General features: G+C 38.0%; 3 protein-coding genes and 2 pseudogenes across 12 annotated transcripts; 2 read left to right on the top strand and 3 right to left on the bottom strand.

Moving 5' to 3' along the window:
* The first annotated feature begins 18,074 nt into the window (after window positions 1-18,074).
* Window positions 18,075-30,610, top strand: INIP (INTS3 and NABP interacting protein). The gene is made up of 5 exons (XM_033122289.1): window positions 18,075-18,226; window positions 19,188-19,270; window positions 26,331-26,433; window positions 28,654-28,744; window positions 29,886-30,610. Exons 2-5 carry the CDS (start codon window positions 19,246-19,248, stop codon window positions 29,979-29,981), a joined length of 315 nt encoding a protein of 104 aa, XP_032978180.1. The 5' UTR covers window positions 18,075-18,226; window positions 19,188-19,245; the 3' UTR covers window positions 29,982-30,610.
* Window positions 18,278-178,518, bottom strand: KIAA1958 (KIAA1958 ortholog). Of its 10 annotated transcripts, none has more exons than XM_033122287.1 (5): window positions 178,379-178,518; window positions 113,567-114,761; window positions 86,906-86,989; window positions 67,835-68,007; window positions 46,521-53,445 (listed from the first exon to the last, which is right to left on the bottom strand). In XM_033122287.1, the coding sequence occupies exons 2-5, from the start codon at window positions 114,735-114,737 to the stop codon at window positions 52,639-52,641; spliced, it is 2,235 nt and encodes a 744-aa protein (XP_032978178.1). In that variant the 5' UTR covers window positions 114,738-114,761; window positions 178,379-178,518; the 3' UTR covers window positions 46,521-52,638. The 10 variants fall into 10 exon arrangements, with proteins under 10 accessions (XP_032978175.1, XP_032978178.1, XP_032978172.1 ...); XM_033122278.1 differs by lacking the exons at window positions 46,521-53,445; window positions 67,835-68,007 and adding exons at window positions 137,216-137,369; window positions 142,684-142,796 and having other exon boundaries at window positions 79,025-86,989; XM_033122284.1 differs by lacking the exons at window positions 46,521-53,445; window positions 86,906-86,989 and adding an exon at window positions 18,278-18,942.
* A 2,416-nt stretch (window positions 178,519-180,934) lies between these two features.
* On the bottom strand, window positions 180,935-239,136 carry HSDL2 (hydroxysteroid dehydrogenase like 2). Its single transcript, XM_033124016.1, has 11 exons — window positions 238,986-239,136; window positions 222,036-222,199; window positions 220,970-221,068; window positions 219,481-219,595; window positions 216,133-216,236; window positions 214,849-214,947; window positions 203,996-204,190; window positions 202,181-202,252; window positions 197,303-197,452; window positions 192,114-192,242; window positions 180,935-181,246 (listed from the first exon to the last, which is right to left on the bottom strand). Exons 1-11 carry the CDS (start codon window positions 239,000-239,002, stop codon window positions 181,134-181,136), a joined length of 1,257 nt encoding a protein of 418 aa, XP_032979907.1. The 5' UTR covers window positions 239,003-239,136; the 3' UTR covers window positions 180,935-181,133.
* LOC117032460 (probable ATP-dependent RNA helicase DDX5) lies at window positions 192,772-194,630 on the bottom strand (annotated as a pseudogene).
* On the top strand, window positions 226,887-227,363 carry LOC117032462 (nudC domain-containing protein 2-like; annotated as a pseudogene).
* Window positions 239,137-239,362: the final 226 nt, after the last annotated feature.

Raw genomic sequence — 239,362 nt, 5'->3', positions numbered from 1 at the left:
AAATAGAGGGAGTGCTATTAATGATATGACTCAAACTCTTTCCTCGACTGGACAGCCTTCTGAACGAGGTTTACGTTGATTTTCATGATTTTGTGCTTCCTTTCCGGGCCTTTGGCTGAGCTGGAGTCTCAGCTTTATTTGCTAGCAGAGGGGAGACAGTCGAGTCGTTACTTCAGCTCTTTGGCGTGGAAGTTCACCTTTTTCCACCGTAACTGTCTGTGCAGTTTTTGTTCTTAGGGCCAAGTCAGTAGAGGTCACCAGTCCACGCAAGAACAGATTGATGTGAACAAAGTAACACGTTTCGTGGCTCATTGTGAAGGAGTACCTGGCCTGCTACCTTTTCCCACATTTTATAGGTTTGTCCCATTTCACCTGACAAATCTTAAAGTTGGGATTCACTGTGGTCTCCACCACACTTTAATCTAGAAACAAGTGACACTTCATCAAGCAGGAGGAGAATGCAGAGAGTTGAAGCTGACCCAAAATATCACTTGGAGACTCACTGAGCTTCAAAGACCTTATTTTCCCTGGTGTAATTCATTGAGCTGTAGTCCTCATGTCATCATCTTTTATCTCCCCCACAGGTGTCTGCCTTGGTTCCAGAGAACAGGATTCACAGGGGCTCTGGGAACAATGTAAATGCTGTGTCTACCTCCCAGGAATGCCAATATCCGGTCCGCTCGGCGTTGGGTAAAATTAATAATACTTTTATATTCAAGGACTGCTTATAACGACTATAGACCCTATTCACTGTTCTTCTGATTGGCATTAAAATAAATAGCATGAATACCATAACTAGAGTGTGCTAGGGATGGATAGCAGAGGTACTTCTTATTGAAGCGCGCGTTATGTTAACAACCAGGTTGCCTTAACATAATAGAGATGTTATTGTAAGACTCCACCCAGCTTTCTCTTCAGGACACCAGGACAGTGAAAAGTGAACCACATTTGAATTCCTCCTGAGTCACCACACGTGGGTGACCATGAGCAAGTTGCCTAACCGTAATGAGCCTGCTTTCTAACCTAAAAGGGAGGAGTACAGAGAGCAGGTAATGATATTTACCTTAGGTGGTGGGTGTGAGAATGAAATAGCTTTCCCTTGCAAAACGCTGACACGGAACAGATGTTAATTCACTTCCTTTCCCTCTCTGTTGGGTTTTCTCTCCCCTTCTTATGAAAAGAAAATCCTAAAGTTTTCACAAATAAACACGCTGCTCTCCAAACCTCTATTTGCTCAGTTTGGGTCAGAGTACCATTTTTCTATGCCCCTACCCAAAACAAAACAAAAACAAACAAACAAAAACCCAGAGTTCCTAAAAGGCAATATGGAACAGTTTATTTATTTTCCAATTTCCCGTTGGTCAGTGGCATCTGGCCGCAATGATCCAGTGGGTAGTCATCAAAACTAAAGAAAGTGGACTTCTATGGAAAACATTTTGGTATAAAGTTTCCACCATTCAAATTTAGCCCAGGACTGCCTATTCATATTCACCATTTCCTGTTGTATTTCAGTGTTCCTTGTGGTGGGAAACTGTCACTGAAATAATGTTAAAAGTGTCTCGGAGTATGTGACTGTAATTCTACTAAAAATTTTCAAAGCAACATGGTAGTGAGGAAGAAACGTGCAGTTTTTATATCAGAGAAGCTTGTAGTGTTTGGTGGAATGTGTGGAGGTAAGCTTGGATTGTTAGGGCTGAGCTCTGAGGAAGAACGCAGTGGATGTATGGGGGCATGAGGAGCTGCCACCAGAACCCAAGAACACAGCAAGGGGCCTTCCCCCATCCGTCGGCAACCCTGGGGGCACTTAAGCTGGTGCCTTTCGGGAGACAGCGCCATCGGCCCCAGAATTTCCTAAATTTGCCACGCTGGAATCCTGTAAACCTCACTAGAAAGTTTGTGAGGACTTTATGTGAGCACCCACATCTCAGAAACAAAGCCGTGCCACAAGGGAGCATTCTCTCTTTCTGTCCCCTGGTACAGCATGTGCTTAGGCCGTATTCATGTTTGTGTTAGCTGCTTACCCTCTTCTGGTTTTTAATACAATCATAGCTTTATTCTATATGGCGTCCCAAGCCCTGCCTCAAAATAACACCAGCACTTCTGAAGTGGACAGCTGATGAGGACAAAGGAGGTTTTCAAAGAGCATTCGTGGTGACATGGAGAAAGCCACAGAGGGCTGTCTCAAATAAGACGGGCAACTGAGAAGGCACTGTTGCCAACAGACAAAATTGTGTGAACCATTTAATTCAGTCAACAATGTCCCAGGAAAAAGCAAAAGCCAGCAGGTCCACTTGAGGCCAGGATCTGAAGGGTTTTACAAACAAGAAATTGGACCTTGCCCCAGAACCAGCAGAGAGGTTTGTGGGCAAATGATAGGATCATTTAATCTTTCCATGTCAAAGTACCTGGCCCCAAAAGCATGGAGACCCTTTGCAATGTGTAATGCAGCACAGATCGTGGACTGATGTGAGTTTGTTAAAATGCAAATTTCTAGACCCCCATCTAAGAGATTGATTCTGGAAAGGGGCCTGGAATCTGCATTTTTTAACAATCTCCTAGCTGGTGCTCGTGCTATGCAGCTCTATAGACTGTACTTTGAGAAGCACTGTTCTCAGAGCTCTGCCCATTTCTCTCACCCATAAATTGACATTCCAAACCTCCTTTTGTAAATAGTATTTTAGGTGCTTACTTTGGAGAAATTTCCTGTTGGCTGAAATGTTGCTTAACAGACAAACTTCTCTTACAAAATGCTATTACAGGCTCCTTTACCCTAAACTTTTATGGTTATTTTTATTGACGATCTACCAGGTGCTTAAAATTTGGGAGCAGGGCTAAGATGAACTAAACTATCTGTTGACAGAGTCATTTCTAGTGCTGGCTGTGAAGTGCCTCACAATGGAGTGGGTATTTTCCAGAGCTCCGGAAACTTCCTTGGCTGGCCCTGCGGGCGGGCCGCTAGTACCTGGGCCTCATCTGGCCATAGAAATGTGATTCACCGCCATCACAAGGGACACCTGCTACCTGGCTTTCTTCACAAGCAGGCTGACAAGTACTGGAAACCCTGGCCCTGCGTCTTACTAGCAGTGAATCTTTGGATAGGATGAAAAACCTCTTTACTGGTTGTGTGCCCCGTGATCGTGTTTGGGTCCATCACTAGGAACCATCCTTAAAAGGCACCTAGAAGATGAACATTCGGACATCATATGACCCAGCAGTCCCACTCCCAGAACACAACAGAAATGCATGTGTATATTCATCAAAGATGGATTCAAGAATTTCAACAGCAGCACTATTTGTAAGTTCACGTAAAAAAAGGCATCTAGTGTGGGGCTCTCATTTCATGAATGAGGAAGCTGAGACCCAGAGATATCAAGTAACTTGCTCAAGGCAAACCAGCTAGTGCTAATGCTACTCCCTTCCATGTGGATGCACAGTGATTCACGTGTGGGTTTGGGGAATACTAGTTTAGGTAAAGCCAAAGGTAAAGGAGAGAGGAAATAAGAGAGAGACAGAGAGAGGTGCCAGCAACTATTATTTGCCTACCAGTCATTTGCTGCCTTTCACTGTTTGTTGTCCTGTCTCTCTCCCTCTCTCTCCCTTCACGTGGTCTTGGGAGGACCTGATGCCTGGGGCAGTTACAGCCATCTTGTGGCCAAGAGTGGAGACATTCCCAATACCCTAAGGACAGTGGAGTGGAGAAATGGAAAAAACCTGTGTCCTTGATGGCCTCTTTGAGCCACTGCACCTAGTAACTCCAGACTTTTTAAATAAATTTTATTGGGGAATATTGGGGAACAGTGTGTTTCTCCAGGGCCTATCAGCTCCAAGTTGTCATCCTTCGGTCTAGTTGTGGAGGGTGCAGCTCACTGGCCTCTGTGGGACTCGAACCGGCAACTCTGTTGTTCAGAGCTCGTGCTCTAACCAACTGAGCCATCCAGCCGCCCCAGATTTCTTAAGTGAACAATAAACACCCCTGTGGTCTCAGGCAGTTTAATTGGGGGCCCTGTAACATGCAGCTGACTCATCCTTACGGATTCAGAAGCTGCGTAAAACAAGCAGGCAGGAGGAAGTCTGAGAGTTCCCCTTTGTGGGAAGCAATGTTCTCAACAGCAGGACGGTCCTTCTATAACATGCGTTCTCAAAAGGGGAAACACCGCCCCCCAAGGTGGTGAAAATTGGTTCTTGAGGTGGGGGTGGGACAAAAAAAGTCTTAGATACTACGATGGCTTGTGGCCCTCCAAAGCAACAGGGCAAAATCTCATCCCTTAGTATTTAAATTCTCTTTTAGGGAAAATTTAAACCTAATAAACTTTTCCCATTACAGGCTATGGTAAGAGAAAAAAAAATTGGTTAAGAAACACTGCTCTTTAAAGATGCAGGAAAAGCTCTAAAACAGGAGGAATAAAGTTCCTGCGTCCTAAGGCAGAGCTTCCGGGCCTTCCCAAAGCCTCTGAATTCCACCAGCAGATCCTGGTCCCAGCTTCTACCCAGCTACTGGCCAGCCCCTCCTGTGCTCTGTAACCCAGGCCATAAAGGACTGCAGGCTCGCGGGCTCATCCTCATCATACAGAGGTAGTGAGACTGTACAGGCACCAGGCCTTGTCTTTCTGTATAACCCGTGGGCAGTGTGAGCAGACGGTGCCGGGGGCACAGCAAGAAAACTACACTCAGTCCCCAGATCATAGATCCAGGTAAGGTGACTTGCTAAACAGGGTTCCCCGGACACCCCCAGCTACATGATAAGGTAAGGAATTATGCTGAAGTTTCAGGATTCTCTGATTGGCAGAGCAGGGGGCTTGGTGTTCCCTGTGCCCCCTCTCGGGGCCACCTGGGATACGGCACGCAGCACACTGTCACCACCACTCGTGGAGAAAATGGGACATACAGGAAGCTGCACTCAATACGTACCCATTAAGCTGAATCTCTCTGCTTGCCAGAATAGTAGCCTTTGAGTTTAAGCCAACACACTGAAACGTGGAGAAGTTTTATCTGTTGAAATGTTCATTTTTTTCCAAAATCAAACCCAGTCCTCTGCAAGACTTAGACCAAGCCCACACGAGAAGGAAGGTTTGTTCAACTCCACGTTTCTAGTGTGCACAGTGTTTCTCGGCTCTTCCAGGTCAGCGTCCTGTGAGGCTGTCAGTCTCACTCAACTGATTGGCATTCAGTCAGGAAGAGCTATATTCTTCCTAGAAAAAGCCACACAGCCAGTCCCTCAGAGTGGAATCTTAGGAGGTTATTGATGATACAAGTAATTTAACACCAAAATAAGAGCAGAATCCTAGCTTCATCTTGACCACCGGATTTCTGTACAGCCTCAGAATTAAGATCTGCTTTGCTGACTTCAGTCCATCCATCAGCCCCAGGACTACCCAGGACCCCCTGGAGTGTTGGTACACAAGTATATGGCCAGTACTGTCTGGGGATCAGGAAACTTAAGGGGACGCCAGAAACTATAATACATCATATCACTGCTCCCTTAAAAAATAAAATGGAACACATGATACAAAATCATAATTTGATATATTAGTATAATTACTAATAGTGTTTTTTAAAGCTACTCTCATCTAGAGAGCTCCTGTATTCTTCCTAAAGTAGAAGATGCCCTTTCTATTTGATGACATTGCTGCTGCTGGTCTCCCATCCCATGGACAGGAGAGGCTACACATTGTCCACTCCTTCCAAATGCATCCCAGAGGGCCTTGGGCTAGTTGGGCACTGAAGGACGGTGGAAGGAATCGCTCTCACCTGCAGCTTCAGGTAGTACAGAAATCGATTGTGTGTGGTTGAGTAAAATGAGGAGCCAAGATCAAAAAACCAGGGTAAGAGGTCTGAATTAGTCACTAAAGCAAGGGGAGGGTGGTCAAAGCCAAGTGTCAACAGGGAAGAAATAGGCCTTCTGGGGATCCTGAGCAGCATCTTGGGGGTTGGTTGGGGATTGGGGATGTCACTGCGAACCACTGTGCTTGCTGCGGTGGGTTGCATGGAATGGCCCCCACCGCCCGAATCAGCCGTTCTGGAAGGCTGCGCTGAGCTAGCAGGGGGATGTGGACAGGGGAAAGAACTTCTCAAAATTCTTTTCTGACCCACCCACATAATTGGTTCAAAGTAAGCACTAGGTTGTAGAGACACCAACTCTTATTTTCAGAAGGCTGGATGCTTTCTTGGCCTAGATAGACTCCCTCAGGAAGGATGTGGCTGGCAAAAGTATCTCCCCTCCCTCTTAATGTAGACTTTTTATTTTAGAATACTTCTCGATTTACGGAAAGGTTGCAAAGATAATAATGAGTCTTCATATATTCCACACTCAGCATCCCCTATTGTTAGCATGCTATGTCATTACGGTACATTTGTTAGAACTAAGGAGCCAACACTAGTGCGTTACTATTAACTAACCTGTCTTCTTTACTGGATTGCATTAGTGTTTCCCTAATGTTCTTTTTCTGTTACAGAATCTCATCCAGGATACCGCATTGCATTTCATAGTCAGGTTTTTTAGTCTCCTCTGGTCTGTGGCAGTTTCTCAGACTTTTCTTGTTTAAGATGACCCTGACAGTTTTGAGTAGTATTGATCAGGCGTTTTATAGAATGCCCCTCAGTGGGTTTGTCTGGTGTTCTTCTCAGGGTTAGACTCAGATTATGAGTTGTGGGAGGAAGACCGCAGAGCTGAAGTGCCATTCTCATCACCTCATGTCAAGGGTACATACTATCAACATGATTTCTCATCAGGATGTGAACCTTGATTACCTGGCCGAGGTACTGTTCACCAGATTTCTTCATTGTACTTACTCCTCTCCCCCACTTCCCATACCGTAGTCTCTGGAAGCACATTGCTAAGCACAGTCTGGTTCCTTTCTGAGGGTTGCTGTTTCGACCCCATTTTCAACTCTTTATTTGAAAGAGAATGTTCTCTGGTCAAGGTAGGTCTCGAAGTATCATGTGAACATATACCATATGCCCTGTAGCAACCACACCAGGCTGATCAGGACTCTGCCTTTTTAGGGTGCTCCTCTTCCTTGCTCTGGCCCTTTGGGCCTGGCCCCCAAGTTTGAGAACAGAAACTTCTCCCTCATTAGGTATAGTAATTTCTCGAAATCTAGTTAAGAAGTGGGGGTCTACCTGCTTAGAGGGTAGGAGAAGATTGAGGATACATTCCAGATAAATTAAAGATGTAAATGTAAAAAAATATTAGAGCAGAATATTTAAATAACCTTAGCGAGAGTGGAGACCTTAAGTCGCACTAGAAAGTGGAAACCTAAAAGCTGGGGGGAAAAATGTAGAGATATTTGACTATAGGAAAGTTAAGGAAATTTGATACTAAAAATATCACATATCAAAAGACAAAGTGTGATGGGGAATTGAGGGTGATAGCTAAAGGGTACAGGATTCCTTTTGGGGGTGATTAAGTATTTTAAAATTGATTACAGAGATGGTTGCACAACTCTGTGACTATATTAACAGCCATTGAATTGTATACTTTAAGTGAATAACTTGATGGATATGATAATTAGCTTGATTGTTGTAATCAATTCACAAAGTATATGGATATCAAAACATTGCACTCTACACCTTAGGTATATACAATTTTTATTTGTCAATTATATCTCAATAAAACTGGAAAAATAATATAAATAAATAGGTGAATTGTATGGTCTGTGAGTTAGATTGCAATAACACTGTCACCAAAAAAAGACAAAGGATAATCTAGAAAAAATTATTTAGAACACAATGACCAACTATGTATTAATATACTTAATACACACACCCCCTACAAATTAATAAGAATCAATCAAAAAACAGACAAAAGGATATGGATACTCAATTCAAAGATGAAATACTAATGGCCAATATATATGTGGAAAAAATGTTCAGTCTCACTAGAGATCTATGAAATGTCAACAAAAGTAAAAAGATACAATTTTTGCTTGTCCTCCTGGCAAATAGTGAAAGATCAATAAATTATAATCAGGTGAGATTCATGCTTTCTGAGGCCTAAACTTTAAACAATTTGGGGGCCTTTTTCAAGTAAAAGAACTCAAAATTTCAAATATAAAACTGTATTTGTACAAAGCTGAATATTTAGAATGAGAAAATAAATCATCACGATTATAAGTTTTATGAAACCAGTATCACAAAAATTTTTTAGATTATTTATTAACTGCCTGACACACCTCTGCAATACTGTTTTTTCATAGTCTGGATGCATATTCTCTAAGAATGTCTTCATTAGACAACTATTTTATAATACTATTTTGTATAGAGAGAATAGGAAGATAATGAAGTTTTTCTTCTAGTACAGCTGACTGAAATTTATTTTTTTATTACTGATAGTTTAGATAAGTTTCTTTCACCTTCAAATTCGTTGTTGGGAATGTGTTAAGATCCAATCTGATATGTTGGCAGGCAGAAAATATGTGGCTTACCACCAAACATACCTGCTGTTTGTAGAACTACAGCTTTTTAGCCTATGAACCCAGGAATTCTTATTCTGTTTCAGGTTAAGTTCCACCAAAAAGAAAAAAAAAAAAGGATGGTGAGTTTATAATTGTATATACTGCTTTATCAAGGATATTCCCAATAGGAGAGAACTTCTGGTTTTGGCAACTCATCAATGAGAATGGAATCATTTGCTTACAATTCTGTAACTGACCATCAGAAGAATTTTCTACAGACCAGCTTCTGGCTCCATACATTTCAAATTCTGTTTCTCCTCTAGTACCCTAAAGATCTGGTGCCAGGTGTCGTAAGACCAGTTCATTTCACAATGTCACCTCTGGCCCTGCATCTTCACAGGAGTATACCCAGAAGCTATTCCTCCACCAGGATGTCTAGCAACGACCCCACCCCAACGTACACAGAAGTGACAGTGAACCTGCTAAATACATCCTGCTAAAACTAAACTGCATCCCAATTCAACTTTCAAAAATGCCTGCAGCCACTCCAAGGCCATCCAGCTCAAGGAGAAGTGTGAACAGAGGAGAATTCGTAGTGGAAAGGCACAGTTGTCTTAACTGGTTGTAGATAAAATAACTTAATTTTTCAAATACGACAAAAATAATGACCCTGTGAAAACATTGCCAGACTTCTCCCAAGGCCTAGAGGGGTAGGCGGGGGGTGTTGGGAGGGTAGGGATACACGTTCAAGTAAGGGTCCCTGAAATTTATGTTTCATCAGCTTCATGTGAAATCTACCTCCTCATCCACAGTTAGTGAGGATACAGGGAAACAGGTGCTTTCATTGCCGGCACAAACATGTAGTGCTATCAAAATAAAAGCACTATTACCTAAGGCTGTATGTGCAATGATGTTTATTGCAGCATTGTTTGCAGAGGCAGAGAGGGTGAAAATAACCTACATATATATCACTAGGGAAAAGGTTGAACAAATTATAGCACATCTACCCTATATTATGCAGCAATAAAAGACAAATTAGAGCTTTATGTACTGGGAGGTCTAAGATAAATTAAGAAAGCAAGTGGTGAAGTAATATGTATAGTGGGATCATTGTATATGAATGTATATGTATGTATATACATATATGATTGTGTATGTTTATACAAGAATAGGAAAATGCATCAGACTGTTAGGGTTTTTGACTCCGGGTGAGGGGGCAGCAGGGCAGGGGCAGACAAGATTAACATTTTCTTTCTACAACTTCATATTGTTTACTTTCACACATTACAATACACATTTTTTCTTCTGTAATTTAAATATTCTAATAAGGAAAAAAATTTAAATCAAAGCACATGAAACATCGGAGTTAAACATATTTACAATTCCTCCTACTTCTTTTCCAAGGTAAGCAATATTATGCGTCAGTCAACCTTTGGCTTGCCTTTCTCCACTCCTAGGTGATAGGATTCTAAAAAGAACTTTACGAAATCTCCATTGAACCCCAATTAACAGTCCATAGCACTTAAAAAATTCTTATGACAGGTGTCACTTTCTATTTCAAATTACATTTATATGCTATTCAGTAGCAACAGGACAATTTTCAGATACAATCCTAGACTTCCACCTTACAGGTATGTCCCACACCTCTCCTCCACTTACAGACATACTCCTTTTCGCCCTCCCTCATTTTTATTAGATGTGAGACGTGTTAACAAGCAAGGTTCAATTTCTATCATATTCTTTGAGGTGCACTATAGGAGCATTTCCAATTTTGGAAAAAAATTTTGATTTTACTTAATTAGAATATTTTTACATTTCAGAATTATGTCTCTTTGCTGTTCACTTTAAATATAATGTGTGTTTTTAACTGGAGCTGGTATGTGTTCTCAGCATCTTTATTTTGATGACCTTACAAATTTTCTTAATATTCTTTTTTTTTAATTAAAGTTTATTGGGGTGACAATGGTTAGTAAAGTAAAAGTTTTCTTAATATTCTGAATACATTCTGAATATAAAATATAACATAGCATATGCTGAGTCATCTGGATGACCACTATTTAATTGACTAACGAAAAGATGTTAGTTCTCACATTTACTTTTAAAGATCAAGAAACTACCAAATATTTTTATTTTAATTTTCTTCTGCTAATGAGGAAAGAACAGCAGCAGGCTTAACACAGGTAAACGTGTGCCCAGTCAGGCCATCTGAGCATTTGTGGGACCTGAGGCAAGAATACAGATGCAGGCTCACATTCCATATGTCTAAATATTTGAAAGTTATAAATTAAGCTAACAAATATGTGTAAAGCCATGGCCTGAAAATGACTGAAAGTTGGCTAACTATCAAAGACAACCATCTTTATTATTTTTTCATGTCTGGGTGGTCTGTTGATATTTGATATGAGTAATAAAATAAATACATAAATAGTTCATAAAATTTATTTTTCTTGCCTTTATAGCAGCAAAATAATATTTACATTGTTATAAGATTATAAAATTTTTCACATAAATTGTGTTCCATTGACAGTGTTAAAAGCTAAACTGAGGCATATTAAAAACTGTAAGAGTTTATTTGAGAAAAAATCAATTACTGTCGGGCAGCACCAAACCAGAAGTGGTTAGGAGAGCTCCACGGACAGGAGCTAGGGAGAAAGTTTTTACAGAGAAAAAGCAGAAGCAAAGTAAGTTAATTAGTGATTGGCTACAGCTTAAAGCCTGGTTGGCTGTTTGTGATTGGTTGTCCTTAGATTTCAATTTTGTAACCTTGAGGTATTCACAGGCTTTGGTTTTGGTTTGCCTATGAAGGCTGCCATGGCATTAGAGCCACCTCGGTCTCATGGCCTCCCTATTTAATTAATTTAACAACAGGAATGTCAACTTGTATGAAGTTACTTGAGTGATTGTAGTTCTTAGTTTTTTTTTATTAATTTCAAGTTGGGGAAAACATGTTCTTTGGTAAAGGAATGACAACTGTAATTGCCAATTCAATTATTAAAGTAACACTTAGATTCAGAAATGAATCATAAATTTTCTGTATCATATTAAAACACTGAAATGGAGACACATGATAAACTATTACTGCAGAATATTAGGTTATATTTTAATTTTATCAAATTACTGATTATAATGCAATCTTTACCATTTCTTAAAACAAATCTAGCGTCATACAGCAAAGAATCAATGTCATGCTTCAGTCATGTGTTCAAAAGAAACAACAGGTCCCAAATGGAGTCACTTATGCTAAGCCCACGTCACCAAACTGAAACTTAATACCCAACCTAATTGCAGTTTCAACCTTCCCCAGAAATGTAATCTTAACCAGTCAGTCTGGGATTTCCTGGTTAGCACCAGTGAGGTCATTCACCTAATAGACCCTTTTTGTTCCCCAACGGAAGGTGACCTTGCCTGAAAAAATCCTTTTTTTTCTATATGACTTCCTTGTCCCACCCCATCTCTCCCTTTAAAAACCTTTCCTTTTCTGTAGCTCTATGGTGCTCCTTTCTGTTTGCTAGATGGGATGCTGCCCAATTCATGAATCACTGAATGAAGCCAATTTGATCTTTAAATTAACTCAGTTGAATTTTTGTTGTTTAACACATGGTATGTATAAATATATATAAATATCAATTGCTTAATATTGCAGAAATGTTCCTCATTCACAACCAGTAAAACTGTTGTGAATACTGTACTAATTCATGAGTAACTCCAGAATCACAAAATGAGAAGAAGAAAAGCCAAGTAATGACATTCAGCACTAAACAGAACTGTTGGTTTTGCAAGAACTTAACTGAATTCATCTAATCTCAGAGGAAGTATTTGGAAGTTAAAACTTTGTTTCTTCTCTTACCTAAGTACTTCTGCTGCTGAGCTATTCCCTGCACTAAAAAGCAGCATCCATTTCTGACCTTGTGAGATAACAGGGAAAAAAATATATACAGATAGATAGATAGATAGATAGATAGATAGATAGATAGATAGATAGATAGATATAGCCATATATCTATATCTATATCTATATCTATATCTGCCCCTCCCACCCCTCATTCCTGGCATAGAGCTCCTGAAACCTTCTAAATTCCTACGTGATACGAGCGGTCTGGGAGCATTCTTTTGTTCTAATATTTCGTCTTTGACATTTGAACTTTTAAACTTTAAGTCTTTAATCCTGCATTAGACATTATACAGATTATGATCGGTACAGTATGCATCAATGCTGGGATTCCAGTGTTAGGCCTCCCTCCTCAAAGAAAATCTCTATGTGACTAGACTGCTTGATGACCTGTAATTCATCATCATAATTATTGATACTAGTTGACTCATCATAATGGGCCATTCAAATGGCTAATATTGCAGGGCTCGTTTCTCTCTTGTGATTCAGTTACATTATAAAATTGAATAATTTTTTTTGTTGGTTCATGGAACACTTCTGGGTTTTACCTAGCTATGTTTCTAGGTTGCTAACTCTGAGACCTATGAATAAATTCTTATCATTTATTTCTAGCCAGAGCCTCCAGATTATTTTTTATTATGATCGACAGGAGGCACCCCTTTACCTCCCTCCATGGGGAAAGATGCAGAGTGACCTAACACCTTGGTGTCTGTGACACACAGACTGGGACTGCGCACTGTGGACAAGCCCTGACTCCACATTAGGTCTCAATCTGTATCAGCTGCCAGGTGATTAGGTCACGAGAGCAGAGCTCTCATAAATGGGATTAGTGCCCTTATAAAGGATACCCCAGTTGAAATCACAGCAAAAGACAGCCATCTATGAACCAGGAAGTGGGTCCTCACCAGAGCCCGACGATGCTGGCACCTTGATATTGGACTTCCCAGTCTCCAAAACTGCGAAGAATAAAATTCTGCTGTTTATGAAGTCACTCAGTCTATGGTATCCTGTTATAGTAGCCTACATGGACTAAGTCCTCAGTGATCCCACCTCCTGGTATTATTCACAGCTTCGTAGTCCCCTTCTACACTGTACCGAGGTTGGTCTTTGTGACCGACAGTATATGGCAGAAGCAGTGGGTATGTCACTTCCAAAATCAGATTATAAAAGACACTGTGGCTTCTATCTTGGTCACTCTCTTTAACTCTTACATCACTTGCTCTGGCTGTTGAGTTGCTACGTCACAAGCAATCTTCTGGAAAGGCCTGTGTGGTGAGGAACTGAAGCCTCCTGCTGTCAGCCACATGAGTGAACTTTGGAAGCAAGCAGATCCTTCCATCCAGTCGCGCTTTCAAATAACCGTAGCACACACCCTGCCCCCCAAGCTGGCATCCTGTCTGTACCCTCATAAAAGATCGTAAGCCAGAACCACCCATCTATGCTGCCTAGGTTCCAGCCCCTCAGAAAGGAAAACAGAATACATATTTGTTTTAAACTGACAGGTTTGGCGGTAATTGTTACAAGCAATAGATAACTAACATAGTCATTGTCTCAAACTTCCACACACTTGATTTTAAAGGCTGTCTAGCCTAATGCATTCCCCATAAATATTTTATCACAGAATAGTAAAAGAGGATTAGGGTGGCTTCAGTTGGAAATTGAGGACTATTCTCAACTCTATTTTGATATTGAAGATCTATAACAATCATAATGGCTTCAGGATGTACCAGTTTACATACTGCGACCTAGCATTTCCTTATCGGTTAACACAGCCACAGAACTGTAACATGCATTCCTTTTTTTTTTTAATAAACTTTATTTAACACTTCCTGAAGCGGACAGTTTCCCTTCAGAGAACTGCTAGTCTGTCTTTTTATTTATTTATTTATTTATTTATTTATTATAATTATTTTTTTTATTGGGGAAGGGGAACAGGACTTTATTGGGGAACAGTGTGTACTTCCAGGCCTTTTTTCCAAGTCAAGTTGTTGTCCTTTCAATCTTAGTTGTGGAGGGTGCCGTTCAGCTTCAAGTTGTTGTTCTTTCAGTCTTAGTTGTGGAGGGCGCAGCTCAGCTCCAGGTCCAGTTGCTGTTGCTAGTTGCAGGGGGCACAGCCCACCATCCCTTGCGGGACTCGAGGAGTTGAACCGGCAACCTTGTGGTTGAGAGCCCACTGGCCCATGTGGGAATGAACCGGCAGCCTTCGGAGTTAGGAGCATGGAGCTCTAACCGCCTGAGCCACTGGGCCGGCCCACATGCACTCCTTTTTATCTGGACTTCCCCTGCTAAGTATTTATCAGCTGACTTACTGACCAAGTACCAAGATATCCAGTAAAATACAGAGCTTTCATGAGTGCTGCCATCACCACCATCTATCTCCAGAACTCTTTTCATTTCATAAAACTGAAGGAAGCTCTATACCCATTAAACAGCTCTCCATTCTCCCCTCCCCCAGCCCCTGGAAACCATCAATCTGTTTCTATCTCTATGATTTTGACTAATCTAAGTACTTCATATAAATGGAATCACAACGTAAATAGAGTTCCTGGACTCAAATCCAATGTGGAGAGGGGGGCCTCCATAACAACAAGTAATTCTCAGACACCAGCAGGGTATCGAAGAATTCAACTCAATTCTGACACTACCTATCCAGAGATAGCATCAGATTCCAGGGGTTAAGGAGTCAGTTCTGCAAGACACGCCTCTTTCCTCCAACACACGCCTCTTGCCTCCAACACACACACTTCAGAGGACAGATGCAAACCCAGGTTACCTATGCTTCAGACCGACTGGATACCAACTGGAGATTCCAACAACCCCTCCTTGGGTTCAATTAATTTGTTAGAATGGCTCACAGAACTCAGCAAAACCTGCTTACTCACTAGATTACTGATTTAATTACAAAGAATATTAAAGGATACAAATCAACAGCCAGATGAAGAGATATTGTGTTTCCCCAAAAATAAGACCTAGCCGGCCAATCAACTCTAATGTGTCTTTTGGAGCAAAAATTAATATAATACCAGGTCTTAATGTTATAAGATCCAATATTATAAGTATTATATTATACCGTGTATTATATTACATTACATTATATAAGACCCAGTCTTATATTATAGTAAAATAAGACCGGGTCATATATGAATTTTTGCTCCAAAAGACGCATTAGAGCTGATTGTCCAGTGAGGTCTTATTTTGGGGGAAACACAGTACGTAGGGCAAGGGAGCTTCCGTCTTCATGGGGCTTGGGTCCTGGCACAGTGGCATGCGGAAGCATTGTGGCTCCCCAACACAGAAGCTCTCCCAACACCCTCCTTTTGTGTTTTTATGGAGGCTTCATTACCTAGGCATGCCTGACTAAATCATTGGCCATTGGTGACTGAACTCAATCTCCATCCCTTATCCCCTCCCAGGAAGTCGGGGATGGGACTGCACCTTCCCACCCTCTAATCACTTGGTTGGTTCCACTGGCAACCAGTCCCCATCCTTAGGTGCTTTCCAAAAGCTACTCGTTAACATAACAGAAGGACAGATTTTTGGGAATCTTCATCACACTAAACACTTGGGAAATTCCAAGGGTGTCTAGAGCTGTGAGCAAGGAATTGTGGCCTAAGACCAAAAAACAGAGGGTGCTAAAAAAATGTATACATATTTTAAGAAAGGAAAACTGTATTAAAATTGTAATACTCAATATATACCAATTACAAAAGATGAATACAGGTCACATTTGACTTCTGCAATTACAAGAGCTGCTCAAAGTGGTTACCATCAGTATCTAGACACTTCTGATTATGGTGAACTACTGCTTGAGTAATGTTGACCAAAGTGCCCACTTGTATACATTTTTTTGGCACTCCTGGTGTGTGTGTGTGTGTGTGTGTGTGTGTGTGTGTGTGTGTGTATGCCACAATTTATCCATTCATCTGTTGAACACTTAGGTTGCTTCCACTTTTTGGCTATTGTGCATAGTGCTGCTATGAATATGGACGTACAAATATCTCTTCAAGGCCCTGCTTTCAGTTCTTTTAGGTATATACCCAGAAGTGGGATTGCTGGAGCATATGGTAATTCTACTTTTAATTTTTGGAGTAACTGCCATACTGTTTTCTACAGCAGCTGCACCATCATTTTACATTCCCAATAACAGTGTATAAGTGTTCCATTTTCTCCACATCCTCACCAACACTTGTTATTTTGCTTTTTGTTTTGTTTTGTTTTTTTAATAGTAGCCATATAATGGGTGTGAGGTGGTCACACATTTATTTTTATTTCTTATTTATAGATGACAGAAGCACCGAAAAGTTAAACAAGGGCTTACAAATCATTAAATGTCAGAGCTGGGATTTGAACTCAATTAAAGTGACCCACTATTAACCAATATGTTAAAATTCTTGTGAGGCAGAAGTTCCAGAAACTCTCAAGAAGAAGATAAAGGGGTTCTAGGGCTAACACCCACCAAGCAAAAGGCAAAATGATTATTAGCAAGTTAAATTCATCTTTCTCCTTATAATGTTCTCCCAACCCTGGGAGGCTGAACTTGCCAAGAAACTGCAAAATGTTGCTTATGTGGTAGAATTCTTACTTTTCCCTTTCACCTTGAATAAACTTTGTCCAGAGTGTTCATGTAGGATTTAGACGGGAGCTTTCTTATGCCCTAGTTTCTGTGTCCTCTGGTCAGGCAACCTAAAACCAAAAAGTTCTCCTATACATCTTGGTCATTTTAGTCAGGCCAGGACTCAAAGAGCCTTCTTAACTGTAATAAAAAGGGATCCTGACCAACTACCATCAGGCTCGTGTGTTACACTTTGAATCTAGATTAAAGGAGTCAGTAAGAGCTGGTCTGAGAGCAGAGATGATATGTGAGGTTTAAGTATCTGGGCCTTAGTATCTGGTCGACCTTTAGTCCTTTGAAACTCTGCTGCGGCTGGCTACGTGACAGAGTAAGTAACATTTCTGAGTCTCATATACAGATCAGGCATGACAGGCCTGGAGTTGACGCACAGGAAGCACCCGGCACGCAGATGATATTCAATAAATGCTTGCTGGTGTTATTACTTCAGTCACAGATCCATGCACAACAAAATAGTGCATCATATACATTTAGTATTGAGCAAACATCGATTATGAAGAACGTATGTTCAAATTCTAGAAAAGATGAAAAACGGATTAACGACCACAGAACAGGTGACACATCAATACACGGTTAGCTTACATTGTGTAAATCAACCATGCTGGAATCAGGCATCAGATGAGATCCCACTAAGAGGGACTTAATGTTCTAAGATGTGGCACACCCATTTCTTCAATACAGATTATTGAACAGTAAAAACTTCTACATGTTTAGTACTTTTCTTATGTATAATTATGTAAACTATGAAAGAAAAATATCCCCGAGATAGTTGTTATAGCTTGAAAGCGTGCCCAGCCTATGAAGACTCACCCTCTGAGTCCCGGCAGCAGCTGGGCCTCAGTTCCAGCCTAAGTGGATTCACACCGTCGCAGGACCGGCCGGTCTGGTGGCTTTTCTTCCTGTAGCTGCCTCCACGAAAGGGCTCCTAACGGTGCTAGGGACCCAGCTGGTCTCCACCACGCCCCTGCCTAGCTGAGCCCGCAGGATACGTCACTGCGCCCCGCCCCGCTCAGGCCCCGCCCCCTAAAAGCGGCCTGCATCTCCCATGTGCCTCTTCGGCTGCCACTCTTCGGAAGGGAAGTGGCGTAGGCGCAGTTAAAGTATGAATCTCCGTGGACAGCAACTGCGGGGACGGGGTGGGAGGCGGGACTTCCGCTCCCTCGGGTTCACGTCATCTAGAGGCGGAAGCGCAGCGGGGGCGGGAAGGTTGTAGATCCGCACGCTGGGATCGGTTTGCCGGTCTTTGAGTGGTCGCGCCCCCTTGCAGAACGCGATCCGACGGCGAGGCTGTTCCGGGCGCTGTCGCGTCCCTGGGTAAGTAGAACGTCAGCTTGGCGCTGGGGGATGGAGATATGTGGCTCCGGCGTTGACCTGTGACGGTTGTCTCTTATGCCACTGGGCAGTGGCCTCCCCGCTTCCCTCGCCTCCCAAAGTTTCTCACTCCTCCTCTCGTTGGTTTCAGCCGCAGCCCCCGCCCAGTCTGTCCTCCACTCCCGCCTGCAGGTTCCCTTATAAGACACAGGTCCAGCCTTGTCACATCCATGATTGACGTTCCCTTTCGCAAGATGTGGCCCTCTTGTCCTCACCGGGCGTTGCTAGCCCTGTGCTTCAGCCACAGGAGACACCTACCCATATTTTGTTCAAAACCGACATCTGTTTGCTAGCCCCGGTACATTCCCGGGCTTCCCTGAAGACATCCCGTATCACGCTAATAGAATCAGTTCCCCTCTGCTTCCCGAGCTGTGTATGCCTTTTCAAGAGCGCGTTTGTTAAAGTTCTTTAGCAGGCTTGCTTGAATAAGACTATATTTACCCACCGGAGTATATGTGCCTTGAGAGCAGGAGCAGGGTCTTGCTCATTTGGTATCTCCCCTCGTTTTCCTTTTTAGCTTTCAGTGTGTGCAGTTGTTGCTGGGTACGTTTTTCAAGTGACTCGAGAGGTACCATAGATGAGTGATTTTTCTTCCTAACACTGATCGTATTGATGTTATCAGTTGGTCCATACATTTGGTAGTATCTGGTCAACACCACCTAATGATGAATTAAAGACAGTCATGCTAAATGTTGGTATCAACATCTGCAAGAATAAACATTTAACCTTCACACTCAATTAAATACTTGAGGCACTTGCAGAGTTTAAATTTGTGATTTAAGTTTCTGAAGAGATGAGAAAACTGCAAACGTTTCATTGTAGGGAGGCTAGCTGTTCCTGACAACTTTTAATTTGTTGTTAAAGTATGGTGCATTTTATATGCATGTACACATATTTTTAACAGGTGATTGTAAAGTGCTGACCAATTGCCACTGAACATAGTTGAAACAGAAAATAGGAAGATGGCAGCAAACCCTTCAGGACAAGGTAATGCATGCTGGAATTTATTTTATTACTAGGAGCTATTCCCCCATATAGGAAGAACTTTCCTCTCATATAATAAACGTATTTTAATAGAAAATTTGGCATAGGGCAGTTAGTATAGCCAGAATAAAAAAATGAATAGCAAAGTAAAACTCCATATATGAGGCAGGTCCAACCTTGTATCAGATATATAACATCCTCAATAGCTATTAACCCTGTATTTTAATTTGTGTTAAGATTATTCACATTGTAACCCTTAGATCCTCCCCTAACACCTGTGTTCTTTTGCTCTTTTACTTGAAATCAAAACCACTTTTAAAAAAATTATAAAGGCAATATCCATACCTTTATCTTCATTTGCTCTGTAAACTTTCATACACATTTCACCTGTGTTAAGAGCTCTTTAAAGCAGATCAAGTTAGACATCTTAAAGCAGAAGTTTTTATTTAAAAATATATTTTTAAAAATAAAATTTAATCTCTAGAAAGTATTAAATCCCACTTTGTAAGTAGTTTCCTGCTTCAAAACTTGAAGCAAACTAGTTTCCTTTCCATATCAAGTCTAAAGTCCTATTTGACCCACACATTTTTTTATTACTCATCTCTGTTCTGATCTGCTCTGATTTTTTTTAAACATTAATTTTGTCTTATCTTAAACTCCATATAAATGGCATTATAAAGTGTGCACTCATTTGTGTCCAGCTTTTTTCACTCACTATACTGTGTGTGAGCTTTGTCCCTGTTGTGCCATGTATCAATAGTTCATCCCTGTTTATTGTATGAATTTGCTACAATTTGTTTATTCGTTCTCCTGTTCAGAGGCTTTGGGGTTGTCTCAATTTTGGCCATTGTGAATAAAGCTGCTTTGAATATTTGCTTGTAAGTCTTTTTGTAGATACTTGGATAAATATCTAGGAATGGAGCAGTTAAGGGTATAGTTAACTTTATTAAAAACTGTCAAACCTTTTCCTAAGTGATTGTACCATTTACAGTCCCTGCAGCAATGTGTGAGAATTCTAGTTGCTCCACATAGAGCACTGGCTGTTGGTCTTTTTTATTGTAGACATTTAAGGGGGTGTGAAGTGACATCTTATTGTACTATTAACTTGCATTTCCCTGATGACAAATGTTGAGCACTATTTTATGTGTTTATTGGCCATTGTAAATCTTTCGTTGTGAAGTGTTCAAGTCGTTTGCTCATTTTTTTTTTAATTGGGTTGTTTCTTTTTATTACTGTGTTTCACCGAAAATAAGACCTAGCCGGACCATCAGCTCTAATGCGTCTTTTGGAGCAAAAATTAATGTAAGAACTGGTCTTGTAGCAAAATAAGTATAAGACCGGGTCTTATATTAATTTTTGCTGCAAAAGATGCAGTAGAGCTGATGGTCCGGCTAGATCTTATTTTCGGCGGGCGAGACACAGTATCAAGTTGTGAGTCAGGATACATACAGGTGCTTTGTCACTGCTAATTCCATCATCTGGATCATCTTGGAGTCGGTTTCTGTTGATTGTATTATTGTTGTTGTTATTATTATTTTAGTATGAGTCACATTTTCCTTTTTTTTACTACACTTAGTGATTTGTTATTGGATGCTAGATATTCTGACTAATGCATTGTCTGAATTCTGTTGTATTCCTCTGAAATGTGATGTTTGTTCTAGCAGACAGCTTGGTTCAGCTCCTACCTGGGACTCTTGTCTCCATTGTGTTGGGCAGCAGCTGAAATCTCTGCCCATTCTTTGCAGCTTCCAGCTGCTGCTTTATTGCTGGGCTCCCTCGAGTCTCCCCGTGTACGTGTAGTTTAGCAGGAAGTGAAAACTTTGGGTGGATTTTATAAACATGTTTTGGGCTTTACTCCTGCCTTTCCCTCTCAGGTTTCTCCCCTAATTTTTTGGCTACTCTACCAGCCTGAACTTTCTCCTGTAATACCTTCAGCCAGTAAGGTGAGGCTTTTCATGCTCTTTGTGGATTGAGGAGAGAGTCAGGGAAAAGGCCACAAATTCCCAAATCTCACAAGTTGCAGTTTCTGTCTGATTTTGGTCAGTCTCTAATACCTTCAAATAATGACTGTTTACTGTTTTGTCCAGAATTTATAGTTATATTTGCAGCAGAGTTAGTCTAACTAAACTACTCTGCCAGTACTGGAAGTCAGAAGCTCGCTGCATCTGTTTTAGTATATTAGTTGCATTTAGGACAAACTAAAGGTTACGTGAGTTTTCTAGCAGTGTAGTATTGTAAAAAGCTAGCTGTGGTGACAGCTTTACCAGCTGTAACCAGCTAATACTGTTCTGTTCTCCTCTCAAATAACCATATGTGATTTGTGTGCTCTGTGGACCTCACAGGTCAGCATTCCCCTATGGCCTTTGCCATCTTTTCCAGTTATAAAGACTCAGATTAAAAATAATTTAAATTGAAACTTAAAAATGAAAACTAAGAGAAATTGATTTTGGAAAGAAAATATGCTGCTAAAAGTTACACAGTGCAATCCAAATGAAAAAATTTTAAATTATCCCTCTGTTCTAATAACACAAATAATTGAGATTTCCAGTTTGCTGGTCTTTTTTTTTCAGTAGCTGCAATAAAACGCAATCATTTTCAGTGTTGCCTTTGATTGCTCCATAGTGAAATCCACGATGAAACACAGTCAAAGCCACTTTGGCTTTTGTTACTCTTTGGTCAGAGATTTTGTTGGTGTCGTGGACCTGCTGCTATTGGCCACCAGCAGAGGGAGTCCATATCATGTTCTATAGACTCCCACACGCTCAATGAAAAATTTAAATTCTTACTTATTTGGATCTATTGAATTTTACTCTATGTATTAAATTATTTCTGTACTGTTAGGAACTAGTTATTATGGAGAGTGAATGTCAAGTGCCATAATTATAACAATAACTGAAAGAACAATGACTTGAAGAAATATCTTGCTCTGTGCATTGTAATTTACGAATTACAATGTCCCCTCTGGTGTAAATTACGAATTACAATGTTCCCTCTGGTGTAGGGGACAGAATGCCATTGTGTTCCCTAAGCCCTCTTTCAGATCTAGCGGTCTGCCCTACTGTAGCCCTAATCAGGACTGCTAAACTTCACAAGCTCTTGGCAGACAGTTATTGACATCTCCTTCTTAGTGTGGAACATTTATATTGATTGATTAGAAGTAACATTTTGAGAATTTTAATATGTAAAGGCAGACTGTTAAACTGGAATTTGTCCAGGGTCCCATTCTTATGTAAAGAATCTTTCATTATTGGTAACATCAAGGGCCTGTGATGATGTGGTAGTTGGATTGGTCTACCCTGATTTCAGATACAGAGAAACCTGGAGAAATACTGAGTAAGGAACGGGAATTCTTTTCTTTATTTTATAGTTATCTCAAAGAACAGTGGTGGGAACTATTGATTTTGGGGCTACTCTGGAGGCTTTTAGCTGTGATTTCATGGTGCTGTGTAGGAATGGGGTGGCATAACTCTTGGGCAGTTGTCTTGCTTGACCTCAGATCCCACTAGAAGTCTTATGTACACCATCCATGGTCCAGAAAGAAAGCATATTTACCCTTCAGGCTTATACTAACTTGCATAACTTGCTTTTTCTGTTTGGCTTAGCTACAGTTCCCTGTATCTACCCTTTCCTCCTGTACCTAAACAAAAAGTACACAGCTATACTTTATAAACAGGCATATACTTAATAGGAGAAACAAAACACCTAAATGTTAACACCAGCCTAATAATTAACTATTATTTTTACCCGTTTTTACAACTATTTTTTTATGTACTTTAACTTTCCTTTTTGTATCTTATTATGAATTCATGGCTTATCATAGACTCATTTTGTTCCCTTTAGCTATCATTATTATCCTCTTGAATGTTCCAATTGTGACAGCCTGGATAACCTCCAACTGGCTTCTTTGTGCGTTGAGCACTGTCCTGGGCCTTTAAAAAAAAAAAAAAAATCTTCTTGCTTTCTAACAATAAGATATTCCAGGCCCATCTTGATTATTTTCCTGCCCCAAGATGTGGAACTAGTACTCTCCTAGAAGTCTGGTTCCTCTGAAAGGAGGGTAGACCAAAATCTGTTTTACATGGACTTGAGGAGGAGGTTGCAGGCATTGTTGCTTGCCATTGTAGTGACAGAACAGGGAAATATGTTTCTTTTAAGAGCATATGTTAATAATTGTTTAACATCACTACATCTTTTTACATTTAGCATGTTTGTTCATTATCAAGTTTCATTGACCACTAACACTGTCTTTGTGAGTAACATGTATCTTTTCTGCATGAAGCACCCTCTGCAAGGATGCCTCCAGCCAGCCCTTTTGACTATTTGGCAAATTTAGTAATAAGAGAGGAGGGGACAGAATAATTTTGTATCACTTATTTCCTCATTCCCATGCCACCTCACTCCCATGTGCTTTGGAAACAAAACTAGTTTCATGAGATTGTAGTTTTTAATATTACTGATCAGATTGTGGATCTTTAAAAGTAATTTAAGTTTACATACATTGAAAAAGCTTGGTCGTGCTTCTATTTATATGAACATTATTGATAAAATTATGTAGCTTTTTTAATGCTTTGCCCATTGTTTGCTATGTGCATACAATTTCCATGTATATACAATGATTTTAATGACAGTGATCCTAAAATATTTTTTGTGAACAAATTTACCTTGAGGGAAATTGGTATTTCTGTAAACAACCCTTCAGTACTTTACAATGTGGTGACTTACTTGGCTCATCACATAATTTAGACACGATCAGATTTTTAAATTTGCTTTTTAAGAATTTTCTGTTTTATATTTATAGTATCTCTAAATCTCTTAAAAGGTGGACCCACAAAATTCTTCTAAGAATGCATTGGCCTTTAATGAAAAAAGGACAGATGTCTTGTCCTATAGTTGAAAATGTAGCTGGTGGTATAACTTGCCTTAAACATACGCAACTTCATACATACAAATGGGAGTATCCCAATTTCCCTTGGAAAGCATTTTTCACTTTACAAAGATCTCACTTTTGGATTCCTTTAAATAATACATTCCAGTATATACTTACCTTTATATAATTATCTTACCTTAATTTGTATTAAATCATTTTTAGGGAAGTTTCTATTGTATAAAATCAATAATACCCCCTTCTATACTTCCCATCCCATCTAATCCATTGTCAGATCACTTGTACTAACTGGGTTGTTTATTTACATAAACTGTGAGATAGTAAATAGACTGAGAATAACATAACCTTCCTTAGTGGGCTAAGAACATTGACAGTCAAAGAGACTATGTTAATTTAGAAATTATATATTAATTTAGAGCCTATGGTTACTAATTTTCGCGCTTAATTGCCACAGTAACAGGGAGTTAACTACAACTACGTGTGCCCTGATTGTCAAACTTGCATGAATTTGTTTGAAAAAAGTTGTTCCTTCCTGACCAAGCCAAGAAAGACAGACATGATTAAAAAAAAAAAAAAAAAAGTCGGTGAATCATATGAAATTGTTTTTATAGGCAGAAAACAATCAAATATAGGCAACTTAATAATAACATATAAAAGTTTTCTTAATGGTTATTATGTTTACATAATATTCCTAATTGTATAGATATGAGTTGATATTTATGGTTTGTGATGGTCATCCTTATTAGAGATTGGTCTCTAAATTTTATAAGGAATTATTTAATTGCTGAATATCTTTTTTTATTGCCTTTATTTATATAGCATCTAATTTTTAAGCCCCCCTTGGCAGATTGCCTTGATAACATAGAAGATAAATTGTTCATCAGTTGCTTTGATAGTAGTCGAAGTAAAGGTCTAAAGCTATGGTTAGCAAATTACAGTCGTTCCCCCTTATTCTTTGGCAATACGTTCCAAGACCCCCTGGATGCCTGAAACCACGAACCCTATGTCTAGTACGTTTTTTCTGTACATACATAATACCTATGATAAAGTTTAATTTATAAATTAGCCACAGTAAGAGATTGACAACAATAAATAATAAAATAGAACAATTATACCAATATACTGTAATAAAAGTTATGTGAATGTGGTCTCTCTCTCAAAACATCTTACTGCACTGTATGTGTAGCATGGATATGCTGGACAAAGGGATGATTCACGTCCCAGGTGGCGTGGAGTGGGACGGTGCATGATTTAGCTGAAAATGTTGCAAACCTCAGTGTGTATACGCGTATTTTATATGTACTCCCTCAGTGTTTACATGTTGATATTTAATTCAAAATTTTAAAACATAATTGGATGCTGCTCCTGGGCCAAGACTTTGCAACCTCTGTATCTTCTGTAAGTTTGGAGCTCAAAACCAAGCCCAGATGTGATTCAGAATTGCACAACTGAAATCTTTGTAATTCTACTAACAATTGTCACCCCAATAAATTAAAAAAAAAAAAAAAAAAAAAAAAATTCAGTGGCATAACAAAAAAAAAAAAAAAAAAAACCAAGCCCAATATTCAGTATTTGTTAAAGAATATATCTTTCTGTGTCCTGTCAGTTGTGCTCCATTTGTTTCTCAGAATTGCTTTCGAGTCAGTTGCAATTCTTTTACTTGTTCCTTGAAAGACTGTGTGTCATTTCTGAATGAAAGGAGTTGAGAAAAAGAAATATCGTTTTGATCTGAGTATGTCTAATGCCCTTTCCCTCCATGAAAGAGGCTTTCACAGAAAGGCCTAAAACTGAGAACTAAGAAAATCTCCACTCCCAGAGACTGACTGAGCAGGATAGAGATTGATCGCTTGCAGCATTTGGAGCCGCAGAGATTTTGTTAAAAATCAAATGCTGTTACCCGGACCTCGGTGATTAGAATTCTTTAGAACCGAATCTTGGAAGTCCTCAATCAGTATTATACTTTGCAAATATCTATGTCTAACGCTGTTAAAATTGCTGGGAAATCGGCAGTAGGGAAACTAACCATCAAAGGAAACCACTTACTAGTGAGTTCATTATGTTAGAGAAGAAAATTTTGCTGTGTGGGTTTCTAGATGGCCTAGGTTTATAAAATAGCTCTAAAATGTTTTTTCTTTCTCTATCTCTTTCTCTTCTCCCCACCCCCCACTCTTTTTTTAGGTTTTCAGAACAAAAATAGAGTTGCAATCTTGGCAGAACTGGACAAAGAGAAAAGAAAATTACTAATGCAGAATCAATCTTCAACAAATCATCCTGGAGCTAGGTAGGTATTGAAGAATGTGGTTTTTATATTCAGTGATATAAACATTATCTTGGACAAAATAACTCACGTTGGTTGGCAATGGTTTGTTTCTTTAACATTGAGATTTACATGTTTTGTTTCCTAGATAGATTTGAAAAAATTAGACTTTAATTTTTAAAAATTGATTAGATTTAATATTTTAATTCTAATTAGAATATTTACTTTTCCCTACAGCCTACTTTTAAAAAAAGAAAAGGCTTTTGTATGATTTTTGTTTGTTATTCAAATTATTTCCAATGTCCCACTTTTTAAGCATTCTGCAAAGTAGATAAATTTAGATAGCTTAATGATCTTTATCGTGCAGTATTCAGTTTCTGCCATTTTCAATCTCTTCCCTCAAATCCATTCTCCCTTTCAGCCATCACCCTGACTTTCCCGTCTTTTTCAGCTGGACCTCTTAAGAGTTGTTTATACTCACCTCTACTTTCTCACTTACTTACTCAACCCACTCCAATCTGACTACCAAATTGTATGAACTCTTCCCCCACCTAGAATAAGTTTGAGCCTAGGTCACTTGCTACTTCCTTGGGGCTAAATCTGGTTAGCCACCGTGACATTATTTGACAGCACTGAGCATTCGCTCCTTCTTAAAATACTGGCTTCCATTCACTCACTGTTACAGTGTCTTGATTTCTTTTACAGACATTTCTCCACTGCCTGTCTCTTGAATGTTGATGTCCCTCAGAGTTCTGTTCTGGACCCAGTTTCCCATCTTTTCTACATCTTTTCCCTGGACAGTTGCATCCACCTTCACAACCTGCTACTTAAATGTGTCAATAATTTTTACACATTTGCATCTCTAGCCTAGTCCTCTCTCCCAAGCATCAGACTACTTCCTGCACATCTCCACTTCACAGTCGTACGGGCATTTCAAACTTAGTATGCTCCAAACTGAACTTATCTTTCCTTCCCTCTGTCTAACTAACCTCTTAATGTTCTTGGATTTCTTGTCTCAATGAGTGGTACAGATCTACTAGTTATCAAAGTCAGAAATGTGAACTTTGTTTTCCCTTTCACTTCCATCTCCAAGCATTCACCACTCTCTGTTTTACACTCTGCAATGTGTCTGAAATCTGTCCATTTTTCTTCATTACTACTGATGCTGCCTGGTCCTGGCCACTGTCATTTCTTGCCTCAATTACTATAACTGCTGCCTCACTGAATTTCCTGTAGTCTTCAGTCCTCTCGAATACATTTATCAGTTGTGTCAGTTAGGATGTTTTAATCTGGAAGTAACAGAAAACCAACAAAGCTGACATAAACATCAGGACATATGTTAACCAGGAATGTGAAGGTAAGGTGGTCCCAGAGCAGCTTCAGGCTATGGCACGACAGTATCAGCAGTGACCCAGCTTCTTCATCTTTCCCTCTGCCTTTCCCCTTGGGTCGGCAGCTTCCTAATGGTCAAAATGTGACTGCAATAGCCTAGGCCTCACCTCTACACCGATAGGTTCCTATCCTGTCTTTTGTAATAGTAAGGAAGGTGTTCTCAGACGCCTTCCAACAGACTACCCATTACGTCTACTGGCTCAGAATCATGTACCTTTCTCTTGCCTAAACCAGAAACCAGCCTGGGGAATGGCATTGCCTTACACCAAAGCTCACACCGGCCTGCCTGAAGCATGGGACCACTGATAGTTGAAGTAACTTTGGGTTCCATTAGGAAGGAAGAAGGGAGCTGCACCTTGTAGAGGAGGGGACTAGCACTGGCTGCCATCGCCATGTTCTTTCTGAACTAGAGCGCGGTACTTCTCCTCCTGTCACTCCTCTGCTTATAACCCTCTTTGGAAGTCTCCTTTACTGCCAGGATAAGGTCTACATTTCGTAATCTATTTCACAAGGCTCCACATATCCTGGCCCCTGCCTTCCTCCGCAGCCTCATTTTTTGCCAACACACTTCACCCCTCCCCACCCTGACCTCCAGTCCTGTTGAACTGTAATTTCTTCAAACATGTCCCGCTCTTTTGCTCCGGGCCTATTCATCAATGAAAAGGAAATAATTTGAAGCCCCTGTAAATAACATAAGCTTTCTTCATGTACCTTCATGTAGACACTGAGAAAAGACAGAAAGACGGAAGGATTTTTTTTAAATCGCTGTAAAAAATATATAATAGAAAATGTGATTCAGAAGTAAGCCGGTGTGTACCTCGAACAGCCAGGTAACTAAGATTCCCGTTGTAGCATCGCACTTTCGAGACCCTCCCTTAGCAAGGACTTCCGGGATCATGCCGAGCAGCAGCACATTGCAGCCCAACAGAAGGCAGCTTTGCAGGTGAGCCAAGTATACCTGACAGTCTGGTCTCCTTGGACGTTTCCTGGGGCGTGGAGCCAGCACACTTTCTGTTTTGTAGTTCAGTGGAGCAATACCAGTAAAAATGTTCCACACATAATTGCAATGCTTTGCTGATGTTCAATCGTGCCCAAAGGATGTGAAGGACCAATACAGCAGTTATGAAAGTATCTTTTATGGTGTTGACACGGTCATGAGTGATTCTCTGCTGTACCTGGCGAGGGCTTGCTTGTGCACAGAAGAGTTTAGGATATTTGGATGCACCGAATGACCTTAAAAACGGAACTGGCTACTTTAATAGTACATACATACTTTTCCAATTTGTAATGCCATTATAGCCTTTTGTAGTCGAACCAGTTTATTGTTGTTACGTGGATTGGTTTTCAACGGTCAGCATGACTATCGTTCAGGAGACATTTAAAAACTCTTTAACCATAGGAATGTGATAATACATCAGTTTAAAAAAATACTTTCTTCCTAGTAATAAACACTTTTACTATTACACTGTTCCTGGGTAATTTAACTAAGATTCCTAGAGACCTTGGACAAGACATTGTTGCCGATGCTTTTAAATCTTAAAATGCCAGAATTGGAAGGAACATTTCAGACAGCCTAAAAACAGGCCTCCTTTTTTTAGTGACAGAAGGAAGTCACTGGTGGCATTCTGTTATTTACATTCCAACGTTCTGTACAAAATGTTGGTATCATAATCACCAGTAATTGGCTGCCTTCCCCCACCTCCTTCCAACTACTGCCCTTCTTTTGCAAGCTCCTGCTTTGTTGATCACAAGCACAGTACTTTGGGTCCTTTGTTGCTAGTTTTCCCCCACTCCAAGTAACAAAGTACATAATTCGTGTTTTTGACTCATTTACTGACTGTAGGGAATCACTGGGGAGAGAGTGGAGGTGACAGATAGGTACCTGGTGTAACTCACTAATGTGAATTCTTTATCATTGTCTGGCTCCTGTGTATTTAAACAAAACTAGCAGCACAAGAACTGATTTTTACAATAAATGTGTTCTCCAGCACTCAGAAAGGATAACTGATCTTAAAGCCTTGGTTGAAGGATTGTGACTCTTAATAGCTTAATTGCCTTTTTGTTTTTTTTTAACTCTTCCCCAGCATGCACATGCACATTCGTCGGGATACTTCATAACTCAAGACTCTGCCTTTGGGAATCTTATTCTTCCTGTTTTGCCTCGCCTTGACCCAGAATGAAGGAAATACTTGTAATGAAATTGACTCTGTAATAGCAAATGCCAAAGCTACTATCATTTAGTGCTCTATAAGCTGTGACTTTCAGAATTTCGGTGAACTTTTATATTTGCTTCTTTATAAGGAAGGTATGTGTCAGGGCAAGCAAAAGAAAAAAAACAAAAAGGAGGGTAACCAGGATGATGAGAATTTTGGAAGCTGTATTATCTGAGGAATTGACAATGCTACCTGTGACTGTAACTTACCTGTACTGCAGTTTGGTTTTAATGCTAAATCATACTCTGAATTGGGTGGTCACGTAAACTCAGCCCCCAGCCCCCCAACCAGTTGGACTGAATACATCATGTCCACGCTAGACTTTTAAGAACCATTTATAGTACTTAACTTTAAAGAACAAGGGTGCTTTTTAAAAATGTGAACCAAAAGGCGTAAATAAGTTACATTCATATTTGCTGTTTATAAAATTGGTATCAGTGTACTTTTTGAGTTTATAATCACCACATCAATCTGAAATATTCTTTAACTCCTAACCAATTTCCCTATTCTCAATTTTAAAAGAAAACTCAAGATGAAGTTACCGACCAGTCTTAAACATTGTTTATAAACCTATGCCACTATAAATTATGTGACTAAATGCTATTAAAAACAATTATAAGAAACGTGGTTTTAAATTCTATACATGCTTTTATTTAGTGTTACAACATAAGTGGTGTGCCTGCGTCGTTTTATTCGTTTTTGTTCTAATTAAAAACATATGGAAGTTGAGCCTCCTTTTAATTACGTTAAGGAGGAAGGAGTTAGGTTAAGCAGTTTCTCAACATGACACATGTTTAACAGAATCTGGGGTGCTTCTTTAAATATGCAGTCCTTACTACCTTACCCTAGTCTTATGGAGTTAGTAATAGAATCTGTAATGCAAAATAAAGTCTGATAACCATGGGTTAGACTAGAATTCAATTTTCATGATACATGTTTGTAAATTCATAAATTTGTAGGCCCCTGAAACTCAAAGTCATTTCGCTAAAATCTACATTATTTTACTTTTAATAGGATTGAAATCATATTATATAATGTATCACAGATAGAGTATTTTATATAACTGCTTATAAGTGACCTCATTTTGGCCTTGAGTCCTCATCCTCTCCAGGGGTAGGATGAAATTTAACCTTAAAATTCCAATTTGGGTCAATATTTAATCAAATTCATCTCCCCTTTCAAAACCTTTCTTCTCCCTGCTTGTGTAGCTATTTGCACCAACCACACAGCCCCGTCTTACTCGAATCGAGGCAGGCGTGGACAGTTCTAGACTTGGCTGTGCCATTTAGGTCTTTCGCTTGAGAGTTTGAACAGGTTTTCTTCATTTGGGTGAATTGGCAGCTGTCCCCACTGTAATGGTCACCATTACAGCAAAGGTGTCCTTACTCCCCGGGGGCCTCTGGCTCCTGTCTTGCCTCAGGTCTGTCCAGCTAATCCGTGGGCCTCCTGATTGTGGCCCTTGTTTTCTTGAATTAATTTGACTAAGTTTCCAGCCTTTGCAATCTATGACCTAAATCCATGGTTCTAAATCTATCTACTTGATGCTAGGGAGATAGAAAATATGGATTGTAGTTTTTACACTAGTAAAGCCTCTACCTAATGTGTGACTTTTATAACCCAGGTTAAAGAGGTCTTTTTTCCAGAGGTATCTTTTCCAGTTTCAGCCTTTTAAATAGATGTTGCCTAAATCCTGCAGCCTGGCTGGTAAGAACGTCCTCCCTGCCCTCTGCTTTGAGCCACTTACAAATCCAATTGAACTCCATATGTGTTTATTAATGCCTACTCTGTAAAACACTGTGCTTTGGGGAAAAAAGGTGAACAATACCTGCTCTTCAGTGGAGAGGAGCCCACTCTGGTTCTAGCAGTCATGACAGGTGGAGTTCTAGCAGTAATGATAAAGGAAGGCAGAACGCAGTGAGTGGCATGGCAGAGGCATCCTGGAGCATGCAGCAGTCTAGAAAGGCCTAGAAACATTGATACGATTTTACCTGGCAAGGGAGGGAGGAGCTGCTCCAAGCAGAGGTCAAGATTTCATAATCAAAGAGAAGGAGAAACGAAGACACTTGCGAGGACTGCCAAGGACAGTGGAAAGGACAGCAGTGGACTCATTCAGAAGCCCTGAGGTGGAGTTTCAGTATTGCTTCCCCCAGATTGTGAGTGAATTTGGCTAATTCGCTCAACTACTCTTAACATACCGCTCTGTCCCCTCTATAGCACAGGAACAGAACATACTCTAATTCGTAAATTGTCTAGACTAGTATTTTTCAAAGTGTAGGTCTCAACCTGTTACTGAATTGAGAAGCCCACTTAGTGGCTTAATGGGGTGTGAGCAGCATTTTTTTCCCTTTTTCTTTTTTTTTATAAAATAGAAACCATCAGGGTGGCGTAGTGTGTAGTAATAGGTTTTGTTTAATGAATTTTCTGTTTCTGTGTATGTGTGTTTTACTTACTTTGTTTATTGTATGTTCCACCAGTATGTGAGGTCTCTGAAGGCAAGGGTATTTGTTTCCCTCCTTCCCTTCCTTTTTGTTTACTACTATATTCTGCTTAGAATAGTATTTGGCATATAATAGATGGTCAGTACCTACCTATTGAATGAATGAGCAAATATCTATGACCTGGGTCATGATGTAAAGGGTATTGTTTTTTTACTGTGAGTCATGGCAATAAAGTTTTGAAAGCCACTGCTAAATAATACAGATGATAGTGCTTTGTACGATTCTGGAATAAAAACCAAAATGACACAATAATTTCAAAGGCAGATATTTTTTCCTGAACAATCCATAAGCTGTCTTATTAAGTTGTCTTGGTTCTTTGCTCACTTTGGCAGTAGGAACTCAGCCTTATATGAATGAGTTTAAGACCCCCTTAAGGCAAGGGTTTTGGCAAATGTGGTTCCACAGACTAGAGGATGAGCAGAGAGAGCGGCAGTCATCAGGGCTGCTCAGCCCGCTGCCGTAACCCCACCAGCGAGCACAGGGCCCATTTCAGCAGCATGAAGCGCAGCCGGTATGTTCTCAGTGCTTCTACTCGCCTCTGTGTGCACAGTGATTGGTACCCAGTAGATACCAACATTTTTTTTTTTAATGAGCAAATAAGGAGTGGACATGGATGGAGGAGGAGGACTTCACTGTCCTCGAGAATAACAATCTAGAGCAGCAAGACAAGCACACTAACAACCAATACTGGGGGGCAAGTTCGTGAAGAGAGAATGAGCACACGAGCCTGAAGGACCAGGGGAGGCCACATCAGAGAACAGGCATTTGAACTTGGCTTTCAAGATGAGAGGATCTCAGCCAGGAAAGTTAGGAGAGCAACATTCACAGCAAAGGAGAAGCCTGCAAAGGCAGGAGGAGAGCAGGTGTAGGGGGCCGTTGTGCGGAGACCAGAAGTCCAATTTGGCTGGACTTGTATGGATAGATTTGTGTAGGACGATCATTAGAAATGATTCCAAAAGTAGGCTGGACTCACGTTCCAGAGGCTCGAATTCCAGAGAAGGCAGATATATCTTTAGCTGGGCACTCAGCTCTGATCTAGTGAACGTTTTTGAGCATGGGCAGGTATACAGATGAACCAATTAGGCCCTCAGCTCTTGGGAAAGGGGAACTTTCGAGGCACTAGAAGAATATTACTCTTCATTTCTACTGAGAATTCAGGCAGCTGTGTTCTTTTTACATCCACATTGCAACTCCAGCTCCACTACCTCTATTCTCTCTTTCACTTAGTTCTTGTACTCTTACCCCGATTTTCTCTTTCCTCACCTCCCTTATCTACCTTTCTTTTCCCCCCAGCTTTCTTCTATATCTCTACTTCCAAGAACCTTTTGAGAAAGAAAAAGCAAGGCATCCTCACAGTTTTCATTTGATCTTCACTATAGCCCAGTGAGGTAGTGGATAGTCTTAGTAATCTACCCCCATTAATTCTTCCCTTCCCCCTTCCTGCCAATACTCAGATTTTTATGGGGCGTGCCCCTTCCCAACACGGCCGGTGTGCTTCAGTGGAAGCTGACTGCCCAGCACCAGGACTGGGCCTCAAATGCTCCAGACCCACCCCGGGAATTCCTTTGCCACAGCCAGTCAGCACCCGGTATTTCCCAGACCACAGGAATTGGTTCAACATTACACATTACCCAAATTCAACCCAAATGAGACTCCAGGAGAAGACTGCTGGGCTTACGGAAGATACGTTCTCACCTTTCTGAGGGTGCTGCCAAAAGGGAGTCTTTCTAGATGTGTGAAAGGAAGTGTATCTATGTACAGATGCTCCTCGACTTATAATGGGGTTACATCCCAATAAATCCAACGCAAACTGAAAATCTAAGTAGAAAATGCATTTAATACACCTAACCTACTAAACACAGCTTAGCCTCGCCTCCCGGAAACACGTTCGGAACACAATATCCACAGCATGCTGGCACAGCACGTAGAGTGTGGGCTCTTTACGCTCGTGATGGCGTGACGGAACTCACCACCGCTGCCCAGCATCACGAGAAAGTATCCTACCATGTGTCACTCGCCCGGGAAAAGATCAAAATACAGACTCAAAGTATGGTTTCTACTAAGTGTGTATTGCTTTTCTACCCCCGTCAAGTCGAAAAGTCATAGGTTAAACCATCACATAGTGGGACTGCCTGCATACAATTTTATCCTGAGTGTTGTTGGCAGCCATTGTGACTGTGAGTTGGGACCAGTCTTAAGATGAAGCTACCCCCATAAGAGATGCAGCAGAGAAATATCCAGAAATTGGGTCCTGGATGACATCATTGTGCTGCCGAGTCAAACAGTCCCTAAAGTGGTACCCGTCCTCTGGAATTTCCAGTTATGGGAGGTAACAAGTCCTCATTGTTGAAGCCAGATTAAAGTAGGTTTTCTGTCACTTGCCACCTAAATACCCTAATACAAGATGTGCTAACCAACCTCTTAGCCACACAGCTGGGTAGTGGGAAAGCAAAACTTGAAAACGCCCATCTCTCGTCCTGGGCACACAGTGCTCCCTCCATTTCCTACCTGGCGCCATGTCCAGTCAGCACCAAGGTTGGTTGCCTGTGCATTCCCTCCCTTGCAGTTGTTGCCTGCCCTGCACCTGTTGACCTTAATCCTTCCATGACATGTCCTTTTCTGATGATTGCCCTACTGTGATTGCTGGAATCCTTTGGTCCAATCACCAAAACATATCTGCACATCCCAACTCTTTCTCAGCCCTCCTTTGTCTCCACGCTTACCGACTTCTGACTTTGTCTTGAGGTCTGCAGGTCTCTGTTCCTCTCAGGAGGCCGCTAAGAAGTCCACATCCTGGCTGTAGTAGATTCACTTAGTTTCTGACTCACCACTGCCATTCCAGAATATTGTTTTAACGTCATTTTATAATTCACTTTTTAAAAACACATATCCTTCCTCCCTTAAAAAAAAAAAAAAAAGCCAAGCCCCTGGCAGTGTCATCATGGCCAAGTACTATGGGCACTCCTTCACATTCCGTGAGGACCTTGAGTCCTACTTCATGTTCTTCGTCTCTGCATTACTCCTATTACCTGGGGACGTGGACAGCCACCTCATAAGAACTGACATCCTAGTCTCCCAGGTTTTACATCCTCTGCTGCAAAGACTGCCTTCTGGTCACCACAGTGGCCATTCCCTGAACCTGGAATATGCCCTACTTTCTTCCTCCCCAAGGTTTGCATCCTGCTCTGCAGCCACATATTCTGAGATTTCACATCATCAGTTACCTCCTTTTGTTCCTGTCTCCTTCTCCATGGCATCATGGTTTTTGCCTATAAATGTGCACCCACTTCAAAACTTTCCAGTGATCTTACATCTTGTTCAAGCCTGGACTAACTGTCCCTTCACAGACTATTTGTTTCTACAGCACTTTCCACTGCCACATCTAACTGCCACACCTGCATCTGTGACCATATACTCTGTCTTTCTGGCTGTAATGAATGAATGGTTCACAGTCCTTGGGAAGGCTGACTTCTACATGTGTCTTCCCTTGATCTACATCCCATTCCTATAATGCCCCATTTCTGTTTCCCTGTATAACACACGCCTCAAAAGAGTTGTGTATGCTCACTGGTTCTAATTTCTCTCCTCCCGTTGTCTCTGGAACTCACCTTAGTCAAGCTTATGTCTCCATAAATTTACTGAAATTATTCTTGTAAAACCATCAGTCATCCCCACTTGGTCAAATCCAATAGTCAACCGCCATCCCTTGTTTTACTTGAACTGTCAGCAACATGTCCCAGAAGTGATCACTCCCTCTTTCTTGAAATACTGTCCGCACTTGTCTCAGCAACACTGCCCTCTCCTGGTTCTCCTACCTTACTAGTTGGTTCTTCTCAGTTTCATTTGCTGGTTTCTCCTTTCAAATGCAAACTTTTGGAATACCCTAGCGATCAGTTTTTCCATCTCTTTTTTATCTACAGTCATTCCCTGGGTAATCTTTATTCAGTACCATGGCTTTAAATACTGACTATCTTCTGATTACTTGCACACTGATGTCACTAAGCCTGATGTGTCTCTGTGGTAAGATAAACATGGCTGCCCTCAATTCCTCCCATCCCTGTAGGCATATAACTGTTCTCATCAAAAGCTGGAGTCTGTTTCCCCTCCCCTTGTATATGGGCTGGCCTTGTGACGTGACAAATAGCATACAGCAGAAGAGATGCTATATCCATTCAGACCTATCCTTTAAGCGGCCTGACAGCTTCTGCTCTTGTCATTTCTGGAGAAGCGCTAGATAAGAGGTCTGACTCCCTGTGACCACCACGCTGCGAAGAAGCACCAGCTAACCACACGGAGAGGCTACATGGTGGATCACTCAGGGGCCAGACGTGAGTGAAGCCACTTTGGACCTTCCTGCTGCCACCAGCTGAATGCACCAAATGGGTGACCCCAATTGATGCAGAACTGCCCAGCTGAGCATAAATTTCCACAGAATTGTAAGAAATAATAAATAGTTGCTGTTTTAAACCTCTAAGTTTGGGGTAGTTTATCATGCAGCAAAAGATAACTGAAATACCCTTGATCTTCAAACTCCCATATCCACTGTCAACATGACATCTCTACTTGGAAGTGTAATAGGCATCCAAATATAGTATGTCCAAAATCGGACTCTTGATATCTTACCTCCCCAGCACGCTCTTCCTCCAGCTTTCCTCACCCCAGTAAATGGCTATTTGCACAGCCTTAAACATAGGAGTCATTCTAGACTCCTTTCTCACACTATCAATCTAACAGCTCTAGCCTCAGAATATACCCAGAATCCCATGAATTCTTACCACTTCCACAGCTATCATTTTGTTCCAAGCCACCGTCATTTACCTGTTGCAATTGCCTAACTGGTCTTGCTCCTTCCATGTTTGTCCCCTGCCCTCTGCAGTTGAGAATATTCAACACAGCAGCCAGAGTGATGCTGTAAAAATGTAAGACACATGCAAAGATGCTCAGCATCACTAATCATTAGGGAGATTCAAATAAAAAAGCCACAATGAGACCACTTCACACCCATTAGACTGGCTATTATTAAAAAAAAAAAATGGAAGACAAGTGTTGGTGAGGATGTGGAGAAACTGGAATCCTCGTGCACTATTGGTGGGATGGTGCAGCTACTGTGGAGAACAGTATGGCGGCTGCTCAAAAAATCAAACCTAGAATTATCATTTGATCCACTCATTCCACTCTGGACATATACCCAGAAGAACTGAAAGCGGGGATTTGAACAGATATCTGTACACCCATATTTATAGCAGGAGTAATCATAATAACCAAAAGGTATACAGACCTAAATCTCCATCAATGGGTGAATAGGAAAACAAAATGTATTATATACAAACAATGGAATATTATTCAGGCATAAAATTCTGATGCATACTACAATATAGATGAACCTTGAAGACATGATGCTAAGTGAAATAAGCCAGACACGAAAGGACAAGTATTGTGTGATTCTGCTTATATGAGGTACCTACAGTAGTGAAATTCATAGAGAAAGAACAGTGGTTACCAGGGGCAAGGGGTGGGCGAAATTAGTGGTACAGAGTTCCAATAATGGGATGATAAAAACGTTCTGGAAATGGATAGTCATGATGGTTGCAAAACAGTGTCAATGTACTTAATGCCACTGAACCATAACATTTAAAAATGGTTGAAATAGTAAAGTTTATGTCAGGTATATTTTAACACAATAGATTTTTAATATAAATAAGATCACGCCATTTTTCTTCTCATAATGAGTTTCCATCTCACTAAGAGGAAAAGCCAAAATCTTTACAATGGATTACAAATATAGAAAATATTATCAAATGAGTATTTGTTGGAACAAAAAGAATTTAGTTGAAAACAGGCAAAGTATTTTTCTCCCTTGATCTAATGTACTCTTCTCTTTCCCTCTTGGAGTTATTAAGCAATTCTATCACGAGGCTATTGAGCTACTGAAAATGGCCAATGACCAAAATGACAATTGGAATTTGAGCCAAAAGTATGTGTGCTTCCCTCCTGATGTGGAACTAGCAGGTCTGAATAATAACGAATGTCAGTCCCTGGTCCAGAGTGATATCCTTATCCAGTGTGGTCAGGCAAACCAACTTGGCCCATCAAACAGAAAATGGTTTGACCTGAGATGCTCAGCCCTTCCACTCTTCCAGCAGGTCATGATGTTTGTTAGTACCTGCTGTCTGCTTTAATGCCAGGCAAAAGCAATTTTGAAGAGATAGTCCCCCGATACCTCTGGGACCTCAGGGCTGTTACACTTGCTGTTCTGGCTGGCACGCACTTCTTCCTGTCACCCATGTAGCTGACTCCGTCAGCATCCTCCAGTCTTTACTTAAATGTCATCTTTTCAATGACACCTTCTTTGACCACCCTATTCAAAATTCCATCACCGTTCCCCTGTAAAACCTTGCTTAATTTTTCTCTGTGGCACTTAGCAACTTGCAACATAGAATGTAATTTACTTCCTTATTTTGTTCATTGTCTGCCTTCTCCCACTAGAATATAATAAGTGCCATAAGTGCAGATACTTTTATGTGTTTTTTTCTTCTTCACTGAGATATATCCCCAGAGCTTAGGACAGTGCCTGGCACATCATAACAAGTGTTCAGACATTTTAATTAATAAATGAAATAAGTCTGATGTCCACAGGGAAAACTGGCACCTTCGTCTTCAGCAGTGGACCCTCTCTCCAAGTGAAATGTACATATACACACACAGGAAAAACTATGCCTCTGATTTTAAGGGCTTCCTAAACTCCTTGAAGCCCAGCCATAGGTGCCATGTCAAAACCTTTGAATCAAAAGGAGCTTAGTTCTACCCATTTGGATGCTTCTCCAATGTAGTCTTTTGGAACTCTTCTCAAGGCCACAGATGTTATTACCATTGGGAGTCTTCAGGAGATTCCAAGCCTTGCAATGTTGTAGCAAATACACTGAAGCTGGCAGCCATAGTTCTGTTAAGAAAACGGGAGTGTGTGCCAGCCCCTCACCCTTCATGAGTGAGCTGTTACTTCACATTCTCTTAGGAAAGCATCCAACAGTGAAAACACAGGCCCTGAGCAGCCACAGACTGGAGTGTGGTTCTCCATCCTGGGGGGTGCAGACCTTCATGAGAGAACTGAGTTCCCCCAGTTCAACCTCTTCGTGAGTCAGATGCTCCCAGATGCAAGGCTATGCCTTTGGAAGACACTTGGCTCCTTGGGGATAAGAGACGGCCTGCAGGGTGACAGTGATCGGTTGGTGGGTTCTGTTGAACGTTGCTAACTTCTGAGACTGCAGAATCCAAGGACTGGCTGCTCCTTAGAGGAGGAGCTCCCATGTACAGCATGCCAGATGAGACTGAAGAATGAGTAAGGCTTTCACAAAAGGAAGGGGAAGTGGCAGAGGAACGGTGGAAGGGAGCGGGCATCCCAGGCAGAGGATGAGGGGAGGGGCAGGCACAGTGGCAGAGAGGGAGGGAATGCTATAACAGCGCGAGCCAGCAAGTCATGTGGAGGGTTTGGAACTTTATCAGAAAGGCTTTGGAGAGCCACTCAAGGGCAATGATAAAATAAGATTTGTATTTAGTGAAATTTCCCCAGGAAGCAGTGGAGGATGGACTGGTGGAGGCAAGGAGACGGTTGCTTTTAAGTGATCATAGGACAACATGATAGGGGCTGACTAAGCTGGTGGCAGTGAGAATGGGAAGAGAAGAGATTCAGAGGATATTAAAATAGGAAGAATTATCTGATAACGGAAACTGATTATGGAGAATGAAAGAGGAACGCGGAGGGAGGAGGGAGGTACTAGAATAATTGTCAAGTTTCTGGCTTGGGCAACGAGGAGGATACAGGTACCATTTCCTTAGGAAGAAATACAGGGTGGGGACATGGGGTTGAAAAACCTTTCTCAACTGGGGTTCCACTAGAGAAGTAAGCCCTAACATCCTAAGGCCTCCATTGTCTGGAATCAATTAACTCTTCTCCCCTGCACCTAGAATGTATTAGTAGTTATGTTCCTCAGTTCTCCTGGAAGATCTGAAGAAAATGGGCACTTGGGTCGTTTTCTGCGTTCTGTGGTTCAGATGAAGGACCCGAGGGGAGAAAGGTTTAGATAATGCCGGTTTACTTATGCTAAGGCCATGGGAGTGGATGAAACTGCCTTGAAAAGGGTATACAATTGAATCAGTATAAATGAGACAGTCAAGGGATGAGGAGCCCGAGAAGGAGAATCTAGAGATGCAGTAGGAAAACGAGGAGACAGTGACACCTGAAATTCTCGTGGAAGCCAAGGAGAAGATAATTTTTAAAAGGAGAGGGGGTTAAAGCAGTTTCCCAGAGTATGGTACTTATTGTGCCACTGGTAATGCTAGAGATGATTCTTGGGGTATATATGAGCAACACTTCTTAATTTTTATAGTTATGTATTTATATCTATTCATCGTAAGACAGCACTTATAGTGTAATATAAATAACCACAGCTAACAGTTATTTTTTTGAGTGACTGTTTACCATTGTTCTAAGTGCTTTATATGAGTGACTGTTTACCATTGTTCTAAGTGCTTTATATGTATTCATGTTCCTACTTAATCCTCACCACAACCCTACAAAGTAGATATTATTGTTATCCTCCCTTTAAAGATGAAGCATTGAGGCACAGAAAGGTCAAATAACTTGCCCAAGTTTATACAACTAGTAAGAGGCAGAGCTGGAATATGAACTCGAGTAGTTTGATTCCTGCTTAAAAAAACAAAGTATTTTTTTTTCTTTAACATAAATTCAAGTAAAAAAAGAATCAATTTAAAGAAAATAGCAAATAAAGAATAGAACAAGTGGACTCGGCTATCACAAAGCTCAGAGAGGAGGTACATGACTAATAACGTGGGAAACAGTACCTGGGCTGGTGTTACACTGAGAAATAACCAGGGAGCAAGAGAAATACAGTACGTGACAGTGGACTACCCATATCTACACATGTCCTGAGAATACACGACAAAAGGAAACATCTGGATTGTACTCTTCCCTGCCTAGGGGGAGGTCAAATGGCATCCTTTCAATTCTGGACCATTATCCTAGGGACAGACAACAAACCAACCACAAATACAGTATTAACTACTAACTGTCAAAATGTATTTGTTATTCTGGGGGTTAGAGTCTTTAATAACGTCTTCAAAGATTCACTGGGTTCTTTAAATTTGGCCAAACTCTTCAACATTATTACCATAGTTAAGTGTATTTGAAATGTGCTAAATTACTTCCTTGATTGCATTCTGAACATTTCAACAGCTGAGTACATTGTAAATACTCCAGCAGGAATTTTTTATTTCTCATCCTTATTTCTTTGGGATCCCATGAGAAATACAAGAATCTTGTTTATTGCTGACATATATCTTGTTTAATGTCTTTCATGTCTGTCCCTGGTGTGTTACCAGCAAAAACCGTAGTGAAAATGCTCTTAAGCAGAGGAAGATATAAAACAGGGGAACTGAAAGAAATAAAAGGAGAAAGAAATGTACTGGGAAGGAAGACGGTACCGGCATCTTCTGGGAGAGGGCAAGAAAAAGGAGATTGTAATAAGCCAAAACGTACTTGGTCATGAGAGACACCCTCACGCACTGGGAAATGATGTCTTGACACCTAAGTGGGAGTGGGCACGCACCAGGCCGTCGATGCAGCTACCCTCCACACATCCCTTGCTGACGCTCGCCTGGAGGTCCTTCTTTCAAGGTTTTGGTAGCACATAGTTTCCGTAGCAACTCCTCAGGACTATTTGTCCAAGAGGCCATGCGCTAGCTGAGGCCCTTGGACCTCCTGGCTCAGTGTGCCAGCGTTCACAGTACTTCTGCCATGACTGGCTCCCATCTCAATGTCCTAACTACATCTCTCTTAAGGCTGCTGGAATCAACCCCCAAGATGTCCACAGACCTACTTTCTGCCTTAAAGAGAGAGCACAAAATGTGTTCCCATCTGGTTGGTACAAATGAAGTCATGGCAATAGTAATCATTCAAATTTCACTAGTTCTTGCCATTACTGCTACAACCCAGCGTTTCTCACCTGAAAATCTACCTCAGGTGTAATCTGGAGGGTTTTATCTGTGTTTGTTGCTGCCAATACGCTCATCTCTCAGGTCCTTCCTTTCAGCTTGAAGATTCTGTGATTTCTATGAGATCGGTGAGAAGAGTTGTGGAATTTCTAGTATAGGAGCTTTTTGCGTGTGTTTGTTTTTTAACTCTGTCTTATAAAAAATTTCAAACATATGCAAAAGAACAGAAGAGAGTGCAACAAACTCTTAGTACCCATTGATTTGCTTGAACAATTATCTACTCAAAACCAATTTGTATGTCATCTCCACCTCCACCTACTCTACCTCTCTGAATTATTTTGAAGCAAATCCATAAATATTTTAGAACATATTTCAAAAAGACAACTCTTTAGAAAAGCAAGTATAAGAGTTTTTAAATCTCGGTTTAATGTATGTATAATGTTGTATGCACATACACATTTTCCTGAGGGAAAAAAAGTCTATAACTTTCATCAAATTCTAAAACTGGTCCAGGTGTCTAAAATTTGAAGTGTCTACCTATTGTGTCTACTTATTGCTCTAAGTAGAATAATAAGAAGAGTGTCAATTTGCCTGAGGGTCAATAATTGTCAATGAAACCTGTCATCTATTCACCATTATCCCCATTATACTTGGAAGTATTCGGAACTATTATTCAGAAACTTACTTCTTAGGAATGGTTTTAGCTGTTGTACATCTACAGCAATAAATATCTAGTTTAAAAGATTTTTGGGATTAAACGTACTCTCCAAAAACCATAAATAATAATTTAAAGAGCAGGGAAAAAACATTCATTAGAGGCATGTATACAATTACCATGAGAGCTTTCAGAATGGGCTCTCAGCCTGCCCAGTGAAGAAATCTAAGTTGGAGAACCGGAGCGAGAGTCGTTCAGAACTCTTTCACCCAGAGCATTAGCTCAGAAGCATAGAATACAAGTATAGAGCAGCTCAAGATATCCTAACATTTTGCAAAATTCAAAGGAAAATATTACTTCCAGGAATGTGGTACCAAAACAAGAAACATTTAGAAACCATACATACCGCTGATTAAGTTAAAATAACTAAGTTATTTTAATAAAACAGACATAAAATATACATTAACATTTTTTTTATTTTCAAAAATCTGGGTTAAACATCAAGCTCCATGTACATAAACCAAACCAAAAAACAATGACTTCTTTTTTTTTTTAAACCCAGAACCTTGTAAATTGTTAACAGACTCCACTAGACTATCAGCTAGAGGGCTGGCCTTGAACAAGAAAATGCCTTCCAACTCGACACTCTATGACAGAAAATAGGTGTGACATGTGCTTTCCCACTCGTGTGTGCCCATGTGCACACTCATGTGTGAACACGTGCAGGCGTCACTGGGGGGAGAAAGAAAACGTTGAAAATAGAACAAAAAAAATAATTTAAGTTACTGACCATTTCCGCTATCACATTCCAAATGATGTTTCCAATGTTAAGAAATGGTTATCCTCTACATTAAAAAAAACAAACAAACCCCAAACATCCAGAACAGTAAAAACATTAGGGCACAGTTTTCTTGCTATCATTTGGAACATACAGCCACACAGAAAATATTAAAAATTTAAGTACAAGCATTGGGTTTCTTATCTAAGCAGTTAGTGAACAGACTTCTGTCAGTCACAGCCACACAAGGGGAGACCCTGGAAAGGTTATACTTGGAATCTGTCCCGAAGAGACTCTCTCCATCTGGAAGAGGTTTGCTGTGCTTCAGAATGACAAGCCAAGCAAACGCAAAGCAACCCATTAACTAACTATTCTATTGCTAAATTTAAAGCAAATGTGCTGGTGTTGTTGACAATGTAATTGCGAGTTTAAGCTGGCAAGACAACTTGCCAGATAAAACCTTTAGACTGCCAAGAGAGAAGTGAGCATTAAGGCCGAAGAAACTGGACATTCCTGCATGTTTTCAGGTCCTTCCAGTGCAAGCTAATGAAAAAAAAAGCACAAAAAAACCAGAACAAAACGACAACCCAGCTTCAGTTCTAACACTGATGTTGCTAGACACAGGAAGGGATTAAACTGGTGGTGGTGGTGGTGTTTACTGCTTTTACTCCCTTAGTATCTGAATTCAAACACAGTTCCCTAAACTTCAAGTACAGCTAAGGAAAGCACTTCACTGCCCCACGCCCGCTTCCCGCTGTTGAATCTGAACTTTTCTTGCATTTGTATTCTAAAACAAGTTTCCTTTTCCTCATCTCTGATCTTTCTAAAACACAGATATATATTCTGTAATTTTCTAATTTTGCACCTACGTATTGTTGTTAGCTCTGAGTTGGAGAAGAGTAGAGAAGCACATGGGACCCCCCACCCCTTCTCTCACGTGAAAGCAAGGGACTCTTTCAGGATAGTGTTTTACATGGTAGTGGGAAAAACTGAGAGCAATTTAAATTTTACTTGTAAAAGATGTATCTGAATTTCTATTTATACTATAATGATCATACATTACTTCACTAATAAAAATGAAGAAATATGATGCTATGACATGGCAATTATTCTTAGGTACATTTTCTTGTATTAATTTAACCCATTTATGTGACTTTGGGAACTTTTAGATATGTAGCTTCTAGTGTTATTATCTATTTAAAAGCATACATATTCTTCTTCTAGTGGGTAATGATCTATATTTAATACCCCAGAGTCCCTTGAAATTATGATATTAAGCAAAATTGCTTTGTAGGTTGCAGTACAATTTATAAGAATGGTATAGAGATGGTTCATTTCTTGAATGCTTGTCATATCTACAAATATTTTCTGTATCTTAACATATAAAACATGTATCAAATTCCAAAGTCACAACTTTTTCCCTCAAAATTCCCTATTGTTTCCTGGCATTTGGTGGTATAGGGTAGAAATCTGAAGCCAGAATGTTTTGTTTTCTGATAGGCAACTTGTTACTTTCTGACTGGATGCCTGCAGGAGTTTTCATTCTCCTTGTAGTTTAAAATTTTTGCCATGAAGTGCCTAGGTAAGAATCTCTTTCCAAAAAAATAATTTTGTTTTTGCCTGGAATGCAGTGAGTCCTTCCAATCTACAAACACAGATTTTCATTCCGTTCAGGAAATATTTCATTTTTATAGTTTGATACTTTTTTTCAAAATAGTCTTTCCACCAGGAAAGCAAATATCAGTAATGTTAGCTATTGTTCAGTCTTCCATATCCATTATCTTTCCCGGTTATTTTCATCTCGTGTTTCTTTTTGAAAAGAATATTAGGAAAAAAATCTTAAGTTTGTCCTTCACATTATTGAGGTGTTTTTTTTTTAAGTATCAGTATTGATCTTTTCTGCTTCCAATAAGGATTTTAATCTGATGTTGTGTTTTTACCTTCCTTGAAATCTTTCTTTCTAATCTATTAGGCTGGTGCACAAGTAATTGCGGTTTTTGCAATTATTTTTAACCTTTTAAACCGCAATTACTTGTGCACCAATCTAATATCTTCTTTTTCATTTTATTCTATTGCCTTTTCCTCTGAACCCACTCCCATTCTGAGATAAGTATTGCGCATAGAAGCAACTCTTTTTTCAGTGATGACAAAAAGAATCCTAAAATTTTCTTTTTTCTCGCAGTAGACCACTATCATTTTCAAATGTTATGGAAGCTATCCATTTTTCTTGGTTCAGTCACATTTTAAACACACGCCCCATTTCACTTTTTTTCTCTGTATTCAAACTTAAATGTGGTCCTTTCTTCCCAGACCCGGTATTTGCCTTGGTTATGCTATCTGTCCACTTGAGTGTTTGTCAAATCCCACTTTCAGGTACGTATGGAGTTTGGTGGTAAGGAGATGTACAGATTTCCAAGTTCAGTTTCTAGTTTAGCACTTTTCTTTTGAGGTGGCATTCTTTGTCTTCCTATTACCAGGCTTTCTGGCTCTCTGAACCAACATCATACATTTAAAAAAAATAAATAAAAATAAAAATAAAAATCACAACATTTCCATGTTCTGCTACCTAGTTATTTACTGTTTCTGCTCTCACCTGAAGGGCATTTATCTTCTTAGAGTGCACTACACAGATCCTCTCTGCTTTCTTCTCATGGTTGTGCCTTAGGACAACTTGGAGTCTTGGGCTGAATGAAGAGGAGGCGGGGTGGGGAGAAGGAAGGGAGGGTGGGATAAAGAAACTTTCCAGTTCCTTCTAAATTACAGAATTGAGATTTGGCCTTTTCCGGGTATTTGTGTTTTTTCCTGGGAAGATTGGAGCTCACTGGGGGCTTCTGATAACCAGATGTCATTCTGTCTGTTGCAGATCCATTAATTTTTAAAAATCCCAATCTTCCCAGCCATGGTATGCAGGAAAGAGTTCTAAATTAATTTTCTATTTCTGAATCTACCACTTATTGTCTTGCTGACCTTGGATGGACCCTGTACTCTCTCTGGGCTTCAATTTCCTTATTGGTAAAATGAGTGAATTTGACTCATATAGAGTTACCTATACCTTTTTTTTTTTTAAGTCTTAAAGCAGAAAACAAACATGCCTTGATAAAGGAAAGAATAATAAAAAAAACCAAATGACTATGTAAGTATTTTGCTATGAGGGTGCTTTAATCCTAACGATTATAAAAATCCTCTGACACCAGAAGTAAAAAGCGAAAGTAAAAAAACCCGAGCATGTAATTGTGACATAGATTAGGAAGCCCTTTACATTTTAAGCTGTGATGCCAATATCAAAACAGATGCATTTATAAATTACTTGACTTTTATTAGAATAAATTGGCATGATCGTGTGCCCTTTAAGGTACATGATGGATAATACAAATTATTTATTGGATAAAGATAAGAATCCTAGTAGGCAGAAAATGGTGTACTCATTCATAGAAAACCATCAGGCTTTCCAGGAACTACTGAATAATACCACTAATTAGTAAGAGTACATAAGAGGTGTGACACAGTATGGCTTAAGAAATATTTCCCAAACAAATAGAAACTGTTTAATTTTTTCAAAGCTCTGTGATAAGTGGACCTCTGTGGGCCTTAAGAAGGCAGTTTTGTCTAATGGATTGAGCACTGGATTTGGAGTCAGAAGACCTGGAATCCAACACGTGCTCCAGCTGATTAGTTCTGTGAGACTTTGGAAATTTACTAGACTTCTCTGAGCCTTGGTTTCTCAGTAAGTAAAATGGGAATAATTAGACCTACCTTGCATAGCTGTTGTGAGAATTACATGAGAACATGAGACAGCTGTGGGAAAGCACTTACCACAGTGTTATTCAAATCTGAACCTTCTAGAAACTTATTTGAATAAATCAGGAACAATAACTACCATTAAATATAAAGGAATCAAATCAGTTGTACTGACCACAAAATATTTAGGACTAAGCCCATTCTCATCTCACTGGGGGCGGGGGGATCTATCTAATTGCTATTAATGGTAATGGATGCAATATGAACCTAAATATAATCAGTGATCACTTTTTGGACTTCATAAATATTTATTTATTAACTTCCACATGAGCTACATTACGTAAATAATAAAGCATTTTAATTGAGCATAAAAATCTGATTCTGATCAATAACTAAACATGGGGAACTACTCTGGATCTTTTAGATTGTAAAGAACTAGAAGTACTCAGAGTCATCATAGTAACAGGCAAACTTGGCCAGAAGGATGGGCAGCCTCCCTTAAAGGAGTTTTGGGAAATCTGTGATGTCAGAATAATTTCCAGAGGTAAGTTAGTTATCATCTCACATGGCCTCCTCCTCTCTCAGAAAGGGAGCCTGGCCTTAGGTCACCACCAACCTCTCCCTCCATTTACGTTTTTGCTAAGATGGTTAATTACTATGGGAAAGTACAATGAAGATTTTCACCTAAGAACACCGCCCAAACAATTGAATGTTTTTTCTTTTAATATAGAACATTAAAAATTCACCCCCAGAACAAAAGCATTTAAAGATATATATGAATCTGAAACTTTTAATGTATTTTTCTGTTCAGGGCTATTTGTTTACAGCTTCTAAATATGTACGGGCCTTAACTTAGACGGAATGGCAGCTCATATGGAGAAAATGAGGTAACTCTTCTTGGAGGTCTTCATTGTTTGCATTTATTGATGCCTAAAGGTGACTGGTTAGTAGCTCCAAACGGTTTAGCAATCCAGATTTCAATAAAAGCAACAAGGTGGTGGTGCATGTTTGAAAAACATAATAAATACTCTGTTTATTCTATTTAAGTAGTCACAATGCGGTCAGTGTTAGCCTACACGGAAAAATAATCAACATGCTGCTGCCCACAGACAGCAAAATAATTTTAGAAGTTGTGAAATTTGAAAATTCAAGAAAATTGTTATTCCTAAAGTTTCGTGAGAAGTACTGGTTTAGGAGATTCACTCTAAGACCTTGAGGAAAGAGGAGTTTTGTTTGCTTCCTAGTTTCCCCCTTCCTAACTATATGGCCTTGAGGACTTGCAGAAGGGTAGCATTATTCACTTTGGAGACGATCCACTCCAACGACCCCACTTTACAGCTGAAGAAAGTGAGACCAGAATTTGCCAAGTTAGTAGTGAAAGAGCTCCCCGTCTAGTAACCTTTCTACTACAGCAAAAGGCTTCATTCAGCTGCTTCATGAGGATTATTTTATCCACCTTCTCCCAATGACTGTCTGTGAACATACTGAGAAGTGGTATAGTGCTTAATGCTTTTAGTAAGGCTGAATGAAATCAGAATCAAAGTAACAGAATCCCACATTTCTTTAAACACCATTTATCAGTCAGGGGAGACTAATATAGCATGTGTATAACCCAAGGAAAGCTGGAAAATCCACATGACCCTGGGGACCATTTCTTTCACAATTTTGGTTAGGTTCTTCCATACTATTCCCCTTTGCAAACACACTAAACAATGGAAAAGCTTTCTCATAAAGGTTTCTCCATTCTTCACTTGTATTTGCTTGTATCTGAGGTATCAGGGCTAGGCTGTGTTGGAGGTAGAATTTTTGGGCATAAGTGGGACCAGATTATCAGGTATGGTTTCCTCTTCAAGTTTAACGGTTTAAAGGAGAGAGAATCTCCATAATGGAAGAAATAGTGGTGTAATGCAGATTAGTTGAATAATATTAGTTATTACTATTACCAAAAGTTGTAACTAAAATAGCTAACATTTATTGCATGCTTACTATGTGCCTAGTGCTGTGCTAAACTCTTAATATTTAATTGAATCATACCCTGAAGCTCATGCCCTATCATCTCTGGCAGAATACACTTCCACGGGGAGATCTGCTAGATTCGGGGAGGAGGTACCAAGCAAGCAGGGCTCCCTTTAGAGCAGATGCAGAGGTGCTATGGGCAAGAGCTCTCTCACAGGACTCCACAGGTCCTGTCCCAACACCTACAGCACCCCCATTCCTGACAGAGCCAGAGGCAACTTGTGCGTAGGTGAACTTGCAAGTTCCTGATATTCACTCTGACTTGTGAGTTAAAAAACAAAAAACAAAACACTAAAGGTCAGGGGGAAAACACTCTTAGCCTTCCCACTTCTTTCTCCTTTCTCCTGGCTTAGGCCAAGAGTAGAAGACCATGGAGTCCCCAGGGGCTATGGTTTAGAACTGACTGGAAAGACAGAACAACTGCCTTAGCTGTACACCGACTAGAACTAGCCACCCTGCCCCCTGCACATCCTCTGAGGATGGACACGACCATAGAGACGGACAGGTGCTTTGCCGTGTTAGCAGGTTTACTAGGCATTACCACACGCACGGTGTGTGTGTGCATACAAACATACACATCCACACACAAATGCATAACAGACAAAGCACCCAGGACAATGGGTGGCGCAGAACAGCACTTGATGAATGTGTTTTCTTTCTCACTCCTAATCCCCAGGGAGGCATGTAATAAACGGCAGTCAGGATGCTGAGACACAGTTCTTTCATTTCATCAGCTATCAGCGAAGATTCCACCTCCTGAGTTTTTATTGTAATCATTCACTTCAGAACTCTGGGGATTTACACTATGTCAAATAGGTAATGAGCAACAAATTTGAGGCAGAGATGGTTATTGAGCTGATAAAAAGCCACTACCAACAGAAAGATTACAACCTCTAGATCAGTTATTGCTACTTCTGGAAACGTTAAAATCTGCAAAGATCCCAGTGATTCCTAATACCAGTTTCTTCTTGAGTCTATTTAAAATAATAAGAGAGGTTTTATTTAATTAGGCTGCAGGCTCTGCCCAGTAGTTCACATACATTCTATTTCTGTTTAAGTACAGAACTGACAAGAAAAAAAATGACCATCTGCTTTCCACAAACAAAATATCCTTTGGGTGTTTAGCCAACTAAAGGAAATTGTACATGTTTTGTGTCCCTTTTTCACTCAAAACCCTAAAATCACTATAGATAATAGAACAGTATGGAATATCAAGTCATGACACTGATTTTTAATTATTACCTGTTATTTATATACAGATGGAGACACCAAAATTAATCTATATTCAGGAAAGATCGACTAGCAAACAAAATGATAAATGTGCAGAAACTAAAAAGGGAACTACAGTAACCCTTAAGGCAGCATTGGTTGAGTCTTCTCTGGTAAAGGAAGTATTCCATATTTCAATGACCAGTGAATAGTTTTTAAAAAACAATTAATTAAAATAAATACTAAAACGATGTTTTGAAAAAAAAACAGACTGATTTCAGGACTCCCGCAATTCCAATATATATTATATTGGAATTCTGAATTTTGAATTTGAAAGCATACACAAGAAACACAACGGTATAAACTTGTAGCAGTCTTTCCTCAAATATAAAACAAAGATCCCTAGAAATTATTAATTAGCACTCTTTGGGCTCCTTTTCCACTTCTCATTCAGAGTAGTCATTAGAAAAATGTTGCTGATGTTTCCATAGCACGTGGTCAGGTTGAGTTTTACCTGAGTGAAATGGTTTCAAACTGCATTAATAACCTATCATCACCCTCTGATTTTGACAACTACGTCCTTAACGTTGGGTGTGCTTACCTGATAGGCTGTCTACATCACCGTGTCCCAAGCACTGGTGCCAACCTAAAAGGATGACATCTACTGTGGCTGAAAAAGTCATACTTGGACAAACGTATTTCAAAGCTCTTTAATAAACACATTTCGGATTTGTTTCCTTTGCAGCTTGTTTTGTTGGGTTTTCCTGGCTCAGCTTGAAAAATGACCTTTAGTTCTTTTACAAATCCAGTGCTATATGCTGACAGAACAACTGTATGACACAAAGAACACATTTAAAAAAAAAAACAGCAAACTGTAAAAAATGTTCAAATGAAAAGAGCTTTCACGTGATGCTGAGAAATAAAACGTAGGCACTTCTGCTTCAGGAGGTTTTCACATTTTGATCACAGATCGCTTTTCCAAGCCACCTTCTTTTACTACTGGAAATTCCCTCATGGTACAAACCATCCAGGTCACTGGAAACCTTGCTCTCACAAATACCTTTTGGTGGATTAATCTTTTTTCATCAAATTGTCTCCACTGGCGCAGAGATCAAGCTCCTCCCAGTGCTGAGAGCCTGACTGAGTGCAGCTCCCCAATCTGCCACCAAACAGGGTGTTTGCTCTGCAGAAGCAAGTCATCCATCAACACAATATAAAGAGGAGGGTCAAGTGCAATTTTCCTCCTGGAAATGGTTAACATGTCTGCCTCTTTCTTTCTAGTTGTTATTGTGGGTGTAATTCAACAAAGTGTATACAGTCTTCATAACATTCTAAAGCTACTAGGCTACTGGGATTTTAAAAAATAACTAAACGGTTTTCTTTTTTTTCTTTTTTTTTTTTTTTTTTTTGAGAAAATCTGTGCTAAAAAGGCACTAGATAAAATGAACTTCCTTGCTCCTGTGTATGTAGCAATTATACATTGTATTAGATTCTATTATTTAACAAAGGTGACACACATTTGGAAAAAACACCCTAATGATTCAGACTCATCTACTTTCAGTTAGAACATCCAAAGTCAAAGAAGTAGCGGGTCACATAGACAGAAAGCAGCCTGGCTGTGAAGTCGCAGCCGTCCCCTGCCACCTCAGAGCCCTGGTGGGGCTGCCTGAGGGAGCTCTCGCCTATCGGGGAAGCAGGGCAGAGACCTGGACCCAGGGGAGACTACTGGCAGCAGCTGTGGGAGCCAAGCCTCCTAGAGACCTGAGTAAATGAGACGAAGGTGAAGTTCTCACAGTTTTCCAGCTTGACCTTCTTGGCTAAGTTTGGGACAATTCCCCGAAGAGACCGCAGTCCCATCCTCTGTTCCTCATACCACACACTGCCCATGTCGATGGCCTCCTTCCTGGCGGTAAGGTAGAAAGGGGACTTGGCTTCCATTTGGGTGGGTGGCCGGTGGATGTACATGTACTTGTAGAGGAGGCAGTATGGGCACTGTTTGTGTCCCCTGGAATGCTCATGATAGATTTTCCCATGACAGATTCTGGTGGACCCACTCCGACTCTCCCGCTTGACACTGTCTGTCCGAGCAAAATAGGGCTGGTTTTGTGGGTCTTTGAGCAGCTCGATGTCCCCATACATGAGATCCGCATGCTCCTGCAGTGTCCGCATATTCAGGTATTGGCTGTTGTACTTGACCACAGTGGACAGGAGAGTGATAGGACTGTCATCCCCTAGACACCCTGCCTGCCACATCTCCTCCTCATCGGAAAGGGAGAAGTAGATGATATTGCGAGAACGGGCACCTGACATCCCTGCCTTACTCAGCACCCACAGCTTCTCCTTGAGTTTCTTGGTGGAAGAACTGAAGGTGCTGCTGGTGATGGAGAAGCCCACACCTGCATTCTTCAGGATACGGTCCAGGCCTCGGCGAATGGCATGGAGCGAGGTGGCCAGGAAGTCTGAGCCGTCACTCTTCTTAACGGTGACATAAAAGTTCTCGAGCAGCTCGTTCAACTTCACTGCAGGGATCTCAAATGAGACAAACACTGAGGTTACACATTTGAGGACACCCAAATAGCCAGACCCCTCCTTCCTTCTCCTAATCCTCACCAGGGGCTGTACTGTAGACAAGACATTTTGTGGCCTCTAGAGGGTGGACTCCTTAGCATGACATAGTGGAAAGAACAGTGAACTTCAAGCTGGAAGATCTAGGTTCCATACTTGGCTCCACTTAATCTTAAACCTCAGTGTTCCAAGCTGCAAAATGGGACATAATAATCCATACCTTCTCAAAGGATTACTGTAATGCTTAAAGTAGCGGACGTGAAAGGGTTTGTAAATAGTAATGAACATATATACATATACATATATACACATACACATGTTATAATAATTATTATCAGCCTTTATAACTTTCACTATTCCTCACTGGAAAGCTCTTTCTTCTCTCTTCTAGCAAATCATTTTGTCCCCTCCCCTTCAATAAAATTCAACGATCCTCTCTGAAGAATTCCTGAACTAATCAAATTCGGAATCATTCCAACATTAATTTCCTTGGTATCTGCACATATTGTTTGGTGCTGCTGGCACTAAACATTGTGCTGTAAAGAAAAATGACTGATAAGTCCACTTTGCATAGCAGGTTAATGATCCTTGAATTTTCACTTGAATTTCTTTGGATAGGTCTGGAAATATCTCTGGCTTAATGATCCATAGGCTTTAGATATCAGTATTTGTTCAAAAGATATGAAAAACTTAATGAATAGACTGACAATTAGAGAGAGCTCCTTATTTGGGTATGGTAGGAGGAGAAGGATGCTTGGCTGGTAAGAAAGCTTTATTTTCAAGAGGGAGCTATAGAGAGAAAAACCAGATCTTGCTCATAGTAAATTCAGGCTGAATATGCATTCTAGGACAAAAAGCAAGTCTCAAGAAAAAAAAAGTCTTAAAGGTAGAAACTGTACAGGTAAGATTTATTCTTCTGATAGCCCTTGGGTCAAAGAGAAAACAAAAACGGAATTACAGATTTAAAATGAACCAAACTGAATATATTCCACATCAAAATGTATGAGATGTTGCCTTTAACACTCCAGCACCGTCATAGTCTTGAATGACTGTGTTACAAATTTTATTGAAAATAAGCAAACATTATTCAATTCAAAAAGCTCGGAAAAGTAAGTCAAACTCAAAAATAGTAGATTGAATCAATAAAAGTGAAACATAAATTAATGAGCTAGAAAATGTATAAATTGGAATAAAAAATGAAAATATGTAATCTTTGAAAAGACCTATAAAGTTGACAAACTTCTAGAAAGAGAGAGAGAAAGAAGAGGAAAGGAAATACATTTTTAAACAATACTAGGAATGAGAATGACTATAACTACAGAAAATGAATAGATATAAGAATATGGAAAAATACCATATACTTTATGCATATTAATTTGAAAATCTCGACAACCTCAACAATTTTCTGGCAAAATTTAAATTACCCAAGTTGGTTCAATAAGAGGTAAAAGATCTGAGTAGCCCCAAACAAGAGCAGAGAGTGAACTGATTGTATAAGATGTAAATCACTCCTACAGAGATGGCTCTGTGAAGTTGATCCAGCTTTTCTTTTGTATTTAAACAGTTTTGGAGTAGAGGAAAAAGAAAGGTTCTTCATTTTTTTCTAATCCAAATCTGACAGATATTATACCAAAAAAGAAAAAGTATATGAATATAAATGTAAACTTCCCTAAGTAAAATAGAGGCAATTTTCGTTTTGCACAGTACCATGTTAAATAAAATGTGTACACATTGGAACCGTGCAAAGCAAGGACATGGCTCTGATATGCACATGGTACCTCGCAAAATAAGGACTGCCTCTATTATCAAATCACATTTAAGACTACAAGAAAGCAATTCTACATCAAGACAATACTATATCAGAGTGTAAGAATGATTCAAAGTTCATAAATATTTTAATATAATTGGCTTATTCACATATTAAGGAGAAATACCATGAATTTGATAAATACTAAAACTTTATTTGAAAGAATGTGATCTCCATTTCAAATTTTTAAAAATTCACGTTAAGTGTAGATTGGGAAAAATAATCCTCTTACTATGATGAAGAGTATTTTACAGATAAGAACTATAAAAATTATACCCAAGATGAAAACATTAGAATCTTTTTGTATAAAGTCAGAAATAGGAAGGGCATGCTGAATATCATTGCTATTATATAACACTCTTCTGGAGGTTCTAGCCAACCAGGAAGACAAAAAAAAAAGAAATCACACACACATATTTATATAGTATACAGGAAAGGAAAAGGACAAAATATAATTGTTTTCTGATAAGCTGATCTTTGATCTAAGAAACTCCGAGAGATTCAGCTGAAAAGCCATCAGGAAGAGTAGGGTAGCTATATACAATATATAAAAAGCAACAGCTTTCTTACATACCAGTAAAAATCAGTTAAAATAACTTCCTAATAACCATGAGACCCATACTCAGCTGGTTTCAGATTTTTGTCACTTGCAACTCCCTACGTGCAGGTGTTAATTTCTCTTTGTATTAGTTGGGACTAATTTGGTTGCGAGAGACAGACCAAAGTTGAACAAGCCTAGGCAAAAGGGACATCGGAATTAGTGGACTCCAAAGACATCAGGACTTCCTCTCTCATCTCTGCTTCTCTGTGCAGAGCAGCTTTCTTTACATAGCTCCAAACACAGCCACCTAGCACTCCCCAAGGTTTACAGGTGTAGACTTCAGGTATTAGCAAGAGACCAACTCTCATTATCTGTAGAAAAAAATCCAAGGAAGGATTCTGAATGGCCCACTCCTGATCCAAACAACTGACCAAAAGATGGGCCATCGTACTATCATGATGGCTTCTGTAATAACTTTGGGGGTTGTAAGAGAGGAATGGTTCCTAAATAAGGGGTTCTGAGCAGCAATCTTATTTATTACCTTAGTACTTAAAAACAAAACAAACAAAAACTAACCTCTGATAGCTTCCTGTTGCCCTTAGGATAAATTCCAAACTGTTTACCTTGTTTGCAACTCTTTGCAATCTGGCTCCACTCTGTGATAGACTGTTTGCAAAAATAGCCATATCAATTCCTCTCTTTCTGTGTTCCCACACCCCTTTGCAACATGACTTTGCTCCTCCTCCCATCAAGAGGCAGAATCTATTTTCCACCCTTGGAATCTGGGCTGGCCATGTCTTATTCTGACTAATAAAATGTGGCCTAAGTGACGATGTGTGAATTCCAAGTCTTGGCCTCAAGAGATTTTGCTTTCATCTGCTTTTGACTTAATAGGTTTTTACAGGTTCTGCTTTTGTTGTAGTACGTGATGTTGCCATGTAAGGAAGCCTCGTTAGACCATGGGAACATGAAGCAGAGACAAGCTATCTCCCATCTATTAATAATATCCAGATGACTGCACCCACATGAGTATCCCAAGTAAGACCAGTAGAAAAACCACCCAGCTGAGCACAGCCCTTAGAATCATGAGCAAATAAACTGAATATTGCTTTAAGCCACTAAGTTTTGGGGTAGTTTGTTACACAGTGATAGATAACTGGCACACACCCTATTTTTCTAGCTTAACAGTCTGTTCTTTTTGTACTCTATTTCCAGCCTCGGTGAACTCTGTGCCATTCACAGAAACCACAAGGCCGTTTTATGCTTCTAAGTCTTTGCACATGCTGCTTCCTCTGCCTAGAATGCTTTTTATTCTAACCTTTTCTATTTGGAAAATCTCTATTCATTATTTCAGATCTAGCTCAAATTCTGCCTTCTATATAAAGGCTTCTCCAGCTTCCCTAAGCAAAATTACTCTCTCACCTGGGACCTTAATTTAAATTTTATTATGGCCCTCTCCATATCACACAGCCTTTTATCTATTTATATATCTGTCTCTCAAAGTGGACTGAAAGCTCCTTAAAGGCAAGAAGTACGTCTTACACACGACTGGGTCTTCATCACATAACAGAAGGCCTGAACTATATCATTGACTCCCAATGAACTGGTAAACATGGGTTAAATCAACGAATTAGCCTTGGAGTCAGGGGAACCACTTGACTTACGATGCAGAACATTTTTCTGATTTACACAGAATATCACAAGTTTCAACATAAAATCACAGCAAAAGCAATTCCTGGAGAAATTTTTAAAAATTTTATTGTTTGCACACAAGAAACCTTTCATTATGGCCCACATTGGCTGCCTCCTTAGTTTTCTCAGACTGAGTTTTGCTTGGTGATTATTACTCCAGGTTACCAAGGTCTTCAATTTGTTACAACGTCATTGCAAGAAACTATAGTCCTTCATTAGCTACTCTGAATGGATTTATCATCTCAAAATTCACTATACACTTGGTTTCCTTGATATAAAAATGACCAAAGAGAAGTAAGAGCTTTCTCACAGGGCAGGTGAGTCCACGTGGGAAAGAAAATAAGAAAAAAACTGACTTGTTAGGCAAATTCCAAAATTCTGGTACTACGCAGTAATCCTTGAAACTTGATCAAGTTTTAAGACAAGTAAAACCAAGCTCCCCCTTATAATAATCTCGTCTAGGGGGATGAAGAAAGCAGAGAAAATGCTTATGAACTACAAGTACTCTATTATTAAGGAAAACAAAATGAACCTTGAAGTAACCACTGCTGACAACAAAAATGACTTCATTTTGACAGTTACCAAATTTTGCTTTATGCAGAAAGATAGGTATTGAATTTCAAGATGCTCTATTTTCTGAGTGAGTCTAAAGAATATAGAAATTGATGAGATAGCAACCTTGAGGGAGATGGATAAGGGAGAATTAGGTCACACTTGTGAAGGAAAAAACACTGAGTTGAACACACACAATAGACTATGGAGTGTAGAGTGAGACTGGCAATGCATACTCTGCTTATTTAGATGACATTTGGAAGTCTGAACTGACTCCTTGCTTTCTTCCTTAAACAACTAGATAGATATGAGGCTCACCAGCTGCTAAATCATGATCAAGCGCTGTTACCCACCTTGTGTGCTGCCAGTATATCTATCTTTAAAGACACATCTAGACTAAAAATATCTTGCATTGAGGCTAAAGAAAGTGAGGTTAAAGAGTATGCACCTTGATACCACAATTTCTTCTTCTAACTAAATATTGGCTAATTCTCTAAGATACTGGCATCATTTAAAAAAAATTTTTTTTATTGGGAAACAGTGTGTTTCTACAGGGCCCATCAGCTCCAAGTCACTGTCCTTCCATCTAGTTGTGGAGGGCGCAGCTCACTGGCCCATGTGGCAATTAAACTGGCAACCCCGTTGTTCAGAGCTTGCACTCTAACCAACTGAGCCACCTGGCCTCCCCATTAAGAATTTATTATTGAAAATATTTGAGTGACCCATGTGAGTAGATTACAGAGGACTGAAATATATCTTCTTCCTCACCCATTATTCCTCTAGATAACAGAGGAAACTAAGAAATACTAGTGAGAAAGCGCACTCTACTGGACAGTTGAGACATTTTCATCACCTGGGATGTATATGCTATCGAAGCCACGGAGGGAGTGGAGAAATGAGGCTTCTCCATGGATTGCTACAGGGAAATGTAAAGGTTCCCAGTAACAGACAACTGTCTCCACAGTGAGTTCAGAAGTCTGGAAGATAAGACCCTCTGGCCTAGAAAAGGTTAAGGTTAAGTGAGGCTGAAGAAATGGTGATGGGGGTCTGTGAGAACAGGTGAATTTAAAAATCAGGCATTGATGAAGGTGAAATAGTTACATTTTATTATTTGTTTTTTTATTGTGGTTATATATGTATATCATAAAATTTACCATCTTAACCACTTATAAGTGAACAATTCAGTGGTATTAAGTACATTCACAATGTTGTGTAACCATCATTAGTATTCATTTCCAGAACGTTTTATTATTCCAAACAGAAACTGTACTCATTAAACAATAACTCTACATTTCTTCCACCCACAGCCCCTGGTAGCGTCTATTCTACTTTTTGTCTCTATGAACTTGCCTATTCTAGGTACTTTACATAAGTGGAATCATACCTATTTGTCCTTTTGTGCCTGACTTATTTCACTTAGCATAACATTTTCAAGGTTCATCCATGCTGTAAGCATGTATCAGTAGTTCACTTCTTTTTATTGCCAAATAATATTCTATTGTATGGATATACCACATGTTGTTTATTCATTAGCCTGTTGATGGGCCTTTGGGTAATTTCTACATTTTGGCTATTGTGAATAATGCTACAGTGAGTATTTGTGTATAAGTTTTTGCATATGTTTTTAATTTTCTTGGGTATACAGGAGTGGAATTGCTGGGTGATAGAGTAACTCTATATTTAACTTTTGGGGAACTGCCAGACTATTTCCAAAGTGGCTGCATCATTTTACATTCCCATCAGAAGCTATGAGGGTTCCAGTTTCTCTACATCCTCAATTAACACTTGTTACTGTCTGTTGTGCCTTTTTTATTCTAATCTTCCCTTCCTACTAGATATGAAGTGGAATCACCTGTGGTTGAGATTTGCATTTTCCTGATGTCTAATGAAGTTGAGCATCTTTTCATGTGCTTATTGGCTTTTTGTCTATCTTCTTTATGGTAACTGTTTAATGCCCTGTCTACTAATTCTAAAAACCATCTCAGTTCAGGGTTGGTTTTAATTGATTCGTTCTTTAAGGGATGTGCTTTCTTTCTTTTTTTTTTTTTTTTTTGAATTTTTATAAGAGTTTACCGGTTTTGCACTCCAAATTCACCCTTTTGCAAATCAAGTTTACCTTTTTGCAAATCAAATTTATCCTTTTGCAGATCAAATTTTTCCACAAAAATGTTTTCTTAATCTTTGTAATAAAAATAAATCCAATGTTATTGTTAAAATTAAACATTTTATTGCATGTATTTAACAATAAACATAAAATACTTATTTAACATCAGAAATACTTATTACTATAGCTTTGCTTTTAAAAAAAACCCTACTTTTTCCTAAAATAATTCTCCTTTATTTTGTTTATTTATTTATTTATTTATTTTAAGGAGGGCACAGCTCACAGTGGCCCATGCGGGGATCAAACTGGCAACCTTGGTGTTATTAGCACCACGCTCTAATCAACTGAGCTAACCGGCCACCGCTTACTATAGAGCTTCACTTATAACAGTTCTCCTGCCGCTGCTCATGGTAATTTCATATATATATATTCATAAAATAATTATGAAAATCTGTAGGAGTAATAGTTGCAATGGAATGATTAATAACATCTACTAAATGTTCTAAGTTTGATGGATCAGCCAAAATATGTCTTGCGCAGAACTTAATTTTTGAAAAAACTTCTTCAATGGGGTTCATCATTGGAGAGTATGGTGGTAGAAATAATAAAGGGTGTCTTGTCCGACCTACAAGATCACGATACTTCCTGGGTTTTGTGGAGGCTTACATTGTCCAAAACAAACCACACTTCCTCCAGATTATCTTCATCCAAGTTCTGCAATAATCTCTGAAGAAATTTGCAAAAAAATATTTGAAGGAACCATAGAATGTGCAATTACTTCATGCTACACCGTTCCCTGAATGTTTATTGCTGCAATTAGAGAAACATTTCATCCTCTACCCGTTGGCACATTCACACGAGCTGGTGTATTAACTTTCTATCACACCTTCTTTCGCTGAAGATGGCAATTAAATACCAATTCATCAATGAATATTATTTTTTGTCTTGCTTTGGGGTCTTTTGGAGAAAAACTCAATGCGTACACTTTGTGCATCTCAATTGTTCTCTGTGTTGATGATCAATTTATAGTGATGCATACTTTAAGATGATCCGTAATTGTTTCAGTCCATTCCTAATGGAATTTAGGCTTAATTCCCCATGTTCAGATTTGAGGATCTTGTCACAAATTCCCTTTAAAGTTATGCATGGATTTTCCTCAATTATTTCGTCAATTTCAATCAACAGTGATGCATTTAATTTCATATTCCTCTAACCACCGTGTTTTTTTCTATCAATATACCACCATTTTTGTTATACTGATTAATAATGGACTTTGCCATATTTTAATTAATCCCAAAGATTTCAGATTTCACCGTTCTACCATCTTCATAACATTTTATTGAAACGTTACTTTTTTTTAAAGATTTTTATTGGGGAAGGGGAACAGGACTTTATTGGGGAACAGTGTGTACTTCCAGGACTTTTTTCCAGGTCAAGTTGTTGTCCTTTCAGTCTTAGCTGTGGAGGACGCAGCTCAGCTCCAGGTCCAGTTGCCATTGCTAGTTGCGGGGGCGCAGCCCACCATCCCTTGTGGGAGTGGAACCGGCAACCTTGTGGTTGAGAGGATGCGCTCCAACCAACTGAGCCATCTGGGAGCTCAGCGGCAGCTCAGCTCAAGGTGCCGTGTTCAATCTTAGTTGCAGGGGGCGCTGCCCACCATCCCTTGTGGGAGTTGAGGAATTGTGGTTGAGAGCCCACTGGCCCATGTGGGAATCGAACCGGCAGCCTTTGGAGTTAGGAGCACGGAGCTCCAACTGCCTGAGCCACCGGGCCAGCCCCTAAAACATTATTTTTTGTTTATCATTGCTGATACGATTGTATATAGGTGAATTATTATGTCGAACAATGGGGTTTCTTGATCTGGATCTGGATGATTCCAACAATGTGACTTGCATTCACCGGCACAAATGTGTTGGCAGTGGACTTCCGGAATTTGATTCGGTAGGTGATGCTGTATCCATTTACAGGGTCTGAAAAAAATATTCTGGATTTATATAAAAACGTCTTAATGGAATCAAAATATGTACATCTTATGGAATCTGTATATGTACAAAATATGTACAAATACTTATTACTTATATGTAGCTTCATTTATAATGGTTCTCCTGCTACTGCTTGTGGTAATTTCATACAGATACTCATAATTATGATAATCTGTAGGAGTAATAGTTGCAACAGAATGATTAGTAACATCGACTAAATGTTCATAGTTTATGGATCAGCCAAAATATTTCTTGCGCAGAACTAAATTTTTGAAAAACTAAGGTGCAATAAAAAGTTAATACACCAGGTCGTGTGACCATGCCAACGGTTAGAGGATGCAATGTTTCTCAATTGCAGCAATAAACATTCAGGGAATAGTGTGGCAAGAAGTAACTGCACATTCAATGGTTACTTCAAATATTTTTTTGTGAATTTCTTCAGATTATTGCAGAAATTGGATGAAGATAATCTGGAGGAAGTGTGGTTTGTTTTGGACAATGTAAGCCCCCACAAAACCCAGGAAGTACATGATCTTGTTGGTCAGACAAGACACACTTTATTATTTCTGCCACCATACTCTCCAATGATGAACTCCATTGAAGAAGTTTTTCAAAAATTAAGTTCTGCGCAAGACATATTTTGGCTGATCCATCAAGCCATGAACATTTAGTAGATGTTATTATATTAATCATTCCGTTGCAACTATTACTCCTACAGATTTTCATAATTATTTTATGAATATGTATATGAAATTACCATGAGCAATGGTAGAACTGTTATAAATGAAGCTATAGTAAGTAAATATTTCTGATGTTAAATAAATATTTTATGTTTATTATTAAATACGTGCAATAAAATGTTTAATTTTAACAATAATTTAACATTGGATTTATTTTTATTACAAAGATTAAGAAAACATTTTTGTGGAAAAATTTGATCTGCAAAAGGATGAATTTGGAGTGCAAAACCTGTAAAATGCTTACTAACATTATCACAATCAGAGTAAAATGAAAATGTGTTGATGAGATGCAGTGTCTTTCTCATTGTATATGGTATGTAACAAAGTATGTAAAATCGGAACAATTCTATTTTTTCCTAAATGGATACTGTCTAGACCAGCTTCATTTATATCGACATTTAACTTACCTTGAATTTGTAAATTTATAAGAAAGAGTTTTTTTCTGTAAGTAACTTGTGATTTAAAGTCATGGCAGACTGCCAATTGACAGCAATCTGTTTACAATGTATTGATCAAATTAATGTATGTGTATGTATCAATTGGTCACCTGTTGAGTGCTAGTCAGTACGGCTCGCCTCATCGCATAAGGAACTACAAATAAAAACACGAAAAAAATGACATTATTGTGTTACTTACCTTTATTGTCTTCCCTAAGGTGAATTTGATTTGCAAAAGGGTGAGTTTAGAATGTAAAACCTATATTTGAGCCAAACTGATGACATATGCTGGGGAGCAAGATCAGGGATATGTTTTCTTGCTTCTTTGCATGTCTGATAACTTTTGTTTAGTTGCCAGACATTGTGAATTTTATTTCTTGGGTTCTGGATCATTTTATATTCATATAAATAAATATTCTTAAGCTTGTTAACAGTTCCTTGAAAACCATTTGATCCTTTTGGATCTTGCTTTTTAAATTTACTTTAAAAAATGAGATATAATTTATATATGTATTATATTAGTTTCAAGTGTACAAGATAATGATTTGGTATTTGTATATATTATACAAATGATCACAGTAAGTCTAGTTGACATCCACCACCACATATAGTTAAAAAATTTTTTTCTTGTGATGAGAACTTTTAAAATTTATTCTCTTAGCAACTTTCAAATACACGAGTACAACACAGTATCATTAACGATAGTCACCAAGCTGTATATTACATCCTCAGGTCTTTTGACCATCTTCACGCATTTTGCCCATCCCCCTGCCTCTAACAGTGACCAATCTGTTCTCTGTATCTATAAGTTCATTAAAAAAAAAAGATTCCACATATAAGTGAGATCATACAGTATTTGTCTTTCTGTGTCTGACTTATTTCACTTAGCATAATGCCTTCAAGCTCTATCTATGTTGTTGCAAATGGCAAGATTGCATTCATTTTTTATGGCTGAATAATATTCCATTGTATATATATACCACAATCCATTCATCCATCTATGGACACCTAGGTTGCTTCCGAGTCTTGGCTATTGTAAATAATGCTTAAATGAACATGGGTGATGCATATATCTTTTGGAGTTAGCATTTTCACTTCCTCCAGATAAATGCCCAGAAGTGGAATTGCTGGGTTGTATGGTAGTTTTATGTTTAATTTTTTGAGCCACCTCCATACTGTTTTCCATAATGACTGTACCAATTTACACTGCACAAGGGTTCCTTTTTCTCCACATCCTAATACTTGTTATTTTTTGTCTTTTTGGTAATAGCCATTCTTACAGGTGTGAGGTGATATCTCATTGTGGTTTTAAATTGCATTTCCTTGATGGTTAGTGATGTTTACCACTTTTTCATGTACCTGAGTCTTGCTTTTAAGATTTGATGTGTGGGATTAGGGCAGAGCTCATTCTAGAGTTAATTATTCTCCAAGTCTGATGCAAGACCTTTCTGAGTACTCTGCCCCATGAATCCCGAGATTTTTCCAGTCTGGCTGGTGGGAACAGGTAATATTTCCAGGAACCGATACCTTTAATTCTTTCAGGTGTTTTTTTGCAAGTCTTAGGTGATTTCCTCATATGCATATGTTGATCAGTACTCAGCTAAATATCTGAGGGAAACTGTCTTCCTTTCTCTCAGGTGTAGCTCTCTACCTTCGAATATGCTGTCATGACAGTTCTAACCACCTTGCTCTCTCTGGACTCTCAGCTCCATTTCCTCAACTCAGCACGTCAGCTGAGCTCTGCCTTCATTCTCCCTCCCTGCACCAGAACTCTGGGAAATCTCTCAGGGCAGCGCTCGTAAGGCTCACATTGTTCCCTGGTTCTCAGAGATCACTGTCCTTTCTTGTGCATTATAGAGTACCTTGCAAAATGTTGTTTATATCATTTGTCTGCATTTTGGTTGTTTCAGGCAGGAGGGTAAATCTGGCCTTCCAAATTGGCTAGAAGTGAAAGACTTGACTGAGTTTTCTCCTGGTTATGGGTCACATGTTCCCATTACCCTATGAGGAGTAGTATTTGATTGGATGCTCGAAATTGTGGATTTTACATTGTCGAATTCTGGATTTGTCAAACTTCTTCAATGAACGTTGGGACTGCTTTCTAGTGTCCTCATTTCCTCTGCCTCCTTAAACTCTGGTCTCTGTCTCCCCTCAACTCAGCAAGACTGCCAGGCTCTGTTTGGTTCCCCTTCCTTCACTGCAGTTCAGAAATTGCCTCCAGGCAGAAAGCCTGAGAGATGATGGCACTCATCTCATTTGTTACCTTTCTCTTAGGGATCAATCAAGTCCTGTGCTGCCTGTCCTGTCCAAAGAATGTTTCATACCATGTTTCCCAGAAAATAAGACCTAGCTGGACAATCAGCTCTAATGCGTCTTCTGGAGCAAAAATTAATATACGACCCGGTCTCATTTTACTATAAGACTGGATCTTTATAATGTAATGTAATGTAACATAATGTAATATAATATAATATAATATAATATAATATAATATAATATAATATAATATAATATAATATAATACCGGCTATAATGTAATGTAATATAATGTAATAGAATAGAATACTGGGTCTTTATATTACTTTTTGCTCCAAAAGACGCATTAGAGCTGATGGTCCCGCTAGGTCTTATTTTTGGGGAAACACGGTATATTGTGCTCAGTTTTCTAGTTGTTACAGCTGGAACTTTTTATTCCCTTACGGCCATAAGTAGAAATTTTAATTTATTTTCAAATCTGCTGGATCATTTTGATTAGTATTTTAGCTTGTACATTTTTTACAGTATTTTCGATCCACAGTTGGGAATCCACATATGGGGAGGGCTGACTAGAGTTTTTATATGTAGATTTCTGACTGCACAGTGGTCATGCCCCTAACACTCACGTTGTTCATTCAAAGGTCACCTGTAATTCTTTTCATTTCTATAAACATTTCATACATACTTAGCCTATAATCCACTATCTAAAGTCCTGGGTGTCTAAACCTATTATTTGTTGTTTAGATTCATTCTCACTTGTGGTGATTTATTTCCTGGAGTGGCTTGTGGTGTTATTTTTTTAAATGAGTACATATTTAGTTGATCTTAATCTGCCCAAAACCTGAGCACCTATATTCTGGATGGTTTCCTTCAAAGACTACTAGCATATGCCTCTGCAGAGCCAGGAGACGCTACTGACCTAGAACTCCTTCAGGCCCTTTTCAGGGTCCTCTCCTCAATCAAGGATTCTTCAGTTCACATACCTGTCTCTTCTCTTCCTTAACAGTGTTGTCAAAATATGCCCTCAGGTAGAGCCCTGCCTTTCACATGTGCTTACTGCTTACAGCTCCAGTTTCAGCTGTCCTTTTTTTTTTCTTTGGCCCTGTGGATGGTTTCCTTTCTTTGGCCAAGTACATCAGAAAGGCCCTTTGCAGTATCTAGTGCACCATGCTGCCAGACGGAGAAACCTGAATTTCCTATTTTGTCTCTTATGCCCTCAACACATCACCCACACTTGGAGATGTCACCTGCCCATGGGCTTCAATTATGACCTTTATTATTTGCAAGACCTTTAAATTTATACTTCCAGCTTTAACATAGCTCCATGTTTTATATGCCACATTCTTAAACGTTGGACATGTTTAGGTGGATAGCTATCTGATTTAGACTCAATATATCCAAATACAAATACAACACCTTTCTCTTCTGTTTCTACATGTCTAAGAATTTTTCCTTCCCTTCACAAACCTCAAACATTTCAAGTTGGAAGAGATTTTTCGGAACTTATTTTACAACTGGGGAAATCGAGGACCAAGGATATTAAATAAAGTTTTGTTCATCACTTCCAATTAATTTCTCTCAAATATCACTTTCATTATGTTTCTTCCCATTCAAAGAACTTGAGTGGTTTCCCTTGTGCCTAAGCCTTAAGACGCTTGCAGATCTTATGGTTGAAGCATTTTTCCTATTGTAATAGTCCCTTCCCTACTGTCCCCGGAATAATCCTTCAAATAAGATCTCTCCTTACAAACAAAAACAAAAACAAAACAAAATTTCAATGGTTTCCCAACATCCACAAGATTTCAGCATAGCATTTAAGGGGTATCACAATCTAGTTTTATGTCCATTAATCTCATATATGAAGCCTCTGCTACAGGCAAGTGAGTCTATCCCTCCAAATCTTACTCGTCTTCACATCCCTCAGCCTATAGAAGATGCCTGCCTGTCTTCATCCAATTCTGTTGAAATTCTACCTCTCTCTCAAAATACAGCTGACATATCAGTGACTTCGTTAGTGTCACCAAACTGAAATGTACCCAACTGAATTTTTTTTGGCATTTCTGATTTGTAAATTCATAGAACACTTATTACATTCTGCTTTGTACTATGGCTATTTTTCTATGTTATGTTCTTTCAAAGTTTCTCCAGGCAGAAAGCAACTCTTCTGTGTTCCCCACAGTGCCTGCCACTTGTAGCTCGGTGAAGCTGGCTGAAAGCAGAAGTAAACTCAAGAGTTTCTTACCTTGGTGATGTCCGTGTGATCTTTGAGCCCATTGGTCATGCACCAATACCGCCACACATTCAGGGCATACCGCGTGGCTTTGGTAGTATTTGGGCTGACTGCACTGGTACACAGATCATTCAAGTCATCATTAACATTAAACACAGGAAATTTGTTGAGCTTAGTAGAATAGGCTAGAAACAGAAAAAATAAAAGGCATTAAAATAATTTGCCATTCCCTTCTTTAGTGAATTACATCTTGGGATCATGTAAAATAACAGAGGACTCCGAAGAGAAAAATGAAACTTCTATCAAGCATACTTCTATTAGGATAAATAAAGTAGGGAATGACATTTCTAGCATGAAATCCATACAGTAACTTTGCATTTGATGCCAACAATTCTGCCATATAAACTAACGGATACACTAATGCAGACATTCCAACAACAAAGGGGGGAAATGAATGTAGAAAAACAAAGAACGTTCTATCGAAAGTTTTCACTGGAAATAATAGCATTTCTATTAACAGTAACAACAAAAAGATTGAAAGAAGAGAAGACAAGTTAACACATCCTTTCTCTTTACCCTTCGCAGATGAAGAAGAGCTGTTATTTCTCAGTAATATACAGTCTCAATTGCTTTATGTGCCATCCGGGGAGGCTTTAATCAAATGGTGTTAGCTATTTCTTTAATTCTTTTCATAAATGACTGAAGAGAATGATATTTAAACCCTGATTCCACAACCCATCAGCTATCTAAGAATCCAAATGTCAGAGGAAAACAGATTTTAAATTGCAATTGCCGATTACTTCAACTGAAAAGTGGTTTTCCTCAATGTATCCACTTTAAGCATTAGTTTCCAAAGAGATAATTGATCCATAACCATTTGCTGGCCTTCTTCGTTGTCTGGAATCTACTATAATCATGCTTAAACTGTTCAAATTGTGGTGTTAGGAGGGGAGAAAATAAAATCAAGGTAGACTACCTCAAAGTAAAAACAATGGCAACCTGTACTTCATCTAATAGTTCGACTCTCCTCCCTGGAATGTTTCTATATTCAAACAAGGCACAAAAAGGCTGAGAAACAGCAAAATAAAGTTAATACAATTACCATTGTCTGCAAATTGGCTACACTTTACCTCACTCACCTCACCTTTCACTGCTCCTGGTGAGGGACTCCTGCTGTCCCCAGCACCCACCCCCACCCAGGGCACCCAAAATTATCCTGAGAAGTCTCCCTATAATCTTTGTACCCATCCAAATCGTCTTTTTTTCCAATCCAATTCCAAGTTCACTTCTACATAATCCTTCCCCACACTACCCAACTTCCTCATTCTCTCCTTCACTATGTCTCACATTTGCTTTATTATTCCACGGAACTGCAATCTAATTGTGTCCAGAATCTCTCTTCAATTGGTTGGTATGCTCAAGAGACTGTGTCTTCAACCCTTTAAGTCTGCTGTTGAACTGGTGAACACACAATTTGCTTTAATAAATGTAGATTTCTTAAACAATGCTAGAAATTATATCTGAAGCAACTGAGTCAGGTGGGTTTGTTCCTCTCATCACCCTCAGAAACCGAGCTAACATTATTTCTGGGACTCGCTTGAGATTAAGGATGCTAGTATAAAATTTATTATTATTACATCTATCTGAATGCTTACTATATGCCAAGAGTTATATAAATTATCTGTAAGCTCTAAGATAAGCTTTAAGATAATAGGTACAACCCTATTGTTGTACCTATTTTACAAATAAGGAAATGGAACCTTGTACATTTAGTAACTTCACTCATCACTCATCCAATATTTACTGCGATGCCCTCTCTGTGCCAGGTACAGGGCTGTCCCAAGTGATCGGGTCAGCAAGTGCCCAGGCCAGGGTTTGAACCTGGGTCAAAGGAATCAGGTACCACAGGGATAGTTCTCAATCAAGAATCCAATTTAAATATTAGCCCCTTACGAAACATATATCCTGGCCCCCCAAATGTATTTGGATTAACCTTTTGTGAGGAAAACTAAATCTGATTTATTTAGACCACCACTATAGTTTCACTGTTTTTTTGTTTGTTTGTTTTTAACAACAACAAAAAGGACTTATTTGCAACACAGCCCCGTCCCCATCACTTCAATACAGCACAGGCATAGAAAAGAGTCACACTGCAAGATAGGATGGTTAAGTTTAACTATTATGTTCAACAATATGACCTTAAATAATTTCATTTTTATCACAGGACAGAGACTATACACTGAAAATGGAAACCTCTTGTTTCTACTGAAGTTTTGTCAATCGTCCCAACAATATCCTGTATGTGGGAAGGGGTCCAATTCAGCATCATGTGTTTTGTTTAGTTATGTCCTGTTCCTCGGGTTTTGATTTTCCTCACCTGCTTTGACTCTGACACCTCGCTGTGATCTGCCTCCCATACAGATGTCCTTATTCACTCAACATATGACACCCTGTCCTGGGCCATCCTCTTAACCACCACCACCTTTCTCACTCCAAACTCTGACATCACATGCTAGGAAGCCCTCATCACACTTCTTGGGCTATGATACCTCACACCAGGCCACCCCCATGCATGGAAGCCCTACTCACTCCAGGAAGGCTCAGACTTTTCACGTAGGGCTTCTCCCCGTACCTCCCACTATTTCTATGGATGCCCTCCTTACCCTGCTCAGGCTACTCCATCACATACCTGGCTACCACCCCCAGTGGATGCTTTCTTTCCCAGTTCAAGCTCTATTACCACTTGCCAGATTACTCCCTATTAAAATATATTTCTTGCCCCAGTCAGTTTCCTACACTCCTCACTGGACAGTTCTCCTATGCAGATGCCCTCTTTACCCTTTTCAGGCTTCAAGCCTCATTCTAAGCCATCAGCGTCTTCAACACACATACTTTGCTCTCATCCACCAACAGCTTTGAAACTGAATAGTTCAGGAAGAAAAGGGAAAAAGAAGGAAAGGGGAAGAGGAGAAAGGGAGAGAATTCTAGAACATTTTGTTAATAGACAATGAAACAATTATATACTTCTAAATAAACCCTTGGTGAAAGGAAAATAATGGGAATCATTTTTGGAAAAAGTCAGTGGTAAATATTTCAAACTGAATAATGACAATACAACGAGTCAAAGTTGTGGGATGAAATTACTGCAGTGTCTATAGAGCAAATGATAGCATTAAATCCAGAGATTACAAAAGAAGAATGGTTGAATACCAACTGTACCAAGAAATTATAAAGATAATTTCCAAATATAGCCAAAAGGTAAAAAGAAGGAAACAATACATATAAAAACAGAAATCAATGAAATAGGAAAGAAATTCACACACACACACACACACACACACACACACACACACACACACAAACCCAGACAACATAATGCTAAGAGATGCATTTGAAAAGACTAACAAAATTAATAAACGTGTAAGAATAAAAGAGAGAAGGCACAAATTACTACACCAGGAATGAAAAGACGGTTATCACTACAGATCCTGCAGATATTTAAAAGTCAGTAAAAACATATGAAACACTTGATGCCAATAAATTTGAAATTTTAGATAAAATGGACAAATATCTAGAAAAGCCACAATTTACCAAAACTGAACAAGAAATAAAAAATTTAAATAATCCTACACTCATTAAAGTAATTGAATCTATAATTTATCACAAAAAACCTTTCAGGTTCAGATGGATTTCATCAGTAAATTCTTTTAACAGTTAAGGATCTAATAATGCCAAATCTAAAGACTCTGCCAGTAAAGAGAAAAAGACGGAATAGCACCGTGTCTCTTATAGATCAGCAAAACTTTTCTATAAAAATACAAGAACAGTACAATAAAATTATAAGCCAACACAACTCATAAACACAGACACAAAAATCCTTAGCACAATATGAGCAAATTGAATGCCTACCGTACACCATAAACAACAAAAAACAATTCTAAATGTGTCATGGCCTAAATGTGAATGGCAAAACAAAGTTGCTAGCAAAAAAGATAGGAGACCATTTTTGTGACTTTGGGGTAGCTACATATTTTTCAACATGCCATCAACATTACTACCCCAAAAGTAAAAGATTTAAAATTGGGTTTCACTGAAATTAAAAAGACACTTATCAAAATGCACCATTAAGAGGGTGAAAAGGCAAGGGACAGTGGGACATCCGAAGTGCGTATACCTCCCAAATCAAGTAGGAGATAGTCCAATTAAAAATGGATGAACTTGCATGAGCACTGCACAAAATAGGAAGTATCACTAATATTTTAGGAAATATAAATTAAAACACACTCATTGAAATGTCTAAAATGAAAAACAAAACCTATAAACATCAAGTGTTAATCAGGATGTAGAACAATAAGAACACTGTACTCGGCTGGTAGGAGTGTCAGTTTGCACAACCACTTTGGAGACTTAATTGGCAATATCTACTCAAGTTGAATATACACACATATTCTATGATCCCGCAATCCTACACTTGAATATATACCCAAAGGAAATGTGTACATGTGTATTAAATGTATGTATGAGTGGTCATAAAAGCATAATTAATAATAAACAGCCCGAAACTGGAAACAACTCCATGTCCATAAACAATAGAATGCCTGTGAAATTGTAAACACAATTAATACAATGAATTATTTTAAAGTAACAAAAAGGAATGGACTACTGGAATGAACTATATGATTTATAGATGAATTTCAAAAATACAATGTTAAGTGAAAGAAGCTAGACACAATAGAGTATGTTGAAATAGTTCATTTATATAATTCAAAAGCAGATGAAATGACTCTATGGTAAAGTAATACAATTGTCACCTTAGAAACGTAACAGAGACGGGACATGAGGGAAGCTTCTGGGTAATGCTCTATGTCTGCCTCGGGGTGGTGGTTACAGCATGTGTTTGCTTCATAAAAATTAATCAAGCTATACACTAATGATTTGTGCACTTTTCTGACTGTATAATTCATTAAGAAAATTTTCCAAAACTTCTTAAAGTTAAAAATGTATATACAAACCTAATAAATGAAGAGTTATAAAAAAAAAAGTTATACCATGTACTTGGATGGGAAGGCTCAATATTATCAAGATATTTAATTTCTTTAATGCAATGTAATTTAATTTTTAATGCAATGTAATTCTAATTGAAATCCCCCTTTTTGTTATTACTTGTCAGGTTGATTCTAAAATTTATCTAGGAAAATGCATAAGAAAAGGAAGGCAATTTTGAACACAGTAATTGGGAGGCCTTGCCCTGAAAGATATAAACATGTATTATAACACAGCAATAATTTAAAATTTAAGTTCCGGTAAAGAAATAGACAAATAGATCAACGCTACAGAAGAGAATCCAGAAAAGATTTGTGTAAATATGCAAATTGACTATATAATAAAGGCTCCAAATCAAATTGCTGGAGAAAGGATGGACTCTTCAATACATGCTTTGAGCAATAAGCTATTGAGTTGGAAAAACAAAAATAAAAGCAAATTTAGATTCCTATTTTATATCTCACACAAATAACAGATTTCCAAATGGATCATTTTTCAAAAAGCTATTTCCATAAAGAAGACAATTTTCATGATTTGGCGAGTAAGGAAAGCCTTTCTGAGTATGACACAACCCAGTGGTATAAAACAAATATATTAACACAAATGACATAAAAATTCAAAAGTTCTGCATTGAATAAATCTTAAAAGACAATAAACAGACCTACTATAAAATACTCACAACACATAAGGTGGCAAAATTCCTATGAAAAGCTCCTACAAATCAATTGGAAAAAGATAACCAAGATAATGGACCCAAAATACGATAAGCAATTATTCATAGAAGAAATACACATGACAAAAAGCATTAGCAATAATCAGATATTATAATCAAAATAAGATGTAATTCATTTATCAGATTGGCAAAAATACAAAAAGGTCCATTTCTAAATGTAGGCTAGGATATGGGGGAACTTGCACTAGAGTAGAAAAAAATATTGAAGGACTTACATGTTTTACAATATATTATTTTTGCAAGTTATAAAAATCACTTAGACTTTGGAAATGCGTATGTAGGAAAAATAAAATGTTTTTATTTGACCCAGGAATTCCTCTTTTAGAACTTCATCCTAAGGGTGTCATTAGAGATATGTATAAAAAGGTATGCTGAAGGCATATTTATAAAAGTGAAAAACTGGAAACAAATCCAATCCAACAAAAGCATTATAAAACAGATTTTGGTACTACTATGCAATGGAAAACTTAATATGTAGCTATGTAATAATCACACTCTCAAAGGTAAAGATCTTTTACAAATGTAGAAAACAGTAAATATAGTTTGACTACAATTTTTAAAAATACAGTTGACCCTTGAACAACACATGCTTGAACTGTACGGGTCCACTCACACACGGGTGCTTTTCCATAAATACGTATAGTCTGTAAAGTATTTTCTCTGGATTTTTAAAGTAACAGTTTCTCTTCTCCAGCTTACCTTATTGTAACAATACAGTATGTAATATATATAACATACAAAATATGTGTTAATTGACTATGTTATCAGTAAAGCTTCCAGTCAACAGTAGACTATTAGTAAATTTTTTGAGAGTTAAAACTTAAATGTTGATTTTTGACTGGGCAGGATTGGCACACCTACCCCCTGTACCTTGTTTAAGGGTCACCTGTACATTTATGCTTAAAAAGTTCAAAATAAAACACCAAAATGTTAAAAAGTTATTTATGGTAGTAAGATTCCTGCAATTTTTTCTTCCTATCTTATTAGTTTTTGCCAAATTATTCACAATGAATATTTATTGCCTTAATATTTAAAAAGGATTATAAATTTTAATAAAGAAAATGCTTTAAAGAATAAGAGTTCAGTCTGAAAATGTTTGCCACCAAATTCAATGTGTGCTTTTAACATTATCTCTTCAGATGACATTTCACCAACATCAAGTATGTTATATGTATAAGCCATTTTAGTCACTTGAAATCTTCGTGGAAAAGATTATAAATAAATAAATAAATAAAACTATAAAAAAACCATTTTCTGACTTGTAGGCTAAATATTACTCAACTTAAATGCTAACATTCTTCTATCAGGTAAGTAAAATTTGTCATAATTTAAATGAGTAACTTGTTTCTTAAAGTACTTGGAAAACATAAACTAAGTTACAGCTATTTATAAAGTAACTTTAATACCATTAAAAATATTATCACACAAAAATAGTCATTATTTCTGTTTGCAATATACAGCTTTCTATAAGAGTTTGGTGGATTATTCATATATAGGAAAGGGACTACATTTGCATTTCTGCGTAAGATTTGACCGTGAGAGAGAACATTATATTTTCGGGTGTTTTACTATGCTTTTCTTCATTAAATAATTTTAGTGACACAACAAAGATGTCTGAAGTTTACATTTAATTATAATCATTTTGAACAACCATTCCTATTCTGCTCAAAGAACATTGTCAAATGTGCTCAATGCAATGAATGGCACATGGAGAATTATATCTGACCAAAAAGATTTTCCTAAACATGAGGAAGTCTGGAAGCTGACATCTACTTCGTGTGGTATAACTGCACAGTTGGCCAATACTGCTCCCGATAGTGAGTTTGCAGTGGCGCATTCTGCTCCATTTACAGGGTTTGAGGGGTTGGGGCTCCAGAAAGCATACGATGAATTCAGCTGTAGAAGCCTTCCTGAAGTGTCTTCCCTCCCCCCGGGCTGTTTCTGAGCACTCACATGTAGAAAGGCTTCTCCCTCCACAACCTCTCCCCATCCGCAGTGGTTAGAAACCCTTGGCATGGACTGCTTTGTCCAGCATGCACTGAGTATATGAGGCTAATGCAGAGTGACCATGATAATTTTGTTTTTCATTATATGGCTTGTTTTTAAATTGTTTGTTGTAGCTACAAAAATCAGCCAGCTTTGCAGAAAACCATTTATTAAATGAATGAAGACTGCATATACCCAAATACAGACAAAATATTGTGATTAAAACATGCTCTCATAGAGACATCACTGACACTCATTAGCTGATTTTATTGGCCTGTTTTTCTCATTTCCATAAGGTTTAGGCTGTACCAACAAATACTGAAAACAATAGAAAATTACACTTACATTAAAGGCAAACATTATACACACAATGGAATAAACCACTGGGACATAAAACTAGAATTTTATTTAGAGCACAAGTACACAGACAAATATGAAGCAAAAACAGTGAGCTGATAAAGATGAAAACATCTTCGTGTAAAAGATTAGTGAGCAGCAAAATAAAAATGAAACCAAGAAAATACTCTCATTAACAAAAGTTCTATCTATTACAAATATTAATTAACCAAGAGTATCAAAGTCACACATTTTAACATATTAACAAAAAATTCCTTCCATTTCAATTCAGCTTTCTCCTCTTTTTTTCACAAATTATAACTGCAGCAGCTTAAGAGAATTTTTAATATGATTAGAGTGAACAGGCACACATGTGCTTTTTTCATGTACATCAGTTAAAAAACAAGTGAAAAATGACAATCTATCAAATAGGGGGGAAAGTAAATGCATCTTCAAAGAACAGTTCTATCTTTTTTTTAATAAATTTTTTTCTAAGCGTTAATTGTGGTGATTATATTTCTAAAAAGATGCCTGGAATTAAATTATACTGATTAGATTGATAAATTTACCGTTTTATTTCCAATTAACTTCTAAGTGGTAAATGGAATCTTAAAAATTCATTCTTATAATTTGTAAGAAAGATGGAAGACCTTATTTAAGTTGAATACGGTATTTATTCTATTAAACCACCAAAGTTCCTCATTTCAACAGATCAATGAGTCATATACAGTGATTCTGTTGAATCCAAATGCTTCCAGTTATTCTCTCACCAGGTTTCAGCCTATAGGGTTATAGTTACATCTTCAGATTCAATGAAAAAAGTACAAGCTATTGCTCACCAAAGGGCTCATGTAGCAAATCTATGTCTAATGATAGCAGTGAAAAAAAGTTTAAAGTCAAGGTGGAAACAGACTCTATAAATTAGACGCCTAATAAGTATATATGTATAATTCGATTAAAAAATCACCCTAGGCTAAGGGCCTCAGGACAGACATACAAAATGTACAGAAGAGCCACAGGGGGTGAATAAATCCAAGAGCAAGATTCAAATAAATGTGCCCACTGCTATCTAAAAGAAACTGTTAATGTCAATCATCAGAATATATCATGCCATCATCTTTGGTGTCCAAAATATAAAAGAAATTCTAAGTGCAAAGGCCTTGCCTGAAAACTCCCAATGCAGGAATCAAGAAATACTTTAGTGTCACTCTGGAGGCCAGTGGACAAGGGTAGAACTTCTTTAGAATATGCATAATTGAATTTCCTTTTATTGCTTTATTACCTCTCTTGAAGGGCAAATGTTGAAAGCATATTCTGGAGAAAAGGCTCACTAGTTAAAAATCTGCCTTTCTTTTCCTTTAAGCAAAGAAGTAGCAGGGGACTTGATGAATTAGTTTTAATATTCTTAGAATTAAACCAGCATTTTCAGCAGCAATGTTTCCAAATTCAGCACTGGCTGTCGCCATGTATCTGGGACAGTCACAGCAAAAGCCTCTCTGTAATTTAGCTTATCCCTTTATTAAAGGAATCTTATAATTATAAACCCATTGAACAGACAGAATGAAACCCTGCACGGAGTGAGGAATTTTGGCATGTTGGTGCAAAAAGCCTTTTAAAGAAGTAGCCTTCTTTTCTTAAGATTTTATGATAGTTTGTATTCCATTTTAAGAGTATAAATGTATATTGACATTTCCCACATGTTGAATTTTTACAAGTTATTTAGTAGAATTCATCCACTGAAATAATTTTCTATTTACTTTCAGAGTTTGTTTGGAATTGTTGAGGCAAAATGGAAATACTAGGAACCAAACTAAAGACAGGTGGGAAAAAATTTTGATGGTCATGAAGCAACCAAATATGTTAAATAAGTCCATGCAAATGCTGAATCTAAAATTTAATATTTGGGAACTGAGGTGTCCATGGTCCCATATATACATAATTTAAAAACAAAATATTCTTATTAAATGTAATTCGAACATTAAGCCATGATAATGAACAGGAATAATGTATGTATGTCATAGCCCTCTGTTATTTCATTATTCAACCTAAAAATATCCAGATTACGGGAAATTATGCTGCTACATTGTCATTCTATTGGAGTTCTCTGTAAGGCGCTCAAGTACCAGGAAAAAAAATATTTAAGGTGGTGGTGGGGGATCAGAAATCTTGCTTTCTCTTTTTGCAAATGTTTCCCTTTCAAAGAGTTGGGGCTAGTATACAAGAAAAGTTACCTGGAATTATCTATAGGAAACAAGATTTTGAAGTTGGCACCACTTGACAACTACAATATTTCCTTCTGTAGAAACCACTAAGTGCTGGCTCAAAATATTAAACAAGTACATACTTCCACAAGTCACACAAAATGTTGACTGGCACAGCCTCTGAGCACAGTTTTTCAGTTTAACTACAATAAGTGATAGCAGCAATGGTTAACAATTCCACATAAACACCACAAACACACATATGAAAGAGCACCCTACAACAACATGCAAAACCTCAACAATGACGTCACCGAATATTACACAATGCATAGAAATTGTAATGGTTTTTGGCAAGATTTTTTTTTTTGTAACAAATACTTTATAAAACAAAAGTTATTTTGTTATAAATGCTATTTAAAAAGTTGTAATATAATGGACTGTAGATATAAAAGTTTAGATAAAGTTAATCTGAGTGGATTAATACTAAAATGGATTTGCTACTTTATCTAGTATAAATAAGTTAATTTCTAGTGGAAGTATACTAAGGTATCTGATTTATAAAATGTAAGAACTACACAAAGTAAACAGGCATAAAAGTCACTTCAATACAGTATGCACAATTACTGTTAGGATTCTATATTGCTGATGTCTTCCTAATTCTACCTACCACAAATAAATGAATGCCAAATATTTTCAAAGCTCTTTGAAATGAATGTATAATGGTAAAAATGCTAATTCCTGTGTAATTCTAATTCCAAAGAACATCAGAAGTCTAGTAAAATTCAACGTTGCATTCAAGACAAAATTTCCATTGTACCTTTTTCACATAAGAAAATTTCATTTTTAGTAAGTGTAATTTATAAAGAAAAATTTGTAAAACTTTTCTATTTATGCTTGAATTCATTTTTTAGAAGAGCAAGCAGGATAATATGAGAATTTACAAATATTTTGTATTTCTACATCTTCCTCCTGTAGGTCTCTCATAGTTCCCATTTTCTTTCCCCTTATCTCTAAATAAATTCACTTCAGAAAAATTCTAATTATGTTGATAGAAATTTGATCATTTTGATTGAAGAGAAGTCATCTTCAAGATGACTTTTTAAACTTTACATAGACTAAAAAAGGATATAGACTGCATTCAAAACCAATAGCATAGATGCTTTGTGGATGGATAGTCAAATGAATACCAAATTTTTTTAGTTGCGTTTTAGTTTAAAATCTCTAATTGCAATTCCTATACTTGAAAACTATAGTTTGCTTCCCCTCCATAAATGAAAACTAAATATAGATGGGTGAGGCTAAAAGATGTTTGTTAAAATAAAAAGGTGAATGATTACATTTAAAGATTATCCCATCAAATTTCAAAAGAAGTTGCTAAAATCAAGATACAACACTACACAATGAGAAGTGAAAATTCACATGCCAAAAAAAAAAAAAAAACCTATTTGAATACTGGCAGCTTGAATCTACTCCTAATAGAAACTTGATTGAGGAATTAACGTTTTAAAAAATTTTGAAAACAAGGATACCCTCTCTAACTCAGGAGAAAGGTAGGGTTTTTTTCCTCTCTAAGCTCTATTTATGGACTGGAAGTCAAGATGCCTGGATTCTAGTCTTGGCTCTGACTCTGACAGGAGCACGCACCTGGGCGTTCATCTAATCTCTTTGGGGCTGTTCCCCAATCCTGTACATTAGATGCTTCCAATCCTATTTTACAGCCCAGTACATCTGCATAACAGAGGCAAGAGCACATTCAGTCTAGTGAGTCTCAAAATAGGAAGGTAAGGGAACGTGAGAGTTCCTGGGAAAACTGTTTCACAATACGTCCTTCCCTTTGCAGCCTCCGTTTCCTTGACCTCCAGGCCCGCTCCCCTTAAGAGGACATGGTAACTCCTATTCTTCACAGCACTGAAAATCACTGGGCTAGATGATTTCTTGGCTCCTTTTGAGGTCCAGCCTCTAGGATTATAATTCAACAAAGATAATGGGTTATATTAATGCTCTGACCTAATTAATATTCTGATCAAATTAGTATTTGAACCTTATCAATACTTAGTCTAATCCACTAGGTCATGGTTTACATAAAAACTCAATTTAAATGTATTAAAATGCTATCTTTTTAATAATAATGCAATCTTCAGTATCGTTATCGGGTCTTTCTCTCAGTTTTGGTAGGCCCTGTTGGTCAATTTACAAAGAGGATGGACCACAAGAAAACTGTTTTCTCCGTTTAGGAAAGTGAAATCAGTGTTGTTGGCAGTTTACCAATAGCATCCCCTCTTTTCTGTTTTTATATCATTCGAAATACAGAACCACCACCAAGATGACAGATGCAGTGTATTTCTTTATCCCAGTTATATTCTATGGCAAGGATCTCTTAAAATCATCCCAGCTTCATTACTTTGCCTTATAAAAGGTTATGCATTCATATCATCTCAGCCAGCTCCGAGCGGGGAGGAGAGGCAATGCTTGAACACCATGCATTAAGAAAAAAACATAAAAACAATCGAGGGTGCCCTTGTTATGGTGTGTTTCTTTGTAACTATCTGCACCACACTGTATGGTGGATGTGCAGAGATCTGTCTTGCATAATTAAGAAAAATACATTAAAAGTGATCCGGAACTTAATTCTTTAGTATTTATAACTATTTTTTTCATGAATGAACATTAAAAAATTACCTTACTGCAATAAATTATCATATACTCCCCTTGATATTTTTTCCTCTAGGTTTATAAGTTTCTTTTATTACATGGGAGGGAGTTTTTATTTATAGTCGCTAAGTGTTACAGCTTTATTTTTTCTACAGAAATAAAAGATCAAATACATCTTTCCTATAACAAAAAACGTCAGAAAAAGGCTGAGTAAAATCAGAAGGCTTTGTCTCTAATACGTATATTAAACTGTGGAGATAGTCAAACTAGAAACAAATCTGAATGGTTTTACAATCAATTTCTAATTCTGAGAATCATAAGGACAGTATATTTCCCAAAAAACTTTGTTGTAAATAATCATGACTGATTAAAAAAAATTAAAAACAGTATTGTTCTTAATTTTGTTAACTTGCTGGCACCACATTTATAGGCAAGACCAAACTTCCTGACAGACTGGCATCCAGTATTTAGTATCTGGTGAATGGCAGTATCACTTTTGGGCTTATGAGGGGTGTTTTCTCTGCCTAGAACCTCTCCCTTCCCTGTCTGAATTAAATGGAACTCTCTTTAAACAGGATAAAAACAAATGCCAATCATTTTTAAATATGTAATTATGTGTACACATACACACTCATCTCCACAACAAAGTTAAGTGTCCTTTAAAGAGTGATACAAATTTTTGTTCTCTACTCATGGCTGGGGGGAAACGAACTCTGCTGACTGTCCTCTCTCAAAGTAAGTACAGTAATGGGGCCTCAACAATGTGCCACCAAACATGACAGGTGATGGCACTGCTCTCAATCAATTCGGAGTTGAATGAATACTGATGATTTTATCACACCAGGGATTTCATTGATAATTTACCACTTCAGAGGGTCTACAGAAGCACAGCAAATCACTTTGTGAACAAGCAACTACCGCAGAAAACGACAGTGCTTAACAGTATCTGGATCTAGTTTCAGATCCTGATGCTCTTAAGTATTAACTGTGAGGGGGGCAACCCATTGACTTCTCTGGATTTCCTCACTCAGAAAAGAGAAATAATGATATCCACCCTCACAGGACTACGGTGAGAATCGAGCGAAACAGCTTACGGAAGCACTTAGTACTACGGTACACTGTAAGAACTCAATAAAGGATAGTCAGTGATGACAATCTGCACATTCTCAATCACGCACACCTACGTGAACACAATGGACGGTGCGGAAATGGCTTGGCCTTAGTATTGATTTTAAAACAGGTTCTAAGGAAGATTCTCCACAAAATACCCAAAGCAATATTATGTATTCTATAACAAATCAACATATTCAATGGCTATTGTACAAAGGTTGAAAAACTATGAAAAGTAGTACTGGCATAGAGTTTTTTGATGGGCTCTCAAAAAATGAAACTTTTATTACAGTATCTTTTATAAATTTGTTGAGAGCAGGGACTATTTATGTATCTTTGTACCCTCCTCGTGTCTAGACACTAGGTGCTCAAATATTTGTTGACATGACTATAAATTTTCATCTCGGTGAAGTCACTTGATTTACTGACACCTGGAAGGTAAGTCAAAGTACATGGATAAGTTAATACGATGAAGGTTTCAGCTAACAATGACCTAACTGAAAAACCAAAGAGACCCAATCTATGCTAGAAACTTTTAAGATTGTCCTTTTATAGATCAGGAAGTGATTTAAACATAGGGAAAAGTAAATTAACTTGGGGAAAACTTAACATCAGGAAAAACAATTGTAAAATAACAAACATTTGAAATAGTTAATGTGTATTTATGGATCATATTCAGACCAGCCCTATTAACCAAGGTACCAAATGGAATCTTAAGAATAAGTTCTGTTGGATAAACATCTTGAATATCGCTAACCTTTTCAAACAGTATGGTTTAAAAAAAAAATACCATCTAGGGTTTTCAATCGCCAGTCACAGGAACCTAGGAGACTGAATTTATGCAGCTATGTCATCCAAACTGACAGATGGGTTTGGCATTGTTCTTATAGACAGTGCAAAACTTCCAGAGTCATGTGAAGGGCACTGGACAATTTCTTACATGACATTACACGGACTTTAAAGTGTAAACATTGCAAATAAAGTTTTATATAATAGTTTTTGTATGAACTATGTGATTGCATGGAAAGGCAGCACACTGTGTTGAACTGAGTATCTGCTGGATTGTTGAATTTTTGCTAAAGCACATGTACGAGTTTGGCATCTAGCACTGCCACAGTAGGGATATAATTTTTTTTTTTTAATTATGATAACAAACAGTGGTATATTCTCAGTACTGTTTATACAAAAACACAAAATTTAGAGGTAGTTGCAGATAATTTTTCACAATTTAACTCAAAGAGACTATAATTTGGCTATACTTCTACCAAGCTGTTCTTTAGGAAATAATGTTCCTATTTGGTTTGAATCATCAAAGCAGAATATAAATAAATTTAAAAAAATAATTCACATTCTCAATTTAACCGTGTTCTTCTAAATGCAACAGGATTAAACAGGAGAGACATTTTAATGTTAGTACCTCAATAAACACAAATAGAAACTTCCTAATACTGTTTTGTCAGTGCAAACTGACTGCCCTTTTTCCTCGTGACAAACTTACTTTGCTGTCAAAAACATACCAAGAAATAAAAAAAAAAGGCAATGCAAAAATAAAACGCACAACCATATTTTTAGTTTTACCAAAACCTTTTTTTAAACATCAGAGGTAACCTATGTAAAAATATCCTTACTTTTAAAAAGTTATTTGACAGTAGGATGTCCTGTGAACTTATAGACCAGTTTTAGAATAAGGACAACAGAAAAGTTTTGTAAAGAGAACCCAGAGAAAGAGACCCTGTGGTTCAAAATGAACAGAAGAGGGGGGACTAGGGGACACAGTGTGCCACCATGAGAGAGAACTCAGCATTCCTTTTAATCGGACAGCCTAGAGAGATGGGAAGACACTGTGTCCCCGTATCTGGCTCAAATCACTAGAAACTAATTACGAGTTCAAACTAAGAAAGGTAAATACAAAAAACTCTGGAGTCAGATGACAGAAAGTACCATTTCCTCAGCTATAATCTCAATGATTTGTCTTGATCTCAACGTAAAATGGAGATAACTAACCTTCTATTCAAAGTTGTTGAAAGGATTAAAGATATTGCATCTAGAAGTAAATATGTATGTAACTGAAATATCTTAAGAAATATTTACAAGAAAGTTAACAGTGGTTATTTTTGGCTAGCAGATTTATGAGTATGTATTTTGTTTTCTTTATGCTTATCTGTATTTCCTAATTTCCCTACAATTAGTAACTTTCTTATATAAGTGACGCATGTAAGTCACTTAGCACAGTGCTAGCACACGTATTGGCCCCCAAATCACTTATCATCATCAATACAAAAAGTAAAGCAAAATATCTTCCAACCTTTCTTCTTGTTTCTGGATGCCTCTCTATGGAGGAAAAGTCATGCAATGAAGGTGACTCCACCACACAAAGTCCACAACAGACTTCCCACTCCTGAGCCAAAGGAAAGGTCACAGCTTAGAGGAATTGGGCTTTAGGAGCCGTGACTTAGTCGTGGGAAGAGCTGCACAACCATGGGAAAGCTCAGCTAATGTGATGACTCAGCAAATCAAAATGAAATCTCTCCTGACCGTACAATAAATTAATACATAAAATACCACCTACCTTCCTAGCTAATGTGAATTATGAGGTTGCCTTGAAGAACAAATACTCCCAACAGAATGCCCAGATTCAACAAAGCAATTAAGATTTGGATTTTTTTATGTTAATGATCATGCAGGATGTGAACCTTGCTTAGCTTTACTGTGGTCCTAATGTCTAAATTTATTCTATTTTTGAAGTATCTTAACTAATAATTCACCACAGCCTTCAAGACTTGAAAATAAACACCTTGGGAAAACCACCACAAAGAGTTTTTTAACGAAAATTATTATTATTATAATTGCAGGATATTGCAGATAAATGCATTTATATTTACTTTAAAAGAAACTTGGCACATTTTCAAGAATGCTTTGAATTCAGCTAAATCTGGTAACAAAATGTTGTTACCTAAAATGAGTGTCAATATTCCTTTGATCTCAACTACAGTCAAGTAATCCCCTAGGGAAAAGATACTGATATTTAATCCTTATAAATAAATAATTCAAGGGAGGGATCTGAGCTTTGAAGACGATGAGTTTTTTTGTTGTCTTAACTAGTGCTTCTAAATCTTTTAGTAAGACTTTCCCATTTTTCTACCTTCTCTTTATACTTGATATACAATCTAATGCTTGGGAACATTTTCAAAGCTTTGGTAGTTTTAAATTGCTTGTAAATCTGATAATCAAATTTCATTTACACTGATTTCTTAGGGAACAAAAAAATTCTACCCAGGTTCAAGCACAAAAGTAAAATCGAGCTATATAATAGTCTTTTTTTTTAAAAAAAAAACACCACAATTATGCAATTGGACTTTGCATATTATTTAAAAACTATGTATGTTCCAAAAAGAATGGCAGCTTTATTCCCTCCTTCTACCTCATTTCCTCCAAAACGAAAAAATGTTAGGTAAACATCCAGATTTTCACACATTGCAAAAAAATGAGGCACAGGGACTAAAATTCTAACTAAAAAGAAAAAAAGAAAAGTATATAAATAATTTGATATCAAGCTTATATCAACACTTTCATATTCTGGATCTGAATAAATACAATTTTGTAAAAGCAGTAAAGTTAGTGTTATCTTCTCCTGGTTCATAGAGAATTTTAAAAATTAAAAAAATAAAGCCATTTATTAGAAGACTCAAAATGAGAGGCGGGGTGGGAAGGAGTTGAGGACACAAGCGTCTAGGATGACTCTCAGTTTCCATTTTGAGTTTTTCCAGAAATGGAATTCCTTCTCTATTTTGTGTTGCCTGAGAACCACTATGGTTTTGTCAAGTCTGTAACAGTAATTACATTTAATCACCCACAAGTACATTTGTTTTAAGCCTATAAATACTATGCTAGTAATACTAAACTATCTCCCTTGGCTTATTTGTAAAAAGAAAAATATATTATATATTTATAATTTTATAAAGTTACCACTGAGGGCAGAGGAAAGGGAACGAGAAGCAGTGTATAATCACAGTTCCTCTGGACACAGTAACCACACTGGGGTCGCGCTCAAGCCACCTGGTCAAGCAGTGTCTGAGGAAGAGTCATAGGAGGCGGAGACGATGAAATTACCACTGTTGGAGTGCCCAGCCACCGACTGGGCGGCCTGCTGGCTCAGATTGTTACATATCAGCACGAGCTGGTTGCTCTGGGCCTCAGACAAGGTGCTGCAGCTCTGATACACACTGAAGTTGGTTTTCCTGCCAGGGATGTTGCCCTTCTCACACATGGTCTTCACCATCTTGGCCAGCTTGTTCTTGCCGAGGGCCTGGCAGTTGTACCAATGCAGAGCTGCCAAGTTCACAACTGGCTTGATGGACAAGTAGAAAGGGGCATCCTCGTAGCGCATGGCAGGAGGCCTCCGCTGGGCATACTCCTTATAGTCCTGGACGGGGCACGTCTGTGGGGCATGCTGGGTAGCATACACACGGGAGTCCGTCCCCCCTCTCTTGGTTTTAGCATTCAGGTCACCGGTATCTTGACCCATCCACTCTAAGTACTCCAGCCCCGTTTCTGTTATCCGGAGCCGGATATCACCCCACTTCAAGGTAGATCCATGGAAGCCTGTGCAGTGCCCAAAAGCTTTTGTGTTGTTGAGCCAGACGAGGTTGAGCAGACCCTCAGGATTGTATCGGCTTAGCAGTCCCCTTTTCCGCAGAATGAGCTCATCAGCAAAGGTGAGCTTCATGGACTTGTGTGGCTTATTTCCTTTACCTTTGCAGCGGAGTTCAATTTGCTTCTGTTTCAGGGCCTCTTGGGAACACTTGAATTCCTTATCCCTGGTGATACTGTAGCCATACCTGTGTTCTTTCAGGTACCGTTCCAGTCCACACTGGTAATTGGCCAAGCTGTTGGGTTCATATTCGGACCCATCCTTCTGCCTGGCATCCACAAAGAAAGAGGCAAGGTAGGCATCCAACTCCTTACAAGGGATGACATAGATCTCTCTTGTTTCAGAAGGATACTTGGAGATGAGGAACTCGCGGAAATTGCGGAGCGCGGTCTGCGTGCTCCGGATGGTTTTCTCATTCTGCTCCCTGCTGAGCTCAGCTGCTCTTTCATCCTGGTCTGCAACAAATTGGGGAGGGGAGGGATAGAGAGGGTGTTGATGAGTTCAGACAATGCACTTTCTACTCTGAAATAAAGTTTCCTTTCATAATGAAAAGGGAGAGAAGAAATCAATTTTATAGAGAGCACTAATAAATGTTATTTACATACCTGTTGCATTATAATAGCAAACTTCAGTTTCACAAATGATGTACTAGACAAGAGTAGGGCCCATTGCAATCAAAATGAGCTTCTCGAGTCACTGGCACATAGTTTAGTGCGTGAAGGTTTGTGGAAAGAGTGAGATTAGAAGCAGCCTTCGTTTTAGGAAAAATGTGAGACAGAAACGTGCTATTTATCCTAGTGCAGTGTGCAAGGGCCTTGTTAGAGCTGATACATTCATTTTGAATCACTTCATTTGTGAAACCAGAGGTTGTACTGGTTCCATTTTATTGAATTAAAATATTCAAATTTGTTATTTAGCACACATCACTAGAGATCTATATTTAAAAATTACTAAACATATCATTTACAGTAGTTAATTCAACACTTATTCTACAGGAATTCAGGTAAGCACAGTTTATAAATATTCTGTATGTTACTGCAGGGTAGTTTGTAATAAGTGATAAAAATATTTGGCACTTTGGAAAGTAATGAGGATAAAACTTCACAGCTATAAAGACAAGATAATGGAATTTGAATTAGGCTATTATAATCAAGATGTAAGGAAGGGAGTGTGTCTCCTGGAAAGATCGTCTTATTTTATTAATGTATTATTTATATACTCTGCCACCAAGGACTGACGTGGCTCTTCCCATTATGGTTCATCCATGATTAAGTAGTGTTGCTCTGGAGTAAGGGTTTTTATACTTGACTGTGATTCAGAGTCACTCAGGATGCTCGATCAAAATCGGATTCCATGGTGGCAGGCCTAGGAATCTGCATTTTTACTAGCATCTCCATAGTCTTGATGAGGTTTGAAAGAACACATTTTGAGAAACCATGTTCTAGTGCTTACGTCTTATGAAGAAAACCCTATTCTATTTTACTCAATTATTTTTACAATGATTAAGCTCCATGATCATTTAAATGGTTTTCTGTAATATGTAATTTGTATTTGGAATTTTAACATTAATATTTTGTCAAAATCATCACTAACATGTCAGATATGGTCTGGATGAAACTCAAAAAAGAAATCCTAAAAATACAATTACAGAATAGAAAACCAGGCTATCCTATTGATTGTTGAGAGGCAAACATTGAGGTTAATTTAAAACAACGTAAAAATGTAATTTCTGATCCTAAGGTATAAGGTAAAATATTCTGTTTATCCTAATTATTTTATTTAGGAAAACTTTAATTTGCAAGGTTGCTCAGTGGAAGTAATTATTTGTAATAACCACATACAACAAAAATAAAATTTCTAATAAACTCAATTTTATTCACAAAACACACTACTTTTTTGTTATTATTGTACAAATTTACGAATGACCGTGTTGTTTTAAAATAACAATTTTAAGGTATAATTGCCAAAATCCTCATAACTTATAAAATGAAATCAACTAAAATTCACTAGCAAATTAGGTATGTTATAGGTACATTTTTGAGATCGTATTTCCAAAATTCAAATATACTCAAGTATATTTTATGCTTCATTAGACTTAACTTTCAGTTACGCTGTTTTCTTCCAGTTCGAACTGTTTATATATCAACAATAAAGATGTGTACAAAAAGATGTGTATCTTACCATCAAAAAGATGGAAGCCACAGGTTACACATAACCTTTATCTTGCTGGCTTCGTTGAATGTTTATATGTAAAGCCAAACGGGCCAACACATCCGTTTACTTTGGCTACTTGTTCAAATATCTATCACAGGGTCTTCAAACTTCAAAGACTTTCTAAGAAATAAACATTCATAGACAACTTCAGGGGAAAAATGTCCAGTTCCTCAACTTTCACATAGAATCTTTTCTAAAACTTATTTATCTAAAGTGAATGAAGACTGAGTATGCACATGTTGCCATCTTAAATCTACCACGGTACATACTCTGGGGTGTAAAACACTAAGGAGCCAAGGAAAATTTACAAATTGGTGATTAAGTCCATGTTTCTTGTCCTTCTCTGACTTACACATATTCTAATATAGGTGAAATCTGCCATGAGAAATAGGGTAATTATGCCTGAATTGGGGTGTTCTGAATTCAGGACTTCTGAAAGGGTTAGTGAGGCAGATGGATTCTTTTAACTGGAATTGGAATATTCTGCAGGACTACCAAACTGTTAAAATTTTATTCAACTCTGTCAGATTCAGTATGCTTTTATTTATAAGATTCTTAACAACTATTATAAAATCATATGAAATATTGATTCTAGTTACAGTCAATCCTCATCTTCATTTTATATAACATTCAATATTTTCTACCTCCTTTTTTACAAAAATAAATGAAACTTATGTTGAAAATCTTTGTTTATCAATTTAAAAATGAGCGCATAGTATACAACTTTACACTTGATCTTAGCCAAAAGGCTGAGAAGCGATTAGTATACAACTTTTCAAAGTTCTTTTACGGGATATGTAGGTAAGAGTTGAAGTCTGTTGGACTTAATTAAGCAGCATTAGTAAGTATACCACAAGGAGAAAGTATGAGTGACCTTGGTTCTTTGAATGAATGGTCACTTATTTCTTGTATCATCCACAAGAGCCATAATATTTATTACTTCGATTTACTCTAAGCTTCTCAAAAGGAGAAGCCATCCTTTAAAACCTAATACAGGTATCCTCCCCGTGTTTCGAAAGTTTGCATTATGCCACTTTGCTCTTAAGAAACACCTACAGTAGTACTACCTGTTTTCACCAACCGAAAAAAATTCGAAGAGGATTTTTGCTTTTACGAAAAAAGGCAAAAAGTAAAACTAGCATTCAGTGTTTGTTGTGCAGTGCGCCATTACAGCAGCAGTGCCGACCCCGGGCAGCGACAGGGCCCCGCCCAGCTCCTTCCCCGGGAACTACACTCGGCATCTCAGCATCAGGCTGCCATAGCTGTGAACTGTCTGAGCATCTGGGCTTCATCTCCATTTACTTCGTGCACCCATTAGCAAAACGTAACCTAACGTATCAGAAAAGCCTAAGCGAACTTGTAAGGGTGTTATGATTAGCGTAAAACTGGACATAATCAAGCATTTCAATCGTGGTGAACAAAATAAAGACATATTAAGTTAATGGTAATTGCTTCTTTACGCCTTTTTGGCTTATGAAAGGTTTCACAGGAACACTCTACTTTCTGACAGTGGGGGAAACACGTACAATGAAATGAACCTTCAACAAATATAGCCAAAAAATAGAAAGGTTTTAGGTTACTGATTTCCAGAGATCTGCAACCTGAAGAGGGAAGAGCCTCAGCACTGGCTCAGGAACTCTTATCAAGACCCTGAGTAAACTTTTTACACAGACAGCTTTTCTGTACTTATTTACATAGTCTTCACGGCCCATTAATCCAATAATTTCCTCCATTGTTAGGAGATGGCATGGAAAAACACGTAATTAGTGCAGTATCTTGTGTTCTCATTTAATTTGAGATTTACGTTGGATTTAAATTCAGATCCATTTACTTCTATTGCTGTAGCACTCAATTTAACAAAAAATATACTTAGCTATCACATCCCTTTTATGATTTTATTAAAGCAATACATCTGAAGCAATAAGACACATTTCTTGATGTTTAACTTATTATTTTCATTTAAGAAGGGTATTTTGTCTTTTCACTTGATAAGAGAAATGATGTTCAAATTCTCTTTATAAATCAGTAAATGATAAATCCATGAGCTTATTAAATAAAAATGTATTTTAAATTTGAAAAGTAAAAAAAAAAGTCTGGTGAGTAGATTTATATTTATGAGGCTGCAGTTGGAATTAATATTTAATCCACATTTGTGAGTACCCACTATGCCCTCTAGCATTTCAAGCAGGTCTGTGGGGTGTAGTAGTCCAAGGCAAGTCCCCTGATGGGTATGCAGATTCCATCATAGCTGGAAAAGATGACTGTCACACAGAAAACTAATTAAAAAGACCATACACAGCTGTGTAATTAGGAATTGCGTTTGTGGCTCAAGGTCCTACAGGAATTCAGAAAGAAAAGAGAGAGATGTCAAATAGAGCTTGAGCTGTGTTGGAGGTTTATTCTTTGGGGAACTAGGGACTCCGGTTAGGTATTAAAGGATGGGTATCATTTGGTTAATCAGAATAGGAGGGTAGGGCATTCCAGGAAAATAACTGCATGAGCCAAGGGAAGAGATGGGAAGGAATGTGGCTTTTGCTCATGAGGACTGTAAAGCATTGACCCTGGTTTGGGGGTGGGAGGAGGGTCTGAGTAGGAAATAAAGTGAGATCAGTGGGATGACCACCTGGAGAGTCTTATATAATTACAAATATATACACCAAAGAGAGGAGACTGAATATTCTAAGTGCAAAGAACCTCTAAATGCCAAACATTTGAAGAACCTGCTTTTGAAAAAAACATTCAGCACCTCAATTCTCCCCCTCTGACATTTTTTACTCCCCCTATGCTGTTATTTTCTTTCTACACTTATCAGCATCTGACATATTACAAATTTACTTGATAACCTTTCTTAGCGTCTGTCCTGCCACAGTGAGCTGTGGGCTCCCTAAGAGCCAGGATTTCACTGCTTTATTCCCAGGGTCTGGAAAAGCATTTGAGAATGCAGCATTCATTAAAAAAAACTGTTAACTGAATTAACACAAAAGCTGAAAGGAAAGTTAGAGATAACTCTGTGTAATCACACAATCCACTTTAGACCAACAATACTGACTACATTTAGAAAGGACTAAAACAAAAGTGAGTAGTATAAAATTAAATTTTGGGACTCACAATCAGACTCTTACAGACTCCTTATTCTTTGTTAAGGCTCTTCAGAGGGTCAGGTGTGGACTGGGCAGGTGATGTATGCGGATGTCTGGAACAATGGTATGAAATGATTTAAGAGGCCACTAGAAGCTTTTCTCAGGGCTAATTCCTTAGGAAATAAGGACCTACCAGCTGTCACACAAATTGCTACAAGACAACATCTTTATCTTACTCTTAGGATAAGGAAAAAAGATAATACGTTAACAAAAGTCCATACTAGAATTATATCGATAAAATCAAGGAATAGTTGCCATCCACCAATCCCGACCTCCACTTTAAAAGAGATTATACTGCCATTATGGTGTTGCCCACTAGGTATTTACTTCTTTCATACAAGTATTCACTTGAAAGAACTTTTCTTATGACTTTTTCTATGTTCAAGGAAAATAATCTTGGTGTTATAAAAATATATATGACCTGGCTGGTCATCTTGGGACACGGGCCAACTTCAGTTTTGTCAGGGGTTACAAAAATCATAACTTGCCAACATTCATGTTTCTTTTTTTTTGAAAATAGCACTAGTTCCTAACTCCTGCAATTTATTTAAAAAGAAAAAAATAGTTATATTTACTTTAGAAGTGGAAAGCAAATTAAGATAACCTTATAACGACCATAAAATTTATTAAAAAGTCAGTGCCTTCTTTCTACTTTAAACATCCAACTCCTCGCACATTTTGATGCTTTCTCCAAGAACTTAAAAATGCAGGCTATTTTCTAGGATTGTTACCCTCACTAATTGAAGCCAGACTTGTATGCTATTATAGCTATCTGACCAGCAAATTATTTTTATACTCGGTTAAGCTTTTCTACTAGTGGGAGTAAAACATACTTCAGGAGCCTGAAAATTTAGAACAACTATAGTAGTTAGTCCAGTATGATTTTTGAGAGTATTTTTCACTGAAGCAGGAATCACTTAAATAAACATTAGTCTCCCGCTCCTTTCTCCTGGTTCTATGTTTTGTGACTCTGGAGCATCTGGACAAATTTCTCCTTAACAAAAATTTAGAAACAAAATACAGCACAAAAAATACCAGTATTATTAAACAAAATACAACCAAAAACGCTTCTCTTCCTCATGCATATTCACTGTTGTCATGTGGGGTCTCTGGTCCTGCTCCCCACATAAGAACGTAGGATATGACGAGGCCAAAAAGGAAACCAACAGAGCCATAGATAGGGGAGTCATACCACTATAGTCTCGCTGGAGGCTGGGTTGGAGACAGAGGAAGCAGGAGCCACACGATCCACAACCTGCTGTTCGCTTCTCTTCCAACCAACCCACCAACGTAGCCACGACAGTTATATCAATGGCCAATGGCTAACCGGTAACAGCTGATGGCCATCTACTACCCGAGCCAGAACCTTTCCCCGTGAGGCCGAGAGCCTGGAAACTGCTCTCTGGGACTCTGTCCCCACAACTGTTATCTCTATACATGAATTAAATCAGGCCAAGGAGCTGTGTGTGTTGGAAGGTGGGGTAAGATATTGCCTGTGTAAAGGAGACCCAGGTACTGACCTTGCAGATCCTCACAACAGGAATTAATTTATGGCGAGTAGGGTGCAGGAGTCTGCATTTTAAACAAATTCTCAGATGATTCTAATACAGGTGTGGTCTACTAGGTCATGCTTTGAGAAACAGTGCCGTACCTCTCTCCCTTTCCCTAGAATGCCTAGAAAATGACTTCTGCACATCAGCCTCAGGGCAAGACCAGCCTCAGTTACAGCACTTGCCGCCCTGCTGGAATAGCAGACTTTCTGATCTGAAAAATTCTTAATTCCCAGGCAGGACAGTTGCTTCATAAATAAATAAATAATAAGTGTTTACATGATTTCTGCTTCAGTGAAAAATACTATCAAAAATCATACTGGTCTAACTGGTATTATTATTCAACAAAATAATGAGTGAATGAGTTAACGTGGGGACAGAGCCAGGGGAGCAGTTTCCAGGCTCTCGACCTCACGGGGAAAAGTGCTGGCTCGGGTAGTAGATGGCCGTCAGCTGTAACCAGTTAGCCATTAGCCACTAATATAACTGCCGTGGCTACACTGGCAGTGTGGATTGCAGCTATCTGGTAGGGCTGGTTGGCAGAGAAGCATATAGCGGATTGTGGCTAGCAAGTGCAGTTAGCAAGCGGATTGTGGATTGCGGATTATGTTGATCCTACTTCCTGTGTCTCGCCTGGCCGCCAGTGAGACCGGAGTGCAAGAAGAACCCTCTGTGGGGTACCGGGGGAAGTTTGCTTTTGTGTCTCGACCAACCGCCAGGGAGAATATAGTGGTATGACTCCCCTATCTATGGCTCGATGGATGTTCCTTTTTGGCCTCACCATTTCCTGCGTTCTTGTGTTCTTGTGCGGAGCGGGACCAGAGTCCCTGCATGACAGTTACATAATTACTTTCCCTCTAAAACCCACTGGATTCAGACTTTTTCTTTGCAACTTTTCTGAAATTAAGTTCAACACTGTTTCCCTAACTCCCAAAAATATTTTTCAAATCTAATCTTAATCTTAAATCCTGTGATTTGACAAGTTTATCATGTCATTATAAGAAGAGACATTAAGTGACTGTATGAATTCAGTACAGTACTAAACAGGGGTGGAATTCTCTCTTCTAAGAATGCTCTTCTGAATTAAGAAACTGAGAGTTTCTCCTCAATTGCTCCCTTTCCTCAAAAAGAGCTGTAGCATCCCAGATGTGACTTAACAAGCTCTGTGGTCAATTCTCCTACAATGTTTCCCCGAAAATAAGACCTAACCGGACAATCAGCTCTAATGCATCTTTTGGAACAAAAATTAATAGAAGACCCAGTATTATATATTATATTATGTTATTACATTATATTATATTACATTACATTATATTAGACCCAGTCTTATAGTAAAATAAGACTGGGTCTTATATTAATTTTTGCTCCAAAACGCATTAGAGCTGATTGTCCAGCTAGGTCTTATTTTCGGGGAAACACGGTAGCTAGAGACAGCTCATTTGCTTAGAAGGGCAAGAATTCAAACAGGCTTCACATAAAAGGAGATGCAACATTCAGTGACAACTAAGAAGACACAAAAAGGCAAAAGTGAAACCAGATGACAGGAGTAAATAAAAACTAGATGAAGCTTCTCAAATCTCAAACTTAATTTCAAGTCACAGAAAAGAAATTAAGCATTCCAAAAGCGAAAGAATAGAACAAGAGAGTAAATATTGTATTACATTAATCACAATAAGAAGCACTTTCATCTTGGCCAAAATATATTTTAAATCAACTTTAGAATGTGGCTGCATTTTCAGGCTTAGCAGCATGAAACCCACATGGCTGTAATTAATGTAATAAATCATGCTGTGGAATTTTCTACAGAATCTGACAGTACTCATTGATATACTGCTTATTAGAGACTGTAGAGATTTCTCCCCCACTTTTTTATTATACTGCCAGAGACACTGAATCAAGAGTGCTTTCTGAAATATCTGTGGCTGGTGTAATACACAAAATATATAGTGAGCTGCTACCATCAGACTTTGATATACAAAACATCATATGCAATTTCCAAAAAGAACTTGGTTTTTTAATTTTCATTTTCCTTAAGGCAGTAGTTTAGGATACATGGGATTCATTACAGATGTGATATTTATATTTTCTAGTTTCAGTCATGAAGCCACAGTTTTTCACACATAGCTCTCCTTTTCAGTTTATTCTATGATGACTCCATTATTATTTGGCACAGAATACTGTTAAACAGGCATTATTCCATCAACCTGTATGCGTTCTTTCATTGTTTTCAACACCTGACTCTGAAGTAAAATTTTACTGAATGTGAAATCATTTTCAAAACTAAAAATTAGTCCTTGCGGTTCAGGAATCAGTCATGACTACACTTCACATCAGGGAGTTTACATACCCTTAAATATGCTTTGCATAAGTTTAAGTATTCTAATTTAGAAATGTCTGAAGTTAAAAAAACAGATGGTTAAAGGGTAACTATTTACAAAATTATTTCATGTATATTTCCCCTAATAAAAATAATTTTATTCATTTTATCATAAAAGCAATACATGTTTATTATAAAAATTTCCCCCAGATAATAAAGGTATAAAGAAGGAAGCAAAACTGCCTATAAATCCATCATCCAAAAATAGCCACTGGATACATTTTGGAATATATCTTTCTGATTTAAAATTTTAATAAATTATTACTATTTAATCACCAAGAGTCTAGTCCATTCCATCTTAACTATACACTTCAGTTTTCTCTTGTGATTTATTTTATTTTCTTCTGGAAATTCGCTTTGTCTTATGTTCAAGAGGAAAATAACTGCTAACACAGTAATGCCTGGATAAGTTACTGTTTCTGACATATTCCTTTTGATCATCTGAAACTGCAGATTTTAAGACTTGAATATGAATTTGGCACTGGATTTACAATCTATTAGTAACACAGAAGCTTTTTTCTTAGCTGAGGAGTCCCCATGTCCACTCTTGCCCCCAGACTGTTCTCCACACAGCAGCCTGAGTTTTCTCAAAAGAAAGCAGAGGAAATTAAAGTTATCTCTTTTTCTTTCTACAAATTTTAATTGCATAGTTGCTTCAACATTCAACAAAAATATATTCAGCACTTCAATATGGTAGGCATTTAGGCCCGTCTATATATGTCTCCTCAACTGTTAAACACGTCCATCCCCTCCCTGTGGAGGAATCAGACAATAAAAGCAGATGGAGATTGGGACTAGAAAAGGAAGAATAAAAACTAGAAGTTTTGGCAATGAAGTTTTTGAAGAAATAAAGAAAACTGAGGGAGAGTGAGTCCAGGTCCTAAAAGACTTTTAAGTGCTAAGAAGGATAACAGAAGCAAACCCATGGCAAGTGAGCCTAATGGTTAACAGCATGAACTTGGGAACCAGACAGCCTAGGTCAGACCCCAGCTCTCTCACCTCCTTACTGTGTGACCTCTAACAAGTTCGATCATTTGAGCCTTAGTTTCTTCATCTGTAAAATGGAGTTAATTATAGTCCTAACTTCATAGGGCCGTGAGAACTGAGTCCCATAAGTACTTAGTGAAATAATAAGCACTCTATACGTACTGACTATTTTTACTGCTATTTGGCAAGCAGTAATCAAGGAGAGCTGACAGTGTATGACCCTGCCTACTGAAGAGGAGTTTGAAAGTAAAATAATCATCACCATTCATTAATAGTTCATCGGTATGTCAGAAAGAACTGAGTATTTGAGAAGCACTTTTCATGAGTTTGCCAAAATTCTATGGCTTCAAAGACTGAGAACAAACTCGAGCACAATATACCGTGTTTCCCTGAAAATAAGACCTAGCCAGACCATCAGCTCTAATGCGTCTTTTGGAGCAAAAGTTAATATAAGACCCAGTATTATATTAATTATATTATATTATATTATATTATACCTGGTCTTATGTTAATTTTTGCTCCAAAGGACGATTTAGAGCTGATGGTCCGGCTAGGTCTTATTTTTGGGAAACACGGTATGAGGTAGCATCTGATGGATTTAAGAGATGAAATGCTGTATCACAACAGAAATAGTTATAACAAACTTTTGATTACAAACCATCTCATCCTTTAAATTTACATTCAATTTACAGGACTGCATACCTTAATTAACGAGGATCAAACTGTGAAGACGTCATTTAATGAAAATGCACAATACCGTCAAAAACACATAGGAATTATTAATCAACTTGAAATAATAGATGTATGGTACATAAAGCAAAGTAAAACAGATAACATAAAAATGGAAAACACAAAACTCTAATAAATTACCTCCTCCTTTTCTGAGTTAGGCTATTTGTATTCATTAAATTCCATCCAAGAAGTAGTAACCTAATGGATAGAAGGATGCTAATTTCAGTAGATAATAACAAACCATATATTTGAAAAGTTCACTATAAAATAAAAATTCAAGTATTTTTCTATATGGATTAGTTTTCTATTACCCACAACAGGAAAATAAAGCTTTTTTTTTGTTTTTGTAACAATGAGATAGATGGCTGCTAAATTATTGTACATAGAATAATTTAGCACAGTAATTATAACGTATAAAGGCGCAGAAGAAACCAACATCAGATTCCTGTCCTGTGTTCTTAAACGTGAACAATTCGACTAGGCATCAGGAGAAAACTGGCAGCATTAAGAAATGGATAAAGGGACAGGAAAACTGAAGGAAAAGGTAATTCAAGGACAGAAGATATTAGGTTGGTGCAATTATGCAGTTTTTGCAATTATTTTTAATCTTTTAAATCGCTATTACTTTTGCACCAACCTAATAATTAAAAAACCCTAATTAAAATTCTCAAAGAAATGTGAGAAATTAGTATAGGTATAATCCTTATAAAATAAATACTAAAGGTAGACTTCAAAGAAATCGTATTAGAGGAAAGGAAGTTTTAGCTATTTAAAGACTCAAAGTTTACTTTCCACTTAACCATTTTTGGGAAGTTATTTGACGGACTCCAGCAAAATAAGGAAAGAGACTGAGGGAAACAAAATCTAAGGAACAGTGGATATAATCCAGGGGAAACCTCAGGGTTGGAGGGTTACCTCAGGCTTACATTAAATGGACTCTGTCCAAATTGCAGCAGGAAGACTGAAAACCCAAAATGGTAATCTTGGGGGGACCACACAGAGATGGTAAGGGCACATTGCTATTTTGTCAAGAAATGCTACCAAACAATTTAGGGACACACACACACACACACACACACACACACACACACACACACTCCCCAAAAGCTAGACTAGTACCATGTTTCATTGATTTTAAGACGCAAGTCTTCACATTTTAACATCCCTGAAATTTGTCTCACAGTTCCTGGGGATTATAGTTTAATTGGTAGCTTGCTTTTTCTTTCTTTGTGGAACATACAATAATGGTATGACTTATAATCAAAGACATTTCAGATGCAATGAAATACAGGAATAATAATGCTGGGACATACTTATTGAGGACTTACTCTCTGTACCAGAAATTGCTCTAAGCCCTTTAACACAGATTGTCATTTATTCACACAATTGTGAGGAATATTTTTTCAGTGTCCCAGAGTCATCAGGATGGAAAGAAATCCAATCTTAGAACACTAATAGATATGAATAACATTTACACTGTCAAAATAATATAAATGGTGTTATTGGTTTTGAATGTCTAGAGTCAACTTAAGGAGAAAGCAGAAAGACTGAGTTATGGCCACAAAAGAGAATGAAGATACTGACAACCTTGCAAAGTTAAGAATATGGTAAAAAAAAGGGAGGGGCGATCAGTGAAAGGAAGGATAGAGACACTAATATCTTCACCCTGATGTTGAGAAAACATATTATTTCCTCTTTTTCATTATTGTTAATTTTTCCATTGGTTACTTGCGTATTTTAATCGCATAGCAACCAAATATTAGAAGGGTAATGAAAATGAGTCAAATCTTCATCATTCATAAGCAGTCTGTAATATTTCTGAAATTGATACATCAAGGAAAAAAACATCAAGAAACAGATGTATACAATATTGTTCAGCAATATTATTTTATTGATTGCTGCATACACATATTACACCTTGATAAAAATAAATTGAAAAGGCAATAAATATTATTTTTTTTGTTTAAGAAAGCAATCCTGTAGTTTTAAGGCAGTATTGAAGAATCAACCTGATACATATAACTGAAGTCAATAAACCAACTAAGGTGCATCGATCACTAAATCAGATTTACTTGATTGTAAATCTGATCACTGTTCTCACCTAAAGTAAAGCTTAAAATCATCTTGTAGCCATAGAAGTATAATGTATCACTTTGCCATGTTGTATAAATACTTATTGTAAGTCTAATACTGTCTTGGGAACACAAGCCATTAGTTACATAAATGAGATCTAGATTGAAAATTATTGCTGGGCCTAGAATACAGTGGATCACACTCTGCCCTTCCCTGCTGAGACCCCAGATGGTCACGCAGAGCTCAGTGAGTGTGGAGAAGGGGAGGCTGCTCTGAGAAAAAGAGAAACAGGGATGACTGGACACTGAAGCTAAGTCTTCAGTGCCCTATACCGACTTGTTTGCTCTGGGTTGTATACGATTTCATCTTTTCAGACCCCAAGGAATGGATACCAAGGCTAGAAAATCAAGGTCAAGGCCTTTTCAATCTGAACTGCTTCCGGGCTCCCTAGCAGTCTTAGTCAAATCCAAATTCATTGAAGGAGAATTATATTCTGAGGTTTACAGCTATTTGTTAGTCTGCTGTATTTGGGCACATGTTGCATATTTGGAAGTCTCAATTATGTTTAGGTGAACTTCTAAATATATAAAAATAACAGTTTTTACTTCATTCGTATAATAGAAAAATGTATTTTAAAGAAATAAAGTTAATTGGGAAGATATTCTTGTGAAATATTAAAACAAATGATAAGGAAGGATGTACAAGCACTGGAGAAAAAGTGATAAAACTGGTAATTTTTCAAAAAATTATGCATTTGTACAATAGAGAACAATTAGCTTAATTTTCTATTTTTGCCTTTCAGGAAACTAGTAAACAACTACATTTTTAATTCTTAAAGATAGGTCACTGGTTGTCTGCAAAAATATGCAGTATTACAATTTTAATAGAACTAGGCTCCTGTTATCTTTAGCAGAGAGAAAGTGTTTCAAATAAATTGTGATGTGGAATGGGTTGCCTGTAGCCTCTGCACATTTAATTTCCAGCGAAGAAAGATTCACCTTTCATTTATCATTGTGGCTTAATTATTCATTTAACCATTTTAACCATATATCATCCTAGAAACGGCCTTAATAAATGTATTATCTAAAGGCAATCAGTTTAGTCTTACAAAGTCATTCACAGTTGAACAACATCTTGGTTCAGTTTTTCTTTTTTTAATTGGGGATGTTTTGAGAGGGTAAGTGTTAGGATGTCTTTCTCCTATTCGTGAAGGCAGTATGAGAACAGGAACCATGTTTTTGCCCTCTATGTTGCTATACTCCCAGTAGCCAACTTGAACTTTGCAACTGTAGTCTTCCAGTGGATACTTGTTGAGGAAGGAATGAATGAATGAATGAATGAATGGTCGTAGCACGCTTCAGAATTAACATTGTTTTATCTTATACACAGAGAATTATGACTTCACTGTAGATATCTGTGTCCTGAAGACCTTTCAGCATTACCTAAAGCAGTGCCTTTGGATAGAGAATATGAGGGTGTCAACAGAGATCCCAAGAGGCCAAACACTGAGCGGTCCTCAAGGTTGTACTTCCTAACTCTCGAAACAGTCACCTCGTCTCCTCCGCCTGTCCAGTGCCTTTCTTTTGCCTCATTTGAGCACTTACTGCCATCTCCTATCTGGATCACTGTAACACCCTATGTCAAAGGCTCTTCTGTCCCAGTCTCTACCTTCCTACTGTTACCAGTGTGATCTTCTAAGATAATGAACTGTATCCCTCTTCTCATGTAGGACATTTGTGACATCACATGCACAGATGGCGCCAGCCTGACTTTCCAGCACTAACTCTCACCCCTCCGAAATCTCCTCTCAAGCCACACTGAAGTCCTTGCTTCCCTACGTAGTCTGCATATGCCCGTGACCTAACATCTTTGTTCATATTGTTCGGTCAACCGGAAATGCCCTTCCCTGTGTCCCATAAGGCTGACTCAACAGCTCCTCACTTACGTTCCACTGCATTCTATATACCTCTTTGTATCCACTAGGAGTTGGAGTTGTTTTGCCTGCTTCCTGCTCTAAACAAGGAGATTCTGGGGGCAGGGAATTTGACATTCATCTCTGTATTTTCACCAGCCCTGCCATACAGTTGATTCTGAAAAAAAATTTTGATAAATTGAAGTGCAAGTGATGTGTCCAGATGCTCAGTAGAAAAAGAGACTAAGACACATGTCTCCTTGCTCCTGGTACAATGAATCCCTCTATTAAACCGTGGGTCCTTTTAAAAATGAATCTCAGAAAAAATAGATGATTTCTTTAGGATATACTCTAGAAGCCTAAAGTTTGGATAAGTGATAGGCATGACCTGAAAATGAAAGAAGGGGAAGCAATCAGTGATTCTGGCTATTTCTACACCAAGACGAGCAGAGTTAGGGACCATGGTGCAAAGCAGCAACTCCATCTCTCTTAGTAAGTATGAGATCAAGTTTCTTCCCATTGTAACTACAAGCAAATCATCTAGTGTTTTTGATGCCTCATTTCCCATCAGTAAAATAAAGGAAACAATCTTTTTCTTCGTGTGATTCAGGCAGTGTTAATCCTAGAAATAAAAGTGCTATCTAGGTATTAGAGGACATTTTGTTTCTGTGTTTTTTATTTATTCCAGCAGAACTTAAAAAAAATTCCCCATGACAGCATCCCATCATAATCATAAGGAGAAAAGCCACAGTACTGAAATTTGTAAGAATAGTTCTCAAATTCTTTGTTCATAAACAAGTACACTGGAAGACAATGTTTGTCAAGTTTTGCTTTCTTACAAAAAACCCCTCTGCATTCAGTAATAATAACAATGTCTTAATGCCCACAATTTTATTTATGCTTCACAATCTGTATTTTAAAAGTAATCACGTTAAAAAATATACAGAAAAGTATACAGAATAATATTAAAGTATGCTTACCATGAAACAGAGGGCTTTGTGTAAATTAATTTAATCCTTATATCAACCCTATAATATAGATACATTATTTTCTTCATTTTACAGATGAGAAAGCTAAGCCACAAAGAGGTTAAGTAATTTGCCAAAGCCACCCAGAAAATGAGTGGCAGAGCTGGGGTTTGAATCCAGGCAAGTGTGAGTCTGGATTTCCATAATTAAGCACTGAGTTTATACTGCTTCTTGTATAACACAAATTCATGTTCCTGTCATTCCAAATTTAACACGTTAATATTTTGTCATATTTTTTGCATGTTTTAAAAAGAAAATGTTACAGGTACAGTTCAAGTTTCCTGTGCACCCGTTTCAATTCCCTCTTCCTCAAAGGTAACCATTATCATGTATCTGGTGTGTCTACTTCATTCCAAGTTTATGTGTGTTGTGTGTATGTACGCGTATATGTATAACATACAATAGTATATAGTAATGTGTTTTTTTTAAAGGTATGGTACTCTAAGTATTAATATGCAACTTTGTTTTCAAGATTTATCTATGTTAATAAATGCAGACCTGGCTGATGCATATATTCCACTGAAAAATACATCACAATTTATCTCTTTCTCTATTGGCAGACATTGAGGTTGTTAACTGATTTTTTCCCTTGTTACCACAAAATTGCAATGTATACTTGTGCACATTTTTATTTTTGAGGAATCTATATACGGAAGTTTCTCTAGGGCAGAAGTCTAGAAACTGAAATCCTAGGTTGTATGATACGCACACCTTTATTAGATACTGTAAATTGCTCTCCAAAATCGTTGTACCAATTTATATCCCCCCCCAACATGTTCCCATTTTCCCATACGTTCAATACTTAGGATAGTTAAAATTTATAACTTATGCCTTTCTGATGGTACCTTATTGTTGTTTTAACTGGCATTTCCCTGATTACCAGTGAGGTTGAGCATTTTTCATGTTTATTAACTCTATGGGTTTCCTCTTATTAGAAGTGCTTCTTCATTTCCTTTGCTCATTTCCCTACTGGATTATTTTGACCTTTCCCCTACTGATCTGTGGCAGTTCTTTATATATTCTGGATATGAGTATTTTTGGTTATACACATAAAAATCATTTCATAGATTGTTGCTTGTCTTTTAACTTTGTTTACGGTATCCCCTGTCCCAGCTAAGATTTTTATTTTAAGGCTGTCACCATTTTAATTTTTTCCTTTAAAAAAATTAAATGGTTTGTGCTTTTTTATGTCATGTTTAAAAAACTCGTCCCGACACTACAGCCATTTTGCAAAATTTCTGTCAAACAGTTTTAAGTTTTATATCTCCACATTTAGATCTTTCAATGAGATTTGCTTTCATGTCTGATGTGAAGTAAGGATCTAATTTTATTTTGTTCCACATGGTGACAGTTGGCCAATACCATTCATTGACTGGTCCGTCCTCCTCCCATGGATTTGTCATGACATCTCTTTCACATATAGTTCCTGTATATGTATACGTATGTTTCTGAGCTCTTTATTCTGTTCCACGGCTCTATTTGTCTTTGTATCAGACCAGTCCATTTTAATTATTACAGCTTTTTAATAAGGTGTGTAAGTTATACATTATATGTTACATAAGTTATAATGGGTTTCCATTATTGCCTTGGTAAAACTGTCTTTGTAAAAACCCAAATACTTTGAAAAGACATGCATTCAATTCTTTTTCTTTTTTTAATGGAATTACTGTACTTAATCACATATCCCCTTCCCATACCTCTCTCTGCCAGTGCAGAAAACAAGGCTAAAAACTATTCATTTAACACCAAAGCTTTCTCTTTTCTAAGAACTGCATTGCAGGAAGGAAGAAGGGAAATGCTCACCAGCCAGGGTCTGGTGACCCCTCAGCTCCTTAAATGCATCATGATTACAGGCTTTCTACTATACCTACGGTAACCCCCACAACCACTCTGACAATTGCCTTGTGACTGATTGGGGAAGAAGGGCTTTATGACACTGGCACCTCCGATCCTGACACCCAAGTAGGAGAGTCAATAACTAGTGAACTTCAAGGAGAGAAACAATGAGACCTTATGCTACTCAGCAGAGGGATAGAAAGTAGCCTCCAAAACGCTGTGGGAAGGGGTGCTGTTAGTACAGATCTGCAATGGCTCACAGTGTTCCGTAACACATTAGGGATCTATAATTCCATCAAGGTTTTGACTTGCTCTCTCTTTCTATGGACATCGTGTCCCATATCATAATGGGGGAGAAGGACTGATTTCTTCACTGCCCCATTAGGTAAGTGGAGGAATGAAACAAGGTTATTGCTTGTACATGATGTTGCTAACATCAAGCAGTGAGTCCTGGGAACTCCTGGGCCCAGGTACATAACCTTTCCCTAGGGCATGTTCTTGTTGTCAATTATTTATCCACATGCTGGCCATATGTGTACTATGCGCAAGGCACTGGGATTGAAGAGGAGGGTGCTGTGTGGTTCCATTAAAGCCTCCAGCTCCAACCAAGTCTCTCTCAGTGTTACTAGAGAAAGGGAACACAAGTCAAGTAAGTAAGCATCTGGTCCATGAAGTTTATTCTAAGAAATAGGCCTGATGATCACCAGATCTTAGCAAACTTTCCATATTACCACCACTACCAATTGCAACTCGAAGATGAAAGTATGCAAGAAGAAAAAGAAATGGAAGGTAATAGGAAGAAAAGAAGTATATGAGGCAGTACAAAATGCCAATGTCTAGATTTCTAATATTCTCCTCATTTGGGCTACCTCCTGGTGGTTTTGCTGTTTAGTCCCTTTGCCACAGGGATCAAACTGAGAAATGGTAAAGAAATAAAATAGATCGTTTCAGGAAATAGTATCATGTGAGTTTACATGGAAAAAGATACACTTAAGGGAAAACTAATAATTCAAAATTAACTTTTTAATAAATGTTCAACATGGTGATAAGAAGTTCCAACTTGGCACTTCTCTTACTTCACAGAACTGCCCTTAAAGCCCTCGGCTGAAAGCAAGGCACTACGTACCTCCTTCTCCCATTCTAGGTTCAGGGGATGTGTAACCTATAGGGCCAATCACTCGCCTCAGTGGACATATTTCAGCAAAAACTCCCACTGAGAAGGGAGGGAAGGGTTAGCGTGAGCAGAAGCTATCTCTACCCCTCAGCATCCTATGGGTTGCTTGTGCAGTTTGTACACCGAGATAAGCACACAATATGGGGCATCACGGTAGCAGTGGTTACTCACCAAGGGGATGTTATTTATTTAGCTGAAAATACACACCTAGTGGCAAAAACGAAAGGATTGTATTTTTCATGCAACACCTGGAGAGGTTAACACCTTTCCTAGGTTCAGAGGTTATATTCCTCCAGATTCTTTATTTAAAACAATGAAAGTCCAGTTTAGCTAGTTTAGGCAGAAAAAGAATTTAATAAAGGCCACAGAATTTACTAGTGTAACTCAGACTACAAATAATTCCCCGACCACATCAGAGATTTGCTCTGGTAGAGAAAACTCCAGCTTGGGCCTCTAACAGTGGAACTACTATTGGAACGCTGCTCCTGCAGCCTCTACAAACTGACTGTTATTTACCAAAACAGATTCTTCCAGGTACTTCTGATTAGAGTCTGGTGTGCACGCATTTGACTGGCAAAGCCTGAGATCATAAGACTGTGCCCTCCCTGCAATCTAAACTCAGAAAGCAAGTTTCCTGGTGTTCCAGGAAATTCTGTGGCCTTTATTAAATTCTTTTTCTGCCTAAACTAGCTAGACTGGGCTTCATTGTTTTAAACAAAGAATCTGGAGGAATATAACCTCTGAACCCAGTGGGGACATGCAGACGCACAAAGGAGGGAATTCTCTCACACAGGAAGTATTCAGAGTTACTGGGTGGCCAGATGAAATAACAATGAGCCTTAGAATGCGGATCCTGCATTCCTCAGATCACTGCTTCTCAAGCTTCAGTGTGCGTACAAGTTACCTGGAGAGCTTGTTAAAATGCAAATTCTGATTCCGTGGGTCAGGGGTACAGCCTGAAATTCTGCACTTCTAATAAGCTCCCAGATGATACTGGTGATACTGGTCCGTTTTAGTAGATGAATGGGTGTAACTGCATTAAATTGGAATCTACTTCAGTATTTAAGAGTATTGAGCACAATCTAATAATGGCAACAATGACAATGATAATGAAAGTAAAAATAATAATGGTAGAAACTACTGTTCATTAAATGTTTATCATACGTCAGTGGGCTTTACCTGTATTTTTACATTTGTTTTTCAAATTACACCCCCTCGTTTTCCACTGAATGCATTTTGTTTTGTATAAAATATAATCAAATTGTAAAAACTAGAAGAAAAAAGACAAAGAAATTTAAAAAAACAGAATTGAAAATCTAGAAATAAACCAATTATAAACAAAATGCAGTATATAAATCAGGCATTATTAACATTACTTTGAAATAAGCAAACTGAGTCTCAGAGAAAAGAAATGACTTAAAGTCACAAGGCCAGCAGGAGGGAGGGCTGGGAATTCAAGCTGGGCACGTCTGATTGCAAACTCGGAGTGGCCAGACTCTCCTATGTCAATGGCCAGCACTGCCCACCATCTCAATCCACATGAGCACCCCCTTATGAGAAGGAGGGAAACAATGGCGTAAACTGAGAATGAATTTGTACTTGGCCTCTCTTACCTTTCAGAATTTATGTCTCAGGTCTTCCTGCAGGAAAGTACAGGAAAGGGCATGGCTAAGAAAACAAATTTAGTCTTGTTCTATCTTGCAAAAAGAGGCATAGATTTCTTGTGGAATAAGGAAATATATCAAATAACGTGTGTGTGTGTATACATATATATGCATACGCACAGGCACACACACACATTTTTAACTATTTGTATCCCTTATATTTGAAACCTGTTCTAGTATATTTTGTCTTTGAGTGATGTATATAAATAACTCCTATCTGCTCACATAAACTAAAGCTCAAAAAAAAAAAAAAAAACAACAACAACAAACAAAAAACAAACCCCACATAAATAGTAGTGGGTATCTCTGGTTTGCTGCCCTTTTCAAGAACAGAATCCAGTGTGTCCTTGGAAGAACACTCCCACAGTACCCACACTCAGCTGTGTGGTCTATGTGACTGATCTCAATACCATTTCCAGGGTGAGCACTTGATGCCTCAATGAATGACTCAATTTTTAAAAGCTCACTGAACTCAATTTTGAGTAGTTTTTTCAAAAAATATTCTATTAAATGCTTTAGACTGACCTCTCTTTTTCTCTGAATGCATTTTGTTTTGTATAAAATATAATTGAATAGTAAAAATTAGAAGAAAAAAGATAAATCAATAAAAATAGAGTTGAAAATCTAGATATAGACCCAATTATAAAAAAACTATGGTACATAAATCAATTCAGTGGAAATTGAGAATTATTCAACAAATGATGCTGGAACATTTGACTACCTGCAAAAATAATGAAGTGAGATTCCACTCCCAAATATATTTTATTATAGAGTTAAATGTGAAAAAAGAAAGAAGACAGAATGGGAGGAGAGGAAAAGAAAACCAGAAAAGAACCAGAGGAAAATATAGGTAAATATTTCTCTCATTCAAGGTAGGGAAAGAACTTTCTAAGCAAAATACCAAAGGCAGAAAAGCTGGTAACTAACTAGCTAGACAGATAAAGGTAGAAAGAATAGCCTTCATAAAAATTAAGAAAATGCATAGTTCAAAAAATACCACAACTCAATAGTAAAAAAAAAATCTGATTAAAAATGGATAAACAGGGCAGTCAGATGTCCCAGTTGGTTAGAACGTGAGTTCTGAACAACAGGGTTGCCAGTTCAATTCCCACATGGGTCAGTGAGCTGCGCCCTCCACAACTAGTAGATTAAAGACATCAAGCTGCTGCTAAGCTTCTGGAGGGGCGGCTGGATGGCTCTGTTGGTTAGAGCGCTAGCTCTCAACAACAAGGTCGCTGGTTCAATTCCCACCATAGGATGGTCGGCTGCGCCCCCTGCAACTAAGAAGATTAAAAATGGTGACTGGACTTCGAGCTGAGCTGCACCCCCAGAACTAGACTGAAGGACAACGACTTGGAGCAGATGGGCCCTGGAGAAACACACTATTCGCCAATAAAATTTTTTTAAAAAATGGAATAAGTGAAAATAAAACCACAGTGAGATATCACCTCACACCTATCAGAATGGCTATTATCAAAAAGATGAGAAATAACAAGTGTTGGTGAGGATGTAGTGAAAAGGGAATCCTTCTGCAATGTGGACCAATACAGCCACTCTGGAAGACAGCACGAAGGTTCCTCAAAAATTTAAAAGTAGAATTACCATCTGATTCAGCAATTCCACTTCTGGGTATTTATCCAAAGAAAATGAAAATGCTAATTCAAAAAGACAGATGTACCCCCATGTTCATTACAGCATTACTTATAATAGCCAAGATATGGAAACAACATTAAGTGTCTACTGATGGATGAATGGACAAAGAAGATGTGACACACACACATACGCACACACACACACACTCAATGAATTATTATTCAGCCATAAAAAAATGAAATCTTGCTATTTTTGACAACATGGATAGACCTCAAGGGCATTAAGCTAAGTGAAATAAATCAGGAAGAGCAAGACAAATACCTTATGATTTCTCTTACAAGTGGAAATCTATACCAAGAAAAAACAAAACAAGCTCATGGATGCAGAGAACAAAATGGTGGTTGTTAGAAGAAGGGGGTAGAGGTTGAGAAAAATGAGTAAATTATTTTTGTTTCCGTTTGACTAAATTGAATTTTTAAAAATTGGGTATTAAAACATTCTAAAGGAAAAAATGCCATTAACAAAATTAAAGGTTAATGGTAAATTAAGAAATGTATTTCTAATATACATGATTATGTATTTCCAACATACCCAATCAACTGTGAATTAATATTTCAAATATGTAAAGAATATATATGAATCTATTAGAAAAAGATAAAAATGTGTATTTTCAAAAGAAAAAACATATACATTACAAATCTGACAAGCGGAAGTTGATTGCTTGCTACTACAAAACTTCTGATATAAGAGCTGATTAATAAAAGGGGTCTTTGCACAAAATCATAGAGAGTGGTGTGTATGTGTGCATATTTAAGAAATATACACATAAAAACCCAACTCATGGTGTAATGGAGATTTAAAATTATGCAACATGTCCAAATTAAAAACCTCAAAAACTAACAGAATCTTGACTCCGGGTGAGGAACACACAATGGGATTTATAGATGATGTATTACAGAATTGTACACCTGAAATCTATGTAATTTAGCTAACAGTTGTCACCCCAATAAATTTAAAAAAACAAACAAAACTAAGAGACTCTAAGCTGTTGGGAGATAGTCAGTAATTCTAGTAACGTACGTCCTCTTTACTTGTTACTATTTGCTAAGATTTGGGTTGCACAGTATGACAGAACTGACATGAAAATTAATAATTTTATCCACCTTCATTAACATTTTATAACATTGTGAGTTTAGTTCTGAACAGAAATTAGGATGATTTTCCAGTGGGGGAACAGAATTAAATGACATCAGTAAAACTAAACAAAGTGGAACAATTTCTCTTTGTTCTGGCTGATTCAATAGTCATTTGTCAAATTCTTTATTTAAAAAAAATTACTCAAAGGTATGAAGTATTTCTACAATGATTTAATAAAGACTCCATTTGATAAAGACTTATACAACATCCATTTTAAATGTCCCTGATTCTGCTTTCAGCTATTTCTTTCATAACCTCTCTTCTTTGCTTAATCCCAAGTATGCTATGCTTATTAACCATGTAAGGTCCATCTGTACATATTTACTCACATATATTTATTTGGATGTGCTGGATTCGAAATTTAAAAAAGAAATCTATGTTTACAATGAACACTATTTACTGTAAACAAATATACAAAATAAATAAGTAAAATTTTGAGTACAACTATTTACTATAAATAAATATGCAAAAACAAATAAAACTTTTATAGCACAAAGCATAGTTTGGGCTCTGTGCAACAAAGATAAATTGTTAAGTTATATTTACATATCTCTCCCAATAGAAAAATGTCAATCAGATTTTAATTGTCCCATTGATGTTTCCAATCCAAATAGCGTTTCTCTAAAGCCAACAATATCTTAGCAATATAATATCCTTCCACAGAGCAATGAATGAAAACATCAGGATCATTCCTTAGGAAACTCCAATCACCAGTTCTTCAAGACTGTTTTTCTTGAAGGTTCATCTCCAAGCTAAACCTATCCTCTCTGGGAGAATAAAGCCAAATCATAATTTATGACTGTGTATGTTACGTGCCATCCTTGGCCATGCTTACTTTTTATAGCTATCATAAAAAGTGCAATTTCATTGAGAAAAGGAAAAAAAACCCTAAGAAAATGTAATCTATACAACAAAAAAATAGATTAAAATATTTTTTGCAATAGGCTGAATTTCTTCTCTGAAATAGTTATATATAGTAAGATACTCATATTTGGTTTAGTAAAGAGCCTCAATATCTGATTTACTATCCACTCGGCAGATGCAAAGACGACTTGCCATCTCGCTTTACAGAGGTAATTTAATGGAAGTGTGTGCAACTCAAGTTAACAGTCTTACTAAGCTGTTTTGGTGTACTGACCCACTTTGCAAAACACATTTCTGAATTCTACCCTCAAATATAATTTAAGTGAGAATGTAGAAAACTCTGTCAAGTCTCCTCTTTTACAAAACAAAAGGTGGGGGAGAGACAAATCAGATTCACAATTATTTAAGTGAAAAGGTAGTTCTTATATCCTGCAGGTATCAAGAGTGAGATTTCCTAGTAGTACAAAGACTTTTGCCAGGCTAATAAAGATAACATTGTACCTAATGATGTGAATATTAGCCAAAGACTGAGTTATTATTAAATGACTGAAGTAAAACTTAAAAAAAAAGAAAGAAAGAGAGGGAAGGAGGGACAACCCATGGAATGGGAGAAAATATTTATAAATCATATATCTGATAAGGGACTTGCAATCAGAATGTATAAAGAGGTCATCATACAACTTACCAATAAAAAGACAACCTAATTAGAAAATGGGCAAAGGATTTGAATTTCTCAAAAGAAGATATACAAATGGCCACTAAGCACAGGAAAAAAAATTCAACATTAGTCATTAGGATAATGTAAATCAAAACCATAATGGGATATTACTTCACACACCCAAATTTTTTAAAAAAAACTAAAGCTATAATTTAAAAAAATTTAAAAAACAAAACAAAACTAAAGCTATAATTTAAAAAAAAACAACAGAAAATAAGAAGTATTGTTGAGCATGTGGAGAAATAGGAAACTTTTACAATACTGGTAAGACTGTACAATGGTGAAGCTGCTTTGGAAGACAGTTTGGAAGCTTCTCAAAAAGTTAAACATAGAGTTACTATAGAACCCAGCAATTCCACTTCTAAGTTATTGCCCAAGTGAAATGAAATATCCATATAAAACGTTGTACACAAATGTTATTAACAGCATTATTCATAATAGCCCTCAAATAGAAACAACCTAAATGTCATCAACTGATGAAAAAAAAAACAATATGGTATTACCCATACAATGAAATATTATTTGGCGATAAAAAGGAAAGAACTGCTGACACACACAACATAGCTTAACCTTAAAAAACTTATGCTAAGTGCAAGAAGGCCGTCACAAAAGGCTACATGACTCCATTTATATGAAATGTGCAGAAATAGGTAAATCCATAGAGACGGAAAGTAAATTATTTGGTTGACGGGGGCTGGAAGGAGGGGAAGAGTGATTGCTAATGGGTTTCTTTCTGGGGTGATGAAAATGTTCTGAAATTAGATAGTGGTGATGGTTGCACAAGTCTGTGAATATACCAAAAACCACTGAATTTGTACATTTTAAAAGAGTGACTTTCATGGTATGTGAATTATGTCTCAAGAAAGCTATTATTTTAAAATGCAATAAAAATGAATAAACTGAAAAGCACAATTCTGAATCAAGATGGGACTATTTTCAATTGTATATTTTATTATAGTACCATGACTGTGTTAGAAAAATCATAAACCAAAGATTTCCTTTGGGGATCTTAAGGTTGACACTAACACTGGGAAAGCATTTTGTAAAGCCACTTAATTCTAGAAAGTTACAGGGTAAAGGCACAGGTATCTCAGGATTCTAGGAAGCTCTTCCCAAAATACATGACTTTCTTGAGAGGGAGTAAAATGAAACCAAAATGTGCCACAAATTTCTGCTTTCTATATCCTCTGCATGTCTATTCATCCTCGTCTATGTTTCCAATTTCTGGCCTATTAGACTTGAATCATAAACTTAAACGTGTGACATCCAAACCTTCTTCATATAATAATAGCCCAGATTAAAGAAGTACCGAATGTTAAAATTACAGAGCATTAGAATGTTAGAATTACAGATGGGGGCCTCATATAATTGTTTCCCTTTCCTCCTCCCAAACCATTCCAGTGAGACGCACATATTCCAGAAATGCAAGCTATCTGGTTCTTCTAAATTTTGAGAGATCAAATACTTCTTTTAGAAAGGTTTGTTGTTTTTTAAAAAACTTGTTTTAACTGCCGCACCAACGAAAACGAACAGAAATGCCAAGCTGATTCAGACAAATAAATGGAAAAACATTAGGCCTATTGTCATTCTGTGCCTAACCCAATGTCATTTTGGTTTCAAAGAGCAACCAAATACCTCGAAACTAGGGCAGCATAAAACTGTTTTCAAAAATAACTGTATAAAAATTCAGCTTAAGATTAGATACAAACCTTAAATCTAGCCATGCAGTACCAACAGCACAATCCTACAGCTATCCCCTCAGCCTTGAGATACATCAACTAGATGGATGGCCTTAATTCAGAATTTCCTTTATAGTAGCACCTGGATGTAATACATTTCACTATTTCTATCTTTCTAAGAATAATAAAGGCCTGAATTATAGCAAACTGAGCCAATGGTTTTAGAAGTGTTGACGGCGCGGAATTCTCTGATGTACTTGGATGAGGGACTCACTGTCACCTCACATGCCATACCTGGTATGCACTGTGCCATGGCCTCAGTGGTTATGGTTGGAGCAAGTGGGGGCTGCTGCTGACTGGAGCTCACTTCTGGCTCTGTGTTAACTGAGGGAGAAAGGGCTACCTCACAGGAGGAGACCTGGCTGGGCAGATGGGGCAGGAACTCTTCAGAAGCAACTTGCTCATCCTGTCCAGGCAGCTGCAGGGCAGACAAAGGGATGCTGATCTGTTTGTTAGGATGGGATGTGCTCACAGGCATCTGCATGGCCACCTGCTGGTTGGTGCCGTGGGCACCAGGGGGCCCTCTGTTAGGTGAAGCCAGAGATGCCCTAGCCGTCTTCTGGACAACTGGTCTGGACATCACAGAGGGGGATGCAGACATACCATGTGGGTCTAGCTCTGTGCTGATGGCAGATGTTACGTGGGGAATTAGCTTAGCAGACCCGACACAGGAGGGACCAGCATGAGTCTGAGGCTTGGGTTTTGCCATCTGAGTCAAGGAGAGGGCCGGTCCATCCACTCCTCCAGTCAGCTCTGCATTGGCCACAATGTAATAATCTTCGGGAATCTCTTGTTTGATTTTCTTGATGATGACATCATTGCTGCATTCATCAACCATCTGAGTCTGGGAGCTTGAATGAATAGAAGAGGGAACTATTCCAGGCCTTTTGCGAGCAATGCTTTGAGGCCTTTGGGTCTGAGGTTCAAAGTCACTATCCTCATCTGTAACAGAGGACTCACAAACCATGTCGAACAGGGTGTTTTCATCTTCATATTCTTCAACAGCTTCATCCAGTTCAGAGGGCTCACTGCAATAAGAGAAGTCACAAGAGTCTCTGGTCCGATTACAGTCTAGCTTTGCTTTCACTGGTCTCCCAGAGTATCTTTCAACTGGGCTAGTCTGTGTCTCAGAGGGCACTCCAATTATACTGGGACTATCAGAGTTAAAACTTCTGTTATCCTGGAAACAGACCCTTTCTTGGGACCCAGCTCTGCAGGTAGCTGTCAGGGGCCAGTGATAAGCATGGCCAGCACTACAGCCCCACATTGCTGTGAGGTTCCCATGGGAACCTTCTGAAAGCAAGTGTTTCAGGTTAGGAATGAGGCTGCAAATAGTCCCATGGCTGTGGGCCCAGCTGACCAATTTGGACAGATTCTCAGATGACGTATGAAGGCAATCCTCCATGTTACAGGATCAGCAGTGTCTTTCCTAAAGGGAAATAATCAAAATAAGAAGCCATTATTACCCAAGATATTCCTGTATCTCAATTCAATTTCCTTGCTATGATCATCATGTAGCATAAAAAAGTAAATGCACTTCAAAACTGCATCTAGTTAATATTACTGCATATGGGCAGGGACTGGAAGAAAATACGCATACTCGTACAGCAAAAAGTAAAAATAGCTGATGCCTTATGGTTGTGAGATTTGAGAAATTTTTTATTGGTTTTCTTTATTGTTATAATAATGCCTGCATAAGAAAAAAAAGGGAAAGAAAGGAAAAAAAAGAAATGACCAATAAAAAAGAGGTGAGCTTTTTCATGGTACATTTTGTGTCCAAAGTCACAAAGAGAGAAGTTCTGTCAGCCCCTTAATAATAAAATGTGTATATTAACCAAGAGGACGCACTTACAACTTCACCCTCTGCCATCAGAAAAGTCATGACTAGAGGAGAGCTAAAAAGGCTTAGATCTGTTCTAGGGTAGATGTCAGAGAGGGTAGACATTCTCTGCTGGGCACCAGACCACAGATGATGCAACTGGGAGTCCAAGGAGAGAGTGAGGGGCTACATCTGGGAAGTGGGGAAGAAACGTCTTTAGCAGAGAAGGGAGAACAGACTGGGAAAAGAGCCACTAGGGGTGCCTGCTGGGGTCACGGGCACAGGCAGGCTGCAGACCCCGAGAGAGGATAGGTAGGCCGGGTGCCAGCACTCAAACCAAACCTTAAGGGCAGGCTTCCCACCTCCTTGCTGTCTGAAATGCCTGCAACATGGCCTTTCATCTCACAATTGGAGGTAAAAGACGTGTCTGGTGTATTTCACCATCTGCGGTTCCTATACACCCAACGATAACCAATTACCACATAGGAGTAAATCGTTGTTTATTGGGCAGAGGTCAAAAGGAATCACTTGTGGTGGGTCCTTGACGGGATAAGAGTGAAGACAACATGATGGGCAGGAAAAGTGAAATGGGGCACATGCAGTCCGCACGTGACTACAAAGGTCAAGTAAGCCTCTGCCAAAAGGGAGATCCTGGGGAGCATTGGGCAGGGAGGAACAAAGGATTTTGATGGTTTAGTCTGCCGTAGTCATCTACAGCTTGGGTGACAAGAGGTGCCTTTCACCTACAAAGACGTGAGCTCTGCATTAAGGTGCCAAGGTCTAACTGCAACACCAGGTGATCTGAGCCTCCATTCCCCACCTCCGTATCCTGCTTCCATGGCCCCCTCAGCAGAGTTAGGTAAATTTAAATCCTTTAACGTGGCAATGAGGCCTGTATGATGGGGCCATGGCCAGAGTCAACCTGTCAAGCCTCACTTCCTGCTATCATGGCCTTTCCCCACATTTCTTACGTCTTCTTTAAATACAGTTTCTCACTCCCCACTGGGCCTCTAAAAACACATGCTTTGGTTTGATATTCAGCCCTCCTCTTTGTTCACCTGAAAACCCCCTTCAAGACTGAACTTGGGACCATCTCCTGTTGAAAAGTTTCCAGACCCTCTTTCAGCCTCAGAGATTTATTTAGATTCTCTTCACCTGCACCTCCATCACCTCAAGGCACTTTGTCTTGGCCGTACTGCTGTCATTCACATTCCTGTCTATCTCCCAGACTTGACTAAGGATCCCCTCAGGACAGAAACTATGACACAATCATTCATCAATGAGGACCTACTTGGGGATACAGAAATTAGTAAGACATGGTCCTGCACTTCAGATCTTATAATCTATGGTTGCTGCTGAATCAATGAATGAAGAATGAATGAATGAACACATAAATTCATAAACTGGCAGCACCCCCAACACAAGCTGAACATATAAGGCCTCAAATAAGAAACATGAAATTTCCTCCAATCGCTTTCATTAGAATCATTCCAGGGATTAGAGGATTTTCTCCCTAGTGGTGTAACCAAAACACAGCTGTCTTGTCTATGCAAGAGAGTAACACACGAGCCACCAGATTTTATGAAGCAGCACAGTAAATGGAAAGAACAGTGGCGGCATGAAATTCAGGAACTTCAAATTCCAGTCCTGAAACGGATGTCTGTGGCCTTAGACAAATCACTAATTATCCCTAAGCCCAAAATGACAGGACTATATGGTCTTTATACTCTAACAATTTATGGACTTATTTATATTCCTTTCATACAACAAAATGCAGATAAAAGAGAAGGCCTGAGTTTTTTTTTGTTTTTGTTTTTGTTTTTTATTTCCAAGCTTCCCTTGAAATGGGGGTGGCCATAGGACACAGTTCTGACCGGTGATGTGTAACACACACAGACTTGTCCGGTTTTTGCCTTTTGGGCCTCTGTCCTTCCCTTTCTTCCTGCCTGGAACAATAACATGGTGGCTAGAGCAGAGGCCCACTTGGAAGGATGAAATAAGAGCTTGAGGGTGAGAGAGACCAGCCCAAAGGAGCCTGGGTCCCTGATAACTTCCTGGAGCCACTGCATCAGCTCTGAACTGCCTAGGATTCCTTGCCTTACAGAGAAAGATGAACCCCAATCTTGCTTAAGCCACTGTTGTTGGAGTATTTTATTACATACAGCTAAATTCAATTACTAATTGATACACAAAAAATAATACAGACGTCTCTGGTTTTTGAAAACTTAGAGCAGAATCCTTCATTTTCTCTGCACCATATCCCAGTACAGTTGCTTCTCAGATTGGACTCCACAAATAAATTCTTGAGAGGTCTGTAATTCTATGTCAAAATGTTTGTAACTGTCTTTATTTTGATCATAATAAAAAAATACAATTAATATAAGAATCGTCTAAACAATTCTTATGTAAAATCAATTTACATCTAAGTATTGCTGCGTGATTTTAGCACCCGCTCTGCCTCTGCATCTCTACTCACATTAGTGCCCACAATCACTAAAGTGACATCACTCGACTTGGGAAATCTGTTTGTGCTGTGTTCTTTTTAGCAGATATCAATACAAAACCTCTTTTGCATTAATAATTTTCAAATGAAAGGCATCATGATTTGACCTCATGAAAATGGCATAAGTAATGGTGAAGCAATGTACCACTTTAAGTGTCATAGGCTAATGAGAAAATAAAAAGGAGTTGAAAGGAATATGCTTATAGAAAGAAAAACATATACATTAAGGCACAATATTTGAATGAAGTTGTAACCGTTCAAACATGTGGCAGAATCAAAACACAAAATTGTATATAAGCATTTGGAACTCAAAAGAACTTAGAGTCTCCGTAAAACACAGTTAGTAAAATAGTACCATTGCTGAAGGTCCCAGAAAAAAATAAATAAATAAGACACAAAGTAAATAAAATTAAATATTTTGTTACAGGCTTATCCACTTTTATAATTACCACCAACCTTTAAGAATCAACAGGTAGTAACTGTACGTCATTTTTATTACATTTTGAAGTTGACTGGCAATTTCATGAAGAGGCTCTTCAAGTTTTCTCGAGTACCATATGAAAAGTTTTCTAGTATTACCATTTATATATTTCAACCAGTAACTGATGTCAACTGGTTGAGAGCATAATTAGCTGATATTTAGGGTAATTAAATGGATTGAGTCCAAGCTGACAAAGAATAGCTATCAATGTATTGCAGTATATTCTAAGTTCAATACACAATAGAATCAATGACAAGCCAATCAAGGTATTTTCAAAATGCTGAGGGTAGTTTCTAGGATGTACTCATTTCCATCAAAAGTCAGATGATAAGCTCTATGCTGAAAATTAATGCTTTTTCTACATCTTCAAGAACTGAAAAGTAACTTCAACTAGTATTTTCACATATCTGACATGGACGATGACTAGGTTTAGACGCTCAGTTTTACGGAGTCATCAAGTGACACTTCACTAGGAGTCGTACCTAGCACAGTTTATTAAGTATGAGATTTGACTGTCCTATATTTAGCAAAAAAGCTATAAAATTATTATCACCACACTGTATGTTAACTTAGGCAAGAAGATTGGTTTAGTATTTATATTATTAAAGTCAAAATTGGAAACATTAAATATAGAATCAGACTTTCTACCATTAAACCCAACGTTGATCATTAGATTTCAGTAAAACAACAATATAAAACTAATTATTATTGCAGCTAATATTTATGAAACAATTACTGTTTGTCACGCACTGTTCTAGGATGTGACAAACCAATAATCCTAATTACATCATAATTCTAGTAAGTCAGGTAAATTATTGAACTCATAAATAAGTAAACTATGTCACATGGGCAGAGTAAATGGTGGAACAAAAATCTGACCTTCAATCTTACTCCGGAAACCAAGCTCTTAATCACCACACAATGCCTCCAGCATTATAACAGTAAAAAGATATTGTCTCAAGTCTGGTTCCCTATGAATTATGTTGATGCTATAGTTTTACTTAAGTTACATTTGTATGTCTGTTTTGGTTTACAGCTATATCAGAACTATAAGCATAAGTTCAGTTAATACATATTTAAATAACATTATGATAAAAATGACTTAAACCAGCACTGGGCATGAAGAAGTTCCACGAAAATATTTTTCTTTCAAAAGTTTGAGAAAAACTTCTTTACACACAAAAAAAAAGGTATAAAAAGACTGTTACTGGGTGGGGATGATAGAGAAGGGGAGGGGATTAGAAAGCACAATCGGTAACCACAAGATTGAGATGGGGATATGAAAGACAGTTTGGGGAATATAATCAATAATGTTGTACAGATTTTGTAGGGTATCCGATGGACACTTGTCTTATTAGGGAGACCACTTCATGGATGGTGTAGATGCCTGACCACTGCAGTGTACACCTGAAGCTGAAGCTGAATAACATTGTATGTCAACTATAATTTAATATATATAGTCACGAGATATGAGTACAACATAGAGAACAGAGTCAATGGAATTGTAATAGATATATACGATGTCAGAGGGGCAACAGATTGGGGGAGGGAGGTTATCACTTTGTGAGGGGTGAAATGTCTAACTATTACATTGTTTTGCACACCTGAAGCTGGAAAAAAAAAGGGAATAAACAAAGTAATAAATATTTCATGTGAGATAACATTTGTACTTTCAGTTTTCCTACTTGTATTGTACACACACAAAAATAGAGATTGTTAAATGAAGTTCATAGAGTGTTTAGATGGTCTTTTATCGCTTCCCATTATCTTGTGGCATATCTAATCTTTAGTGTAATTTAAGGTACAAATAAAAATGAAACCAAGAAAACAAAGAAAAGACTGTTACTTTTCCAAAACCTGACAAAGCAAGTTACCAACCACATACCAGTGGTCTAAGTTGGCTTTCACCCAACGTCATTACAACAATCTGCCCCACAGTCCTTATAATCTCTCTCTAAAAGGTTCTGAACCTTTCAAAGGGTTTGTTGTTACTGTTGTTTTAATACACTAAATTTCAACTGCTGATGGATGACAAACTCGACCTACAAAGAAACAAAATCTGAGCAGTCATATATCTATAATACTTTTTAAGTAAAAAGAAAATTTCCAAAAGAAAGAGTTCACTGGAAAATGCTAGCACACATTCAGTACCAAAATTTTCCAAAAATAGGAGGAGGGAGCACTACCTAGCTTGTTTAAGGAGGCCAGCATAACCCTAATACTAAAACCTGACAAAGGTATTACAATAAAGAAAATTATAGCTTAATATTCCTCATTTGATGCAAAAATACTTTACAAAACATTAGCAAACTGAATCCAAAAATATATGAAATATCACCAAGTAAGACTTATCCCAGGAATGCAAAGGACACGCAAAAATCAATCAATATAATTCAACCTAACAGTCCATAGAAGAAAACCCACACAATCATTTCAATAGATACAAAGTATCTGACAAAATTCAATATTCATTTGTGATTAAAAAAAACTCTTAGCAAACTAGTAATAGTAGAAACTTCCTCAAACTTATAAAGGGAATCTATGAAAAATCTAATATCATATTTAATGTAAAAGACTGAATTGTTTCCGCCTAAGATAAGGAATAATGTCCACTTGCATCACTTTTATCCAACACTGTACCAGAGGTCATAGCAATTGAAATAATGCAATAAAAATAAATAAAAGGTAGAAAAATTAGAACATAAGAAGTAAAACTATTTTATTTATAGATGATATGGCTGTTTATGTAGAAAATTCCAGAGAATTTAAAAAAAAAAAACTGCTACAACTCATAAATGAATTTAGCAAAGTAATAGGATACAAGATCAATATTCTAAAAATCAATTATTTTCTATATTAGCAACAAAATATTAGAAAATTAAGTTTTAAAAAATTCTATTTATAATTGTGCCAAATATATTAAATACCTAGGAATAAGTCTAACAAAGGACGTCCAAGACTTCTAATTAAAAACTACAAAACATGCTGAAATTAAACGTGACCTAAATAAACAGAGATATACCATATTCATGGATTGGAGATTCAGTATTGGTAGGGTGGTCTTATTCCTGAATTGATCTATATATTCAATGCAATGCCAACAAAATTCCAGCAGGGCTTTTCAGTAGCAATTGACAAGAAATTAGCAACTGACAAGAAATTGATTTTCTATGGAAATGCAAAGGACCTAAATTAAAATAATCAAAGCAAATTTAAAAAATAAGAACAAAGGTAGACGACTCACTCTACCTGATTTCTAGACTTACAATAATTTCAAGCTACTGCAATCAAGACAATCGGGTACTTACGAAAGAATAGATGCAGCCATCAATGAAACTGAGTCAGTGTCCAGAAATAGATCTACACATATTTGATTAACTGATTTTTGACAAAAGGGTAAGGCAATTTAACGGGAAAGGAAAATCATTTCAACAAATGGTGCTGGGTGGGTCAACTGGAAACCCATTTAAAGAAACATCAGTCTTTAGTTACACCACACATAAAAATAAACTCAAAATAGATCATAGACCTAAATTTAATATCTAAAACTGGAAAACTTCTAGAAGAAATTAGAGGAGAGAATAACTTAGTGGCCTTGGGTGGGAAAAGTTTCTTAGCATGCAAAAAGCACAAGTCATAAAAAAATTTCATAAATTGGACTACATCAATTGCTAACAGAATATAAATACAGGGCTTTAGCAGGGACGGAGAAGGTATTCATTAAACTTAAACACACTCAACACTGCTACCTTCTTTTAGAGGTTCCCCTAAGTAAATTTCAATGCTAGCAAGGAAACTTGGGTGTGGTCTAAAAAGTACTGATGATACCTCCACTAATAGGCCAGTGATTAACAAACCTAGAAACAACGAAAATCAAACAAAAGATGAGAAGTAATGGCTTCTTTAAAAAACTAGAATACAGTATAGAGAATATAATTAACAATGTTGCAACAACTATATATAGAGCCAGGTAGGTGGGTACTAAGCTAATCAGGGGGATCACTGCATAAATTATATAAATGTCTAACCACTGTGCTGTACACCTGAACTAATGTAAAATAATATTGAATGTCAACTGTAACTGAAAAAAAGAAATAATTTAAAAAATAAAGGATGTGCTCACCTTAAAAAACAAACACTTCCAATTTTATTTTCCCACTAATTACAACTCTTAGAATATAAGAAGCAAATCATATAAACCTAATTTCCTCATATTCCCATTAAAGGATGCAATTTATTGCATATGCTAAAATGAAAAATATTGAAACTAGGATTTTACCCCAAAAAATCTGAAGAATAAAGTTCCAATATTAATATACATTAATGTGAAGAAAGAAGATACTACCGAAAAATGCAGCTAAAAGATAGGGAAAGGGTATTTATTAATATTGAGGCCTAAAATGTGCTTTCTAAAATTTGAAATCATTGTTTCAAAAAAAAAATTATATGTAAATCACACAAAACAATACAGGTACTAAAAGTGGATTTACAAATAAAGAATTTAGAGAACATTATGTTTGCTTTCACTTTAAGATAGCATATTTATTAATTTTCAAATGTCACAAGTACCATGTAATCCATCATGTAATTTTTGGAAATAAACCTAAAAGATACTATGTACCTAGTAATTTTTTTTAAAAAAAAATCACACCTAAAAATCATTTAATTCTATACCACAAATATATAACATGTATCCTCTAATATAAAGTATTATATGGTTGTAAGCAAGAAAGTGACTTTAGAATCATCATTCTGATTATAACTGGAAGAGATTAAGACTAGAGGTGGGAATCCAGCTAGGAGAGAGATTGCAGTAATTGGACAGTGGCAGGAGAAAAGAAGAGGATAAATTTGAAAACCAAGGTAAGAGGTAGAATATGAAAGACTGGGTATGGGAGGTGGTTTAACTTATGCCATGTTACTCTGCGGTGCCTTTAGGACACCCAGAAGGAGAGGTACCAAAGAGACAGTTGAATATATAGATCAGTAGAAAGAGACTGATAAAAGGAATGATACCCTATAAATATAAAACATCTATGAACATTTTTTGCACAATCATAATGCAGAGAATAAAAATTGGATATACAAAAATAACAATGACAATATATCCCTGTAAACTCTGAGCTCAGGAGTTTGAGTTCATTTAGGGTTGCTGATTGAGGGTTGCTGGGGGCAGAGGGAGGGGGAATGCTACCTTGACAATTGATGGCTAACTTGCCTATATCTCAGTAGTGATGACTTTCCCTTATGTTTCTATTTCTTTGAGCATTTATATAGGAATTTAAGATGAAAGGGAATTAAATGAATGAGCTTAAACTGTGATTGCACAGACACCATTTTAACAAGTGTCAATGTTCAGATTATCTGAAAGATAAGACCTGGTAAATCAAAGTAAGGTTTATAGGAAGATGGATACAGGAGAAAGTCAAGTCACTTGGGAACAAAGCCGAGAAATCCGCAACATTTTCCACTTACTGATGTAGATAAAAGCTCTGAGTCTCCCAAAAGGGCCTCACCGGTGGAAGTTGTAGGTAAGTCTGATTAGGTGAGGGTCAGATAAAATTTTCTAACAGCTCAACTGCCTCCTTCAAGCCAATCTTACATGCATAAAACTAAGGAATTTCTTCACTCAGACTATTCTGGATGTGTGTGAGGGCCCACTTCATGTGAGCTGGGACAATGCAAAGTTAAAAGCATGGGCTCTACTGTCAGACAGTCTGGGTTTAAATCCTAGCTCTGCCATTTGCTCTCTCTGTGACCTTCGGCAAGTTACCTCTGTGTGCCTCAGTTTCCTAATCTGTAAGATGATGATAAGAATAACACCGGCTTCCTATGCTATTATGAAGATTAATTCATACTGTAAAATGCTTAGAACAATCACTTGATAATTGTTCATCTGAAATAAGGATCCCCCCCCCCCATTTCATGATCTACAATATAACTACAGAGAACTAGAACACAGGACAGTACACTCACGGAAAAATGAGGCCCAGAAAACATAACAGTACAGTATGGTATACTTAGTCAAGAATGAGCTCCTCATTTAACTTTCTCAGACTCCTCAGAAACACACTCATCAAAGTACACCTCTAAATTCAAAGCAGCATTACAGAACACGGCTCAATTACCCAGACATCCCTGGGAGTCATGCACCCAGGGCTTCAGGCAAGCTACAGGATCAATTCTCCAGCCATCTTAAAACTTCAGTCCCAGTTTCTTTTAAGAGAAATCAATATGGCCTTTTCAGCGGCATCCCTTCATTCGACAAATACTGCATGACGCTGGGTCAGCAGGCACTAGGAAAGCTGTCGTGAACAAGACGGCCATGATCTGTGCCGCCTCGCAATTCACCACAGCAGGGTGAGAGGGGACCAACAACTACTTATACAAGAAGTAATTCTGTTGCAACTTTGATAAGAATTTTGCAAAAGCAATGCACTGAGTGTTAAGAGAGCATAAATCCAGGGAGACTTGTTCTATTCTGGGGGATAAGAGAAAGCTTCCCTGACAGAATGATATTTAAAACTAAGAGCTGAAGGATTAGTAGAAACTCACAGATGAAAAAGAAAAAGGATGGAGCAAAAGGAGAGGAGAGACATCTAGGCATAAGAATAAGGACAGCAAAGAGCCTAAAAAAGGTTCTGGAATTCCTTCATCATATACCCACCCTTGGCAACTACTCTGCAACAGTCTAGGACGCCCACAACATCCTATGAAGAGCACCGCACACAGAGGGTCAGGATAATGGACCCAACAATCTGAAGTACTTTTTACCCTACCCATTCTACCATACCATAGTTCACCCTCTCTCTCCTAACAAATGCTGCTCACCATCTCTGAGAGACTGATCCAATTTAAGTCCCCACTTGAAATATACATTTATGTCATGCATGCTAGTTATGGCTTTGCCAAGAAAACAAATTAATTTTAAATAGAATTTTGACTGTCAAGGAAAACAAGCACCTTAACCTTCGTCAATAATTTGATACTGATATTATATCCAAAATACTTTAAAAAATATTAATGCATCTAAAATATCCATAAATACCTCAAAATTCTCAACACTCAATTATTCATGTTTTTAATTTCTACAGTTTACACTGAGTGTAGGTTTTTATTACATACTTTGAGAAAGGATTAAAATTTTGATGGCATTTCGTTCATTCAAATTGTTCCAGGTATTCAATGGCTGTATTATTCGATCACATTTTAAAGTGATTTACCCATCAATGAGCATGATTTGACATGATTCATGCTTTATAGCCCACTCAAAGAAGTGTAGTAAATAGAAAAACTGAAAATCCTATCTCAAAGTGAATGATGTTAACATTTTTAGCTGCCTCTAAATTTACATAGCCTCGTTCTCCTAATGGAATTTTCCAAGACTTAAGAGAGTAGCAGTGTCCTGTAATGAAGAATCTGTCCTAGATGTTGAGAATACAGCCCCACTCCAGTAAGTGAACTAAAGGGAAGCTGATCCCAGATTTCAGAGAATAATGTGAAAATGCACATGCCACTCCACTCTCCATGGGAACTGTTCTGGCCAAGGTCACCAATAACCTCCAATGTCAAGGACTTCAATCAACACTCTTTGGTTCTCTTCACACAGCTTTTCAGCAGCACGAAGAGCTGGCTGCCTTACATGAAACCCTCTCTTGCCTTGGCTTCCACGATACGGCCCTCCACCACTTTGCCATTTCTCAGTTTCCCTTGCTGGGACTCATCACCCTCTTTTTGACCTTAAAACTAGAGTTTATCAGTGGTCCTGGCACTCTTCTCATATTACTGTCTCCAAAAATTACTAGGTTTTACAAAGCTTCTGGTTTATATTACCTCTACTCTTCTAAAGGGTGTAGAAAAAGATGAAACATTCAGACAGAGATGTATTTTCTTTATGCATAGTGGATAAACAAATTATCGTTTTAAATGTGATAATAAGTACGGATACAATTATATATATGGATACAGTTATATGTTACATAAATTAAATCTTACATCTTTACTGCTTTTTAGGAAAGGAAGACAGGTCTTTCTTATTATGAAATATCTGCTCGTGGGAATAAGATTTTGAAGCTACTGTATATATCATATTAATAGCCCCTCCATTCTGACTCTCATTTTTAGGAACGAGAGTAGTGAGTAATGAAAGTGGTGTAAGTGTTCTAGATGTGACAATGAGTCTGTGACAGGTGCTGGGAAAGTGAGCAACCCAGTTTTACTCATCACGTGAAATACTTTAGAAATTCTGACAGGGACATAATAGGACATAAAAGGGATACTAGGACTAAACCCTCCAACCTAGGGCCATAACATTCATTTTAGAAAATATTCAAAGGAAAGAGACCATTTCCCAGAGAAATTCAAAGGAATTAAAAAATTGATATGGTTTGGTTGAGTATTATGGTCCCTTTTTGCAAAACCACAAAAATTTCCTTGATTTTCCATGTATTTCTATCGTTTATATTCTGATTTGTTGGTCTACTTACCTATTTTACAATTAATACTGCATCACTTAAAATTCCTATAACTGAATATGGTTTTATATTTAGGAAGGCAAATCCCTCATTATCCCTATTTTTCAAAATTGTTTTCTAATTCTTAACTTCTATGGCAAAGTTTCAAATGTTTAATTAAGTATATTTGTTCCTAATAAAATTTTAAACTATGTTAAAAATGTTTTTCATTTCTTAATTACAAAGGATGTTGAATTTTATCAAGTATTTTAATCAACTATAAATTTGATGTGTTTTCTTTTCCACACTGTAAGTTACATTTACATATTTTTCAGTTTTGACCCACTTTGTGTTCCTTCTGATACTTACCAAATTCTGTCACTGGCTCTTTTTAACCTTTAAAACTAAATTCATCAGTGGTCCTGGCAGTCTTCTCATGGTACTGTCTTACTAGATGATGCTTTCATCCACCTTTGTGAATCTTGTTAGCAGATTTATATTCCCTGATTTTCCTGATTACTATTTTCCTGACTGCTGAAGCCCAAATCCCAGAATTAGATTCCTAAATGTTTTCTAGGATTTGGGGATCTTTACAAAAACACACTGCTCAGGGACCAGGCAGTTGTGTACAGCATCTTGCTCTGTAAGCCTTCTCGAAGCACTGACCGCAGGCTATGGGAGGGTAGAAACTTACCCAGTACTGTCTCCAGCACCTCTAACAAAGCCTGATACACAAAAGGCATTCGATAAATACTGAACAAGTATCAAATGACTAGATACCAAGTGCACAAACTCAATGGAGTTTTCATGAATTCTATGATTGGAAATATGCCACCCACCTGTTCTATACACCTGTCAGCTGGACCATGTCTCCTCTGTCCACTATCTCCTGCCCAATCTGACAAGAACAGATGCCACTCCTGCCCATTTACATATAGGATTACATGAAGCATAACAGCAGTTCAGAGAAGGGATAGGGGTTCACAATCCAAGTGAAATATTCACTGGATAAAAAGTCCTTCAACAAGTATGTATCGTCTTTAATTGCAATAATACATTACTAAAGTGACCCGGAAAGCCTGCTATATATAATCGTTCGCGTAGCTCACTCAGGAAGTCTAAGTGAAGACGGCTATATAATAGCCATTGAACAACAAAATCAGAGTGTAAAGCTATAAGCCTGTGAACTAAGTAAGAAAATGGGAACATGGGCATGTGTGTAAATTAGATGTTAAACTTTTCAAAACTGTGTCCTGCTCCACTCCAAGGAACTCGGCCAGGAGCAACTTGGCTTTGAAGGTAGCAGGTGTTGCCCTGGGTGGTGATGGGGACAGACCAACAGCTGGGCCTCCCAGGGAAGGACAGGGGCAGAAACCGACATGCTGCTTGGGTCTCCTCAAGGGAGATGTGAGATGCCATGGAGTATTCTGAACTTCATTAGGCTCCCAAGAGGTACCTCGTGAAGTCAGGGGGTGAACCCCATGATCTCCCCTCTGTGTGGTGCAACACCTCAGGCCTGTTTGTTCCCCAACTTCTCACTTGCCTGGCCTCTGCTCACGGGACCTCAGGAGCATCGACGGTGACTAAAACTACAAATGCGTTCACTCAGTCTTAATGAGATACTCCATCAAAATCATGCCTGGAGATGAGCTCTAAATGCTAAGATGCAACCCGTAACCACAGCTATCACCTCCGAACCAAGCCTTACTGCTCCAAGTTTTAAGAAAATCTTTTTGTTCTTTTGGGGGAAAACTAATCCACTAATTTTTCCCAGGGGGTGGGAGAAGACTTTTCCTTGGCTTGTGTTAGGTGCTCAGCACTAATTAGCTTTTTGGGTAATCTTCTTCCAGATGTGTGTGTGTGTGTGTGTGCGTGTGTGTGTGTGTGTGTGTGTGTGTGTTTGGGGGGGTCCGGGGGAGTTCTTCTGAAGTTCTCTTTCCTTGTTTTCCAGGGTTCCAATAGATTTCAATGTAGCTGGCATTTCACTTGGCTTTAAGGATGAGCAGAACCGTGGGCTCAGTTGACTGCGAGTCAATGCATACTGGAGAGCCCCTGCCAACAGTGGTTCCTAAACGAGGCTGTCACTGAAATCACCTACTAGGGTTCTCATTAGACAATACAAAATATTTTTCTTAGCTCAACTCTAGAGATTCTGATTCTAGAGATTCTGATTAGTTTCCTCAAGAGATTGAGTTTGGCAATCTGTTTTCATCTAATGTTTGGTAACTGTCTTGCAGTCAATAAAAAAATCTTCATTTGAGAACCATGGTTCTACATGATTTCTAATGATGGATATACTATAATTAACCAAGCCTTTATTTATAGTCATTTTGCTTAGTTTGATTCCAATGATTCACTAACATAAGTGCTACAATGAACATCTTTTTATGTTAACCCTTTAATATACTTCTACGTCATTTTGATAAATGCCTAGACATAGAAACAAAAGCAGAGATTTCTTTAATTCTTTTGGTCAAACTGCCTTCAAGGTAGGGTCTACAGACAGCTCCCAACTGCAGCACATGATAATGTCTATTTCCTTACCTCTCTGCCTAGCTATGATAGTATTTTTTAGTCTTTGCTCATTTTAGAGGTGAAATAACATCTTATTGCTGAGTTATTTTATAATTGTAAAAATATTTATTCATTAAATAAATCTTTTTTGGACACTTATCAGGACCTGTGAACAACGTGAGCAAAAACAAACATGATTCTTACTCTCACTTACATAGAAAGTGTCATTAATTCAATAATCAAGTAAACCTACTAAATGGTACTCATTATCATCACTGCGATAAGTGGTTCTATCAGATCTTATAAAGAAGAGACTTGACCTATTTAGAAATGTCAGAGAAAGCTCCTCTGAGAACTGAAGTTAACAATAATGACGGTAACACACCCAGACATAGCACTTACGGTGTGCCAGGCTCTATTCTAAGCTCATCAGATACATTCATGCCTTGCCCTTTATGAGGTACTATTATTATCTCCATTTCACATGTGATAAAACTGAGTCAGACAGTTTAAGAAATCTGTCCGGTGTCACATACTTAATGAAATAAAAGAGTCAGGATTCCAACGCATGTAGTCTGCCTGAGTCAGTATGACTAACCATTACGTTACAGCGCCTCTTGGGTGATATTCCCGAACCCTGTACCCCATCAGAAAGGGATGATGGGCTGCACTGCTCCAAAGAAATGGTGTACAAGCTCCTCCCTCTTTCAGAGCTACAGCCACTGCTCCACAACCCCCCCCCCCCCAGCACCTGACTAAGGTGCTGGAGAAGGAAGAGAATTTTTTGTTTTCACTTTAGTTTATTTTTGTTGTTTTTACATTAGTAATCCCCAGACCACCCATGTTTATTTCTTGGTAATCATCTCTGTTTTATGACACATTTGAAGACTAAGCACCCCTGTTTTGTGGGAGGATGTGGGGGGGAAAATCCATTGAATTCTGATTTTTAAACCTCTCCAGCTAAGATGACGCCCTCCTGTAATGACCCCGCCCAACACAGGCCTGGTTCCCTAGGCTGGCAATCTATTTTTATAATGCACTTGCATGTATATTAGGCCTGTAACACTAAGGATGGATTACTTTAAACATGGTAAAAGGAGACTAGGCATTAGAGACAAGGGAACTATAAAAGCTTAAAACCAAAGATCCTTAATCCTCTGTAAGTCTGCCAAACTTTTTGAAAGTTTCAAGTACGACAACTTAAACAAGCATGTTCGTGAGGAAATTTCACTCACTTCAGGCCCTAAATGAGTGAGTGAAATTCTGCAATAGATTATTGAGCAAACAGGCGCTACTTCCACAAATCAAGTACAGAAGTCCTCATTATCCAGATGCTTGTTAACCACGACCTATCTATAATCATAAGATTGTGGAGAGAAGCAAAAGCTGCCATACATAAAAATATTCACCAATCAGATGACCAGTACCCACTCAAACGCCCCCACCCCCCACCAAATACTACTTCTGAGAACCTGTTTATGTCTCCTTCTCTGATTTTTGGGTGTTGCAAACACTTGACCACATAAAAGCAGGATGAATGTAAACTGAAACTAAAAACGTTTCCAAAAATGCAGGATTTGAAGAACTTGCTAAAAAATGCTAGGTAACTACTTTAATCAAATGCAAAACCACTTAAACAAATTTAAGGTCTGGCAGACTTAGACCAGCAGCTAGCAAATGTGAAGAATTCTCAAAGATGACACAATAGATACTTAAGAAAAGAATAAATAAAATCTCCAAGAATTAAGAGAGGCCCTTAGGAAAACTAAAGCAGCAAGAAATGCTTTTGCAAAAACATTCCTCTTCCTGATCTGGCTGAGTGAAATGAAACTGGTGAAGGATATTGCATTTTGCTTTTATACAATTTTGTCAGGAAAGCTATATTCCCCAAATGAGCACTCAAGCCACTTCTTGTTCATTTGAAGGATTAGCACAGACCTTCAATTGTATAAACTTTTTAAAATATAAGATAAAAAAAAACTGTCAATAATTTTGAGTTTGCTTTTTTTTCCAAATAGAAGCCTGTGCAGTATCAGAGTTAAAAAGGAATGAAATTCATGCCACAACATGGACGAACTTTGAAGACATTATGCTAAGTGAAATAACCCAGACACAAAGGGACAAATACTGTATGAATCCACTTATGAGTTACCCAGAAACGTCAAATTCAAAGAGACAGAAAGTTTAATAGTAGTAATCTGGGTCTAGAGGAGAGTGGAATGGGGAGTTACTGTTTAATGAGTACACTAAATTTTCAATTTGGGATGATGAAAAAATTCTGGAGATGGATAAGTGGTAATGGTAGCACAACAATGTTCAGTGTAAACATACATAATGCCACTGAACTGTACTCTTAAAAATAGTTAAATGATAAGTTTTATGTTAGTATATTTTATCACAATTAAAAAAACTCACAGTAAAGCAGAATAAAATGTAATTTTCTTAACCTAAGAAAGAAAGAAAGAAAGAAAGAAAGAAAGAAAGAAAGAAAGAAAGAAAGAAAGAAAGAAAGAAAGAAAGAAAGAAAGAAAGAAGAAAGAGGCTTGTGCAATAAAGGGTTAATCCAGCAGGCTAGGGTTGCTCAAAACCTGTACATTCAAAGAAAGGACTCCTAAATTCATGCAATATCTTGCCTGTATTTTTGTATGCCTCAGGCTTTGGGCCGCGTGTATCAGTTTTTGCCCTCTATGGGATTGGAGACTGAGTAGCTAAGGTCAGTCACATGAGCTTAAAATAAAATAAAAACCCTGGACAGTAAGGCTCTGTTGAGCTTTCCCGGTTGGCAATATTTCACGTTTTGTCACATATTGTTGCTGGGAAAATTAACTGTGTCCTCATGTGACTCCACTGGGAGGGCACACCAGGAATTTTATGCCTGGTTTCTCCTGGACTCCACCCATCTGTCTTTTTCCTTTGCGGATTTTAATCTATATTCTTTCACTGTAATAAACTGTAACCATGAGTACAACAGCTTTCTGAGTTCTGTGGGTCCTTCTAGTCTGGGAGTGGTCTTGGGGCCCCCAAGACAAAGCCCCAATCAAGTCCCCTCACTAGCTACTACAAAATGTTTGTCCCTCCTTTAGGTGGCTTCACTTTAAATACCCTTTCACTGCCAGTTATCCTCAGCTAACAAGGGCCTCTCTTACATAGCTTCATCAACGATCCTTAGTAGATGGGTAAGGAAGAGTTCAGGCTTACCACCGTGTTTCCCCGAAAATAAGACCGGGTCTTATATTAATTTTTGCTTATGGTTCAGGGGATGTCTTCCTGAAAAATCAGGCTAGGGCTTATATTCCGGTTAGGTCTTATTTTGGGGGAAACACAGTAGAATAGTTGTTCTCAGCCCCAGTTGCTCTACTATGGGTGTCTTCCGATAAACTCCTATTGTGACTAGTTACAAAGCACCCGAGTGTATAAACTGTTCACTTGGCAGTGGATTTACATTAGTGTGGATTTAAGGTTTTGCCTATAGGAAGTAACATTACTCTCCATCAAAGGCTCCAAACAGCCAAAGAGAAGACACCTCAATTTCTCAACATGGCTTTTTGACGCCTTTGGATCTGGATCCTGCCTGCAAGGCTTACCTCTCAAGACTAATTCCTTCCCATTCAAAACCTGAGCTTCAACTACATTCAACTCATTCTAGTTACCCAAAATAAAGTATCTCGACTCCAGATCTTTACAAATATTGCCATTTTATTTATTTATTTATTTTGTCAGATTAAATACTTCCCTATGCAATCTTTCCAATTTAGAGCAAGGTTTCTCACTCCTTGGCACTACTGAGATTTTGGGCTGAATAATTCTTTGTTGTGGGGGGGTTTCCTGTGCATAGGATATTTTACAGCATCCCTGGCCTCTACCCACTGGATGCCAGTAGCACTCTCTCCCCCCTAAAGTCGTGACAACCCAAGATGTCTCTACTCCACCTTGGTTTGAGAAACACTGATGCAGAGTCATTTGTTCAACCTCCCTTTCTCACTCTACCCCCCCCGAGGCTTGGTTAGGTGCCACTCCATATGCTCTCCTGGGACCCTATGATACTCCATTAAGTGTTACCTCCTTGGTCATAAGGCTTATAGTTTTATTAATCATTATACTCTCAGCTCCTAGCCCAGTGCCTGGCACATAATGAAGCTTCAATAAATCCGTGTGGACCGACTGAATGAACAGGATCAGGATATGCAGAGAAATGTGGGCATTACAGGGAGAAAACAACGTTGAGTACAGGCAAGAAGGTGGGGAAGTTCACGGTGTACAGAGAACAGCACATATTTTCATTTGCTTGAAAACAGAGTAGGTTAAGGAAAGTAGCAGGATATGAATTAAGAAAAATAAGTTGGAACAGCACAGAGAGTTACAAAGGCCAAACTAAAGAGCCAAAACTTTATTGGGAAGGAGAAATGAGGGGACTGAAACAGGTATTTGTGACAGTCCCATCCACATACGTAATTCATGAGTTAACATATTATCAAGCATGAGTTTCCGTATTACCTTGGCAAAAATAATGTAGCACAACCTCTGCTGTTTCTTTGGTCAACTGCTGTCCTGTACAGCCATCCTCTTTAAGCTGAAAGTCAGTGTGTGGAAATGTGTAAGTTGTAGAGTTTGGTATGCACTTAAGGAGATCAATCATTCCCACAAACATTAACTCTAGAGTGCTGAGTGGATTACAAATGTCCAACTTTTGGTATGCTGAACTGAGATTCAGCAGCTGTGGGCTGTAAGTCCCTTCACCAGTCTTGATTCATATGTTTATTTATACACCATCAATAAATGAACACCTACAGTAAATCCTTGCTTAACATCAACAAGTTCGGTGACTTGAAGCAAAACAACTTATAACGAAACCAATGTTACCATAGGCTAATTGATTTAAAGAAGAGTTAAGTTGCTACAGTATCTCATTGTTACAATGAAACATCATTCAATACAACCTGCTGTATTCTCTTCCAAGCACTGTGCTCAGTGCCAGAGATGCGCATTCAATAAGGCAGATGTGATCTCTATTCCCACTGAGTTTAAACTCTAGCAAAAACGCCTACAATTAAATAAGCAATCATAAAACAGTGTGGCAGAGTTGGTGAGGAAGTTACTAGAACTTCAGGTTCTTCAGCAGTAAAATAAAGGAGTTGAATGGTGGTCCCTGAGGATCCTCTCAGACCTAACATTTACTTCAAGTCTAATAGTATAGAAAAATTGGAAAACTTTTCAAATTGCTAAACATTTTCTTCTGTTTTATAGTAAAGAATGCCACAGATAAGAAAAGGGCTAAGAAATGAATCTAGTATACTATGGAACTGTAAGGAGGATTTTAGTATACAAAAATGGGGTACACAGAGGAAAAGAAGACATCTTTATTAGGACAATAGACACACAGACAAGCGTTCACATCTATCACCTTTAACTAGTTACCGGGCAAAAATAGCAACACAAACATCATAGGGAAAATAAAAATATTGTAGGAAATTTATGTTCCAATGACTTGGCATGTTACCTGAATCTCTTACAAATATTATGATAATCCATAATAAGGTATTTCCATGATAGGTATTTCATATGTTTATTCATTAAAAAAGAGTAAGCATCTTCTATGTACAATAAATTGTACTACATGCTATAGCATAGCAACTATAAATCAGACATGGGTACTGATTTTAAGAAGCTCACAGTTTAGTGATAAGCTTAATGAAGGAGTAAAGCATTTTACAGAATTCTTTGTACAAACATCAGAAAATTAGTATCACATGCAAAACATCATATAACCAAGGTGTTCACAAGATCTGGCCCACTCAGTACCTATTTACATTCAATGGTTGTTTACTCAGATTTGTATGTGAAGTAGATGGTCATTTCTGAGTACCCACAGAATGCTAAGAGATTGTAGTAATATTTTTTTTCCCCAAAAGATGTGCTTATAGTGTGTGAGTGTGTGTGTGTGTGTGTGTGTGTGTGTGTGTATAAGTGGGTTGAGAAACTTGGGTTGTTGCTGGCAGGAAGCGCCTGGGTGAGCAGTGTTTAAGCTGTCCAGAGCTCCAATCTTTCAAGGTGAGCACAGACTATGAAGAATGCTTAATTTATGAGCTCTCAGGGTAGCAAACTGAAACTGAACATTTCTTTCTAAATTAGCAAAACTTAAAGAGGAGGTAAGAAACTCACAAAGAAAGCCATGGGATTCCCAGTTTCCCTCTATTTTGAGTTAAGCGCTATCATTTTGTGGATGGTAACTGGACTAAACTCCTCAGCCGACAAATACTACCGATGCAACAAGAGAAAATAGTAACCTTCAGAATATCATCAGCTCTAAGTTTGAAAATGTATTAAATTATCCTCTAGCAGGAGACGTGCCGCCCAGATATACCCTAGATGTGTTTCCAATCTAATATAAGTGGCCCCACAGGTTAATGTTGCTGCTGATGTGAATGAGAAGGGACAGAAAGCACCTCCTGTGGCATCTAGCACTTCCTGAAGAAGACCCAGATCTTTCAGTGGCCTGCAAAGCACATTCTGAACTGCCCCATTCCAATTTCTCTATTCAATATCTAAACTAAAATCCACCAATAAATGTTAGATAACCACCCTTTTAGTTATACTCATATTTAGTCATTTTGTATTTTGTTGCTAAAACTTCTTTTTAATCAGCATTTTGTCTCAAAGCAGAGAAGATGGGAGCTTAATACTTATTAGGTATTTGGTATGTAATACGGTATAACTGGTAATTCTTTCATCAAATAAGACTTTGAGAAATGAGTATGTGTGCCCACAAAAAGCACAAGAATATAAATTAGTAGTCTTATACCAGTCCCAAACTGGAAACAACTCAACATCAGGAGAATGGACTAAAATTGTGTTGCATAGTCATACAATGGACACCAATAAAAAAGAACATACTACTGATACACACAACTATAATGAATAAACTTCAGAAATATTATGCTCAGTGAAAGAAGCCAGGCACATCAGAATACGTATTGTATATTCCATGTGTATAAATTTCAAGAACAGGAAAAACAACCTACAGTGAGAGAAGTCAGAACAATGGTTATGGGGGGGGGGAAGTATCCACTAGGAAGGGGCACACGGAAACTTTCTAGGGTAAAGAAGGTGATTTACATTTTACTTGGTGGTGTTCATATGGTGCATACATATGTAAGAATTTATTTTTCAATACATGGCTTTTATTGCATCTTTAAAATATCACAAATAAGTCTGAGGAACCATCTGACATCTTGCTGTTTCTGTAGCCGGACAACTTAGATCTTATTCATCGGCCTGCTGAACTGTTGTTCCTATCTCAGAAACATAGATACCATCCCCAAATTTTTCTGATATCCTTGTTTTTAACTTTTGTGACTTGTTGAACCATGAATTTGATACAAGTTCAATGTCTTTTCTTTCAAGAATTAAGTCATCTTTCTGGGCTTGAGATAATGAACAAGCAATGCCTGACCTCACCCGAACCCTGTGGATGTATTTTTCCCCCAAGAAATTTCAGATTTCAACAAGAGAACCATTTCCCTGAATAACGATGCTGATGGGGAAGTGAGCACACATAGACCTCATCTTGTAACGGACGCCCCGGGTAGCACCCTTGATCACATTCTGACTACGGAGAGTGTGAACAGAAGCCAGTTCCTTTCCATCTCCCCACCAATGGTCAACCCGGAGCCTCTTCTTTTTCTTTCCAAGGATACTTGAGTTCTACACTGATGTGACTTAAGTCCCTTCACAGGGTGCCACTGGGCTCTTCACAATAACTGTGCGTCCCTTCAGAGTGATGTTGACATCTTCTGGAATGTCTACAGTCTGATTGCTGAGAATGGTCTTCATTCTCACAATAGATGTGGCAAAGAGCCATATGCAAGAATTTATCAATCTATACACTTTTAAGATTTGTGTATTCTGCTGTATGTAAATTATATCTCAATTAAAAAACAAAGACTCAAGATGTAGAGGCCATAACTGGAGTATGGTTTTCAAATGTAGGTGGTCCAACCAAAGAAACCACTTTATTACTATATAGTCTTATGAATGTAACCCAAGGGAGATGAACAGGAACTTGAAATAACAATGTCTGGCTACATTCACTGCCTGACATACTAGACTCATTTACCTGAGTACTTTGCTCCTTGGATGCCATGCAGTGTCATCATGTCTAACAGGTGCCATCATTTCTTTAGTGTCATTAATCCATCTTCTCTGAGTACTCAGATAGCCCAGCTGTTTTCAATATCCTCTTTCTTGTCTTGGTTTTCCCAGAATAGATGCTGTAATAAATAATGATTCATCTCATGTTGAGGGAGAGGGCTCTAAATTAATTTGCCAAAAATTATTCACTAGGAGCCAATTTGTAAACAGATCAATTCACTGAATGTACCAAATTTAAACTTTTTCATTTATTAAAGATTTCAAGAGAATTTTAATATTTGCTTCATAGCATTTTAAGAACTATTTAATCTGTAAAAAGCAGAGCTGGAGTTTAGTTTTCCTATAAATATATTCCTCATGAATATATTCAGTAAATGTGAATATATTCTTCATAATGATTATATTCGTGAATATATCCTCCTTATGAATATATTCATGAATATATTCTTCACTGCCCTACAGGGAAAACATTTTAATGCAGTTTTAAATTAATGAATATCAATATATTCATGACCATTTTCATAAGTTTATATTCATATTGATGAGCTATGTTCTTCACCATATTGGGCATTTGTGAATCTAGTTTAAAATTTAATGAATATCAATATATTCATTAAGACTATATTCATATTTTCAACAGCATATATTTATATTCATGCCCTGTACTCTCGATCATATTGGGAAATTTTTTAGCTCAATTCAAAATTTAATGAATATCAATAGATTCATTAAGAATATATTCATATGAATATAATCAAATTCATTGTGTATATTCAAGCAGAGTATATTCATAAGGCAACTAACTCATCCAATAATTTTAACCTTTGACAAAATGAACATTCCGAAAAACAGTGCTAAGAAGAACGTATTTGTTTTTATTGGTGAATCGGCACACTTCCTTCTAGGAGGGCTTTTCTCTCCAAGCACACGAGCCTCAGATTTACCCCGTGAAACTCATCTGGGCATGCCCAGCGGTATCCCAGTATTTCCCAGACCTCACAGGCTTTGCAATATCTGTTTTTCTTGTTTTACTCTAACACACTGAGTTGGGATATATACAGGATTAACAGGTTTTTGGTCTGAATGTAAGAACTTCTTCTAGGAGTCCCATCAAATGATTGTTATCCTCTCCCTTTAGGTATTATTTCTGTTCTACTTTTTAGAATGTTTTTGGTTTCACTGGGTAAATCCTGGGGCTCATGTGTGCTTGGAGATAAAAGCCCTTCTGGATGGAAGTATGTTTTTCATCAATTTTTTTTTCATTTAATTCTCTGATTTGACTGCTCTGTTTTACTTATTTTATTTAAATTTTTTAAAATTTTTTTATATTGGGGAACACTGTGTCTCCTCCGGACCCATCAGCTCCAAGCCGTTGTCCTTCAATCTAGTTATGAAGGACACAGCTCAGCTCCAAGTCCGGTTGCCGTTATTCAATCTTTAGTTGCAGTGGGGTGCAGCCCACCAATCGAACCAGCAACCCTGTTGTTAAGAGCTCGCACTCTAACCAACTGAGCTATCCGGCCACCCCTTACTTAACTATTTTAATGTAAGAAGAAGAAAATATCTTTAATCCAATAAACAATATTTATCAAAAATCATAAAACCTTAAAACTGGAACAAGAGATTGCTATCAAAAATAAGGAGGCCTACTCATGATAATCATTCAAAACTGTTTTAACTGTGCTAGCCTATGCAATAAGGCAAGATGACAGAAAAAAGTATTAGAAAAGAATCACAAAACCAGCATTATTTCCAGATGATATGCCTGTCTACCTAGAAAAAAGAGTAATGGATTTTTAAAAATTGAATAAACAGATAACATGAAATCCCAAATAGCTTAGAAATTTAAACAAAAACCAAAAGGACTAGGAAAATAATTTCATAATTTTGGAATGTTTAAGGCATTTTTCTCTTTGAGTATGATTTAAAATTTTTAATATGTAAATATTACAATAATGTGATCATAGAAAACATTCTAGTGAAGCTTTTTTCCTAATTTTTTATTAGTATGAAACATTGATAAAAGTTGATAGACTAGTAACATGGTCACCCATATAACCTCCACAGTCAACTATTGTTAATAAATTATCATATTGTAAACGTTACATATTTTAGTTTTTTTTAATACCTGATCATTGTAAAATATTCAGTTAATGCAGCAAAAGCTACAACATGGATGGACCTTGAAAACATTATCCTAAGTGAAATAAGCAAGTCATAAAGGACCACACATTTCACTTACATGACATGGGTAAAATTGGCACGTCTATAGAGACAGAATGCAGATTACTAGTTGCTAACAACGGGGAGTGAGTTTGGGGGGATGGAAGTAAATGCTAATGAACAGCAGGTTTCTTTTTCGGGTGATGAAAATGTTCTCACACTGACTGTGGCTGATCAGGTTGCAAAACTCTACACTGAAAACCATTTGATTGAACAGTTTATATAGGTGTATGGAGGGTATGTGAAATATATCTTACAGTTGGTATTAAAAGCAATTATAGTTAAATCAATTGACCCTAAGGGAGTTCCCCAAAGTAGGCTTGAGTAAGGAAAGCAAGATGCAGAAAAATGTACATGTAATTTCATTTTTGTAAAACAATGACAAAACTGCACATATAAGTATGTGTGCATGTAATTATATGGAATAAATATGGAGGCTACACACTAACTAGGTCGTCAATATGGCTTTCTTAGATGGGGGTGCTAACGTGGGGAGAGGGTGAGTAGAGGGGAAGGAAGTATTAGCACAACAACATAAGGACTGTTTAGACAAACTGCACTGAAAAAGAAACCCATGATGTGTCATGTCTGCAACTTACTTTCAGAGAGTTCAGTAAGAAAATGTGTCTGTATACGTACATAATTTCACATACATATATACCGTATTTCCCCAAAAATAAGACCTAACCAGATAAAAAGCCCTGGCATGATTTTTCAGGATGCTTGTAATATAAGTCCTACCCCAAAAATAAGCCCCAGTTAAGATGGTCAGACAGATGGACGCATTTAGTATATCCGTTGCAACACAAGAAGGATGTATTGAATTATAAAATAGTATCAATATAAATAAAAATATTGTCATTAATACTTAAAATAAATGATAATGTGCATTATAATTAAGTATTTGTAAATACCCTAGCAGGAGCCTTTGGACAAGAGGTAAAGGCCTATGTAAACAGATGAACTCGAGACTTTTTGCCTAATGACCAATCAGAGTACAGAAACACACGAATAATGTGCGCACTTGATACGAACAGACATTGTTGTGTCCAATATGAATCTTCATAAGTCAATATATCGTGTGTTATAACAGACGTACTTAATGCACTCATGTGAAATAAAGAAACGTTTTCTGAATTTTGGTGCCTGCAATTTTTCGTCACTTTTGTGTGGACCATCATTCTTAACTGTCATCATTTTTGTTGCCACTCCTGTCTCATAAGTCGTCAATTAACACTTGATTTAATGGTAGATTTAAAGGGAATAATATTTTGACCCCCAGACAAGATGAGTGCAAAAACAAAGAGCTATTCTGTCTAGTACAAGAAAGGAAATCACAGAGGACTTCTGGGGCAAGAATCTTCACAGATTTCTGCAAAGAGAAGTTGGATCTCCGAATGGTCCGAAAACCGCAAACAGAGTACGATAACCTCAGTCAACAGGTGGACGAGGGAAATGCTAAGAAGCGCCAAGTGTGGATCAGGTCGGCAAACATTATTTCCTGAGCTGGAAGACATCATCTGTGAATGGATTGCTGAAAGGAGAGCAAAGGCTTTGGTTGTGTGCAGGGCTGATATTCAAGCATTTGCCCTTGCAGTGGCACCACAGTTAGAAATATCCCCAGAATTCAAAGCATCACAACACTGGCTGGATGGCTTCCTTCAGCCATATGAACTGTCTCTAAGATCGACAACACTGTTCAAGCTGGAAGATACTGAAGTTATTAAACGTGCACTTGCATTCAAGTCCTTTGTTGATGGCATCGACTTTTCTAAATACCAACTCTCCAACATGATTGCTATGGATGAAACTGCAGTGTTTATGGGCCAAGGATCTCAAACGACAACTGATGAGAGGGCTGCCTCGTCAATCTACATCCCTCCAATGGTTATGAAAGTGCACGTTAACTGTATTTTGGCAATTCATCTGGATGGAAAGAAAGCCCCACCTCTAATCATCACTAAGGGCAAGAAAGATAAGGTTGAACATGTTTCTGGCATTTATGTTCTTGAAACCAAAAAAGCCTGGTGCACACAAGCAGTTATGAGGAAGTGGGTTGATTTAATGCTGCTACTTGTTTTGCGTGGTGGCCAAAGAGGTCTGCTAGTCTGGGATTCAGCCAGCACTCACTGTGCTAAAGACGTGAAGAACTTCCTTGCAGAGAGAAGAACAGATCAAATAATGATTCCTGAAGGAATGACTGCCTATCTCCAGACTCCTGATATTGCAATAGACGAGCCATTCAAGGACCATTTGCACATGGAAATCAATGACTACACTGAAAATATAGAATGGAGAGAAATCAGCGTGGAAACATTGTAAAGCCTAGCCTGCAAGAGGTCGTGACTTGGGTGAAGAATTCGTGGGATAAAATCACTGACAGCTGTGTTGCCAATGCACTACGAGCAGGCTACATGGACAAGAAGCGCTCATTTAAGGAGAGCTCTATTGCTGGACATGAGACGTTGGGGCCAATGGTTCTACAGGAAATGGAGTCCCAAGAAGTTCAAGCAGGAATTCGGGGTTTGGAGAGTTATGACGATGTTCCAGAAGAAGATGACATGACTGTATTTGAATAAATGTAGATTTTTGTACATGAATAAGTGAACAAATGTAGATTGCTGTACATGAAAAAATAAGACAGCTCCTGAAAATAAGCCCTAATGTATCTTTTGGAGCAAAAATTAATATAAGATCCAGTCTTGTTTTGGGGGAAATATGGTATATGCACACCTAAAGACGGAGAGATAAAGCAAATATAAATAACCAAATGTTAATAGTTTATTTTATTATATCATACACAATTATTTCTCAATTTTGAAACAGTTTTATGAACTGACAGCAAAATTTTCTTGCAATGAATTTTAAGGGCTATTTTGAGTGCCACTATTAAGAAAAGAGGCATTACAGTTTTGTACAGTTCATGATTATCCTTTTAGTGTACTGATAAATCCCATCATGAAGAATTCATGGGCACTCTACTGAAAGGTACGCTCACTTATCAAGGCACAGAGAAAGCTTATCCCATGCACAGTGGCACACAACAGACTGGAGAAACTAATCCCACTAACACCATGAAATGAGACGACTACAATGCAGACCAAGGTTTTGATGTTGCCGTCCTAATTTCAGAACTGGGCTGCCAAATGCTGTGGTGATCCCACCACTGATTTACACACACATCCGAATCTTCTATTAAAACAGACTAACCTTCAGGCGGCGACCAGGGAAATGACCACTCCAGTCCCTATTCTCTTGCATCTCATATTTCCCAGTGACAGAAAGAACAGGAGGTTGGGCACTGGCCATTCGGGACAACGGTCCTATTAGGAAAAAAAGGAATTTTCCTCTGGCTTAAGAATTCAAAAAAAGAAGTATCTTTGAATGTATCTCTAAATGTTAAGTTAAAAAGAAAAGTATGGTTTACTTTACTTAAAAAAGGCGGGGGGGAGGCTTTACCAAAAGAAAATAAATTTAAAATGCATCTGCCTTTAATTGTGGTACCTTTGCAAATTTTTTGAAGACTGGAACATAAAACCTATAAAATCTATAAACTATAATCTATAAAATCTATAAACTATAATCTTCTACACCCCATCCTGGGGACACCTAGTGACATCAGCCTGCTAAAGCTATATATACTGGCTATATATATATATATATATATATATATATATATATATATATACACACACACACACACATTATATATACATGGCAACTTCCAGGCCTCAATTCACCTACCTGTCACCACTACAAAAATGTCAAAGCAGCCAGATAATGCTAGGTATTTTTAATCCAAAGAGGCTCCAGAAGGTATGGACTGAGGCCGTAGGTCTCCTACGAGAGGCTTGTGAGGCTGTCCCTCCCAGTGTGGTCTCAGCAGCCACCCACAGGCCAGGCAGGCTCACTGTGCAGCCGTTAGGGCCTCAGCCTCCAACCGCCCACCCCAATGGGCAGGTGTTAATCAAACTGTGGTTTCAGGACATCAACCCTGAGCGTTAACTCTTATGGTCTGACCCATCTGTGTGTACAACCAAAGTAAAAATCCATCTGATACAGATTTTTCAGAATGAAATAAGATACATTTAAAAATTTGTAAACTGTAAAATGTTAACATTACAAAAATAAGAACTGGCTCTTCAGATCATCTGTGGAGAAAACCAACCCGAGTTACAGAATTTTTTTTTTTTAAAGGCCTTTTAACTTTCATTATCTGGAATGGAACAAACAAATGAGTCCTCAGTAGAAATCCTTGCAGAATATGCTTTATCCTAAATGCAAAAATTTCCCTCATTTCCTCATAAACAGTAATACATGCCAATTTTTTTTTAAATTGGAAAATAACATAAAAGCCATGTCACACTACCTAACAGACATTCACTGCTAATATTCTAGTCTTTTCTTCTAGTTTTTTATTTGTACATGGGGTTAGTTTCCTTTTAAACAAAGTTGTAATCAAACTAAACATTACTATATATATCCTGTTATCTTAAGCATTTCCCATGTTCTACAATCACTTGCTATATATTATTCCATCAGGGGTAACTCAGAATAAGCTGAACATACAATATATAATGGAATTACTGACAGTTCCATAACAAGTCTCTGAAATATTTAGTTAGAGATAAACATATGAAGAATTCCAGGCTTCTAAAAGCTAAACTTAATTTCTGGCAAGCATAGTGGTAATTATAACCAAAAGCCAAATATTATGGAGTCCTTTTTTTAGACTAAGCAATCTTACCACTCAGCATATATAATCACTAAAATACTTCCAGCATAATGATATCTGTTCAGCTACTGGCAACCATAAATGTCCCTGAAAGCCAGAGAAATGTAAAACTTCTCTAATATGATTTGCAAAATGAAAGTTATATCTGAGAAAACTGAAGTATAAAACTGGTCAAAAACACACTCCATGTCCTGAGAAAATTCATACTCAGATACATTTCCACCTATGAGAAGTAGTTACATAAATCATCACAAAAAAACAGATATGAAAAATTTTATCTACTTAATAGTCTGAGTTCATATAAGCACATCAAATTATTTTCAAATTCTATACAAAATCACTAAGGGTAAATTATTTACGTTTTCAAAAAAAGAAAAAAGATATTTGCACACACCTATAAAACCAGGAAATACGGAAATGCTCAAAAAACAAACTGATGGGAGAATGCTAAAGGGAGAAAGGAGCCAACTCAAAGAGTTCCCAATGGCCAAAGCTAGAATGATGTGAGCAACAAAACACATAAAATAATACTGGATTATAAAACAAAGTACAAAATAAATATACATGAGTCCATATTGATGTAAGTGACTGACTAATGAGAACTGACAAATCTACTTATAGAAAAATGCCAAATAAGTTTTATAAATACTACCCCCTGAAGAAGGTGGAGCATAGCTTCCTACCCTTGTGTAGGCTGCACACAGTGACTTCCCTCCAAAAAGTAAAGTATGGGGGTGAGGGGGGTGCGGCGAGTACTTTACAGTGTAAAACCTGACAAACACTACCTCAGCCAAGTGATCAGGGCATCGACAGTGATAATTCATGTTGACAGCATGTACCATGGATATGATGCATTTTATCTCTGGGGTCTTCCTCCCAAGAACCCATAATCCCCATCTAACCATGAGAAAAATATCAGACAAACCCAAATTGAGGGACATTCTCCATTCTACAGAATACACCTGTACTACTCAGCGGTGTCAACATCATACAAGGCTGAAAAACTGCCAAAGCTCACAGGAGTCTAAGAGGGCATGATAACTAAATGTACTGTGGTATGGTGGGTGGGATCCTGGCCAGAAAAGGGACATTAGGTAAAAACTAAAGAAATCTGACTGAAGTATGGATTTTAGTTAATAATAATGGATCAATGTTGCTTCATTCATTGTAACAAATGTACCATTCTAATGTAAGGGGAAACTGGGTATAGGAACTCTCTGTACTATCTTCGCAACTTTTCTGTAAATCTAAAGCTAACTATTCTAGAGTTATGTATGACTGAAATGGATATATAGGTAGAGATAGATCATACACCCATCTAAGTTTGAAGAGAGCAGGGACTCTGTTAGCACCCCTTATGGCACTCAATAAACGTTTTTGGAATGAATAAATTAACATACATGTTTTGTGACACTGTTTTTATTTCTATAACTGCACCCACAAAAAGGATGTGGGAAGGTATTATCGAATACTGGCCAAGATTCATTAATGGAGCCATTCAACAAACACTCATTAATGGAGCCATTCAACAAACATTTACTATATCTTTACTATAATCTAAAAACTATGCTGGATGTTGGGAATTCAAAAACAATTAAGACATGTGAAATCCACAGACTAATCGTGAGGAAGAAAGTTGTAATGATAGGTGATAATGATAGAAAATGATTACACATAAAGTGCTTGCTTTGGGTATTATGAGAGTACATATCAGGGGCACCTATCCTGGCATGGGATGGTTAGTGGCGAAGGATTCATAAGCAAAGAAAGCAGGACCAAACAAACTGATGGGAGTAGTGCTATGACAGAGAATTATAGGGGAGACCCAATGAGGATGGTCAGAGAAGGCCTTTCTGAAAAAGTGATGCTTAAGCTGAGAACCAAGAAATACAAAGGAGGAGCAAGTCATATGAAGCAGAGAGTGGGGCAAATTACAGGCAAAGAACACTAAGTATAAAGACGCTGAAGGAGGAAAGTGTCTTAATGCCTAGACAATACTGTCTATTTAAAACCTGAGATGAAAAGGTTGGTGTATAAACATTAGTGCCTGAATGAGTTCATCACAAACACCTCCAAGGCTTACAGAAACAGTAACCTCAAGCTGTTTAGCACCTCCCAGAAATGTACAAAAGGGATTCCTTTCTTGAAATTTTATAGAACATATATATATCTATCTATATATATATACACACACACGTATATATATACATACATATATACATACATATATATATATATACCCACACATATACATATATATACAAGTATATAGAGGATGCCAAAAAAATGTATACACATTTTAAGAAAGGAAAATTGTGTTAAAATTGTAATACTCAATATATACCAATAACAAAAGATGAATGCAAGTCACGTTTGATTTCTGCAATTACAAGAGGGGCTCAAAGTGGTTACCATCAGTGTCCAGACACTTCTGATTACGGCGAACTACTGCTTGAGCCACGTTGACCGCAGTGTCCACTTATACACATTTTTTTGGCACCCCTGGTATATGGACACCGAGACCCCTCACAGTCAATGATTGGCATTCATTGATGGCGACACATCAGAATAACTTCTCCCACTCCCATGGTCCTTCTTGGCAGTGCCTGAATCCCTTTGTGCTATGCCTTCTCTTCCAGGCTCACCCAGACTCAGGAAGTTGAGGCTCTATCCGTTTGTACTCTGGTTATGCAATGCAACCAGTCTGCCAAACAGCAACAACCACCAAGGACAATGTGGCTTCTCTCACTCAGGGGAAGTAAAACTGTGGAATCCTACAAGGACTAGAAAATTACATAAAAAAGAAATATGTAATAAATTCCCCTTCATATAATAGGTACTAGGCAAAATTACTTTTACATATGAATAATTGCAGCAATAAACACCAATAAAGCAGGAGTAATGGCATCATTAAGAACAGCCAAATAATTCAGGCAATGAACAGACCACCGGTGGTCCCCAGAATCAGTCTACTTCACCATTACTGGGATCATACCATTATGAATAAATGAAAACCACAGGAAATGCTCATTTTCTCTAGATTTGTATGCTTGTGGGGAGGTCAACTGCTGTGGATTCCAGGAGATAATGTATTTCTAGCATTTATGGTCCTGTGAGGATGGGCAATGAGTAACTGATTGGAAAACAGAGCGAAAGAGAAAAGGAAATGTGTCAAATGTCAACTCATAGCCAACACAGTAAAATGTTCTGTGATTATTCAGTATATAGAACACCGACCCAACTACCTTCACTGAGGAAACCATCTCTGACACACAAGTTAAAAGAATCAACATGTATTGAGCCTTAGATACAACGTGCTGCAATCCGCTGTGGAGGGAATTCTGGGGAAATAAAACATAAAACACACACCAAGTCTCTTTAAGGAGACTGAGATCCAAAGACGGCAAACCAATTGGTTAAGAATATAAATGAAGATTTTTATCATAAAAACAAGTCTATCCATAAAGGAATTAAGTTCTCAGGCCACCCACAAAAATCTCATGTAGCCCACTCTGCTGACCAGAAGTATAGAATCCTGCTATATAACACAGTCAACTAGAGTTTTTATTATTATTTCTATGAGACAGTGTAATCTGAGTTACCACAGACGGCACGCCCTGACTCCTTTGGAGGCATCACAGCCCTGCCAGCAACAACCCCAGGGTACCAGGGCAGCATCAGCGTCTTTAAAAATACTAATCCTCTTCTACAGGGGCTATTTGAACTTAAAATCATTAAAATGAAATATAATTAAAAAGTCGGTTCCTGGCTACCACATTCCAAGTGCTCAACAGCCACATGTGGCGATAATGCCTGCCCTACTGGACAGCGCAGGAAGATTTCCGTCATTGCAGCAAGTTCTCCAGGACAGCACTGCTTTCCATCTTTAGGAAGGAAGGCTTCTCACTCTTCTAGAGCATCAGAAGCGACAGCAGCTCTCTGTGCATAGATAGTGATGATGGCAGCACAATTATGTGAATGCACGTAAAGTCACTGAACTGTATGCTTAAAAATGGTTAAGATGGAAAGTGGTATTGTATGTATTTATCCAAGAAAAAGCAGTTCTCTCTCTGTTACATTCTCTCTTTATATTCCAAGGTGTGGCACAATTTGTAACTAGTCACTAAACTGGACCCCCTTCAAGTATGAGGCCCATCAAAGCCAAGAATTTCTAAGTGGTTATGAGCAAACCAAAAAAAAAAAGCGCCAATTCCTGCAGTCGAGTTCTTCTGTCCATGCTTTGGTATTCTGAGTTTTCACACGTCCTTGGTTGGGTCGTAGATCCATCACATTTTATTTCAACAGCACTGTAACTAGACCCCTTCTCAAATCTCACACAAAAACAATTCTCTCCTTCGGAGCTCTGTTAATCCCTTGTGACATCAGTGCCACTGGTGATAGGCCACTGGCTTTGGATATGTGGAAATACGGATGAAAAATGATCAGCCGAAATTAACAGAAAAAAATAAGATGGGGTGGAGGGGAACACACACATACACAAAATCCCAATCTTTAAAAATTCAAATTAGAAAGAGTAAGTTGGTTTGCTACAACAAGAGCAGCAAAAGCCTTGTGTGTACGTGGAGGTGGGAGGTGGAGGGGGGGCCAATGGCCCTAAAGTAAGAAGAGCTGCATAACCGCCTACAAACCTCAGTGCTCCCTCGATTATGAAATCTTACTCAAGAGTCTTGCCTTAAACCTATTAGGGGGTTTGCATATTATGTACATTCACCACTTGGGGCATATTTGATATATGCAATGGCTTCTAGGAATATAACTCCCCCCACAAACAATACCTATCCACCCATGAGGTCCAAAAATAAAAACAAAGCCATCTGAATCAGAGCCAACTTTATCACTCTATCTCCATCTTGCCTTTTGTTTTAGCATTTTCTTGAAATATAGAAAAATACTAATAAATTCATCAACCATGGTTAGGACACGTACACGGAGTATTCTGTGGTTTTGCTAAACCACCCACACTTGCTTTCTTAATCCCACCAGTCAGGAGTCTATAAACATGGAACAATTGGCCTCTGAATGAAGCCAACACGCCTGAAATGGCATCATATGTGTAATGTGGGCTTGTGTGCACCATCTGGCAACCCACTCAGATTCACTGTTGATGCTGAATAAAACTACTAGCTCTTCTTCAATCCTCAAATCTCAAGCTACTTGCAAATTTCCATTCAGGGCAAAGTTTCTGTGAAATCTGTTAAGACACAGTAGGGCAAACGTAAAGGCTAATTCAAGAGAAGTTACAGATACACATCACCTCATAGATCTTATCTGTTACACACAGTGGTTCAATACACCACGCCCAAGCTTTGGCCTCAGACAGACATGGTGCAAATCTTGGCTCCAGCTATCACTAGCTGTGTAACTTGGAACAATTCACTTAACCTCTGAGACTCTCAATTTTCCCATGTATAAGGTGAAAATAAAAGTAACAGAACTTTAGTTTTGTGGCTGTAGTAAGATAATATGTGTAGAAGACTGACGTCACATCCAGCAAAAAGATTGTTAAGAAACTTCTCTCTGCACAACTGCTATTGTCCAGTTCAGCTAACTGCCTCCACGGTTTTGTTATATAGGTTTTGCTATATATTCGGCTCTCAACTCAGCTCAGTCTGTCCTCAATAAATGTAGTACTACACTTATTGTAGTACTACTCTCCTCATCCAAACCAGCTCTATCCCCTGACCTCAGCTCTGCTAGTTTGTAGACTCACCGACCCCATCTTCTCATTAATTATGGCATCAGAGTGTACTCCACAGCCAGCCAGTGTCCCCGCCCTTCTCCAGTTGGCCCCCTCTCTGGCTGGTCCATCAACGCCTGCTAATATTGAAACCAGTTCCATGCAAGTCTAGACCAGAAGTTACAGCACTTGCTCTAAAATGACACTAGAGCATGTGCTCCTATACACACCTTCCAGAAAGATTTATGCAAAAGTTCACTTTTAATCATTTTCAGAAAAATGTTTCACGAAGAAATTCTAAACTACCTTCCCCAGGACTTTCAAAAATCATAAAACAAAGGGAAGAAATTCCAGGCCAGAGAGCAGATGTGAAAAACAGCCTAAATTTCATTTAACCGAGGGCAAAGCTTCTAAAACCACATGTCTGCTGGTTGGTGCTTTGAGATCAACATATTCAATTATGCATGTATCTGAAAAGTTGCAGCATCGTAGCAGGCCCACACTCCACCCTTTGCATCTGATTTTCACGTCACTTCTCAAATTGGGAGTCATGAGTGCAGAAAAGAAATCAGCTTCTGGTGGGTGGCTGTGATGGTGGTGGCTACGATAGTAGGTGGCTGTGTGATGGGTAGAAAAGATATCACCCAGTTGTCATCACACAGCTCTGCATCTTGCTAGTTTGAGCCACCCACAGCTTTTAAGCTGGGGGTACTGCCATCATCCACTGGCCTAAAAGTAATTTGGACCATATGGATTCAAATTTCCATTCTACCTATTGCCGTGTTTTCCCGAAAATGAGGCCTAGCCGGACAATCAGCTCCAATGCATCTTTTGGAGCAAAAATTAATATAAGACTCAGTATTATCATATCGTTTCATATCATATATATTATATTATATTATATTATATTATATTATATTATATTGTATTGTATTGTATTGTATTATAAGACCCGGTCTTATATTACAGTAAAATAAGACCGGGTCTTATATTAATTTTTGCTCCAAAAGACGCATCAGAGCTGATTGTCTGGCTAGCTCTTATTTTCGGGGAAACATAGTATGACCAAGAAGCATATGCTGGAGATTAGATCCACACAATGAGAATAAGCTCCCTGCATTGGTGCCCTCAGCAGCTATTCCGAGGACCCACTAGAGGCTGAGCCAAATCCATCTTACCCAGCTTTAGACTCGGGATTGGGTAAGGGGGATGATTGTTAACAGCTATAACCAAGGATCAACCACAGGAAAGTAGGTATGGCAAGTGGAAATAAGGAAGCTGGTCCCCACTGAGTCAACAAGGACCAGGATCCGAGGTCAAAGCAAGTAAGGGGAACGACTGCAAAGCAAGCAAGCAATGACTTCACATGTCAAGCCAATCGTAACCGTGGCATGGAACCAAGAAGCAATGATCCTGGCCCTTTCAAAGGCACAAGGAGCTCAGACAGGTGTATGAAGAACAGGGACTGGATAGATACCAAATGTGATTCAGGTAAAGGAAAAGTAGGCCCTGAGCTGCTTACAGACGGTAGAGATACTAAACAAACAGGACAAGGGTAAGACTTGGGTGGCTGTGGTTGGGGAGCAGTACTGGGGATAAAACACTAAAATAGAATATGAGATACCTTATCTGCAACATGAAATACTAGAAGACAACAAAGATGGTCTACAGTTTCTTAGGGAAAAGCTCTTTAAAACCAGAATTCTATGCCCAGCAGTAATCATTCAAGTGTGTGGACAAAAATAAAGACATTTCATTTAGGGGCATGTAAGGTAAAAGTATCAGACATATGCTGTTGCTTTACCAGATATGATAAATAATGCACAACTAATGCAAATATCAATTTCATCCTGTCTCTAGTTACTTGAGGCTATACCACATGCATTATCTTATCTACAAATGAAGGTAATACTTCTACTCAAAGCCATTGCTAAAGACTGAATTAAATTTCCTTGGAAGTAATATACATGTTGTATGTTTATCTACCTCTGCCTTTTTTATCTTCCATCTTATGTATTTTTAAAATATAAAAGCAATTTAATTTGCGGCTTCCTTTCTAACCAATCTAATCAATCAAGCCAAGTGTAAAATGGCAAAAAAACTGTTTTCACTTTGCGATTTTCCCAAACCCACAAAACTCAAGAACTCTTTGATCTTAATTAAGATGACATAGCACCAAGGAGTTGGAACCATCTCTCTTCTATTACACTGGTCTACTTCCTGCAATATTGTATAATTAGGAACAAGAGACAAGGTGATGTATTTATAGCAGTACTTACTGAAATACTAATTAAATGTTTTAATAACCCAACAACTACATGAACAAAATCCAATGGGATCAAATTATTCTCATATAGTTATTGTTTTATCAGAAACAAGTTCGTACAATGGCACTGAACTCCAAAAGGTACACCAAAGTACACCAGCATTTCTCAGTTATTATTTGTAGCAATAATACGGATCTGCTCGAAATGCCTCAGAGGACAGAAGGATTTGGAATTTATTTTCATGATCAACACACCTTACACAATACTTACTCATTCAATAAATAATCACCGGACACCTGTGTACCAGGTACTAAGGAAGGCAAACATCTATAGAAATGCTTAGAAGAGTCATAGGATAATTCAAAACAACAAATTCCTAAAAACCTAAAAGTCATTTATTTTTGTCTTTGATAAGGCTTTTCTTACTGCGAAATTGTATTTAACTATCAGGACACGTGATATCCTGCTGATAACCAACACTTAAAAAAACTAGATCATGAAACTTCCAAATGGATTCTCAACAGTTTGGGATGCTATGAGCACAAGTTCAGACATCATAAAGAAACACCTAATTTGTGTTAAATTTCATGTTAGGATGATAACAGATTAGTAAAAGCCCTATGAATGTTTTATAGAGCAATCAACAAATTATGAATTAAAACCAAAAAAGAATGACATTTCTTCTGCTTTCTTTGGCTGACATTTACTTTAAGAATTTTACAGTTTTAACTCTTTTTACATGTTGTCGACCTGTTTTGAATTAATTTTCCTATATATGGTATGAGGAATCTTGTCCCATCTGTTGAAGAGACTATTCTTTTCCCATTGAATGGACTTGGTAACCTTGTCAAAAATCAATTAGCCATGGATATATGGGTATATTTTTGGTCCATCAATTCTATCCCATTGGTCTATATTTCTATCCTTATGCCAATACCACACTATTCTGATTACTATAGCTTTGTAATAAGTTTTGAAGTCAGGAAGTGTGATTTCTCTAACTTTGTGGCTTTTCAAAATTGTCTTGGCATCTCAGGGCCTCTGGCAATTCCAGATGAATTTAAGGATCAACTTTGTCATTTCTGTAAAAAAGGCTTTTGGTATTTTGATGGGGATAGCTCTGGGGAACACTGACATGTTAGCAATATTAAGTCTTCCTACCTACGAACACAGGATATATTTCCATTTAGTTAGGTTTTCTTAATTTTCTTTCAGCACTGTTTTATAGTTTCAAGTGCACAAGTTGTTCACCTCCTTGGTTAAATTTATTCCTAGGTATTTTATTCTTTTATATGCTATTGTAAATGGAATTGCTTTCTTGCTTTCCTTTTCAGATCATTCATTGCTTGTGTATAGAAATACAACTGACTTTCGTACCTTGTAAGTTTGTGGAATTCGTTTATTAGATCTAGTTGCTTTCTTGTGGATTCCTTGGGATCTTCTATAAACAGGACCATGTCATCTACAAACATACATAGCTTACTTCTTCCTATGAACTCTAGTCACGGTGGCCTCCCAGCCCATCTTCTCAACTCGGGATGCCTGGCAGCCTCCACTTATGTTCCCCCTTCCACCAGAGTCTAGAAAGCCTTTCCAGGTGGTAAACTGGGGCAATCATAGGGTTCATCTTACATGTTTCTCATCTCTCAGAGATCACTCACTATACTTTCATTACCTGACATCCAACGTATTAAAAATCACTGCTTAATACAGTCTGATTTATTGTTTCAGGCATTGTGGTGGTTAATTTTATGTCTATTTGAGTGGGCCACTGAGTACCCAAATATTTCATCAACATTATTCTGAGTATGTCTTTGAGGGTGTTTCTGGCTGAGAGTATATTTGAACCAGTAGACTACGTAAAGCAAATTGCCCTCCCTAATGTGGTGTCCTCATCCAATCAATTGAAGACCTTAATAGAACAAAATGGAGGAGTAAGAAGGAACTCCCCCTGCCTGACTGCTGAGCTAAGTCATCAGTCTCCCTACCTTTGGACTTGAACTGAAACATTGGCTCGTCTTGGGTCTTGAGACTGCTGGCTTTCAGACTGAAATTTACTGTCCTGGTTCTCAGGCCTTCACACTTGGACTTGAACTACACCATTGGCTCTCCTAGGTCTCCAACTTGCTGGCTGCAGAACGTGGGAGTTCTCAGCCTCCCTAATTATGTGACCCAATTCCTTATAATAAATATCGTGTGTGTGTGCTCATGCGCACATATCCTATTAGTTGTTTCTCTGGAGAACCCTAATAATAGGTGGGATGATAAATCAGCTCTTTGGCCAGAAGTGTAAGTCTAATGTTTTTCTGTTTGTTTTTAGGGTTCTTTATTCTAGATGTGGGCAGCTAGGGAAGATGGCAGACTCATGTCTAAAAAACCACCTTCCGAGTCTAATGTATTTTTAAGATAATATTTTATTACAAGGCAAGTAATTACAACAGTCGTGAATACTTTTTTCTTACTTTTCTATGAGATTCATACTTTTGTCATAGCCATGAGGCAAGGTTCTCTGCACTATATGAACAAAATACAGGATACAGAAGGGAAGAAAGCAGTGGGGAAGAGTAGAAGGCACAGACCAGGAGATGAGACTCCATATTTTACAAAACATTTTCATACGTTTGTCTCTCATTTCTATTCTGAACTGTGAGGCCGAGCTGTTCAGTGCTTTTAGTTTCATTGTACAGATATAAGAATGGGTTCAGAGAGATTGACTTACTCACAGCAAGAAAATAAAGACAGGACCCGAATTCAAAACTTTTAACTCGAAATTATTTGCTCTGATATGTAATTCTGAAGTCAGGAAATACTGATTATAAAGTCATGTGGCTTCCAAATTTTCTGGGAAAAATACCTGGAATTTGGGATCAATCAGATCTGTGTCAGAATCTCTTTCACTGTATTCTTTGAGCCACTGGGACCTAAAGTCAACTGATCCTATCATGTTTTCACTGTCCCAATGCCCTGTCCTCCTTTATGCGGCTTAGATTTCACAGAACATCATTTAAAACAATCCCTTGCATACACTCAATTCCCTCATCCCTTTCTTTCTTCAACCTAACCCAGAGTGTTTTCATATTAAACTTAAGACCACTACACTCAAGTGGGTCCTCAGGGCTACCTAGTAATTATACTCATATCCCTAGTCCAGTAGTCCTCAAACTCTTTTGCGCATTAGAATAACCCAGAGGGCTTCTGAAAACAGCTTGCCCTTCAGAGGTTCTGATTCAGTACCTCTGGGATGAGGCCCAAGAATTTGCATTTCTAATGCTTTCTGATGATATTGGTGCTGCTGGTCCAGGGATCAGTTTGCTCAAATCCACTCACTCTCACTGTCCTAATTGAACATCTCTCCAAATCTCCAATTCCTTCTGCTCCATTCTCACTCTGAGGAAACAGAACCAATCAGAAGATCATTTCCGCATGCTCCCAATGTCACATCTGACAGGTCAGCCGGTAAAGGAACACACATGGTCAGGCAAGTTAAGTAAGTTTTTATTGTAAGAGAGAAAAGTATATCGGACTGAGCAAAGACCGCAGCAGCCCGGGCTGCACGCCTAAAGGAGACTTGCAGCCCCGAAGGAGGGGGTGAAGAGGGTTTCACAGGGGCTGTGCTGACAGGGTAGCATTGCTTGAACAGAAAATGCTGACTTGCCTGTAGCTGTTTTGTAGTGTTTTCTGTTATCACAAGTTTGGCTCTGTCTACAGGTGCAGGCCAACATTTTGTTGTTTTCTTGCAGACATGGCTCTGTCTGTAAGTCAAGGTCTCTGAAACCTAACATTCAGAGACCTAACATTAAGTCAAGGTCTCTAACATTCAGAGACCTAACATTCCAGCCTTGCTTGTTATTAAAAAGGAGAGGGGCTGTCATATCTCTCTTCTGTAGCTGCTTCAGGCTGAATGGGGGTGGGGAGAGGAGGGGACATTGTGGAAGGGGCTGGTAATGTTGTAGGAAAAACATTTTATATACAGCTCTATTTGCGAACATCTGGAGTTGGCCCTGCAGGAATTGGGTGAAAAGGCGGAGGAGGCAGGGAAGGAAGGCTAGGACCAAAAAGATAATGGTTAGAGGCCCTATGAGATGGAGAAACCAAGGGCGCCAGCCACCCATAAACCAGGGAGGGGCTCCACTGGTTCTTGTGGCGGTCTGTTTTTCTGGGCCTGGGCAAGGTCCTGTGACAGAGTTTGAAAGTGGTGTAAGGAGACTCCTAGCCCTGTTGTCCCTGTCGCTACCCCCACAGAGACGCCCAGTGACACTAGGAGTAGAATAAGGGAGACGGCAGTTTGTTGGCACTAGAGTGTATGTGGGGACACGTAGAGACTGATTATTGGGGGCAATCTGAATATCTGGAGAAAGTAAAACTAGGGTGCAGGTGTTTGTCCAGTTGGTAGGGAGGCAAGCGTATGTGGAGGTTCCACAGAGAAAGAAGAGGCCAGAGAGACCGAGGCAGGCGAAGACGTCGAGAAAGAAGAAAGGGGTTAGAGTTTTTGTGTATTTCTCGGGGGAGCCTTTCTTGTCCCAAATATCAAACGTGCCCGACACTGTGGCCCCATGAGGAGCTGTATGGGAATGTTGGGTGTAGAGTTTGGATGTCTAAAGAGGAGTTTGAGTGTATCGAGGTAAACGTCAGCTGGGTCAGATGGAACAGGTAGCTTAAGACAGGTGGATCCCTTTTAGCGGTATGGGGGAACCATGGGGGAAGTATTATTGGGGTGTGAGGCCTCCCCTAACAGTATAGGGTGTTGATGTTCGTTGTTCCGGTGGCGTTGACGCTGGGCTGGGAGAAGTAGAGAGGATGTTGGAAGAAGGAACCTGTGGAGGAGGTGGAATGAGTGAGAGAGGGTGAGACAGTGATGGGGTAGTACAGAGATTGGGGTCTAAGGCGCCCACAGGGCTGCCGGTGGCCTGTGAGCGGGAGACATAGAGGGGGCTGCAGTGGCAGATGTGAGTTAAGGTACTTAACTAGGATGGGCCTGAATTTGTCACGGGCCTTGTCTAGAACATCGATGAGGTCTTTAGGTCTGTGTTGTTTTGAGCTGGTATTGGCTCAGGAAGGAGTTGTAGTGAGTGGTAGATTTAGAGTGGAAGGCAGGTCCGCGCCAGACTTTGTAGAAGAAGAAGGCAGAGGTATTAGTATATATTTGAGCTGTTACAGGACGGCAGTCAAGAGTTGTGTAGAGGTGGATAGGCAAAGCCAGCAGTCTTGAGGGAGTAAAGGGGGATGACTGGTTTAGAAGACAACGAGTTAGGTTCCAGGAGATTAGGGGAGTAATGGTAGAGAAAGTGTGATGAGAGGGAAGAGTAACATTATGAAGACAACTATGGGGGGAGGGGCTTATGTCCCCTCTGGGGTTAAGAAGATGGGTGATGGAATCCCATGGGTAATTCAAATTTTCTTGGAGGTAAGCATCAAAAAGGAGCTCTAAAATGGACCTGCGGAGGTGAAGGGGAAAGGTGGAGATAACCGAGGGGATGTGGAGGGGGAGCGAAGGAGCAGGGAGTGAGGCTGGGGTCGTTTAGTTCGTGCAGCGAGGATGGGGCAGGGGAAGAGGTGACCTTCATGAGTCTCCCGGGTTTTCCTCAGGGAGCTTGTCAAGTGAAGCCGGGTGGGGCTCAGGGCTGAGCAGCGATAGTGTGGAGCCTGGGGGTCCTGTGGGGGGGGGGGGTTCCAGGTGGTGTAGCTGTCTTTTTTCAGCCTAGAGAAGTGAAACCAGGAGGGGTGACCCAGCAGCTTGGCTGCAGTGGGGATGGTGCGAAGGACTTGGAAGGGCCCCTCCTCCCATGGTTGTAAGTGTGAGGGGTTGAGATCTTTGAGAAGGACCCAGTCTCCTGGGGTTAGGGAAGGGGAGAGTGAGGAAGTGTCTTGGGGTCGGGGAAGAATGTGGTCTGCATGTTCCCTAAGGATCTGCTGAACGCGGCTAAGGGCTGGGAGGTCGTCTACCATTGGTGAGCTGTTAGGAGGGAGGTTGACTAGTAAGAAAGGTCTGCCACACAGGAGCTCAAAAGGACTGGGGTAGGTGGGGGTCCGAGGGGTGGTATGGATTTAATAAGGGAGATATGGTCGGCCGTGATGGCCCTGAGGGTGGGAGTAAGCTGGACTCCCAAGTAGACAACCGAGGAGGCAGAGAGTTGTGACTTGTGTGGGGATACCCAGAAGCCCTTGCTACTGAGGAAGTTAAGAAGGGTAGCAGTATGGCGGAGAGAGAGTGAGACAAAAGGAGACCATCCACTTACTGTAGGGGTGTGTCCGGAGCAAGGTTGAGAGAGGCTAGGTCAGCCGCTAGGACCTGGCTGAAGAAATGGGGGCTGTCCCTGAACTCTTGGGAAGGACTGTCCATGTTAGTTGTCTGGAAAGCAGGCTGTGAAGGTTAGTCCAGGTAAAGGTGAAGATGTGCTGGGAGTGAGGATGTAAGGGAATGGTAAAGAAGATGTCTTTGAGGTCCAGGACAGTGAAGTGAGTGGTATCAGGGGGGTATGACAAGAGGTGGCTTGGAAACGAAAATGGACCGCACAGCTTGATCTTGACAGGACAGTGGTGTGCAGCCATAGAAGGGGTGGAGGGGTCCCAAACAACAAGATCGGCGAGGGATCTGTATCGGAGTGTCGGAGGGGGAGAGTGCGAGGAGAAGGATGGGTTCAGGGTCGGGTGGACGAAAACGAAAGGAGACTCTGAATTTGGAGAGTGGGATACCTGGGAGGACTAGCAATGAGTGGTAAAAACCGAGTTATGAAATGAGCAAGTTAGGGCTGTAGTAGTTAGACTGTGAGATAAGGCCGTCAATCCTGACAATGGAGATATGGGAGGGATGAGTAGGCCCTGAAAATTCAGGGAGGGCAGAGTAGGTGGCCCCCGTGTCTATTAAGGGATTAGCTTATTTGGCACGTGAAGAGTTACCCTGGGCTCCACTGTTGTGATGGAGGAGGGAGCCGGGGGCCCTGGGCTCCGTCAGTCCTCCGTGGCTAAGCCAAGAAGGCTAGGAAGGTTGAGGTCAGATCCTCCTGAGGAATGGGGGATGGTGGAATGACTAGGCCCCCAAAATTTGGGCAACCCCGTCTACGGACTGAAGTAAGTTAGGGGCGTTGAGCTGAAGTTAAAAAGTTCTGATCCAAGGGGCTGAAGGTGGTTACAGAGTCCCTCACGGGGATGGGCTGGAAGCCTTGCACAACAGTCATCTGTAGCTTAATAGACTCGATTCTGGAAGAAACAAACTTGACAAGGTTAAAAAGGCAAGGTCCAAATAGGAGCAGCACAAGGATAATGAGAAGAGGAACGAGTAAAGGTGAAAGAAGGGACTATAACTAGGGTCCCTAAGACTGAGAAGGGCATCCCAGGGGGGTGTAAGTAAAGAAGAAAACGAGCTCTTAAGAGAAAGGTATTAAGAGCAGCTCCAGGAGTCTGGGGTTAGTTATTAATAGTGATCAGTCCTGGGAGAGTGACTTGTCTGTCTGTTCCAAGAGGAGCTTAAGGTCTTCAGTTAGCTCACAGGAACAGAAGCAATAGTCTTTTTTCTGGGGGAGTCCTGTGGAGACTTTAATAAAACAGCTTTGATTCGAAGGGAACCAGCTGTAGCCTGATTAGTAGTTGGGGTGTTTGGGAGAACTGTAAAGAGTCCCTTCCATTTAGGAGTTAACTGTGCTGTGAGAAACCCTTCCCCCTCTAGGCTTTTAACAGTACTTGATCCCGACTTTATGACTTTAAGGGGCTGTAATGTGGGGGAGGTGCCAGTCCTTACATTTTGAGTGCCTGCTGGACTTTTTCCCCGTTAATAACATCGAAAATAACAGGATTAAGGTCAGAATCTAAAGCAATGGGCAGCAATTAGAGCTAGGGCTTAGAGGTCTCCTGACAAAACTTTTTCTAGAGTCCTTTTTAAGTCTGATTTGTTTATTTTATATTTTTCCTGAGGTAGAGGCCAATGGTAAGGAATAGGCTGAGTAAAATGAGCCCAAATTTAGGGCTTTTATCTTTACAACCGAGTAGGTTTTAGAGGAAATAAATAGGTCCAGAGTGAGCGGTCAAGAAAGAATAAATGGCTTCTACATTAATCAGGAAATTAACAGGCTTACCTGCCATGTCAAGGGTCACCCACAGTTCCATCCCTGTGATGAGAAGAGCTTGAAAGCCGCTGGGAACTTCAGGCCCAACGGTGATCAAAGCCATTTGTGGGGAGGGAGTTGGTCCTTGCTCCCTTCAGAACAGTGGGCACTCCCTCCTCCAGTGTCCTTTTAGTTTGCACTGGGCGCATGGCTGGTTTGGAGGACTAGAACATTCCTTACTCCAGTGGCCTGGCGCTTCCTCTGCTGAGGTTTCTGGGGTGCCCAGAGGTGGCTTCAGCCCTGGGTTGTCTGCAACTGCAGCCAAAAGTCTGGTTTGTTTCTAGCCGTGTCTCTGGTATCACTGTTCTTTTATTATTTGTTTTTCCTGCCTCGGTTGTTAAAGATATTTAAACAAATTTCCTGGCCTTTTCTGGATTCTGAGGCTTTTTGTTAAGATGAAACGATAGGTCAGAATTGATATAATTTACTGTCAGGTGAGGGAAAATATTAGACCAAACTTAATAAATTTACCCTAAGTTATCTAGGTTTTTGGTAAAAAAGAGTTAAATTATTTTTTTTATAGTTGGTTATATCTGACATGAGAAGAGCACATGAACACCAGTAGTCGAATTTTGTACTAGCTTCACTACCTTAATTTTTACTGACAACCAAAAGTAAGTAATTAGCACCTTCCCTGGTAAATTGAGGAATACATTTTGTAACCTTTAAAAGCATAGGCTTTTGTAATGCAATACATGATATATTCATTAGGAGAGCTTAATTTATCTTTTAACATTCTTGTGACAAGGAGCCAGAAATAGACTCAGACCTATCCAATAATTGTTATTTCAGTATTTCGTTATTTTGAAATACCTAGTTAATAACTTTTATCATTTAACACAACTTAATAAAACCAAGAAACCAGCCTTAATTAGTAACAAATATTTTCTTAGATCACGTGATCCTGAGAAGTAACTGAGTTAGTTTTTATTATCTTAATTAATATAAGCACTTATTCTTATTTTTAACCAATCAAATATTACAAACTGGCAATACCATCTGGAGGCAAAACTATTATAATATATATAAAACATAGACAAGTATGGACCTTAGAGAATATATATATAAACAGAACCACCAACAATTGCAGAGAGGACCTAAGATCTTATAGTTGTCCTTACAACTTCAAGAGGCTGTAATGAGTATGTGTGTAGGGCGGGGGAGGGGGAGAAACGGTTGCCCTCTAGGTTTAAAACTGCCTCTTTTTTTTCCTCTTCAGTTACCTCAGCCTCAAGCGGAGGCTGCAGCAGCCCTTTGTTTACATTTGAGGTTATCTGTGAGACCTTGAAAGTTACTGAGAGTTAGAGAAATCTTTTAAGACTTAACTTTTGTCAAGGTCCTGAATATAGAGTTGGTATACCAAACAATTTTAAATACACGACGTGAGGGGCTCACAGAAGGTAGAGATACAGAGCTCCTGATCAGCTTGGTGTCTAAGACACAAATAGAAAAGGAAAAGAAAAACAGAAAAGATAGACCAGAGGCAAATAAATAAGTTACACAAACCAGAGTACTTACAGAACCAAATCCTCCTGAAACGAGGAGCTGGAGTTCAGGGGAGAAGGTTTAGGCTGAGGGGATAGTAGGGTGTGGGACGAACGAAGAGGAACCCAATCGTCAGTTGGGACAAAGCAGGCAGTTTTATCTGGAGGAGGAGAAGGCTTAGGTAGGCTAGGAGAATTCAGAAAGTGTTGTAGGTTTGGCAGAGGGAGGGTCAAGCTGGAAGAGTAAAGAAGGCCTGGACATAGGGAATTTCTGACCACTTCCCGTTGCAGTGACAGAAGTTATATTGGGATCAGGCAGTGTTATAGTAAAAGGTAAGTCGTGTGGACCGATCTCCTGTAAGTTGAGCCCCAGGGCATGTAAGCTGTGGAGGAGGCAACCAAGAGGGGTAGATTTGGCCAGGACCCAATGTGAGGTCCCCATGGTTTGAATAGATGGATTGAGAAGGGTGAGGAGAAAGCCTCCTATTAAGGGGAGTACAAGGGGATGAGGCGTCCCAATCCTGGTGTTCAACCCCCAGAGTGAGTATGAGAGATCACTCACAGACTGGACGTCCCCAAGACTGGAGGATGTGGGCCCCCGGGGCCAAGAGGAACCTTCTGGCCTTGTGTGAGGACTTTCGTGGAACCAAGAAACAGAGAGAGAGAGTCAGAAGGTCCAAGACACGAATAGGAGGTTTCACTCACCTGGTGAGAATTTGGCCTGCTGTTGTCTGGGATGTCAGCAACGGAAAGGAGAAAGACCCGAAGTGCGTCCTTAGGGCAGGTCCGGGAGGGTAGCCACAGAGCGGATCAAGTCCGGAGGGAGAAAGGAGAGAAGGGGCCATCCTGAATTCTCTGGCCTAAACCCTCCCGGGTTTTGGCACCAAATGATAGGTCGGCTGGTAAAGGAACGCGGATGGTCAGGCAAGTTAAAGTTTTTATTGTTAAGAGAGAAAAGTACATCGGACAGAGCGAAGACCACTACATCCGGGCTGCATGCCTAAAGGAGACTTGCAGCCCCAAAGGAGGGGGTGAAGAAGGTTTTATAGGGGCTGTGCTGACGGGGTTAGCATCGTTTGAACAGAAAGTGTTGACTTGCCTGCAAGCCAGTAGCTGTTTTGTAGTGTTTTATGTTATCACAAGTTTGGCTCTGTCGGCAGGTGCAGGCCAACATTTTGTTGTTTTCTTGCAGACATGGCTCACACTGTAAGTCAAGGTCTCTGAGACCTAACATTCAGAGACCTAACACCCACCTACTTACCTCTCCCTGACACTGCCTTCTTGGTCACTCTGTCCCATCTGCAAAATCCTCCTTGCTCTTCCTCAAATGCACCACTGCCCCCACTTCAGGAATTTTGCACTGGTTACTTGGATGCTCTTCTCCGCGGATATTTGCATGATTTGCTCCTTCACTTCCTTTAGATCTGCTTAAGTGTCCTCTTACCAGAGAGGCCTTCCCAGACCACCCTACAAACCTCCCACATGTGCCTGGCACTGCCTATTCTCCCCCTTTGAATTACTTTCTCCATGGCATTTATTACCACCTGATAGTTCACTTAGTTGTCTATTTGTCTATCATCTATGCTGAGACTATGATTGGAAGAGATAGTGGCAGCCAAATTCTGTGGGATTAAAGAGAGTTAGTGATAAGAGAATAGACAGCACTGTAATCCATTTATCTAAGAAATCTGGCTGAGAAAGAAAGGAGAGAAATAGAAACCAGGAGCAGCAGGCTCAAGCAGAGGTTTCTCAGGATGCAAAGGCAGGGCTAAAGGAACCGGGGCCAGGACCAGGGCAAAGAGAAAGTTCGAGGCTGCTGGGAATTGAAATGATGTATGGGAGACAAGATTGTTTAGGTATCTGGAAATTACAGGCTCACAAAGCACAGGAGTTTTGCTTTTGTTTTTAAAGCAGGTCTCTACTAAGAGCTTACTATATACTGGACACTGTGGAAAATAGTTCATACCCACTGTCACACCTGATTTAGCGGATCTCCACAATTTCCTACTCCCTAGGAAGTAGGAATTATCAACTAGGCCTTTTGGTACACAGTCAAAGGCATTCTACTGACAGATTTGTCCACTTCAAAAATAAAACACAGGTTTCTCCTCACAGTTTCATCCTTCCTTTCTCCCTTACTTTAATTATGACTGATGCTACAAGATCGCCAACTTCAGGGTTTCATACAGTCAAATATCAGATCTCTGGAGCAAACTTTTGTGACGGGGGCTGAACCACTTCTTTACCACCTCAGGTGGTTATTAAGCTGCCCACACAGGTAATCAGTTGCTTATGCTCACAGAATCCAGAAGTCACCCTCACAGGAACCAACTTCCTGTTGACTGACTCCAGAGTGTCTCATACCAATTCACCCTCAGCTGAAGTCTTAGCGCTACACTAAATACTTTTTCATCACACAGGCTGCTCCACACATTTTCTTCCCATTCTTTTTAGTTGCCCAATTTTACCCTCAACCCCTCCACCTTCAGCAGAAAGCCTTCATTCACCGAAACCATGGAGGGTGCCCCATAGAAAATGGGTATCAGCCTCCCTTCACAGCGCTTTAAACTTCCATCGTGTTCTCAGGAGTGTTCTTTTCCTCTATCCCATCACCACTCTGGCAAATGGTGATAACTGTAGGGCTTCCTTTACAACACCAGTATCCCTTTTCTGGCCTTATCTTACTACACTGACTGGGACTTCCAAAACAATGACAACAGGTATTCTTATCGTGTTCCTGACAACCTGCGGGCCTTCAGTGTTTTCCTCATTTGACACGCTTTTAGTGTTTCCCATTAAGAAACAGCATGGCTTATTTTAAATGTCTCAAGGATAGAACATCCACAAAGAATCAGTTCCAGGCTCATCCAAAACTTCTTCTCTATGATAAAGCTTATCCGTACACTATTCTGCTAGTGCACACAGAGACATTAGACATTACTTTCTTTTCCTAACATATATTAATCTTCCTAGGCATTTTAATCACAAGTCAGCTATTTATTGAAATGTTTATTTTAGTGTCTTCTTTATCACCAAATAATTTTCTTTCTATATTGATAGTAAATGCAGGGCATGTATGCTCATTTCATAAAAGTACAATATAGGTGAATGGCCTATAAAGGTGAAAGATTTTTAAATTGAACCATATAGTTTAACTAGTGGCCAGCAGGGCCAAATAATCTTATACAAATCTTATTAGGAGAAAAAAAAAGGCAATCAGTTTTATGGCACAAACCAGCCAACAGAAAACCGATTTCAAAAACGATTCTCCAATGTTTAATAATGTATGTTTTTATGACATGACTTTCAGCTGTTGTTTTACCTTCTGGCTAGACTGAATCTGATTTAACCACCCTTACTTATGGCACTGAACATATGCAGGGAGCAACTGCAATCTATTGAAGCAAAGCAGTGTGTGTAAAAGGGCTCAATTAAATGGTGGAATGTTTCTTGTAAATTAAAGCCCTATTGAATAATCATCTTCCGTGCAAATTATCTTCCATGGGGTGTTCCAACAAGGCGCCATCATTATATGTAGCCACTATAATACATGTTTATTTGTAATGCTTGACATAATGAATTCTCCTTCTTTATTCCTGTAGAAATGAGAATGAAAATTTGAACTTTTTAATTTTCCCTTGCTAGACTGCCTTGTGACTACACCAGTAGGGAAAAGCTATTTCTTTGTAACCTGTATTGCAGAAGAATGATTTAACCAGATGCACATTATTAGTACATTTATCAGAAACAACAGTTTAAATGAATTTCTGATGGAAAAATACCATGTTATCCTCTCCTCCTTCAAAAAGTAAGTATTCCCTGGAAGCCCGTAAGCTCATTCACCGAATGCTTATCCCAAACTTTTAAGGTTTCTATCTTAGACAGGAGAAAGTCATACGCTAAAATGTAATTACACAAAATAGAGATTGTTAGCACAATGCGTAGGGAGGAAAGGGGGCCCACATATTTCCTAAAATTTATACAAACTGAATGTTGTACGTGCAGATGTGCATTTTCTGAGAATCCAAAGTTTTTATCTGATTCTCACAGGGGTCAAAATCCACAAAAAGATTAAGAATTACCAAATAAAGTCAAAAGATACAATATCTCACAGTCATACTTTGATCTTACAGGTACAGAAAATTTGATTGATGTTCTAGTCAATATAAATTTAGTTCCCTTGTTGCTAATCCTGCACATTTATCACACTGAACAAAAGTTCCTATTCAAATAAATCAAACTAAAACATTCAATCATAGTCATTTCTTAAAACCTATAGATTCCACGCATCCTTCCTCAGCGTTCCCGATTAATTATGCGCATATGATGTATCAACCTAAACCTGAAAAGAATAACTGACAAGGGTGTTAAAGGGGGAATATGAGTCATATGCTATCCTTTGGATCAGAGCCTGGTATGTGAGCAGAGAGCTGGGAATAATAGGCTAATTCAGTGCCACAATTTCATGTTTCATAAAGGTCTCTATAAACATATGGTTTCCTTCCCCCATCCCTAAATTTTTCTAGAAGTCCTTAGCTTAACTATTAACTAAATCATAAATACTAAATTGCACTTAAAAAAATATTCTCAGAGGTCTCTGCAGTCACTTTATTCTAATGGACTAGGAAAAATCCAAGGGACCTTCAGGTTCAATTAAATACCACAACTGCCACAACAGTCATGTACTACAAAGCATGTAAGTACTTGAGTCTGTTAGGAACTTACTACCCAAACTGCCACACTTTGACTTAATAAGCACAATCCCCAGGTTCTATTCAGAATTAATGTGCCCACAGAAACCCTAAGTTACAACCCATGATTCTGCAAGGAAGGCAGAAACTTTCTTATAAAGCTAGTGTGGTGGAAACACTGCTGACTATATCTGCATTTATCCAGCTATGTTTAAAAAAAAAAAAAAAGCAGCAGCTTGAGCAAGTATAACTTCTGAAGACTTACTACTAAAAACAAAATCGACGCTGTGAAAAGATTTCAGATTTTTCCCAGTATAAAGTAATAGTATCTTATGCAATCCCCAAATAGTCACAACACAAAATACATCAGGGACACGCTATTTTTTTCACTAAATGTGTAATTTTCTGTAAGTTAAATTTCATTTTTTCTATACTTCAAATTTTACCCAAAGCTATCCCATACATTTTTTAAATCAAGTCATTTTCTAGGAAAAAACAAAGTGAATTCTTAGTTATGTGAGTTCAGTGGTCGTCAGCCTCTCTGAGGAGGGGACAGTCACATACCAGAATTCCGGTGTCACACTTCAAAGGACGGGGTTACACCCTCACTCATCACTCTCTACTTTAGCTCCTTTCATCACTGTGTATCTGTGTAAATAAAGTTCTTTACTGCCCTGACCTATATACTCATAAGGCAAAGTGCTTGCAGGCCCCAATAAATAAGCAATCTTTCCCAGAGCTGGCTGAACACCGAGCTTCACCTTTTACCACTAATCCTGCCCCAGGTTTCATTCCATCACCCACTCAGGCCATTCACCTATGTCACAGTTTCTCCTGTTGAAATACAAATAAACATTGTTTTCTCCAAAATTTGATAACCATCTCTAAAGCGTGTATAGTGTGTTACAACAGCACACAATCTGAAGCCACTAAAATGATTAGCTTTAAAATGTTCTTAATAAATTACTATGTGCAACCTATGACATCAAAGTAGACAGACACATAAAACTTTCAACAAGTATTTGTTGCACTCAAATTTCTCTGGTGTCTAGCATTCAAATACCTTCCATTCTAGGTATTTAAACCTCGATAATAATTTCTCCTATGTGCCCATCCTACCAACATGAATTCATTTTATCTTCACAACAAGCCTAAGAGGTATGTATACTTGTCCCTCGGTATCCACAGGGGGTTGGTGCCGGGACACCCTGCAGATAATAAAATCTGCACATGCTCAAGCCCGTTAGTCAGCCCTTTGTAGTTTCTGTTCCCTATGCCTCAAATACTCTTCCTCTAACGACCTGTAGGTCAAGCACCTTTTTTAAGTCTTTACTTCGCGTATTTTAAGTCCTTATTGGAAAGTCATTTTCTCAGTGAGGCCTTCTTTGGCAACCTAAATTGTCAAGCCCTCAACCTGAAAAATTTCATTGCTTTTTTTTTCACCTCAGCTCTTAAACTTACATATTATTTTATGTATTTATCGTGTTTATCCTCTGTCTCCTTTACTAAAATTAAAGTTCTATGAGGGCAGGAACTTTTGTCTTTATTGATTTCCCAGCACCCAGAAAACTACCTAATGCATAGCAAATGTTCAATAAATATTTATTGGACGAATAATCTCTATAATCATTTTAAATGGCTCTATCCTATTCCATCAAGTGCTTACACCAGGATTTATTTTATAATTCCCCTACTGATGGATATACAGTAGTACCTCAGTTTTTGAACATCTCCATTGATGAAAATTTCGGTTTACGAACGCCATAAATTTTATGCATCTATGGTATCATTAGATAGTAAAATTTGCAGTTTTAGGGGTTGATTTTAAAGGTCTGGAATGGATTAATCCATTTTGCATTACTTTCTATGGGGAAACCGCACCTCGGTTTTTGAACGTTTCATAATTTCAGAACGGATTATGTTCAAAAACAGAGGTACTACTGTATTGGTTATTGCCAATCTTTCACTAGTCCATATAATGCTCTAATGCAGAAGAGCAAACTTTTTATGGTAAGGCTCAGAACGTAAGTATTTCTGCTTTGAAAAGTTTCTGTAACAACTAAACTCTGCCACTGTAGCACATAATCAGCTACAAAGTATGTTTGTAGCTGGATTTGGGCTGCAGTGGTCCAGATTTAGTCCCTTGGTCCCTGATCTCTGCTTCACTGAAGGTTTTTGTGCATGTATCTTTTTCTATCTTTTCAATTAGTAGAATTATTGGATAAATGGATGTGAATATATTTATGGTTCTTGATACAGTCTTTCAAATTGCTTGGGTTCAACCAGGTGCTAGAAAAGAATTCCTTAGACAGATTTTTTAAAGTAACTGATTTTTTTTTTTTGCCACCTTTACTTAAATTAAACTACATGTGAGGAACATTTTCTCCCAAAAGATAAAAAGATCTTAAGTTTCGTCCAGGGTATAAACTTTAGTTATATAGAAATTCATTAATGTTGAGTCCCTTGTCTTCTCAAAATAACAGATAAATGAAGTATATTACTGAACCAGAATTATCATGAAAACATTAACAACCTGAGTAATTTAGAAATGAAGTAAACTCTGCAACATATATCTGCTTATCACTATATTTGTGATAATATACAAATAATTTGTATATTTGTGATAGTTATTTGTGATAGTAAACAAATAACTGCTTGTTTTATAGAGCAGATAAACAAGAAAAGGTGTTTATAGTCAAATTATTGCATATCTTACCTATTTTTTAAACCTACACAGATATCTGCCCCCTTTGATCAATAGGAAAAAAACACTTTTCCAAGATAACAAAACGTCATACTTAAGAATAAACAAGGGCTTCTCAGCAAGTAGGAGTGGCAGATAATTCATTTTGGACTCTTCAAATCATAAGAACAGACAGAGCAGACCAAGAAACAGACCCTCATGTATGCTCAACTAATTATTTACAAAAGTGAAAAAGCAATTCAAAAGACGAAGCACAGCTTTTTCAACAAATGGTGCTGGAGGAATTGAACATACACAGGCAACAAATGAACTTCAACCTAAACTTCACACCCTACATAACAATTTAACACAAAATGGATCATAGACTTAAGTGTAAAACACAAAAACTGAAAAAAAAATTGTAGAAAACAACATAAGAGAAAATCTCTGGGATGCAGGGATAAGCAGAGTTCTTACACTTGATACCAAAAGCACGATTCATAAAAGGAAAAACTGGTGAAATTAAAATTAACATCTTTTGTTCTGTGAAAGCCCATGTGAAGAGGATTAAAAGCTAGAAACTGGAAGAAAACATTTGTAAACCACATATCTGACAAACGGCAATTATCTAAAATATACAAAGAACTCTCAAAACAGTAAAAAAAAAAAAAGATCAAATTAGAAAATAGGCAAAAAACCTAGAGAAACATTTCACAGATGATATACAAATAGTAAATACAAGGTCTGACAATCAAGTGTGGGAACTTGCCGCCATGCGCTTACTTACATTGGCAGCTCTGTACAAACAGCTCGGTAAGGTTTTATAACTTTGGTATATCAGTGTCTCACAGCTGTGTTCGTGTCGAGGTATGGCGGTGTCTTGCTGAGTGACATTCATTATTGTTGCGTGTTTTCATGTGCTGTCATGAGAATGTCTGAGCTTGAATTAGAGCAATGAACAAACGTTAAATTTCTTGTTAAACTTGGGAAGAGTGAAAGTGAAATCAGGGATATGTTAGTCCAAGTTTATGGGGATAATGCCATGAAGAAAACGGCAGTGTACAAATGGATTAAACATTTTTCTGAGGATAGAAAACGCATCACTGATGAAGACAGGTCAGGGCAGCCAGTAACGAGCAGAAATGATGAAAACATTGCAAAAATTCATTGAATTGTGCGTCAAATCGTCAGCTGACTGTGAGAAGCATAGCAGACCAAGTAAACATCAATAGAGAAACAGGAAAATCTTAACTGAAAATATTGGCATGAGAAAGTTGTGTGCAAAAATTGTTCCAAAGTATCTCACCAATGAACAAAAGCAAAGGAGAATCGAAGTTTGCCAAGACCTTTTGGAAAAGCAAGACGATGTTTTGGGTTGTGTTATCACTGCTGATGAAACATGGGTGTACCAATACTACCCTAAAAGTGTCAAAGTACACAGTGGAATTCTCCACGACCAAAAAAGTTCCAAAAAAGTTCCGCCAGTCCAAATCAAGAGTCAAAACAATGTTGCTAAGGTAGTCAGATGGCTCAGCTGGTTAGAGCGGGAGCTCTGAATAACAGGGTTGCTGGTTCAATTCCCACACGGACCAGTGAGCTGCGCCCTCCACAACTAGATTGAAAACAACGAGCTGCCGCTGAGCTTCCGGAGGGGCAGCCAGATGGCTCAGTTGGTTAGATCAAGAGCTCTCAACAACCAAGTTGCCGGTTCAAGCTGAGCTGCGCCCTCCACAACTAGGCTGAAGGACAACGACTTTACTGGGAGCTGATGGGCCCTGGAGAAACACACTGTTCCCCAATATTCCCCAATAAAACTTATTAAAAAAAACAAACTGTTGCTAACCTTTTTTCCATATCAGAGGGATTATTCATTATGAATTTGTACCAAATGGACAAAAACTTAACCAAGTTTACTATTCAGAAGTGCTGGAAGGCTGGAAAGGTGAAAAAGTTAGACAAAAATGACCTGAATTTTTCACCAACAATTCATGGCTCTTGCATCACGACAATGTACCAGCTCACACGGCATTGTCTGTGAGGGAGTTTTTAGCCAGTAAACAAATAACTGTATTGGAACACCCTCCCTACTCAAACTGATGTGGTCCCCAGTGACTTCTTTTTTTACCTGAAGATAAAGGAAATATTGTAAGGGAGACATTTTGATGCCATTCAGGGCATCAAGGGTAATACGACGACAGCTCTGATGGCCATTCCAGGAAAAGAGTTCCAAAATTGCTTTGAAGGGTGGACTAGGCACTGGTGTTGGTGCATAGCTTCCCAAGGGGAGTACTTCTAAGGTGACCGTAGTGATATTCAGCAATGAGGCACGTAGCACTTTTTCTAGGATGAGTTCGCGAACTTAATTGTCACACCTTGTACATCAGTAATAGAAAAACTAAAAAAGGAGAATGGGCACTTAATAAGAGCACTTACAAAGAGAAACGATAGAGTTCAGGAAGGAATAGGAAAGAAAAAAAATTCAGAAAGGAAGACACAACTAGAAAGAACACTAGATTTAATGGATACCATGGAAAGTGACTAAAGTATAAAAAGGAAAAAATACAAAGATAAAGCAAATATAAAAAATAAGATAAAAGGAATATAAAGCAAGATATAGATATAAAAGACAAGCAAATAAGATCCAACATGTATGTAATAGGAAACCTCAAAGAAAATGAAGACAATGAAACAATAAATACTAAAATCTATAATTGATGAAAATATTTATTTTGAGCCAACACAACAGAGAACAGCCAAAACTTAAGACATATTCTAGTAAAATTATTGGCCTTTAAAGATGAAGAAAAAGTCCTTTAGGCATCTAAGCGCGAAAAAAAAAGTCACTTTAAAAAGAAAACCTTATTGGTATTAGACTCTGACAACTCTTTTTATCAGAATACAATAGAGTAAGTTGGACTTAGCAAACTATGACTTGTGGACCAAATCCAGCCCACTATCTGGTTCTGTAAATAAAGTTTTATTAGAATACAGTCATGCTCATTCATTTAGATACGGTCTACGGCCCCCTTTATACTGCAATGGCAGAGTTCAATAATTGTAACAGTGATCTATGGCCCACAAAGGCTAAAATAATTAGCATTTGGCTTTTTACAGAAAAGATTTGCCAAACCTTACAACAGAATATCATTTAAGATACTTGAGCAAAGAAAATGTGAGCCAAGTATTTGTATTCAGTCAAAGTGACATTCAAGTATAACAGCCACAAATGAACAGTTTTAAATATGAAAGACAACAGATATTATTCACACAAGCCATTCATGAGGATTTAATGAACTTCAGACTATCAAATGACGATTACAGAATCCTTAGCATAAGGACTTGTGTTGCACACTGAATATATTTAACTGTAGAACCAAGACCAATGATGGGCAAAGGTGACAATCGTATGTGATTTGCGTGGGGCAAACAGACAGAACTGAGGAATCTTTGGGAGCGGAACTGACTGGTCTAGAGGCTTGCTTATATATAGAAGATGGGACTGAGAATAAGGAAGGAGTCACAGATAACTCCTGAATTTCTGGACCAGGAAAATGGATGTAAGGTGATACCATTCACTAAGCTAGGGAATACAATAAAAGGCAGATTTGAAGAGAAAGATTAAGTCAAGTTCTGGGCATGTTAAATGTGAAATGTTTGTGGAGTATCAAGTGACTGACCAGTTAGTGGCTGCATACATCTAGATTTCAGGAGCGAGGCCCTGACTGGTTATTAGATTCAGCGGTCATCAGCCAAGGAATCTGTCAAATGACCAGGTTGTTGTGTAACTTATCATGCAAGCAGCAAGACCAATATCTGAAAAACAGCACCAAAAGGAACATGTCCTCAGAGTTCATAAGAAAATAAGAGCATCAGCACTTCCATTGAATTGGGCCACATTGATATTCTCCTGTATTCCAAACCAGTTATTAAAAATTTTCCATTTTAAACTATTCAAAACATAACATTTAAAAATAATAAATACAAAGAGTGAATAAAAACGAAATAAGGCCTTTACCTACCCACTTTAGTTATTTTTATGGCATACAGAGTTGATCATATTGCTCTGTGTTAGGCCTTCCACTCAAGTGACAAACTGCCAAGAGATTAAAAAAAGACATATAAGGTGAAACCGCTATAGAATTACACCAATGGAGTGAAGTATATGCATGTAGGAAAGACAATGGGTGACAGAATAGGCTGTGTTATGGGCTAAACTGTGTTCCCCCGAATTTATACACTGAAATCCTAACACCCAATACTTCAGAATGTGACTGTATTTGAAGACAGCACTTTTAAAGAGGTAATTAACTGAAGTAAAATGAGGTCATTTGGGTGAGTCCTAAGGATATGGACTGATTTCTTTACAAGAGGAAGCGATTCGGACACAGACAGACACATAGGAAAAGACCATGTGACGACACCTGAGGAAGATGGCCATCTATAAGACAGGAGAGAGGCCTGTCATACTTTCTACGGCAGCCTTTGCAAAGTAATCCTAGCTGGGCAAGAGTTCACACATACTGTTAACTCTACCCCAGAAGTATGAAGTCTCATAATAGAAAAGTGTAGCTTTTGATATGTGGTGATTATGCCCTAAATCATGCAATGACAAAAAATTTTTAAATAGTAAATATTTATAAGGAAAATTATTTCCGTGGGAAAATTGAAGGGACACAATATTTGCAATTAGAAAAGGACAGATATGGTTAAGGTAGTGTTAGTTTTGAGGAAAACCAAGAAGACAGAATCCAACCAAGGTATGTCCTATTCCTGATATTAAAACTAAAAAGGGAAATAAATAATCCAAAAACAATCCATCCAAGCAAGGGCAAGTCATGGAGGCAACTTTGGATAATTCTCTAGAATTCAAAAGAATTTTTAAAAATATTTCAGCTAACTTAATCCTTGATGATTAACAAATGAGAAATATTTTCAAGCATCAAACAAAATATTTGAAAGTGGGTATTATTGGAATTCTAATTCTTTACAAGTTTATTTTTTAAACAGGTAATAGTTACTAAAAATTGTACCTTCTAAAGTTACTAAAAATATGCCTTCTTGCTCTGCATCTTGAGCTACAGAGGTCATAGATTTCAAGAGGAGAGTAAGGTGGCAGGGAAAGCTATTTTCTAAGAGAGACCGGCTCCCTGGGGCTGGGCCAACCGAAATTCAGGCAGATGAGAGGGGGAAATGCTAGAGTAAAAATGCATAATTTTATGGTAAGACTTTTAGTGTTTTTGAAAGTTTCTTAAATGCTTTAACGTCTTCTTAAAGTTTTTAAAAATTTGTATTTCACACCAAGTTGCACAATTTATCTTTTGAGACATATGATGTCATTTTTCTTTCAGTACAAAAGAGCCAATTACTAATGTCCTAGCCTACATCCCTCTCGTTTTACATTACTTTAAATGTGATAAAGTGTTTCGGAAACACATCTTCTTTGTCACTAGAGCTATCGTTATTACCAATATAAAAAAGTCAAAAAGCTTTCCAACTGTTTAAGTGTTAAGACTTTGCAAAACAAATCTGAATACTGCTGCATAATTTGCCTTTCTCCAGAAAAGTGTATTAAACTTTGTTGACACTGGATACAAAATAAAATTCAAAAATTTGCATTTTCAGTACTTTTGGTTTCTTGACCTTTCTTTGAATTTGAGACTAAGCTTTACCAAACAACAAAATTTACACTGTAACTAGCCAACCACATTCCTCATTATGGAATCTATGCAGTGCATTTGTTACCTAGGAAACAGACCAGAGCACAGGCAGAGTACAATTTCAGTACAGCAAAAGAATTCTCAATCATGCTGGTAAATAAAGTCCATAAATCAACTAATCAGAAGCAAAGTCAAGAAGTATCATGTAAGAGTTAAGCTCAATGGAAACTTTTTTAAAGAAAAATAAATAAAACCTGTGAGTCTTCTTCGTGCAACTATGTAGATCTCTTAAAGTAAATATTATGAACAGGTTTCTTTACAAACACAAACTGTCAGAAAATAAACTGTTCAAAATAAATGGCTTCTCTCCAATCTTCAGTTTCTCTATTTTTGACAGTATTTAAGAGAAAAAGCTTCTTTAGAGCCAGCCTCATACATCTGGTGGCAGAATATTAATCCAAGAATGAATTCTACATTTTCTGGCAAGCAGCAAGGATTTGCGCTATTCTTAAACAAGGCAGGACCATAAAGGCTGTAATGAGAGTTCACTGTCCACCCCTCTCAGTCAGACCTGTTTCCCCAACAGGCTACAAAAAACTACATGAAAAAGAAGGACTTGAAACTCATGGATCTATTATAAAGGATAAAACTGTTCTTTTCAGCTTTGTCTTTGGTTATTTCTAAAGATAATACTAGTCATTTAAAGATTCCAGGTAACATAAAGTGGCCATTTTAGTTTCCTTTAATGGTACCACATTGACAACTAGTGAACAGGAAAAAGGCTAGGAAAGTCTACGGATTATTAAGCCTATCAAATTTAACAGTGGACAGCTTAGTGTTGTTTTAAAAAAATGAAACTGGTAAATGTCAGTTTATACTGCTGAGCTATATTTACAACTCAACTTTCTGATTGTACAAAATAAAAATTTCTACAAGTAACATTTATTTATTGTAATATCAAAAGTGGCAGAAATAAAATGTCAACCTTGAAAAGTGAAAAATAATTTATATGCCCTTCCTAAACAACAATGCACCAGAAAGGAAATCAGTTGACAATATGTAAGGTTCTTTGGAATGTCTCTTATTACACTAAAATATTGTTAATTATGTAAAAACCAGAAAATTAATATCTACTCGTATTCAAAAAACAAACAAACAAAATAGGTGTTATCTTTCAGCCAGTCCACATAAAGACACTACACTGCCAATCCCAGAAAACTATTAGGCACACCTACAACTTTGCCCAGCAATTCTCAACAGAGGCCGCAACACTCTTACTGTTTAGTTTACACAGTGACTGTTAAACCTTATCACTAAGACTGACAGTCTTGTAAATAAATATGTAAACAAGCAATTCAATTTGTTAGCTTATCTTTTTTAAGACTTCTAAGAGCTGATGAAGAGTGCGTATATAAGAGCTGAAACTCTAGGACTGTTTTAGAACTAATTCTATTCCCCCATTCAGGACAAAACCTGAACAAAATTCAATACCTAGCCTCTTTGAGCCATCCTTAATGGAAAAGGAAGAGGAACCTTGCTCAAGGGCCTACCAGCAACTGGCACTGAGCTCTGCGCCTTTGTGCTGAGTTTAAATTCATTTATCTAATCTACACCAGAAGTCAGAACAGGAACTAATAAAATTTGATCAACTCAAAGAGGTTAGCATGACCGTTGTTAAATGTTACCTAGCCTAGGTTTTAAGTGTACAAAAATGTACACTCCAGGCATTGACAAAATCAGGCATGCAATAATATTAACCTGTTAATGTAACTAGGACATGAATCTAGGATACATTTTTCTCCTAGAAAAATGACACTATTTTAGGCATACCTGTCTCCTTTTTATAATGACAAAAATCAGCTTACCTAATTAAAGACTGCATTAAATTGTATATTATTTTCTGATGAATTTCTACATCTTGATGAAAATTATTAAATATTTTTCCACCATGTTTTCCCATCAAGTTCGGATACTGATTTTAAAATCTTTTAAAGAAAGCCTCCATTTTCTACATATAGTTGTACATATAACTGTCTCAGTGCCCCCCAAACAGTTTTTTTAATCTCCTTGGTAACTGAGATTTAAGTTTGCCAATATGGATTCTCACACAATAGGCAAAAATAAATAAAACTCTCCAGAAGTGAGCAGCAGACTGAGATTAATACAAAGAGACAAATCTGTACCTGCATTAAAAATCTGAATCTGTAAAATGTATTTTCTGGGTGCTCATTCAACTTCATTTATTATTTAAGTATCTGCAAATATACAGCAACTGTTTATTTAAAAAAAACGTGGCCAGGTAAATAATATAAATCAGAAATATCACCTAGGACCCTTTTCAAAACAATGTATCCACTAATATACAACCCAATTGTTGGGTTATGTACAGGGACTACATAAATACATCTAATAAAATAGGAAAAGGACAACCACAGGGGTAAATACCAGTTCCAACATTCACGTTCTCCCCATATGTTGTGAAAGATCTCCTATCTCAAAATGAGCAAAAATAAAGGTTTCAGCCTGAACGGAAAGCTAGATAATTATTCACTGCACTCCAATTTAACCTCCACTAGGGAAGCTGTCACCACCTGACTCGCTTGTTAACTGTTTATTTAATAGGCAGAAGATTCTACCATGCTAATTCTAAATAGTCTGGGATATAAAAAAACTTTACCCCAAAACTTTAAAATATACATATATAAAAATCTGTAAAAGTCACATCCATGTTCATCTTTTATTTCTTGCCTTTAAGTCCCTCTCTTAATCTTAAAAAAATAAAAATGCAAAAAAAACAAGCCATTCGAAAACCACAACCATTCTCTGATTTTGGTTTGATTTTGATTTGATTTTGAACAGCCCAACCTCCTTCTTCGCAGGGAAATACATTTCTCGGTGTATTTGATAACAAACACAAATCACTGTGCGCAGCCTCAGATGGGGGGTGGCGGGGAAAGAGCCTTTCAGAGAAAGCCCTCCTCCGTTAGAAACAATAAATAAGGGACCGAAGCGATGCACGTTCCTTCACACACGCCCCAAACGCACCTCAGTGAGCCTCGCGTGAGGGACACAAGTCCGGCCAAGCCCCGAACCACCGCTCTCCCTCTCTCCACAACCATCACAAGACTTGGAAACTAAGAGGGCAGATCTTTTCTTTTTCCTTCCCGCCCTCCTTTCCCCCCAAACAGCTCCAAGAGCAGGAGCAGGCGAGCCAGACCCACGCAGCGCGCCCGCGGCCGCCGTAGCGACCGGAGATGCTGGGCAGCGGGCCGGCCCCGGGGAGGCGGACCGGAGCGGGGGCCACGGGAGCTCGCTCGCGGAGCCTGTTCCGCCGCTTGGGGTCCCCGCCCCGCACGCCCCCAAGCCCGTCGCCGGCGACGTCCCGCCGCCCGGCTCTCTGCCCCGACTCTCGGCCTTCCCACCCTCCCCCCCACAGGAGACAAAAGGAGGGTTCAGCCGGGTCACAGCGCGGCCGCCGAGGGAGAGACAGAGCGGACCCCAGCGCAGCCGCCCCCCACACAAAGGGACTCCTCGGGCCGGGTCGCCGTGTCGGCGCGCACGTTCCCGGCTCGCGCGCGAGCTCTCACCCACCTGCAGGTGTCTGTGCGTCTGTCCATAGGAACGTGGGCGCGGGGGGGCCTGCGGGAGCCGGGCAACCCGGGCGGGACAGGGCGGGACAGAGGGGAGGGTGGGCGAGCGGCCGGAGGGCCGGGGAGTGAAGGCAAGTGAAGCGGGGCCGGCGCCGGGCGGGCGGCGGACGGAGGCGCGGGGCGGGGGGCGGGGGCGCCAGCCTGGCTCGCCGACCAGCGCGCGCCGCTCTGTGCGCCCCGGGCTCCGCGCGCCCAGCACTCAGCGCGGCGGGCGGGGGGCGGGGGGGCGGGGCGCGGGCGGGGCGGGGCCGGAGAGCGGGGCGGGGGCTCGGACCCCAGGCTCCAGCCGGCACCGGAAACGCGCCGTGGTCCGCGAGACCCACAGGAAGTGTGTAATGACACCTCCTACGACGCGCACCGAGCTCGCAGTTGTCGCTGCCCGAGGGAGATGTGGACCTACCCTCCTACCAGACACACGCGCGCAGGAGCTTCGTCTCCGCACCCCGACAGGTGTGGAACCCACGATCTCTGGTACGTTCTGAGGTGGGCAGCACCCTCTCCTGCCTCACGCCTAGGGCCCGCTGTCTTTGCTGCTCCTTGGAGCTTCATACAGCTCCGCCTAAACTCTAGGAGCAGACCTCCTTACAAGACTCTGCTCCGTGACAGGTGTGTGGCACCTGTTTTAATGCACTGAGTAGAGTTACCTTTATACCCAGGCATGTGCACGAACACCGCTGACCGACAGACGTGAAACCCACAGTCATTGCTGCAATGGTGGAAGTTCCTAATCCAACCGCTCAACATAAGCACCCTTCCCTTGGAAAGAGCGGGGCTGTTTAAAAACACGTAGAACGCACTAAGACCAGGGAAGCATACAATAAAACCTACACGGCAGGGCACAACAGAGGTAAAGCTGGACATTCTATGTGCTACTAGGCGCCTTCCATCCTTATTTTACTTAGCAAACCCTCTGAGTACTTACTGTGTTCCTGGGTTTACACCAAGTGCTTAGCAAATATTTATTTAATCCCGAGAACTCTATGAAGTGAGTGTTAGCATTGCCGTTTTATAAATGGGGAGACTGAGGCACAAATAAATTAAGAAATCTGCCCAAGATCACATTGTAGCTGGAGAAACCCAGATTCATCCCAGGTAGTCTGGCTATAGAGTCCATGCACCCTTTCTACTTACAGCACTGAACATCTCCAAAATAATACCGTGTGTCCCTGAATATAAGACCTAGTTGGACCATCAGCTCTAATGCGTCATTTGTAGCAAAAATTAATATAAAACCAGGTCTTATTTTAATATGACTGGGCATAATATAATGTAATATAATGTAATGTAATATAATGTAATGTAATGTAATGTAATATAACGTAATGTAATGTAATGTAATGTAATATAATGTAATGTAATATAATGTAATATAATACCGGGTCTTATATTAATTTTTGCTCCAAAAGACGCATTAGAGCTGGTGGTCTGGCCAGGTCTTATTTTCGGGGAAACACGGTATTTAAGGCCCATGTACCGGGAAGATTTTGTTCGATAGGGCTTGTTAATTTTGGCCTTTGCTAGTATTTCCCATCTCTGATCCTCTGTTTCCTCATTTGTAAAATACACATGAAATCCCCTAACATTAAAGTTTAACTTTTTAAGAAAAGACAAACAAACCGTTGTATTAGTTTGCTAGGTCTGCCAGAACAAAATACCACAGACTGGGTGGCTAAACCAACAAAAATTTCTTACAATTCTGGAGACGAGAAGTCTAAGCTCAAGGTGTCAGTAGATTTGGTTTCTTCTGAAGCCTCTCTCCTTGACTTGTAGATGACCACCTTCTGGCTCTGTCCTCACCTGGTCTTTCCTGTGTGTGCATCCCTGGTCTCTCTTTTGTGCTCAAATTTTGTCTTCTTACAGGGACATCAGTTAGACTGGATTAGGGCCCACCCTAAAAGCCTCATTTTAACGTAATCCCTTCTTTTAAAGGCTTTACCTCCAATATAGTCACATTCTGAGGTACTAGGAGTTAGGACTTCAACATATGAATTCGCGGGACAGACAATTAAACCTGTAACAACCATCTGTTCTAATGTTCTCATTTCAAAACACTTATCAAATGCATACTTCTGGGAAGAAATTTTTTTAGGACATTTTAAAAATAGGATACATCCTGCAGTTAATTTTTTCCTACAGATAACTTAAACCTGGAAAGCTAGTTAACAAAATGAAAAACTCTGTTTTTCATTAGTCTTCAAAATAGTATTAAGTAGTTTATTATGTGATTCCTGGGAAACTATTGTAGAAGATCTTTAAAATAAGTATATAAAAACCTACAATATCTTAAGATTTTCATTAGTATACAATCTCAAACTAAAAATTTTAGAACTGACTAGCTTCATTTTAAATGGGAGGAAGCTTTGAAAAGAGCTAGTTTTACTGCTTGACCTTGATTGGTTGCTCATGATACTTTTTGTAGAAGAAGATGGTGAATGGTTTATACTGCTCAGAGGGCAAAACTCACAAAACATAAAAAAACAGAATGTCTTAGAATTCTACTTAATGAAGCTTATGTTTGATTAGCTAGCTGTTTTAATTATAATTACAAGTCTTATAGACACAGAAATTCTATTTTTTTCAAGAACAAATTTGCATATCCTTAAAATACAATAGAGAAGAAAACAAACATTAGATTTTAACTGTTGAGCCCTTTTACTTTTTGAGCTTAGAGGTCCACATATTTTTTTTCTTTTTCTTCACAGCCTGGCTTGCATCTGATTCATTAGCTTCTCCAATTTGATTGCTAGGGCCATGTTTCCTTTAATCTTGAGTTTTCCTGACATGAATGCAATTGTTGGTTTTAGTTTACCTAAAGTGAGAAAATGAGAGGGAGAAAAGCATCCATTAGTGTCCTTAGAGATATACTGCTTCAAGAACATGCATTATAAAAAGAATCTCCTTGAGTTCTATAAACTTCTGAAGCACAGAAATTCCTATAACAGCATATTTTTTGAATCAGTATCTTGGGAATTCCAATTCCTAGACTTAAATGTTAACAATATAATATGAGAGATAATGTAAAAACAACAATTAGCAAAAGATAATAGCAAAAAGATGAAGATGCAACATGTATATACTAGTTACAGTACTCTCAAGGATACATGGACCTCAAATGAATTGAGGTAAACAAATACTATCTATTTTAATTAATTTTCCAATCTATTATAGTTCATTAAACTTTTAACATTTTAAGTTTAGATTTAACAAAATTAAATGGTGTAAATGCTTAAGAAATGATCATTAAAAATATTGGTATGAGGGCAGCCAGATGGTTCAGTTGGTTAGAGCGCAAGCTCTGAACAATGGGGTGGCCGGTTCGATTCCCACATAAGCCACTGAGCTGCGCCCTCCACAACTAGATTGAAGACAACGAGCTGCCACTGAGCTTCCGGAGGGTGGCTGGATGGTTCAGTTGGTGAGAGCGCTAGCTCTTAACAACAAGGTTGCAGGTTCAGTTCCTGCTATGGGGATGGTGGGGGGCGCCCCCTGCAACCAAACATTGAAATTTGCAACTGGACTTAGAGCTGAGCTGCGCCCTTCACAACTAGATTGAAGGACAATGACTTGGAGCTGATGGGCACTGGAGAAACACACTGTTCCCCAATATTCCCCAACAAAATTAAAAAGAAAAAAAAGTATAGGTATGGACACAAAAGTATATGTTAGCATTACTTTAGCCATACAAATGCCAGGATATAAAATGTAAACATAAAGACAGAATTATAGCTAATATAATAAATAGAGGCTCCATGGAGGGAGGAAGCTTTGTTTTTATTTGCAATTTTCATTCCAGTGCTAGTATAGGGTCTGACACACAGTGGAATTAATGAGGAAACTGAGGTTCAGAGAGGATTTTGACTTTCTCAAGGTCACACAGCTTGTATATGAGAGTGACGCAATTCAAAACCAGGTGTGTCTGATTTTTATTTATAGTTTTCTGAGCTATATTATACCAATTTATATATAGGTTATATCTCCAGAAGATACAATATGCATCAGGTTCATTAGTAAACCTTCACTGGGGCACACACAGACTCTTTGTAGAAAGAAAATGTGTGGGGTCAGTATATTGTGTATATAGAGATAGCAAAACATTATTCTGTATAGGAGTTGTAGCAAAACATTAAAGATTGGTTACGGATAGAAAGGATCAAGCCCAATTCTTGTATTTCAATGAACAAACTGAGCTGGTCACACTATTCAAAGGAAATGTGATGTTAAAATACCTAAATTCAGAAATAACAGATTAAGAGATAATTTTTATTTACATGGTAGATACTGGAAGATCTTTATTCTTTGAAGGAATAGAACAGCCCCTCCAAAAACTTATAAACACTGATATCTGGATGCACTTCAGCCAAAAACCTGGCTTCCTGCTGTCATTCTACAGTGATACCCACTAGTCCACAAACCCACCAGTCTACTCATGCATACACAGCTTCCAATCAGCACTACAGAGCCTTGCCTATAAGGATGAATGGACATCAAATGGAAACAGAAAAAACAAAACCAAACAAAAAAAACACTCCCAAAACAAAAACAGGTAAGAGCAATTTGAAGGAAACAGAGAATGTAGGCACAGAAGAAAACAAAGTAAATGAATAACAAAAAATTTCACAATTCATGTCCTCATTGATAAGATGTAACACTAACGTATGAAGAACAGGATTCTGAAGGAGAAAGGAGAAGAGAAGCACAGCAAAGAGGATGAAAAAGGAAGGGGCAAAATGGGTAGGAGAAAGGAATGAGAGGAAGGGGGAGAAGCAGCAGGAAGGGAATGGAATTGGGGAGAGTAAGGAGGAAGAAGCGGGGCAGTAAAAGAAGAAAGAAACTGATAAAATTAGAGTGAGCTCTTGGAAATTAAAAATTTGAGAGAAAATATTAAAATACAATAGAAAGGAGACACTTGCAGATCTTCTGGTCACAACAGTCAATCTCTCTTGCAACAGTCTCCCTCACACTACTGCAAAAGCCTCTCTCCACCCCCCACCTCGATCAATAATCTTTTCAAATAAAGTCGCTCCTTACCATAAAAAAAGAGGAAAGAATAAGAAAATGAATCTTATTTTTATAAAAAAAGGTGAATCAAACTCCTAAAAAGCAAGATGATTAAATCAGAGGTCTAATGCTTTCTCCAGAAAGTGAGAACTTAAAAAACAGAAATATCAAAGAAATGGCATAAGATACATTCCCAAGGAACCCATTAAGGAAAATGAAAGAAAAAAACAAAAAAGACCACAGCACCTTTTTATCATTGTGAAATTCCAGAATACTACAGAGAAAGAGATCATTTTGATTCTGAAACTTTCAGAAAGGGGAGGGGTAGATATAGAAGATTAAGAAGAATAGTATCAAATTCTCAATGGTAATCTTAGAAGATGGAGGAATGCCTTCAAAATTCTGAGAAAATGAATTTCAACCCAGAAATCTCTAGTCAGCCAAAAAATCAATGTGTTGGTAGAATACAAGTAGTTTTTAGAACTCACTAAAATTACCGCTCTATATCCTTTTTCATGAAGCTACTGGAGAATGTGTGCCACCCAACTGAGGATATAAACCAAGAGAGAAGACATGGGATACAGGAAATCGGAGATTCGATGCAGGACAAAGCTGAAGACATTTCCAGGATCACAGCTGTGTAGCAGGCTATTGTAACGAGCTACCTGTTCAGATTGTAACAAGAAGACAAAGGGCTCCAAGAAAAAAGTAGACTGACAGGTAATTCGACACATTTGGCAGAGTAAAAAATTGCATCAAGGGGTTCTGAGTAGAATATAGGAAGATTTTACTTAGTTTCTTTATACCTATTTAATGGGGGGAACAGGGCAATTATTTACCTCCAGGAAAAATAAAAGTTTCCTCTGACAAGAAACATAATAATAGTATGCTGTTTGATTCAACAGCAAACAATGCCAGAATTGTAATTATTTGAACATAGAGTCTTGATTTAAGCAAAAATGGTGAAATAACTATATTGGGAGAATGGAAAGTGGTGTGTGTGGGGGGTAGAAGCAGAATGAAGGTGCTATAAGAGAACTTAAATCTCATCTATCAGTCTTTAAATTAGTGAATCCGAAGAAAACAGTATAAGTACTATAAATATAACATTGAGAAATGTAATAACATTGAAAACTGTGGACTTAAATATTGAAAGAAACACCAAAAAGACTTGAAAGAGATTACCTCTGGGGAGCAGAAGGGGGCAAGGCCAAATAACACTTTTTAAATATATGAGTATATGCTTTTAAAAATTGAGGTGAAGTGCACATGACATAAAATTTTAAAGTGAACAATTCAGCAGCATTTAAGTACAGTCACAATGTTGTGTAATCACCATGTCTTTCTACTCCCAATACATTTCATTACCCCCAAAAGGAAACCCTGTACCTGTTATGGATTAGCAGTTCCTTCTCCCTGCTAATCCATAGCATTATGGCACCCACCAATGCTATGGCACCCACCAATCAGCTTTCTATCTCTATGGATTTACCTATTCTAGTTTTTCATATACATGGATTCATACAATATGTGATCTTTTGTGTCTGGCTTCTTTTACTTAGCATATTTTTAAGTTTAATCCATGTTGTACCCTCATGAAACAGGACTTCATTTATTTTTATGGCTGAATAAAATTTCATATATATAAATAATAATTTGTTTATCCATGCGTCTGTTGATGGACATTTCCACCTTTTGGCTATTGTGCATATTGCTGCTATGAACATGCGTATACATGTATTTGTTTGAGTACCTGTTTTTAATTATGTTGAATATATATCTAGGAGTAGAAATGCTGGGTCCTATGGTAATCTATGTTTAACTTTACCCCTATATTCATGGGTTTAACTAAACCTATATATACATCTAGGGTCAACTGCCCTTTAACAAGGTTGCCAAGACCATTCAATGGGGAAAGAATAACCTATTCAACAAATGGTACTGGGACAACTGGATGTCCATGTGCAAACAAATGAAAGTGGATCCCTACCTTAACACCATATACAATATTAACTCAAAATGGGTCAAAGGCCTAACTGTAGGAGCTAAAACTAAACACTCTTAGAGCACATAAAGGTAAATCATGAAAACTTGGGTTTGACAATGATTCTTACATATGATAGCAAAAGCACAAGCAACAAAAAACAGATAAATTAGACTTCATCAAAATTAAAAACTTTTGTGTTTCAAAATGTATCATCAAAAAAGTGAAAAGACAATTCGCAATAAATAGGAGACCATATTTGCAAATTATATACCCAATAAGGGATATCATCTTTATATCTGCAATATATAAAGAATTCTTAAAACAAAACAAAACAAAAAAACACAAAAATACTCAATTAAAATGGGCAAAGGATCTGAGTAGGCGTTCAGTAAGGAAGATATATATATGACCAATAAACACATGAAAATTGGCTGAACATCATTGGGCATTAGGGAAATGCACATCAAAACCACAATATGGTGATGGAAGGAGAACTGACTCTGGGTGGTGAACACACAATGTGATATATAGATAGATGATGTATTACAGAATTATACACCTGAAATCTATGTAACTTTACTAACAATTGTCACCCCAATAAACTTTAATTTAAAAAGAAACAACCACAATAAGATGTCACTTCACACCTATAAGGATTGCTGTAAAAAAAAAAACAACAACAAAAAAAACAAATGCTGGTGAAGGTAAGGATGCAGAGAAACCCTCAGACATTGATTGCTAGTTGGAATGTAAATGGTGCAATGGCTGTAGAAAACAGTTTAACAGTTCTTCAAAGAGTTAAACATAGAATTACCATATGATCCAGCAATATAAGAAAAATGAAAACATACGTCCACACAGAAACTTGGACATAAATATTTATAGCAGCATTATTCATAACAACCAAACAGTGGAAACAACCCAAATGTCTGTCAACAGGTGAACAAATAAACTATGGTATATCACTATGATGAAATATTAAGTTATAAAAAGAAATGAAGTACTGACACATGCTATAACCTGGATTAACCTTGAAAATATTATGCTAAGTGAAAGGAGCTGTACACAAAAAAATCACACATTGTGATTCCATATGTATGAACTATCGAGAATTGGCAAATACATGGAGAGAGAAGAAAGCATATCAGTGGTTGCCAGGAGGCTGGAATGGAGAGTGTTACTTAAATAGTATGGGGTATTTGTTCTGGAGTGATGAAAGAGTTTTGAAACTAAAGATTAGTGGTGGTTGATAGCATTGTGAACGCACTAAATTATGCCACGGAACTGTACACTTTAATACAGTTAATTGTATGTTATGTAAATTTCATCTCCATTTTTTTAAAAAAGAGAATGAAGCACTGACTGATACATGCTATATTAAGAATGAAACTTGAAAACATTGCTAGAAGATGCCAGTTACAGAATATTAATATCATATTTGTATGACTCTGTTCATATGAAAGTCCAGAATAGGGAAATCTATAGAGACAGAAAGTAGATTAACAGTTGCATAGGGCTGGAGGCGGGTAGATGAAGGATATGGGGTTAATAGCTAATGTGTATGGTGTTTTTTTTGAGGTGATGAAAATGTTCTAAAAGCAACTGTGGTGATGGTTGCAAATATCTGTGAATATGATAAAAACTATTGAATTATACATTTTAAATGGGTAAATTATATGGTATGTGAATTATATCTCAATAAAGCTGTTTACCTCATACACTGTTGGTCGGAATGCAGATTGGTGCAGCTGCTATGGAAGGCAGTGTGAAGGTTCCTCAAAAAATTAAGGACAGAATTACCGTATGACCCAGCAATCCCTCTCCTCGGTATCTACCCCAAAAATCTGAAAACATTTATCCGTAAAGATATATGTGCTCTGATGTTCATCGTAGCTTTATTTACAGTGGCCAAGGCATGGAAACAACCAAGTGTCCTTCAATAGATGATTAGATAAAAAAGATGTGGTATATATACACAATGGAATACTATTCGGCCATAAGAAAAGATGAAATAGTGCCATTTGCAACAACACTGATGGATCTTGAGATGATTATGTTAAGCGAAATGAGTCAGACAGAAAAAGTCAAGAACCATATGATTTCACTGATAGTGGTATATAAAACTGAAAACAAAAGAATAAGACAAAGAAATGAAGAAACAAAAACTCATAGACACAGACAATATTTTAGTGGTTACCAGAGGATAAGGGGGGAGGGTGGTGGTAGACGAGGGTAAAGGGGATCAAATATATGGTGATGGAAAGAGAACTGACTCTGGGTGGTGAAAACACGTGATACATAGATGATGTATTACAGAATTATACACCTGAAATCTATGTAACTTTACTAACAATTGTCACCTGAATAAAATTTAATTTAAAAATAAAAATAAAAAGCATGTTTTAAGATCATTTAAACAAAGCTGTTTAAAAAAAATAAAAGTTATTATTATATACAATAAATTGAATTAGTAATTAAAAATTTTACCACAAAAATCCCAGATCAAAATGGCTTCACTGGTTAATTCACTGAGTATAAAATCAATACAAAAAATTAATTGTATATGTGTATACTAGCAACAAAACAATTCAAAAATAAAATTAAGACAATAATTTCTTTTAATAACATACAGAAGAATGAAATACTTAGGGAAAAAGCATGAACCATAAAAGAATTAATAGATTAGACTTTATCAAAACTAAAAACTTGTAATTCAAAGGACACCATTAAGAAAATGAAAGATAAGCCACAGACTAAGAGAAAATATTTGCAAATCACGTGCATCTAGAATTTATAAAGAACTGACAACTTAATAATAAAATGCAAGTCAATTTAAAGGTGAGCACAAGATTTGAATAGACAGTTCAGCAAATATAAATAGCTATTAAGGACATGGAAAGATGCTCAACATCATTAATCATTAAGGAAATAAATTAAAACCATAAGATACCACCACACACCCATTAGAATGGCCATAATAAGAAAGATATTGCCATTTCTAACAACATGGATGAACTTGGAGGACATTATGCTACATGGAATAAGCCAGACACACAACGACAAATACTGTATGACCTCTAATATTTGGAATAAAGCTGAACTCACAGAAGCAGGGAGTAGAATGGTTCTTGCCAAGGGTTGGGGGATGGAAGAAATGGGGAGATATTGGCCAAAGGGTATAAACTTTCAGTTATAAGACAAATAAGTTCTGGGGATCTAATGTATGGCATGCTGACTTTAGGTAATAATATGGTACTGTGTATTTGATATTTGCTGAGAGTAGATCTTACATGTTCTCACCACATACATGAAAGATAACTGTAAGGTGATGAATGTGTTAATTAGCTTGATGGTAGTAATTTCACAATGTATATGTGTATGAAATTCATCATGTTTTACACCTTAAATACATAGTTTTTATTTGTCAATTATATCTCAATAAAGCTCTAAAAAATGACACTAATAAGTACGGGTGAGGATTTGGAGAAACTAAACTTTCATACATTGATTGCTGATGAGAATGTAAAATTGCTGCAGCCACTTTAGCAAACAGTTTGGTAATTTCTTAAATACATAACACACACACACACACACACACACACACACACACACACAGAGGGTGCCCAAAAAATGTATATATGTTTTAAGAAAGGAAAACTGTATTAAAATTGTAATACTCAATATATACTGATAACAAAAGATGAATACAAGTCACGTTTGACTCCTGAAATTACAAGAGGTGCTCAAAGTGGTTACCATCAGTGTCTAGACACTTCTGATTATGATTGAGCAACATTGACCAAAAGTGTCCAATTGTATAATATATATATATAAATGTATGTGTATATATATACATATATGTATGTATGTATATATAAAAGCTTTCCATATGACCCAGAAATTCCACTCTTAGGAATCTACCCAAGAGAAATAAAAATATACATCCACACAAATACATGTATGAGAATATTCATAGCAGCATTATTCATATTAGCCAAATATTTGAAACAATCCAAATGTCCACCAGCTGGTGAGCACATAAATATGTGGTATATCCATATAATGGAATACTATTCATCAATGAAAAGGAACTGAACTATTAACACATGCTAGAATCTCAAAAGTCTTATGCTAGGTGAAAGAAGCCAGATACCAAAGACTGTATACTGTTTGATTTCTTTTATATGAAATGTCTAGAAACAGCAAATTTGTAGAGATAAGAAAGCAAATTAGTGTTTGGCTGGCAGGAAGATAAAAATGGGGGCTGACTGCAAAGAGACATGAGAGAATTTTGGGGGGTGATGGAAATGTTCTCAAACTGAATTGCAAGTGATGGTTGTACAACTCCACAAATTTACTATAAAAACCATGTACACTTACAGTGGGGGGATTTCATGGTATGTAAACTATACCTCAATAATAGTGTTTAAAAGATAACTTTAAAAAACAGCTAGTAAGCACAATATCCTATATATAACCCCTCCAATATATTAATCGGATAATTGTGTACAATTTATTTTCTACCATAATGCTTTACCATACAGTGGCCTCTACTGGTGAAAAGGAAATTTTGATTAGTTGATCGCTAGTTGTTTTAAGTTTTTATATTTAAAATGTATCCACTATGTAAATTAGGTCATAGAAATGGCTATGATTTCTTAAAAGAGAATGCTTAGGATTATATGGTCTACATTATGTCCATTTGAAAGAAAGCAGATGAAGTAAGAACGAAAGGACATAAGCAGAAGCAAACTCACTCCCAATCTAAACTGCTGCTATAAAATAAACCTTATAAAAATACTTTTTTAAAAAATTACTCATTTAGCTGACTAACCTCCCCTAGTCAATCCAGGAAACAAAAAGCACGTTCACAGAAAGACATAAATGGAAAGCCCATTATTACAAGTTCATGCTACATAAATAAAATGTAAATTAAAGATGTAACTTGATTCTTTAACCTCCGGAGGACAATAATATAATGATTAAAAGAGCACACGTTTGGGTATTAGCTCGGATTCAAATCCTGGCTCCAACAATTACTCGCTCACAATGTGACTTTGATTTTATTATTTAATTCATCAGTGCTTCAGTCTCCATTTTTTTACAACAGAAAATATTTTATCTCAAAACACTGTTTTGAGTATTGCTTAATTCATAGTAATCATACAATAAATATTCACTATAATTATTATTTCTGTGTAGAAGCTGACAAATTTTTATTTTAAGTGGTCTTAATGTTCAAAACATTACATATTTATAAGATTCAAATTTACCAAACATTTGCTGGCCATCTATTATGTCCAAAACACTATGTTCAAACTTTATGGAGAAACAGTTATTGAAACACTAAACAAACACTACAGGAATTACTGAAAATGATTAAAGAGATAACTATTAATTAACATTGAAAGATGTTATAAAGTACTAAGTGAAAAATACTACCAACCAGTAGTAATGCTATAATACTGTTTTTATAAGCACACATATACATTAATATATATTCACAGAAATATATACATGTATGACTGTAAACCAAAATCAACTGATAGTATCTCTCAGTAATGTGATAAAGAGTAATTTTATTTATTTAATTTTTTCTTAAGTGTATTTTCTAACTTTTGCACCATAAATATTTAACACTATTAAAAAAAAGGAAAAGTTGAAGAGACCTCAATCATTAGTAACATCATATACAGACTGGATCAGATAGTATGCAGGCCATTAGCATCCTGGATTAGAATTGGAAAGCAAGCCCTTTCCAATTGGAGACTGTGATCTCCAATTTCTAAAGATTAAAAAGAACAAAGAATAACATTTATAATTAATTAAATAAAAGAATCTTCAGATTAGAATGTTATAATGCTTTAAAGTACTGTTTCTAATAAATACATGTGTTAATTAACTTATCATTTGGAGTAGTGTTCTGAGAGCAGAAAATAGAAAAAAATTACCCTTAAATCGTTTCTGGTAGTTAGAGGTACATGTGCGAACAGCAACTTATGCGAAATGTTCTCTTGATTAGGGATTCCACAGAAAGCAGGGTCACTGAGCCACAGGAGAGGGTCGCTATTTCCTATTAAGTACAATAGCTGGCAAGATTGAAGCACAACCTAACTCTCAATAAAAGAGCTGCAGCTGAGTTCAGCGCCTGTGGCGACCCAGTGTTCTTGGAAATGATATCTTAGTCCAACTAGTAGAAAGGAAGCCCACCTAGGAGTCCCTTTGAATTATCTCTGTGTTCCCAACTTTATCTCATTAGCTTCTCAGTCATGCAAAAAGGATATTCTACCATCTACTTCTCATTTGTTGGTTGAAGTAGAAGGGGCAGTAGAAGGAACAGTAAGAACCATTTTCCCAAAACCATGTGCTCTCCAAAATCAATAGCTGCTACAGTATTTCCCGGAAAACAAGACCTAGCCGGACCATCAACTCTAAGGCGTCTTTTGGAGCAAAAATTAATATAAGACCCAGTCTTATTTTACTATAATATAAGACCCAGTCTTATGTTAATTTTTGCTCCAAAAGCACCTTAGAGCTGATGATCCGGCTAGGTCTTATTTTCAGGGAAACAAGGTAAGATTCTACTGCTACACATGCTTATGGGTCTTGGCTATTTGGAAAGGAATAAAGGCAATGTTAGAACTAAAATTGTCCTTGAACAAACAGTAAATTAATAACATTGAAAACTCACCTGAAAACATTTTTACGAAATCCTCAGAAGTCATACTCATCACCACATCTGCCTCATCAGAGGGCTCTCCAGGTCCGACGTTCCCACCCTGGCTTTTAAGATCAAGAAACCACGTTCCACCATCTTCACCTACACAGAAGATAAAGATACAGAAATAAATGCCAAAGAAGCCCTGTTCTTCTTACATTTAATAACTGCTACAATTAGAATAATTTTACATAACGCTGTTTCCCAGGCTAAAATCTCCAGGCCTCTGTCAAATTCAGCAAATATTTATTAAGTACTTATTATGTGCCAGGCACTAGGCTAGCCTCTGAAGACTTGGCAATAACATGGTTCTTTTTTTTTCCTTCAGTCTTCAAATATTTTTTATTGGAAGGCCATGAATTGCCTTCATTTATTGTATTTCAAATCACTGTACATTTACTTTTGTGAAAACACTGCCTGCATTTCCTAGTAGAAAAAATAACCTAAAAATTGTTTCAGGAATGTAGAGAAATATCCAACTTAAATAGCAGAAAAGTGCACCATAATTACTGCTGCACTGCAGTCATTTCTCCATTTCCCGTATTTCTTAAATAACTACCTGGTCTGATAACACACAATATAAAGAGCAATTATGAAAAACAGACATTTACATATACTTCGAAAGTTTTATTTAAGAATATCCTGGTGGCATTGGATAACCAATCTTAGGCGCAGCTGCAGTAGCAGGATTTGCATAGCCTGTTGGTTCACAGCACTGTGCATATTTGGAACATTACTTCCCTATTGCTGAGTGCTATCATAACTATTCTGGTAAGTCATTGTTGGATTACCAGTCCTAAAACTGGTCTGTATACCAGCGGACACAAAATTACTTCCACAGCTCCCACTGGTGTAATTTGCAGCACTGTAAACACCATTCTGGGTTTTTGCCCCCAAATCTCTCTTAAGCAGACTGAGTAACCTCCGTCATAATTTTCCCTGTCTCTAAAGGTATTAAATCCACCCCTTTTGCCTGCAGAGTATCTGTCTCGACGGACATCCTTCCTGCCTCCTCTATCCCTGGAACCACCTGAACCTCTGTCTTCGACCAACTGAAGCAACTTGGGATTAACTGCTTGATTAGTTTTATGAACCACAGAGATAAGGTCGCTCACTTGCTTTATGTTCTTAGATGTAAAGAAAGTGTATGCTGTGCCTGTTTTGGTATTGCGAGCAGTTCTTCCAATTCAATGAATACAATCCTCTGAGGAGTTAGGGTAGTCTTAACTGTTAACAAATTTCACATCTTCCACATCTAGCCCTCTGGAAGCCACATCTGTAGCAATCAGAACAGGAGCTTTTCCGTGTTTGAATTCCTTTAGAACCCAGTCACGTTCCTGTTGACTTGTCACCATGGATACCCATGGCAGGCCACCCATCTCTCCTCATTCTTCTAGTAAGTTTAGCCCATCTTCTTTTGGTTTCCACAAAAACAATGCTTTTATTCTCCGTCTCACTCGTAATCTCTTCCATTAGACAATAAGTTTTTCATCCTTTTCATCGTCATGACACACATCCACAATCTAAAGAATATATATTGTGGTTTGCACTCAGTTCTAGTGCACCAGTGTTTATGTGAATATAGTCTTTCAGGAAATCTTCAGCAAGCTCTCTTACTTCTTTTGGCCAAGTCGCACTCCACATTAGGGTTTGCTTATCAGGTCTTATCTGATTCACAATCTTCCTTATTTGGGGGTTTGAAGCCCATATCAAGCATTCTATCTGCTTCATCAAGGACAAAGTAGGTAGTTTTTCTCTGGTTTGTTTTCCCACACTCTAAAAAAGTCAATCAGTCTTCTAGGTGTTGCAATACAGATTTCCACACCTGTCTCCAAATCACGAATCTGTGGTCCCTTGGGAGCACTGCCATAGATGCAAGTAACTTCCACTGACACGCTCTACACTATTCAGCACCTACCTGCTGCACCTGCTGGGCCAGTTTCTGAGTTGGTGCCAGCAACCAAGCAAATAGGCCCATCACCCTCTTTAGGTAGGAATGGCTGATACTCATGTGGACAATGGCAGGCAGCAAATAAGACAATGTTTTCCCAGATCTAGTCTGTGCTACTCCAACCATGTGCAACCTACTTAGAGCAACTGGCCATCCCTGAGCTTGAATAGCAGTGGGTTCAGTCAAGTTCTGTCTTGTAATCACGTCCATGATGTTTGCAGGAAAGTTTGCTTCAAAAAAATTTAGACCTGGCTTTGGGCAGTTGTGACCTCTAACTATAATTTCCTTGCTTCTTCCGTATGTCTTCGCTTCTTGAGCTGTGCACCTAGCCAAATTCGGGTGTTCTTGATAAAACGTCTTCTCAAATTTTGGCAGCTTATCAAGATTCCATTTCTTTTTAACTAATTGCTCCCCAGGGTTTCCAAACTTCTTTCCTGATAGGTTCCTGCCCGACTTCCTCCAAATCAAGGTGCACCAAACCCTCGATCCCGGCCATGGTTTCAGTCACTCAAATGGCCTAACATGGCGTCAATGATTTTGGTTGGAGGGTAACAAAGTGGAGAGAATCAGGTGTAACAAGTCGCTGTGGAAGGTGGCTTCCGCGAGGGCGAAGCCTTGCAGGGGCAACAGTGGTGGAAGGACAGTGATGACAGGAGCTGGAGATGCTCAGCAAGACACCAAGGGAAATGAATGAGGTCACATGGTTCTTACAAAAGAGGAACTGGAGGGTGATGTGGAGTAAGGAAAGCACCACTGAAGCTGAGATTTAAAAGTTAGGTTAGAATTTGCTAGATGAGGAGCTGAAAGTACAGGAGGACCAGAAAGGAGAAAGAGTGGATAGTGGCATCAGATGAGCTCGTAAAGCAGCGCAGACGCAGAGTGCACTGAGCCATGTAAAGGAGTCACTGACTTTATCCCAAGCGATGTGCTGTGGGAAGAGAACGACACAGACTTGTATGTGAAATAGGTCATCCAAACAGCAATGCAGAGAAGGTACTGGAGAGGGATAAAAAGGATGCAGAAGACTAGTTAGGATGGTATTGGGTAATTTAGGACCTTGAGGATATCTGCCTGATCAGGATTAGGACAGTGGGAATGGAAGAAAGCAGGCGTATTTCTGAGAGAATTTCAAAGCAGGACCACAAGACTAGGTAACGGATTGAACATGAAGAGGATGAGGTAGGGAGGGTGCATAAGAATGATTTGCTACTTTGGGGCTTGGGAAACAGTAAATACTGGTGTGCTTTTTACTGAGAGAAGACTGCTGAAGAAGAGCAGATTTAACAGGTAGTGCCAAAGGCAAGTATTAGGAATGGTGAGTTGTTTTGGACATTTTTACATTGAGGCCTCTTTGTGACAGCCAAGTGAAAATGTCAAATGAAGTCTGATGGGGCTAGAAATACAGACATATAAGTAATCAGTTCATATGGTCATTGATGTCATTCGAGTGGTTGGAGTTTCCTAGAGAAAGTCTGTAGAGTATAAAGAGTGCTAAGACAGTGAAGGATAGAGAAGCATCTAACAGGAAACTGAAAAAGCAAAAGCGTGATTACAGACAGAAGGAAAGCAAGGTGAGCTACTGTCGAGGAAGCCAAGGAAAGGGAGAATTTCCAGAAGGAAAGAGTGGTTAATAGCATTAAATGTTGCAGAGTGGTGACAGGATAAGAATGACAAATGTACACTGGTGACATAGAAGCAACCAAGGACCTTGGTGAGAACAAATTCAATGGAATGGAGAAAAATGATATCAGAGCAGAGTGAATCATAGATGAAAATAAGTTTTGCTCTGAAAGGGAGAAGTCAGACAAGAGGGAGGTGTCAGGGGAGGGTGGGTATTATTATTGTTGTTTTGTTTCAAATACAGAATAGATTGGGAACGTTGACATAGGGAAGGAGGCTGCAGAATGAACAACAAGTAGAAGAGAGGGCATATTTAATAGCACAAAGTCCCTGAGGAGGCCAGAGGAAATGGTACTTTGCTACTCAAGGTGGGATCCATGGATTGCAGTACTGTCACCACCTGCAGGAGAGCAGAATTCAGACCCCACCTCAGACCTATTAAGTCAGATTCTGCATTTTAGCATGAACACAGGTAACCAGTATGAACATTAACACTTGGGATGCACACTGATCTAGAGCTGAGCTCCACTCTGTTGGGAGGGAAGGAAGAGAGGATGATGTCTATAATAGTTGATTGAGTATCAGATGAAAGGAAGCTGAAGAAATTTATCTATAGGCTTCAATTACCTCTGTGATAAAAATGGAATTATTTGCTGAAACTGGCAGGGAAGTGGTGAAGGGAAGAGAAGGAGACGTGAAGAACACTGAGAAGATTTAAAATAGTCACGGTGGAAAATGAGGCATTAAGCTGACTACAGAAATACAGAATTCTGAGACGCTGCTTAGACCCCAGTTGAAGAGGGCAAGGATGAATTTCTACTGATGCAGATCCACTGGGTGATGGGATTTTTCTTTTTTCTTTTTTTCATTTCTCCAGCGGGATTTAGAAGTCTGGAGGCAACTGTCGGGATGCAGGCTAGTTTCATGGGTTTTGACAGTGACATAAGCACAAAAGATCAAGAAATTTAGGATACCGTCAAGAGAGTGATTGAAGTAATGGTCCAGGGGTTTTAAGGATAGAAAAGGAAGTAAAAACAGGAAGGTGAAGATGGATTAAGACACAATAGAAGAGACAAAGGATGAAAGACTAATAATGTCAAAGTTTGCGTACAAATGGGACTGAGGTAGCTAGTTCTTAAAAATGTCCTGAACCTGTGTTAATACTATATTGAGAAGAAACATATTGAAAGGTTTTAAAAAGCTGAGTAAATTCAGACTGACTTGAAAAATCTCAAAGATAAAAATGTCGAGGTGCCCGTAGTAGACGATCAATTACTGTATTATACTACCTGTCGTGATCCATATGGCCTTCGACACAGGATTTTCTCTCAATTACATATGACAAGGAGTTATTTAACACTGGAAATTTTTGTAATGAAATTTTATTTTACATGTGTCCATATGCACTGATCTTAACTTAAACATACAAATCAGTGGTTATTTGTTCTTTTTCAATGTCTACATTCTCGGATAAGGGTTCCAGATACAGCCAACTAGCCAGGTGATTACTACTAGAGGGTGGTTTTCTTCCAAAGAAAATATCCTACACTTTGTTTCATAAAACCCTCAGATAACCAGATGTAATCCTTACCCGAGAGTTCAAACTGATAGACTGCTTGAGTGGTTTTAACAATGTCATCAGTGAGAGACTCCTTAACGACTTTAAATGTTTCTTCCACAGTTCCAGAACGTAGTTTTGGTGCTGGCTGCAGCTTGTCTTCTTTCAATTGTGGAATGGCACCTGTAAAATATTATTGATGTAAATGGCTTTAAAACCTAGGCAATATAAGGCCACCCAGAAGATTAATTAAATAATAGAACAGACTTGCTACCAATTAGACCTGTTTGACCAAAATGACCTTAAATACCTTGGCATCTAAAAGCATAAAGCAAACTGATGGAGTTAACAACTAAACACATCAATTATGATTATAAATGTAAATGATTTATACTCTCCAAGTAAAAGGCTGACTCTCAGATTAGGTTAAAAAAAACAAAACCCATTACTAAACTATACAGTGTTTATAATAAACAAACCTAAACAAATTATTGGAGTTTTAGGGGTAATAAGTAATCACTCCTTCATCCCCTCTCAGTTCTAAAACCAAATGAGAAAAGAACACACCAGAGTCAGAAAGATGGAGATCAGAATATCAACTGTGTAATCAGTGGAGTGGAAATAAAGATTGTAGTCAGTAGACTACAACTACACAAGCTTTAATGGGAAAGAGACAGAGCATTTCAATAACTAAAAAAAAAAAAAAGACACATGGCTAACAGCCCCTGACACAGCCAATATAAAAATGTAAAAAATAAACAACAAAAAACCCAAACACTAAACATCACTTGACTGACACACAATCTCCTGTCAGAGTCTAGGAAGAAATGGGCAGTACCTCTAAGGTAGATGGAGTCAGCCTAAGAAACACTGGACTGCTTGCGCTTCACCTCATGGAAGATCTCAAATGAACAATAGCTCTACTCACCTATACAGAAAAGAAAGGTTCTCACATTTTAGAGTACTGGCTCAGACTCTGGGCTTAGACTAGAATCTGTCCTTCTGTTCTACAATGCAGCTTTTCAAGAAAGACTCCATCTTTCACATCCAATTTCAAGGCTCACAGCTCCCAAGTACCCGAGGAGCAGACTGTAGGGGAGGTCCTGGTGGTAGTTCATCCTGGAGAGTGCACGCCACTCCAAAACATGACTGATAAAGACGGGGAGGGGAAGAACCTTGGCAGGAGGACAGCCTGAAGAGAGTTGTTTTTAAGCAGAAGAGGTACAAGAAGGTCCCATGTCAGCCTTGCACATTGGCCCTAGTAGCTATATGCCCACAGGTACCACTACAGAAACTATAGCTCTGAGACAGGATTTCCACCAGATGAACCGGGACTGGAGCCAAAAGCAACCTACACATCCCTGTCATTTGATTACACTAGTTCTAGAGATATCCCCTAATGTGAGGATGAATTAACAGGGAAAAAAATAACCTGATGCCTATGAAAAAACCAATGTTCCACAAGGGTAATAGAAGGTTATTCTGAAGAGCAAAGTCAATCTCTAAAAGTAACTTACTGTGAACCCCACAAGAATTCCTCCACAAGAAAACTACATGAAACAGGAGCAGAAAGTCATATACAACTGGCTGAGATGAAAAGACAATAGAATATAATGAAAACAAAATGGGAAACATGAGAAACAAAAAATACAATAGCAAAATTAAAATATTAGAGGCAGTATGGAACAGAGATGAAAGTGTTGAAAATCTCATCAGTAATATAGAGTATAAACTTGAAAATATCTCCCAGAATGCAGAAGAAAAGAACAAAAGATGGAAATGAGATGGTGGTAACTACAAGGGAAAAGCAAAGGGTAGTCAGGCTAAGAATAAGTGTTTCTGAGGAGAATCCAAAACATTAAAATTGTATCTAAAGAAAAAAACCAAAAATAACCTGGAGAGTTAAAAAAGAAAAAGGATGAGTGGGTCCCCTGTGTTGCAGTGGGGGGTGGGGGGAATCAGTGAATGAAAAAAATCAATGAAGAAATGGCAGTACCACTTTTAATATGAGGGAAAAAAAGCATTAGTTTAAAATTATGTACACAGTTTACAATATATTACATAATTACATATATATTATGTAAAACAAATATACATAGCACAAATACCAGAAAAAGGTACAATCAAATGTTAACAGGATTATTAAATAGGGGTTGCAATAAAAAAGTAAACTCCCCCTTTGAAAATGAGGGCTACACACTAACTTCTGAGGGACAAACTGAAGTCAACATATATGGATTTGGATATGGATATAAAAAAATCACCTGAAAGAGGTAAGTTAGATCCAGGCCAGATATACTGGACTATTACCTATATGAATATATTAATATATCTAAAGAAAATGTTACATAGAATTGTAGTTGACTGAACCAGGAAGAATAGGGAAAAGAGAGCTACAGAAGTAAATGCTCTCTCCAACACTGTATGGAGAAGAATAGCTTTATTCGCCAAAGAAATCTGAGTATTCCAACCTCAAAAGGATGAGGCCATGGAAGGAGAACTGACTCTGGGTGGTGAACACACAATGTGATATATAGATGATGTATTACAGAATTGTACACTTGAAACCTATGTAACTTTATTAACCATTGTCACCCCAATAAATTTAATTTTAAAAAAAAGATGTTGACAGGTTGGAAAGATAAGATAAACAAGATGACTCTTACATGGCACAAATATAAAAATAATTAATTTTCTATCAAAAAAAAGAAAGGATGTGGGCATCCTTCATGTGGAGATGGATACATGGATCACAGTCAATGCACTTGACATTCTAATCCCATAGGCAAAATCATTCCTACGAAAGCCTAATGCCAAAAAACATTTATCTTACATTTTACTTATCTAAGCTCTCTTGTTCTGATTCCACGATCATGAAACAACCTGCTGATTATGATTCTGTTCCCTATGTAATTATAACCAAAGGGAGAGAATAGGCTGATCACAGCAACTACACATTTAGTCTAAGACATGGCAACTCCTCATTATAAACTAATAAAGTGGGATTGCTGGGGGGGAAAACTTGCTAATTTAGAGGACTTGAAGTATTCGGGAATTAGGAAAGCAATTTTAAGTTTATTTTGCAAGTTTATTTAAGCAAATTAAGTTCAGGGTATGGACTTTGGAAATGGAGAAATATGAAATTAAATCCTGGCTCTACCACCTGCCAAAGCTGTGATCACACAGGTGTAATTAATTGTAAAATGAGGATAATACCTGTTTTGTAGGAGTATAAGTATTAAATGAGACAATGCATGCAAAGTACTTAACACAGTGTCTGGCACATTACAGGTACCCAATAAATGTTTGTTAAAACACAAAATAAATATACACGAACAGTAAGTGGTTCTTATTATTAAACTTGGAATTTAAAGAGCACATTTCATGTATATCTTCCTCCAAAATATAGATCCAATCTTAAGAGAGCTGAGCAAAAATCAGGATTTTAGACTTGTCTCTATTAGAGGACGAGACTCTATTGGACTTTGATAAGCTCTCTAGTTAAACCAAAACTAATTTCTGTCATTCTGTAATAAGCCTTCAAGAAAAAGACTGACAGTCTTGTTTTAATACTCTGATACATCCACGTGGCAACTAAATGAAAGATCTAATATTTTTAATTAAAAAAAATTTAATTTTAAAAAGAGCTATCTCTGGATGGTGGGACTATGCGTAACTTTTTTCCAGTCTGTATTTTTCAAATTTTCTACAATACAAAAGAAAAGTTGCCTTTTTCATTACCTAAGCAATTTTTTAAACTCTCTCCAAAAATTTGGACAAAAAAAAAGAGATAAAGATATAAAAGATAAGATTAAGGGGTAGCCAGTTAGCTCAGTTGGTTAAAGCGTGGTGTTAATAACACCAAGGTTGCCGATTAGATGCCGCCTGGGTCACTGTGAGCTGTGCCCTCCTTAAAAAAATTAATTAACTAATTAATTTAAAAAAGAAAAAAGATAAGATTAAGCCAGAAAGAAGATTTGGCATTAAAATGCATTGCAGTAAGGTTCTTTAAGTTTGATAAACATAACAGAGGAAATCTGTCCTAAATTTTGTAAGAGCCATCTAAAGAATCCATGATCATTTAGGAGACTCAGTGTCTATACGATAAAAATAAGGTAAGGGCCTAGAAGAACAGCAGCTATTCTTGTTAATACACCACGAGTGAAATTCTTTTTATGGGTATTTGTTAAAGCATGTTTCTTCTGACATTTCAGTAAGCTAGTGACGTACTGCAAGAACACAAATACTAACATGTAAACTCTGGACCAATTCAAGGGGGTAATTGTTTTTCAATTATAAAAACAGAATAAAGTAAAACCAAAATCTCCTTTGAAGTAGTCACATAGCACAAACTCTGAATGGTGTTAGACGTACTTTGTGTGACACATTTTCCCTCAAAATAAAATAACACATCAACACAAAATACCTAAGGACAGTGCTATGAAAAGAAATAAAACTTTTAAAAAGGGTTGCTTTTCTTTTTAGACAGATTTTTTTTTTTTAATCAAATGAAAAGACTCTATTAAGAACTTCTTACTGGGGTGGCCAGTTAGCTCAGTTGGTTAGAGCGCGGTGCTCTTAACAACAAGGTTGCCGGTTCGATCCCCACATAGGCTACTGTGAGCTGTGCCTTCCACAACTAGATTGAAACAACTACTTGACTTGGAGCTGATGGGTCCTGGAAAAACACACTTAGAATAAAAAAACAAGTTAAAAAAAAAAAAAGAACTTCTTACTGGTAGAAGAAAAATACAACTTTCTTTGCTAGAATTAACTAAAACTTCACATTGTCTAGTTTAAATTACAAATGGTTTAAAAGTAGAATGCAAAAAATGTCCAACTCTGTATCTTGGAAGCAATACATAAGTTAGTATCTTTATTTTCATACATAAAATATGGTCTGTATCTTACCAGATGATCCCATTTTCTTGATAACAGTATCCGGCAATTCATCTAAGAAGAAATCTGGCAACAAAGAATGGCCTGAAAAATAGACCCCCAAAATAATCAGGTTACTGTAACTACTTCAATATATTAAGATTTTAACAACTGTTTAAGAAATACTTATCTGTTTTTATTCAAATGATCATTTTGGTGCAATGAAAAGACCCCCATGAGAACTGTCAAATGACCTGACCCTCACTAAGCTAAAAGCCTTTCCTCATAATCCAATTATCCTGCTCTCCTATGGCAAAGTTCATCTTTAAGATCCAGCCAAAAGTCACCTATTATGTTGAGCCTTAACTGCTCTCCCAGGAGCCTCTGTCCCCTTCTCATCTATCCATGCAACCTTCAGTTTTATATCCAATGTGCTCAGGACTCATTTCTTCCCTGGTCCCCTGAGAAAAGGGGGCTCCTTATTAAGGAGGACTTATTTATCATCTCTGTCTGTCTGCTCCTGCTTCTGAGAAGATTAAACACTGGAAGGCAGGAATGCATTGGTCTTTGTTATATCCTAACATTTATTACAGTACCACATCACATTAAATTCTCAACACTCGGTAGGATTTTTAACTTAAATGAAAAATTTTGTGCACAAAGACACTGCGTCTTTCAAACCTAAAGTGATAATTACACTGTACCAGGACCCAGAAGACCTGGCTCTGGTTCAGGTTCTGCCACCATTAGCTGACTGTTCTTAGGCAAAGGCTTACTCTCTTTGAACCAGTTTCTCTACTGTAAATATTAACTACTGAATACTGTGCCTGTACCACACGCCAGGCACTGTGCTAAGCACATTACAGTCCTGTGCGGAAGGCATCATTCCCTCAATTTTACCAATAAGGAAAGCGAAGCTCAAAGAAAGTGGGTGACACACCTAAAGTCACAGCTAGTGAGCAGCCACGTTGGAATCTGAGGCCGGATTGTCTTCTCCCAAACTCCGTGTTCTTAATCACTACACAATATTCCTTCCCTCACAGGATTGCTATGAAGTTAAATAGATAATGTATGTAAAAGTGCTTTGTAAAACTGTAAAGAGCAATTTAATTCAATTCAGTTCAAATTGAACAGACAGACAGGGATGATACCAATATAAACATGTGGTTTCTGTCACCTAGAATTTCAACTTAATGAATAATATTTAAAACATACTTTTGCACAAATAAACATAACTCTCATTTATATCTATTGTCTACATTATATTTTATACATGAAGTAAAATGCATTATCATCACCATTATCATCTGCAATTTCAGAGAGGAAAAGTGATTTTTGAACAAGGGGGACTTCAGAGAACTTCTCAAATCAGACCCTTTAACACGGGCCAGACTCTGCTCACTTATCTTTACCAGCTGTCATTAAGCTACTCTAAGAGACACAAACATTAGGAAAGAGTCCATAATCTTAAGAAGTTTTTGTGAAAAACCCACTACTGTATCATCTGTTACTATATCCTTGAATAAAATCTTTACTCCGTGATTTTAAGATCAATTTTTAAAACTAATTTTCATTTTTGGCTTCAAGATTTGGAAATGGCTAATAGCTAATGTGACCTTCTGTATCTGAATATCATTTAAAAAGCACTCAATGCACTTCTATTTTTTCTTTCTTTCTTTTTAAAGGTGTGTCGGATGGGTTTTGTATTCCTTCATTGGGAGGACTGCTTTTAAAAGAACATATAGATTTTATAATCACACAAATGCACACACACAAAAAACAGATGTGTGTTCACTGCAGAAAATATGGGAAAGACGTAGCAATACTTTGAAAAACTGTACGCATTACCTGGTTTAATTGCATAGATGTCAAAATTTTTTATTCCTTCTTCTTTTAAGATATTTTCATCAATAATAAAGTTGCCAGTAAAACTTTTTGGTCTTTTGAAAATGGAATATGCAGCATCTGCAATGATATCAACTTTTCTACACTGGCTTTCAACACCAGATCCTCCCAGCATATCCATAGCAGCAGTGTGTATGGCTGTAGAGAAAACAAACATACACATCCATAACTCCAAATCAAATAACAGGACTATGTAAGTAACCAGCAAGACAGCTAATCTCTTTATTTCTCGGATGATAAAAAACAAGGTCCAGAGAGTTTACGACACATGCTAAATATTCTACTGACGTAACTGGGTAGAAAACACATGTTCCTTGCTCTACACAACACTGCCTCACAAAGAACACCTTCATGAGACTCACAGCAAAATTTACCTAGACTTTTCTGACTTACAACACTTAAGAATTTGCATACCATTCTTTAGAGTCAAGAAAACCAGTGAAGTACAATAGAAAGAGCACTGAGCTGTAACTCAGGTGAATGAGATTTTTATGCCAACTATGCCATGACTTTTGGCAAGCCACTTTAACATCTTTCGGCCTCATCTGTGTCTAATAAAATATGGAGCTCCTTTCCTCAGCTGATTGTCTCTCTTTCCCATCTATTAGAATAGTGAGACTCTGTTTTCTTGTGTTTACATCACTGTATGCCCAGTGCCTGAAACTATGACAAACGCACCATAAGTACTCAATAAATATAGGTTAACAACAGGATCCATCACATGAAATTCACTGATGATTCGGGAAAGAAAATAAGCAAGATTTGTAATGAAAGCTGATAGGCCTTGGAGCACAAGAATCCTAAAGGTGACCCTAAAACTTATTAAAGAATAATTGGGGAAGTATCTACTGGTAGCTTCCGACTGATTCTCTTGATACAGCTTGCTCAAAACAAATAGTAACAAGAGTCTTAAAATCAATTGAAGATTTCCTTTCACGTCAACATATGCACACATATCAGGTTTAAAACATCGCCATTGCCTGAGTCCTTCTCTGGGGAGAGAGCTTATCCCACCTCTTTAACATCTGCCAGCCCCCACCAAGCACACATATTATTCCTGTGTATACTCACTAAACCAAAGATACCACTGATTATAAAGTGTACCACTAAGAAAAAAATCTCCCAATTAAACTAAGATACATCATCAAATTTAAGAGCATCCTGATCTCAAAAATGTAAAAACATGAGCATCTCAGAATCAATGAAGGATTGTAAAAACTGCTATTAAAGCAAGTTGGAAAGTAGGTCCTTTGAAAAACAAGTAAACTAATTTTGGTTTCTAGCAGCAGAAAAGCCAGCTGCCACCCTGTCACCCTGGCCTCTCTGGTTAGTGAGTTCCCATCTATTTGCAGTGTGGTCCAGGTGACACAGGACTGCAGCTGTTCTGCGATCTTTTGTTATCTTCCTCTCTGCTGCCAGTACCAAGATCAGCAGCTGCCACTTCCAGACTCCTCACTCCAGGCTACATGAAATCTATCCCAAAGGGGACCTTCCTCTTCTACCACACTTGTTCTGAGCAGTCAAGAGGTAAGAGGCAACCAGCACTTTGAACAGAAGCCCTCATCCCTCCTCTCCCCGCCAACCTCCATTTCAGCAGAAATGGAGTTTCATGAAAATGGGGTTTATAAAAAGAAAAAATTATATTTGTGAAGGTGACATAGTTGGGGCCTGAGATCCTCATGTTGTGGTACTACCAGAGGCCTGCTCACTGATCTCTTCTCTGGATGGGTTGAATTCAGTGGGGTGAAAGTCTTAGACCCCACTAGGACTAAGGGGTAATATAGCTGGTGTAGAGAAGGAGCACCGAGCCAGAGAGGACAGTGTACCAGGACACTATTTTAATTGTTGATAACATATGTTATACGTTAAGAGCAATAGATGTCCTTTCCCTTACAGGGCAATAATGTTGGGAGATGACTTCTGGTTCCAGCAGGCATACAGAAAGAGCCACTCTACACAGTCTAGGAAGAGGACATGTATTTTTTAAACAGAGACCTAACAAACAGCCAGGAGCCTGGACACCCTCTCAAATCCACTTTCATTGCCTCAATCAGGAATAATACCATCTTGTAGCTAGCTTTCCTGCCTCCTCTCTCCACAGTCTTATAAGCTATCCTATATTCAGACACCAAGTTAAACTTCTTAAACCTTAGCGAAAACCTTATCACTCCACTGCAATGTTCCCTCTGCTTACTATAGACTAAAATTCAAGCTCGCAAACTTGGCAACCAAGACCTGGGACTTAGCCCATCCATCTTCCCCCACAACCTCAACCCCCCCAACAGTCCAGTCAATCTCAGCTACTTACAGTTGCTCAAGTTCAGTGGGAACTAAAAAGCCCACACCTTATCATAAAGACTCCATATCAGACTCCTTGTGGTTCCACCAAACACACAGTATTTTCCCACATTGTAGCCTTTCTTGTTCCCTCTGCCTGGAATGCCTTGCCCAGTTCTCCTTGCTAACTCCAACATCCCCTTGGGGGTCTCGTTTCAGCTGTTTACTTCTGTTAGAAAACCTCTTTTCCTGACTTGAGCTACATGGCCCTCCTGCTGTTTCAAAAGTTATCATGTATCATGTACATCATTCATTATGCCATGTATCACAAGGAACATGACTGAAAATTCAATTTATGGTGCCACCAAATTTAGAACCCAAATGATGCCAATGGTTCCAAAATGTGGAGCAAACCATCAAATCAAGCATATCTATGCTAAAACAAAGACCTCCGCAGTGAGCTAATTTCTCCTGCCAATCCTGATAAAGACCTCCAGATTCCCTGTCATACAATGCTCTCCCTCTTTCTTATATAAGTTGTGTTCAGAATGTCTTCTTTGGAGCTCAGCATACTGTACATTCATTCATCCATCAAATATTTATTGAATCTCTATAATGACAATAACAAAACAAAGAAATCAGACTATCTCTACCTTTAAGAAGCTTTCATCCTAACAAGAAAGACATTAAACAACTATAGTTATAAAATTAATAATTTAATTACAAATGTTGTGAAGGATACGTATAAACTACTAAATCCAACAATCAGTCCCATCTTATGAAAACTATCAGCAGCATGACACAAACGAGTCACTCCCCTTCTTCTTGAAACACTTTCTTCAATTGGCTTTCAGAATGTCATAGTCTTTGGTTTCTTCCTACCCTACTCTCCTATGTGGGTTCTTTCTCTTCTTCCCAACTTTTTAATGTTGCAACGGGCAGTGGTCCATTCTCTTGTTCTATTCACTTCTTAGATAGTATCATCTAGCCTTGTGGCTTTATGTACCATCTATATGCTAATAACCCAAAAATTTCTATTTCCAGCCTGGACCTCTCTCCAGAATTGCAAACCCAGCTGCCTACTGACCATCTCCACGTGACTGCTCCAACAATGCCCCAAACTGAACTCTTAACCTTGCTCCCCAGCCGGCTCAACTGCTCCCATCTCAGTTGATGTCAACTCCATTGTTCCAGTTACTAAAGCCAAAAATCTGGGGAGTCATCCTTCGCTCTTCTTTTTTTGTTATATCTCACATCTAATTCGTCAGCAGATCACTGGTTCTACCTTCAGAATGTATCAGAATTTGACCATTCATCACCATCTTTACTGCTATCACCCAGTCACAGATACCAATATCTGTGCCTAGGTTACTGACACAGCCTCCAAACTGGTCTCCCTGTTTCTCCTTTTGCCCCCTGGGAATATATTGTCAACAGAGCAGTCAGAGATCCTTTTACAAATTTAGGTTTGATCAGGTCCCTCCTCAGCTCAAAACCCTTCACAAGCTCCTCATTTCACTCAGAGTAAAATCCCAAGTCTTGGCAGGACCTATCATGGCTGACCCCTATTTCCACACTGGCATCAGCTCATCATTTCCTACTACCCTCCCTCACCCCAGCCACACTGGCCTTCTCCCCGCTCTTCCCTCTCGCCAGGCACGCTCACCTCATAGGACCTTTACACTGACTATTTCCTCGGCTTGAATGCTTCTCCTCAGATACCCCACGGCTAACGCTATCACCTCCTTCAAGTCTGTGCTCAAATGTTACCTTCTCAGAAAGGCCAAACCTTCCTCCCATAATTAGAATTACAACCTACTCTTCCCAACCCAAGACTCCTAATCCCCCTTACACTGTTTCTATTTTTTAGCATAACTATACACTTTATTATTCACTATGTTAATTGTCTATTGCGTCTCTCCCAATTATACTGTAAGTTCCATAAGGACAGAGATTCTTGTCTGTTTTGTTCTATGATGTATCTTAAGCAATTTACCACAGAGCTGGTGTCCAATAAATATTTGTTGTATGAATAAAATCTAAAATTTTTAGAGTCAGACTAGACTTTTTCTAACTTTGTTACCCCAGGATCCCAAAGACTGAAAGATTCGTGGAGTGGAGGCAAGCAGAGAAGGACAAAGTGTGATGGAAACGAATTCTCTCATCTCCCACAGTAAATGGTCAACTCTTAGAGGGTAAGGACTGCATCACATTCATCTTAGTACCCCTAATGCCTGTATACAGTAGACACTTAATAAATTATTTATTGAATGCATAATGAACAGATAGTACAGAGAACTGTGCCTGGAATATAAAAATATTTGGAAGATGAACAAATAGAAAGTGACAAGTAACATAACACAGGTACAAAGAGGGAAAGTATTATGTTAGGACTTTGTTATCTCAGAGAGCTCCCTTTTTAACTAACTGCCTGACTCCCACTATCTATCAACTTTAGGAACAGCAATGTTTGAGGTAGAAGGAGGAGGTTGAGAAAGGAGGGGAGAAGGAAAGAAAGTTGAAAAAGAGAGGCACAGTAAAGTGTGAACTTTCAAACTTTTTGACTGTGATCCACAGTAATACTTTTTACCAACATGACTAAGAATACATAATATGTAATATACACACTTAAACATATTTTACTTATATGACATTTGTGTATGAAACAAAAGTTTATGAAACACTGCTGACTCTTAGTATATACAATACTCTCTAATATTTTTCTATTTTATTCCATTAGAAATAAAACAAAACAAAAAAATATTATGGCTGTTGCCTACTAAGTCAATTTCACAATCCACTAAATTGATTTCATGACTCACGAATGAGTCTTGACATGTAGTTTGAAAGATATTGTAGAAGCACCTTTTCACTCTCACCTTTTGCCCCACTGCAAATATCAGCCCCCAAAAAAATCTTAAAAGATTTCCGTCTGCTACAGAAACATAAGGGAAACGAAGCAATAAAACATGGTTCTGAACCAACAGTGGGCCAGGGAACAAAGAAATCTTGGTCAAATTGGAGAAGAAAGGAAGTTTTAACAATTGATACCTGGAGTCCTTAAGAGAAAAGAAAGACTGTGACTAGAGAGCTAGCTAGCTGCAGTAGCTCAATTGTCCTACGAGTTAGATCAGCAACACGCCTCAGTGCTCCATAAATTCCCACCCATGGACCCTTATTTCCCCAGCTTCAGCATCACAGGCCACTAGACCTTTCACTCCTGCTTGGAGCTGAGGAAATCCCTTCACCCAATACACAGCAGATGGGACACAAAGATGAAAAGAACTCCCTCATCTGTTCCTAAGCTAGAATTCTGGAGACGTTTCACACTGCTGTATGTGGCAATTCAGTATTCAATGAGAGTACTCTAGGGCTATACTACTTTGTAAAGATAGTGGATTCAATGTGCTTTTAACGGCCAACTCCTGCCAACCAACCTAGTAATCTAGTAGGTGAAAAGGCCAAATACCCTACACAGTGTCTGCCACACGGTAACTGTCCAACAGATTTTTGCAGAGTGATGGATGAGTAAGTAAAATAATGCCAGAAGGAAGAAGAATGGAAATAAACAGGTAAAGGTCTGTAGTGAATACAGGAACACGTTAAATAACCCAATGAGCAGAATCAAGAAAATCCAGAATGTCGGCAATTCTGTAAGATAAATTACCTGGTTTCTCAAGAAATAAGCAGCAAGAAAAAAAGAGTATAACTTCTATAGATTAAAAACATTTAAGAGACATAGCACACGAATGTAATGTATGGAACTTGCTTAGATCCTGATTTGAACAAACGCACTGCACAGAAAACATTTGAGACACTTGAGGAAACTGGAACACTGACTTGGTATTTGATGATATTAAAGTGTTAATGAATTTGAGCTATGATAATGATTTTATGGAGTTTTTTCAAGAGTCCTTGTATTTTAAAGACATAGACTGAACTATAATACAGATGAAATGACAGTATGACTTAGATTAGCTTCACAATAAAACAGTACAGGTGAGGGTGAAGGGGGATGGGCACAGCATGTGGGCTGGTGAAACAAGATTAGCCACGAGTTGAAAATGGATGAAGCTGAATAGTACATGGTGCACTCGTCTCTCTACTTGTGTACATGTTTGTACATATGTTTGACAAATAGATAATAAAGGGCCTTAGAGAATATTTATTGTAATTCCTAATTTTCTACATGGGGTCCATAGGTACAGAGAGCTACTGCCGCTCACACAATTAAGAATATGGGCAATATAAGAAATGGATAATCTCAAGTACTGACAGCGTTTGGATGTTTAAAACTGTTCTATCATTTCCTTACCCTAACTAAATTGTATAGTTAGCAAAGAATCTGGAGGACAAATTAAATGTGTTAACAAAAATACTAAAACAAATGTGATTCTAAGAGTACAAAAGCCCAGAGGCTCTCACAGAAGAAAAGAAGCAGACTGAATCAGGGAAATCTATTTAAACTTTAGAATCAGAGTACACATATTTAAAAAGTACCTAAAAAGGTACTCTGATTGTATTATATTCATATGATTTATTTGTCCAAACAAAAATTTTAAGCTACAAAGGGCAGAAAAAATGTGTCTTATTTCTTCTTTTTCATTCTTCAATAGTTCCAAGTTACAGATACAATGAAAATACTGTTTCAACTTTAATAAGCATAACAAAGCTTTCACATAGGTTTTATGGTAGTTCTGTATGAAAGTTACCAAGTTACCAAATCCACTTAGTGAAGGGAAACATTTCCAGCAAATTAAGTAAGACCTTAGTGCTTTAACTACCATTTAATAATTTAATACTAATTTAATACCATGTGTAAGAGCAGAAAGGATGCCAGAGAACTGAAGTTAAAAAAAAAAAAGGGGAAGAAACTGAATACGTATGATGAAACAAAAGCCCATTATTGCCAAGAAATATGCCTGCTTTTATTGTTACTATTCAACATTGCTCTAAAAGTATTAGCTAATTTAATAAGAAACGGATGGGTAAGGAATTTAATATATACCAAAATAAAACAGCAGACATAATTACCACTTTTTGTGATACAACTTTCACTTTGAATCTGCTGAAACCTTTTTAGTATTAATAAGAGTTCAGTTTGCTAGTACATTTATAAAAGATAAAGTGTTTACAGATACTTTGATGATAAATTAGAAAATACAATGGAAAATATATAGAAAATAAGACTAAAAAAATAAAATACCTAGTAATATACTTAATAAAAAAGGAGTAGTACTAGTCTGCTTCTGGAAACATGATGAATTAGATACTCTAAAGGGTTGCCTAATTACAATAAAACTATAAATAAACAACAAACATTTTTTAAAGCCTTGTTGGGCTCTCCAAAAAATAAAAAAATAAAAATCAAACATCTACTGGTGCTTCCACATTATTAAATGTGGTAGTTAAAGCACTAAGGTCTTACCTGATTTGCTGGAAATGTTTCTGTTCACCTAAATGGACTTGGCAAGTTGGCAACTTTCATATTGAACTACCATAAAATCTATGTGTAAGCTCTATTATGCTTATTAAAGTTGAAACATTACCTTTTCATTGTATCTCTAAAGCAAGAAAAACAAGAAACGAAGGGTAAAACAATTGTAAAGGAAGAACTAAATGTTATTATTTATATGATTAACTACATAGAAAATCCAAAAGAATCTACAGATAAATTAGAATAAAATTTAGAAAGGTAGTTGTCTATAATTTGAATATCCAAAAGCATTTCTATACCCCAGCACCAAACAGAAAATATAATTTTTCTAAAAAAACATACCATCTAGAATTGTGGCTCTCCCAAGATGAGACCGTTACAATACTTTTCCTTCCCCACTCTTGCCATGCTTACATGAGCCCTTTGGAATTCAATTACATCCATATTTCTCCCTTTCCCTTCTAGGTTTTGAAAAGAGAGTTTAATGCTTTTAGTTAGAGACTAATCTTAAAGTTTTCTCTTATAGTGTATCTCTTCAACATCAAGAGTTCTTATTTGGAACTTACATTTCATATTTCCAGTACTTCTAGCATAACCCATTTACATCTAACCACATATTTTACAGGGTTATTGCTTGCCATTATTTGCTCTCTTCATTTCCCTCTATTTTGAAAAGTCTCTGCTCTGATTATTTGTTGTTTGGTTAAAAGGCCTTTGAGAAGATTTTTTTCCAAATGTGATAGATAACTTGGCATGTCCCCATATCTTCCTTTCATTTTGTCAAAGAATGTTAACTTTACTGGGTCCCATCCTATCAGTAATCTATAAATGTTATTCCACTTCCTTCTGTTTCTGGTGTTGCAGATAAAAAGAGTCTGCAATCTGGTTCTTTCTCCTTTATAAGTAACGTATATTCTTCCTAAAAGCCTGTAAGATTTTTGTTTTATCCTTGAAATTCTGAGATTCTCCCAGGTGTCTTTCCCCCCCATAAATTCAGCTTCAAACTTGCTTAACCTTGTATTCCACACACTAAAGTCTTTCCTCAGCTCAAGGGAACTGTTTTCTATTTTTAGTTCAATTACTGTTTCTCCTTTATTTGTCCATTATCCTCCTTCTGGGACTTCTGATATTTGCACGTGAAGTCCCCTAAGTCTCTCTTCTTTTTTCTTTAGGGTGTTTTTGCACTGAGATATCTCTTGCACTTAAATTTCCAAGCTACTTCTTCAGGTGCTAACAGTGACCATCCAATCCTACAATTCAACTACTATACTATATTTTAATTCAAAACACAATCTCTGCATAGTTCCAGAAAGCATTCTTCATGCTATAATTCAATCTTTTAAGTAGCTGCTGTATTTATTGAATCAAGGTATTCTGTTTTCTTTCGCAGTTTTATTTCACCGAAAGCTGCTATTCTGAGTGTTTTGTTTATTCTATCTGTGTCTGGATATTGGATCCCCTTAGCTGTATTACACTTTTTCTGCCTCCCAATTACTCTGCTTACCCTTAGATAATGTAAATGATGGCAACCTTGCCAGCAGTGGCAAGCAGAGCAGTCTGTGCCCCATAGATAGGTGATGTATCGGACGTACCAGTCACTGAGTCCATTTGGGGGCCTAAATAAGTTTCCCTGGTCTCCCCTGTCCCAGCCTCGAGGGTATGAATTGCTTATCTGACCTGTTGAATCATCCTGTTGAGGTCCTCAGATCTCCACAGCGCAAGCTCTCTCCAGGAACTTCTGAGTATCTGTCCTCTCCAGTGCTCTCCACTGTGGCCCAGAGGGTAACACAGTCCCTCACAAGCTTCTCAGTTACTGCCCTCACAGAATCAACGCCTTCCAAGTCCTGCCTGCCTCCCACCCCAACTTCTGCTCCACTCAGGGGAGTTTCCTGGTGGTTGGAAATGGAGGACAGCAAGAATATGACTTCCAATAGTCATCGTCCCAGAAACTCCCTCTACCCTCAAAGAAGTGGAAAATATTCCAACTGCCATCTGTATGTTGCAGGGAATGTAATAAAAAATATGAAGATACTTTCTAAAGGAATCCAAAATTATTATTCATTAAATAAATATCTGAGTGGCCACCATGTGTAGGGAACTGTCCGAAGAGCAGAAACACTAGTATTGATCCCTAAGAAGTTTCCTTGGAAAAGGGACCACACTAACGTATATGTTTAAGTTCTGATGTTAGTGTAATAAAGGTTCTGTTAAATTTTTTAAAAGTGAAATTAAAACTGGTTCCCACTATGTACTCTCTTTATCATCAAGCACACTTTTCTGGGATACAATTGCCATTTAGATGTAAGATGAAATAAGTTAAGATTCTCACAGGGATTATCTATTAAATACATGGAAAAATATCTGATGAAAAGATTGTCTTTTCTTTTTCCTCCTTTAAGCTATTATGACATATAAGTAGAGAATACCATAAGAACCCACAAAAAGGACAAACTTTCCCTTTCTATCATTTTTGCTGGGTCTCCCCCCTTTTTATACAGCACATATTCCCAAGTCATCAGCTTCTGTCATATATTCACTCTGACGCTGCACACAAAGTCCAGCCATATGCAGGTTCTTCTGTCACCTAACGGGGATGTAGGCACTCCGTGAACTCAGAATTCATGTGAAAGTACAGATAAGTCAGCTTCTTATACAGGAAAAAGACAAAGGTAGTAGGAATACAAGAAAGTAAAGAAGCAGTTGTTAGGATGTATGAGAGGAAAACAAGAGTATGAGAATCTGCAGGATCTAGTAAGGTATCAGAGATGAGGATGGAGAAAAGATTCGGGATGCACAGTTGGCTTCCTGCTGGCTTTAATGAAAACTCTTCAAGTGTTCCAGGGTTCAATGTTTCTAGTATAACTATCAGCTGAAGAGTCAGTCTTACAGTCCAAGTCAAAGCTAGATGACTAAAAAGGGCCTTATGAGCACAATAAAAAGTTTAACTTGTTTCCCAAAAGACAGAGGTTACCTTTGATGGTCTACTCACCTCTACGCCATCCTGCTCACCCAAGATGCATCTCAAGAGTGTCAAGGACAATAAGTGAGAATCTGAAAAATGGATTTTTTAAAAAGCACATACCTGTTTTAGGCCATAATGCGTTGACTGCAATTTCACCTTTAAATTCTTCTGCCATTCCAAGCACACACATAGACATTCCATACTTAGCAATGGTATAAGCTAAAAGAAACCACAAAGAATAATTTAATTAAGGAACAAATTCATTTGTGTGTACAAATAACCCACTTCTTTCTATTACTATTTCCTTCTTGATACATTTTCCCACAATTCTTTAATAATATGATACTATGTACAAAATACAACTTTTAAACTGTACTATTTTTAAAAGAACAGTTTTTGTGGAAGTAGCTGAACCAATTTTATATGTTTCAGGGTTCAACTAGTTTCATATATTTCCATCCTAATATTTGGGGTGTTTTTTGCAATATTATATTAGTTTCAGGTGTATAACATAGTGATTAGACATTTACATAACTTGTGAACTGATCACCCCAATAAGTCTAGTACTCATCTGACACCATACTTATTACAATATTACTGACTATATTCCTTAAGCTACACTTTACATCCCTGTGACTATTTTTATAACTGCCAATTTGTCATCCTAATATTTGATTAAAAGAAGAGACAGTAATAAACTTTCATTTTTCTTAATATTATGGGGATAAGTTACATTATTATTTCATAATCTTTTTTTCTAAGAATGAAAGTGATCATTTAAAGGGAAACTGCATTAGTAAAAAAACAAGAAAATGTTATAAATGCTTTTAATCTAGTCAATGAAAACAGAACTTCTTTCAAGTTTAGTTCTGTAGTTTCCTATTCCAACTGCGTTTCCAAATTTTAGTAAATAATGTAGAAATAAGGACTAAGTATTTGACACATTTATTTTAAAGGTGGCAACTATACATAAATCTTGTTACTTAGTATACTCACATTAACTCATTAGTTGACTGTGAAAAGTAGACTATTTCATGGATAGTTTTTAACCAACTTTATTGAAGAATAAGTTACATACAATAAAATACACCCATCGAGACTGGAGGGAGCTTTCTGGGATGATGGAAATTTGTATCTTGATTTGGGTGTTCATTATACAGTGTATACATATGTCAGAACTCACCAAACTGAACCATTAAGATCCGTGCCCTTTACTGAATGTAAATTATACCTCGATTTTTAAAATTACAGATTAAAGATTAAAAATCTACTTTCCAAAATGCTACTGATTCTGCATAGAAAATTTAATGTTGAATGCTATGTATAAACTGATTAAATCATAGATACACTGATTTAATACAAAACAAATGAACCAAACAAACATCTCCTCATCCTACCACCTACCACAGTGCTGTTTGAACCACAGTGGATTCAAGTTCAGCGGCGGGCTGAGATTGAGGATATGAGCAACATTACTCTTTTTCAAATAAGGAATACATGCTTTAGATCTGAAAGCAAAAGAAAACAAAAGTCAAGTTAAAAGGTGTCTTTTTGTTTTTTCAGGTGTATAAACTATTTATTAAGAGACACGGCCTACAGATTTAGTTCAGTGCTTTACACGCTCAGAGAAACTTCTCTATTAACGAACTATAGAAATGATCCCTGAAAGGATAGTCTTAAATTAATAGCTTTCTAACAACTTCCCAACTTTTTAAAGTTTTATTTTAAACTACTCTACAGCGCAAGTGAACTTGTTCAGTAACCTGTAGGGTACTTGTGTTTGTTTTTACTTTTTTAGAATGAACATAGGAAAAGGAAGTTATTTTCATCCTTGAAGCTTTGCTTAATGACCTGACAGCATGCTCTGCTTGATGACAATAATCAAATCCTTGGGACATGCGCCTTAAATCCAACTGAGGTAATCCTCAACTACATCCTTCCAAATTCTTCCTCCATAACACACACACACACACACACACACACACACACACACACACACTTCAGTAACAGTTAATGTATTTGTCAGTCAGCACAGCCAGGATTGTGCTAAAGAACATGGATGCTGAAATCAGAGAGACCTGGGTTTAAAGCCTCCTTATGCCTTTTCATTGTGTGACCTTGGTAAGAATATATATTATAGCATTCTAATTCTCAGTTTTCCTATTTATAAATGTTGATAATACCTGCTACCATCTAGGATTGACCAATGGATTAAAATGAGATGACATATATGAGATACTTAAGACAGTGCATATACAAAACATGAAATAAGCAACTGCTATTATTAGTATTATAGATACTGATTTATTTAATCTTAGCAGGTGTGGTATTCCTACTATACTCAAATTATAATTTAATAACGTAACTCCCAATACATTTGTCACTTGGTTGTGCCACCACATCATTAGTTAATCTTTCAACTTTTACTGACTTTCGTGTATTCTGTACCTAACATATCCCTTAACAAAAGCAGGCTGAACTCATCAAGAAAAGGCAGAAATTCCAGGGCTAGCCTAGCTAAGCCAGTGGCAGGAATTAGATAAGGAACCTAAGAACCACCACAAAGAAACTGGTTTGCCCTGGAAAAATCCAAAATGGCATCTGAGACCCCTTCCTAAGCGAACTTTTGACAAACTTTTCTTTATTAGCATACTAAAAGTCGCACCCAGGGGAGGAGATTTAACATTAAAATGAGACGTGTGATGCAAGGCTAGACATGTTCCAAGCATATTTTGGAAATGCGTATGCTTCCCTTGAACTCTCCATACTTCCTTGGGAAACTTCCCCACACCTGCCTACTTCTCCATCTGCCTTTAACACTTTCCTAATTCCCCAGAATCTGGGAGAAGGAATGAGACATTGGATTACCCTCTCCATTCCTTGGCCAAGGAATAAAGTTTCTGATTTGCTTTGCTGAATACTGTCTCGACCTATGGAGGTGAGTGACAGCAGGCAGAAAGACCACAATTTTGGGTCTCTCTGACCCCCAATTTAATTTGCACCAATACACAATGCAATATGCCTTTGGGAGCAATATTTCGTTTTATTTGTTTTAAATACTGTTCATAAAGGTAGGCAAGTTATTTTACAAAAGACTCAGATCCAATATTTTAGAATTTTTTATTATTAAGCTATAACATTTAAGCTTAGTAACACTAACTTAATAATTTTATAGCTTTTAGTTTTATTTAGCATTCAGTAACTTCTAGGACTTTGAACTTATCCATTTTTCTTTCAAGTCAGTTGTTTAAATTATCAAATGTACAACATTCTTGTTATCATCTACAATGTCTTTTCAAGTTTATGAACTGAATACAGTCGATATCACTAAAGGGTTTTTGTACATAGTATTCCTTTCCGAAGGTGCTTCGCTTTCATGGGGGTGAGGTGGGGAGGGGCAAACAATATTACAATTGATAGTCATTAAAACAGTGAAGCTGTACCTCTCAAAGCATCAACAGGAAACAAACCAAATCTATTCCAGGCAATAAGACCATACTTCATAAAGGAAACAGCTCATTTCATTTACTTTAGAGACACGAGCTTCTCCTCTGACCTAGTGACAAAACCTTTCCACCTGGACTTTGCCCACCTGGCCCCACCAGTACCGATCCTAAATCAGAGGCATCTTTCTATAGCACATGCCCTACCTTACACAGGTTACATTGAAAACTCTTAGCACCACACTCAGATGCCAATACCTTCAGCTTCATAAAATAGTTAAGTTTATTGAAAACTTACCATGTGGTAGGCATTGCACAAATCACTTTTACACAAATTATTTCACTTACTCAGGGTAGCAAGATAAAAGGCCCACAGGACATTTGAGTCAATGAATAAAGTAAGCTGAGTATAGGAAAAATCAACTGTTCAGATATACAAATTTTATAACTGAATTTCTATAAGCATTTAACATAATACAAACATACAATTCTGGAGATTATATATTTAATTAAAACTTAAAAATAAAAATTAAGGGTCTCCCTTCCACCTGACCGCTGCCTTCTTACCCTGTTTCTCTAAACCACGGAAAGTCACATGTCACAGGCCACAAGGCCCTGGGCACCAGGGATCAGGAAAGAGCTCCAGATCCTCGCTGAAACCTCCAAATAGGTCAGTTCTTTGAGCCTTATACCCACTCTTTCCCTGAGGCTGCTTCTCAGGCTTTCCTGAGAAAATAATCTATCTTCCATGAAGAAATGAGGGGCATTAAATAAAAAACAAAACAAAAATTAAAGTGGAAATGTTTCCATTACGAATTTCTCTTTTATAACGTAAAACTTTCCATAGAAGGCCAAAAACCTGATGCCTTTTCTTTGGTCCAAAGGTCAATGTCAAGGCTTTTCTTTGGCACTGCAATAAGCCTTTAACTGAGAATCATATCTAATTTTTTGGGTTTTTTTTTTTAAATAGCTGTTCATACATGTAGGCACTTTCAACAGTGAATAGAGTCTTTGCTTTTAAAAAAGGTTTTTTATTTTAGGCTATCTATTCCTGAGGTATTTGTAGATCTGTTTTCTAACACACTCATATTTAGTTTTTAGTACCTTAGTGCCCTACAGCTTATATATTCCATGTATAGTTTAACTACACAAACAGTACTCATTGAGAAAGGTAACTGAACAAGGTTAATTCCTTTTTTTGTAGTTTGAAATCATCATTTCGTTTGTTTTGTTTTGTTTTGTTTTAAACTGAACCTTCTAATCTACAGTTGTCAGAATGTAGTTTAGGCCGTTTTCATTTCAAACTTACGTAAGGTAGGTGCCTCTGGTGTTGACATTGAACATCAAATCCACCCTCTTCGTAGGTGTTTCCAATGTGTTCGTCAAGCTAATAGCACTGGCATTATTCACCAGAATATCAATTCCTGTTTTCAAATAATCAACTTTCTATTAATGTAATTCAAACTTTAGAATAAAAAGAAATAAAAACATTTACTCTGTAGTGTTGAACCCTCGCTGTTTCACAAATACTTCCTTTAGAAGTAGGAGACTGACCAATATACCAATGCAAGACTCCTAAATGATTTTCACCGGAACCATGGAGATAGCTGATCACCAGAACTCCACGTGAAACTACAAGGAGGCTTGTCCGCAGTGGTTTGTAGCTTCCATTCTTACCTGTTCTCCTACCTCCTAGTCTTCCCTCCTTGTCTCCGAGAACCTTAGCTTAACTTCCTTAAAGTTTCCCCTTCTCCTTAGCATCTTTCCAAGGCCCGCCCTCCTTCCAAGACACCTGTTTCCTTCCTCTCTAAGGCCCTTATTGAAATGAAAGAGCTCCTTTCTGGTCTTGGGAACTGGGGAAAGAGAAAATACCTAGAGTTTCAATTCTAGGCAACTCATCAAAGTAGATCCAGTTTGTTTTGGTAACTCATACATAAAACAAAATGAATCTAGAATAACAATTATTTCTGCATATTCTATTCAGTTCCCCCATATGTAACATATGGTTACATTAATTGAGGAGAGGGAAGAGAATGGGATCTGGGGAACTAGTTTTGGTTAGATGTATGTTACTGTTAAGGTCCTAACTTTATATCGGTGTGGGGACAGAGCCAGGAGTGCAGTTTCCAGGCTCTCGGCCTCACGTGGAAAGGTGCTGGCTCAGGTAGTAAATGGCCATAAACTGTGATTGGATGGCCATCAGCTGTGGCTAGTTGGCCGTCAGCTGTAACCAGTGAGCCATTGGCCACTAATATAACTGCCGTGGCTACGCTAGCAGAAAATGGGGGCTAGCGAGAGGATGGTGGCTGAGCTAGCAAGCGGCGGAGTGTGGATTGCAGATTGCAGAGAAGCAGATTGCTAGCAAGTGAGATTGTCTGGCAGAGACAACTGGATGGCGGGTTGCAGATAGTGTAGCTCCTGCTTCCTGTGGCTCCACCCCAGCCGCCAGTGAGAATATAGTGGTATGACTCCCCTATCTATGGCTCCGTGGGTGTTCCTTTTTGGCCTAGCCACATCCTGCATTCTTACATGGGGAACAGGAGCAGAGACCCCGCAGGCCGCCCCACGTGACTCCCTGCGTGACAACTGGACAGTAGATTTGTTATATTATTCAAAATAATTTTTATCAATTAAAAAAAATCATCAAATGGTTTTAAGCTAAACTTCTGTATGAGCAAATAACTCATTTCTGGTTATACTCTGAACAGACTCAGAAAATTTAAAACAATTTTAATTACAATTATAGTTACACTGTATTTTATCGATGTTCAATAATTATTTCAGAAGTAAGGTATTACCTCCAAATTTCTCAACTGCTTTCGCCACTGCATTACTGATTTGCTGTTCATCTCTCACATCAACAATACATGGCAAGGCCTTTCCTCCAGCTGCTTCAACTACAGAAGACAAACAAAAAAGCATTCAAATAGTAAACCTTTCATTCTGTTACAAAGTCAAAAGAAACAAGTACTCTATCTTCAGAAAATCAATATACATAGCTGTGTCTTACAACTATTAGTGACTCCACCCTACAGTAAGACAGATTGACTAACCCATATCCAGCTTCAGACTAGCTAAGCCAACTCTATAAAAAACAACAAAAACAGGAAGGTAATTTTTAAAAAATTATATGAAAAAGCAATAGAATGAAAATAATCTTAAAAACCTTTATTATGGAAAATTTCAAAAAATATACAAAAATATGAGGACTAGTATAATGAACTACCATGAATCTTCAATGACTGTTAACGTTTTGCCAGTTTAATTTATCTACCTCTAATCCCATTCTATTTTTTGCTGGTGTATTTTAAAACAAATCCCAGACATCACTTCACTCCTCAATACTTCATATGCATTCTGCTAACATAATCACGATGCTATTAACATGACTAACAAAACCAGCAATATCAAGTGAAGTGAAACTTTTAAGCCCTCCTTCCTGCTACTACTGTTCCTAGAACAAAGTCTTAACTATAAGCACTCGATAATTATGTGTGAACTGGAAGTGTTAAAATAAAGACTTGTGAAAGGTGCAAAGAATAAACAACATGGAGAGCTTTTTCAAAGTGTTCACATCATCCACCTCTCAAATTCTCTCATTCCCACTCCCCCACTCTCCGCTCAGATCCAAGAATCACTGTCCACGTGAGACAGGATTTTTAATGGGAGTCTTAGATCACTCAAAAGTGCTGGGGGAGATAAACGGTTCCCAACCGCTATTCCAAGGTGACAAAATACTTCTTTAAGCAGATAAAATTATTTTCATGGTAGCTTTTAAATAGCTGTAATTAAACGCTCCAACAAATTCTCTACGTGTTGAAACCACGGTGAGGCCATTTCGTGAAATGGCATTGTCACACTCACTTTCTTCAGCTGCACTATAGATCGTGCCCGGAAGCTTGGGGTGTGCTTGGCTGGTCTTTGCAGCAATGACAATATTGGCCCCATCCTTTGCTGCTTTCAATGCAATAGCTTTGCCAATGCCACGGCTTGCACCTGTGATAAAAACTGTACATCCTGCTAGTTTCCTACAAAAGAACAAACGTGACCTTATTAGAAACCCCGATGTTCATTTACTTACCAGTATCAACAACATGTGCATAAATTTCACAGCATATGTCTCCACCTCTGTGAAACTCCCTAAACCTTCCTCCTCTCCCAAATGATAGTTAATAACTCTACTTTGCTCCCACTGTACAATGACTTATAAATCATTCATTACAACTGCAGTTGGCCAGTCTTGCTGTAATTTGGCAAACAAAATTTGCTCAAATGAAAGGTAAATCTTAAAGAGAAATGAGGCATTAATAAAATAAGCTACATAAATGTGTATTTCCACACACACACAGGAAAAGTGTTAACCAAGCTTATTTTCGTGTGGTGGGATTATGAATAAATTTTCTCAGATTCTTTATATTCTTCAGGATTTTTCAAATTTCCTTCAATAAATACATAGCACTTCAAAGAAATCACCTAAAAGTACATAGTTATTCAATGGATGCTCATCCTTGCTCAGAATGGAAGCAATGTAAATGTCCATCAACTGATGAAAGGACAAATAAAATACGGTATGTCCAATACAACGGAATATATACAGCAATGCAAATGAAATACTGATCCATGCTACAACATGGATGAACCTTGGAAACATTATCATCAAAAAGCCAGTCACATTACATTGTTAGTGGGATTGCAGATTGGTGCAGCCACTATGGAAAACAGTATGGAGGTATCTCAAAAATCTGAAAATGGAACTACCTTATGATCCAGCAGTTCCACTCCTAGGTATCTATCTGGAGAGATCCAAAACTTAATTCAAAAATCTTTATGCACTCCTATGTTTATTGCAGCACTATACACAATAGCCAAGACATGTAAACAACCAAAATGCCCATTGGTAGATGACTGGATTAAGAAACTGTGGTACATTTATACAATGGAGTATTACGCAGCCATAAAGAAGAAATTTTACCATTTGCAAAAACATAGATGGACCTAGAGAACGTTATGTTAAGTGAAATAAGTCAGACAGAGAAAGACAAATACCATATGATCTCACTTACATGTGGAATCTAAAGAAAAGAAAAAGTGAACGAACTAATCAGAAACAGTTTTAGAGACTTAGAGGAAAAACTGAGGGTTGCTAGAAGGGAGGGGGGGTGGGGGTAAAGGGGAAGATGAGGGGATTAGAAAACAGTCGGTAACCACAAGATGGCCACGGGGTTTTGAAAATTAATTTAGGGAATGTAATCAATAATGTTGTAAAGATTTTGTAGGGTATCCGACGGACACTTGTCTCATTAGAGAGACCACCTCAGGGATGATGTAGATGCCTGACCACTGCATTGTACACCTGAAGCTGAAGCTGAACAACAATGAATGTCAACTACAAGTTTATGTGTGTGTGTTTGTGTGTGTGTGTGTGTGTGTGTATGTATATACTTACAAGAAGCGGAGTACAGCATTAGAAATAGAGACAGTGGAAATGTAATGGCTCTGTGCGATGTCAGAGGGATAGTGGATGGGGGGAGGGGGGTCACACAGTGTGAGGGATATAAATGATAAACGTATTGAGTAAAAAAAAAAAAAAAAAGCCAGTCACAAAGGACTACATATATTGATTCCACTTGATTCCATATGAAATATCCAGAATAGGCAAACATATATATGTAAACACAAAGATTAGCGGTTGCCTACGGCAGCGGGAGGGGGGAAGGGTGGGGCTGAGGCTTGACAGCTGAGGGGTGTGGGGCTTTTTTTTGCGATGATGAAAGGGTTTTAAAATTGGTAGTGGTGATGGATGCACAACTCTGTGAATATACTAAAAGCCACTGAATTGAATACTTTAAATGGGTGAATTGTACGGTATGTAAAATACATCTCAATAAAGTTGTTAAACAAACAAACTTAGAAGACTGGTAAACAGCTCAGATCAAAAGATTCTCTGATCCAAATGTGCTTAGAAAAGTTCACTGTGCCCATTTACTTTTTACTTTTATTAAATTTATTGGGATGACAATGGTTAATTAAAGTATGTTTCAAGTGTACAATTCTATAATACATCATCTATATATTGCTTTGTGTGTTCACCACCCAGAGTCAGTTCTCCTTCCATCACCATATATTTGACCCCCTTTACACTCTTCTACCACCCACTTCCCCCCTTTCCCTCGGTAACCACTAAACTGTTGTCTGTGTCTATGAGTGTTTGTTTGTCTTGTTTATTTGTTGCTTTCAGTTTTATAACCCATATGAGTGAAATCATACGGTTCTCAACTTTTTATCTGATTTATTTCACTTAGCATGATAATTTCAAGATCCATCCATGTTGTCCCAAATGGCAGTATTTCATCTTTACATCCACCCACTATAACTTTAAACTTTGTACTTAACTCAGTTGTTAGGTAAGAAAAAAAACACATCTGAAATAAAGTCAGATAATAAGGAGGGAAACCCACTTTCTTGTTTACTTTCTAAAGCAAATTAAAAAACATGCCTAAGAAGGATGAAGTGAGGACGGCAAAAATGACAATGATATAGAGAAGAGGGGACAATAAACAGAGATGGAGTAACAGATAAACAAGCTTGTTAAAAGAACATACAGCTCTTGCCAAGATCTGGAAGATTACACCCCAAAAGTAAGAAATCAGAGGTGAAAGTGGGAGAAGGGTTTTAAAATAAAAAATAACCAGTTTGATAAGAAGGAAAGGGAGTGAAAAGTGAGGAAGAAACAGAGAGGTGGCAACTGTTTTTAGTAAAATATAGTAAATATACAAAAAGCATATAGAGTGCATAATTTAAAGAACAAAATAAAATGAATAGTAAGACATTAAAATAGAATATTATCAATACCCCAGAAGCCCCTTCTATTTCTCTCTAACTCTATCCTCTTTCCCTCCCCAACACACAAAGTAACAACTACTTTATTTTCATATTTTTTATTAAAGTATAACTGACATACAACATTATTAGTTTCAGGTTTATAACATAGTAATTCAACGTTAGCTTACAAAGTGAGCACCACAATAAGTCCAGTAACCATCTGTCATCATACAAAGTTATTATGTTATTATTGACTATATTCCCTATGCTACATTACATCCCCGCAACTTATTTATAACTGTAAGTTTCAACTTCTTAACCTTCACCTTTTTTGCCCATCCCCCAAACCCCTCCCGTCTGGCAACCATCAGTTTGTTCTCTAACTATGAGTCTATTTTTGTTTTGCTGTGTTTTTGTTTTTTAGATTCCACATATAAATGAAAGCATGCAGAATTTGTCTTTCTCTGTCTGACTTATTTCACTCCTAGGCCCATCCACGTTGGTAAGATTCCATTATTTTTACGGTTGAATAACATTCCACTGTGTATGTATATGCCACATTTTTATTCATTTCTCTTATCGGTTGACAACTAGGTTATTTCTATATTTTGGCTATTGGAAACAATGCTGCAATGAACATGGAGCATCTATCTTTTTCAGTGTTTTCATTTTCTTCGGATAAAAACCCAGAAGTGGTATTGCTGGATCATATGGTAGTTTTATTTTTAATTTTTTGAGGCATCTCCATACTGTTTTCCACAGTGACTACACTAATTTACAATTCCACTACCAGTGTAGGAGGGTTCCCTTTTCCCCACATCCTAGTCAACACTTATTTGTTGTCTTTTTTGATTATAGCCATTCTAACAAGGGTGAGGTGCTACCCTCATTGTGGTTTTGATTTGCATTTCCCTACTGACTAGATGCTTAGCATCTTTTCATGTGTCTGTTGGCCATCTGTATGACCTCTTTGGAGAAATATCTATTCAGGTCCTCTGCCCATTTTTTAACCAAATTGTTTTTCTGATGTTGAGTTCTATTAATTACTTATATATTTTGGGTATTAACCCCTTATTGGACATATCATTTGCAAATATCTCCTCCCATTCGGTAGATTACCTTTATGTTTCATTGATAGTTTCAAAGCAAAAATAAACAAATAGAACTACATCAAACTAGAAAGCTTTTGCACAGCAAAATAATTACTCTATTATTACTCATTTCCTCAGTTTTTATTATTCCTAATACCTACATATCTGTGTCTAAGCCAGGGGCCAAATCTGACTATACATATGTTTGTGTATAGTCCTAGAGCTAAAAATAGTTTCTACAGATGAATATTTATGATTGCTTTGATGATAGGGAGCACTAACTTTGAACCCCAGTTAAGTGAAATATTATATCTCTGTTATGGATTGAACCATATCTACAAAAAGGATATGTTAAAGTCCTAACCTTCAGTACCTCAGCATGTAACATTCTTTGGAAAGAGTTATTGTAAATGTAATTAGTATAGGTGCGGTCATACCAGAGTAGGGTGGGCCCTTAATCCAATATGATTGGTGTCTTTAGAAGAGGGAAGACTATGGGAAGACAGACACATAAGGAGAATACCATGTGATGACAGTAGACATTTGAGTATCTTAAAACAAATTAATCTCTCACAGTTCTAGAGGCTAGAAGTCTGAAATCAAAGTGTCAGCAGGACTATGACCCCCCTGAAATTCTGGGTAGATACTTTGTGATACATTATTATGGCAGCCCTAGGAAACTAATATACTCTCTTCCGCCCACCCCACCCCAAAAAAAACCAAGAACTACATTCTTCTCATTAGATCTGTATTACAAAAATTACACTCAGCAAGTTTGCTCATTGCGGCTGCAACCCTAAGCATGTCGGCCTGGTTTGAGGAGCGCAGTGGGGTGATTCTATGAGGGACGCTGTGGGACAGTGGTACTAGACTTTGGAGGACATGTTCATTGACGTTCAGGTGCAGCCAGGCTCTCACGCCCAGGATGTCCAGTGCGGCCTGCCCAGCCGGCAAGTGGCGCTAGCCATGGGGGACCGTGAGATCCTCAAGGGCAAACTCTTTGGTTCTACAGTAGCTGATAAGGGAACGTGGACTTTGGAGGACAGAAAAATGATTCATATTGTTCTTACAAAGACAAAGAGATACAGCAAATTGTTGGACTTCTCTTTTAGAATCTGAATACACAGCTGATCCTTGGGTGCAAGACCAAATGCAGAGAAAACTTACATTAGAGAGATTCCAGAAAGAAAATCCTGGTTTTGACTTCAGTGGAGCAGAAATCTCAGGAAACTACACTAACGGGGGACCAGATTTCTCAAGTCTTGAGAAATGATAGTTTTGTTTTGGGTTTTTTTTGCTGCATTCTGTGGATCTTAGCGAATGTTGCCATTTTGATCAAAGGAACAGATTATGTGGTGGGAGAAAAATGTGGATGCCTACAGTTAACAAATTGCAAAATACATTTAAATAATGGTTCTAAAAATTGCATTCAAATGTGATTTACGTAGGAAACATCTTAAATATTGTGGGAACTATTCTACTGATATATGGTAACTTTTTTTCGGACTTGTTTTTGCTCAGCATGAAATTTTATATGCTACATTTTACTAATTTCATATTGAACCCATATTTTTATTGCAAAAAAATTAGAGTATAGGTCATGTGAAATGACAGGGTATCTTCAGACAAAATTAGATTTCTCTTTCAATAAGTGTGATGCAGGAATAATGTTCAATAAATTTTTCTAAGTAGGAATTCTGTACCCCTTTGTCTAAATACACCAACCAGTTCACACAGGGAATTACATTACTGAAAAAAACTTTAAGAAAGGGAAAAACAATCTACAGATATTTTCTAAGTTAATTTTAGGAGTTAATGAAAACTTCTGAATTAGTGTATTATTCCTTGAGAGATGGCTTTATGTCAAGAAATTGAAAAATAGAAATGGCTTAATACAAAATAGATTTGGTGAAATGAATATGATTATTGGGTGAGACCACTGTTAGTGACAAAAAAACAAACTATGGTCAGTGATTACAAGTCAGTGACATCATTTTGATCATCACTGATCCAGACATATAGGTAAGAATTGTCCTGAAATTTCATCCTTTTATCTCCTTTTTAATTAAAAATAATAATATTGTAAGCAATCTCAAATGTATAGAAAAGTTACATGTAAAGTACACAGAATTTTTTTTATTTTCCCTGAACTGTTTGTCTGTATGTTCATGACAAGATGCCCCATCACCTCTGAGTACCTTAGTGTGTATTTCCTTGAAAGGACATGCTCTTACATAACTGCAATACAACCATTAAAATCAGGAAATTATCCCCCAAAAAAATATGCAAAGTTATTTTGAATGTCATCAATAAAAAATATTGTGGAAATTGGGTTTCTCTTGTTATACATACATCTGATATATATAGTGTTTTCGCTCCAATCTTGCTTCTTGCCCAAAAAGCCTAAAATATTTACTATCTGGCCGTCTACAGAATAAGTTTTGCCTAACCATGGTCCAGATAATACATTGTTTAATTTTTGCCTAACTGAACTTTATATAATAGATTCATATAGTAACTGTTACTCTATGATTTGCTTTTTTCACAAAACATTGTTGATTTATCCATGTTGGTACAACTAGCTATGATTTTTTTAACTAATAGACAATATTCCATACACAAATATACTATCAATTACTTATTCTGTTGTTTATGGACTTTCTCTAGGGCATATATGTTTACTGGTGAAATTGCTGGATTATATAGGACACTGTTGTAGATTAAACATGGCCACAAATCCTTTGGCATTCCTTCCATCAAGAGTAGCATATTTTTGGAGAAACACCAAAAGCATGGTGGCATGAAAGATCCCCTTGATCTCTTCTCCTGAAGTTACACAAGTTGAACAGCTATAATTCAACAAAGGGTTCCCTGCACAGCATACAAACACGTCTGAGAGATCCGCACATTGAAACATCAGAAGGGGCATGAACAGGGGAGGAGGGAAGGGAGAAGGGTAGACAGGTACCACAGACACAGCCTGGAGCTCACTGCAGGTCGCAGAAAGGGGAAGAATCAGGCTGCAGGGGCTCTCTCTAGAGCACTGAGCATTCCTGCTTGAGTGATCAGCATATAGTACAGTTATCAAGGCAGAGAACAAATATAGAAATGCAACAGCTGTGTTCTAGCAGCCACCACTGCCAAGCAGAAAACAAAGTCATGGGCCTGTCCACCCCCCCCCCCACCCCGCACCATCCCAGGGCTAGCAGTGGGCCCCAGAAGAAACTGCAGCAGTGGGTGTCTGGTTAAAAAGCAGAATATCTACAGCCCTGAGAACTAGAGAGACAGCTCCTGAGTGGCAGATGCACATTGCGGCTAATCCCAGTGGCAAGGTTGGAGGAGATACAGAAGTGAGGCAGCTGAGGTCCAGCAGTTGCCTTTACTGGGAGGAGAACAAAGCCACTAACATACTAGCAGCCTCTCCCAGCCCACCCTACTCCCTCCCATCTAGGCTGATCCCAGTGGGGGACACCTGGGACACCTCAGGCATCACAACACTGTATCTGGCTGCTGGGGTAGTGCCAGGATTTCAGAGGCTTGGAACCCCATGGCCTACCATATTCTCCCATAGGGGTGGTGCCTAAAGATCAAGGCAACCTGGTCACAGAGGAGAGGCCCACCTCCACAGGGAATACAAGGTATTTTCCACTGCCCAGCAGAGATCCAAGAAGCTGGAGCAGGGCAAGAGAAAATGAAACACTTGTGCTTCAGCACCACCTATTGGAAAACAAAAGAAAGACCTCTTCTAATCAACCTGCTTAAATGGTATTACTCTTAAAAAAAAAAAAAGTTCATTCTCGTCAGTGTCTAGGCAGAGAAATACTCCATCAAATACCATGAATAACCAATGTAATAAGTCAGCTCAGAAAGAAAAGAAAAACTATCCAGAAAATAAACTTAAGGACATGCAAATATATTATTTTAAATGACAGAGAATTCAAGACTGCAGTTTTGAAAAAACTCAACAAGATGCAAGAAAACTCAGACAGGCAGTTTAATGAACTCAGAAATAAAATCAATGAACAAAAGAAATACTTTATCAGAGAGATTGAAATTTTAAAAATGAACCGAATAGAAATTTTGGAGCTGAAGAACTCAATAAAAGAGATGAACAGTGAAACAGCGAGCTTAGGAAATAGAGTTGACCAGATGGAGGAAAGATTAGGTTGGTGCAAAAGTACTTGTGGTTTAAAAGGTTAAAAAACTGCAAAAACCACAATTACTTTTGTACCAAGCTAAAAATTAGTGATATGGAAGAGAGACTTGAGAGTTTAAAAAAAAATAGAAAAGAAACAATTCTACAAGAACTATCTCACTTCATCAGTAAGAACAATATAAGAATGATACATATACCAGAAGGAGAAAAGGGGAGAAGGGATCAGAGAGCCTATTCAAACACATAGTCAATGATAACTTCCCAAACCTATAAAAAGAACTGGATCCTTGAATCCAAGAAGCAAACAGAACACCTAATTATCTCAATTCAAAAGGGCCTTCTCCAAGGCACATTATATTAAAACTGTCAAAAATTAATGACAATGAAAGAATTCTCAACGCAGCCAGAGAAAAGAAGACAGAAACCTATAAAGGAAATCCCATTAAATTATCATTGGAATTTTTCAGCAGAAGAAACTCCACAAGCTAAGAGGGAGTGGAATCAAATATGCAAACTATTGAAAGAGAGATTACCAGCCAAGAATAATGTATCTAGCAAAATTATCCTTTAGATATGAAGGAAAAATAAAGACCTTTCTAGACATACAGAAGCTGAGGGAATTTTCCACCACTAAGTCTGCATTACAGGAAATACTGAAGCGGGTTATTCTATCTGAAACAAAAAGACAAAAGAAGACAAAACTATAGGTAAGATGACTAACAAACAGACAAAAGCAGGAAATTGCAATCCTTATTCAGAATAAGGCGCTATACACTTAAATATAAAGGATAAAGGAGATAAAAGTATTAAAAAGAGAGAAGAAAAAGACAATAGCTATTGCAACTCAGAAATGAACTCATAGCATAAATAGGGATAATCTGTGACAACAAAAACATAAAACGGGAGAGGGTAAAGGTCTGAATTTGCAAAGGGGAATGGAGATAAGATACATGCAGAAGAAAAAGAACTACTGCATATGTACTGTATATCTGAAACTTTCTTTTACATAAACTAAATGGCAACCACACACACATACAAAAAAAATTCAGAACTGAGACACGTAACATTAAAAACAAAAAGGAAACAGAGGAAAAAATCATAGAATACCACCAAACTAAAATAACAGACAGAAACACAAGGGCAAACAAACAACGGAGACACCAAGCTGTCAGAAAACAAAAGATAAAATGGCTACAGGAAATCCTCATATATCAGTAATCATCCTAAATGTAAATGAAAGTGAACTCACAATAAAAAGGCACAGAGTAGCAGATTGGATCAAAAAACAAAACACAACCATATGCTGCCTTCTAGAGACACATCTCAGTCACAAGGACAAATATAGACTCAAAGTGAAAGGGTAAAAAAATGATACTCCAAGCAAATGGCATTCAGAGAAAATCAGGTATAACAGTACTTATATCCAACAAAACAGACTTCAAGATAAAAAAGGTAGCAAGAGATAAAGATGGACATTTCATAATGATAAAGGGGACAATATATCAAGAAGACATAACACTTACCTATCTATCTATTCCCAACTAGGGAGCACCAAAATATATGAAGCTACTAACTTCATATATTCATATAAAAAGAGAAACTGACAAAAACACAATTATAGTAGGGGATCTAAATACCCCATTAACGACTATAGATAAGTCATCCAAAAAGAAAATACAGTGGTACATCGTTTTTCGAACATAATACATTCTGGAAGACTGTTCGAGTTCTGAAATGTTCGAAAACAGCTGACAGCTAGGGCTCAGGATCTTACACTCAGTGGAAGCCATGTAACATGTTCGACTTCCGACGCATGTTCAAACACCGAAGCATTTACTTCTGGGTTTACGGCATTCATAAAGCGAAATGTTCGTCAATGGAGACATTCGAAAACCCAGGTACTACTGTATTGGTTTTACATGACACTTTAAACCAAATGGACATAATCGGCATTTACACAGCCTTTCATCCCAGAACACCAGATTATACATTCTTCTCTAGTGCACATGGAACATTCTCAAGGATAGATCATATGTTGGGACACAAAACTAGCCTCAACAAATTTAAGAAGACTGACATCATACCAAGAGTATTCTCCGACCACGATGCTTTGAAATTGGAGATCAACTGCAAAAAGAAAGTGGGAGGGGCCAACCTGGTGGCTCAAGCGGTTAGAGCTCCATGCTCCTAACTCCGAAGGCTGCCAGTTCGATTCCTACATGGGCCAGTAGGCTCTCAACCACAAGGTTGCCAGTTCAATTCCTCGAGTCCCGCAAGGGATGATGGGCTCCGCCCCCTGCAACTAAGATTGAACACAGCACCTAGCTGAGCTGCCTCCTGGATGGCTCAGTTGGTTGGAGTGCGTCCTTTCAACCACAAGGTTGCCAGTTCGATTCCTCGACTCCCACAAGGGATGGTGGGCTGCGCCCCCTACAACTAGCAACAGCAACTGAACCTGGAGCTGAGCTGCGCCCTCCACAACTAAGACTGAAAGGACAACAATTTGAAGCTGAATGGCACCCTCCGCAACTAAAATTGAAAGGACAACAACTGGACTTGGAAAAAAAGTCCTGGAAGTACACACTGTTCCCCAATAAAGTCCTGTTCCCTTTCCCCAATAAAATTAAAAAAAAAAAAGTGGGAAAACCCACAAATATATGGAGATTAAACAACATGCTACTAAAAAATGACTGGATCAAAGAAATAAAAGGAGAGATCAAAAGATACATAGAAACAAATGAGAATGAAAATACAACATATCAAAAATTTTTGGATACAGCAAAGTGGTAATAAGATGGAAATTTATATCAGTACAGGCCTATCTCAAGAAACAAGAAAAATCGCAAATAAACAACCTAACATAACAACTTAAAGAACTAGAAAAAGAACAACAAATGAAGCCCAAAGTCAGAGGAAGAAAGGAAATAATAAAAATTAGAGCAGAATTAAATGAACTAGAGAACAAAAAGACAATAAAAAAAAATTAATGTAACAAAGACCTGGCTCTTTGAAAAGATTAATAAAATTGACAAACCCCTGTCTAGACTAAGGAATAAAGAAAAGACACAAATAAAATCAGAAATGAAAGAAGAGAAGTTACAACGAATACCACAGAAATACAAAAGATCATACAAGAATACTATGTATATGCCATCAAATTCAATAAACTAGAATAAACAAGTTCTTAGAAATATACAGAGGGTGCTAAAAATATGTATACCCACTTTAAGATAACATCTTTTAAAATGTGTTCACATTGTTTTTGGCACTTCTGGTATAATCTTCCTTCCTAGACTGAATCACGAAGAACTGGAAAATCTAAATAGACTGATCAACAGTAAAGAAATTGAAACAATCAAAAACTTCCCAAAAAGTAAAAGTCTAGGATGGCTTCACTAGTGAATTCTACCAAACATTCAAAGATGATTTAACACTTGTCCTTCTAGAATTCTTCCATAAAAACCTGAAGAAGAGGCAATACTTCCTAACTCATTTTATGAGGCCAACATTACCCTGATACAAAACCTTCGTAAGGATAACACAAAAAAAGAAAGCTATAAACCAATATCTCTCATGAATAAAGATGCAAAAATCCTGAACAAAATACTAACAAGTCAAAAACAACAATACATTAAAAAGATTACACATCACTATCAAGTGGGGTTCATTCCAAGGGCATAAAGGATAGTTCAACATATACATATCAATGTGATACACCACATAAAACAAAATAAAGGATAAAAATCATATGATCATATCAATAGATGCATTAAAGGCAATGTAAGATACAGAACTCATTTATGATTAAAACACTTAATAAAATGTGTATAAAAGAAAATTATCTCAATATAATAAAGGCCATATACAACAAACCCTCAGCTAATATCATACTTAATGATGAAAACTGAAAGCTTTTCCTCTACAATGAGAAAAAAGAAAACGATGCCCTCTCTCACCACTGTTATGGTGACATAGTGTTCGAAGTCCTAGCCAGAGCAATCAGGCAAGAAAAAGAAATAAAAGGCACCCTAACTGGGAATGAAGAAGTCAAATTGTCACTTTTTGCAGACAACATGATTCTTTATATAGAAAACTCTAGAGATTCCATGAAAAAAAAAAGAAACAATAAATAAGTACAGTAAAGTTGCAAGATACAAAATCAACGTACAAAAATCCATTGTTACTACACACTAACAATGAAATTTCAGGGAAAAAAAGAAAAAAATCCTTTTGCAATTGCCATAAAATACCTAGGAATAAATTTAACAAAAGATGTGACGGATGTATTCACGTAAATTGAAAACTACAAGACATTATTAAAAGAAATTGAAGAAGACACAAAGAAATGGAAAGATATTTCATGTTCATGGACTGGAAGAATCAACATAGTTAAAATGGGCATGTTACCCAAAGCAATATACAGATTTAATGCAATCCCCATCAAAATCTCAATGGCATGTTTTAAAGAAATAGAACAAAAAAAAAATCATCAGATTTGTATGAAATCACAAAAGACCCCAAATAGCCAAAGCAATACTGAGAAAAAAACAACAAAGCCAGAGATATCACACCTCCTGACTTTAAATTATATTTCAAAGCAACAACAATCAAACAGCATGATGTTGGCAGAAAAATAGACATGCAGAACAATGGAACAGAACTGAGAACCCAGAAATAATCCACATATATATGGGCAAATAATTTTTGACAAAGAAGGCAAAATCATAAATGGAGAAAAGACAGCCTCTTCAATAAGTGGTGCTGGGAAAACTGGAAAGCCACATGCAAAAGAATGAAACTAGACTGCTACATTTCACCATACACCAAAATTAACTCAAAATAGGTCAAAGACCAAAATATAAGACCTGAAACAATTAATTGCATAGAAGAAAACATAGGTACTAAACTTATGGATCCACATCTTTTCTTGGCTTTATTCCTGCCTGGGTCCTTCATTCTTTTTAACTTTTTCCAACTTTTAATTTGTAAATCATTTTAAACAAAGAAAAATTGTAAGAATAAGAATAGTACAAAGAATACACATACATCCTTTGCCCAGATTCATATGTTGTTAACATTTTACCCATTGCTTTAGAATTTATACTCATTCTCTCTCTCCCTTTATCTTTCTGTATATCTTATTTTTCTGAACTACTTAAAAGAAAGTTGAATACATCATGACCTGTTTTTTTCATAAACAGTTATCAACTTCAGTAAATGTAACATTGATACAATAACTACTTTTATCTAATATACCGTAAATATTTCAATTTTGTCAATTGAACCAATAATGACCTTTAGAGTAATTTGTGCCTTCCAGTACAGGATCAGGTAGTGCATTTATTTTTCATATTTCTTTAGTCTTCTTTAATCTAAAACATTTTTGCAGCCTCTCGTCTTTTATGATATTGACTTTTTGAATAATACAGTGCTACTCATTTTTAAAATAGAATGCTTCTCATGTTGGATTTGGCTGACATGTCCTCATGATTAGATTCAGGCTATGTATTCCCAGCCAGAGTATGTGATATTGTGTCCACAGTGTATCACACCTGGAAGCACACAATGTCTATTTGTACTTACTGGTAATGTTAGTTTTGATCATCCAATCATGGTGCTATCAGATTTCTCCACTATATAATTACTCTTTTCCCTTGAAACTAATAAACAATCATTACAAAGACACTTTTAAAGGCCATTATTAAACTTTTATTACGGAATTTTCAAATACATTTGAAAATAGAGAAAAAAGTATAATAAGCTCCCATGTTTATTCAACAATTATAAAAATTTTGAGCAATTATTAGAAAGCATCTCAAAGGTCATATAACTTCACCTATAAATATGCATCTTTAATTTTTTACATAACAATGTCATTATAAGAAAATTAATAATTCCTCAATATCATTCAGTACCTACCCATATTCAAAGTTCTGTAACTATCTGATATCCCAATTATTGCTTTAAAAAGCCCTATCTTTTTTGCCTTTGGTCTAGCTGGATTGATTCCTAGTAGGATAAAAGACATCTTCCTCATTCAGAGTCTCAGGCATTGCAGAAAGAAAGGCAACGGAAGCTTCTCCTCTTAACCTGAAGCCTGGATCTGTACCAGTACTAAGGATCTCCTCCAGCTTTATAGCACTAGAACCAGAGTATAGAAGGTGAGGGGGAAAGAGGGAAGAAGGGAGGGAGGGGGGGAAGGGGTGAGAGGAAGAGAGAGAGAGAGAGAGAGAGAGACAGAGAGAGAAAGGTCCCAACTTGCTAATGTAGAGTTAACCTACACTATAATTTACCAAAATTCTCTGGTTCCTCAAAATCAAAATAAAGGTGATTAAAAAAACCCAAAAAACTATACAAGCTATTCTAAAGTCATCTGGAAAAATAAATGTCCAAGAATAACTAGGAAAATTCTGAAAAAGAATCCAAATGAGGCAAGAACTAACATTCCCAGATATTAAAACATTTTATAAAACAAGAGCAATTAAAATGGCTTGATACTGGTACCTGAGGAGACAGACCAAAGTAATAGAATAAAAAAAAAAAATCAAGAAACAGACACCTATATATACAAGAATTTGGTATATGATAGAGGTGGAATTTCTGACAGAAAGGAAAAGGTAACTAGTCAGTCAATGGTGCTGGGACTACAGCCAGCCACCCGAAACAAAATGAAGTGCGCTTCCTAACTCAATTCCTATGCTAAAATAGTATGCAAATTACTAGTTCATCTCAAGTGGATAAAAAAATTTAAGTGCAAAAAAAAAATATATATATATATATACACACACACACACATATATATATATATATTAGACGAATATTTACCAATTTAAAAAAAATCTTGATTTAAAATGGCCTTATAGGTTTGCACAAAAACCTTAAAAGATTGATAACTCTAACTCAACTCAATAAAAATACATATCTGCATGATAAAGAGTATAACTAAAGTTAATACATTGAAAAAAACTGAAAAATATTTGTGACATATACAACATAGACGAATTTTTAAAAATAGAGCTCTCAGAGATCAATCAAAAACCTAGTTGTGTAAAGCCAGGTAAAGAAAAAGCTACACAGATGGCTTTAAACCAGGATTTCTCAATCTCTGCACTAATGACATCTTGGACGAGATAATTCTCTGCTGTACGGCGCTATCCTCTGCATCATAGGATGTTTATCAGTATCTCTGGATTCCATTCATTAGATATCAGTAACACTCCCTCAACTGTGGCAGTCAAAAATGTTCCCAGATATTGCCAAATGTCCTATGGAGGTCAATAGATATCAGTAACACTCCCTCAACTGTGGCAGTCAAAAATGTTCCCAGATATTGCCAAATGTCCTATGGGGGTCAAAAGCACTCTTTGATGAGAACTACTGCTTTAAACATACTAAAAGATCCCCATCCTCACTTGTGATTCCAATTTTTACTATAATGAGGTTCTACTTTTTCTCTTTATTTTTATTATCAAAACAAACATTGTTATTATCAAACATTTTGCGGTTTGCCAACATGTTGGATTAGGAAATATCATTCACTGTTTTGGGTGTGCAAGCTTTTTGGAGAGCTATTAATATTAGCTATCAAAATTTAAAGTGCATATACTATTTGACCCAGCAACTTCACTTCTAGGAATTTATCAGGTAGATACACTTAAATATGTGCAAACAGGTGAATACAAGGAAAATCACGGCAGCAAAGAATAACAAAAAACTAGAAATGATCTGGTATCCAGTGATGGGAAGGTGGTTAAATAAATTATGGTACATCAATAGAATACTATGCAACCAATAAAAGGGAGGAAAATCTGCATGTACTGTAAAGGGGTGTCCCAAGACATATTAGGTAAAAACAGCAAGGCCCAGAAGAGAGTTTATTACTATCAAAAGTGGCGTGTATATGTGTGTGTTTAATATGGTATACAAAATGTTTATAAATGCATAGAATGTCTTTGGAAAAATACCAGAGAGTAACTGGAGCACTGGAAGTTAAGAATGAGGAAACTCACTTTTTACACCGTTTTGAGCTGTTTTGTCTCTTGGCCCTGTGCTTGCATGTTTCAAGCAAATTACATACTGGACATGACACTCAGCCAAGACACCCATACTTTATACAAACGAAGTCGAATGAATGGTGGTTGCCAGGCGCTGGGGTAATGGGTTAAGAGTTGTTTAATGGGTATAAAGTTTGTTTTACAAGTTGAAAAAGTTCTAGATTGGTTGCACAACAGTGCAAATACATTAGCACTACTACTGAACAGTACACAAAAATGTACAGGTTGGCAAATTTTGTTCTATTTTACATTTAGAAATCCTTTTAAAGTGAACAAAACCCACAAGATACCAAGTTTACTAATTTGAAAATCGCTTTATAAACATTATTTTTATTTTTGCAGAATTAGAGGCACAAGTGTTCAAGTGACCTTTCACCTAGATCTTGCATGCCTACATCAAAACACGCAGTTATTGCTAAACCCAAGATGGGGCCTGCCCTAAGGGTCGCGGGGTAACCCATTTCGCATCCTTTTATGTCTGCCACCCTGAAGTATACAACTTTTGGTTACTTTTGCCGCGTTACCTCAGAGTCTAGGGACACTGCCTCCGGCGCGGCAGACTAGCGTTCCAGAAGGCGCGCGGCAGCTTCAGTAACCCTCCCCTCTCCGCCCCCTCCAATCCACTCCGGCCCGACCGAGCCGCACACTCCGCGCGGCCCCGTCTTCCCCCGCCGCACCCCTATCCCCTTACCCGGTGTTGGGTAACATGACTTTCGTATATCAGAATCGATGGTGACAACAGCGACAGCGAGCGGAAAGTGAGAAGTCTTTCTCTCCGCATTTAATCCCGCCCCAGACCCCGCCCCCGAGACTTCGCCCCGAGGCCTGTAAGGAGTGGGCGCTCGAAGCCAGAGGTTGCTGAGTGCGCCTGCGCAGCTGTGGGACGCCAGGCGCTGGGCTAGTTTTCACCTCCCCCTTGCCTGGCCCCTGGAAACCCGCTCTCTGCGCAGGCGCCGTGAGACACCTCCGTCCCGCCCCTCTCGCGGGCTCTACGATGACAATCGGACTCCCACCCGCGTCGAGCTTATTGGGCGCGTCAGCTGCTACATACGCCTTTCCGGGGCTGGT

Source organism: Rhinolophus ferrumequinum, chromosome 12 (assembly GCF_004115265.2).
Source record: "Rhinolophus ferrumequinum isolate MPI-CBG mRhiFer1 chromosome 12, mRhiFer1_v1.p, whole genome shotgun sequence".
NCBI classification, from domain to species: domain Eukaryota; kingdom Metazoa; phylum Chordata; class Mammalia; order Chiroptera; family Rhinolophidae; genus Rhinolophus; species Rhinolophus ferrumequinum.
Note: the sequence above shows the minus strand (reverse complement) of the source record. Positions and strands in the feature narration are given on the sequence as shown.

Bases quoted from the DNA above. Each gene is read 5' to 3' on its own strand.
- INIP (XM_033122289.1), top strand. From the start codon at position 19,246: ATGGCAGCAAACCCTTCAGGACAAG. The intron at 26,434-28,653 runs GTAGGTATTGAA...TTCCCGTTGTAG, and splicing joins ACAAATCATCCTGGAGCTAG to CATCGCACTTTCGAGACCCT. The intron at 28,745-29,885 runs GTGAGCCAAGTA...ACTCTTCCCCAG, and splicing joins AACAGAAGGCAGCTTTGCAG to CATGCACATGCACATTCGTC.
- KIAA1958 (XM_033122287.1), bottom strand. From the start codon at position 114,737: ATGGAGGATTGCCTTCATACGTCATCTGAGAATCTGTCCAAATTGGTC. The intron at 86,990-113,566 runs GTATGGCATGTG...AATTTGTTGCAG, and splicing joins CATGGCACAGTGCATACCAG to ACCAGGATGAAAGAGCAGCT. The intron at 53,446-67,834 runs GTAAGAAACTCT...GTCTCATTTGAG, and splicing joins ATCACACGGACATCACCAAG to ATCCCTGCAGTGAAGTTGAA.
- HSDL2 (XM_033124016.1), bottom strand. The intron at 197,453-202,180 runs GTAAGATACAGA...AATATTTTACAG, and splicing joins CAAGAAAATGGGATCATCTG to GTGCCATTCCACAATTGAAA. The intron at 192,243-197,302 runs GTAAGGATTACA...TCTTCTGTGTAG, and splicing joins CTATCAGTTTGAACTCTCGG to GTGAAGATGGTGGAACGTGG.